This window comes from Camelina sativa, chromosome 16 (assembly GCF_030686135.1).
Source record: "Camelina sativa cultivar CO46 ecotype springtype chromosome 16, ASM3068613v1".
Classification (NCBI taxonomy): Eukaryota; Viridiplantae; Streptophyta; class Magnoliopsida; order Brassicales; family Brassicaceae; genus Camelina; species Camelina sativa.
Genome location: NC_141895.1, coordinates 27,108,185 through 27,322,859, shown reverse-complemented (window position 1 = coordinate 27,322,859; position 214,675 = coordinate 27,108,185). Strand labels below are relative to the sequence as shown.

General features: G+C 34.7%; 40 protein-coding genes, 6 long non-coding RNA genes, 1 other non-coding gene and 3 pseudogenes across 79 annotated transcripts; 29 read left to right on the top strand and 21 right to left on the bottom strand.

The window, feature by feature from the left end:
• Nucleotides 1-5,655: 5,655 nt before the first annotated feature.
• LOC104754010 (nucleobase-ascorbate transporter 3) lies at nt 5,656-9,628 on the bottom strand. The gene is made up of 15 exons (XM_087489805.1): nt 9,256-9,628; nt 8,591-8,688; nt 8,327-8,503; nt 8,137-8,237; nt 7,969-8,044; nt 7,813-7,872; nt 7,545-7,729; nt 7,365-7,461; nt 7,201-7,287; nt 7,061-7,119; nt 6,896-6,987; nt 6,717-6,794; nt 6,464-6,624; nt 5,907-6,162; nt 5,656-5,733 (listed from the first exon to the last, which is right to left on the bottom strand). The coding sequence occupies exons 1-14, from the start codon at nt 9,407-9,409 to the stop codon at nt 5,944-5,946; spliced, it is 1,644 nt and encodes a 547-aa protein (XP_087345931.1). The 5' UTR covers nt 9,410-9,628; the 3' UTR covers nt 5,656-5,733; nt 5,907-5,943.
• A 4,486-nt stretch (nt 9,629-14,114) lies between these two features.
• On the bottom strand, nt 14,115-14,755 carry LOC104752277 (uncharacterized). Its single transcript, XM_010474376.2, has 2 exons — nt 14,712-14,755; nt 14,115-14,638 (listed from the first exon to the last, which is right to left on the bottom strand). Exon 2 carries the CDS (start codon nt 14,626-14,628, stop codon nt 14,239-14,241), a length of 390 nt encoding a protein of 129 aa, XP_010472678.1. The 5' UTR covers nt 14,629-14,638; nt 14,712-14,755; the 3' UTR covers nt 14,115-14,238.
• Nucleotides 14,756-16,449: 1,694 nt separating this feature from the next.
• On the bottom strand, nt 16,450-18,303 carry LOC104752276 (protein JINGUBANG pseudogene; annotated as a pseudogene). The gene has a single exon (XR_015583468.1). The product of XR_015583468.1 is annotated as a protein JINGUBANG pseudogene (transcript).
• Nucleotides 18,304-18,878: 575 nt separating this feature from the next.
• LOC104752274 (UDP-glycosyltransferase 76D1-like) lies at nt 18,879-21,110 on the bottom strand. The gene is made up of 2 exons (XM_010474374.2): nt 20,631-21,110; nt 18,879-19,870 (listed from the first exon to the last, which is right to left on the bottom strand). The coding sequence occupies exons 1-2, from the start codon at nt 21,040-21,042 to the stop codon at nt 19,416-19,418; spliced, it is 867 nt and encodes a 288-aa protein (XP_010472676.1). The 5' UTR covers nt 21,043-21,110; the 3' UTR covers nt 18,879-19,415.
• Nucleotides 21,111-23,515: 2,405 nt separating this feature from the next.
• Nucleotides 23,516-24,321, top strand: LOC147926015 (uncharacterized). Its single transcript, XR_015583687.1, has 2 exons — nt 23,516-23,910; nt 24,022-24,321. It is a non-coding gene; the product is annotated as an uncharacterized LOC147926015 (long non-coding RNA).
• Nucleotides 24,322-24,946: 625 nt separating this feature from the next.
• On the top strand, nt 24,947-27,149 carry LOC104754009 (uncharacterized). Of its 5 annotated transcripts, none has more exons than XM_087489802.1 (5): nt 24,947-25,080; nt 25,336-25,401; nt 25,772-25,877; nt 25,958-26,023; nt 26,184-27,149. In XM_087489802.1, exons 3-5 carry the CDS (start codon nt 25,773-25,775, stop codon nt 26,904-26,906), a joined length of 894 nt encoding a protein of 297 aa, XP_087345928.1. In that variant the 5' UTR covers nt 24,947-25,080; nt 25,336-25,401; nt 25,772; the 3' UTR covers nt 26,907-27,149. The 5 variants fall into 5 exon arrangements, with proteins under 5 accessions (XP_087345928.1, XP_010474474.2, XP_087345930.1 ...); XM_010476172.3 differs by having other exon boundaries at nt 25,768-25,877; XM_087489804.1 differs by having other exon boundaries at nt 25,033-25,170.
• LOC147926014 (uncharacterized) lies at nt 25,523-26,915 on the bottom strand. The gene is made up of 2 exons (XR_015583423.1): nt 26,673-26,915; nt 25,523-26,589 (listed from the first exon to the last, which is right to left on the bottom strand). It is a non-coding gene; the product is annotated as an uncharacterized LOC147926014 (long non-coding RNA).
• On the top strand, nt 27,149-31,363 carry LOC104752273 (suppressor of mec-8 and unc-52 protein homolog 2). Its single transcript, XM_010474373.3, has 11 exons — nt 27,149-27,440; nt 27,532-27,672; nt 27,754-27,803; nt 27,899-28,010; nt 28,100-28,148; nt 28,249-28,338; nt 28,890-28,958; nt 29,331-29,454; nt 29,942-30,300; nt 30,451-30,834; nt 30,936-31,363. The coding sequence occupies exons 1-11, from the start codon at nt 27,394-27,396 to the stop codon at nt 31,215-31,217; spliced, it is 1,707 nt and encodes a 568-aa protein (XP_010472675.2). The 5' UTR covers nt 27,149-27,393; the 3' UTR covers nt 31,218-31,363.
• A 1,529-nt stretch (nt 31,364-32,892) lies between these two features.
• Nucleotides 32,893-34,335, top strand: LOC104754008 (E3 ubiquitin-protein ligase RSL1-like; annotated as a pseudogene).
• Nucleotides 34,324-36,906, bottom strand: LOC104752272 (putative pectinesterase/pectinesterase inhibitor 13). The gene is made up of 3 exons (XM_010474372.2): nt 35,683-36,906; nt 35,403-35,563; nt 34,324-35,249 (listed from the first exon to the last, which is right to left on the bottom strand). The coding sequence occupies exons 1-3, from the start codon at nt 36,648-36,650 to the stop codon at nt 34,552-34,554; spliced, it is 1,827 nt and encodes a 608-aa protein (XP_010472674.1). The 5' UTR covers nt 36,651-36,906; the 3' UTR covers nt 34,324-34,551.
• Nucleotides 36,907-38,526: 1,620 nt separating this feature from the next.
• Nucleotides 38,527-40,896, bottom strand: LOC104752271 (putative pectinesterase/pectinesterase inhibitor 12). Its single transcript, XM_010474371.3, has 2 exons — nt 39,821-40,896; nt 38,527-39,296 (listed from the first exon to the last, which is right to left on the bottom strand). The coding sequence occupies exons 1-2, from the start codon at nt 40,758-40,760 to the stop codon at nt 38,608-38,610; spliced, it is 1,629 nt and encodes a 542-aa protein (XP_010472673.1). The 5' UTR covers nt 40,761-40,896; the 3' UTR covers nt 38,527-38,607.
• Nucleotides 40,897-42,046: 1,150 nt separating this feature from the next.
• On the top strand, nt 42,047-44,992 carry LOC109124635 (cyclin-L1-1). Its single transcript, XM_010474370.3, has 7 exons — nt 42,047-42,211; nt 42,692-42,867; nt 42,962-43,043; nt 43,193-43,333; nt 43,471-43,640; nt 43,892-44,165; nt 44,284-44,992. Exons 2-7 carry the CDS (start codon nt 42,716-42,718, stop codon nt 44,752-44,754), a joined length of 1,290 nt encoding a protein of 429 aa, XP_010472672.1. The 5' UTR covers nt 42,047-42,211; nt 42,692-42,715; the 3' UTR covers nt 44,755-44,992.
• A 341-nt stretch (nt 44,993-45,333) lies between these two features.
• LOC147926013 (phosphatidylinositol 4-phosphate 5-kinase 3-like) lies at nt 45,334-49,179 on the top strand. The gene is made up of 7 exons (XM_087492139.1): nt 45,334-45,551; nt 45,875-47,177; nt 47,252-47,417; nt 47,491-47,601; nt 47,700-48,009; nt 48,099-48,174; nt 48,482-49,179. Exons 2-7 carry the CDS (start codon nt 45,994-45,996, stop codon nt 48,792-48,794), a joined length of 2,160 nt encoding a protein of 719 aa, XP_087348265.1. The 5' UTR covers nt 45,334-45,551; nt 45,875-45,993; the 3' UTR covers nt 48,795-49,179.
• Nucleotides 49,180-50,819: 1,640 nt separating this feature from the next.
• On the top strand, nt 50,820-53,338 carry LOC104752268 (protein IQ-DOMAIN 4-like). Its single transcript, XM_010474369.2, has 6 exons — nt 50,820-51,008; nt 51,121-51,195; nt 51,307-51,720; nt 51,792-52,022; nt 52,100-52,222; nt 52,298-53,338. Exons 2-6 carry the CDS (start codon nt 51,127-51,129, stop codon nt 53,054-53,056), a joined length of 1,596 nt encoding a protein of 531 aa, XP_010472671.2. The 5' UTR covers nt 50,820-51,008; nt 51,121-51,126; the 3' UTR covers nt 53,057-53,338.
• Nucleotides 53,339-54,037: 699 nt separating this feature from the next.
• Nucleotides 54,038-55,812, top strand: LOC104752267 (serpin-Z3-like). The gene is made up of 2 exons (XM_010474368.3): nt 54,038-54,514; nt 54,806-55,812. The coding sequence occupies exons 1-2, from the start codon at nt 54,137-54,139 to the stop codon at nt 55,592-55,594; spliced, it is 1,167 nt and encodes a 388-aa protein (XP_010472670.1). The 5' UTR covers nt 54,038-54,136; the 3' UTR covers nt 55,595-55,812.
• Nucleotides 54,944-57,489, bottom strand: LOC147926012 (uncharacterized). Its single transcript, XR_015583531.1, has 2 exons — nt 56,870-57,489; nt 54,944-55,519 (listed from the first exon to the last, which is right to left on the bottom strand). It is a non-coding gene; the product is annotated as an uncharacterized LOC147926012 (long non-coding RNA).
• A 1,923-nt stretch (nt 57,490-59,412) lies between these two features.
• LOC104752265 (beta-glucosidase 30) lies at nt 59,413-65,427 on the top strand. 3 transcript variants are annotated; one of them, XR_015583418.1, is made up of 12 exons: nt 59,413-59,674; nt 61,412-61,481; nt 61,652-61,707; nt 61,835-61,910; nt 63,049-63,126; nt 63,226-63,313; nt 63,406-63,780; nt 63,869-63,972; nt 64,061-64,086; nt 64,185-64,218; nt 64,302-64,404; nt 64,675-64,801. XR_015583418.1 is itself a non-coding variant. In XM_010474364.3 (12 exons), the coding sequence occupies exons 1-11, from the start codon at nt 59,588-59,590 to the stop codon at nt 64,780-64,782; spliced, it is 1,293 nt and encodes a 430-aa protein (XP_010472666.2). In that variant the 5' UTR covers nt 59,413-59,587; the 3' UTR covers nt 64,783; nt 64,912-65,427. The 3 variants fall into 3 exon arrangements, 2 of the variants coding, with proteins under 2 accessions (XP_010472666.2, XP_087345924.1); XM_010474364.3 differs by adding an exon at nt 64,912-65,427 and having other exon boundaries at nt 63,869-64,086; nt 64,675-64,783; XM_087489798.1 differs by lacking the exons at nt 63,869-63,972; nt 64,061-64,086; nt 64,185-64,218; nt 64,302-64,404; nt 64,675-64,801 and having other exon boundaries at nt 63,636-63,771.
• An 844-nt stretch (nt 65,428-66,271) lies between these two features.
• LOC147926011 (uncharacterized) lies at nt 66,272-67,032 on the bottom strand. Of its 3 annotated transcripts, none has more exons than XR_015583419.1 (2): nt 66,868-67,032; nt 66,272-66,579 (listed from the first exon to the last, which is right to left on the bottom strand). It is a non-coding gene; the product is annotated as an uncharacterized LOC147926011 (long non-coding RNA). The 3 variants fall into 3 exon arrangements; XR_015583421.1 differs by having other exon boundaries at nt 66,806-67,005; XR_015583420.1 differs by having other exon boundaries at nt 66,272-66,621; nt 66,868-67,001.
• An 840-nt stretch (nt 67,033-67,872) lies between these two features.
• LOC147926010 (uncharacterized) lies at nt 67,873-68,479 on the bottom strand. Its single transcript, XR_015583422.1, has 2 exons — nt 68,073-68,479; nt 67,873-67,939 (listed from the first exon to the last, which is right to left on the bottom strand). It is a non-coding gene; the product is annotated as an uncharacterized LOC147926010 (long non-coding RNA).
• A 642-nt stretch (nt 68,480-69,121) lies between these two features.
• On the top strand, nt 69,122-74,417 carry LOC147926009 (beta-glucosidase 30-like). Of its 2 annotated transcripts, none has more exons than XM_087489796.1 (12): nt 69,122-69,511; nt 70,966-71,035; nt 71,170-71,225; nt 71,421-71,496; nt 72,036-72,113; nt 72,254-72,341; nt 72,433-72,807; nt 72,914-73,131; nt 73,242-73,276; nt 73,368-73,470; nt 73,750-73,858; nt 73,989-74,417. In XM_087489796.1, the coding sequence occupies exons 1-12, from the start codon at nt 69,425-69,427 to the stop codon at nt 74,167-74,169; spliced, it is 1,476 nt and encodes a 491-aa protein (XP_087345922.1). In that variant the 5' UTR covers nt 69,122-69,424; the 3' UTR covers nt 74,170-74,417. The 2 variants fall into 2 exon arrangements, with proteins under 2 accessions (XP_087345922.1, XP_087345923.1); XM_087489797.1 differs by having other exon boundaries at nt 73,750-73,907.
• Nucleotides 74,418-74,560: 143 nt separating this feature from the next.
• Nucleotides 74,561-76,419, top strand: LOC104752264 (uncharacterized). The gene is given in 7 exon segments (XM_010474363.3): nt 74,561-74,972; nt 75,055-75,187; nt 75,269-75,387; nt 75,470-75,548; nt 75,636-75,869; nt 75,947-76,231; nt 76,234-76,419. Coding segments are annotated over 7 exon segments (1,203 nt in total). The 5' UTR covers nt 74,561-74,658; the 3' UTR covers nt 76,273-76,419.
• Nucleotides 76,420-79,586: 3,167 nt separating this feature from the next.
• Nucleotides 79,587-82,871, top strand: LOC104752263 (peroxisome biogenesis factor 10). 3 transcript variants are annotated; one of them, XM_010474362.3, is made up of 11 exons: nt 79,587-79,978; nt 80,058-80,089; nt 80,175-80,264; nt 80,401-80,495; nt 80,594-80,801; nt 80,901-80,970; nt 81,057-81,135; nt 81,216-81,349; nt 81,599-81,696; nt 82,097-82,173; nt 82,341-82,871. In XM_010474362.3, exons 1-11 carry the CDS (start codon nt 79,807-79,809, stop codon nt 82,441-82,443), a joined length of 1,158 nt encoding a protein of 385 aa, XP_010472664.1. In that variant the 5' UTR covers nt 79,587-79,806; the 3' UTR covers nt 82,444-82,871. The 3 variants fall into 3 exon arrangements, 1 of the variants encoding a protein (XP_010472664.1); XR_015583415.1 differs by having other exon boundaries at nt 79,620-79,978; nt 81,203-81,349; XR_015583416.1 differs by having other exon boundaries at nt 79,620-79,978; nt 80,594-80,806; nt 81,203-81,349.
• Nucleotides 82,872-83,252: 381 nt separating this feature from the next.
• On the bottom strand, nt 83,253-84,913 carry LOC104752262 (uncharacterized). The gene is made up of 7 exons (XM_010474359.3): nt 84,426-84,913; nt 84,284-84,323; nt 84,125-84,195; nt 83,950-84,044; nt 83,796-83,863; nt 83,585-83,695; nt 83,253-83,509 (listed from the first exon to the last, which is right to left on the bottom strand). Exons 1-7 carry the CDS (start codon nt 84,619-84,621, stop codon nt 83,377-83,379), a joined length of 714 nt encoding a protein of 237 aa, XP_010472661.1. The 5' UTR covers nt 84,622-84,913; the 3' UTR covers nt 83,253-83,376.
• A 1,684-nt stretch (nt 84,914-86,597) lies between these two features.
• LOC104754006 (LRR receptor-like serine/threonine-protein kinase ERECTA) lies at nt 86,598-93,524 on the top strand. Of its 3 annotated transcripts, XM_087491227.1 has the most exons (28): nt 86,598-87,364; nt 87,738-87,876; nt 87,984-88,055; nt 88,171-88,242; nt 88,336-88,407; nt 88,496-88,567; nt 88,663-88,734; nt 88,813-88,884; nt 88,980-89,051; nt 89,174-89,242; nt 89,342-89,413; nt 89,500-89,571; nt 89,724-89,795; nt 89,889-89,960; nt 90,030-90,101; nt 90,190-90,261; nt 90,381-90,452; nt 90,534-90,605; nt 90,696-90,767; nt 90,850-90,921; nt 91,112-91,180; nt 91,332-91,400; nt 91,494-91,565; nt 91,663-91,736; nt 91,822-91,950; nt 92,040-92,387; nt 92,465-92,835; nt 92,983-93,524. In XM_087491227.1, exons 1-28 carry the CDS (start codon nt 87,283-87,285, stop codon nt 93,337-93,339), a joined length of 3,003 nt encoding a protein of 1,000 aa, XP_087347353.1. In that variant the 5' UTR covers nt 86,598-87,282; the 3' UTR covers nt 93,340-93,524. The 3 variants fall into 3 exon arrangements, with proteins under 3 accessions (XP_087347353.1, XP_087347354.1, XP_087347355.1); XM_087491228.1 differs by lacking the exon at nt 91,332-91,400 and having other exon boundaries at nt 86,603-87,364; XM_087491229.1 differs by lacking the exons at nt 86,598-87,364; nt 87,738-87,876; nt 87,984-88,055; ... (11 more) ...; nt 90,030-90,101; nt 90,190-90,261 and having other exon boundaries at nt 90,388-90,452; nt 90,553-90,605.
• A 1,317-nt stretch (nt 93,525-94,841) lies between these two features.
• LOC147926008 (uncharacterized) lies at nt 94,842-95,872 on the top strand. The gene is made up of 3 exons (XR_015584304.1): nt 94,842-95,068; nt 95,387-95,421; nt 95,567-95,872. It is a non-coding gene; the product is annotated as an uncharacterized LOC147926008 (long non-coding RNA).
• Nucleotides 95,873-98,351: 2,479 nt separating this feature from the next.
• LOC104752261 (agamous-like MADS-box protein AGL65) lies at nt 98,352-100,428 on the top strand. Its single transcript, XM_010474358.3, has 8 exons — nt 98,352-98,574; nt 99,062-99,121; nt 99,249-99,267; nt 99,555-99,628; nt 99,726-99,741; nt 99,826-99,893; nt 99,993-100,092; nt 100,175-100,428. The coding sequence occupies exons 1-8, from the start codon at nt 98,390-98,392 to the stop codon at nt 100,208-100,210; spliced, it is 558 nt and encodes a 185-aa protein (XP_010472660.1). The 5' UTR covers nt 98,352-98,389; the 3' UTR covers nt 100,211-100,428.
• A 680-nt stretch (nt 100,429-101,108) lies between these two features.
• On the top strand, nt 101,109-105,486 carry LOC104752260 (guanine nucleotide-binding protein alpha-1 subunit). 4 transcript variants are annotated; one of them, XM_087491232.1, is made up of 15 exons: nt 101,191-101,422; nt 101,710-101,767; nt 101,923-102,113; nt 102,219-102,291; nt 102,530-102,567; nt 102,660-102,749; nt 102,929-103,006; nt 103,111-103,218; nt 103,353-103,454; nt 103,861-103,916; nt 104,413-104,547; nt 104,640-104,733; nt 104,828-104,887; nt 104,975-105,054; nt 105,162-105,486. In XM_087491232.1, the coding sequence occupies exons 3-15, from the start codon at nt 102,054-102,056 to the stop codon at nt 105,337-105,339; spliced, it is 1,152 nt and encodes a 383-aa protein (XP_087347358.1). In that variant the 5' UTR covers nt 101,191-101,422; nt 101,710-101,767; nt 101,923-102,053; the 3' UTR covers nt 105,340-105,486. The 4 variants fall into 4 exon arrangements, with proteins under 4 accessions (XP_087347357.1, XP_087347359.1, XP_087347358.1 ...); XM_087491231.1 differs by lacking the exon at nt 101,710-101,767 and having other exon boundaries at nt 101,109-101,422; XM_087491234.1 differs by lacking the exon at nt 102,530-102,567 and having other exon boundaries at nt 101,254-101,422; nt 102,219-102,295; nt 102,633-102,749.
• Nucleotides 105,487-105,882: 396 nt separating this feature from the next.
• Nucleotides 105,883-108,709, top strand: LOC104752259 (fatty-acid-binding protein 2-like). The gene is made up of 11 exons (XM_010474356.3): nt 105,883-106,066; nt 106,328-106,732; nt 106,813-107,023; nt 107,170-107,245; nt 107,339-107,441; nt 107,564-107,632; nt 107,751-107,787; nt 107,882-107,956; nt 108,035-108,086; nt 108,203-108,247; nt 108,334-108,709. Exons 2-11 carry the CDS (start codon nt 106,365-106,367, stop codon nt 108,429-108,431), a joined length of 1,134 nt encoding a protein of 377 aa, XP_010472658.2. The 5' UTR covers nt 105,883-106,066; nt 106,328-106,364; the 3' UTR covers nt 108,432-108,709.
• Nucleotides 108,710-112,128: 3,419 nt separating this feature from the next.
• Nucleotides 112,129-114,638, top strand: LOC104752258 (putative serine/threonine-protein kinase PBL12). The gene is made up of 5 exons (XM_087491230.1): nt 112,129-112,655; nt 113,022-113,157; nt 113,557-113,693; nt 113,776-113,899; nt 114,026-114,638. Exons 1-5 carry the CDS (start codon nt 112,245-112,247, stop codon nt 114,490-114,492), a joined length of 1,275 nt encoding a protein of 424 aa, XP_087347356.1. The 5' UTR covers nt 112,129-112,244; the 3' UTR covers nt 114,493-114,638.
• Nucleotides 114,639-116,204: 1,566 nt separating this feature from the next.
• On the top strand, nt 116,205-120,307 carry LOC147926007 (polyadenylate-binding protein-interacting protein 7). 5 transcript variants are annotated; one of them, XM_087491223.1, is made up of 6 exons: nt 116,205-116,458; nt 116,983-117,904; nt 118,341-118,791; nt 118,909-118,979; nt 119,368-119,492; nt 119,605-120,307. In XM_087491223.1, exons 2-6 carry the CDS (start codon nt 117,122-117,124, stop codon nt 119,897-119,899), a joined length of 1,725 nt encoding a protein of 574 aa, XP_087347349.1. In that variant the 5' UTR covers nt 116,205-116,458; nt 116,983-117,121; the 3' UTR covers nt 119,900-120,307. The 5 variants fall into 5 exon arrangements, 3 of the variants coding, with proteins under 3 accessions (XP_087347349.1, XP_087347348.1, XP_087347350.1); XR_015584302.1 differs by having other exon boundaries at nt 116,262-116,458; nt 119,325-119,492; XM_087491222.1 differs by having other exon boundaries at nt 116,272-116,648.
• Nucleotides 120,308-120,320: 13 nt separating this feature from the next.
• Nucleotides 120,321-123,915, bottom strand: LOC147926006 (uncharacterized). Its single transcript, XM_087491226.1, has 10 exons — nt 123,504-123,915; nt 123,225-123,316; nt 122,975-123,077; nt 122,275-122,531; nt 122,055-122,186; nt 121,683-121,802; nt 121,449-121,574; nt 121,118-121,338; nt 120,802-120,955; nt 120,321-120,597 (listed from the first exon to the last, which is right to left on the bottom strand). Exons 1-10 carry the CDS (start codon nt 123,658-123,660, stop codon nt 120,379-120,381), a joined length of 1,581 nt encoding a protein of 526 aa, XP_087347352.1. The 5' UTR covers nt 123,661-123,915; the 3' UTR covers nt 120,321-120,378.
• Nucleotides 123,916-125,285: 1,370 nt separating this feature from the next.
• On the bottom strand, nt 125,286-130,486 carry LOC104752257 (3beta-hydroxysteroid-dehydrogenase/decarboxylase). 5 transcript variants are annotated; one of them, XR_015584303.1, is made up of 14 exons: nt 130,380-130,470; nt 130,053-130,298; nt 129,879-129,968; nt 129,644-129,777; nt 129,296-129,466; nt 128,389-128,514; nt 127,812-127,891; nt 127,138-127,336; nt 126,896-127,001; nt 126,434-126,608; nt 125,997-126,153; nt 125,787-125,853; nt 125,443-125,669; nt 125,286-125,352 (listed from the first exon to the last, which is right to left on the bottom strand). XR_015584303.1 is itself a non-coding variant. In XM_010474354.3 (13 exons), the coding sequence occupies exons 3-13, from the start codon at nt 129,937-129,939 to the stop codon at nt 125,524-125,526; spliced, it is 1,422 nt and encodes a 473-aa protein (XP_010472656.1). In that variant the 5' UTR covers nt 129,940-129,960; nt 130,053-130,298; nt 130,380-130,486; the 3' UTR covers nt 125,414-125,523. The 5 variants fall into 5 exon arrangements, 4 of the variants coding, with proteins under 4 accessions (XP_010472656.1, XP_010472654.1, XP_087347351.1 ...); XM_010474354.3 differs by lacking the exon at nt 125,286-125,352 and having other exon boundaries at nt 125,414-125,669; nt 129,879-129,960; nt 130,380-130,486; XM_010474352.3 differs by lacking the exon at nt 125,286-125,352 and having other exon boundaries at nt 125,414-125,669.
• Nucleotides 130,487-137,565: 7,079 nt separating this feature from the next.
• On the top strand, nt 137,566-140,042 carry LOC109124851 (3-ketoacyl-CoA synthase 10). The gene is made up of 3 exons (XM_019238328.2): nt 137,566-138,174; nt 138,531-139,156; nt 139,241-140,042. The coding sequence occupies exons 1-3, from the start codon at nt 137,767-137,769 to the stop codon at nt 139,857-139,859; spliced, it is 1,653 nt and encodes a 550-aa protein (XP_019093873.1). The 5' UTR covers nt 137,566-137,766; the 3' UTR covers nt 139,860-140,042.
• A 400-nt stretch (nt 140,043-140,442) lies between these two features.
• LOC104752255 (protein FATTY ACID EXPORT 7) lies at nt 140,443-142,422 on the top strand. The gene is made up of 3 exons (XM_010474350.3): nt 140,443-140,597; nt 141,802-141,936; nt 142,074-142,422. The coding sequence occupies exons 1-3, from the start codon at nt 140,543-140,545 to the stop codon at nt 142,208-142,210; spliced, it is 327 nt and encodes a 108-aa protein (XP_010472652.1). The 5' UTR covers nt 140,443-140,542; the 3' UTR covers nt 142,211-142,422.
• Nucleotides 142,423-144,067: 1,645 nt separating this feature from the next.
• LOC104752254 (uncharacterized) lies at nt 144,068-146,234 on the bottom strand. 3 transcript variants are annotated; one of them, XM_010474349.3, is made up of 8 exons: nt 146,089-146,234; nt 145,463-145,566; nt 145,289-145,377; nt 144,963-145,020; nt 144,820-144,879; nt 144,696-144,746; nt 144,530-144,608; nt 144,068-144,361 (listed from the first exon to the last, which is right to left on the bottom strand). In XM_010474349.3, the coding sequence occupies exons 2-8, from the start codon at nt 145,562-145,564 to the stop codon at nt 144,291-144,293; spliced, it is 510 nt and encodes a 169-aa protein (XP_010472651.1). In that variant the 5' UTR covers nt 145,565-145,566; nt 146,089-146,234; the 3' UTR covers nt 144,068-144,290. The 3 variants fall into 3 exon arrangements, with proteins under 3 accessions (XP_010472651.1, XP_010472649.1, XP_010472650.1); XM_010474347.3 differs by having other exon boundaries at nt 145,463-145,671; nt 146,089-146,232; XM_010474348.3 differs by having other exon boundaries at nt 145,463-145,596; nt 146,089-146,232.
• Nucleotides 146,235-146,617: 383 nt separating this feature from the next.
• Nucleotides 146,618-150,788, bottom strand: LOC104752253 (tRNA N(3)-methylcytidine methyltransferase trm141). Of its 3 annotated transcripts, none has more exons than XR_015584300.1 (12): nt 150,389-150,740; nt 150,153-150,268; nt 150,012-150,073; nt 149,595-149,645; nt 149,481-149,507; nt 149,274-149,378; nt 148,799-148,906; nt 148,552-148,623; nt 148,400-148,450; nt 148,037-148,113; nt 147,619-147,945; nt 146,618-147,531 (listed from the first exon to the last, which is right to left on the bottom strand). XR_015584300.1 is itself a non-coding variant. In XM_010474345.3 (12 exons), exons 1-12 carry the CDS (start codon nt 150,529-150,531, stop codon nt 146,815-146,817), a joined length of 1,842 nt encoding a protein of 613 aa, XP_010472647.2. In that variant the 5' UTR covers nt 150,532-150,788; the 3' UTR covers nt 146,618-146,814. The 3 variants fall into 3 exon arrangements, 2 of the variants coding, with proteins under 2 accessions (XP_010472647.2, XP_010472648.2); XM_010474345.3 differs by having other exon boundaries at nt 148,037-148,099; nt 150,389-150,788; XM_010474346.3 differs by having other exon boundaries at nt 146,618-147,400; nt 148,037-148,099.
• A 4,353-nt stretch (nt 150,789-155,141) lies between these two features.
• Nucleotides 155,142-158,523, top strand: LOC104752252 (IQ domain-containing protein IQM4). Its single transcript, XM_010474343.3, has 9 exons — nt 155,142-155,668; nt 155,930-156,502; nt 156,603-156,717; nt 156,826-156,891; nt 156,968-157,056; nt 157,137-157,224; nt 157,310-157,540; nt 157,623-157,724; nt 157,808-158,523. The coding sequence occupies exons 2-9, from the start codon at nt 156,000-156,002 to the stop codon at nt 158,213-158,215; spliced, it is 1,602 nt and encodes a 533-aa protein (XP_010472645.1). The 5' UTR covers nt 155,142-155,668; nt 155,930-155,999; the 3' UTR covers nt 158,216-158,523.
• A 2,886-nt stretch (nt 158,524-161,409) lies between these two features.
• On the top strand, nt 161,410-163,521 carry LOC104752250 (protein IQ-DOMAIN 6). Its single transcript, XM_010474341.3, has 5 exons — nt 161,410-161,825; nt 161,920-162,147; nt 162,241-162,468; nt 162,557-162,670; nt 162,744-163,521. The coding sequence occupies exons 1-5, from the start codon at nt 161,760-161,762 to the stop codon at nt 163,353-163,355; spliced, it is 1,248 nt and encodes a 415-aa protein (XP_010472643.1). The 5' UTR covers nt 161,410-161,759; the 3' UTR covers nt 163,356-163,521.
• On the bottom strand, nt 163,486-166,009 carry LOC104752251 (cytochrome P450 711A1). Its single transcript, XM_087491220.1, has 5 exons — nt 165,704-166,009; nt 165,016-165,168; nt 164,186-164,933; nt 163,996-164,091; nt 163,486-163,896 (listed from the first exon to the last, which is right to left on the bottom strand). Exons 1-5 carry the CDS (start codon nt 165,943-165,945, stop codon nt 163,567-163,569), a joined length of 1,569 nt encoding a protein of 522 aa, XP_087347346.1. The 5' UTR covers nt 165,946-166,009; the 3' UTR covers nt 163,486-163,566.
• Nucleotides 166,010-169,983: 3,974 nt separating this feature from the next.
• LOC104752248 (heat stress transcription factor A-2) lies at nt 169,984-171,838 on the bottom strand. Of its 2 annotated transcripts, XM_010474340.3 has the most exons (3): nt 171,246-171,838; nt 171,130-171,160; nt 169,984-170,893 (listed from the first exon to the last, which is right to left on the bottom strand). In XM_010474340.3, the coding sequence occupies exons 1-3, from the start codon at nt 171,356-171,358 to the stop codon at nt 170,153-170,155; spliced, it is 885 nt and encodes a 294-aa protein (XP_010472642.1). In that variant the 5' UTR covers nt 171,359-171,838; the 3' UTR covers nt 169,984-170,152. The 2 variants fall into 2 exon arrangements, with proteins under 2 accessions (XP_010472642.1, XP_010472641.1); XM_010474339.3 differs by lacking the exon at nt 171,130-171,160 and having other exon boundaries at nt 171,246-171,801.
• A 145-nt stretch (nt 171,839-171,983) lies between these two features.
• Nucleotides 171,984-176,049, top strand: LOC104752247 (ATP-dependent zinc metalloprotease FTSH 4, mitochondrial). 2 transcript variants are annotated; one of them, XM_010474338.3, is made up of 7 exons: nt 171,984-172,364; nt 172,772-172,859; nt 172,954-173,226; nt 173,383-173,619; nt 173,704-173,828; nt 174,047-174,523; nt 174,793-176,049. In XM_010474338.3, exons 1-7 carry the CDS (start codon nt 172,338-172,340, stop codon nt 175,720-175,722), a joined length of 2,157 nt encoding a protein of 718 aa, XP_010472640.1. In that variant the 5' UTR covers nt 171,984-172,337; the 3' UTR covers nt 175,723-176,049. The 2 variants fall into 2 exon arrangements, with proteins under 2 accessions (XP_010472640.1, XP_087346729.1); XM_087490603.1 differs by having other exon boundaries at nt 172,359-172,647.
• A 585-nt stretch (nt 176,050-176,634) lies between these two features.
• On the bottom strand, nt 176,635-178,050 carry LOC104754003 (E3 ubiquitin-protein ligase RSL1-like; annotated as a pseudogene). The gene is made up of 3 exons (XR_015583995.1): nt 177,661-178,050; nt 176,969-177,575; nt 176,635-176,878 (listed from the first exon to the last, which is right to left on the bottom strand). The product of XR_015583995.1 is annotated as an E3 ubiquitin-protein ligase RSL1-like (transcript).
• Nucleotides 178,051-181,304: 3,254 nt separating this feature from the next.
• LOC104754002 (E3 ubiquitin-protein ligase RSL1-like) lies at nt 181,305-182,751 on the bottom strand. Its single transcript, XM_010476165.2, has 2 exons — nt 182,130-182,751; nt 181,305-182,051 (listed from the first exon to the last, which is right to left on the bottom strand). The coding sequence occupies exons 1-2, from the start codon at nt 182,382-182,384 to the stop codon at nt 181,305-181,307; spliced, it is 1,002 nt and encodes a 333-aa protein (XP_010474467.2). The 5' UTR covers nt 182,385-182,751.
• A 3,210-nt stretch (nt 182,752-185,961) lies between these two features.
• Nucleotides 185,962-187,646, bottom strand: LOC104752246 (pathogen-associated molecular patterns-induced protein A70). The gene has a single exon (XM_010474337.3). It carries the CDS (start codon nt 187,048-187,050, stop codon nt 186,229-186,231), a length of 822 nt encoding a protein of 273 aa, XP_010472639.2. The 5' UTR covers nt 187,051-187,646; the 3' UTR covers nt 185,962-186,228.
• A 147-nt stretch (nt 187,647-187,793) lies between these two features.
• LOC147926005 (agamous-like MADS-box protein AGL65) lies at nt 187,794-191,648 on the top strand. The gene is made up of 8 exons (XM_087491219.1): nt 187,794-189,667; nt 190,010-190,075; nt 190,192-190,210; nt 190,927-190,997; nt 191,079-191,094; nt 191,180-191,247; nt 191,341-191,443; nt 191,531-191,648. The coding sequence occupies exons 1-8, from the start codon at nt 189,489-189,491 to the stop codon at nt 191,564-191,566; spliced, it is 558 nt and encodes a 185-aa protein (XP_087347345.1). The 5' UTR covers nt 187,794-189,488; the 3' UTR covers nt 191,567-191,648.
• A 3,512-nt stretch (nt 191,649-195,160) lies between these two features.
• Nucleotides 195,161-198,989, top strand: LOC147926004 (uncharacterized). Its single transcript, XM_087489742.1, has 6 exons — nt 195,161-195,256; nt 195,823-196,682; nt 196,819-197,304; nt 197,438-197,919; nt 198,009-198,090; nt 198,182-198,989. Exons 3-5 carry the CDS (start codon nt 197,080-197,082, stop codon nt 198,028-198,030), a joined length of 729 nt encoding a protein of 242 aa, XP_087345868.1. The 5' UTR covers nt 195,161-195,256; nt 195,823-196,682; nt 196,819-197,079; the 3' UTR covers nt 198,031-198,090; nt 198,182-198,989.
• Nucleotides 198,990-199,306: 317 nt separating this feature from the next.
• Nucleotides 199,307-202,881, bottom strand: LOC147926003 (uncharacterized). Its single transcript, XM_087492838.1, has 3 exons — nt 202,819-202,881; nt 199,803-201,518; nt 199,307-199,726 (listed from the first exon to the last, which is right to left on the bottom strand). The coding sequence occupies exons 1-3, from the start codon at nt 202,879-202,881 to the stop codon at nt 199,307-199,309; spliced, it is 2,199 nt and encodes a 732-aa protein (XP_087348964.1).
• Nucleotides 202,882-203,410: 529 nt separating this feature from the next.
• LOC104752245 (putative beta-1,3-galactosyltransferase 12) lies at nt 203,411-206,068 on the top strand. Its single transcript, XM_010474336.3, has 7 exons — nt 203,411-204,083; nt 204,626-204,778; nt 204,883-204,965; nt 205,050-205,149; nt 205,236-205,349; nt 205,429-205,571; nt 205,647-206,068. Exons 1-7 carry the CDS (start codon nt 203,641-203,643, stop codon nt 205,739-205,741), a joined length of 1,131 nt encoding a protein of 376 aa, XP_010472638.2. The 5' UTR covers nt 203,411-203,640; the 3' UTR covers nt 205,742-206,068.
• A 149-nt stretch (nt 206,069-206,217) lies between these two features.
• Nucleotides 206,218-206,298, top strand: TRNAL-AAG (transfer RNA leucine (anticodon AAG)). The gene has a single exon. It is a non-coding gene; the product is annotated as a tRNA-Leu (tRNA).
• A 2,092-nt stretch (nt 206,299-208,390) lies between these two features.
• On the top strand, nt 208,391-213,353 carry LOC104752244 (glycine dehydrogenase (decarboxylating) 2, mitochondrial). Its single transcript, XM_010474335.3, has 15 exons — nt 208,391-210,022; nt 210,110-210,355; nt 210,446-210,523; nt 210,622-210,722; nt 210,817-211,012; nt 211,087-211,212; nt 211,296-211,481; nt 211,577-211,690; nt 211,776-211,928; nt 212,026-212,214; nt 212,301-212,378; nt 212,462-212,587; nt 212,682-212,780; nt 212,867-212,984; nt 213,093-213,353. Exons 1-15 carry the CDS (start codon nt 208,784-208,786, stop codon nt 213,182-213,184), a joined length of 3,141 nt encoding a protein of 1,046 aa, XP_010472637.2. The 5' UTR covers nt 208,391-208,783; the 3' UTR covers nt 213,185-213,353.
• Nucleotides 213,354-214,675: the final 1,322 nt, after the last annotated feature.

Sequence of the window (214,675 nt, the reverse complement as noted above, 5' to 3'; positions counted from 1 at the left end):
TAACACGAGTCAAGATTGAGCTCGTCAATTCACAGGAGAACTAACAAACTAATAATGACGAGCTCGGAAGCTGAAAGGGATTATACAAAAGACAATAACGGTTTTACACGCAAAGTATTGCTCTCTGGGTATTCTCTGGGGTCTGGATCCTTTTTCCAATAGATGTCTCGAGCTATTTATAAGCGAATGTAGAGATAGGGCACTCTAGGGGTGTGAAATCCCGAGATTGTCCTCCGAGGTTGGCCCATTTCCTTCTATCTCTGGTGAGTCTTTGTTGGGCCGAGTTGGCATATGGGGCAAAGCCCATATCCAACAATAGTCCCCCCTTAGTCCGGCGAGCGAGGTATTTCTGCGATCGGCGGGCGTACTTTGAGTCTTAACATATGCCTGCTCGGCATTAGGCGTTCCAGACTGCTTCAAGAAGATCTAACTTTGTGCGGTGATGGTTAAAGCGATAGTTTTTGTTGAGCTCGGAGCTCGTTCTGATGTTGTATGCATTGAGTGTGTTGTTCTGGAGCGCGAAGCTTGTATGAATGTTATGTGTCTTGAGCACGTCTTTGCGGAGCATGGCGCCTGGCGCGTGGAGCGTTGACCGTGGATCTCATCTAGATGTTATGCGCCTTGAGCACGTTTTTACAGAGTGTAGTGCTTGATAATGGATCTGCAATGGTTGAGGACGGAGTTGCCGCACATAGTTGGTAACCAAGGATCAAAGAAATTGAGCTAGACCGGCATGCGGAGATTGAGGTCGGCGAGCTTGAGATTGAGGTCGGCGAATGAGTTTGAGGTCTCCGAGATTGAGGTCGGCGAGCGAGAGAGTGAGATTGAGGTCGCCACCGAGAGTGAGATTAAGTTCGGCGCTGAGAGTGAGATTGAGGTCGGCGAGAGTGAGATCGTCATCGTCGAGGTTGAGGTTGAGATTGGCGAGTGAGATTGAGGTCGCCACCGAGAGTGAGATTGAGCTCGACGCCGAGAGTGAGATTGAGATCGGCGCCGAGAGTGAGATTGAGCTTGGCTTAAAGGGAGATCATTGTCGTCGAGGTTGAGATCGTCGTCATCAAGATTGAGATCGCCACCGAGAGTGAGATTGAGGTTTCCACCGAGAGTAAGACTGAGGTCGGCGAGAGTGAGATCGTCGTCGTCGAACGGGGTCGAGAGGTGAAGAGAGGTCGGCGGACAAGGATTGATGAGTGCTGAGGTTGGTTCTTGCGAGATCGGCGGATTGAGGTCGGCGGGACGCTGCGCGATGCCGCGGAGTTCGGCAAATCCTCATTCCAGGTCGGCGCTTGTCCTACCATTGGGGCGAGCTCCGACGTCAACTCCTAAGATGGGTGTTCATGATGTGCGCTCGCATTCCACGTCCTCTCATGGGAGCAAAAAGGATAGTGCGGGAGAAGGTTTTGAGGTCAGTACCCAGCTGGAGGTAGGCATAAAACTGGAGCTCGGCACCAAACTTGAGGTAGGCGCCAAGCTGGAGGTCGGCACCGAAATTAAGGTAGGCACCTAGGTAGAGGTTGGCATCAACCTTGAGGTAGGCACCAAGCTGTAGGTTGGCGCCAAGCTGGAGGTCGGCACCAAGCTGTAGGTAGGTGCCAAGAGACTCGAGTGTGAGAGCGTCGAGCGTGAGAGTGTCGAGCGTGAGAGCATCGAGCGTGAGAGTGTCGAGCATGAGAGCATCAAACGTGAGAGCGTCGAGCGTGAGAGCGTCGATTATGAGGAGGGCGAGCATGAGAATGACAAGCGCGAGAGAGTTAGCGTGAGAGCGTCGATTGTGAGGGCGGTGAGCATGAGAATGGCAAGCGTGAGAGAGTTAGCGTGAGAGCGTCGATTGTGAGGGCGGCGAGCATGAGAATGGCAAGCGCGAGAGAGTTAGCGTGAGAGCGTCGATTGTGAGGGCAGCGAGCATGAGAATGGCAAGTGCGAGAGAGTTAGCGTGAGAGCGTTTGACTGTGAGGGCGTCGAGCATGAGGGCGACAAGCGCGAGAGAGTCGACTGTGAGGGCTGCGAGCATGATAGTGGCAAGCGTGAGAGAGTTAGCGTGAGAGCGTTGAGCATGAGGGCGACATGCATGTGAGCGTATATTTGATATGCAGCAAGGATTTGTGCTTTACTGGAGTAAAGTGGTAGGCGAGACGGACTCGCCATACCTTTAGGTGTGGCTTTTGTGTCCGGCTTATCCTGTTGGTGTTTGGAGTTGGCAAGAACTTGCAAGCCTGAGCTTGGCTTATTAGTTCAGGCGCCCTCAAGCTAGTGCGAGACTTGCTCGTCTTTTTTCTTGGTTTCGAGATGTATTTTACGGGGCGAGACGTCTCTCGGCTTACCCTGTTACGTGTCTCGAATACCAAGTTTTTGGTTGGTAGTTGAGATGTGCTCGTCGTACCTTTTAGGTGTGGCCCTGGTGTCCGGCTTACCCTGTGCGTGCCCCGAGGTCGGCAAGAGTGTGCAAGTAAGAACTTGGCTTATTCAAACTTGACCGCCTGCTAGCTGAATGCGAGACTGGGCTCGGCTTTTTTCTGCGGATTATTTCACCGCTGCATCCATGTGGAACGTGTTTTAAATCGTACACCTGGCTAGGGCGACAATGTAGAAGCTGGACACTCGTTAAGACGGAATCGTTCGAGAGAGCTTGTTTGTGATTAAATGTACTCTTGCGAGTGTAATTTTTATTTTTATGTTTTGTTATAGATGTGTCTTGTAAAAGACGTACCCTTGAAAAGGGATCAAGCCATTTGTAGTTCATTTTGCGAAGAAAGAGCTCGGTATGACGAGCGTTCTTTTTTTTTTTTTTTTTTTTAGTAACTCGTCACGCTTCTTTGTGTTGAGGGTGAATAGAAGGATCGGGAAAGATTCGAGTGAGATTGTTTGTTGCGAGCATGTTTGAATAGTCCTGATGAATGGTGGTCGGCCAGAGGCTGTTGGGGATTTTGGTTACGCTCGGTGACCTTTATCTGTCGAAAATGTTGAGCTGGTCGGCTCTCGGCGTGAAGGTTCTTACGTGTGTTTTACGATGAGAAACCAATATGTTTATTGGGATCAGATGGGAAAGTAGAGAGCTCGAAGGTATAAGAACTGTGCATGAGAGCGGCACTCGGTAAATGCAAAATGTTGATGAACTAGTCGGCGCTAGATTTGTTGATGCGGAGATCGAGTGTTGATGAGCTAGTCGGCATGCGCGGGATCGGCGCGAGATATTGTTTTGAGATCGGCCCACTTCTTAGCCCTCTAGAGCTCACACCTTGCGTGTTTGGAGCTCAGCCAGTAGTGATGGAGTCTCCCGAGATTGATACTCATGTGGTTAGTGCTAGAATGGAGCTGCTTAAGGTTGGCGGCTATGACGTCGATGAGATTTGTTTTTGCAAGGCTGGTGTAGCTTTCTCTCGACATAACGGTTGTGGAGTCGTCGTCGATAGTGAGAGCGGAGGTCGCGCGGTTTAGTACTCTTGCGAACAACATTTCATTGCAGTGGCAAGAGTCTTACCAACACTAAACGTGATTTTAGCAAAGAATCTTGATCTTGCATCACAATGCTCGACAAGTCTGTATGTTGGCTAATCAGCAACGGAGACGAGCTCGACAAATCAGCAGCGGAAAAGATTCTAGCAGGTCACCAAGAGAAACGAGCTTGCGAGATCGGTTGCTCACCAGGTTGCCACCAGAAACGAGCTTGCGAAGTCCTCATGTTGCACCCCTCCTTCTAGCGCCAGGTCGACATGTCGCCACGAGGTATTCGAGAATTTCAAAAGACTAGCTTTCGCGACATCAGCGAGTTTGTCGTGAATTTTTTAGGGTTGGTTCTAGGAGGGCTAGGGAGGTATCTTCGAGCCAAACTATTGGAGAGTTCAACCAGGTTATGAGCATGGCGTCGTTCGGCTATTTGTTTGTCCTGGTTTTCGAGATCAAAGCCAGTTTTCTTGGGTCGACCTCAATCGAGGTAGATGTTGAGCTCGGCGGCGAGCGTAGGTCAGCGCAAACCACTAGCAGGTTTGACAAGAGCGGTGTCGGAACACGGCACGATGGAGATTTCGATAAACGGAGGTCGGCGCTGCTCTCTGGTTCTACTAATCGCGAGGTCGACAATTATGGATTGGAGATGGTTAGTCGCTACAATACAGATCGAGGGAGCGATCTGGATTTGCTCGGCAAATCTGGTAGTTTTCGTTGTATTGAGAGAGATCAGAGAGATGCGAATGAGGTCGGCATTTCCTCCATGGTCGGCACTTCCCTCGAGGTAGGCGACGCTGGAGCCGGAGGTCGGCACAATCGGGGACTTGCGTGTTCAACAAATTCTGGCGAGGTCGCCATTTCTCGCGAGGCCGCTTCTTCTCGCGAGATGAGCAACGCGCGAGCCGAAGGTCGACACGATCATGGATTTGTAGGTCCGGACATTCCTCGTGAGGTCGCCACTTCTCGCGAGGTTGGTAACGCTGGAGGTCGGCGCGATCAGGGACTTATGGAAATTTCTTGTCTTCGTCCCCATCGTTGCTCCGTTGGCTGTTCGGAAGTGTTGTTGAGATCTTCGCTGGAATTCGTCATGAGTCTTGAATCTTGGTGGTAATGTGGACCGTCGGCTGATTCGTCAAAAAGAAGCGCTCTACTCTTGCCCCACGGTGGGCGCCAATTGTTTGTACTGGGGATTGCACAACACTAAGTAAATAAAGATTTTCGGGGAAAGAGTGAAGCTGGTTCTTTAATTAACGATAAAAACGTGAGGTCGTCACTAACACGAGTCAAGATTGAGCTCGTTAATTCACAGGAGAACTAACAAGCTAATAATGACGAGCTCGGAAGCTGAAAGGGATTATACAAAAGACAATAACGATTTTACACGCAAAGTATTGCTCTCTGGGTATTCTCTGGGGTCTAGATCCTTTTTCCAATAGATGTCTCGAGCTATTTATAAGCGAATGTAGAGTTAAGGCACTTTAGGGTTTTCTGTGTGAAATCCCGAAATTGTCCTCCGAGGTTGGCCAATTTCTTTCTATCTCTAGTGAGTCTTTGTTGGGCCGAGTTAGCATATAGGGCAAAGTCCATATCCAACAATTATTAATTCACAACTTCTTTCTGCTTCCCTTCTAACTCATTGTTAATTTCGGAAATAACTAAATTAATATAAATATATTATTAAAATAGTTTCTGTAACGTAGCATTTCCATTCCAACTCTTCTAGAGTTGATACCACTATTAATTTGGAACTTCTTTCAGCTTTCCTTCTAACTCATTGTTGATTTCGAGAAGAAAAAAAAATCGATAATAACAAAGATTATTGTTTATAGTCTCCACCATACGCTCTTCAATGTAAAACGTACTATTAATATCCATAAGAAGTGAAGGAAAGAAGTGTTTACGATGAGTAGAAACTGAAAATATCAGTTACATGAACTTGCATTTTGCTAGTCCCCAAAACAAACATTCACAACAAAGACTAATGGGAGGTGGGAGCTCAAAACCAAAAGAGCTAATAATGTCCTCATAAATGATTTGATATTGCACAAACATTAATCACATCATACGTCCTAGGATCTGTTTTTTTTTTTTTTTTGAACAAACTTTGGATCAAACTTACTATTGTAGACATTAAAATTGGCTTAATATATTAAACGAAAAATGCTCAAAAATGTATACTTTTAATGTTCAGTTAGGAAGTGCATCCCATAATTGTATCCTTTCAACTTCCCCTTCTTATATCCGCAAGTTAATATATGAAGGATGAACACCAAACCAAAGGGTAAGTTACTGTGTCGACAAAAAAAAAAAAAAAGGGTAAGTACTGACAAGAAAGGTAGCATATAATTGGGTAACATGACAGTTAACAAAATAGCTTTCTCCATCGAAAGCCTTATGTTTCATTTGCATTCCTTGGATTAAATTTTGACCTTGTGAAGCTACATGATCTGCACATATCTTACATTTCCACATACAGAAGAAACCTTCACGGAGCAGCCTTTAGAGGAACCGTGTCGGCATGTACTCGTTGATTCTAAGGGGCATACTGTAGAACTCCTCGTTCCTGCTGTCGCCTTTCCTGTGCTGGAAAGGCTTCCACCATGGGATACCTCTTTCATTAATAGCATGGTCAGCTTCCAATGTGTTATCTAGTATGGTCGCCAGAATGATCGCCACCAATGGAGCCGAAGCAAAGAATGTGTTAAGTATATCGTTGAACTGCACCACAAGTTACCACAAAACTGTATTAGGAAATATAAACATCATATAGTATAAGTATTGTAAACTTTACATGATACAGTTAATGGAACTTTATACGATCAATAATTGTTTGTTAGTCACTGTGCTTTTGTGCTTAGTGTGATCTTTGCATTTACACGTTGCAAAAGTACTTCAAAAAACATTACCACCTTTTAACAATCCAAACTACTTTTTAAGAAAAAATCACACAGAATTGCAAAAACATAAACTGGTGTTTTAAACAGTTGTCATTAGACCAATAGATCACTGAGAGGCTTACCCATCCACCGGCTGTTCGAACCGGTCCATATCCTGCTCTTGTCGTGTTGGAATAAAAGTACTGGGCGATCGAAAGACTTAAGAAGAGAGAGACACCGACGACATACATGTTTCTCATCGAATTGGTGTCAGTGAACTGTATAAAAGATATTCCAACAGCAACTGGGCCAATCACATAACAATAGTATTAGTAGTAGTAGCCCTTACTTTAGCTAGAAATTGGCAAGTGTAGATTCATATACAACATGACTCACCAACAATTCCAAGTAGTACACAGTATATGCCTCCAAAGATTGGAGGCGGTATAGAAGCAAAGAAGGCGCCAAATTTTCCTGACGATCATTGAAAACACACAAATCTTTAAGTCCAAAATGGCTACTTTCTATAAACAGAACCCTAGTCAAGATGACCGATTGGGGAGTGAAAGACAAACCAAATATGGAGAAAAATATCATGAAACCCGTTGAAACCTGCACCACTCTTCGACTACCTATCCGTGTGAGGCCAAGGAGACCAACATTTTCCCTGTATATATGATCAAGATGAATCATACTTCCTTTATACAACATATAGCGAGGAGATGTATTTTAGAACTTACACAGACGCAGTATTGCCAGTAATGGAACCAAATATTCCTTGAAGGAGCACACCGATACCCTATAAGGAAAATACTCAGAACAAAAAGAGAGGATAGAAAATGAAAAGATTTAAGACTTTCTTAGCGTGTGAGAATAAAACCTGCAGCCCGACACTACGAGAGACGACATGTGCTGGAGGCGCTGTTGCTCCTGCTAGTCTAGATGCAGCGAAAAATACTCCGGTAGACTAGAAAGAAATTGGGATATACATAACTTAAAGCCTGTAACAAGATGAAATATATGTAACAATCTTTAAGAAACTACCTCCGCAGAAGCGACAATCGCAGAACCAAACATTCCAAAAACATGACTCGCTCTGAAGATGGGAGTCCCCCACTGGAACGGATATGGGACTCTGATCCTGCAAAATGAGTTTCAGACAGATATTTAGACCTTAGACGAGAAGAGAAGAAGAATCTAAGGATAAATAGTAAATCAACCTACCAGGGAGCTGAGGAGATAAGAAAGGCACGGTCCGTGCGGCAACTTTGTTTTGTCGCAACCGGAACATTGTTATAAGCTCCAGAAACAGTAAGGATAGCAGCAAAAGCCCATACGATAGCCAAGCAAACAAGTAAAGCATATCTTTCAAGTATCATAGAAATCCTCGGGATGAAGTGTTTAACATACTGCAAGATGGACAACAAGATTCTCAATATCATATATCTTAACAATCACAATCATATATATATATAGCGCAAAGGAGCCCGACTTGCTGCGAGATGATCAACAGAATCAGCATTGGTAGACCGATCTCCACACAGTTCGCAAGCTGTTAAAAAGTCCAAAAATATCACATTAATGATCTACTAGAAAAAGAAAAGAAAAAAAGATCTTTAAGTTGTTAAAGCTGAGCTGAAACTGTTACCAATGGGAAGCCTCTAAGAAACAGGCCAAGGCTCACAACAGAAACAACTGGCACAACAATGATGGGAGTAAAGATTCTGCATTGAATAAAACCAAGATCATTAGATTTTTTTAAAAAAATTTCCATCATCTTGTGGACCAGCAATCTTGTATTGAATTTATATATAACCTTATCAAGTTCCCCCATGCCTGACAATATCCAATTATGATGTTTACGAATGAAGAAATGATTAAGGACCCTTGTACGGTTCTCATCGTATGCCGGAATCTCTGTTAGCAGAAACAGCATATATATCAAAGTAAATAAACAAGAAAACGAAAAGCAAAAGTAGCGTGGAAGTATACACCGAGCTTTTTACCAGTTTCTCAGAATCGAATTGACCATTGTTGTAATCTCTGATGATAGACAATACAGGAAGAACGTATGCGAACGAAACTCCCATAACCGTTGGAAGCCTAGTCCCTATAAGCGTTTGTAGCAACGTGTTTATTCCAGACATAAACAATATAGTCTGAATAACCCGCGCTTTATCACCCTGACAAAACACCAAACAGTCTGCTATAAATACCTTAGAACATTCCGATAAAGCGGATCAAAAACCAAAACCAAAACCACAACATACAGGATCTCCACCCATTGGTGGCACAAGTGTGTTGGCAAGTAAGACAGTAGTCCCGAGCATAACGATGTATTGCTGGAAAGCCAGTACAACCGTCTCATCTGTAACAAAACCCTAATTGTTAATGGAAATGAAACAAAAAATAGTTCTTAAAAGGAAACAATAATAGAATCTCCATGTTATAAAATCCCTTAATATGGCATTTCTTGTAATGATTAAACACTAGTACCATTTCATTTTACATAACACCCCACACTAATAACTTCTAGGGATTCAGCTCCTTGTAGCATTTTGGATTCACCATTAACTTCATAAAAAAAAAAGGTAATAATAACCATACCGTTTCTTTAATCTTAATCAATTAGTATGTCTCATGAACAATTATACAAGATTTTATTAATAGTTTAAAAGCTAATTAGCCCCAACACACAAGCTAAAATATAAGTCAAAACAGAGGAAATAAAAGCTTCGAATCAGATTCTGAGATCTAAAATATTCTTTTAGGAAACAAATTAAGACACAACAGAAAGCAGTTAAGGAGAGAGACAGAAGTGAACTCTTATGTAACTTTTGACTTTGAAACAAATACTAATAAATTTTTAATTTTTTTTTTTTAACATCTGAATCCAAAAATAAAGTAACCAACAAAAAAGTAGTGAGAGACTAACGCCAAGCAGGATTAGAGTGGATGCAATATTGAAGATGATGAAGTTGCTCAGCCGGAGCCCAAGTTGGTCCTCTGTTAACCGCCATGGATGGAACCGGCGGATAACCGGCTGCAGCCGGTGCCGGTGGATGTTGATGGTGTCCAGTTTCAACCATTCTTTTATTGGTTTTTTCTTTTTGAAAGGATCTTTGAGATGAAACTTTAGGAATCTCTCTTTTTTTATTTTTAGTTGCAGAAAGTTTTCCAAATCAAACCGACAAAGAGAAGATGATAAAAAGAAGTTAGCAGGAGAAAAGCGAATCTCGAGACTAGAGAGAACTAATAAGATAAATACTATAACTAATAAGATTTATATATAAAAAAGTCACTTGTTTAATTTGTGCGAGAAGGAACAGAGTTTTTATTTTTATTTTTCTTTGAGTAAATAAAGGGTATATTTATATTTGTTCAAACTTCGAAAGAATAAAATATTAACTCTCCATTAGGTGTAAGTTTTAATTGTTTATTTTTGAAATGTACTTGTAATTATTTATTAATAGGAATATTGAAGTTTCTTTTTGTCATCCTTTTGTTGTCTTTATTAGCATTTCTTGTTTTTTGGTCTACTTCTTATCACTATTTTTAATGTCTTGTGATGTTATTATGACCTCATTTGAATTATTATCATTTTCCTTTCATTAAAATTAATTAGGTTTACGAATAATTGCTTTACTTTCAAACCAATCCATATTATAGTACTATAAAAAGCATCAACTATAAGAAGCATCAATTATAAGAATTCTAGTAGAACACTTATATTGCATCAACTATAAGAATTTTTAATAAAATGTAGATATAAATCATATTAAATTTTGGAGTAAAGATAGTCAATGAAAAAACATATCTTATGATAGATATTCGTTGTTGAACAAAGAACCAACATAAAATATTCGTTAACTAAAGCAATGTAGAATAGACCTTCAAAATCTTAAATAACCACCATTAAATTCATGTATTTTTTTTTCTAGATATAAGAGAATATGGTGTTAGTTTAATACAATATCAGAAGTATGATGCAATGGATTGAGAATATGGAATAAACGTATGAGAAAACTAGGTCATCAAGAAAAAGAAAAAATATGTGCAAACTGCGAAGTAAATCACCAGACCCGGGAAGGGAAGCTCAGCCAAAAAGAGCTCAAGTTTAGATAATTTGATTTCATATCTGGATGGGAATTGAAGCAATCAGAATCCACAATCTACCTATTGTAACATGCTTCACAACTATGGTAATGGTATGTTAGGATTCCATTAAGGCAATTCATTCTCCAAAATCTTGGAAGATAACATGATTCTATTCTTACCAATCACATGGGATAAAATCTTTTCTTTTGAATATGAAGATAAAAAGTTAAATGTGTCTCGACTTCTCTGACGACGATATGTGAAAAATGATGTTTCTGTGTTAATATATAGGAGATATTTGTAGTTAAAAATTTTAAATATATTAACCCATACATAAATTCATTTTTTCAATTAAGTCATTAATTGACTTGAAAAGTTCAGTTATATACTTATATATTACATATATTACAAATTCTTTTTTACTAATTTGGGTGTGGTACAAAGACACTTATTTTTGTAACCGTATAAAATCTTAGGTTTTTATAGTTTCAAATTATGACCACCAACTTATTATTATATATGTAAAAGAAATAAGCAATAAACATCACCATAATTGAATCTATATTCGATGATATTATTATACTCGAAATCAGTATGATCAACTACGTTCGATTTCGAATAATATAATATTCACGTAGTTTATGTTGTATTTTGTGTGCTTTCCCATGATTCCATCAGTAGTTTATCCTCATTTCACGTTTGTTTAGTGCTTTGATGACAATATCTGACTACTTCAATGGCGAACTTGATTTTGAATCACCACCTACGAAGTGACTCAGCATCCTTTATATATCTATTTAAGTTTAGGACTCACCTATGTATATATAAGTTTAGGACTCACCTATGTATATATAAGTCTAGGACTCGTGCGTTGATTTTTAGTTTCTACACAATATTTTGGGAGAAAAAAAAGAAAGAAATGCATTGACTTGGGTCTGCCGTTGGTGGGGTTTTTTTTTGTCTTAGTCGTGACTCGTGAGCAAAGATAATTTAATTTGATAAATCTAAGCAAAGTTGTATGTATGCGCAGTTTATATTTTTCATAAAACATCTAGCTCCATCAAATATATAACTAATGATATGCATATTCTTTTAAGGTGGTTCTTAGATGTTATTGATGTAAATTTATGATTGTCTCTAGCCGATATGGCTGCACAATCTACCTAAGATCGTTTTTCGATTATGTTTCTGGGGAATAACTACGGTGTGTGAAATGACAAACAATTATATACGAGAAGATATCTCGTGCTAAGCATGGGTCAACGTTTTGAAAAAAAAATTCTAATATAATAATAAAAATTATTGTTATTTTTTTAAAAATTATTTTATTTGAGATAATATTTATTTTAATTGTTCTGTAAATCTATTAGTCTTTTTGAATAATAATTATGTGAGAATATTATAGTATTTTATTTTTTGACGTATGTTACATTTTTATATTGTTTGTTTGTTGTATTTGCATTATTATTTGTGAAATATGAAATAGTATTTTTAATATTATAATTGCGAACAAATAAAATTATTAATTTATCATCTATATAAATTTAGTTTTACCAACCCGCCAATGTGGAAATTAAAACACACATTTTTTTTAGATTGAGTAATATATCTTCGTTTTAAAAAATTTAAATCACAACATATGCAGAAAAATATGCATTTTACTAATCATAAGTATTATATGAAAATTCCAAACAATTTGTAAATAAAAGAAAATAAAGATGATAGGAGAATCATAATTTGAAACCTTAACAAAAGCTTTGAAATTTAGTTATTAAAAATAATTATATTGTGTACTTAGATATAAAATCTTAGTTTTTGACATTCTGATTGGTTTATATTTTTAAAAAATTCTATTTAGTAATTTTCGTCCATAATTTATTAGAGAGAGAAAATATATTTTTTTTTCTAGATTTTTTTATATTTGATCTGTCAGCGTTTTTATTTTTTTATTAATTAAGTACGCTTAGTTAAATTTTTCTAATGGCAATAGAATGTAATTTTTTTACACATTTTAAAGTTAGTTTTATATTTGTACTTCCCAATTAATATAGTAGTATAGGACTAAAATCTCATATCCCCTTTTCCATCAAAACAATTTCTCAAAAACCCCTCAATGTTAAAAAGATAATATTATCTTTATTAAAGGTTGTTAAAGATTAAATATAATTAAACCAGTTAGTTTAAATCCCACTATACAAGGTGCAACTAGTACAACTAGGAATATCTAGTACAATTATGATGTTCAATTTTCTTTAAAAAATTGATGGTATTGGGGCAAAAGAGAATTAAATGCTTGTAGTATATATATGACTAGCTAGGATATTGGTGTGGTGTTTATTCTGATGTTCAATTAAATAGGCTAACATGAGAGTAGGCCCGGCTTAATAGTTATATGGACCAGAGTAAAAAAAAAAAAATTTGGACCCATTTCCCATGTAAAAGAAGAAAATTAAAAAGATTTGGACTAACTAAAAAAACCCCCAAAAATTTAATGGACCATGTGCATATGCATGCCGGGCCTGCTTGAGAGTATGATAAAAAGATTAGAGTTTAAAAAAATTTAGAATAAGTTTACAATATTTAAGATGTTTAAGTTAACCAAACTGTTGGAGGATTGCTTAATCAAATGTGGAGCCAAAGTGATCAAGACAACATGTATGGAACCACTTTTGTTTTGATTCAAGCTAAGAGATTTCGATAAATGTGAAAAGTGTCATGGTTATACTCTTTTTACCTTGTTAGTTTTGTCCCTAAAGGTTTTCTTGACAAGGTTTTTAATGAGTTAATTGTTTCACTTCGCCGATGCCCATTTGTTGAACCAAAAGCCTAATAAGACCCTTTTTCCAACAAGAAGAGAAGGAGCACGATCAAGTTATCTTTTAATTTCAAATTTTTATCTTTAATGCGTTGTATTTTCAAGGGCAGCCTTCTAAGTTGTTTCAAGGCTTGTTCTTTTCTTTTTCCGTTCTTTACAAGTTCTTGTACACTCTTTAGAGAACTCATCTATTTATATTTTTTATTCTAAAACTCTTTTTAGTCAGATCATCATCTCTTGCAGGTGTGTAATATCCACAAGAAATCTTGTTCTTCCTTAAGTACATACATCATATCCAAAAGTAGGTTCAGCTGGAATATAAGAGGCCTTTCCGCAACTTCTGTGTGACCTATAAATTTACATCCTTTGATCCTAGAATCCTTTTTGTTTCTTGGTTGCAAAGACTATCCCCAACACTATTTAGAGTGTTGATCTTAGGATGAATGCATCAGTTACCACAGAGGGATTTTGTGGAGGGCTTGCGCTGAGGACTTAACATGGCAAGACCAATGGTGGTCCCAAAGGGATGCCTTCATATTTTGGTTGCACGATGAGAAAGGGCTGGCTATGTTTGAATAAGTATGGATCCAACGTTTGTTCCATATACTTCATCAATTGAGGGACACATGATGTTTCAATAGCCCGAGCTCGATGGTTGATCCTCAATGCTCCATCATATTGTTCAACTTTATCTAATTGAGTTAAGATGAATTTGCTAGCTTACGATTTGTATCCTAACCGTTATAATAACTCTCTTATGTAAACAATTAAAGTGCTGAAATGGCTACCTCACAAAGCAAGATTATATGAAGCAATTGAGACGATGGATAAAAAACAGTAGATGCAGAGTTATTAAATTAGTGAGGCTTCCCAATAACATCTACCAAGAAAAGAGCTTCATTAACAAATGTAACATGTTGTATCCCGTCAAGTTATACCGAAGCTTGACAACATCAATAACAAAAATTATATATAAAATTTATAAGAAGAGCAAATTTACTCTATTTACTCGGCTTCAGCTTCTTCAACAGAGGTCTCGATTCGAAGAAGAACGAATCCAACAGCAACACCGACAAGAGTAAGAGCATTCATGATAGCTGCAATCTTGAAAATCTCTCCCACGGCGTTACATGTGGTGGATAAGGCTCCTCCACTGCCTCTTCTTCCCTTGAGAGACATCACAACATTAGCAAAGCACTGTTCTGTGCAGAGTGGTGATCCCATTGAGACAACCTTGTTGTTGTTGTTCTGTGCCTTGAGACCACCATATGAATTCAGTCCAGTTATGTAAGAAACTTTCATCTCAGTTTTCTTCTTCTGGGTTTGTCCGGATTTGGACACAATGCCCGATCTTGTCCATGAGATCACTGCTGGTGCTGCTGCTGCTGTCGCCATTCCTTTTATGCTGAATAAAAAGAAGAAAAGGGAAGATTCAAGAAATGGGTAATGATCGGAATTGAGAGAATATTATTGAATACCTGTGGATGAGTTTGAAGGGATGCAAAGACAAGTGAAGCGACTCAAAAGAAAAAGAGAAGCAAAAGAAGGTGAAGCTTAGTTTTAAGGAAGGAGGAGATTTTGGATAAGGAGGGTGTGATTGCCACACAGCCAATTACGGCCCGAGATGGATTTACTTCTTCTTTATCAATTATCTCTGTGAACACACGTTTCTCATCGCTTTACCTATTTGTTTTTTTCCTGGACCCTTTTTTTTCTTCTTCTAATAAGTATATAAAAAGAAAAATTAAACAATTTTAATTTAATTTTGAAAATATATTAAGATAATTCTTATTAGTATTTTCTCAGTAAAACTAGAAATTGTAAAATATAAACTTATTCTAATTTTTAAGTTTATAATTTAAAAATAAAAGGATTTAGATAGAAAAAGATTAAGAAAATTATACAATCAATTATATAATACCATAACTAAAGAAATTATACAGTCAATTATTAATTAATCCTACAATAAAAAGGATTGTAAATATCCACCTCTATACAAACTAATAATAATTGACGACAAAAAAAAAACAATACAAACAAATAATTATCTGATAACAATATAATTTCTTCAAAACACCACCATTGGTTCAACTTATTTTATTGTTAAAGTTTTTTTTTTTTGTAAAAAAATAATTTCTTATGAGATTTTTTCATATTTTATGAAGATGTTTCATATTATAAAATAAAGTTACACGAAGATTTTATAAGCTATCACATATTTACTCTCTTCTTTTTTCAAAATTTAGTTATGAGACTAAGCTTTTCTTAAAATATTTCATATATTTACATAATTTAAAATGTATGTTTACATATTATGTATATATATTTTTAGTTTCTTGGGATTATTAAATTTATCTTTAATTTCAGTTTTTTTTCCGGGAAAATCACGTTTTAAACCTTGAAAGTATCACTGGATAACACTTTAAACCTCGAGAGAAATTCACTAACACTATAAACCTTTAAAATAATGTTACTAACACTTTAAACCTTTAAGTAATTTTACTAACATTTTAAACCTTAAAACTAACTTTAATTTTTGTACCGCCAACGGAATAATAATATCCGTTAACGCAAAATAGTTATACTATATTAGTTTAATTTAAATTTGAATTAGTTTTCGTTTCTATAGATAAATAAATAGATAAAAAGAAAAAATTTGTGTTCATCTTCAATGTAGACAAAAATGTTACGGCGTTATTCTTTACATTATTAATCCTTTTAATAAATGCATCTCCACTGGATTTTGATTCAAATTGATTGACTTCGCATTATAAATCAATGAATTTTCTAAATATGTTGTTGTCTTCAATTTTACATTTGTCAAATGTTTTAACCTTACCTCTGATTCTTCATTTTTTTTTGCTTTGATGTATTTTTAATTTTTTTATCAATCATAATAAATAATTCAATTTAATTTAATTAAAGAAACAAGTATTTAAATCAAACAAGCATAGTTTAACTATTTCACGTTGACGGATATTACTGTTCTGTCATCTTTCATGGTGATGCAAATAGAAAAGTTAGTTTTAAGGTTTAAAGTGTTAGTGAAATCATTTTTAAGGTTTATAGTGTTAGTGAAAAAAAACTCAAGGGTTAAAGTGCTACTCAACGATACTTTGAATGTTTAAAATGTGATTTTCCCGTTTTTTTCCGTTGTAATTTTGAGGACTGCATAGTATTAGTGACTGTTGTTATGGAATTAGCAACAATAAAATATGGAAGAAAGCACTTAATTATTACGAGATGCATGCACTACTATCTAAGTTTACAACAGTCATAATTATTTTCAAGTTTGAAAAAGTTACAGGTTTCATCACAAATATAAGAAAATTACAACAAACCTTTATAATAAACAAAAAAAATAAATTAGTAGTTCGAACTCAACTCCATATTGTACAATACTGCATCATAAAACTAGATTTTTCTTTTTAGTTCCTTTTCATTCAAATTAACAGTAAAACAAATGAATAATTCAGACAGAGTTGGTATATTGAAGGCCAAATCACAAACCATGATTAGGGTCGTCGATGACTGCTAGCTCCACCAGCTGATGAAGAGAAACTGCCATCAGACATGAAAGCCTCAGAATGCGATATAACATGTTGTTGTTGCATCATAACCATTTGGTTCATGTCAATGAAAGATTCTGAAACTCCCCATACTTTTACTGACTTATCCAAGCTTCCACTATATACAATCCATTTTTTGTCTGAACGTTCTGAAGCTTCGCGATCTGCTTCTACAGCCAAACATTTTACTGGACCTGTGTGACCTGTTAGTACAGAAAGGCATGTATGAATATTTCCATCTCTCTTCCACACACATATTGTCTTATCAGCTGATCCGCTAAAGACAAGACTTCCTGCCACTTCTAGGCAAAGGACAGCAAGCTTATGGCCCTTGAGAACACCACCGTAGTTCAATTGCTTCTCCCTCTCCCAAAAATTGACCAAACCATCACTCGAACCAAAGTACACAGCCGCACCATTCTTGCTTACAGCTAAAGCTGTGACTGCACTCTCTTGTTTTGTTAGTGTTTGCATTAATGTATGTTTTGTGTGTTTTCCTTGTTGGTCTCTCTTCCATGCCTTGACTGTCCCATCAGCTGATCCAGAGAAAACAATCGCCTCCGTTGTTGACACCACCGAGTTTACAGCATCATCGTGAGCTGGGATCGATTCTAGACATTTTGAATCAGAAATCCTCCACACCTTAATGGTCCGGTCCCAAGAAGCAGAATACAACAACCCTTGTTCAACGTTTAAGCTCAAACATGAAACAGCATCGGCGTGTTTGATCCAAAGAGTACTGCGGTGTTTCTTCACCTCAACATAGTTTCTTGGTTTGAGAGATGCCTTGAATATATCTTTCAAAGTTGGTAACGTTCCAGAGCGTTTGTGCAAGCTCTGGTTCTTAGGGGAGACTTTCCAAACCCGAATCTTTCCGTCTTGGTGACCTGTGAAAATCTTCTCGCCTGAAATAACAATGGCCTTTACCAATCCACTGTTACATTTGAATGCACTAAACTCCTTAAGATTCTTCCACACACGTATGTTCTTGCTATCAGAACCAGTATAAAGAAGATCTTTGGTGGCAGCTAAAGAATAAATATGACCTTCTTCACGAACAAGGGAACCAATAAGGCCATTTTGGGGTAGATTTTCTTCAACACTAGACCATTGTGTTTGAGTAAATGGAGTTGCTTGGTTCCAAGGAGACATCATCATTGGTGATCCTTCACAACTCATTCTATCATACATGCCCGTGCCAACAGCAGATGCACTGCTGTTGCGTATGCCGTACCCTTCCTCTGTTTGTTGGGTCATGGTGGAGGAAAGATTCGGATCAGAATGCATCATGTTGCCATATTTTGCCCTAGGAATGCTATCCGCCTCCGCGAACATTATGGAATATAGTACTACCACCTTCTCGTTCTCCTCAAAAAGATTACAATTTTAAATTGAGTAATTTGTGAGGAGAGGAAAAAAAAGGGGAAGGTTAAAAATTAGATTGAGATTGAAAGGGTTTGTTTTTTTTAGCTTAGAACGATGGTGTCATGCAAATATAGCTGTGGCAGGAAGCGATAGAAGAATGATTGGTTAAACCTTTTTTAATTATTGATGTTACAATTCATTGGTTCACCACCGTGTCCGTCAACTTAATCTATTTCAGGAAAACTCTTGTTACTTCATTTTACACGTTGCAAATTGATGTTCTAACTCCTAGGTTTTTTTTTCCCTATTTGTTTCTTCCCTTAAAATAGATTTGTAGTTCTGAAAGGAGCAGAAGAAATTTCCTGTCAAAATAAGTTTCAACAAGAATAGAATGAAATCAATAGAAAGTAGGCATAAATCGTATCCCATGTCGTCAAACGACTAATAGGGTTCATAAACCATATTTCTAGGACTCATCATTAGCTATTATTATTGAGTTTATCATTTTATGAATCTGATCATTTTAAAGTCGAGCTATCACTTTTTGGTTCCAGGGTTTACGGATCAGTAGTATACACATCTGATTGAGTTAATATATCTTTAATTTTTTTTTTTTTTTAATATGAAAATTACTCGATTTTGTATTGAACATATTATAGGTAGATATGTGATTCTGCTTGTTGGGAACCCGAGTGATACCACCTAGATTGGTTTCATTCTAACGACAAGCACAATCAACTACTTCGTTAATGATACAAATAATTGTGAGTCTTTTTCTCATTTTATGTTCTGGCTTGGAGGCGATCGTAATGATGTTAATGACATGATACTGTCGACCATACTGTTTAAAGAACTGTGAGAAGAGCCTCCTATTCTGACAGAAGCTTCAATCTCCTCCTTTAGTCCAATGGCTCTCATTCTCATTTCTACGCCTTCATGATCCAAAATGAGCCTCCTCACAGCTATCTTTACAATTCCTCTTTCCAATTTACCTTCGATCTCAAACGCGGTTTGCCAAACATGTGACATAAGTCGAGTGTTAACTTTCTGATCACCAGAATACGGCAGGCAAATCATTTGTACGCCACTAATTATGCTCTCCAGGCATGAGTTCCATCCACAATGGTTCCAAAACCCTCCCACTGCTCTATGCCTTAACACCTCTTTCTGTGGAGCCCATTGCACTACAAAACCTCTCCCGTCGGTTACCGTTTGCCTAAATTGTTCCGGTAAGAAGTCTAAGGACTCTTATCCGATTATCGAGCCTGGTCGGATCACCCACAAGAAAGGTTGATTACTCTCAACAAATCCCATGGCCATCTCCAAAGCCTCTATCTCTTGTGTCATCGCCAAGCTGCCCATGCTTATGTATATCACGGAGTTTGTTTCTTGCTTCTCAAGCCATTCGAGACAGTTTCTTTCTTCATCAAATAAACTCGGACATGACGTAGCGGGATTGGTCGTCATATGGAGTGGACCAACCGGGTACACGGGAACTCTCCAGTTCTCTTGTGCAGTTGATATGAATGAGCTCTCTAAGCAATTTGAAGAATTGTGTATTATGCCAGAAGATAGAGATCTATTGCTTACATTCTCGTAAAGTATCATTAATCTCTCCATAGATCCATAAGCTGTTACAGGCAGATCTTTAAACCTAAAGGGATGAAATTCTGGCACCATTTCTTCAAGCTGAGATAATGCTTCTGTCGTAGAAATTGACTCAAATCATCATCATACGGTAAAACGTTTCAAAATGAATTCTTCACATTTTTATAAATACTACATACATTATAACTTTATATAAGACAGCTATATATAAGATCCCGCGTAATGTATATGGTTCGTTGTGATCACATATATGAAAGATAAAAATGTCCATTTTGAGGACCGACCAGGACTGGTACTATCAGTTATAGAATTGTTCATATTATCTTGACAAAAAAATATTTTATGTAAACTAAATTAGTATGGAAACAGTAAAATGATAAAGAGATAAATATTTAAATTATTTTAAAAAAAAATTATGAGAAAAATGGAAAATCCATTCATATCAGCTTTTTTTTTTTTTTTTTTTTTTAATCTCATTACTTTTGTGTGTTTTACTTACGAAAAACCAAAGTATCATGATAAATATACTTTTTATACAATTAAATGATTTTTTTTAAATAACTTATACAGTTATTTTAAACTTCAATGTATAATTGTTAATATTCATACTAAATGAACTCAATTTCTCGATATATTAGCATATCTGATTAACCAATAACTAAAATTAGCATATGTAAATTTTGTTTTTGATATAGTTTTATTTTTATTTTTTATTTTAAAATAAAATCGGATAAAGACATGCAAATTACTATGTACAAATGTATACAAACTATTATTTTTTAAACACATGTCAACATCGGACCGTGTCGCAGTAATATATACAAAGTAGCAACACAAAAAAAGAGGGGGGGGTACCTTGTGGAGGAAGTAACCCTTTTGCTTGGTTATCCATAAGCACGCACCGGCTGATCGAAGTAGCGGCCGAAGAAGGACTAAAGACCATATTGGGAAGATGAAGATCTTCTGCAACACCTCGAGGGAAGTAGACAAATTCATCATATATGATAAACTCAACATCATCATGGATAGTTAGAAACTCTTTCAAAATGGGTTCACATATAGCGGATTCTGACATGCCTTCTTTTATGGTGAAGAAGTTGAGATCAGGGAAGCTAGCAGAGAGATCTTTGAAGTTGAATTGGGTTTGAACAACTGTGACTGAAATGCCTTGGGAAAAAAGGTAGGAGGCTAAGTTCATCATCGAAGGTAAATGGCCTTCGAACGGTGCTGGGACCATCAACAGTCTTCTCTGGCGAATCTCTTCCATGATATTCTAATTTTCTTCAACTGGTTCTTGAGTTTGATTGTTTGCTTATAAAGACAAATTTGATTGTTTCTTTATTAAGACAAAATCCTGGAGTTTGATTCTTTCTTTATAAAAGACAAATTTGATGATCTGCTTGTTGATTTAGTAGATGGAGTAACTTCGTGGAAACAAGACTTGTTTTTTCTTTAATAAATAAATGTGACATTACAACTTACAAACGTTTTTTCTATTTGTTAACTACCTTTAAACGGATTAAAAATTGATTTAGCAACGTGGTTAGACCTGGTTAGTACAAACCACTAGCAATAACATGAAAACGATGCTAGTTATGTGATATATTTAAAGGGATTGAAATCTCATTTTTCACTTTTTAAAAATATCATTTTATTGTGTTCATTTTCAAAAGTACCCCTTTTTAATATATAAAATAATTAAATTCTAAAACCTAAACTTCAAATATTAAATGTTAACCCCTAAAAACTATATACTAAATGTAAAATAGAGAATCCAAACCTAAAAAAAATTCTAAAAATTAACTTAACATATTGTAATTGTGCAAAAGATGACAAAAATAAAAATATTCCAAAAAGGGTATTTTGGAAAAAGGGAATCTCAAAAAAATCATTTCTAACAAATTCTCTACGTTTAAACATACACTAGATTTTAACTCACGGTACACTGCGGGATTATGTATTTTTGTATATTTTATATAACTTACTAAAAAAACATTATGTTAGATCAAATATATGTTTTAAACTCTTTTACAATAATATTGAGATATTTGTAATTTTATTTTCTTTATCTATTTAAAAATTATTATTTTCACTTGAAATTTAATTAATCAAAATTCTTTTATTTTGGAATTTAATCAATCAAAATTAGTTGTTGTGAAAGTAAACATCTGTTAATATATATAATACTTTGTAGTTAGTATAAAATTATTTAAATTTTCTTATTCACCAATTTGAAATTAGTTAGTTTTGTCTATGAGTATGATTAAGCGGGTTAGTGTTGGTTTTTAACTTCTTTCATATAAAATTAAATTTTAAAATATTTTGTTTGTGTTTTTAGACCAACCCGCAAAAATATATAAGTGTACTAATATTAACCTAATTCTCATCACATACTTATTATTAGTCTAGGTTTGGACCCGTGTATAATAAAAAAAATAGTTATTAAAAGAAATAGTTAGTTTTGTATCTGAGTATGATGGAGCGGGTTAGTGTTGATTTTTAACTCTTTTCATGTAAAATTAAGTTTTAAAATATTTTGTTTGTGTTTTTAAACCAACCCGCAAAAATATATAAGTGTACTAATATTAACCTAATTCTCATCACATACTTATTATTAGTCTAGGTTTGGACCCATGTATAGTAAAAAAAATAGTTATTAAAAGAAATAGTTAGTTTTGTATCTGAGTATGATGGAGCGGGTTAGTGTTGATTTTTAACTCCTTTCATGTAAAATTAAGTTTTAAAATATTTTGTTTGTGTTTTTAAACCAACCCACAAAAATATATAAGTGTACTAATATTAACCTAAATCTCATCACATTCTTATGATTATTTTTAGTTTAGGTTTGGACCTGTGGATAAATAAAATTTTCCATAAATTATTGTTGCTTTTTTTAGTATTGTTATTGATATTTACACAGATAATATTATTGATATTACTCATATGACTAAATTTGATGTATTCACTATTTAAATTGTGCAACAGGATATATATATATATATATATTTGTATTTGACATCATAACTCTATAAATGACACATGTTTTTTAGTCAAAAAACATATATCATTTTGTGGAGGTTAAAACATTATATATATATATATATATAGTATAATAAAATCATACATTATTAGTTTATTTTTATATTTTTTTCTACCCATTTTTGACATCAATTGCTCTATTCACTTTAACATAGAAAACATTAAACAATTTATGTATAATGGAAAACATGTATAATGTCAAACCAATTATGGAAAATCAAAATTGAATAAGGTAAGATATTATAGTTTCTTTTTTCATTAAAACATTTTATAACTTATAATTAAAAAGGAAAATAGAAATTGATGTTGTTCAGATATTTAGGGAAATATATATTTCCATACTCGATTTTTTTAATTTAATTAAAAAAAAAAAATTGTATTAAATGTTTTAATTACAATGGCATATGATGTAAATATTGCCCAACTTCAAGCCTTCTTCTGAAAAATGCTGTGAAAATAATAATATAGATAGATAGATTGTGATTTTAATCAAAGTTTCAAATAAAATAGTGTTGAAAAAGAAAATTTTATCAGAACTATGTAATCATCTATTTAGATACTAAGATATAAATCTTGTACATTTACTGTAGATGCTATCAAGTTCAGCAACCAAAAAATACTCTCACTTTCCTTCAATCACTTAGAGCATTTCCACTGGGAGTTACTATCATAATTGCTCTTCAATTTGGGGCCCAAAAACCAAATAAAAAACTCATTTTTCGGTTTATTAAGTAGAGAATCGTTTCTCAAGGAAAGAATTGAGCAACCCAGAGAGCAACGCTACGTGACACATTCGGATTCGTGGACGCAAAAATATAAAAGGGATTTTTTTTCCCTCTCTTCTCTCTGGATCCTCTCTTTTCTCTCTCGATCCAGACGGCGAATGGAAGGCGAATCAATCCATAGTTCTAGACCCAATTCTCTCTTCTCTCTCGATCCTCTCTTTTCTATTATCTTTCGGTTTTTCTATTGAATCGATTTCGTATTTTGTTTTTTACAGATTCAAAGCTCTTCGCATGATCAAACCCTAGAATCGAGGATATCACCGATCTTGATGAAGAGACCTGAACGTCCATTGACGTACCTTAGGTACAACGTAAGTGTCTCATCTTCTCAAATTCAGTTAGTATAGAGTGGATGGAATGGATTCAGTTTAAGGTTTAGTCTTTTAAAGATTAATGTTTAGTGATTTGTTGTGATTTCTTAGGAGACTCGTCAAGATTGATCACTAGTAGTGCTGATCAGACTGCTAAGCTCTGGGATGTGCAATCTGGTGAACAATTGTTCACATTCAAGTTTGGTTCTCCAGCCAGGTCTCTGTTGGAGATCATTGTTGTGCTTCTCATTAATAATGTCATTGTTGATTTCCATTTTAAGATTATTTAGCTTACACCTTATACTATCAAATTCATTAGATCAATACTGATAATCTTATTCTAAATTTTGTAAAATATGTTTAATATTCTGAATTTTGTAAAATATGTTTAAAATTCCGAATTTTGTAAAATATGTTTAATATTCCAAATTTTGTAAAATTTTATTGTTTTCTATTTTATGTAATAGAAATAATTTAAGTAATTGTTTTCTCATTTTAGATTATTAAAATTTGATAATTAATAAATAAAAATTAAAAAAATATTATTGAAATGATTGAACAACCTTGTTTGGAGTTCTCTAGTGGATGGATGATTTTGTTTAAGTTCTAAGTGAGTTGATTTAATTAGTTTAGTATTAATTATATGATTAATTAATATTTGAGCAATTTAGGTGGGTTGATAATCTTTCCACTCATTTCATGGTTAATAATCTCAAGGCTAGTGATTTGTTAGTGAGTTCTGTTTCTGTGAACATTCTTCGAAAGCAATCGTTCTGTTAAATGGAATTCTACTTAGAAAGCTCTTTTATATGTAGGATCAGATTGTTTGTATCCATGTTATCTACTGTTATTTTGTAAACTGCATTACTATCAATTATCAATGTATAGTGTTGGGCCAGTGGGTTTGGGATCAACATCTCATACAATCTTTCAACTAGGTTCTGATGTTTGTATACTTAGATCAGATGTGAGTTTTTTTTTCTTTTCTTTATAATACATGTTTGTATTTATAGCATAAAAGTCTTTAAAAGAACTTACAGTCAGATTCATTTTGAAGGTTCTATGAGTGGAAAAAGGAAGGGTCAAAAAAGCAACCCTACTACATCCATTTCGAGGATGGGAGGCCTCTCGTATTTGCTGCTCTTTATGATTCTTGGCAGAACTCAGGAGGTGAACCGTTGATCATATTTTATTACAAACTCTGCTGAAAATTCTTTTTGAAGCTGATCTTAAAACATTTCTTAGACTTCCAATTTTGAGGTATGTGTATTGGAAAAGTGTAGCAGAACTTGAAAGACCTGCTCGACAATTTTTTTAAAATTGATGAATTTGATCGTCTTTGGTTTAGGTCCTTCTTGGTAGCTAGAATATCTCGCCTGTTTTAATTTTTAGTAACATTTACTTCTTCTTTTTTTTTTCTTGCAGGTGAGACACTTTACACCTTCACGATCTTAACAACCAGTTCCTCTTCAGCCCTCCATTGGCTCCATGGTTAGTAATGAATACACTAACCATCTTGGGTGGCTTTCTTCTTCAATGAGATGTATTCCATATTCATAGATTAACAGAGATATGAACTTCCAAGTATCATACTAGTATTGAATTGTTTCTGTTTTCTTGTAACGTCTAATTTGATAAGCTTCTTTGAAAAAAATACATTTGTAATTACGACTCTGCTGCATGAGAATCTTGAACTGCTGCTAAAGGGACTGGTATAACAAAAAACAAAACAAGGAAGGCTGTTTATGCAATGTATTGTTTCTGTTTTCTTATTCAAAGCTGACATTATAAGATGCTGTTGGTTACGGCAGTCCTGAATTTTGCGCTAACAATGAGGTTTGTTTATTTTCCACATAGACAGAATGCCAGTAATTCTTGGTGACAAGGATTCTGTGGACACATGGTTAGATGATCCATCGACGACGAAGCTGCAGCCATTACTTTCACCATATGAAAAATCGGATTTGGTAAGCTAATTTTGTTTCTGGCTTCTACTGTATGTTGTAATGATCTTTCCTTTTTCACATACTTTAGATTGAACTTTCAGGTATGGTATCCAGTAACCGCTGCAATTGGTAAACCAACGTTTGATGGACCAGAGTGTATTCAACAGGTACGGTCAACCAGATTCCCTTCGTTAGTGTACATCTAAAGGTTGCAAGTTGCATGTCAAGTCGCATTAAACATATTAGCAGGATCATGTCTTTGAATACACTCTGGTCCATCAAGCTATGTATTTGTTCAATTAAAAATAAGGATTGTGCCACCTGCAGATGCCGCTTAAGGCTTCACAAAATAGCTTGATCTCGAAGTTTTTCTCAACAAAGCAGCCCAAAACAGACAAAGAAACCAAGTCGACAGATATCACAGCTGATTTGAAAGAGGAACCTACGGTTGACAGCATTAAGAAAATGGAAGAAGTATACGAGGATATATCGAATGAAGCCAGTAATCTTGGTTTTCAAAAGATTGTGAAAGTAGAACCATTTGTTGAAGATAAATCAGCGGTTGTAAAGGATGAAGTTGAGGAGGTTACGAATGGAGAAGGGAAATCCATGAACACTGGTCTTACTAAAGAAACAGGTGAGAGCAATGCCAGCTTACCGGCTGGATCCTGCAACCTTGATTTCCCAATAATCTCTAAAGAGGAACCCGAGACCCAAGACCATCATCGGTATACTACACTTGAGGAATTGATTCAGCCGCATGAGGCTGTTGAAGATAAACCAGGAAACGAAAACCAGAAGACAGATTTAACTTACCAGACCTCGAAGGAAGGTGGCTTAGAGTTTAGCGAGAAGTCTTCAGGAAAGACTGGGACAAAGCGAGACTACGAGGTGTTCTCAGCTCAAGAAAAGCCACTGAAACATTGTGAGAGGTTGGAAGATGTTAAAAGCAGTGGGAGATCTGGAAGGAAGCAAGGAAAGGGAAAGTCTAACATCAAGAAATCTAAAGAGACGCAGTCTACACTACACTTCTTTTTCAATGAGAAATAGTTGGTCTCTAGGACACATCCATCTATGAGGATTAATGTGGGGCTAGTTTGGTTGTAGATAACGTTAGATATGTATCGTCGTTTTGGGGAATGTTGCTTGTATATACTGTATGTTGTATTTGATCTTTGATCTAAGCTAACAGTAATAGGTTCTTGATAACAAAATGGTAACTCACTAGTGTAAGGAAATTATTATTATCATTATAATTTTTTGTTGATTAAATTAATATTTTTGTTTACAGTTTTTACAAAATATATTGAAAACCTTTTTTAATGTCTTTGTGTGGGTTAAAAAGTTGCTTAAAATTATCGTTAACCTTATTGGTAGTTTTTACTTTTTAATCGTCCCTGACCTCGACCAACAACGGCCTGATATCGAAGAACACTCTTAAATCCCTAAAAGAAAAAAAAAAAAAGAAAAAAAAAACAGAGATTGAGTACAAAATCGAATTCCTCTGTTTCAGGATATCAAGTGATATAGCAATCTAATGACTTCCTCAAAATCTCATTACAAGGAGAAGATTGCTCGTCGGAGGTCAGTAATCTCGGCTGTTTTTTTATTTTTTTTCAATCTAGGGTTTTGAACATGAGAGAAGATGTTAAATTTGTGACCTTTTTGTTCCAAGGGAGGAGAAATCAGAGGAAATCGATAACCCAAAGTACAGAGACCGTGCTAAAGAACGAAGAGAGAATCAAAATCCTGATTATGATCCTTCGGAGCTTGGTTCTTTCCATGCCGTTGCTCCTCCCGGAGCCGTCGATCTCCGGTAACTCTCAGTTTTTTCTTTTCTTCTGATTACTCTATTATAATCGTAATTGGGTTTCTCTAATTTTCTGTTTTTGTGTAGTGCTGCTGATGCACTAAAGCTATCTATTGAGAACAGCAAGTATCTTGGAGGTTAGTGATGGGTTTACAAGTCTGTTTCAGAGATCGTTTTGTGATTTTGATTTGTTTCCTTGAGGTGCTTATGTTTGTGTGTTTAATATGGGTAGGTGATGTTGAGCATACCCATTTGGTTAAGGGATTGGATTATGCTCTGTTGAACAAAGTACGAAGCGAAATCGTCAAGAAACCTGATGGTGAAGATGATGATGGCAAGACTAGGTGGGTTTTTTTTGGTTATACTTTGTTTATTGACTCATTTTGGCTTGTTTGATTCAAGTGCACATTTTTTTTGTTTTTGTCTTTGACAGTGCGCCTAAAGAAGTTCAACATGTTACTTTTCGTACCACAGCTGCAAAGGTATGCAATTTTGTTTCGAATTTATGCTGATGTGGGGAAACTTTGTGGATGTTGATAACGCTTGATGTTTGTTTCTCATGTCTTTTGTGTCTTTTTTCAGTCCGTTTACCAGTGGATTGTTAAGCCTCAAACTATCATCAAGTCTAATGAGATGTTCCTTCCTGGTAGAATGACATTTGTCTATGATATGGTACTGCTTTTTTACTTATTTATTTACAGGCAGATTCGATATTATTACATTGTTTGTTTGTCGTACATGTGTATTCTGCATGACAATTCTTCTTCGAATATTAGCTGGTTAAAATCTTCTCTATTGGTTTAAATACATAGGCCTCAGGAAAAAATTGAACAAGGTAGCTTAAGCTGCTTTGCATTACTCTGTTAATGATATAATCATGATATGGTCTATTTGTTAGGAATCTTATATTCTTATAAGCAGAAGTGGTTGATATAAATATTTTAATTTGACTACTATCGTCTTTGGTTTTCTTGAAAAAGCATATTCTTTTTTTGCAAATAGAGACACCATACTAGAAAAACGTCAGTTGAATTATCGTAATTTGGTAGTTTTATGAATGAAGTTTCCTTTGAGATATTTAGTCCCAGTTATGCTAGCTAATCTTACAATATGATTTTAGTCTGCCCTCTGAAGGCCTCCCTGGTGATGTCGAACAGCCACTATCTGATGTCAAATATCAATGTTATTCCCTTTTAATTCTTTCTATATATGTTGCTTTTCAGGAGGGTGGCTATACTCATGACATACCAACCACGTTATATAGGAGTAAAGCTGACTGCCCCGTTCCCGAGGTATGTCAGATCCTTGGTGTAATAGTCATCTTGATCCTGGAAATTTCTTAGGACAGTAGGTAGTGATAGATATGAAATGATCTTTGTAATTCAAATGACATAAGCCCATTATACTGGTCTCCGCAACCTCTTCTTTGACAGGGTTGATGTAATTAATACAGTTAATATTTTGATTATATGTCGTAGGTTTTGGTAGAAGCATGCATATATTTTCCTAAGTATGCTTTTTTTTCCTTCTAACCCAAAATTGGCATTGGTAAACATGTTTGTGTACTGAACATATTTTAAAGTTTTACTTGAAATCACTGCTGCAATAAATGCGAGAATTGTTTCATTAACAAGCATTATTGCTCTCTCTTATCTCTCCGACAGGAACTGGTCACAGTCAATGTTGATGGTTCTGTACTAGATCGAATTGCTAAAATCATGTCATACCTTCGCCTTGGATCATCAGGGAAAGTTCTCAAGAAGAAGAAGAAAGAAAAAGACAGTAAAGGTATTTTGCATAATGTAAGAGCATACTTTTGGTGTATTTTTTAGCTTTACTTGCATTGTGACAATGATTTTAAGTTAGCAGTTCCTATTCACGTACACTGGTTAAATAATTTTCATGAAATTTTTGTTTTTCTGCCTATCCCCAAATTTGTCAAGTGTCTGCGTTTTACGATTTGGAGCCAAGAATGTAAAGAGTATCTCTAGTCTTCAACAACCGTACTAGTAGTATACTAGTATCTAATGATGTCTTTTTATGTTCACTTAGTGGTTTTAATTTGCCGCAGTCTCTGGGTATATGTAGCCATGGTTTTGTATCCTCTTTTTTTTTTTTATTATGCCTATGTGGTGCCAGTACATGTTGTAGGTCTTGTTTCACATCAGCACACATTTGGATTTAAGCTAAGCAATTGGCTGTTCTCTGATTCTTTAGCAATATCATTTGTTATTTCTGTTCCATCTTACGTTCATTGCAATTTTTTCAAATGCAGGAAAGACTTCAACTATTGCTAATTATGATGAAGACAATACTCAATCTAAGATTGAGAGTGGATCTTCTGTGAACAGAAGTGAAAGGGAAGATCTACCTCCTCCTCCGCCATTACCGCCTGTGATCAACCATCTGGATTTGAGTAAGAAAGAAGAAGAACCCCCTGTTGCCAGGACAGACGATGATGACATATTTGTTGGTGAAGGCATCGACTACACGGTTCCTGGTAAAGATGTGATGCAGAGTCCTATTTCTGAGGACATGGAAGAATCTCCCAGGGATAAGGAGAGAGTACCTTATTTCACTGAGCCTGCTTATGGTCCGGTGCAGCCATCTGCTGGTCAAGAATGGCAAGACATGGTCAGTTTACCGTAACAAACCCTTGGTTGGATTTATTGATGAATCTTGATTCCCGACTGCATATTTTTGCAGTTATTATCTGTCCATTATTCTCATATTCAGGTTTCTTTCTTTTCCTGTCTTCCTTTGTTTTGTTTTTTTTGGTTCCAGAGCGTCTATGGTCCAACGCAAACTCAAGGACTGGCTGCCGGGTATCCTGAAGAGTGGCAGGATTACCAATATGCAGAGCAAATTGGGTATCAAGAGCAGTACCTTCAGCCTGGAATGGAGGGTTACGATATCCAACCAGAAACAGATATTTTACAAGATCCCCAACTCATGTCTCAGGAAGAGAAAGATAGGGGTTTGGGATCAGTGTTCAAGCGTGATGACCAAAGGCTTCAACAGTTGAGGGAGAGTGACGCACGGGAGAAAGATCCAACTTTTGTATCCGAGAATTATTCAGAGTGTTACCCGGGTTACCAAGAGTACAACCATGAGGTTGTCGGGAGCGATGAAGAAGCTGATTTGTCTAAAATGGACATGGGTGGAAAGGTATGCCCCTAGCTCAGTTACATTTTTTTTCTTCCTCTTTTTTACAACGTGGAAAGACCAAAATTACATTACAATTTCTGGTGTTGATGAACACAAAACAGGCAAAGGGGGGTTTACATCGATGGGACTTTGAGACAGAAGAGGAATGGGAAAAATATAATGAGCAGAAGGAAGCGATGCCAAAAGCAGCGTTCCAATTTGGGGTAAAGATGCAAGATGGTCGTAAGACGAGGAAGCAGAACCGTGACCGTGACCAGAAGCTCAATAACGAACTTCACAAGATTAATAAGATACTTACGAGAAAGAAGATGGAGAAAGAGGGTGGGGATGTTGCTTCTTTGGATGCCGTCGATGTACAGACTCCCAAGAGATCCAAGCATTGATTCTACCTTGTCGCTTTCTTCTATTCTAGTCTTTCTCTCGGAATCTATTTTGTATCTCCAAGTCTATTTAGTTTAAAAGAATTTTACATCCAACTGTTAACTTCCCAACTCGTTTTACTAGATCAAATAAACTCTAGTTTCTAAAAGGAAATATGCACAATAATCTTCAAAATGACAACTAAAGTCATCTTTATGTTATGATGTTGCTTCTTTGGATTCCTATTATATGGTCAATCACTATATTGAGGTTCTAGATGATTTGATCTCCAACCCATCTCATGGCCGAAACTCATATCTCGTATTTTTCAGATAAGTATGCTTTATAATTTACTCATGCACTAAATTCTATGGTATTCCTCAATAAATAATAAGTAAATAGAATTCATTATCATATGAAAATAATAAACTATACCCACTACTAATATTATTTTTAAATTTACAACTTATTTAACAAAAATTATACTATAAAATTTAAAATATAATAGTTAGGACAATATAAACCAGAATAAAATGTATAAAAAATTTGTCTCGTAGTAATCTGGGGGTTCAATCCTAGTAGTTTTTACATTACATATACAATTCATGTATATAGTTTAAAAAAATAATCACACAGAGAATTTTTTTTTTTACAAAAACTTTTCATAGTGTAACATGAATTAATTTAATCAGTTTCTACAAAGATATTAAAATTAAAATCTATATGCAAAACTTACCCATTTATTCAGAGCCATGCCTCGGTAGAAACAAAAGAAACTTTGGCCTACGGCCTCTTTTTAAAAAAAAAATCAATGAGCTTAAATTTTACTTAACCTTTAAGGCAGGTCCACCAATAGTTACTCTTAAAAGTACTCTTAATTAAAAATTAAAAAATAATAATAATGCAAACCAAAAAATAAGAAACATTTCTCTATTGAACATCCTGAGAATCGTTCTCGTAAAGTATGTCAGTTTATGATTGGTCAATTTTTGTTTTACTGATTTATTATTAAATATATAATAATATTTTAAAAAAATAATTAAAATACATTATTTTGAGCAACCGATGGCGATGGTCTTAATGTTTACTACAACCTCATAGTTTCTAATTGTTAGGCTCACATAATATAGCCACGTTCGATTTAAAGAATAAGTCAATAGATTAATAAACTGAATAAATATTATAAAATTGGGGTAAACATTCTTTTTCTGCATGTCGTTTTCTAAATTGATCACACGAAACAAAAGAATCCTCATCTCTCTCGCTCTCTCGCTCTCTCATTGAGTTGAGTGTTGTTACTATTTTTATACTTGAAGTCTACAGAAGCACCTGGTTAATGATTGATTTTGAAAGTTTGGTTAATTATTTTCTAGGGAAGAAAAAATTCAGTTTAGACTTTTTTTTGTTTTTGTTTTTAAAGTTTGTTGTTTCTTTTGTTATGACTGGTATTTACCGTTCTTGACAATAAATTTTTTAATGAATCGGAACAAATTTTTTTACAGCCTCCGGCCACAGTTTATGTCCGCACTGCTATGCATTTATTCCTTTTAATATTTTTGTTCAAAAGTTATGTAAAAGTAGAAGAAGTTACACAAGAAGAAAGGAAAAAAATTAGAAGAAAAAAAAACAAAAAGAGAAGAGAGAATAGGGGAGTGGTAGTTTTCGGAAAAAAATCAAAAGAAAATATATAAGATTTTAGCCTTTAGAAATTAAAAAGGTTTATTAGAAAAATGAGACGCTTCAGAAACCAACCCAACAACGCAAGCAAGGGAAACATAAAACCCTAATCTTATCTTCCAATGACAAGCCAGTCCATCAATGGCGACGGAGACAACAACTCCATCTTCTCTACACCTCTCTCCGCTCGTGGTTCAACCAAACGTAACGCCATCTCCATCGAGGATTATGACCGTGATCGCCACCTTTATCACCGGCTTCACTCTTCTTCTCAACAAACCCCAATCGAATCAGAGTTCTCAAACTACATAGATTTGACCCATACAACGACGAAGATGAAGATCTCAAGATCCTCTGTTTCACACCAATCTCTTTAGAAAACGGACAGTCTTCGTCTTCCTCGTCCACTCGACGCACCTTCGACTGCGAGATATGTGTTGAACGCAAACCAAATATTGAGTCATTTCGAATCAATGGATGCTCTCACTCTTACTGTAACGATTGTGTCTCAAAATATATAGCTGCTAAGTTACAATTCAACATCCTCTCAATCAAATGCCCTGTTTCTGGTTGCTCCGGGCAGCTCGAGCCCGATCAATGCTGTCAAATCCTGCCAAGAGATGTCTTTGATCGGTGGGGCGACGCTCTCTGCGAAGCGGTGATAATGCCTTCCAAGAGATTATACTGTCCCTATAAGGATTGTGCTGCTTTGGTCTTCTTAGATGAGAATGAGAGTGGAGAGAAGATAAATGAATCGGAGTGCCCTCACTGCCATAGAATGGTGTGTGCTGAGTGCGGGACTAAGTGGCATCCGGAGATAACATGTGAGGAGTTTCAGAAGTTAGCCGAGAACGAAATAATTAGAAATGATAAATTGTTGAAGAAGATGGCTGAGGATCAGAATTGGAGAAGATGTCCTTCTTGCAAATTCTACATTGAATTGATTGAAGGTTGCTCTACCATGATGTGCAGGTACCTTCTTTGTTCTTGTTTTTTTTTTTTTTTTTTTTGGTAAGGACCTTCTTTGTCCTTGTTTGCTATACAAAATCTTAAAACAAAACAAAACACTTATCTTTCAACACTTTTTTGCAGATGTGGGTTGGATTTTTGCTACGACTGTGGAACTCCAGCCGGTGACCACTCTCATTATTGTGAAAATTTCCATTATTAGCATTATGTGTCTAAAGTTAAGCTTTAAAGGATATGTGAATTTCTACATGGTCTTGGGATTAATTCTATCATTTGAACCAAGTTTTGTTCTTATGAATACATCTTTAATGATGTATGACACAACAAAACCTCTCATGGTGAATGATGTAACCCAATTCTCCCCTTGGAAACGCATATATCCTTTAAGATTTCATGCATTTATCAACATGTCTAGGTTCTTTAGGTTGGTTGTATTTGGGTTCTTTCATCGCATTTGAGATCAATAGAGCAAGAGGAAAAGCATTTGGATCCTAAGTATTACTTATAATTAATATGCTTCCTTCCAAAAATATTTTGAGCACAAATCGATATAAGTTTGATACAACACATTCTCTTAGCACACTATGTTCTAGTACCATATTTTCCAAGTAAATAAATTTCCAGGGATAAAGTTTTAATTCCTCTCAGCGTTTCTTGTAATATAAAACAAGTCACCAGTACATGACCTTCTCTGGAAGCAACAAGTTGTCATCAAGCGTCATAAAGACCCAACTTAACGGGAGAACCTGAGGCATTGATCCAATCTCCTTGTAAGAAGGGTCCAACAGTATAGTTCAAAGCTTCCTCCTTATTTATGACCTTAAATCCAGGCCACTTAACCCTTGAAGTTGTATCTCCACTTGGTCCTTTGTTCTTGTACTCCGCGTAGTAGAGCGTGTCTATTGCGAAATCCGTCTCTTGCCATCTCAACCATCCAACCGGGTCAATCACATCCTCGATTGTAGATTCCATTACGATCGTTCGAGAGTAGTTCTTCCACGGTCGCCCGAGATAACTCTTGTACTCTGCCTTTACGGGCTTAAGGTCTTCGTTTGCAGCAATTTTGCAGTTGTGGACCACGAAACCAGTTGTCTGAAATTTGTCAACACGTCCTTGAGCGGTCACGGTGTTCTTTTGTCCTGGTAAGCCTTTTCTGATGAAGATGTTACAGTTCTGGAAGATGGCCGCCGCATCCCCGAATATGAAGTCAACTGTTCCGACAATCACACAGCTTCTGTAGTACTGACGGTGCGTGTAAGCGTACAATGTGTCTTGGTAGCCTTCAAATCGGCAGTTGAGGAAAATTGATCTATCGGATTGGACACGTATTGCGACTGCTTGATGTCCCTCTGGCCCAGCCGTGTTCCGGAACCCCATTGATTGTGCCATGAACCCTTCTCCCTGTGCAACTATTAAGGAAACCAAACATTTTGAAAATAAGTTTTGGTTTTTTTTTTTAACACTGACACTTCAAAAATTTAACGTTATGTTTGGTGATTAGTAGTCAAGATTTGTAGTAGTGTAACATAAGTTATATATTGTAAGAGAATTAGGGGTTTTACCGAACGTCGCAGTGAGAAAAGTGCGGATTTTTTTTGCGTGGCTTTTGTTTCCGGTCACAATTGTCTTCTGTGATCCATCTCCGACCATAGTAAGGTTCGCCTTCTTCTTATCAACAATCACAGATTCGTCATAAACGCCTTGTTTGATATAGATGATGTACCTATACGATTAAAAATTCAACGAAAACTTAACTTAGTTTCAAAACCTTAACCTAAACCTAAATTAAAGGTAATTAATTTGACGTAATGATCACGTTATGAAATGCTTTGGTATACGTACCTTCCCTCATATTTCTCAGGCATTGCGCTCAGAGCATCATTAATGGTCGTGAAATTTCCACTGCCATCTTTAGCTACAGTGGCGTTAGGCTTCAAAGCCTTCACATCAACAGCCCTTAACATTCTTCTATCTTCGTTGCTTACCCAAGACGGGATTTCATCAAGAAGATGCCGTGTTGCGAGCTTCATAACCGGAGAGAGACTTGCGTCAAAGGACTTGATCATCGCTAGGGAATTACTGGCCAGAATCTGAGAAGAGTTGACGCTCTTCTTCACTTCAGATTTTAGGCTACCTTCTTCAAACCCGTCAAGGCATGTCTCCTGATAAGAAATGACCGCGCTTAGCCAACTGTCCAAGTCAGGAACTACCTTTGCGAAGCTGTTGACTTCTGTGATGTTGATTTTTTCCAGTGATGCGGCAGTTTCCTCCTTTGCTTCTTCCACAAGTAACTTACATTGTGCAATCGCATCTTTATCGTCCTGGTTCTCAGTCTTGAGGCTCAGGACCTTCTCTAAAACTAGGTCAAGATCTTCATTGACAGCTTCAATGGCAGACTTCAAGAAGGTTGTCGGATTGGCTAAAGCAAAACCCTTCTCTGTTCTGTTTTTGAGCGTTTTCTCGCAGGTTTGCTTGTAAAGCGTAGAACTGCAAAGAGTTTCGATGATATTATCACCCTGGCCGGGTTTCACAGATTGCTCTGCGGAAACAGGAGCTTTTTGGGTTGGACTTGGTGGGCTCTGGCTCTTCTTTTCGCCATCCTTGACGTTGTTGCCGCTACCGCTTTTGTTGTGGTTCTTTGCTTGTTGTTCATTTCTTTTCTCGTAAGCAACAAAAGCAAAAGTTCCTCCAACAATTGCAGCAACAGCCACAATCAAAGAGACCGTTCCAACAATGATCCTCTTCCTGATTTTACGTTTCCTATTGGCGTTTACGCGTTCTTGGATCTTGTCGAAATCCTGAAACGCCATATCGGAATGACTATTATTTTTTTATTTTTTGAGATTTTTGTATGGGGAGAGAAAGAAATGAATCTCCTCCTCTGCCTTAGAAGGCGGCCAAGGCAGGGAGGTTAAAAGGAAAGATCAATCCTTTTTTACGTTTTATTTTTGGCTCTTTCTCGCCTTCTCTCCCCTCTCTTCAATCCTTGGTTTCAGTTTTATTTGTTACTGTCTTGTTTGCAATTTCTACAAATGAACAAATTTGCTCTGGACAGGAGAGTTTCGTGGGCTGATGTCAATTTTTTTTCTTTATAAAAATTGACGGATCTTTCACGCTTTCTAAATTTGGCATTCATTTTTTCGATTCATATATATTGCAGGACTAGAGTTGTTGGTCAAAAATACATAACGAAGTCAATTGATTTATAAGCTTAACTTGAAATGTTTGTTTCGGTTCTTTCTGAACCTTATAAGGGCAAAAAGTCAATTAATTTAATTGGGAAAAGAGGTTACAACAATGATGTTAGGTAGATGTATGCAAACAAAGTTATAAAGATACAAATTTTTAGAGAGAACAGATGCCAATTTGTAATCACGAGATCACTATAGTACAGACGCACTCATGACTATACTCAAACATTTTTTTATTGGATATCATTTCATATATCCCATTTGTAAATGGTTGTCACGGGAATGAGAGATGAGAATTACCTGATTGGCTAATTTGGTAGTATTATTCTTGGACAAGAGTTAATAACTAAACGGTATTTGTTTCCTGAAGGAGTTACTTGTAATTTTAGGTCATAGATCTTGAAAGAATTTTTTTTATCCCACAATTTAGGTCATAAAAGTATGGATCTAGAAGAAAAAAAATTAGGTCAAAAATCTCAACCAGCACACTTCTGTCAAATCATAACCTAAGTAAGTTTAAGCATCTCATACAACTAAACATGCAAAGTTTAGAAAAAAATTATGTTTGCACGATTCAGTAGCAATTTAAGGTAATTTAAGCGTTAAGCACCTCAAAGTGGTAATCCCATGGTCAGACCGTCTCCATGCGAGGTGATAGTCGTCGTCTTTCACCATACACCACGCTAAACAGATGTTCTAAGTTCTAACCTTCTATTTGGTTTCACAACTTTCTTTCATTCATCCCTTAACAAAACAAACGGACCGAGTGGGGCTTATGTTTGTTTCTATAGCGGTCAAATCGCCTACTTTACACTCACCATCAACCAATGCAATAATAGCAATGTTCTTTCTGGACGAACAAATTAAAACTATCCAATACATTCTAAAATTCCGCAACAAACATACATATATATATATATATATGTTTTTAAGTTTTCAAATATTTCTACCCAAAATAAAAAAGATATTTGGATCCATCTATGTATATAATCCCACCTTTTTATAACTCAAGTTTCGTTATGCCAAGAAGGTGCGACTGGCTCTTTACTCTTACGGTCTTGCCGTGTATACAAATTTGTTATTCAACCTTTCATAGAATAAAAGAAAATATTAAAACGAAATTGTAATCATTATATATAATAACTAATATTATTTTGAGGTCTCTGGGACGTAAATTTGTTATTCAAATTACTTGCATGCAAGTAAGGAGAAAGAAATCGCAAAATTCTTTATTTTAAGCACTTGGATTTAACAGTACGTAAACTTTTCATACAAATAAAATATGCCACTGACGGAACACAACTTGTCAAGTATGTTTTAATATTAAGTGTTGGAACTTTCAAAAAGACATGATCGCATGGGTTTCTCCTCCTTACCACTCAGATAAAGCCAAGAAAGACACATCCTCAGACTTTTCAAGAAAGATACATCTTTTGCCAGCTTATACAATTAATTCAAGACAGCTTTGATCAGAAAGAACTCAAACCACAGAGAGTTATTTAGAACTTATTTTCTTTTTATTGTAATTAGAATTTTATATAAAGACCTATACACTTGTAGCGCAGAAAAAGAAGTGTTAAATTCCATTATCATAAGGGAACGAAGTACTGCCTAACCAACCATCACCGGTGATAAACTCCGTTGCGGTGAAGTTAAAGGCATCTTCGTAAACCATAATGTGAAAACCCGGCCAGTTGACCCGTTTACCCGTTTCAGAACCCGGACCGTTATTATTATATTCACCATAATAAAGTGTATCAACTTCGTCCCCACCGTTCCATTTGCTCCAACCCGAACCGTCAATAAACTCATCAATGTAAGATTCCATTAGAACCGTTCGTGAATATTCTCTCCATGGACGTCCCAAATAACTCTTAACTTTGTTTGAGCTGTTAAATAAATCGTCTGTTGCAAGGATGGAACAGTTCTGCATCGAGATCCCGGTGTCTTCGTCGGGACTATCACGTGACTGAGCCGTAACTACAGTGAATTGTCCTGGCATAGGCAACTTTGAAACGATGTTGCATCCTTGGAAGACCACGGCCGCATTCCCAAAGATATAATCAATGGTTCCATAAATATCGCATTCGCGATAAAATTGTCGGAATGAGTGGGTGTAAAGTGTGTCCTGGTAACCATCAATGACACATCGGTATAAGGCCACAAAATCCGCATTCACTCGTAATGCAACCGCTTGGTGCTTCTCGGGTCCTGCTGTGTTTGTTATCATCATATCCCTCGCCAAGAATCCTTCGCCCGAAACCGCTGTGACCAAACAAGTTTGAGAAACAATTACAATCTTGATTTAGTACCAACACAACTCAACTTGTCGATTTTCAACAGGCTTTTAATTTTTAAATTCCAATGAAATGGCTCCAAGAATCATATACGTTACTGATGTTATATAAAAAAAAACTATACAAAATTACTTATCTCTTAACTAATTAATCACATCTGAAACACTTTAGGGAAAAGAAAAATAAACACTGGAATAAAATTCCGAAACACTTAAAAAGTTTACAACTTCTTCTTTTTGTTTTGTTATATCAAGTTGTTCACCTTTTTTTAAAACCATGATTGTAAGATTTAAAATTTATTTTTTATTTTCATAGGAAAAATACATAATTATTGAAAAGTAAATTATATGGTCCTAGTTGACAAAAAAAAAGGCAAAAAACAAAACGTCCTAAGTCTACACTATATGCTCCAAACAATAAGTCTTAATTATATACCAATTAAGTCTTGTTTGATAGAAACAAGATTTTTTAAAAGAGTCAAAGATGATATACCTAGAGTAGCAGATCGGAAAGTGGTCCATCCATCTCCGACACTTCGGTTGCCAGTAATAAAAGTAACATCAGATCCATCTCCAATCAGAACAATATTAGTCTTGTAGTTTGGGATCTCAATGTTCTCTTCATACACGCCTTCCCTTACATATATCAGCACTCTGTCGTTACTCATATTCGGAGCAAAGCTTATGGCCTCGTTAATGGTCGAAAAGTTCCCTGTTCCATCGGTAGCAACCACGAGGATCTCACTCGGGTCGTACTCATCGTACCCGTCACTAGAATCTTCTAAAAACCGACGATCTGTCTTAGAGACCCAGTCAGGAAATAACCCAAGTAAACGGCGGTTCTTAGTCTTGACGCCAGTTTTTGGATCCTTGGCTCTTCTCTGTTTTGGAAGAGCAGAGAGGGAGTTGCTTACGTGTTTGTAAGTGGTCGTGAAAGAGGTCACGAGCTTTGGCTTTAGCGGACCTGAGGCTGATTCAAGACCTTCCAAGCAAGTGTCCTTGTTGGTGAGAGCGGCGCTTAGGTATGCTCTAGCGTCAGCTAGCTTCCGTGAATCGTTAGCACCGTCTTGGATCTTGGAGATTGATCGTTTCAAGAAGGTTGAAGTGATATGGTGAAGATCTTTACAATCTTGAAGAGAGCCACGTTGACCCTCGACTAGGTTGTTGGAAATTCCGGGGACAGAAAGGAGATCGGTGAGTTTTCCCGCCTCAGAAAGAGCTGTTTTGAGGGTTTCAAGAAGGAAAGAGAGAATGTTGGGGCTTATGTTGATGGAGATGGAGAGTTTTAAGGAGTCCAAACATGCATTTGGATATGGTGTGTTCTTGCAAAAACTTGCTACAGAGGTTTGATCAGGGTTTAGAGAACTCGAAAAAACGGAGGAAGTTAAGAGGAGGAAGAATGAAAAAGTGAAGTTGAGAGAGGAGAGAGCCATTGGAGAAGAAAAAGTTTGAAGCAAATGGTGAAGCGAGTCCTGTGGTTTTTTAAAATGTAGAGAGGAATGGGTTTACTTCATGTTTTGTTCCATAAAACGACAAATCAAATATCTTTGCACCAAAAAAAAAAAAAACGACAAATCAAATATCTATAATTTGGAATAATTTTGAACCGACTGAAAGATTCCATCGAAAGTCTTCTAACAATTGATTGAAGTATCTAGAGAAAACGATGTGCATGTTTTGCCGTTTAATTTGGGTTTAGATATTGTTAGTTCTCATATCGTGTTACTATTTTAATAAGATTTATAGTCGTGACAGATATAATCTGATCTCTATTATGGTATCGGTTACTATTTTACTTTAAGATAACTACGATAAACCATAAACCATAAGCGATCTTTAACATTTTGTAGGTCGCTCAGTTGATATGTGAGTCATTTTTGTCACTTTTGCAGTATCGGAGTTTTAATAATGATATTCACAAGTTGGGATATGTAGGCATGTAGCTCGGATCATCCGCCAGGTTCATTAGATTAACTAGAAATTAACCTTCTGAATCACATAAATCGCCCCAAAAGTAGATTCATTGAACTCGTAGAAACATAAGAAAACATTCGTGTCGGTGTACGTCATTTCGTTTGTTCGACTCGGATTTGGAATCGAATAATCCGTAGTATATAACTAAAGTGGTACACTAGAAGTTGCGATTTTGTGTCTACTATTGTCAGAATTTGTTCACGGGATGAAGACGATTTCTACCGGATCAAGACAATCATAACATTATTTTATTCAGTATATGCATGAAAAAGTTCTTTAACAAAACCATTTCGTTACTTAGCGAACAAAAAATATATTTCAAGTTTGTCCCAACACTTTCTTGTTACTGGATATATATATATATATATATACATAGTTTCCCCAAATATCAGTGATATCAATATATCACTGTTCTGCATAACATAATAATCAAATGGGGTTTTATAGTGTTTAGTTTACTCTTGTTTTTCTACATAACAAATACATCCATTTACGAAAACCATATAAATATACTTTACCATGTTAAATTTTCATTTTCTAAAAGTTTAAATTTACATGTTAAAATTAATAAATTGAACAAAGATATGTATGAGGATGAAGAAACATCCCAAGTGAAACCAAAGAAAAAAAATAATAAGTGAAACCAAGGAAAAAACAGAGCCCTTCATTTCGAGAGCAGCTAAAAAATGGTTCCAGCGTGGAATTGGGCCCAAGTTAAAGGAGGCCCAATTAGTTTTTAATTTAATTTATTTTTCCCTTTCTTTCTTTTTTTTTTTTTTTTTCTGAAGGGCAAAGATTATTTTTAGTTTTCTTTAGTTGCCCTCCTCCTCCTTCCTTCGCTTCTTCTACTTGGATTCCCGATTTGCCTCGCCGTGGTTCCGTCGCACCGCAGTGCCTCTCCGTTTTCCTGGTAATTCCGTTTTAACCCAACCTGTGTTGGTTTCTAATCGCTATTTCTTCCTTGGCTTAATCTCAGTTAGGTTTGGTTACCTCGAATTGCTTGATCTCAGATTAACCTAGTTGGAAACTAGGGCCATAATCTCAGAACTAATGTAGCAAACAGATACAATCTAGTCTAGCCTCTCTCGGTTATAGTAATCAGTCTGTGATTCTGAATTAATGTCTCTCTGACCTCTGCATCAGAATAATTGCATCATGTATTGCTTACAATTGATATAGAACCTGTAACTGTTCTTGCCCGCTATGTGTTTTTTTTTTCTTTTTCCATCTTAGTATCATCTAAGGGATGTTTCATTAAGGGGTTTATATGTTTGTTACTTAAAGATTTGTTTGTTTGTTTCAATAAGCTTATCTTTTGTCTTGTGATTTTCTGCAGTAAAGCTTTTTAGTATGTGTCTTAATCTAATTTTTCTTCTTTTGATGGAAACAGTGACCCCCGGCATTTAGTGAACTGATGATTTACACTGCAATAGACAATTTCTACGTAACCGATGAGCAGCTTAAGGCGTCACCTTCCAGGAAAGATGGGATAGATGAAACAACTGAAATCTCTCTTAGAATCTATGGATGTGATCTCATCCAGGAGGGTGGAATATTGCTCAAACTGTATCCTTTCCTTGGTCTTATTATTTTGCTTATTTTGCAAAACTTAAAATGTCATGTAGCTGTGACTTTCTTAACCTGTATGGGTTGTCTTTAGCCCCCAGGCGGTTATGGCTACTGGCCAGGTTCTTTTCCACCGGTTCTACTGCAAGAAATCTTTGGCCAAATTTGACGTTAAGGTACTTATTCTGTCTCTTTCTTGTAGTAGTTATGTGTTTTGAGGCCTTAGAATTAGAAATGTTGGTTGATGTAGTTTCAGTATGGCAATTCTCTAGTAGTGTATACTGCCTGTCTACAACCGTAATGATCTGTAGTTTACCTTGTACAGATAGTTGCTGCGAGCTGTGTCTGGCTTGCATCAAAACTGGAAGAAAACCCTGAGAAAGCAAGACAGGTAATCATTGTATTCCACAGGATGGAGTGCCGCAGGGAGAACTTTCCACTAGATCATCTGGACATTTATTCCAAGGTTAGTGTCCTTGCTGCACCATTACTTGATTTTGTCATATTGAGTGTTTTTCATGTCCATGTGTGTAGAAGTTGAGGTGCTCCCACCATTTATATCTTTTCTAATATTTTTCTTTCATCTTATTGACTTTTTTGCAGAAGTTCTCTGAGTTGAAAGTTGAATTAAGCAGAACTGAGAGGCACATACTGAAAGAGATGGGTTTTGTTTGTCATGTTGAACATCCTCACAAGTTCATATCAAACTACCTTGCCACACTTGAAACACCTCCAGAATTGAGGCAAGAAGCTTGGAATTTGGCAAATGATAGGTAAAACCCTTGTTTTCAAAATTTACTGTGGATATTATTTTATGTAATTACTTGATAGTTAGATGTACATCATACTGTCTGTTTTTAGGTTTATAGCTGACATTTAAGCTGAAGCTGGGTATATTAGTTGAGTCCTGACATATTCAGTGTGCTGTTTTGATTTAAATATGTTTGTCATGCTTTCTCAATATCTGACCATTCTTTTATGATTTTATCTGATTGAATCTCTCATTATATGTCTATAATTGCAGTCTGCGTACAACCCTCTGTGTGAGGTTCAGAAGTGAGGTTGTGGCATGTGGGGTTGTGTATGCTGCTGCCCGTAGGTTTCAAGTACCTCTCCCAGAGAATCCACCCTGGTGGAAAGCATTTGATGCAGATAAATCGAGTATTGACGAAGTGTGTAGAGTTCTTGCTCATCTATACAGCCTTCCAAAGGCTCAGTATCTTTCTGTTTGCAAGGACGGGAAGCCATTTACATTTTCCAGTAGATCTGGGAATCCTCAAGCTCAGTCAGCTACAAAGGTGAGTTGGATTGCTATCTAGATTTTGTGATATTTTGTCCCTATTCTGAAATTAATCTGATTGCGTTTTATTTCTGTAATCAGAGCTAGGATTAAAGTACTTGTCCACTATGTTACAGGATGTGTTGCCGGTGCCGGCAGTAGGCGAGGTTGTTGATACAAAGTGTACTCCAGGATCAGCTAATAACGACACAAAGGATGGAATGGTTACTACGCCTCACGAAAAGGCTACAGATTCCAAAAAGAGCGATACTGAGTCGCACAGTCAGCCAATTGTAGGAGACTCAAAGGAGGAAAAAAGTAAAGTTGGAGAAAGAGAAAGAGAAAGAGAAAGAGAAAGAGAGAGAGAGAGTGATAGAGAGAAGGAACGAGGTAGAGAGAGGGACAGGGGTAGGTCTCACAGAGGCAGAGATTCTGAAAAGGAGAGTGATAGGGATAGAGACAAAGTCAAAGATAGAAGTCATCATCGGTCAAGAGATAGATTGAAGTATTCAGGTGGGCATTCGGATAAATCAAGACATCACTCTCCTCGGGACCGTGACTATCGCGATTCGTCACACTCGTCGAAAGACCGTCGGAGGCACCATTAAGCCAATCTTCTTGTAACCCAAATTGGAGGTACTACACTAAGCCAATACTCTGGTCACCAAATCCCCTTGTCTTACTAGATGTTAAGACATGATAGTGTTTGTATTGTTTTAAGAGTCGAACCCATATGTTTCACTCTTGAGTGTACTCATCAATTAAATATCCAGTGAGGAGGAATCACATGTTAAGATCATGTTAATTCAGATCGAGATAGTTAATAGTAATTTGGAAATTATGAAAGGGGCATTAAACTTTGGAATAGTAAAATGTAAATTTGACTTGTATGAGTTGTGTGACCCAGAGGAGAGGAGAGTCAGTATCGATTTCTGACTTGTGGGCACATGATTGTATCATTGAAGCACGTTCCCAAACATTGTTTATATCTTTCGATACTTGTCTATTAGCTCCACCTAAGAGCACCGCATATTCTTATATGATATCGAACCATATACTAGATCTTCTGAAAGCCTAATAATTCTAATCAGAAACATACTTAATGATTTATAAAAAAGATGATGATAGAGGCTAGCACGTAGTCTTGTTGCCGGCTGCATAAATAATCGAAAAAAACGAAAACGGCTACATTTTCATCGTTGAACCGATGATTTGATATCCTTTTGGAAGAGAGAGTTTCATAACCATTCCTGACTTTCTGATAAATCTTTCCTTCAATCTTTTTTTTTCTCTGGTTTCAAGTATACGGATTCGGATCATCAAAAAATCCATCACACTATCTTATTTCCTGGACTACTTTGTCATGTCGGTTGACGATTCATCAATTTCTCTTCTAACTAATCAGGTACATTTGTTTATTTTCTGAGAATTTTGATGTGTTGTATATTACCACTTGATATAGGTTCTTGAATAGTCTGTTTGATCATTCCTTTTGTCAGTCAACGAATCCAATCTAAAAATGATGTATATAAGAGTAAGTTTTTTTTCATTTCAGATACCAATTTGAAGAATAATAATCAAATTACAGTAATGACATTAAACTCTTAAGAGCTTTTTTTTTTTCTTCTTTTGGTATATAAGATCTTGATTGTAATATAAATCCATTAAGATTTTATCATTTCCATGGTCGTTGATCAAAGTTGCTTTTGTATAAAAAAACAATTACAGAACAGAAGAAATGTTTGAAGACTAAATGTTGTTATTGGAGGAGACAAACAAGCCAATAAAAAAGTCAACGAGATATATCTGACTTTGGTGGGCATGGAGTAGAGTAAGCAGACAGCAAAATGCAAGAGACTGTGTTCCTCTTCACTGAAGAGAATCTGAACAAAGGGCAATCCTCAGGGGGCAAATATAAACAAAGCTCTCGACGTGTTGTGCCCATGACAAGTTGTGAGGTGAGTGATTCGGCTGCGGAGATTAGAATAGTAGAAAAGGTGCTAAAGAACGGCGACCTTTACAATGGAGGCTTATCTGCCGGTGTTCCACATGGGACAGGGAAGTATCTGTGGTCGGACGGTTGTATGTACGAAGGGGAGTGGACACGTGGCAAAGCGAGCGGTAAAGGACGTTTTTCGTGGCCATCGGGAGCGACCTATGAGGGTCAGTTCAAGGACGGTCGAATGGATGGAGAAGGAACGTTCATTGGAATCGACGGTGACACTTATAGAGGGCATTGGCTGTGGGGAAGAAAGCATGGCTACGGAGAGAAGCGATATGCAAACGGCGACGTTTACCAAGGAAACTGGAAGGCCAATCTACAAGATGGCAACGGACGTTACGTGTGGAGCGATGGGAATGAGTATGTAGGAGAGTGGAAGAATGGTGTTATCTCTGGGAAAGGAGCCATGACCTGGGCTAATGGAAACCGTTATGATGGGCTATGGGAAAATGGAGCCCCGGTTGGGAAAGGGGTGTTGAGTTGGGGTGAGGAGAAGACTAGTAATAGCGTGTGGGGGAGAAAGAGCAAGAGGAAAGATGATGAGATTGTGCAACATCATAAGCTCTCTTCAGTTGAAGCTTTGTCAATGAATACTAATTTCCCGAGGATTTGTATATCGGAGTTGGAGGATACTAGCTTGTCTGATCATGTAGAGGCGAGTCCGTATACGAGCGAGTCAGATACAAGCGGATGCGGAGAGCATGAATGGGCAAGAAGTCCTTTGCTTTTAGAGAGTGGTGGTGTCATGAGTTTGCAACAAAGTCCAAGATGGTTGGATGAAGGAGATTGTAAGAAACCAGGGCATACGGTTACAGCCGGACATAAAAACTATGATTTAATGTTAAATCTACAACTTGGGATTAGGTACTCTGTCGGGAAACATGCTTCCCTTTTGAGGGAACTTAGGCATTGTGATTTTGATCCCAAGGATAAGCAATGGACCAGGTTTCCCCCGGAAGGCTCTAAATCTACGCCTCCCCATCTATCCGTTGAGTTCAAATGGAAGGATTATTGCCCTATTGTGTTTAGGTAAGTAAATGTACTAAGATTTTGGAGTTTGGAGACAATTGTTCCTGATTGCACATTTTTGTGTGGTGAAACAGGCATTTGAGAGACTTATTTGCGATAGATCAAGCAGACTACATGCTCGCTATTTGCGGAAATGAATCTCTTCGAGAATTTTCTTCGCCTGGAAAGAGTGGTAGCTCCTTTTACTTGACTCAAGATGAACGCTTCATGATCAAAACAATGAAAAAATCCGAAATTAAGGTAACTTATATAATCTTTTTTTTTTACATTGCTTTAGATACATATTTTGAGATTTTTTTTAAACCATTCTTAGGTATTGCTTAAGATGCTTCCAAATTATTACGAGCATGTTTCCAAGTACAAGAACTCTTTGGTCACTAAGTTCTTTGGTGTGCATTGCGTCAAACCAGTAGGAGGACAAAAGGTATGAGAAACGGTCCTTCGTTACAAGTTTATGTACATAAAATCAAATAAAAGCTTATTTATTGTTATCTTTTGTGACAAAAAAAAAAAAAAAAAAAGACTCGGTTCATAGTGATGGGGAATCTGTTTTGTTCGGAGTATCGTATACACAAACGATTTGACTTGAAAGGTTCGTCACACGGCCGTACTATTGACAAGGATGAAGGTGAAATCGACGAGACCACAACACTCAAAGACTTAGATCTCAAGTATGTGTTTCGACTCGAGACGTCATGGTTTCAAGCCTTCATCAACCAAATCGATATCGACTGTGAGTTCCTTGAAGCTGAAAGAATTATGGACTATAGCCTCTTGATTGGTCTCCATTTCCGTGAATCTGGCTTGCGTGATGACATTTCCTTGGGCATCGGTATCAATCATTCTTATATTTCTGTCAACTTTTAGTTTTTGGTATTTTTCTTCTTTTCTCTGAAAAAATCAGTTGCTTGCTTAATTCAGGTCGAAGAGATCAGGAGGACAAATTGATGAGAGGGTATAATTCACTTCCAAATATGGACTCTGTCATCCAAACTTGGTACCTTATAACTTACTATTTCTCGAGTTTTAAATACATAACCATATATTATACTCAAAAAAAGAGAAACAACATAATTATCCTAACTAGGTCTTGGATTCTTTCATTCATTTGAGTGGTCAATTTAGATCAACAGAACTGGTGTAAATTAACCATATTGTATAGAATCGTTAGTGTTTACTTGATTGAACAATTCTCACTAACTTCAAATGAACCTTTTACAATGGCACAAGCTTAACATATCAAATTCAAATTACTTTTCCTCTTTTATATTGACAATATTTTCTGTATGTTTTTGATAATGTAGTAACGGACCCTTAATGAGACTAGGAGAAAGTACACCGGCAAAAGCAGAGCAGGTGAGAAAATTTGGGGAGGAGTCATGGGAAGAAGACGACATTGACAACACAAATCTTAGGAGTACGAAGAAAGAGGTCATTGAGGTGATCCTTTATTTCGGTGTTATTGACATTCTTCAAGACTATGATATCACCAAAAAACTAGAGCACGCCTACAAGTCACTCCACGCAGATCCCACTTCCATTTCAGCTGTTGATCCTAAGCTTTATTCCCGAAGGTTTAGAGACTTCATAAACAAAATATTCATTGAAGACAAATGAAAATGGAACTAACATGCAAAACCTACACAAGTTCAAAGAAGAAGAACTTTACTGTACAACAGAATCTAAGGCATGGGGTTTGGCATTTATTTTTTTGGGGTTTTGAATGTCAAATTAAAACTTAGAGGCCCCTAAATACGATTAGATCGCACGGCACCCCGCAATGTTGCTCGAAACCAAGATGTTGAAGAGGTTGCCCGCTGTTTTGAGATGAATTTTTGGGGTTTACTCATTTTGTAAAGAGGAAGAGAGTTCGGTGCTTCCCTCTCTTCCTCGAAAGCTAGTGTAGATATTAGGACAATGCTTCTTGATTTTATTGTTAATTATATGGTGAGCCGAGCTGACAAAATCTACATGGACAAAGAGTAATTAAACGTTTTTTGCATTTTGTTTTTGCCTCTGACTCATTACTGTTAATCTTTATCTTTATCTTTCTCTATATCTATAGGTTTTTTTGTAAAATAGTTTTCTTTCATGAATAGTTGTATTCTTTTTGTAAAACCATGTTTTCTTGTAGTGTTTCAGTAATTGCTTCAAGCCATACCAAACATGAAATCAACAAGTGGAACTAAGTCCTCACACGAAAATGTTGAGGTTAAGTTTGTCCATTGGCGGCTTGCACAAAAATTATAATTATCTGGTGACAATCTAAACATCTGTCTCGAACATATAAATTTTTTAGCAAAAGGCATATTCCACCAATAGTAAAATTTTCTAGAGTGAAGCTTACCGTGTACTTCATCTACAACTGAAGAATAGCGGATGATTTTGACAGGGGATAAATTAGACACTTGAGGAACAAGAGTACATACATAGGGTTATACAACAAGTAAAATTGGAAAAACCATGATTGTTAGAGAATCAAGCATATTCACCACCTAAACAATAAGAATGTGCCAGTTGTGGAGAAGTAAGCAATTGAAACCACAAATGTAATTTAGCGTACGACAAAAACAGAATAAATGTCTAGAATACGATAAAGAAAAAACATGATTCTTTACTAATTCTTTGATACTCAATGTGAATAATATCTATGTCTCAGTAATTATATTCACTATATATCATGACATTATCTTGATCAAGAACGTTAACGCTCTGACAAAGATTTATGTGCCGGAATCCGGGTAGACCAATCCCGAGGGTAAACTATTTCGGCACCTAAAGAACCTACAAGGGGAAAAGATGACCTTTTTGTAATCATGTGCATTAGTGAGATGAGATCATTATTAATCTTGGCTCAATCACAAACATTATTATAACATACAATATTTTTAAAAAGAATTTAAAAAACACCATTAGGATACAAAACCTAGACATTAATTCATTAGAGAAGGGGAGTCAAAGCATTTTAATTAGCTATAAACAATCTGTCTCCAATTAAACTTTGGCCTTATGAGTTATGACGTGGTACGAGTGAGTTCATGGCCATAGAAAGACCTCTTACTTAGTGTGAAGAGGAGAGAGACAGCAAGTATTAAGAGGTTTGCACGTACTCTCCCTGCCGACTTCCAAACAATTAAAATAGAATTAATAGGAATCTACACAATGTTGTTATACGTTATAATCTTCTCTCTTATTGTTTGTTAATAAAGATGATGGATAATTGTTACACTTTCTAATCTTGGATACATTATGGAACTGAAAAGTTAGATGATCATCCTCTTTACTATTTTGATTTTGATTTTTTTTTTCTGAATAAACCCTTTATCGTAATTATATTTATAGTTTGACAATCAATTACACAATTCGACCTCTTCCTCTTAAATTTTGTTTTGGCTTTGCTCTTCTTTTACGATTTCGTTACTCATTTCTTGTTGGTGAAGAAAACTTTCGACCAAACAAAAGAATTGAAGGTGAAAGTGAGAACTAAATCCAGAGTGGAATGGACAAAGAGCATTATAGCAACATCAAAAAAAATAAAACTCAGCTTTTCTAAATTTGTCAATCACTTTTAGATAATTTTTAAAACAATAAGAAAAGCTGGTAATTCTAAAATCTACAACACCAGAAATAAACAAATAAATTGTAGATAAAAATAACATATAGAGAAACAAAAGCTAAGCAGAGAATTGAAAAAAACAAAAAAAAAAAACAAAAAAGAAGTTATAACTTATAACGTATCTGTCGTTAAATCTGTTAAATTGTTCTTACAAAACACAATCGTAACAAAAGTCAATTGGGTTCCCACGAAACTGTGGGGCCCATCGCGACCAGGTCTCTACACATAATCTCATCTCTTTCACAAAAATTTCATTTTGTAAGAACTTTTTTTTTCTTTCAGTTTGTAAGAAAATGTTTCAATGAAAGATTTGTCTGAAAATTTCAGGAGAAGATGGGTAAGAGCTGGTTAACATGTGTCTCCGCGGCTTGTTTATCTCCAGGAAAAGACAAAAAGCATCAAGTTGGTTTTTCGAATCTAATCTTGAATTATTTGTTATGAACATGTAACCTAGCTAATGATGCAATCAAGATTTGCTAATTCTTATTATTTGGTTTTGCCTTGTTTTCCAAGAAACCTGAGAAACCCAAGAGGAAATGGTCGTTTGGGAAACAAAAGAGTAGAGAATCATTTGAATTCCCTGTAGAGGAGACTCCAACGGTTGACCCTTCATCTTCTTCTGTTTATCAGCCGTCTTCTCCTCCTCCTCCGTTGCCGGATTTTGCTCCTCAGCCATCGTTGCCACCACCGTCTCCTCCACCTCCCCCTCCGGCATCTGACAGCAATAGAGGTTATGGTGAGTCTAAAGAAGCAAAGACTAAGCAAGCTCTGGCTCTTGCATCGGCTGTCGCAGCCGAAGCAGCTGTGGTGGCTGCTCATGCTGCCGCGGAGGTTGTGCGTCTCACGACCCCGTCAACACATCAAATTGTGGAATCAAAGGAGGAAACTGCCGCAATCAAGATCCAAAATGCATACAGATGTTACAAGGTATATATATACAAATCAATTGATCCCTCTTATTATGAGGGACTCACTCTAATTTTTTCGGGTTTCAACAGGCGAGACGCACTCTTCGTGCGCTACGAGGAAGGGCCAGACTCAAAGCTTTGCTACAAGGAAGATACGTTAAAAGACAAATGAACGCGATGCTTAGCTCAATGCAAACTCTTACACGTTTACAAACACAGATCCAAGAGAGAAGGAATCGCTTATCTGCGGAGAACAAAACTCGTCACAGGCTGATTCAGCAAAAGGGTCACCAGAAAGAAAACCATCAGAATCAGAATTTGGTAATTAGTCTCCCATATCTTTTACTTCACTGTATCTGTATGAACCAAGTTCTCAGATGGACTGAACTGTGTTACAGGTTATGGCGGGAGATTTTGATTCGAGCAATAAATCAAAGGAACAGCTCGCGGCAAAGTCCGTGAATCGAAAAGAAGCTTCTGTAAGAAGAGAGAGGGCTTTGGCGTATGCTTATAGTCATCAGGTATATATAGGTTAATAACAACTTCACTATGAAATTCTTCGTATTCACAAATACTAATGTTGGAAAGTAAAACAGCAAACGTGGAGAAACTCTTCAAAACTTCCACACCAAACAATGATGGACACAAACACAACAGACTGGGGTTGGAGTTGGCTTGAGCGATGGATGGCTTCTCGTCCATGGGATCCTGAATCTAATGATGATCAAGTCTCCCTCAAAAGCTCTCTCAAACGCGAAAACAGCATCAAGACTTCTCCTGCCAGATCTAAAACACAAAAGTCAGCCAGCCAAAGTTCTATTCAGTGGCCTGTAAACAATGATTCCAAGAGCAAAAAGAGCGAGTTTACTAATCGTAGACACAGCATCGGTGGTGCATCATCTGCAAATGCTAAAGATGACGAGAGCGTTGGTAGCTCGTCATCCCGCAGAAATTCCTTAGATAATACACAAACTGTTAAATCCAAGGTTACTATGGAAACAACAAGCAACGTGAGTAATGCGCAACCTGTGAAATCTAAGGCTAGTTTGGGAACAAAAAAAAACTTGGATAACAAGCAAGCTTTGAAATTAAAGGCTAGGGTGGGAACAACAGGAAGCTTGACTAACACGCAAACTGTGAAACCCAAGGTTAATGTCGAAACAACAGACAACTTGGGTTTGCAGAAGAAGAAGGTTGTGTCTGATAAGCAGAAACCTCCGCAGGCAGTACTGCCAAAGAAGAGGCTTTCATCTTCTACTTCTCTCGGGAAAACTAAGATATTGTCGGATTCGGACAAAACAACAACAGGTGCTCCAAATGGAGAGAAGAAGAAAAGAAATGGTGGTAGCAGTTAAGCTAAAGTAATAGCCTTATGATGTTGCTTTGGTGGCGATTTGATAGAGTTAGCAACTCTAATTCGAGATTTGTTTTCTATCAACGCAAATAGAAAAGAGAAAAAGAAAAAAAAAAAGACTAAACGTGTGGAGACCTTATTTTGATTGTTTTCGTTGAGTGAGTGAGTATATGTCTGTTTCAGTTTGGTTTTTCATTTTTTTTTTTAACGGCTTAAACCATTTACTTTGCATTAATGTTTGAAAAATATCTAGTAGTTGAAATAAAAAATGAAGGTTCATTTATTCGTTCTCGTAATGCTCAGACCGTCACCATCCGTTAAGAACCACTCCCTATTGGTCGGTATTCTATTTTTAAATTGCTCCAGCTCAAACGTTTTCGACAAGTGAACATAAATATAAATGACATATGTAGTCAAATTAATTTTGTTATTGCCTCTCACCATGTATCATCGTAGTTACGAAATCAAGGTGTTTCAAATTTTCTGTTGAAAGATCGCAACGTTCTTGTTGCATATAAAGATCGTCACCCTAACGATGGAGTGTGGAATCATTTGATATAAAGTTTTAATATGTATATTTTTATTCTTAATCATGAATAACACATATAAATACATATATATATGTACATGTTTAAGACCCATAAAATAAAAGCTAAACACTTCACTAACCCGGTCGGACTATATATTTAACCGCAATCCATATGCTTCTCCGGTTTGGCTTCCGGTCCGATTTTGTAGTATTGGTCCACGATACAATTATGATAATTGAATAATCCATGTTAGAGTAATAGAGTTTTATAGTATTGGTCCGCGGTAAGATTTTTTCGCAGATACCTAGCTAAACTAGCTGTACTTTCTTATTTTTTAATCATTGTCGATTTAATAATCTCTATTATATATGTAGACATTAACAGAAAACAATTGAAAACAAATTTTTATGTGCAAGTGTTTGTTGGGGTAATAAGTCAAATGTATATGAAACAATCAACCATCACAACATATTCACATCTGCATATCTAAAATTTAGAAGTTAGACTTAGAAGTTAGAACCATTCTTCCCGACCTCTCCTGGAAAAAAAAGATGGAGTCAGGAAAATCAATTGAGAAACAAAACGACGTCGTGGTAAGACTAGCTAAGCAAGTTATCGATACCGTTGCCAATGGCTTCAATCTTGTCTTTTCACCGACGTCAATTAACGTTCTGCTCAGTCTCATCGCCGCCGGTTCTAACTCTGTCACCAAAGAACAAATCCTCTCATTCCTCATGTCACCGTCAACGGGTCACCTCAACTCAGCCTTAGCCAAGCTCACCGATGGGGGCACTGAGAGAAGTGATTTGCGCTTATCTGCGGCTAACGGTGTATGGATCGACAATTCTGTTTCTTTGAAGCCTTCCTTTAAAGAGCTTTTGGAGAACTCTTACAAGGCTACTTGTAGTCAAGTTGACTTTGCAACCAAGGTAACTTTTTCCGTTATGGGTAAACTTTGCTTTAACTTTTTTTTTTGAACCGGGGTACGGTATATTATGGGGCCAAAACTTAGACTTATCTCTAAAAATCATAAAAGCAGAGCATTCTTGTTATTTAAGATGTTCACAATGGTTTAAATTAGGGAGTTTTATCGATTTTCATAGATGGTGGAACTCGATTCATGGCTTTGACCCATATGGCGATTTCTTTAATTCCTTGAGTTTATGTTACATCCAATTTGCGGAATGATTAATCAAAAGTGTTATTGCTTTATCATGAAGCCTGGTGAAGTGATTGATGAGGTGAATACATGGGCTGAAGTCCACACCAATGGACTAATCAAAGACATTCTTTCACGCGATTGTATGGAGACTATGGAGACCATCCGTAGTAGCACACTTATTCTAGCAAATGCAGTCTACTTCAAAGCATCATGGGGTAGAAAATTCGATGCAAGTTTGACAAAAGATAATGATTTTCATCTCCTTGATGGTAACACGGTGAAAGTCCCATTCATGACCAGTTACAAGGACCAATATCTAAGAGGCTACGATGGTTTCCAAGTTTTACGCCTCCCTTATGTAGAGGATCAACGTCAATTCTCCATGTACATTTATCTTCCTAATGATAAAGACGGATTGGCTGCTTTGCTTGAGAACATAAGCTCGGAACCGGGATTTCTTGATAACCATATTCCACTCCATCGTATATCAGTAGATGCTTTCAGAATTCCGAAGTTTAACTTCTCTTTTGAGTTTACAGCTTCAAAGGTTTTGAAAGATATGGGACTGAATTCGCCTTTTAGTTCTGAAGGTAATTTAACTGAGATGGTTGATTCGTCTTGGACTGGTGACAGCCTGTACGTTTCAAGCATACTTCATAAAGCTTGCATTGAGGTGGATGAGGAGGGAACCGAAGCTGCAGCCGTCTCCGTTGCCATCATGGTGCCCCAATGTTTGATGCGGAACCCGGATTTCATAGCTGACCATCCATTTCTATTCACGGTGAGAGAAGATAAGAGTGGAGTTATTTTGTTCATGGGTCAAGTTCTTGATCCTTCTAAACATTGATTGTATTTTGTGGTGTGATGACGACCAGACTAAGTCTATTTCTCATTTTACGTTTAATAACAACAGAGCCTTGTTCGGATTCCAATGATGTAGGAACCACTGCTCTTTGTGTGCTTTTTTCCATTGTGTGTCCTACCAGTGAAAGAACATACTTAGTAGTATGTTTGTTGTATTTTGTGTCAATTTCTGGTATAATGGAACTAAGTTTGGTGGTCCTACTTATTGCTTTGTGTGTAAACAAGTAGAAGAGATTCTAGTCAAGAGATATGCAATTTTCATTATGATTTTATCTTATTCAGAAGCCAATGTGTATTGATCTTTTAAAATTTAACTCTGACATATGAAAAACAAATGATACACAACAAGCTATTTAGTGTATTTATCACTATAGAACCTTTCTTCCCCACCTCTTTTGGAAACGAGAAAGGTCAATTGAGAAGCCAACGGTGTCGTGGTAGACTCAAACTCGACACCAACATGTCGCAAAAAAAGTAAACAAGATTTTACGATTTTAGATCGCGATTAGTTTATATTGGTTAATTGGGATTTTTTATAATAAATTGGGTGGTATTATAAAAATTTTGTAACTAGTATATGGTAAATTAGGTAGATGTAGAAAGTATAAATTTATTCTAGTTGAACACCTAGGGATTATTACAAACAGCTCTAAAGCAAAAGTTCTTTTTTTTTGACATCTACGCAACAAACTTGGATTGAAGGCTATACATCAATTGTTTTTGAAAGAGATTGTGAAGTTCCTATTCACACCATCAACGTGTCAGCAAAAGATGGGCTTCGATCATCAATGTACTTCAAGACATGAAGTTTTGGTCTTTGAAATTTACTAATATTTATATTTCTAGTATCAACTTTTTTTTTTTGTGGTGCAAAGTCTAGTATCAACTAGATTAAAAAAAACAGACAACGTAATTTAAAATTATTCTCGTGTATGACGGTCTGTTCAGTATTATGTATGCTAGTATAAGAAAATATGTAAGATAAAAACTCTTTTAATAAAAATATTTAACTTTAGTTTCTTACAAATGGTAGAATTTTTAATATATATGTACATATTTATTCTTAATCATGAATAACACATATATCTTCTTCTTTTTTTTTGTGTGCAAACCATACTTATATTCATTCAATCAACCCAAAAAGAGGAAGCAAATGGTACATAAGAGTACATAAACTTGGAGCACAAGCTCACAACAAAAATGACATAGATAAGATCAATGCGCAACAAATTTAGAGGATAGGTCCATAGAAACTTACAGATAGAGGCTGGCTAGCAACATGCCACATGCGAGATTACGGTGCATCGAAGACACTTCCGGAAACAGTTCGAGAATTTTAAAGATAGTCACTATTGATAAATTTCGTGACGTTGGTAAATGGTACTTTCACATGTGTCGCCGGCACGAACCACAAATGAGCAGTTTCTCTCGAAAGAGGAAGACCGAGCCGATGTTCTCTACATGACAGGAAAGCTTGGACGCTAAGGACCCTCACGGTCAGATAAGAGTGAAACTCAAAGTTGAAGCAAAAACAGGAAAATCGCGGCTGGATTAAGTTGGTTTCAAGCGGCTTCAAGGGATATATAGTTGATGAAGATAATAACCAGTATGAATGAATACACCGGGATAAATGGATCTGATTCACGGGTAGAGGAAGCAGATGTGTTTGTGAAAGAGCCTTCAAAAACAAATATTCATCGATGGTTTTCCAGCTTAAGGTTCCATAGACTATAGCCAAAGGGCAGATTAAACAACAGGTTTTGTATGGAATGCTTGCTTGAGAATAAGTACTAAAAGCTAAACGCTTCGTTAACCCGATAGGACTATATTTAACTGTATCGGAATTTTATAGTATTGGTCCACGATACCATTATCCATGAGTGCAAAAATGACAGTATCCATAGATTTTTATAGTATTAGTCTGTGGTAAGATTTCTTCGCAAAAATGACAATATCCATGCTGAACTAGCTGTACTTTCTTATTTTTCTAGTCATTTTCGGTTTAATAATCTCTATTACGTAGACATTTACAGAAAATAATTTAAAACAAGACTTAAATACGTAAGTGTTTGTTGGGGTTATATAAGTCAAATATATTTGAAACAATCAATTCACATCGGGGTGATTAGTCAAATATATTTGAAACAATCAACCATTCACATATGCATATCGATAGGTTAAGAGTTATCTCGAAAATTCCAAACAAAACCCAAACTATTTAATATTTGTCGAAAAATTAGAAATTGTTTTTGTTATCAAAAATATACCCAAACTATTATACAGCTGCCAAAGAAACATACAAACTATTATTTTTCAAATTTCTCATTCAAATATATTTGAAACAATCAACCGTTCACATATGCATATCGATAAGTTAAGAGTAATCTCGAAAATTCCAAACAAAACCCAAACTATTTAATATTTGTCGAAAAATTAGAAATTGTTTTTGTTATCAAAAATATACTCAAACTATTATACAGCTGCCAAAGAAACATACAAACTATTATTTTTCAAATTTCTCCTAGTCTCAGTTATGGACATTAACGATATTAACTTTGCTGTTATTATTTTTGGGAAAATTCCTAAAAAATCTCAAGTTATTTGATGTTAAATTTTCTATTTTGTATCAATCATTAAAAAACAATTCAAATTTAAATCATTTATTTATTTGACACAATAAATTGATGCAACATGACTTCTTTTTTTTTCATACCAAAAAAAAACATGACTTTTTTTTTTGTAGGGTTTAATAGTGAATGTAGCCATCATGATGTTAACCACACTCCACACCAACAAGTTGCACACGTATCTATAGGCTCGCCTATATATATATATATATATATATATATATATATATATATATATATTTGCATTCAGAATGAGTAGGAGGTGGAAAAAAAAAAGAGCATGTGAGAAAAGAACAGAAAAAAAAACAAGTGAATCTGAGTAGTAATCTTGGAAATATACAGAGAAGAGGATGTCCAATACATAGCTGGGTCGTATCTAGACAGTGAGATAACTAATTGAATACTCCTTCTCTTTCAAAATAGTTGTTATTCACATTAATTTTTTTGGTTTCAATTTAATTTTTGTTTTTAATATATAATGTGAATTTTAATAGAAAATTATCTCATTTCTTTTATTATTATTATATAAATAAAATTTTAATTTTTTGAAATGCTAATAGTTAAATAAGAATAAATCATAACATTTTTTATTTTCTTAATTTGCATAAAACAATTTTAAAAGATAACTAATATGAAACAGATATAGTATGATTTAAAATTGTATTAGCAATAACCTTAGAGAAATTGTTAGAAATGCCTTTTTTGTATATATTTCTTTTTAAAAATATTTTTTGTTATTTTCATTTTTGCCATTTTTTACACAATAACAATATGTAAAATTACGTTTTAGAATTTTTTATAGGTTTGGTTTCTCTATTTTACATTTAAGTATATTTTTGAAGGGGTAAAATTTAGTATTTAGAGTTTAAGGTTTAAAATTCAGTTATTTTTTATATAGACGAGTATTATTGAAAATGAACAAAAAAAATAGTTTTACAAAATGTTATATAAAATAATATTTTTGCAAATGCCCCAAAATCCTAAACATCACATAAATGGAATTTCAAGTTCAAAATGGTCTGTGTGGAAAAGTATTTTTGGTTTGTGAGAAAAAGAAAGAAACTCTTGCCTTTCTTCTACCAAAAAAAAAGAAGATAAAAATATGGTAATTTAAAAAAAATATATTAATTAATTTTCTCACTATCTACATATGTATGTGTGACTATGTCACCACACTAAAAATAAAAATAAAAGACTTCACCAAAAAATAAAATAAAATTTAGGTCCAGATATTTCCAGGTAGATGGGGAACAGTCTCAAGGATAATCCTCTATATATGGTGGTAGTAAATCTCTTGTGTGGATCACTTTGAAATCTCACAAAGACCAAAAAAAAAAAAAGAGCAAAAAATGGCAAATACGATTGATTCTCTAAAACTAGACAGACATAGTTTTCCAGATGGTTTCATTTTTGGAACGGCTGGTTCATCCTTTCAGGTAAAAAAAGTTTGTATGGTTTTTGATAAGCAGGCAAACAATAATTTTGTGATTCTACCACTTGATCAATGACAAACGCACAAAATCGGGATTTATATTTAAATATGATGCTCTCTTTATTATAAAACAAGTTTTGAAACTCTATAATATTAAATTTAACTTAATTAGCTTTTTGATTTAAGTTTTTCTTTACTTATCGTTTCCAATTTTAAAATACACCATTTTAACTAGAAAAATAGTTTAAACGTTGTTTGTTAGATTTCGCAACTGAAAATACCAATAAAATTATAAAACTCGATTATGGACAGGTATAATATAATTAGTCATTTATGTCAGCATAACTTTTGTATTATTATTGGGATTTAAATTCGTATATTTTCTATTATATTGAGAAAAGAAATTACAAAACATGCTCAAAGAAAGCTAGGTGTACGGTGTACCATGTTGAAACTCAAAATCTTTTCTTTTTCTTTGTCTTTTATTCTATGTTGCTACAATATTCATGCTGACTGTCTTGCTAAAAAGGCACGATCGTGAGGGTTTATCTTTTTCCATGTAAGCTCTTCTACATTGGATTGTTTTTTTCTAAAGAAAACCGCCTGTTTTAATTAGCTTGAATATATGGATGCTGTAAAAAGAAAAGAAAGGAAGATGGCCCGTAAAACTTATTCGGGACAGCTAGATTTGCTAATGAATGAAACGGTCGCTCGAGTTTTCAATTTAACTGCATGGAAAAGTCAAATATTTAATATGCTCACGATAAAGAAGTTTCAGTTTTTGTTCTTTTTTATTTTATTTTCTCAAATGTTCTCTTCTTTTCTTTCTTATACAAAACAAAGTAGTCTGCATCATCCTAGGCTTAGATGGCTAGATATAAAAAATGACGAAAGTCTCACCATCGGTAACATCATAATCGCTTCATTAATTATTTTTAAAAATTGCTATTTTGATATTATTTATTCCTACTATAAATCATAATTCTATAATAAGGGTCTTTTCACAAATCATTGATTTATTGGCATAGTTTCCTTACTAAATAGTCTATTCCTGTGAGCGATTCACAAAAACATGGAAATAGTAATTGTTCAATATTTCGAAAAAACTGCCATAAAACATCGTCATTTAAATGTCTTCGTGAGTTTTTATGTCAACATAATATTGTTTTATCATTTATTATATATATTAAAATTGTTAAATGATTAAGATATATTTATATTAATTAACATGTAAAAATAAATCGAGCTAATAAAACTTATATAAAAATATGATACTATATATATAAATAAATTATGCATGTATATAGAAGATTAAGGGAAATCTTCTCTAAAAATGTGAGATAAAAAATAGTACATAAATAAAACCTGCACATATGTGCTGGTATTTATCTAGTAAAATTACTATACTGTTTGGTTAGGGGACAAAAGCCTATATAGCTTTACTAATTACATAGTTTTACAGAAATCGTAATTCATTTTCGATTTTTTTATCATCTTAAAAGAGAAAAATAACTAAACCATTTTCATTATGTAATTCAGTTTTTTTTTTTAAATTCGAAATTAAATATGTTCTAATACATACAACCCACCATTCATATGGTAGAACTGTTCATGTTTTGTCATTCTAAATTAATCTATTTCTGCTGTACCACTATCTAAAAGTAAAAACTGTATGACCCAAAAGCTCATAGCTTGTTCTAGTCACTTTGTTTTCATTTATAATATAAATATATGTATGCAGTACGAAGGTGCAACAAATGAAGATGGTAAGTCTCCAAGTATATGGGACCACTTCAGCCACACTTATCCAGGTCTGTCCAATTACAAAAAATCTATGGATCGATTTCATTGGCTTGGAATGCCAAATCTATGTACCGACGTCCCTATAACCAATAATACCAAATTTGACATTTCTATTGAATAATTACTTGCGAGTAGGGACGAAAAACTTATGATTATTTTTTTAATTCATTGACTGCAGAAAGGACCAAAATGCATAATGGAGATGTAGCAATTGATTTTTATCATCGTTACAAGGTATACATATTATTTTACAAAAAAAAAAGGTATACATATTATTATCAATCATATTTTAAATGAAAGGTAAATATAATTATCATATTAAACGCAATTTTTTATTTTTATTTTGACAAATACAAAACAGGATGACATTAAATTGATGAAGGAGATAAACATGGACTCTTTCCGATTCTCAATCTCTTGGTCCAGAATAATTCCTAGTAAGTTTTAAACCTCTTTATTATTATCTTTTTTTTTTTTTTTTGGTCGGCAAACCGCAAACCTATCTCATTTGCTGATAATATATATATATATATATATATATATATATATATATATAACTTATTAACTACTAGGTAGGAAATTGATGCTAAAACTATATATGTTTGCATATACTAACAACCAGGTTAAGACCATGATTTTTAGATAGTTGTTTACTATTTAATTTTATTAAAACAATTAATTTTGAAATTATTAATTTTATTAAAACAATTAATTTAGATAGTTGTAATAGCGCTATTACAGAATTTTAGAAATCGATGCTGAAACTATATATATATATATATGTATATATGACTATCTTTTTCTTTTTTTTTTGGGGCAAAATATATATATGACTATCTATGTTTAAAAACTGATGTTCAACATATATATATATATATATATTTGACAATCTTACTCTTAACGGGATAAATAACACATTTCATGTTCAGTTCCACTCTAAGTAATTCAAGATATATATATTTTTTTTTGTAGACATTTTTTGTCAAGTGACTAACACAATTTATTTTTAGTGAGTTTCCTAAATTCAACTGACTAAGTTAATTACTTTTAATAACTTTAATAAAGTAAGGGGTTCTTACAATTTGTCATCATTAAAAAAAATGAATATGTTGGTATAAAAATTTAAATTCACGTCATAAGAAAAAAGTTTGTTTTTAAAATTGATGTTAAGACTTCTTTTTAAAAATTGATTAACCAAAGATGGGATATACACACACATATATATATATATATATTAGAATATTATTTTTATTAGCATAAAAACAAAAAAAAATCTAAATGATATAACCAATAAGATTACTTAAGATAAAATAATGTGTATTGAAATGAGAGTTAAGTAGAATAACCATATCTAGTAAAATGGTATTCCAGCTATTTTAAGAAGATATTTTTAATTAATTATTTTAAATTAAATTAATGATTTTGCCCTTAATGAGATAATTAAATTTCCTCATTTTTCAATGGCATTCTAAGTGATTGTAAAAAATTAAAGTTAGTTTCTAAAATATAGTTTCCAATTAATTGGAAAAATTATTTATACAAATTAATTTGTGGTGGATTTTAACTTGTCTATAGGTGGAAAGCTGAAGGATGGAGTAAACAAAGAAGGTGTCCAATTCTACAAGGATCTCATAGACGAACTTCTTGCTAATGGTAAGATCATTACAACAATAATTAAGTTAAAAGTTCTATAATTAGAATATAGATGTAATTGTCACATATCAATTACTATATGGTATAATAAATCTGCAGGCATACAGCCTTCAATGACACTATATCACTGGGACCATCCACAATCTTTGGACGACGAATATGGTGGATTTCTAAGCCCTAAAATCGTGTAAGCCTAATTAACATATATTCTAAAACATCGAAAATTTTATTTTACAAACAACCGATGTTGTTACTTTTAATGATTAAAATTTTAAACAGAAAAGATTTTCGAGATTTTGCAAAAATTTGTTTCGAAGAATTTGGAGAAAAAGTTAAGTTATGGACAACTATCAATGAACCATACATCATGGCTATTGCAAGTTACGATAATGGTAACAAGGCGCCTGGTCGATGCTCTAGTTGGGTAAATGAAATAAGTCCGGCCGGTGATTCAAGCACTGAGCCTTACATTGTTTCACATTATGCTCTTCTTGCTCATGCTGTTGCAGTAGATGAATTCCGAAAATGCAAAAAAAATTCTGATGATAGTAAAATTGGTATAGTATTGGCACCAATATGGCATGAGCCTTATAATTCAGACTCTGCCGATGATAAAGATGCAGTAGAACGAGCTCTTGCCTTTGAAATTGGATGGTAAGTTATTTAAGCGTAATTATTTATTTATTTATAGTTAGCATTTTATCTATTTGTAATATTAAGTTTTGTTCTCTTATGTGTACAGGCATCTTGATCCACTTATTCACGGAGATTATCCGGATATCGTAAAAAAATATGCAGGAGATAAATTACCTGTATTTACTACAGAAGAATCAAAATTGCTAAAAGGTTCACTGGATTTTGTTGGAATAAATTACTATACAGCACGTTTCGCAACTCTCCTTCCTCACATTGACCCTGAAAAGCCTCGGTGCAGGACTGACAATCAAGTCGAAAGGAAACGTACGTACTGCTAACTAATTATTAAATATTGTTCCAAACTAATTTTTATGAAGCATAGATGGTAAACTAAACAAGGTTTATAATCTGTTTTGAAACAGTGACTAACCACAGTGGTCACAGCATCGGAATGGGGTAAGAATTTACTTTTCCTCATTACTATTAATTGCTAAATGCGACATATAATCATCTTAATTTTGTTTCTTTTCAAAACTCAGATTGGAAACGGTTTATTATTGTCATACGCGGAAGGCTTACGAAAAGTTCTTAACTACGTCAAAGAGAAATACAACAACATGCCAGTCTACATCAAAGAAAATGGTTAGATTTTTTTTTTTTTTTTTTTTATACTAAAAATTTAGAAAGCGTTATGTTTAGTGAACACAACAATTTTTTTTTTCTAAGTACTACATAATGCATACCTCTACAACACAGAAATAGTTTCTCAGCAATGATTACGTGCATTAGTTAGATAGAAATATATGCCAATTAGTAACCAAACTTTTTTTTTCTGGAAAGATATATTTACCAAACTGATGTTTTCAATATTTAACTTTTTTATGATTTACGTTTTGATAACTGATTTGTTAGGGATCCATGACAGCGACGATGGTACAAAATCAAGAGAAGAGATACTTACTGACACTGTTAGGATTGAATATCATAAGGCACACTTCGAAGAACTTCACAAAGCTATAGTGTTCGTTCTTATCATTTTCTTATTTTTATTGGTTTAATCTTGATTTTTTCTGACAATATTTTTTTTTTTGAAATATCAATTTAATTAATAGCTAGTTTCTGTTGATGAAACTAATAATATATTTATAGGAAGGATGGGTGTGATGTAAGAGGATACTATGCATGGTCTATGATGGACAACTTCGAATGGGAACATGGATACACTGCAAGGTTTGGTCTTTACTATGTCGACTATATCGACGGGCTCAAACGTTATCCTAAAGATTCGGCGATATGGTTCAAGCGGTTCCTTAAAAGATCGGTGGGGGAGACCAAGTAAAGAGGAGGTGGAGGAGTTATCACATGAGAAGCAACATGCGTGGGGCCACTGGATCTTTCATGGAGAGAGGAGGATACAAATCGTTGATCTTTCCAATTTCCTTATCATCATTTCAGTCATCATTTCAGTGCAAGATTTCTTTTTGTTATCGTTTCAGTATTTTTCCTTTCAGTTAACAACCTTGAATTTTCTACGACTTCTTTGGAAATATATAATTTTCATAAAGAAATTTGATACTTTTTTTTTGAAAAAATGTAAAATTTATTCACAAAAAAAATACTTAACCACGAAGTGGGTGGGCTAGTGGTTCTAGCCTTGGTGGAAGAGTCGTCATGTTGGTCTAAGCCAGAGATCGATTCTCCCCAAGCGCAGAATTGATCAGCTTTATCACTTTGACCATATGGGTATGAGTCCATTGTTTACAGCCCATTGGCAAACTTGGGGGACCATATCCGTTAGATATTCTTCCACTAAAGATTAGTCTCATACCTCTGCATAGGTTTGAGAATTTACGCTAAGTTGACAAAATAAATAAAAAAACCTTAAGGCGGATTTAAAAGGTTGTGAGTACCAAACCAAACTCTAATAGCATTCCTGGAACTTGATTGTAGTTAGACCATCTCTAATGTACAGTTCTATTTTTTTCTAAAATAGGATAACTATAAAATAAAGCATTATTTTTCTTCAATATATTACTCTATTTTCAACTCTTAATAGAATTAGTGTCATAAAATAAAATTGCTCTAAATATAGAGTAATCCTATCATTTTTTCTATTTTAGAATAAAACTAAAGAAATAATATTTCTCTATAATAGAATTTTGACTCTAAAATATAGTAGACCTAGAGATGCACTTCAAACCAATTCCTAGCTATAAAGATCAATGAAAGAAGTCATCTGAGTAGGAGCTATTCCTTGCTCCCTATGTTGACGCTTGTTTCATATATATATATATATAATTTATTAGATAGCATATCAGTCATCGGTTAAAAATAGATATACGGGCCAAGAAAATATGTAGTTACCACTATAGCGGCAGTTTGGACGGAACAATCTGAAGAAAAGAGAAGTAAATTTAAAAGGTTGATGAGACGTACTAAGAGATCTTTTGTCGAATACAGAAATCTATTTTCTTGCAATAGTTAGTGTAACAATTAAGAGAGGAAAAAATTGTTAAAAAAATCAGAAGTTATTTGTATATGGACGTTTAATACCCAATTGTTTTGGATTGGAATCAAAATACACCAAATAATAAAGATGTGTCATATAAAACCCAAAACAATAAGTGTTGTTATTTTTATATCCGCGAATTTTCAACAAAATCAAAATTCAAATTTTGTCCCAGTAATCTAATTAATTATTAATTTTTAATATAAAAATTTTCAGTTTTCTGTTAACCATGTCATACCAAAAATTAATTCTGGTTATCTCCCTTCTTCCTCCTCCTCTCTCTAATTGTCGTTGCTCCAATAATACAGCTTTTAAAAAGAAAAAGAGTTAAACTTGGACAACCCCACCAGCTGAAATCAAAGGAAGCAGGTGCAGAATAAAGTATTTTACTCTACAACTAAACAACGAAATTAACCCATTAATCAATTCAATACTCGATAGTTCGATTCAAAGACTAACCAAAACAATCCGATGGGATCGGAAGAAACAAAAAATTAAATCCATCATAGTTCATACGGTGAGCAGAAAACTAACCAATAGAGGGTCTCAAAACAGAGAAGACAGAGAGAAAGAAGGAAGGGTGCCTTTTTGTTTACCTTTTTAATGAGCAACGACAATTAGAGAGAGGAGGAGGAGGAGGAGCAACGACAATTTTGTTGTTTTCTAGAGAATTGAGTAGCCACGTTTTTGTTGTTGTCGTCTCCCAATTTCAAAGTAAATATGTACCCCCACACACCTTTCGTGCCATTGACACCATACGTATCTCTCTCAATCTTGTGAGAACTTATCAATATATGGGACCGACCATTTGAGGAAATAATAGTTTCACAATGGTCCAGCTGACTCATTCATATTTTGTAATAATTTTGGTTTAAAAATAATATTATTATATGTTCTAGTTTTAATTGTTTAAGTTATATTTTTTTCTGTTTCACATAAAAGTGTCGTTCTATCTTTATAATCTATTATACTAAATTTCCTAATACACCTGAACCAATTTTTCATTGAAATGAAGTTATTATTTACTTATTTAATATATAGGAATCTACACGTACAGTTCAAAGTTTACTTAATTTACTTTAAAATATATCACAATGACCCCATTATAAACTGGAGGGAGTGTATTTGTTATTAAGCTGGGACATGTGTGATACACTGATTAATCATTCCATACTTTTTACAAATTTAATAAATTTACTGTAATTACATGAAAAACTATATTGTATTATAAAATCAAACCAACCATGAATATAAGCGTTAAAAATGGATTTAGAAACTCAAAATATGCATCTCAACAGTTTATGTAAATTTTTTTTTTATAATTCAAAAGTGATTCCAAAAACTTTCGAGGCCCAAAGACTAATCTTCTGAAGCGGGAGAAATTAAATCATGTTAAATTTTGAATCTCTTGGCTAATGCTACTCGAACACAGATGGCGAGATTTACGTATCAAAACGACTTGGTTTAAGTATTTTGTTAACATATATGCACTTTAGAGTCGATAATCCCACAAACTACATTACTAATCAATAATACAAAACTCTAAACACAAACAATAGTGAATATTATATGTTTTGTCACACAAAAAAAAAAAAAGAAAATAAGAAAACCAACAACTTCATTGCCCAAAATTAGATACTATAAAGAGACTTGTTTTCATGAAAGATCCTGTAAAATTACAATCATACCGAACAAATGATATAAGCACGATTTTTGTAATAAAAGGAGACGCATAGTATACTTATTATCGAAACAAAAAAAAAATATTCTATTTATTTTTTATTATCCAAAAAAAACTTACGTTACACATGTGAGAAGTGAGCTTGTTAATGGTACGTAGCTCTTCCGGTTATAAACTACTTCACACCAGACCTGTGTGCATCTCCGGCACAGTTTTAGACGCTCCGCTCACCATCCGCATCCCGCCGTGTTCCACGGTCCTCCATCCAAGTGAACTCCTGGCTTAGTTATTCTCATGCATGCATGGTACTCCTCTTCGTGGGCATTTTTCTTATTATCAGTCCATTGATCTCTGGGCCTGGGAGAGTTCAAGAAGAATCGGTTGATCGTAGCGTTGATGTTGATAATCCGAAGATTTACTGCATCCTAGAATGTTTAGACTTACTTTGTTATTGTGTTCTGGTTGTTTTTAGGCATTTATATTGGTTATTAAGCTAATCAGGAGAGTGCTACAAGTGAGGAACTCACTGTTGTTTATCGAGAATCATGTGTTTGTAGTTTGCAGCAAGGTCGTCCGTAGATTAATTCATAGCACAGATTTTGACAGTGACTTCTCAGTAGCGTAAAGATCTTTGCAAAGATTCGAGTTGCATAAGTGTGGAGACCAATTTCAAAAGTTGGATTTATCATGTATATTTGTAAATTAGTGATACAGAGCTTTTGTAAATTGACACTATGTACTCTTTTGCCCCTAATGAATATTTCAAAAACATAAAATTCAAAAAAAATGGTTTAGATGGTTCACTATACATCGTTAAGTTACAGATGTGCTTATTATTGTTCCACGAAGTAGTTTTACTTTTCGTACGATATGCTAATAGTGAATGTAGCGATCATGATGTTAACCACACATTCCACGCCAACATTAATTTGCACACACATATGTATAGGCCTATACATATATTAATATACATGATAAATATTTTGACCTCGGTAAAAAAGATGTAACACATATATGTGAAAAAAATAAAAATAATACATATATGTGAATCTGATCCGTAATCATGGAAATATTCAGAGAAGACGATGTACAACAAAAAAAAAACTCTTCAGCCTTATAACTGGTTATATATACTAATATTTAATGTACAACCCTAAGAGCCGAGAAATGGAAGAATATCCAAACGAAATTAGTCTTTACGTGGAAAGATATATTTTGGTTGGTGTACAGAAAGAGAAAGAAATATTAGAATTTATTTCAAAAATACTAATGAGTTCTCTCCCTATCTAGATATGTATGTATGTCATCACACCAAAAAAGGAAAAAAATGTTATATACATGTCCAATATTTCCACGTAGATAACGTATAGTGATGAGGGTAATCTTCTATATATGGTGGAGCAAATCTCTTCTGTCGATATCACTTCAAAACTCACAAAAACCAAAAAAAATAAAAACGGAGAGAGCAAAAAATGGCAAAAACGATTGATTCCCCAACACTTGATAGACAAAGTTTTCCAGATGGTTTCATTTTTGGAACGGCTGGTTCATCGTTTCAGGTAAAAAGAAATTGATAGTTTTGATAAGCAATCTATATATTAGCAAAGGGCTATGTGTTTATACGACTTTGATCCATAACGTAGAAGAAACTTTGTAATTTCGCAGTTAACTTAACATTTTTGCTAATTCATATCTTTGACATAAAACAAGTAGTTTAAACGTTATTTCATTTGTTGTTTGAGATTTCTGTTAAGCCAACTGAAAATAAATATTTTAGTTCTAGAAAATGCTCTATTATATGGAGTACCTGTAATTACTTAGTAACTTATGTGTTTTTTTTAAGTGAATACTACTTATAATTAGTCATTTATCTTAATTAGTATAACTTTTGTGTTATTACTCGGATTTAAATTCGTATGTTCTATAGTATTGACACAAGAAATTACAAAACACGCTCGTTTTAGTATGAAAGGAAGGTGAACCATAAAAACTTAATCGGAACAGCTAGATTTTAATGTGAACGGCCCTTCGAGTTTCAATCTAACTGCATGGAAAATAAAATATTTTATCTATACTCAGTTGCTCACGACTGACGTCTATAGATCTCGACGTAAGTAGTTTCAGTTTTTGTTTTTTTTCTTTCTACGAATAACTAATAAAGGGAGTATCATCATCATTTCATTAATTATTTAAATATTATTTTGTTATTTTAATATTAGTTTTGTTTACTATTTGTTTTTTCCTTTTAATGAAAATTATAGAATGACAAACTAATTGAATTCTCCAAATGATTGATTGATCTCCTTGATTATATCTATTAAAAGGGTTAATATGAGAATTTGCTTTTGTTATTTTGTAAACATGTTCACTCTAGTTTTATTAACACATAGTGTTCACAAAAATTTGATAAACAATGGAATTTGTGTTGATTTTAAGGAAAAAAATATTATGCATGGAGAAAAATTAAAGAGACGACGGTTAATAGTTAATTTGGAATTTGGTCTGAGTAATTTTAGATTAAAAAATAAGTATGAAAGTAATCATAAGGCACAAATGACTATTTAATTATTTATTTAATTAAGATTTTTTGTATTTCCAAATTAGATATTTAATTACAAATAATCTCCTTTCATTGTCAAACTGTTCATGGTTTGTTATTTAAACCAACTTTGGGTGGTCATCAGATTCATTACCTCTCTCCTTAGTCTCCATAGTAGTATACGTATTCTATTTCTACTCTACTGTTCTCTAAAAAATGTATGATCAAAAAGCATGTTAGTGTAATAGTTAGAGAAATCATCAGATGATATATAAACAGTTAGTGTTTTTCCACTCATTACCAATTGGTTTTGAATAGAAAACTCATAACAAACCCTAATTTAACAAGCTCATAACTTTTTTTCTTAATCTATTATCTTATTTAATTTGTTTTCAGTTATTAAAATTAAGATAGAAAAAAAAAACAAATCCTAGCTATATAAGAGGAAATATGTCTATATAAATTTGTATGCAGTACGAAGGTGCAACGAATGAAGGGGGCAAGTCTCCGAGTATATGGGACCATTTCAGCCACACTTATCCAGGTCTGTCGATCGAATTACAAAAAATCTATGTAGCCCCTATACCAACCAATACCACATTTGACATTTCTACTGAATTATTACTTGCGAATAGGGACGAAAAACTTATGATTATTTTATAAATTCATTGACTGCAGAAATGACCAAAATGCATAATGGAGATGTAGCAATTGATTTTTATCATCGTTACAAGGTACACTTAGAATCATATATGCATGCATCCTATCAAACTATATATTTTCTTGAAAGTATTGGTAGACTCATACTCTACTTACGTTTGCACTCGTATATCTGTACTAGTTATCATTTTTTTTTTTTTTTTTTTTTTTTTTTTTTTTTGTGTTGGTTAGTCGATATTTTTTTTACTAATACGACAAATACAAAACAGGATGACATAAAATTGATGAAGGAGATAAACATGGACTCTTTCCGATTCTCAATCTCGTGGTCCAGATTAATTCCTAGTAAGTTTTACACCTCTTTATTTTTTCTTTTCTTTTTTTATTTTTCTTTTTTTTTTATGTCGGCAAACCTGTCTCAGTTGTTGATAAAATTATCTCTTTAATTTTAATAGAACAATTAATTATGAACTTATTTGATGGAATATTTATTTATGAATATGAGTATGTGTTACTCCAAAGTCAATATTATAATAGTTAGACAGATTAAATGATTTTATTATCTTATTAATGCAATTTGACGTATATCTGTATATGTCAAAATAGACTATCCGGTCCACTGTTTAGCAAGCATCAGTCAAAATTTGGTGGACCAACTCGTAGAATTATATACAGATAATTAGGTTTACGCGTAAAACAACTCGTTAAACTATCCGGTCTTTAAAACTATATATGACTGTTTTACCGTTAATGAGATAATTAGGTTTACTTATTTTCCAATGGCATTCTAATTAAGTGATACTCTATTAAACAAAATTAAAGTTTGTTAGTACCTTCCAGTGAATAGGTTAATTATTTTGTGGTGAATTGTCATTTGTCTATAGGTGGAAAGCTAAAAGATGGAGTAAACAAAGAAGGTGTACAATTCTACAAGGATCTCATAGACGAACTTCTTGCTAATGGTAAGATCATTACACCAGTAATTAAGTTAAAATTCTATAATTAAATAAAAGGTATGGTTTATAACTCAAGTAATGCAATTAAATCATAATATAAAAGTAGTTGTCGCTTACCAAATTATAAAAATCTGATAAACATCAAGGCATACAACCTTCAATGACGCTATATCATTGGGACCATCCACAATCTTTGGACGACGAATATGATGGTTTTTTAAGCCCTAAAATTGTGTAAGCCTAATTAACATATATTCTTAGACACCATATATATAATGTTATTCAACAAAAACAACTGATGTTATATTTTATTGAGAAAATATAGAGAAGATTTTCGAGATTTCGCAAGAATTTGTTTCGAAGAATTTGGTGAGAAAGTGAAGTTGTGGGCAACTATCAATGAACCATACATCATGGCTATTGCAAGTTACGATAATGGTAACAAGGCGCCTGGACGATGCTCGAGTTGGGTAAATGAAAAAAGTCACGCTGGCGACTCGAGCACTGAGCCTTACATTGTTTCACATCACATTCTTCTTGCTCATGCTGTTGCAGTAGATGAATTCCGAAAATGCAAAATTTTTTCTCATGACAGTAAAATTGGTATAGTATTGGCACCAATATGGCATGAGCCTTATAATTCAGACTCTAGCGAGGATAAAGAAGCAGTTGAACGAGCTCTTGCCTTTGAAATTGGATGGTAATTTATCTAAGCTTAATTTTGTTTTTTTTTTTTTTTTTTTTTTAATGATTTTCATCATTTCTATCTACTTGTGATATTAATTTTTGTTCTCTTATGAATGTAGGCATCTTGATCCACTCATTCACGGAGATTATCCGGAGATTGTTAAAAAATATGCAAGAGATAAATTACCTTCGTTTACTGCAGAACAGTCAAAACTGTTAAAAAATTCAACGGATTATGTCGGAATAAATTACTATACAGCACGCTTCGCAACTCTTCTTCCTCACATCGACCCTGAAAAGCCTCGGTGCAGAACTGACAATCACGTCGAAAGAAAACGTACGTAATGCTAAGTAAATTACTAAAGACTGACGACCGTTCCATACTAACTTTAATTAAGGTTGGATATGGTAAACTAAAACAAGGTTTATAATATGTTATTGAAACAGTGACTGACCACAGTGGTCACATCATTGGAAATGGGGTACGAATTTACTTATTTTTCATAGCTGTTAATTGCTAAGTGCCACATATAATCATCTTAAGATATTTAATTTATTGAAAATTCTCCTCAGATTGGAAGTGGTTTAATATTGTCATATCCGGAAGGTTTGCGAAAAGTTCTTAACTACGTCAAGGAGAAATACAATAACATCCCTGTCTACATCAAAGAAAATGGTTAGAAAGCTTTTTTGTTTGGTACTCAAAACTTTTAACTAGGGATTCTTATTCTAAGTACTACATCATATATACCTCTACAAAACATATATAATTTCGTAGCACTTATTTGGAACATGAGTTCGACAGAAATATATAATTAATAATTTTAGCCAATTATTAACCAAAGTTATTTTATTACAAATTATCTTACTGAAGTGATTTTAGAAAATTTAATAATTTTTTTGTTTCAATTTGATGCAACTATTTATTGTTCTCGTTTTGATAACTGGATTGTAGGAATCCATGAAAATGATGATGGTACAAAACCAAGAGAAGAGATACTTAATGACACAGTTAGGATTGAATACCATAAGGCACACTTCGAAGAACTTCACAAAGCCATAGTGTTCGTTCTTGATCTTTTTTCTTTGGGTTTAATCTTTAATCATTCTGACGTACGATAACTATTTAATTATCAATTTAAGTTGATCATTTTTGTTAATGAAAGTTATGAAACCTAATAATATGTTGTATAGGATGGATGGTTGTGATGTAAGAGGATACTACGCATGGTCATTCATGGACAACTTTGAATGGGAAAGTGGATACACTGCTAGGTTTGGTCTTTACTATGTTGACTTTCTCGATGGGCTCAAACGTCATCCTAAAGATTCGGCCAAATGGTTCAAACAGTTCCTTAAGAGGTCGGTCGGATAGACCAAAATAGAGAGGAAAATAGTTGATGCGTATCTTTGGATCTTTCACAGTGGAGAGAGAAGGGTGATAATCGTTGGCATATTTTTCATGCTTTCAAATCATCTATCTTTACAGCTTTTTCTAGGACAAAGAGTCTTCTTAACAGGTTTTAGAGAGAAGACTTATCCATACCCCCCATTGTTGCAGCCAAACTTTAACGTGCATTTTCATTAAAGCACCTTAAATCTAAATATAATCGTTTTAGATGAGGTTTCGAGAGAGAATGAGATAAGATAAAGAGAATCATACTCGGAAGCTTCGAAGCTGTAAAGGTTATACAGCTTAAATTACAATTTATGCTAGATTACTTTAGTCATTTCGTCGAACACCTCACAGGCAACCTTGTTTTATACTAACTAATAGGATAAAAACCCACACTTTGGATGGGATCAAACGTTGACCAAATCTCACATTATTTCTCTTTAATCACACTTCTTTTTTCCTCTTCTAATGACGAATGAAGAACAGATTAGGTTTCAAGGTTTATCCACAGATCCACTGAAATCAAGAATGGTGGATAAATCTCTGAGAAGAAAACATGTATCACCTGAATCTCTACTTGTCTCTATCCTCAATGATTTGTTTCTTAACTCTCAAAAGCTTGACCCTTGTTTGCGCAATACAACGAATGGACCAGATGTGTGTAGCTTCTTCACAGGCAGCTTAAATTTTGCCAAAGTTGGAAGCTTTACGTCAAGATCCAATATTGATATATCTCCTTTGATCAATGAAGCTGTGGCTAAAGACAATCACTTTGATACTGGGTGAGGATAGTAACCTTTGTATTTTTTTAGTTTGGAACATTTTGAGAGTTAAAAGTACATATGGTTTTTGGGATATGTGTAGGAGGAGTAAATCTGAAGTTGTTGTTAGGACAAGAGTGGGATTAGATGTTGGTCATCTTCTTAAATCTGCATTAGCTGGAGGAATTTCATGTGCTTTCTCTGCTTTTCTTATGCATCCAGTGGACACTGTCAAGGTATTATTATCATCTCTTAGACTCACTTCAGGTTCTTGTTTAGTGTTTTTTTATCTCTTATATTTAGTTTTGGATCATTAGACACAAGTTCAAGCATCAACAACATTGTCGTTTGTGGAGATACTGTCTAAGATTCCAGAGATTGGTGCTCGTGGTTTATACAAAGGCTCGGTTCCTGCTGTTGTTGGTCAATTTGCAAGGTTTCATCTCCTATGCTCTCTGACTGACTAGTTATGCCTTTTTTGGTGATCATAAATCTAATCTCTTGTTTCAACATTTCAGCCATGGTTTACGAACAAGTATATACGAAGCAAGTAAATTGGCATTACCGCTCGTTGCTCCTTCTCTGCTCGACATTCAAGTTAGTTATTAATATAGCTCATTGCTAACTTCATGCTACATCATGTTTCATTCTTTGACTTTTTTTTTTACTTCTTGATTCTTGTAGGTTCAGTCAATGGCGTCTTTTCTTGGGACCGTTTTGGGGACTACACTGCGAATACCGTGTGAGGTATTGAAACAACGGTTACAAGCTAACCAGTTTGATAACATAGTGGAAGCTACAGTTTCGACCTGGCATCAAGATGGGCTCAAAGGACTCTTTCGTGGGACTGGTGTTACCCTACTACGCGAGGTTCCGTTCTACGTTGCTGGCATGGGACTTTACAACCAATCAAAGAAGGTAATCATGATAGAACAGAACAATCACATGTCTTTGTGTAATTAAATCTGATGTGGTTGGGGGATTGAGTTTCACAGGTGGTGGAGAGACGATTAGGAAGAGAGTTGGAGCCGTGGGAGGCCATCGCGGTTGGAGCCTTGTCCGGTGGTTTCACTGCTGTCTTAACAACGCCATTCGATGTGATTAAAACTAGAATGATGACTGCTCCACAAGGCGTAGAATTGTCGATGTGGATGGCTGCTTATTCCATTCTCACACATGAGGGTCCTCTGGCTTTCTACAAAGGCGCTGTTCCAAGGTTCTTCTGGACTGCTCCTCTTGGAGCTTTGAACTTAGCTGGCTATGAACTTCTTCAAAAGGCTCTATGATCACACCTCTAAATCAGTCTGTGCATATTGACTGAGTTTTATTTTACTTAACATAGCTACTACATGAGTATCATCATTCTTTCTCATGTGTTGATTGTAACTCTAGCTATTCTTTTTGCCTGTAAAACTCAAACCCCGTAATTAGTCAAAAATCAATAAAAAGACCACCAATTTAACTTCAAGAACGAAATCATCCTTGCTACTTGCTAGGATTGTTTCTCTAAATAGTGTTTTTAGTATCTTATTTTATTTTTCAAATTTAAAGAGTTTATTTATAAAAAAAAAAAAATTGTGTTACAATTTATTTAAAATAAATTCAATATTATATCTTAAAATTTTATCATATTATTTTAATATTTTATTCTATATAGCATTTGAAAAGGGTATGGATTCAAGTATTCAGGTATAAAATGGTAATGAACTTTGTAGTGGTAGGAGTGGAAAGGTTAAGAAAAGTATAAAGGTGATGGTAATGTAAGTTACTAAGATTTTAAAATAATTTCAAATGGAGATATCTTAGTTGTTTTAACATCAAAAAATTTCAAAAATATTAAATAACAAAAGAATAAAATTAATTGTTGGGAGTGAGTACATGAACTAGGAATGGACATAGGCCTACTTGAGAAGTAGTTGTGGGGCGTTACATTTGTTTATGAATTTATTTAGTTATAAGAATAAGATATTTATTTTGTGATCATGTGATGGTGTATATTTTATATAGCTGAAGATTATTTTTTTCAGTATTATAAAATAAAAACGTTAATTGTAAATATTCAATTAAAAATACTACAAATGACGTTTAGTTAACTCATATTGTGGTTGTTGGATTTTTTCTTGTTTTCATTCAAATTTATATTTCTTGCGAAGTCAATTTTTTTTCGGTTCAATTCGGAATCCTCTTACTTTAACCGAAAAACCCAAAATTCCGAACCGGACCGATTGGACCAGGATTTTTTTTTTTTTCACCAAACATTAATCTAGAAAATAACTCCAAGATTGGTTGCCCAAACCGGAGGATAAGAGTTTACAAAAGAAATCTCAGAAGATAAAGAACGCAAAGAACGAGCCAGACAATCCGCCCGTATATTTGACGTCCGTGGGATCCTTGACAGCTGGAAGGATGGAAAGGATAGTCGGAGAACGTTGAAATCGTCCAAGAGGTTGGAGAAAGCGGGCCATTCATCACGAGACTGCACCATCGCCACTAGTTCTGCACAATCCGTCTCGAAGCTCTGACAGTCAACCCCCGCCGACAGTAAAGAATCCATCGCCCAAATCAATGCCTGAAGCTCCGAATGCAGAGGGGAAGGACTGCGATGTTGACTCCGTGCTCCCAGTAGTTGCGTGGTATCCTCCCCATTACAAAACCACCAACCCAAACCTACAAAAGGATATGACGCCTTCCAAGAACCATCAACCTGACAACGGGGGACGGATCCCAAATCTCCGCAGGCAGGGGATCTAGGGCAGCCGAATAGAATGACTTAGCCTCTTCCCATAACAATTTATCATTGTCCGCCTGATTAATAACCTCGCCTGGTTCTGCCTCACAGCCCTGAAAAACTTTTTTATTCCTATCTTTCCAAATTGACCAGACAATCCATGGTAGGCGAAGACGTATACTCGGAGCGTCCGCCTGGGATGACACCCGCCAAAATATAAAGTCTAGATTCGTGTATATGGAACTAGAAGGAAAATCCCCAGGAGTAAAGTCAACGGAAGATAAATCCCAGATCCGACGAGAATGAGAACACTCAAATAGGGCGTGATTGATAGTCTCTACCTCCGAATCACATCGTTTACATAGGGTATCGCACCGAACCCCCCGATGAGCAAGTCGTTCCAACACTGGAAGAGAACCCGAGGCAATCTGCCAGAAAAAATGTTGAACCTTCGAGGGAACCTCGAGTTTCCAAGCCTGTGCCCTAAGGGTCGTACAAGACGGCCCATATTCAACCTCTGTAATTAATTCACGTGCTAACCGACCCGACTTTACCGAATATTTTCCTGATTTAGTATAGTGCCAAATCAACTTATCTGATTTGTAGACTTTACTGATCCCCATAGCTAGAATAATCTGAATGTCCGCCGGGTCCATGAACTCCTCAAGAATTGGCATATGCCACTCCTTAGTAATAGGATTAATCAAATGATTAACCATTAAATTGGGGTGTAACAATCGGCCTCTGCCATTAGCCGGTCTTGGCTGATTATCCGGTATCCATGGATCCCGCCATACCGAAACATGACAGCCTGAACCTATCGCCCACCTTGCACCAGATTTCACCAAACCTTGAGTAGAGTAAATACTCCTCCAAGCAAACGAGGGGGAATAAGGCTTGTTAGCTTGTAAAGGGTGTTTATTCCGAAAGTATCTACCTCGCATGACCCGAGCCATTAGGGATTCCGGGTAATGAATTAACCGCCAATATTGTTTAGCGAGCATTGCATCAGTAAATTGTTCTAATGTACGAAAGCCCAACCCGCCGTCGCACTTGTCCTTACACACCTTATCCCAAGCTACCCAATGCAATCCCCGTGATTTATCGTTAGATTTCCACCAAAAACGTGAAATAGCACTTGTAAGCTTAGACGTTAACTCCTGCGGCAGTTTATAACAAGACATAACATGGGTTGGAAGAGCCAACGCGACCGACTTAATCATAACTTCCTTTCCACCTTTCGATAAATACTTTGCCGACCAGCCATTCACTCGATCGTCCAAATGATCGTTGACATAACTAAAAACTTTAGTTCTCGAACCCTGAAGATTCTTAGGAATACCCAAATACGAGCCCATACCCCTTCCTTGGAAATACCCATAACAGATTTTAGTTGAATCCTACTTTCAGGTGAAACTTTTTTCCCAAACATAATGGAAGATTTCTCCAGATTCACCTCTTGACCCGAGGCTACCCCATAGTTCCTTACAATTTCCATAACCGTAGTACATTCTGCCACCTCTGCTTTACAGAAAAACAAACTATCATCAGCAAACAATAAATGTGAGACAGTGGGACAGTCCCGGGCTAACTTGATGCCCGTAATTCTACTCTCTCTTTCAGCCTTTTGAATATTGGCAATTAAAACCTCCGTATATAATATGAACAGATAAGGAGATAAAGGATCCCCTGGCGTAAACCCCTCTGAGGCTTAATTAAGCCTCGAGGCTGTCCATTAAGAAGGACTTGATAGGAGACCGAAGATACACACCACATGATCCAAGAAATCCATTTCCTATCAAATCCCATCTTGACCATAACCGCTTCTAAAAAATCCCATTCGACGCGATTATAAGCCTTGCTCATATCCGTTAAATGCCAGATAATCAGATTTACACCAAGAATTTGTATTTAAACCATGAAACATCTCCTGAGCAATAAGGATATTATCTGTAATTAACCGACCAGAAACGAACGCTGATTGGGTTTCCGAAACAAGTGAAGGGAGAAACCGCTTAAGCCACAAGGATTTTTTTTTTTTCCTCGGTTGAGTTGGAAATATCAAAAGCCGATAAACATCATTCATTCGGCAATTAAGTCCATCGAAGCACGAAAAAAGAAGAAACGATGAGGCTTAGTGGGGAATCGGGTCCGGGTCAGGATGAACCCGGTTCGAGCGGCGGAATCAGGCAATTCCCGTTAGCAGCTCAGCCGGAGGTTATGAGAGCTGCTGAGAAAGACGATCAATACGCTTCTTTCATCCACGAAGCTTGCCGCGATGCCTTCCGTCACCTTTTCGGTACTAAAACTGTTTCATCATCCTCTTCCAATTGCATTGATTTTATCCCAAGTTTTGCACTAATTTCGATCACCGTTAGGTACAAGAATCGCTCTCGCTTACCAGAAAGAGGTAAAGAGCTTCCTATTACCAAGTTTTATGGAGTTCCTATGAGAATTGTGATGAGAGAGCTTCTGTTGTTGTTGTTGTTTTTCAGATGAAGCTTCTTGGGCAGATGCTTTACTATGTTCTAACCACAGGTTCAGGCCAGCAAACTTTAGGAGAAGAATACTGTGACATTATACAGGTTTTTTTTTTTTATGCTTTTACTCTTATCTCATTCATTTTAAGGGAACCCATTTTGCTTTCTCAGGCTTTGTTCTCCTAGTTGGAAGATTTTTTTTTTTTTTTTTTTTTTGCTGATGTTGAACAATCTTATTTAGGTTTCAGGACCTTATGGACTCTCACCTACACCAGCTAGGCGTGCTTTGTTCATTTTGTACCAGACCGCAGTTCCATATATTGCAGACAGAATTAGGTTTCATAGCCTTTTTTTTTTGTTGTTATTCTTGTTTACAATGGAAGAATTGACTCTTGTGAGTGAAGTATCGCTGAAATGAATGCAATTGTTTGCAGCACTCGAGCTGCCACTCAAGCAGTCACCTTTGACGAGTCTGATGAGTTTTTTGGTGATAGTCCCCGGGAGAGTGGTAGTCATATCCAGTCACTAACAATGATAGATCTTCCATCTTCTTCTCAACTTGAAACTTCGGCTTCTGTAGTATCTAGGTTAAAAGATAGACTTAAAAGATTGTGGTACCGATCTATTCAGAGATGGCCTGTGGTAATGTAAACCTCTTAGGTGTTAATCATCATGGTTCAGTTTTTTCTTTTCGTGCTAGCAACTAGTAGCAAGGATTTTTATCCAAGGTTGTGCTTTCAGGTTCTCCCTGTTGCTCGTGAAGTCTTACAACTCGTTTTGCGTGCCAATTTAATGCTCTTCTACTTTGAAGGTGAACTTTGCTAGAAACTTTTAACACTTGTAGTGTGCACAGTGTTTTTGCAATGTTCTGAACTTGTAATCTTTGTTTCTTTTCAGGTTTGTATTACCATATATCGAAACGTGCATCAGGGGTTCGTTATGTTTTCATAGGAAAGCAACTGAATCAGAGACCTAGGTAATGATCTTTCTGTCTTCTTCCACCTACAGCTACCGCTATCACAGAGTAACTGAACTCCCTTAAGTCTTGCTGAGCAGATACCAAATTCTTGGGGTTTTCCTTCTAGTCCAGTTGTGTATCCTTGCTGCTGAGGGATTGCGTCGGAGTAATTTATCATCTATCACAAGCTCAGTTCAGCAGGCATCCATAGGATCTTATCAAACTTCAGGAGGTCTGGCTTTTATGTCTTTTCATTATCAATTTTAGTGATGTAGAAATTCCCAATATTAAGGATATTTGTGGAGGATGTATATCTGAGATTGTTAATATTAAAGTTTCAATAAATTATTATCTGAATTGGCACCACAGCTCTCCAGAAAGGAATATGAGACAGGATGGTAACATAGGCTGAAATATTTTGCGTTTTATGCATCACCTTTTTTCACATTCCAACTATATAGTTTCGGTATTGCTCTTGCAGGAAGAGGGTTACCTGTTTTAAACGAAGAGGGAAATTTGATAACCTCAGAAGCTGAAAAGGGAAACTGGTCCACCTCCGATTCAGCTTCCACTATGGAGGTAAATTAATTATAAACAAGTTAGAAACCTCTGTTACGTTGAAATGGCTAATATCCTGAATAGGGATCATTGTTGGAAAAGAACAAAAGGTATATACTTGAAAGAGAGGCACATACCTCTTAGTAAAATCCATACCCTTAATCGAAGGTTATTTTGTATAGGTGTGATTAAGAAAAACAAATGGTAGTGTAGTCTCATGATATCTGATAAGAGTAGATGGCCACCCGACTGATCTCGCTCTACATTTAGTTTCTAGTGAGATGAGGTTATATGTTAGTCCTACTTTGGGACTTATCTGTATTAAAAATCCAGATGGGGTTATTTTTCTCTCGTTTTGGTAAAATTAATATTTTACACTTGTGATGTTAGATGTTTACCTTGTTATGTACTGTGGATGCAGGCAGTAGGGAAATGCACACTCTGCTTAAGCAACCGTCAGCATCCAACTGCCACACCTTGTGGTCATGTATTTTGTTGGTAATATACCTTTCGGAAGAATTTTAGTGTCTTGATGTTCGTTCAGACTGCTTTGATAAGTTGAACCTTGTATCGACAACACATATTCACTCAAATTACAGAATCAACAATCCAAATTGGACAATGAAACATTGTACTCATGTTCAAAAGTCATATATCATGTGCAGGAGCTGCATTATGGAGTGGTGCAATGAGAAGCAAGAATGTCCACTTTGTCGAACGCCCAATACCCATTCAAGTTTGGTTTGTTTGTATCATTCTGATTTTTAAGCACAATGGATCAACAACGACAGCACACTGCAGAAAGGCAAGGCAGCAAAGACGATGACAATCAAAGAACAAAACAAGCTCAAGGAGTTTCCATTTCTCCTTAGCCCACACAAGCTTCTTAAGGGTAATGCATCTGGTAAAGGAATGGACTCTGTTTTGGCTTTGGACTTAGAACCTCAGATCATCAAGTTATGTGAAGACATAGAATATATGTATTTGAAACTTCATTTTCAATCCGATGCCTATTCCTTTATATATAATATTTAGTGCAGAAATCACAGAGGTTTGTTAGGTGATTTTTAACATTCTATATTACTTTTTTACCTATAATTATCTCAATTAGAGATCTATTACAACAAGACAAGAAAATCTCATTGTAGACAATACAATTTTAATGTTAACGACACAAACTCCTGTTTTTGGAGAAATAGAATAACTCTAAGATCTAGAGTTTGAGAGTCCCAGCAACAATATAGTTAGAAGTCTAAGATGGCAATAACTGAAACCTGAAGAAAGTTGCATATGGATCGATCCTCAACAGACACACGATAACACGAAGGATTTTGTGCTCCAGAATTGGTTCTATTTTACATCTTAGTTGTCTTAGCTTGTTGGTAGAGAGAATGATGTTGGATGTTTCTATAAAATGGTTATAAGTTGATAGAGAAATATGAATGTGTCATCATCACATAACTGAATAGCTGTATGTTTAGTATATGCCGATATGTTTTTATAGATGCTGAATTGGTAAAACCTGTCGTACTGCTACTGAACTGGTAAGTGCCTGTAGATCATGTCATGTCGCTGACTTTACCAACAGGTTTTTAATATATGCAAATGTTGAACATGGATACAGAATATACATAAAATCAGAAAATGTTGTAAGATGGACAACTACTTTGGGGTAGTAAAAAGTCTGTGTTGAAACGTCAATCACAGTATGGACTGGAGCTGCTGTATCTCAGGGGAGTCTGAAACATCGGCATCTTGTTCAGATGCTGATCTGTAGACTTTCACCATAGCTTTCCCTTTATCAAGCACTTGAGAAGGAACCGTTTGTAGAAGGCTGCAAGTTCAGCTCGGTTAGAAAACATTCTCCTGTGGGTACGCTGTGTGTTATATGCTTGATTGTACTTATTACCTGTCCAGAGCGGTTAACGCTGTTCCAAGCTGAGACTTCATCAGTTCAACAGTTGCTTTTGAATCTTTCCTCGACGCTCGTAGAAACAACGAATCCAGTTCTTCCAGTGCTCTTTACACCCCAAAAAAAACAAAAACAAAACCCGACATAGGTCATAGGTCATCATCATTCGCTGTGTAAACTTAAAGCAAACAAAAGAAACATGAGTTACCTTAAACATCGATCAACATCATCAGTCGCAGTTTTGGAAAAACCATCATCTGAAGCATACTGAGCAACCTGATAGAGTTTTTTCAATTACACATTTTAAATCATCAAACAGAAATAGAAAAACAAGAATTGTGAGTGAGCTTTGAAAAACTTACAGCTCGAATGTTAACACGAAGAGAACTAGCAGGACCAGACCGCAATTGGCGCCTACACGCCTCGAATTCAGGTTTCTCCACATTCAAAAATCCCTCTCCAACATCATAAAATATATTTAGTTGTTTGTAATATATAACAAAGAAGTTAAAGAACAGAACACATGAAAAAAATTACCAAGATCCTGAATCTGTAGCTGAGCTAGAATCACTGGTGGTACATATGCTTCAAGTGGATCAAGTTTTTTCCTATTATTACGTTATAGATAAAAAAATTTTACACACAAAGCATTTCCAAACTCTAAGTTGAGAGATATCAAAAGACTAAAAAAGTTACCTCTTGACATATTTATCAATTAAGGTACCAGCCATGGCATCTGATCATCAACCACATACAAAAAAAAAAAAAAAACTGAGAAGAGTAAGACTCGAATCAATAATGATTTATTCAATCGAAATTGGTGGAAATTGAAGAGAACCGTTGTTAGTGGGGAGGAGGAGGAGACGAGAGAGGAAGAAGGAGACGGAGATAACTCGCCGGCTCTGTTTCCATGTCGGAGGTGGTGATAACGTAGATGCGCAGGTTAGCTTCGTGCGGTTCGAATAGTGGCGAAGCGTGAGGCTCGTCGGTGTAGCGTGAAGTGATGTCATTGGGGATAACAACACTAAAGGCATCTATCTTATCACCACCATTAAACACTATTTTGAAGAAGAAGAAGAAGAAGAAGCCACTTCAGAAAAAAATGTGAGTGACGTGGCCGATGACGTGGAGTAGAAGTGAAGGAAAGACTTGGAGAGAGTCAGAAGGTTTGGCCAAACGATGTGCTTTAAAGGTTGGAGATAATATGAATAGAATAATGATCGTTGAACAAAGACGCAAATCTCTCTTGCTAGAATAGAAGCTATGGTAAGAATCAATTCCACAATAAGAAACAAGGAACAACCTTTTTTTTTTTTTTTTTTGGACAAAAGAAACAAGGAACAACTAATAAGAGTAATTAAAGAAGAAGATTGATACAAAATGACATTTTCACAGATAATGATGTTAATGAGCTCTTATTATTTGAACTTTTTATTCGTAGAGCGTAAAAAAACTCCATCTCCCAGTCATTTTCTCCACATGTAATGTACTGCAACTCACTACTCACACGTGCCCATTTTTTTACTTTACTTCTTCATTTCTCCATACTTCAATTCCTATATCATTTTGATTTATTTTCTTTTAAACTCTCCTTTGACAATATACCAATGTTGTTTTACTATTTTTTTTATTGTTTAATTGGTGTTTTAGATTTACCAAGCATTTGAGACTCGATCCAAAATCATGGTTGTTCCCTATGTTTCTGAGAAGGAACCTACAAACGGAAAAAAAAAAAAAAAAAAAAAAGAAGAAGAAGAGAATTAGAAATTCTTATATTAGACGAACAAGAAAAATGAACAATAACAAGATTAATTTTGATAAGATATTCTTAGTAGTCATGTGCTTGATATAGGGGATTCGAAATGATTGGGTATTTAAAAGTGCTTGATATATGAGACTTTTGTTTCAAAATTTGGCCGTACTAATTGCTTTCCTCAAATTTCATGAGATGCTAATTTTTTTTAGTGAGTTGATGTGTATGTTTTTTAAGTTTTGTTTAGGTTACCAATGATATCGCTAATTTGCTAAAGATCTATATGATTGATATGAACATGCAATTAGTACAATCTTTAAGTGATTGTGATTATATGAACATGCAATCTTTCATCTTACTGTATCATTAAATTTTGTCTGTTAATCTATTTGCCTTCAAAATTAATTAACCAAGTAACAACGATATCATTGCATCTTGAGTCAAGATTCTTGACCAAGCTCCATAGTCTCAAATGATTCACGTGTGGTGAAGATCGTACTAGTATTTAAACCAAGTATATTCTCCATATTCAAAGTCATCCAAACAGAACATCTCCACGAATGATAATATGAAGTTGTTGTAAGTCGATCTGAAACAAGAACAAGACCAATGTAGTCATTGTTATGCAAATATAATAGTTAGGATTCTCAAATTGACCAGCTTGATATCATGACTGAAGAATTGTTCTGTGGTGGAGCACGATTATTGAAGGATAAACGATTGAACAACTCATCCTCAAGGACAATAAAAGAAGCTAGCCAAAGATATAGTACAATATTAAGTTTCAATACATTGGAGAAACCAAATCGGAAAGGAAGAGAACAAATGTAACGAAATAAGAACTTGTTATTTTGCCAAAAATGTTTCTTACAAATAAACTAATTAAGGTATACTTAAGCTAAAAAGGAAGAAGAAGAAGAAGAAGGTCTACTTAAGCTTATACATCCAAAGGAATCAAATTACATCACTAAACCAACATATAGTTAACTTGGTCAAACGATGTATCATAATAGTAATGAACTTTAGAAAAAATACAAAGAAAAGGAACTTGAACAAACTTCTTCTGTGAACTATGTTTATAAACTGTAGTAATCGAATTACATACTATGTAATGTAAGAAGAACATGGTAGTAATAAATATTACCTAAAATGTAAGCACCTAAATGTGACACTAGGGGGATTATACAAAAACACGAAATGACGAAAGTAGCCATCATAATGATTTTTATTGATATGGGGGTCATCTGTGAAACAGGCACAGAGAGACAAAGACTCGCAAGTATTGGCAGCGAAAGCGACCTCCTCCTTTATTCACCACTGCCATCAACATGTTCGTCCTTCATCAACATTTATGACCTTTTTACCCCTCCAAGAGAGAGAAATTGCAAAAAAAAAAAAAAACGAAAGGACACCTCTCTCACTACTCTCTCTCTCTCTACTGCAAAGCTTCAGAACTCTGGCAGAGAGATAAAAGAAAGATGATGGGGTTTTTAACTTTATCCTCGCAAATAATTCTTCTTCCCTTCGTCTCTTCTCACACACACAGTCCCTACACTTGTGTACAATCTCCTCTCTTTAAACCCACATTTAAAGACTCTCTCTTTCTCTCTCTCCATCTCTATCTCAGTCTGTGTTTCTGTCGTCTGAGCACTCAATGAAACCACACTGTAAATTTTCGTCAGTAAGGATGTGATGGAACGATAAAAATCAACACTTTATATTTTTTTCTCACGGTGAAAGTTGTAAAAAAAAAAGATCTAAAAACATAAATATTTGAGTTGCTCAAATTATAAAAAAAAAAATCTAATGTCGGTACATAATACGGTTCTCTTCTTCTTCTCTGTCCTCTGTTTTTTCTCCTTCTTCATGGAGGCTTGAAAAGCTTATAGACAGTGTAGCATAAAACGCAGTCGTTTTAAGGCTGTGTATAGTGGTGAGAAAAATGGCTCTGTTTGGAGATATTGTTCTTCTGGGTTTTCTCATCTGTTTGAGCTTTGGGAGTACTGCTGTGAATTCAGATGAAGGTATGTTTTTAATACTGATGCATGTTTCTTTAAAAGGCTCAAGATTTCTTCTTTAGTTTATTTTGAAGTGGAAGAAACTAAAGATGAGATTTTTATTTGATTTTGAAACTTCTGTGGTGAAAATGAGATCTGGGTACTTGTTATTTATTCTGTTTTTTTTTTTTTTTCTTTTGTAATGGGGTTTTTTTTTGACTTTGTGGGTCTAATTTAAAGAAATCTAAAGAAGCTTTGAATAAATTAGGGTTTGAGTTTTTTCTTTTGTTTTCTTGGAAGTTGGATTTTTAAGGACTTTTTAATTTTTTTTCTACTCAAGAACTGACAGATATTTGTTTTTGTTGTTTACGTGCGTGTGTTAATAAAATATAAATTAAAGGAGCAACGTTGCTGGAGATTAAGAAGTCGTTCAAAGATGTGAACAATGTTCTTTATGACTGGACAGCTTCACCTTCTTCGGATTATTGTGTCTGGAGAGGTGTCTCTTGTGAAAATGTCACCTTCAATGTTGTTGCTCTGTAAGTTTCCCCATCCCCCCCCTTTTTTTTTTTTATAAAGAGATTTTTTTTTTCGTGTTCTTGTGGGAAAAAGTTGTAATTTGTTTTGTGTGTTGTATGTTTTGTAGTAATTTGTCAGATTTGAATCTTGATGGAGAAATCTCACCTGCTATTGGAGATTTTAAGAGCCTCTTATCCATGTAACAGTTTCAAAAAATTACTGTAGCATAACATTAAATTATCTCCTTTTTTGGCTTAATGGTGTGTAACGCTGTGCTAATTAATTACTTTGTCTTATGTTTTTTACTAAAACAGTGATCTTAAAGGTAATCGCTTGTCTGGGCAAATTCCTGATGAGATTGGAGACTGTTCTTCTTTGCAAAACTTGTAAGAACAGTGATATAGGTGTTACTACCATTAATTTGTTCTTGGAACTTGGAAGTACAGAGGATGAAGTGTGTTCATGTTGTTTTTATTTAGAGACTTGTCTTTCAATGAATTAAGTGGAGACATACCGTTTTCGATTTCGAAGTTGAAGCAACTTGAAAAACTGTAAGTAGCTAGTTATTCTGTTACTAGTCTTCATATGTCATTGCTAAATATACTCACCATGTGGAATATAAATTCTACTTTTTGCCAGGATTCTGAAGAATAACCAATTGATAGGACCGATCCCTTCAACGCTTTCTCAGATTCCAAACCTGAAGATTCTGTATGTTGTCTCTGATGCTTACATGTGTAGTAGTACTTTTAGCTATATTAGATGATCAAAATGTGAAATTTCGATTGTTTGTGAAAAAATTCCAGGGACCTGGCACAGAATAAACTCAGTGGTGAGATACCAAGACTTATATACTGGAATGAAGTTCTTCAGTATCTGTAAGTGTCAATGTTTTTGAAGTCTGTTAATGTCTCTCTTTCATTGCCTTGTATTGATTTTTGTAATATGATGAGCAGTGGGTTGCGAGGAAACAACTTGGTTGGTAACATTTCTCCAGATTTGTGTCAGCTTACTGGTCTTTGGTATTTGTGAGTCTATGTACATCTTCTTGCGCATCTGAATAGTATGATGAGTTCTTTTTTCAGTATGATATCTCTGACTTTGTTTTTCTGTATTGAATCAGTGACGTGAGAAACAACAGTTTGACCGGTAGTATACCTGGGACAATAGGAAATTGCACTGCCTTCCAGGTTTTGTATGTGCCTCTCTCTTTCTCTCTCTCTCTCTCTCTCTCTCTCTCTCTGCTACTATACATCCTTACTGCAGTATGGTTAGTTGGGAAAAGCTATTGAATTGATTTGCTTATTATGAACCTAGGGACTTGTCCTACAACCAGCTTACTGGTGAGATCCCTTTCGACATCGGCTTTCTGCAAGTTGCAACATTGTTAGTTCTCGCCTCTCTACCGATCTGCACAAATATTTTGCTTTCAAATTTTGGCTAGCCTTTTGTTTTGTTTTAATAAACATCACTTGATCATCTTAGATCATTGCAAGGCAATCAGCTTTCTGGGAAGATTCCATCAGTGATTGGTCTCATGCAAGCTCTGGCAGTGTTGTAAGTACTTTTCTTCTAATCAACCAAGCTACTTATAACATTTTCATGAACTTAAAAGGTTCCATTTTGTTTTTTTTCTTTTACAGAGATTTAAGTGGCAACTTGTTGAGTGGACCTATTCCTCCGATTCTGGGAAATCTGACTTTCACTGAGAAATTGTAATTTTTACCGGCATACTCTCTTCATTAGTAGTAGAAGTTCAATTTTAGAAAATGAAAGTCTATGACTCATTAGAGTTTAGTTTTCAATTTGAAGTCTGTGATTCATACCCTGTAAATGATAGTGATTATCATTTTGGCTTTATCTCTAGGTATTTGCACAGTAACAAGCTGACTGGTTCGATTCCACCTGAGCTTGGAAACATGTCAAAACTCCATTACCTGTACGACCAACCTTTTCCTTAAGTTATCTTTCCCACACATTATATTATGAACTTTTGTATAGTCATCAACAATTTGTACAATATTTTGTGCAGGGAGCTCAACGATAATCATCTTACAGGTCATATACCACCGGAGCTTGGAAAGCTTACTGACTTGTTTGATCTGTAAGTAGTTCTCCTTATGCTTGCCATGTTTTTGATGTTCTAATATTGATGTGAACTATACACATATAGGAATGTGGCCAACAATGATCTAGAAGGACCTATACCTGATCATCTGAGCTCCTGCACAAACCTAAACAGCTTGTATGTATCTCTTTCTCTTAGAACTTTACACTGGAATGTTCAAGATTGTTGCTTTATATGATTTTGTGTCTCATTAATGTAACTGTAGAAATGTTCATGGGAACAAGTTTGGCGGCACCATACCACGAGCGTTTCAAAAGCTAGAAAGCATGACTTACCTGTAAGTATTGGCACTGAAAATCTTTCTGATATCTTATATCTGACATGGTTCCGCAGCATTTGTTTTTTGATTTTTATGCCATTGACTACCAAGTTTTTGGTTATCTTTGGTTCAACCAGGAATCTGTCCAACAACAATATCAAAGGTCCAATCCCAGTTGAGCTATCTCGTATCGGTAATTTAGATACATTGTAAGTGTTTCTTGTTTTATGTGAAGCATACATCTTCATATGTGCCGTGTGCCACTGTTATTTATTTTCTGACATTTAAAGGGATCTTTCCAACAACAAGATAAATGGCATCATTCCTTCTTCCCTTGGTGATCTGGAGCACCTTCTCAAGATGTGAGCATCCATGAGACCTCCAACTCCAATCTATTGTTTCCTCTAGTAAAAGATGAAAATGGGTTGTGAAATCGTGTATTCTTGATATAGGAACTTGAGCAGAAATCATATAACCGGTGTAGTTCCAGGCGACTTTGGAAATCTAAGAAGCATCATGGAAATGTAAGAAGTATCTTCTATTTGCTTAATTGGAGTTTTTCCATATATCACATTACTGTTCTGAATTTGTGTTTTGTGGTTGCAGAGATCTTTCTTATAATGATATCTCGGGCCCAATTCCAGAAGAGCTTAACCAATTGCAGAACATAATTTTGCTGTGAGTAATCTTCCTCTTACCCTTTCCATGCTGTTGATGAGCTGTATCAGTGTTGGAATACACACTTCTGTTAAATGAGTTAAATCAAGATAAAATTTTGAACATAGTCGATGTGGTTACTATGTGCAATCCAGAAACAGATAATGGGTTGATGATTATCTAAAGTTGTGTTTCTTAAAACTGCTTGCAGGAGACTGGAAAATAATAACTTGACTGGTAATGTTGGTTCATTAGCCAACTGCGTCAGTTTGAATGTATTGTAAGTAGTCACATTGGAATACACACTTCTGTTAAATGAGTTAAATCAAGATAAAATTTTGAACATAGTCGATGTGGTTACTATGTGCAATCCAGAAACAGATAATGGGTTGATGATTATCTAAAGTTGTGTTTCTTAAAACTGCTTGCAGGAGACTGGAAAATAATAACTTGACTGGTAATGTTGGTTCATTAGCCAACTGCGTCAGTTTGAATGTATTGTAAGTAGTCACATTGGTGCTGAAAACTTTTTGTCTCTCTGTAAGCATCTTGTGCTAAGAATGTAACCATGCAATCATGACTAACTCTTACAGGAATGTATCTCACAACAACCTGGAAGGCGATATCCCTAAGAACAGTAACTTCTCAAGATTTTCACCAGACAGGTATGGGAATTTAGCAGGTTTTGCTATTCTGCATTTTTTTTTTGTTGGCTAATGTTTGACCATAGTTCATCTCTGTTGTTTTTGGTTTTGGATAAAGCTTCATTGGCAATCCTGGTCTTTGTGGTAGTTGGCTAAACTCACCCTGTCGTGATTCTCATCCAACTGTACGAGGTGATTACGTTCTTCTAAAAGCTTCCATTCACAAAACCTAAAGATAATAAAAGCTTATGTTTCCATCTTTTTTTATTGTCTGCAGTGTCAATCTCTAGAGCAGCTATTCTTGGAATAGCTATTGGGGGACTTGTGATCCTTCTTATGGTCTTAATAGCAGCATGCCGGCCGCATAATCCTCCTCCTTTTCTTGATGGATCACTTGACAAACCAGGTATACTCTCCAAACCGCTTTACTAAACTTTCTTCACCTACCACTATTGTAATTCATTAGCTAATCCTTAAACTTCTTGGTGACATCAGTAACCTATTCAACCCCGAAGCTCGTCATCCTTCATATGAACATGGCACTCCACGTTTATGAGGATATCATGAGAATGACAGAGAATCTGAGTGAGAAATATATCATTGGGCATGGAGCATCAAGCACTGTATACAAATGCGTTTTGAAGAACTGCAAACCGGTTGCGATTAAGCGGCTCTACTCTCACAACCCACAGTCAATGAAACAGTTTGAGACCGAACTCGAGATGCTAAGTAGCATCAAGCACAGAAATCTTGTGAGCCTACAAGCCTATTCCCTCTCACACTTGGGGAGTCTTCTGTTCTATGACTACATGGAAAATGGCAGCCTCTGGGATCTTCTTCATGGTAAGTCTCATCGCCCAAAACGAAAACCTTCATTTGCTTCTTCTGTTCCCTAACATCTTTGCTTATGTTTTGTGAAGGCCCTACGAAGAAGAAAACTCTTGATTGGGACACAAGGCTTAAGATAGCATATGGTGCAGCACAAGGACTAGCGTATCTACATCATGACTGTAGTCCAAGGATCATACACAGAGACGTGAAATCGTCCAATATTCTCTTGGACAAAGATTTAGAGGCTCGTTTGACAGATTTTGGAATTGCTAAAAGCCTGTGTGTGTCAAAGACACATACTTCAACTTACGTTATGGGCACGATTGGTTACATAGACCCCGAGTATGCTCGCACTTCACGTCTCACTGAGAAATCCGATGTCTACAGTTATGGAATAGTGCTGCTTGAGTTGTTAACCCGAAGGAAAGCCGTCGATGATGAATCTAATCTCCACCATCTGGTTTGTTCTTTCTTGCCTCTCTGTCTCTCAGCTGTTACGTTTTTTTTTCAGCTGTTATGTTCTGTTTTCAGCTGTTCTGTTCTGTTTTCACATTGGCTATATATGGTTCTAATTAATTTTGTTTTCATTGATTCACTTGCACATCAGATAATGTCAAAGACGGGGAACAATGAAGTAATGGAAATGGCAGATCCAGACATCACATCGACGTGTAAGGATCTCGGTGTGGTGAAGAAAGTTTTCCAACTGGCACTCCTATGCACCAAAAGACAGCCAAGCGATCGACCTACGATGCACCAGGTGACTCGTGTACTCGGCAGCTTCATGTTGTCAGAACAGCCACCTGCCGTGACAGACACGTCAGCAGCGCTGGCTGGTTCTTGCTACGTCGATGAGTATGCGAATCTCAAGACTCCTCACTCTGTCAATTGCTCTTCCATGAGTGCTTCTGATGCTCAGCTCTTTCTTCGGTTTGGACAAGTTATTTCTCAGAACAGTGAGTAGTGTGAATTACTGTTTTTTCTTAGGAGAAAAATCTACAAAACGGTTTTGTTGCATTAAGCTGTTAGAAAATTATTGTTCTCATGTAAAAATTTATGCACTGCCTTATTATTATTAGACAAGTGTGTGAATATCCTCAGACTGGCACTCAAAGTTCCTATTTCTATCCAAACTTATGTTTCGGCAAAGGTAGTTCATTAAACTTATGATGGTCCACTAGGAACTTAGAATATGTAAGGAATGAGATAATGGAGAAAAACAATCAACACCTCAGCAGAGGTAAGGCGAACGGGAGGGCGATTAGGGTTTGGTATTTGTTTGCTGCACGCAAGGATCTTAGGCCGCCGTTGAATCGGACCATGGCCACAAGGATCGGAAATGATCTAGTGTCGTCATCAAGTCCTGCAAAAGAAGACTCTAGTCCAAAATAGTATGCAAATGTTTTCGGAAGTAAGCCTAGTCTAACAAAGTTCAATGTTGATGTCAATGTCGTCGATGGTAAAGCCACGGTTGCACCCCCAGAGGAGATTTTTGAGGATTTGCTCTAGCTATAGGAAGATTTTCTGGTGGGGCGATTCCCTTATGTGGCTCCACATGTTGCTTAAAGTCCATGTTATTGTTAACAAAATTTGGAACCTTGGAGACAAATACATTCCCATTAATGTTTTCAGCGTGAACGAGACAACGGTATAGTTTCGTATTCGTAACGCTTCAGCCAGGCACATGATCTCCCAATACTTGCTTCCATGCCGATGTGGGTTATCCATCAAAAATGTTCCCCACTCTATGTTTACTTGGAAGGGACTTAGCTATATTGCTTGCCGGTAGGATTTTTAAAAAGTCTAATAAAATTCACTATTATTACACTAATAATTTAAATATATATTTTAAAATGGACAATTGACAAAAATAGCACTAATTTAAGTTTTTAGTCCAAAACTAGTACATATATTCAAAAGTTCCAAAATTAGCACAAACTTATATATTATTAAAATAAATAAAATTAGAAAAATACTCTAGATTAGCACTATTTTATGTTTTTCTTCCAAAAGTAGCACAAACGCTTAATTTTTCCAAATGTAACATTAAGTGATATTTGATATTTAATTATACTCACGATTTTGGGTTTATCTGGTGAAGCTTGCCATGAATCACCACATCTGAGATCTAGCTCATCTTCAACCACTTTCGGGAGAAACGTCGCCGTCGTCGCATCTCGTTCTGGGCTCCGGCGTTGACCGGTCAGCTATTCAGTGTAGGCACATGACCAAGAAAATGCGTAAACGATTCCAATTTGAGAAACGGAGTATGGAATCTATCTCGATCTGGCCTTTCGATAATCACTAGCACAAAAATAGCTGACCGGGCAATTGACAAAAATAACACTAATTTAAGTTTTTAGTCCAAAACTAGCACACATATTCAAAAGTTCCAAAATTAGCACAAACTTATATATCATTAAAATAAATAAAATATTAATAAAATTCTAACAATATCAAAATCGTGAGATTGCAATAATCATGTTCTCTCTCACTTCTCTCTCTTCGCCGATTCCAAATTCAATCTCAGACAATGTTTCACCGGCGAACCCAATCGGATATGTGAGTCATCCGAAGTCAGTCAAACCTGTAATTGCGTTCTCGACATTGAAACGGAGCCCAAGCATGAATCTAAAGACCGTAGAGATCTTCGAGCTCTGGTTCAGAAAAACGAGATAGCCCAAGCTTCGCAGGTCCCAAACTCTATCTCTAATTTTAATTTGAATGATTTAGTTGGTGTTAGATATGGAGAGTTTTCTGATTTGTGACCTTCAACCACGATAAATCCCATGACGGGGGTGACGAAGGTTTGGTTTTTTTTTTTGCTCCATTATGATGGCTCTCATACAAGAAATTAAAAACATTGTTTCGATTTGGATCCAGATCTAATAGTTGTGATGGGGATTCGATTCAAATCTCTCTCTCGGGTTTTGATCTCTTTATTGTGTGATCATGAATTTTCGAGTATCTTCTGAAAATTTAGTTGTTTTGGAAATGAAATTGTGTTGCAGGTGAGCTTGATGGCATTTGCTTTCTTATTCTCCAGGTTCGTTCAGTACAATCAAATCCAAGTTGACAATATAGCTGAACTTGAGAGAACATGAGCTGATTGGTTTAGTTAGAATGATAACATTTTCTTAGTCTGAATCATTCACATCCCATCTCCCAACAATGTGTTTTCTTATTGATAGTGATGGCTCTCAGACTAGAAATCATCATTCACATCCCATCTCCCATCAGAGTCACATTTGAAAATTGAGGAAGTATTGTTGAGAATTCATGAAGACTTTCCTGAAACTTATTTCCTGATGCAGATGTAGATGACACAAGATGCAAGTATGTTTTGGATATTTGCAAATGAGACTGTGTTCTTTTATCCATTTTTACTATATATGTTGTTTAGACATATATGATGCTTGAGAAACCTTTTTATTTTTTTTGGTACTTGTATGATGTATAACATTCTCACATGTTTATGTTAGCACTTTGTTTTAACTGTGACTGAGCTTCATGAAAGATTGTAAGAAATTCGGGAAGGATTGTATGAAATTTGGGAAGGATTCTAAGAACTTTATGAAGAATTTCCTTGAACTTCATGATGGCTTTCATAAAAAAGTTTAGATTCCCAAACATCAGAATGTGCACAAAAATGAAATCATTACCTATCACTAATGGAATAATCTACTAATATTTGACACATTGATCCAAAATACACAAAAATATATATACTTAGAAACACATATATTTAAATTTATGAAGGGTTCAATAATATTTAGGAATGACTTTTTGAAATTCGGGATCGTCTTCATAAAGATAGTAGTTAAAAAAGATTGCATGTTTAAAGTGTTCTTGCTTAAATTTAGGATGGTTTAAACATGTTGTTTGGTCTGTCATGGAACATCTTGTTCATCATCAACTCTTCTTTGGAACAACATACTCAATTTCCTTACACCGTTTATTTCTTCTTTGCTGAAATCAAAATGTAAAAAAACCCACATTACATTTAAACACATCAAAGATATTACACACTTCTCCAACACAAGACACAAGATAATTCTATCTTGTAAAGAAACATTTCAAAGACATCACAGACATAACACTAAAATACTTCATAAAATCAGTTTAGGAAGGTCTTCCTAATATTTATGAAGGCATTATTGAAATTTAGGAAGACCTTCCCATACTGACGAACTCAAACTTCCACTCAAGTGCCCATTTTCTAATTGTCATCATCAACTCTCTCCTTTGTTCTTGAAATATCTGTTATCATGTATATCATCAATCACTTGAGTTAGAGCTGAAAACCTTATTCAACAAAATGATAAGTCCATGAATTCAATTTTTGTTTTAACATTACTTCAAGAGATATCTTATATATCACCCCACATTTAAACTAATTCTGCAACACTACCAGATTAATTAACCTTAAAACTATAAGAAACACTACCAATTTGATCTGTGTCATTAGCAAAACAATTCAAAAACTCATAACAAGCTAGATACTTTACCAAATTCAACCACTCCTAAACAGTTTACACTTCTTCTCAAAAGAATCATAATTCATAGGAATACTTAAAACTCTCCCACATAATCTCACCATTATTTCTATCATATTGTAGCATAAGATTTCCAGAATCCATTAGCTGAACCCAAGTAGCTAAATCTCGCTCCTTTCCTCCACCTCTCACCACCATATCCATCGTTGTTCCTCTACCTCTTCGACGATCTCTCTTTTTGTCCCGATGACAAGAGTCTTCCACCAAATCCAGCAAATCTATAAACCATATTCCAAATATGTAATTTCTTGATTTGCTTGTTCTCTCATCATCTTTTTTTCGTATTTATCATTTTTTCATCATCTTTGTTGACTTGGAAGTGATTATTCAAATTTAGAGGTAGTCAAGTGAGAGGGCGAGTTGAGATTGGAGCAGGGTTCAAATCCAACTCTTCATTTTGATTATCAAAAGGCCAGATCGAGATAAATCCCATACTCTGTTTCTCAAATCAGAATTGTTTACGCATTTTCTTGGTCATATGCCTACACTGAATAGCTGACCGATCAAGGCCGGAGCCCAGAACGAGATGCGACGACGGCGACGTTTCTCCCGAAAGTGGTTGAAGATGAGCTAGATCTCAGATGTGGTGATTCATGCAAGCTTCACCAGATAAATCCAAAATCGTGAGTATAATTAAATATCAAATATCACTTAATGCTACATTTAGAAAAATTAAGCGTTTGTGCTACTTTTGGAAGAAAAACATAAAATAGTGCTATTCTTGGATATTTCTCTTTTAAAATCTACTATTATGAAAAATATTTTGAAGAAATATTTTGAGGATTTGATTTTTAATGACTCTGCAAGATATGAGAGAGTTTGAGAGAGATTTCATTAGTTAAATATACAGAAATCCAAATCTCATAGTTTTAATTAGTTGGGATTTAAATGAATTTTACAATGAATTATATCAACTTCTCTAAAAAAAATATATTATAATCAATACACACCTGTTAGTTTTAGAAAACCTTAGCTTTCTAAATTAGGGATATCATCTAACTTCTTTTAGATTACATGCTATTTTTACTGTTTTTACAATCAACAATTAAAAATGAAAAGCAATCTGATTATTTTTTAGGAAAATCTATTTAATTATGATCATATAATTTTGTGTTACGTGCTAATATAATATTATGAATATTTAATTTTGTAATGTATTTGGATCCAACTAAATTTAAATAAATAATTAAAATGGAACATAATAAAAAAATTCACTTGTGTGTCAAAGAAAAAACATAGTTTATGTTTGTGTCATACTAAGGACATCAACTAAAATTTTTGAAACTAAATCTAAAAGTATTAAAGATAATAATTAGTATTAAACAATACATTAATCTAATGAAGATTCTATTTCAATTACATCTTTTATGATTCCAAGATCAACTTCCTCCAAACCCTTTTTTATATAAATTTGAGGAGAGCACTAAAAACAAATGAGAGAATAGCTGAAGAAAAAAAATGGGGAGGAAGAAATTAAAACTAGAGAGAATAGAGTGCCCAAAAGAGAGAAGCAGCAAATACTCAAAACGTAAAAAAGGAATTTTAAAGAAGGCAGAGGAATTAGCGTTGTTGTGCAATATTAGTATTCTTATGATTCTCATTTCTCCCACTGAGAAACCTACTCTTTTCCATACTCCTTCTAGGTACAATATTTGTTTAATAAATTTATTTTGTTTTCAAAAGTGTAAAATATTTAAACAGAAGTTTTTAAAATATATATTTTGAACATAACATATGTATTATCATGTTTTAACTTAGACGAAACAATCTTTTGAAAAATAAAACTACACTAGTATTGTTTTCTTTTGGGGATTATAAAATATTTTTCACCTTTTATTCTTTCTTTGTGTTTTCTTTTCATAAAGTTGGTTTTGAACCGCTTACGATTTATGAACATACACAAAAGGAGTTGATTCAATTTTTTTAAACTAGCTAGCTAGCAGTGACAATGTGAATTTATAAGAAATAGAAAAATGCACCATTAAACGCATGTCGTATAGGAAGTGTTATCATATGATCTTTTTTTTTTTTTTCACAAAACAGCTTAAAATTTACATTTATTTCCATTTCTTTAAAGATATGCATAAAAAATACATATATTTCGTAAAAATATGCTTATAAATATTGCAGATCTTTGTGTCAAATTTTGAAGGAGTTTCTCGGTACTTCAATACAAGAACGAGAAGAGAGGTTTGGACTTCATGATTTTTCTATTATTCTTATATTAAGTACATTTGCATGATTTTGTTGTTTTTTTTTTATTTATGTATAAAACAACCGATGTTTGCTATCTTTGGTGTTGTATGCACTCATTTAGACGAGCCTACACAACAAAGGTATGATTAACTCATCACATTATATTAAATTATCAAATAAAGTCTGACTTGCCAATTTCTTATATATTTTTTGAAATTAAAGCTAAGGAAATTTACTACGATGTTCAATTATTTTTGCTTTTTTTGTTGGTTGATTTAAAAGTTTATCCATGTGATATCAGTTTAGTTAGTAAAAATAAAATCTGAATACAAAAAGATTAAGAGAAATTATGCTAGCAACAAACAACTAAGTCATTTTCCTCTCTTTTTTTATATGAAACTTTTTTTTTTGTCTACATATAATAAAGATGTTGAAAAAAGTACTGGTGGAAAAAAAGGATGAAGAAGTTCCCATAGTAATTGATTATCTTTCGCCTGACAGGTATGCCACAGAGTCACAGATCATATAAATTATACTCACACATATGCAAATATATTATCCAGCAGACTAGATCTAATTTAGCTAGTATTTCTTGCAGAGGTGAAGTGATCCAGGTACAAAAATATTTCTTGCGGAAAATTAATATTTGAAAGAAATGTTTTAATGTTGTTTTAACACAATAACTATTTATAATTTAGGATGATAAAAAGGTCACTGAACTAAGAGAAACCAGGAGATTGCTTAATGAGAAGACGTCAATTTTAGAGTAATGAAGAAAAAAAATCACTAACGAAATATCAATACTTTCTAAAATTAATTTCAACCATTAGTTAATTGTTAAAACAACTATCTATTAATATATAAGGGGCTGGAAGAATGTAGCTGAAGTTAACGATTTGGGTCGACTCAATATCATGGAAAACTATTTAGCTTCTTCTATCAGCCATATCAGAAATATCCTAAAGGTTACTGCTTGTTAACATATTAATAAAGAATATTTATTCTAAATATGATTGAAATTTAACACAAATCTATATCCTCTTTCAGGTTAAAATCCAAGAAGAGCAGCAAACAGTGATATGATTTCAAAATGATAAACATATTTGTATCTAACCATTTCAAGAAGATAAAAATATTATACAATATCATATATATATATATATATTTTATATTTTCATCAGCGACTCATATGTGATATGTTAATTTATTTGTAGTTTATATTATACAATAATATTTGTGATTAACCTAAGTGAAAATAAAGGAGAAGTGAAAATAACATTCATGTCTAATTTGAAGACGTATTGTCTTGTTGGAACCTCTAGATCTTTTACTTCTATAATTTATTTTATAAATTTTTTTTTTCCATTTGGACAACCAATATTAAAATTATTTTTTAATTAATATTTGGTTAACAAAAAACTGCATTTAAACTGTGTTCACCAAAATAATGATTAAAAAATGAGAAAACTAGTCAAGAAATGGTTAATACTTAATATAGATAGTATAAAATATAATAATTTTTTTAATTAATGTTTGGCTAACAAAAATAAACTACATTAATGAGTGTTCACCAAAATAATGATTAAAAAATGAGAAAATTAGTTAAGAAATGGTTAATATACATAGTATAAAAATGATTAAAGACTGAAAAGCATATTCAGAAGACATATTGGTGAAGTGATTTTAGTGCAGTGGTGGTAGGAGGTAAGTCTATTTGTAGAAAACACCATCACATTTGGGATCGAGTTCTTCTAAGAATATAGTAATTTGGCTAATAAACCTGCTAATTGTTCGAATAATTGACAAAAAAAAATGATTAGAAGCTTGACATAGGTTCCAACGTTCCGTAATTAATCTTCTTATCTAGAAGGAACACACATCTTTGTTTTTTTCAACATTTGACTGACCACTCAGGACCTTTCGGCGTAATTTCGCCTTCTCCCACTTTGCTAAACTTTGTTATTTTTCTTACTTTTTGACCAAATAAATCAAATATTGAATTTTGAAAAGAATAAAATAAAGAGAATTACATATATGTAATGTGTATACAAACAAATTGAAATACATCCAAAAGAGTGAGTGAAGCAAAAACATTAAAGCGGAAAGAAAGGGGTAAAACAATAATAGAAACAGGAGAGAAGCAGAAGTAGAAGTAGAAGTAAGTAGTAGAAGAAAGAAACCAAAGTACTTCTTCTTCTGCTCTCTTCTCAGAACTTGTTTTGTACTTTCTTCCTTCTTCTCTCTTGTTGTGAGCTCCCTACCCCAATCTCCACTTTCTTTTCACTCCTTCTTCAGGTGACTTCTTCTTTCTTCTCCCCCCCCCCCCCCCCCCCCCCCCAAATTTGCTCTTTTGGGTTTGTAAAAGTTTTGTTTTTTTCTTTTATTACTCAGATCTTATCCTCGTCCTCCTGGTTCTGTTTTTTTTTTTTTTTATAATTATTTTGTATTTCGTTTCGAATTGTTTTTTTTTTTGGTTTCTTCCAAGATTAGGGTTTTGTTTGTAGATCAGTTCGTCGTTGTTGAGAAATTTTTTTGGATCTGATTATAGTAGTGGAAGTGTGACTTGATTTGCTTTCTCACAGTTAGCTAGTTCCGAATTTTGTTATTGGTGTATGCTACTGAACTTGTTTCATTTCAAAGGTACTAATCCAATAAATTGTAAAGTTTTGTGCTTTTTTTCTTTTCGAGACTTGCATTCTTTGAACATTTTGGTTTGTGAAACTTTATGTATGATCATGAATTCATGAATGTTGAAGGATTTATAAGTGTATTTTCCTGGATGGTTTCATTACTAGGTGTGAGCATTGTTCTGCTTATGAGAGGCAACTGTAGCTGGAAAGCTCAAGATTTTTGTTGTTAGCTGTGGGCCTTTATATTTGTTTTTCGACTTTCATGCGGCTATACCTGTGGGGATATAGAAACAATCATGGGCTTACTCTGCAGCAGAAGTCGACATCATACTGAAGATACTGAAGAGGATACACAGGTTCACATCAGTAGCTCTAGGCTCTTGTAAACACTATTTGATTCTATGTATGTGAGCATTAGTTCTGATAATTCAAGTGTTCACATGGTTTGTTTTAATCTACAGGCTGCTGAGATCGAAAGACGGATACAGCAAGAAGCAAAGGCTGAAAAGCATATTCGGAAGCTTCTGCTACTTGGTATGTGATCTCTTGCTAATATACAATCAAGGACAATCTATTAGCGGATAGAAACAATGTAGATATAGTAAAATTTTGTTAACTACTTGAAGAGTGATCTGCTGTTGCATTAGACTAATAGACTTTCTTGCTGTGTGTAAACCTTTTTCTTTATATCTACTTTTCTGAAGTTTTGCGCCTTCTGTATTTTGTTAACTTGGGAGTTTACACTAATTTCTTGACTGATCTTGCTGTAAAGGTGCTGGAGAATCTGGAAAATCTACAATTTTTAAGCAGGCAAGTCACAAGGAAAATTGGTTGTAGTCTATTACTTGAAATTTATTTATGAATTGTGTTAATAGAATGGGACAAACTTACTAAATTTGCAGATAAAACTCCTCTTTCAAACGGGATTTGATGAAGGGGAACTAAAAAGCTATGTTCCAGTGATCCATGCCAATGTCTACCAGACTATAAAAGTATGCAATATTTGAAATGGCTTTGTTGGGTTTATGCTTTTAATTGGTGGTGTTTTCGAGTTCTTTCGATTAAATTTTTTTAGAGAAGCAGTTCTATTTTATTAATTCATTTTTTGGTCATGTGTTGATCTTAGTATGTTGTACATGTAGCTTATCAGCTACTCTATATTGTTGAACAGTTATTGCATGATGGAACAAAGGAGTTTGGTCAAAATGAAACAGATTCTGCAAAATATATGTTATCCTCTGAAAGTATGGTAAGTGGTTATATTTCTAGGTCACTTGAGCTGTCTTTTGTTAGAGTTTTGCGAATTGTAAAGTACATTATCTTATGGTTTTCGACTTATTATCCTAATATCAGGAAATTGGGGAGAAGCTATCTGAGATTGGTGGTAGGTTAGACTATCCACGTCTTACCAAGGACCTCGCTGAGGGAATAGAAACACTATGGAAGGATCCTGCAATCCAGGTGTGTTTGTCTGTGACTGCACATTTTCTTTACTGTTGCACAGTGCAACTTGCACTCCAAGTTGAATACATGATTTCAATTCTTCTATCCTGGTATGCACTTTTATGTGAATGTCTAGATTTTTCATTTTGTAGGAAACATGTTCTCGTGGTAATGAAATTCAAGTTCCTGATTGTACGAAATATCTGATGGAGAACTTGAAGAGACTATCAGATATAAATTATATTCCAACAAAGGTACAGCCCAAGTTTCACTATTTGTTGAAAACATTGGAAGTAGTGACATAAGCTGGCTGAGTTGAATTCATTGGATCAGCCTCGCGGGATCAATTCATCAACAAACAGTAGCTTTTTGCTTTTCATAGCCTAGTTAATCCTATTCTATATATATATATATATATAGAATAGTTTTAAGAGCTTCCAAACAACACATCTTCTAGGGTCAATCTGCATTTTCTGTGACCATGTGTCTTCCGTAATGTGTCCTCATTGGTGCAGTTTTAAGAGCTTCCAAACAACACATATCTTCTTCTTGGGTGCCGGCAAATTTTAGAGACTAGGGTCATCTGCATTTTCTGTGACATGCATGCGTCTTCCGTAATGTGTCCTCATTGTTGCATATTTTTCTATGTTGGTGTTTCAGGAGGACATTCTCTATGCAAGAGTTCGTACAACTGGTGTCGTGGAAATACAGTTCAGGTGCCAACTACTTTGTATTTTACCTTTCTGCCTGTTTAATAGGGCATTTTTTATGCAAGTCAGGTCACAGGCTTTGTTAATAGGATGAGAAATTGTTTGATATGTCCTAAGGTTTTAGTCTGGTGCACAAGCTTTATAATTAGTCTAGGCGGTTTGTTGTCAACTGTAGCTGTGTGACAGCTTAGGAACAAAGTCATCCCGCAATTAGTTAGCGAGCTAACAGTGTAAAAGCATGGTAGGATTCTAGATTTGCTCGCATTGTAAATTGGAGTGTAGATTCTCTCGTTAATAAAGAGTCTTTGTGATGTGTAAATTGAATAAAACTGTTCTGGTTTGGATCCTATGATTGTCATTTCTTTTATGTACTAAAAGAATCCTACGACTTCCAGACCAGTATCAAATTTGTTGTCGACGTGAATGTACTTACAAGACTCCTTTACCTAAGACGGATTCACCTATGATGGTATATGAGTAGTAAAAGCTTGATTTTTTGCAGCCCTGTGGGAGAGAATAAGAAAAGTGGTGAAGTCTACCGGTTATTTGACGTGGGTGGACAGAGAAATGAGAGGAGGAAATGGATTCATCTGTTTGAAGGTGTAACTGCTGTGATATTTTGTGCTGCCATCAGCGAGTAAGCTCGCTCATTTTATTATAAATTATAAGGTATCCTTGTGCTGCTGTTCACATATAATCATATATCACAACCGAGAGTATTGATCATAGGTACGACCAAACGCTCTTTGAGGACGAGCAGAAAAACAGGATGATGGAGACCAAGGAATTATTCGACTGGGTTCTGAAACAGCCCTGTTTCGAGGTTTTTGTTGTTTTCTTTATATCCTTTCGGTTTAAACGTTAAAGAGAGACTCTTGAGATTGGTGGTTTACAAAAAATTTGGTTCTCTTACGCAGAAAACATCCTTCATGCTGTTCTTGAACAAGTTTGACATATTTGAGAAGAAGGTTCTTGACGTAAGAACTGAAGCATAGTTTATTTGTTTAGATATAGGCAAGCAAGTCTTGTGGTTTAATAAAACTTTCTTTATTCCATGTGCATAGGTTCCGTTGAACGTTTGCGAGTGGTTCAGAGATTACCAACCAGTTTCAAGTGGGAAACAAGAGATCGAGCATGCATACGAGTAAGCTCGTCCCCCAAACTACTGATATATACTAAATTGTTACTGGTAATTTTGACCTTGTGAATTTTTACATTTGTTTTTTGGGACTTGGATGAAATAAAAAAAAGGTTTGTGAAGAAGAAGTTTGAGGAATTATATTACCAGAACACGGCGCCGGATAGAGTGGACAGGGTATTCAAAATCTACAGGACGACGGCTTTGGACCAGAAGCTTGTAAAGAAAACGTTCAAGCTTGTAGATGAGACGCTAAGAAGGAGAAATCTATTGGAGGCTGGCCTTTTATGACCTTATTATTATTACCATATAACTCTCAAGTAAATTACCTCTCCTTTTTTTATATAAGAAAAAATTCAAAACCTGAAATGACGACATGTGTAATTCATCTGTCGGGACAAAAAAAAAAAAAAAAAAAAAAAACTTGCCGATTCGAAATTGGATGTTTCTCGATGGCTCCAACTATTTCTTCTAGTATCCTCAATGTTTTTGGTTAACATTCTTGTTTCTCAATATGGGTGCACAGCACAACCCATCTCCAAGAGAGTCATGCTTTATTTGAATTTTGAACATTTGACGATAGGCAGTGTGGCCACAATACAAAGAGCGTTTCGCGGTTGAGTCGGTCATCAACCATTAGTGTCGGAACTTCCCAACAAGAAAAAAATGGCACATTAAAAAACTGATACTCATAATAAAAAGTATAGGGGGGTGAAACTGAACATATATATTATAAACGATGTCAAAACTGAAATATAGTTAAAACATATGGGCTCCACCGTGATTTCAGAACAGCGAACGTTTTTAGTTTTTAATTTTAAATTTAAAATAATTGCACCGAAGAACCCTGAAATTGAAGCATCATTTCATTCATACTTCGCCGTCGTTTGTGTTCTTAAGCCAAAGAATATTCCATTCCTTCCGTCAATAGAGATCCCAAAACATAACACACAGACAAAAAAAATTAAAAAAAACTTTATTGATTGATTCTCCGTTTCCGTGTTCCGGTGCAATCTTGGTATGTTGTATGTAAATCACTCGCCTTTTACAACATTCTTGGAACGATGATGATTCTTGATATATTCATCCGCGTCTTGTGTTGATTTGATTGATATACCAATATCTAAACACCATCACGAGATTGGCTACGTTACAGAAGAACCCTTTTAGTTATAATTCATGATTGTTTGTTGTTGATTAGGCTTTAATTTTTTTTAGTTTTGATTTTGATCTTTTCTTGTTTAAGCAAAAACCTTTGATTTTTATGGTTTTCTTGCAGAGAAATCTTTGGAAAACGTTTTGGTTTAGTGATATATATGGATCCAAATGCGGTTTTACCAAAGCGGCACGAGTTGTTTTCGCAATTACATATACCAGGAAGCTTTGCCTTTGAAGCTTTTAGTTGCATCTCCAAGTTTACAGGAGCTTTGCTTTGTTTGTTTTCCCATGGCAACTTGCAAAAGGAAGTACTATGTAACAACAACTATCATCAGTGTTGTAACGACAGCTTTGATTCTTCCAAGATTCTTAAGAGCTATGGATCAAAAGATGTTATAAAGACTGTCTTGTTTCGAAACATTTCTAAATTCACTATTGTTCACCACTTCGTTAATGAAGCTGAGAGGCTTCACTCTTGTTCTGTGCTCTCCTTGGCTGCTGCGTTGATACCTTCTTTCAATGTCATGTAAGTTTTATCGAAACTGCTCACTACTTAAGACTATCTTTTCGGGGCATTTTCTGATTGTGCTTTTTTTTTTGTATTAGGTCTGCATATGGACTTGCTCTGCCACTAGGGAGTGATGATGGTGTTCAACCTCCGGAGAATACCAAAAATAGGACTTGTCAGGTTGGACATGAGGAATATAGTGGTTTGAGTTTTCAAAAGTTGGACTGGACTAGAGAAACGATAGAGCCTCGTACAGGGATCGAATTCCCTATGCTGCTCAAGAAAAATTCTTCACGTTCTAATTCTGAGGTGCTCATTAGCTTTTCTTCCTCAGTTACTTGTTATTCTTTGTTGTTACAACCTTTATGCTAGAGTAATCAGGTCACCGTTGTTACCAAAGAAGAGATTTTGAGTTTTGAAAATTTGATACATTTTGGAATTCATCACAATTTAAGGTGCTTGTTGCAACTGGATCTCGGACAATGAAAGTTATCAGAATTAAATCTCTAAAAGTATATGCATTTGGTTTTTGTAAGTTCATTCTAGCTTTGTATCTTCTTTCTAATAATATTTATTGAACCATCTTTCATCTTTTGCTTCTAACTACAACTTCTCTGAAATTAGATGTTCATCCTTCCTCGGTCTGCCAGAAGCTTGGGTCAAAGTACGCCTCGGTTCCAGCGAGCAAACTGGATAAATGCGACGAATTATACAAAGACCTTCTTAGGTATTATAGCTTTGATTCATAGTAATCACTTCTTGACAGAACTTTTTTATTGGTCTGAACTCTAATATGAGGTGTCTCTATTTCGACATTTTGTCTGAAAGTCTTTTACTTGAGTTTTTCAGGGAGGATATTGTTATGAGTGTGAGGCTTGTGGTTAACTACAATGGTTTGAAGATCAATACTGTGAGAGAGTAAGTGAGGATTTAAATTTGTTTTATTTTAGTCTAGTGGATGATTTGAGGCGCATAACACTGACTGATAATATCTTGTCTGCAAAATAATATCTTCCCTGTTTGTCTATTTTTCCAGTGTTTTTGAGAAATCTCTGCGTGCTCGTTTGGTGAAGGTAAATTATACACCGAAGCAAAAGTATTCTATACTCTGATAAGCATTGTGACTTACATTTTGCCATATCGTAAGCTTCTCCATTTTTATTTCAGGCAAATCCAAAAACTGATTTCAATTGCTTGAATGATTTTGGTTCATTTTTCACACAAGACACTCCTATACCCGCGGTACCAATTGGCTTACACTTTACATTATACATACACGTAGAGGAATATGGCTCATTTTAGTGGCTTGCTCATTTGCAGGGAACAATAATAGACTTTCGACGAACAGCAGATGGACAACTAATCACAGAGAGTGAGTAATTATTACACTAGGGAAACTCTGATTGCGAGTTCTGTATACAGTATGAAGCTTCCTTCTCTATGTACTTTATATTGTATACGTCACCTGAGTATGGTAAACATTTGCAGTTGGCGGTAACCTGATTGGAGCTGTCCGAAGCAAGGACCTTTGCAGTTAGTTCTTTTTTCTAAATTTTATTTTATTTTCATGCTCTTGTTTGCATTCCAAGTCCAAGGGCTGAGATTTGCAAACATTGCAGGGGCATTTTTTGGTATGTACATTGGAGATGTTCCGGTGTCTGAGCAGACAAAGGAGGAGATTGGTAGGAAAGTGGTGGGAATCATAAAGAGATGTTGAAATCAGTTACCTGTTAGACATCCAACGGCCTCTGAGTTTTAGAAGAAGGCAATTGGGTATATTTACTACGCCGGTCATGTTTAACTGTTGTGAATCAAAATACTTTGTAAGCAGCTTGGAGGGAGGAGTAAAACACTAATGGCATAAGTTGTATTAGATTATCTGAAAGTATGTTCTTGTTGTCCTGTCGTTAGAATGATGGAAAAGAAGAAAGTTCGTATTTGGTAAAGGTCAATAGCGAATATCATTTTAATAAAGAATCGAGGAATTAAATCGGAGATGTGTAACAAGAGAGTTTGGTCTCTTCTAAAGCTATCCATATAAGCCAAATTAAATCTTAGTTTATAAGAACAAAGAAAATTGTATGCTTAGCACATACAATGTTCGATGTGATGGTATGATATAGCAGCCTGCAAATCTCGTATCTAATATATGGTCTGGATTTCATATATCTAGTAACTAGTTTAATACTGCGTGCTAATGTTGGAGATAAAAATTCATAATTGTTTTATTTAATATTTTATTATACTTCTTGTCTCTAAAAAATTGATATTTAGAAGATTTTACATATTTTAAGAAAACAATGATTACTGAGTTTAAATATTTTTTTTATTTGACTAAAGAGATATTATTTAATTTTAAACCAACAACAATTCAAAATTTTAAATATTTTCAATGATTACTTTTTGAAGTTTACAAAACATCAATCTTTGTGGGACAAAAAAGTATCCCAAAACATCAATCTTTATCAGACAGAGAGAAAAAGTATATAACTTGACTTTGAAAGTTAGTAACTTAACACATATCACTTTTAGCTTAGATAAGCATTTATGTGTATTTTTGATGTGCTAAACAATGGGAATTAAGGTTCAATACAGTAATTGAATGCAATATAATATACTACATTTCGCAACTCCACTTAAAATTTCAACTACGCTCCTAAGTTTTGACGTGATTGTCTTTCAAAGTCTAAAGCAAAACATTACGTAGGTGGGTAAGACACAAACGACATATGTAATCATTACTTCCGTAGTGTTCCGACTGCCACTTTTTGGTAGGTTCTACGTCTACTTTCGGTCCATAAACCTACCTTTTTTAATGGTTTCATGTTCTCATTATGTCCGTAAAGCCATCCATATTTGACAGTCGGTTTTGCTCCATCCAGAAAGCTTTATAATTGCATTTTTGTGACATAGGTAGTCAAATCAATTCTTTCAAACCTCTCCGCAAAATCGGGTGTCACAATTCACCACACTAACAGACTGCAACGTCTTCGTTGTGCACCAAAACTGTTACCTCTGACAGTATAAGCATACTCGACTCTACACTCGTCTGGGTTCGGCTCTGATACCACTTTTAACGTTCTGACGGTCAACTTTTAGTGGACTCCACGTCCACTCTCGGCCTACGGGCCCACCTCTTTTAATGAACCTCACGTTTTCTCACTAGGACGGTGAGCCAATCCATATCCGACTGTCGGTTTGCTACGTCTAGAAGGTTTTAAAGACTTGTTTAACGTCCCTACAAATCACAACATAATCTTTGATATTTTTTGTTTTTTTTTTTTTTTTTTTTTTTTTATCTTTTTTCAAGCTACTACTAAACAACAATACAAAAGCGCAACTTACCAACTAAATAATTTTGAAATCAAAACAAAATCTTATATGGACGATCTTGTCTACCATATTTCAACGGCTACATTCACAGAATAAATCTTACTAGCCTTAAACTATCACGTAGGCTAAATAGTCTAATCCGGAAAATGAATTCATGTGGCGGCTAGTGATTAGTCACAATTCCCCCGACAGTTCCACGATAATGAAACTATCCAATTATTTTACGTAGATTCATGCATACGACGAACTACACTTAGTTGTTAATTTCACTTTATTTTTATACTGAAGTACCTTGGTATGATTTTAGACGGATGCAATGCACTTATATCCTCAGGTTATCCATGTCGCCAAATTAATAGATACATAAATATATATATATATATAGTTGCATGTAAAATGTTTATGTTTTATAGTTATCGATAGCTTAATCGTGCGGTAGATTACATAAAATCTTAAACAAAACTCAAGAACAGGTAACTGAAAATGCATAAATGAAGATGGCACAAAATTATCGTTTAGTTTGTTCTCTTTTTGATAATCACATAATTTAACAAATGAGGTTTTATGATTTTCTACTTCTTTTATGGGGTTTTAATTTGATTTTTAGAAACATTATAACAAAATGGCGAACATCATAACAATATGCATAAATGAAGAATCTTTTTTGATACCAAAAAAAAAATGCATAAATGAAAATGGCACAAAATTATTGTTTAATTTGTTCCCTTTTTGATAGATTTGTGGACGATCATGACACAACGAAGTTATTATTATATTCATTTGGATTTTAAGACTTAACGGCCCAATCTCGAACTCGGCCCAATCTCGAACTCGGCCCATATTCTTGAAACGCAGCGGTTAACTGAACTCGGCCCATTTAATTTGTTTTACGGTATTAGCTTGTCTCAAATTTCAATAAAACAATTTGCTTCCGAAGCTCCTGCAATGAGTTATGGTTATGGATCACTTTTCTTACGTGGAAAAAATAGTTTAACTAGAGGAAAGGTTTACGAGTTTGCTTGCACTAAATCACATGTTGTATTGTTAGTACAAATCCACACACGCATGTAATTTACCTACGAGTGTGTTTTGCACCTGTAAACAATATGCATCAATGCATGCACATAAAACTGATAGTCTGAATGTCTGCAGATACTGAATTCTAACGACAGGAACTATTATGTATTTATTTTACGTACCTGAAGACCAACCGACCTTTATTTAGTTAAGAGTAATAAAATCAATGTATGGTACAAATTTGTTTGTTTGGCCTCTTTACTTCTTAAATTATAATCATGGAAGAAATAAAGTCAACGGACATCCAATCATGTCCCAATCATCTCATTCTCCTTTCAACAAGGCGAATCATATATTCTTTGTGTATAATTTATATTTGCCAGCCGAAAATATATAACAGGTATTTTTAAATTACTTAAACTATCATAACAAAAACTACTATAGAGAGAACTAAAAGCATTCTGAAACGAGAAATCGAATTAGTGGAATGTAGAGAGACACCTTTTTAATTCACCTAACCATTTTTTAAATTAACTAAATTATTAGAACAAAAAACTAGTATTATACAAATAAACCAAGTCTTGTGAAACGAGAGATCGTATTAGTGGATTGTAGAGATACACTTTTTAATTCAATCAAAATAAATGCAAAATTATTTAGTCCGTAGACTTTTGTAAGATGAAGTCTAGCTTATAAGTACAATTAAATGAATTTAAAACCAATATTATTGTGAAAACACGTTCACTCACTTGAAGATATTAATATTCTTAAAAAATGTTATGATAAAAATATGCAATTTGCATTATTTCCCAAAAAAAGTGATGGGAGGTTATGAGAACAATGAATCGTGTTTTTCCTGAGAAATATACCAGCTTTGAGCTTAGAACAAAATAAATAGAGTATATATTCCCCAAAATAAAGTATATATATATATATATATTACAACAAATATAAAAAGCAACTACTTATATCATACATAAATAAATGGGAAAATTCGAAGGGCGGTCAGTACGAATAAGACACACCAACTACTATAAATACAGGACTTTAAAGACAAGTAGGTTAACTAAAACATCCTTAATTTCTAAACCTACGCACTCTACAAAAGGTACATCAAAAGGAGTAAAAGACCATCTTTCTCCATTTTTGCCCCAAAAAAAAAGCAAAAAGAAAGAAGAAAATGGCAGTGATCAAGAAGAAGAAGACATCATTGACATCTCTGTTCTTGGGGTGTTACAAGGCAAAGAACACAAGCAAATACGAAGGAGAGGAGAAGCCTGTAATGAAAATAAGAACTTGTCCAGCGTTCAAGAGGCTGTCTTTAACAGACATAAGCGATCCAAGCTCGCCCATGTCGGTCATGGATGATCTATCTCACTCCTTTACATCTCAGAAGCTTCGTTTGTTCACGTTGTCTGAGCTGAGAATGATTACGCATAATTTCTCCAGAAGTAACATGTTAGGCGAAGGAGGGTTTGGGCCGGTTTACAAAGGGTTTATTGATGATAAGGTTAAACCTGGTTTAGAAGCCCAACCGGTTGCTGTTAAGGCTCTTGATCTTCATGGCCATCAAGGCCATAGAGAATGGCTGGTAACATTCTCTCTCTCTCTCTCTTTTAATATGTGTTTAGGTTGAAGACTTTTTTGTCTATTTTAAAAAACAATTAATTTACTTTGTTGTTTAACTAATGCAATACAATTACAATAGAGGGAATTTAAGTTTACTCCTTTTTTTCTTTTTTTTCTAGCTTTATGAATAGGACAATTTTACAAGATTCCAAATTGATTTCTGTGGAAATTTCTTTCATAAAATTTTGTTTTAGTGTGTATATATATATATATATATAATAATAATAATAATAATAATAATAATAATTGTGTATAAAGATATATATATAATAATAATAATAATAATAATAATAATTAACGTTAAACGATCATTTTTTTATATTTGCAGGCGGAGATACTATTTTTGGGACAACTAAGTAATAAACATCTTGTGAAGCTAATTGGATTTTGTTATGAAGAGGAGCAAAGAGTGCTTGTTTATGAGTACATGCCTCGGGGTAGCTTGGAGAACCAGCTCTTTAGAAGTACGTCATCTACTTAACTTATATATATATATATATATATATATCATCATACATCCAAAAAAAAAAAACATCTGTTCTAACCCGGCCCCGAGTTACAAGTTTTTGTGTTGGTTTATTTCTTTTTAGTACCTTCTATAGTTCTGTTAATAGCATCTTGAAACGTAATAGAACAGCTCCATGAAGACTTTATCAAAAAAAGAAGAAAAAAAATTCCATGAAGATTTTCACGTTTTAATTATCAAATAACAATAAATTTTTTGAAGAGACCTCATGCTTCACGTTAACTGCTGCATAATTTTCAATTTTTTTGGAAAAAAAAAAAAAATTATCGCGATCGCTTCTTTAATAATATTAATATGAGTAAAATAATTGACTTAAAAAATGTTTGAATATGGATAGGAAATAGCGTAGCTATGGCATGGGGAATAAGAATGAAGATAGCCCTCGGAGCCGCCAAAGGTTTAGCTTTTCTCCATGAAGCAGAGAAACCTGTTATCTACAGAGACTTCAAAACCTCAAATATATTGTTAGACTCTGTAAGTGCTTCTTTTTCATCTTTAAGTTTTGTATCCACAAGTACAACAAATTGCTAATTTCGAGTAATTTATGACTTTACAGAACTATAACGCCAAATTATCAGACTTTGGTCTAGCCAAAGATGGACCTGAAGGCGAACATACACATGTAACAACTCGAGTGATGGGAACACAAGGTTATGCCGCGCCCGAATATATCATGACTGGTAATCTATCACCCGACTATATGGAATTGATCATCTCTTTTACCATATAACGGTATAACCGCCTTTGAGATATGTTTTGATGGGTTTTTTTTTTTGTGTGTGTGTGTGTGTGTGTGTGTGTGGTAGGTCATTTAACGATGATGAATGATGTATATAGTTTTGGAGTAGTTTTGTTAGAACTGATAACGGGGAAAAGGTCGATGGACAATACCCGGGCACGGAGGGAACAAAGCCTCGTGGAATGGATGCGGCCCATGTTAAGGGACCAACGAAAGCTAGGACAGATAATCGACCCGAGGCTCGAGAGCCAGTACAAAACAGAAGCGGCACAGGTAGCTGCTTCCCTAGCATACAAATGTCTAAGCCAACAACCTAAGTATAGACCTACAATGTGTGAGGTGGTTAAGGTCTTAGAGTCTATTCAAGAAGTTGAGATTAGGGAGCGTGATGTTAACAACAAAGAACCAAAGAAGCTTGTTGATATAAAAAAGTGTAGGCATCATCACCGTAGAGGCCAAAGACGTGTGAATATCGCTTATTCAGATTCTCTCCTCTACAAGGAATCCAGGGCAAAGCAAAACAATGACGTTTGAAACACATCATTTTCTCGTTTACAACATTTGATACACTATAAATGCACTTCCTATTATAAGTTTTAATTATAAGCCTTCTCCGTAAATTTAAAAGAATAGAAAGGTGATGTTAAATATCCCAATTATATGGAATTTAATTTAGATGAGTTTCCTTTACGTATTTTAAAATAATTTATATACAAGATTCATGTACAAGAAATCTAAAATAAATGTTTTTAAACTATATACCAATATTCTAGAAATATGAAAATCTTTTTTTGCGCTATGTTGTACGGAAGTTTCGTTGGAGGTACATTTTCTGCTTCGGTGGAGGTCCACATTTTGCTTCAGAATCGGAAGTTCTCATAAGTTTTCAGTTCATTTTTTTAACACTTCCAAAAAATCTAGTTTGGAAGTGAAGATGCATATATCTACTAACATAGCTAGGTGATGTACTCAGACTGAAGTAGTTCAGGAGATGGTGCAACAGAACTGAATATAAACAAAAACAAGTAAGTATAGAAGAAAATCTCTTTACACGGTTCAGGGAAGCATAAAGAGAAGAGTCTGGAAGCATAAAAACTTTCTTTTTATGGGAAATAAGAAACATCACAAAGATTGTGATTTTCCTATCCCATAAGAAAAAAGGAAATTGACAATTTACTTAGAATAGGGAATTAGCATGTTGTATGGCTAAGACCTATTAGTATAAATAGGGGATTGGGGCTTAGGAGAAGCTCAACACTACAAAGGTTGAGAATTTCTAACAATTGAATCTTAAGTTTAAAGAAATAAAAACTAGAAGATTCAAAGAGGGCTAAGGGGTTGGGAGAGAATCTTAGATTGGGTTGTGATCTAAGATTAAGAGTACTTTTAGAGATTAGAAAATAGTGTTAAGAAGAAACCTTGTAAACACATTTTCTAATAAATCAAAAGAGTGTTTTGAATCCCTCTGTGTCACTTTGTGTTATCGCCACAACCACATAGCTCTTGCATTTTCAATTAGTATAAGAGCAGTCACTGGTGAGGAACTATGGGGTTTGGAAGTCCAGGATGAAATCCATAATTGGAGGTATCGATAGTCTTGCTAGCTAGGAACAATTTACTTGAAAAGTTGGAGGAACCGACTATCAAAAATGAAGCAGGTACAAGCAGTTTTATATTTTGGAGGCAAGGAGTTGGCGTTGTAAGTGAAGGAGATAGTGTTGGTGGATCACGATGGTGAGAAGCCACAGTTGTCGTAATGAGGCGAGGGTTTTCATTAGTAGAGGAGAAGGAAGAAGAAGATATAGAGGATAAGGCCAAAATTGTCTTTCTGCTTTATCAAAAAATGTTAAATCTATACCATAAAAAAAATGTCCAATTACAAAATTTTTAGGGAACAAAGACCCAATAAACAATAACCTCAAATTTTAATTCTAACATTTTGTTAAATTTGTTTTAATTTAAAGTTTTCTTAAAAAAAAAACTCACAAATCTACCCTAAACTAGTTATTAACACAATTTACGTTTGTTTATTTTTTATTTTCTTCCTCATTACTCAAACCTTTAGTGATAAACTGATAAGGATCTATGTTAACAAACTCACACATTTCTAGCTAAATTTTGTGTCCCTTTCATCTTTATTGATTAGTGAAAAATAAATACCCCTAAAAATAGTTTAATAAAAGCAACTAATCAAAAAAGCTTATAAAATACTACAATTAGGCTCTCCTTAATGATAAGGATTAAATGATTAATTAAGTGTTTATTAATTTAGCTAATAGATTGAGCATTAAACCAAAAAAAAAAGGTCAAATCGAGAGAGAGAGAGAGAGAGAGGCGCAAGGTTTGGTGTCTTGTTTAATTAAAAATCTTGTGGTGCTCTCGTGTTACTACTGCTTTAGCCCTCTCCCCCAAACAAACAATACAACACCATAGAGAGAGAGAGAGAGAGAGAGAAGTAGAAGAAGACGACGCTTACCACCAAACTCGAATCCCTAGGGAGGTAACCAAACACTTAGCTCTCCGATTACCCCAAACTGCAAATTTCTCATCTCTCTCTCTCTCTCTCTCTCTCTATCTCTTCTTCTTTATCTTGTTTTCAGCAGCCTTTTTTACCTTTTCTTTAACTCTGTCTCTCTCTGATCTTGTGTTATCTTCTTCTATGGATCCATTTCTATTTCTTCCCCCAAAAGGTTCGCTCTTCCTTAAAAGGGTATTCTTACCTCTGCAGATTTATGCCAATTTCTTTTTGTGTGGTTGTATGAATCTCAAATCTTGGATTTACTTAAAAATCTTGTTTTTTTCAAAAAAAAGATTTGCTTTTTATGGATGTATCAGTTATTTATCATTCAATTACTTTTTCAAGAATTTAGGAATTTTGTAGTTGGGTTTCAAATTTGGCTGCTAAGAATTGTGAGTAGGTTTTGTACTTATCATAAATAAAAGCTGCAATGCTTTTGACTTGTGAAGTTTGTAGCCACTGAAAATGTTATCTTTTTGTTTTTTTTTTTGTTTTTCTTGTTTTAGGTTGGTAATATGAATTGAGAGTCCACACTGCGCACACGTGTGTATCTATTGCCGTCAGGTGCTGCTTACTTGTTCCCACAAGTCATTTGCTTTCTTTGTCTTGGCTGGATAGCATTTTTATTACCATTTTATTGAAAGAATGAGCTTAACCAAGAAATCAAGTGATCCAAAGCTAAGTGGTCCTAGTATCAAACCAACAACTTTGAACCCTCATGCTGCTGAGTTTGTTCCCTTTACACTACGGTCTCCTTCATCTGGAGGTACAAGCTCTTTGGATGCTGCCACGTCTAGACTTTTAGCTTCCTCTAGTTCTGTAGGGAAAGCTGTTCTTGACCGAACTGAGTCATCTGCGTCGCATCACTCTGATGAAGAAGCACGTCAGTTCTGGAGTAACCAGCTTCCTGATGATTTAACTCCAGATTTCGGGTTAATGACTCAAGATGAAAATGCTTATGGTTCTGGGAGTTTGTCACTAGCTAGCTTGTCGTTGTATGACGCTAATGAAGCTGAAAAGTTTCCTTCTGCTGCTGGAGGATACGGGTTTTCAGACCAAACTGGATTAGCTTCGCATACCGCTAATGGTAATAGCTTGGCTGAGAAGAGTAGATTTCCCATTTCTTCATTCGGGGAAGACCCTCAGCGACCGAATTTCATGCAACTCAGTCCAAAGCCTTGGGATAAGCAAATCATGAATGCCGAGCAGCTTCTTGGGAATGACAGGGAAAGAAACCCTTTCAGTGGGAACTCTCGACATGGGTTCGTTAACGACATGATTACTGAGTCTCCAGGGGAAATGGAAGTGAACCCTGTGGATTTTCTTGCTTCTCAGTTCCCCGGTTTTGCCGCTGAAAGTCTAGCAGAAGTTTATTTTGCTAACGGATGTGATTTGCAGTTGACAGTTGAGATGCTTACTCAGCTTGAGGTATCCATTCTCCTAATCAAGATATGGCGTAGCTTTCATTGATTTTTGAACTTCTTACAATGTTTTAGGGAATATGCTACCCTCTGCCTTTCCAAAAAATTATCTTGTGAAACGTTAATCGTTTGCCAAATATCTGTTTCCCTGGCTATGAAACCCATTATTCCTTGTGAACAAATGGTTCAGTAAGATTTAGATATATTGCAAACCTTATGCCTTCATTTGGCAGAGAGAAGGTATCTGCCGATAATGTCTTGAAGGAGTAGGATCTGTGCCAAAACTATTTAAGAGTGGCTATGGGGGTACCAGATATATTTAATTTACTGGATGGTGTGATCCTTTTTATTAGCTGTTATGTGTAATCATGTTTTTTTGCTATTTAATGTGTGTTTCTTTCATTCAAGTGATCTTATTGTTAACTTCCATCTCTTAACTGTAGCTACAAGTGGATGGTGGCTTGAATCAGAACATAAGCCCCAAGCCTTATGCTGCTCCTAGTCTAACTCCTATGGATTTTCCTGCTCTAAGCATCTCAAATAGCCATGGTATTCCTGCCCAGTTTGGTGGGGATGATTTGCAACAAACTAGAAATCACTACCAATCTCCTGAAAAGGATAACATGTTCTTCTTCAAGTCGGGACCATCAGTTTCTCAGCCTGGTTCAATCGATTATGTTTCCGCTGTCAGGAAGTTAGCATCTCAGGATTCTGGTATATGGAAATATGAACGAAACGATTCAGCAGACTCATCTATTGGCTCTAGCAGAAATTCTCAGGCTTCAGCTGGTGCTTACAAAAGTGGCCGTGGGAGGAGTATATATTCTGATAAACTGCAAAGTCGAGCCCAAACTCGACCTGCTCCTGTCTGGCTGGAAACCGGGGATGCAGTTGGTAAATGTCTACTTTTGATACATATAACTATATCAGTCTTGTAATACATCTGCTTCGAACAGGTATCTTATTGGAAAATGTTGTAATTGTGGCTCTCTTTTTCATGTGAATGAACAGGGAATATGTATACTGACTTACGCGAGGAAGCACGTGACTATGCACGTCTGCGCAATGTATACTTCGAACAGGTATAATATACTTGGAAATGACTTTTTTCCCATTTACGTGGCCTCTATTTTTTCCTCCGGACTATCTAGCTATGTTGTTTTGTGCAACTGGGAAGTTCCATCTGGTTCAATAGATGTTAAGGCCGTGTAATGGCGCCTAACCTTGAGGGTGATCTCTCTATTTCCCAGATTCTTTTTGAAAAATACTTTGGGTGTATCACGCAGTGAATTATAACTAGTTCCAGTCTTATATGCAATTTAAAATGATAGTTTATAAATCCTTTTCCAATTCCATCAATGATGGGGGTTTCATCTGTTTTATTATTTCCGACGTCATATTATTAACGTGTTACCTTTCTGTGTTAGTCATGTCCGCTCAATATTCTATGTTGCTTCTGGTTGAGCGTAGGCACGGCAAGCATACCTTGTTGGCAATAAGGCATTAGCTAAAGAGCTAAGTGTCAAGGGACAGTTGCATAACATGCAAATGAAGGCTGCTCATGGAAAAGCACAAGAAGCCATTTACCGCCAGAGGTTTGACTTCTTTACCTTGCTGCATTGCATTCTGACATAATCTTTTATCCCAAACACAGCACTCTTGTTAGTATCTCTGTTCTAACCTGCCTATGAGCAATAAATGAAACAGGAACCCGGTGGGTCAAGGAAACAGTAGAGGGAATGAAAGAATGATAGACTTGCATGGGTTACATGTGAGTGAAGCTCTTCAGGTGTTAAAGCACGAACTGAGTGTATTGAGGAGCACAGCTCGAGCAACGCTAGAGAGGCTTCAGGTTTACATATGTGTAGGTACCGGCCACCACACAAGGGGTTCCCGCACTCCGGCTAGACTCCCAGTTGCTGTACAGCGGTACCTACTCGAAGAAGAAGGGCTTGACTATTCTGAGCCTCAGGCCGGTCTCCTTAGAGTCATCATATACTGACAGAAAAAAGCCAGGTACTTATATAGGATACACGACGGGAAAGAAAAAAGAAAAAAAAAAAAGGAAAAGGTGACCACGCTATTCATTTGTTGTATCTGTTCTGTACATGGAGAGAGAGAAACTAGCTGAAAATGAAGAAGGAAAAAAAAAGTGTTAGGAAAGAGATCTGCAAGAAGGAAGGAATGAAGGGCGTATGCATAAAAATGTTTAGGTTTGTTCAGTTAATACTTTTTGTAGCATCAGAGGATCGATCGGACCTCTTTCTATCTTTTTTTGTCGGGATTTATACATGTTTTGTTGATTCTCTGTGCTTTATAACAGTTTTACTCTATATGCTATACTCCTTTCTTCTGGAATTTCTCATATTTGTAATTCTCTTAGTTTCAATGTGCATCACTAAGTTTTGAATTCATGAGTCAAAAGGTAAAAATTTTGTACTTTAATAGCTTGCTCCCATTTTGTATTGTCAAAGCAAAAAATCAAGCTCTAATCATGAGCTCATAAACATTACTGTTGTTCTCTCCATTCACACGCTTAAGCATTTCGAAACTTTTCCTGCTTCCCAGTAACTCTATTCTTGCGAAAACCAATGCACCTTCATCTGATGTCTCTTTGCTGCAATACACTGTTCTGAGACGGTCAGCGTGCCTTGAGTCTGTGTGAATCGCAACCTCTATTTCATGATCCGGCAAGTTCTCCTGTGGAATCAATACATACAAGGAAGAAGCATTTGATTATTCTGAAACTAAACGAAACTTTAAATAGTAATCCACTCATATATTCCTAACTAAGATGGAGAGACTGATTCTAGAGACTCCCCTTTTCAGCCATTTAGCAACTAAAAGGAACTGAAACGAAGGAATTGACCATTTGAATTGCTGAAACATGAAAGATAGTTATACCTGATAAAATCTGTGGATATAGTTTAAGATTTGCAAGCACGTAAAACCATTATCACTGAAATAGGTCCGTGAAGAAGGTCCCATCTCCGAGAACCGATCAGTTGGAAATAGAATTGTAAGGAAGCTGTCTTTAAATATCACTTCCGTCTTTTCACTGCAAAAGAACACCCAGAACAACAACAAAATATAGTTGACCACGGTGAGATATCTCCTCAGATGCAACAGTTGTAGCAATAGACAGCAGTAGGTTATCACCGGAATCATGAAACATGCAAAAACAAAAAAAATGAAGAAAAAGAGAAGAGCAAAACCGTACATCTCGTTGAGTGCTCTGGTTGAGTTTGAAAAAGAAGCCACTGGATCTAACCCATTGTCTTTCTCTTCATGTAGAACAGAAGGCTGAGGTTCACTGATGTAACCACTGCTGCTGCAAGAATCAGTGAAAATAGTGGCAGTTGAAGCTGCTTCAGATATTGTCCAGCAAATATTCTCCAGCAGGCTGTTCTGTGTTATGCGTCTTATTGGGTTTTGACAAGTCTGAGGCATTCAACAAGAGAAAAGGCATTAAAAATTTACATTATCAGCTGAAAGAAAATCGTCAAGGACAATTTTAGACTTCAGGAAGAAAAAATAAGATCATCAGTTACCTGCATGTGGCGAGTACGGCGTCTCCTAACCCCGGTTTTAGCAATATTTACAGTCTCTTTCCTTTGTTGTTTTGATTTACTTTTGAATTTCGTAGCATCTTGAGGATTACCTTCCTCACAAGTTTTCTGTGACATTTTATACAGAAAGCTGGCAATTACTCTCACTTAAGATAGATAATGGAGGATTACTTGGAAAGACAGTAATAAATTACACCACATAAAAAAATAAAGTACCTCCTTTGTAGCGCCATCTTCAAAGTTTTCAAGCATTAATCCTAACTGTCTGGCTAAATCAGGTGACATATGAACAAGTCTTTGTCGATTTTTTTCCACTGTTTTCAGAACCCATAGCGGCTGGTGCAAATAAACAAACGATAGCAAGCATGTTCAAGTCATCATGAAACAAAACTGTTAATCCATTCGAATTGATCTTTCTCATCTAGCTCTTTATGCTCAATTGTATGACAAAGTAACAGAGCAATCAAGAAGCATTTACATGGGATTGAGTATAAAATTCGCCATATTTTCATAGAGAATCAAAAAAACGGAAGTACACCTTCTGGTGAATGCTTTATTCCTAGAACAATGACATAAAGAAGAACTCACTGAGACAATAGTTTTGGCATGGCCAAGATATCTCTGGATAGAAGCACCTTCACACACAACAAGACTTGCATTGCAACCAATAAACCATGAATCAATGGCCTTTGCTCCTTGCTCTCCAGCAACCTTTAACACCTAAACAGACCACATTCTATTTAAAGAGGCTTACAGAAAAGACTGCAATCTGGCCAACAAGTTGAAAGCACACAATGAGATGAATTACCTTAAGCCGGAGTTCATCTGAAATGTCTGAATCAACATACATGCAGTGGTCAGCAAGAGTCATGTCTACACTAGTGCCAGACTCTGTTCCAGTAGAAGATACTTGGTAGTTCTTCGTTGATGTGCCAAAAGGTACAGCTTGCTGAATTTGCCTAGGACGACAAATAGGTTCGAGATCAAATACCCGGCTCAGATCATCCACCTTTTCGCAATTTTGTCCAAGTTGTTTAACATTGTAAAGTGATTCGCTCATCCTGACTACAACATTACAAAATAACAAGGTCAGCTTCAACTTCAGACACACATGACCTTTTAACTTATTTAGAATATCCAAGAGCTCTCTTTTCCAAAGTAAATTTGTTCCAGTTGAGTTTAATACACTAATAACCAAACTGAGGCTATTCAGATTTCATACTATTTTAATATCATGTTGATGAAAGATCACAGAATATCTCTAGTAAACTAGGAGAAGGCGAATGTAGGACTGATGACTACTAGAAGGTTATTATTCCTCTAACATGAAAGTTGAAAGAGTCAATAGTCAAGGGTCCACGAATATGCTAGCAAAGCTTTCACAAATTTGTACTGCTTTTAAACTGAGGCAGTTACCAGCAAAACTGAATGGTCAAATATATGATACTAACTCACTGGCTAACCTATAAATCATTGAGGAAATAATTTAAAGATGGATAAAAACTTACGGTTTCTCTTGACGCTATCTACAAACCAGCCAATTGTAACAACAAAGAGACCTTTTCTTGCCCCATGTTTCAAGGTGTGCTCAAACTTACGTCCACAAGAGCTGTAGGTTTTCGTTAAGCATCACCATAAAGCACCATAAAAATGTAACCAAATGATAAGAAACTATTATCTAAAGAAACACTTTCGAAGTACAGAAATGAAAAGCAAAACACTACAAATTAGATAAACAGGAATGAGAAAAAAGGATATCTGGACTACTAAATGAGTGCAACGCAGGTGCAGGTGAGGACTGTACTCGCCTCCTAGTCTCTCTGCCGCTTCCTTCACTTGTTTTCTCGCATCTGCAAGAAAAAAAAAAAAAGCAAAGCAAATATGACATATCATCACATCAAAGCCCAATTTTTTAAACATAAAACCAAAGTTATGAATCACAACAGCACCTAACAGTAGCCAAGTTATGTAATTTGAAGATTGGTGAACATAAAAATTCAAACTTTCTGCCTGATCGAGATTGACAAAGTCCTCTACCTTTGGATAAACCAGTGACACAAATGACAAGAGAAGAGAAAGGTCCATTGGACTGAGACATTGGAGGAGGGTAAGGAGGAGATTGTGAAACAGGGAACAACTTAGAACAACCCTTTGAATCAATCAGACCAACATTTCTTAATCTGAGAGCACCCATTGCGACAGTTTATGGATAAATCAAACTCTCCAATCTCTGCTTTCTTATAAACCCTTAATTCAAAATACGGAATCATTGCAGAAAGACTAAAAAGAAGAATCTAAATCAAAAGGAAGTCACTTTTCTCAGAGGGGAAAAAAGAAATCGAGGAATGTAAGAGGAAGCATGAAAAGGATTTCAAAGACGGGTTTTTTTTTTTAGGGCATAGTGATTGTGGACAAAATGGTGCTTTTATGCTTTAGAATCCTCGGAGTGGGGGAAAAAAGAAGAAGATGAGTTACTTTGGTGTTGTCGGAGCTTTTCCGTGGGGTATTTTATTTTGGCTTTATCGGCGTGATTCCAAATTTGAAGGATGAGACCACTTTACTCTACTCTTATTCAAACAATCAAACTCCCACAATGACCACTTCTTGCAAATGACAACTCTTGTGATTCAAAAATATAATAATTGGGACTAGACGATCGACCCCTAAAGGCTATAGTATAATGCTTTCTCGTTATTTTTTTGAAGTTATTTGTATTTTCACTCGCATAGTCGCATTGTTATTATTTCATCACACCAAAACTCTTATATGTATGGCTTTTTCTAATTAATTAGAGTGGTGGAAAAATTCTAAAAACATAATGATTAGAATATTTTTGAAAATAAAATTATGAAAATGGGTACTTTTTGAAGATACAATTTGTTGTAAAACTTACATTATATATATATTTAGATAAATGGGTAATTTTTAAAGATATAATTTTTGGTAAAATATATATATATATATATATATATATTGTAGAATGGATATTTTGATGGGTATGTTATACGTTATACATGTTAAATGTCATACTTCATCCAGTTTAAAAAGTTTTTTTGGCGGATTCTGGTTTGATAGTTCACGAGACAAGACGAGTTTTCTGTTCCGAAATAGACACATTTTTCTTACTATTTTGTTTTTGTGTTTTACTGATAACAAAAAAATGATAATTCTTATTGTTTAAACCAAGTAAAAACAAACTGAATACTTCACTGGTACAAGTTTGGATTATGAATGTTAATTCTACACGTATTTAATATATTCCAAATTTAATAGCAAACTTAATTTTTGAAATTAACCACGTACATAAGTGGGAATCCGAATCTCGTACATGTTCAAAAAGACACTTGATTCATCACTCATGACTTCTCCCATATCACATTGACAAGTCAATCCGTTCTTGTATCAGATTGTTTTAGCCTCCCGTAAACTCAAAAACTATGTCGCTTGAATCAACGATAGAGTTATGTTCAATGCTGATATTTTTTACAAACTTCCTAACTAATTTTTTCACCAGCTACAATATACTAAAAAGTTCCTTCCAAAGGCATGTATATTAACTAATTTATAGTATAGGAAAATTCGAAAAACAGAGACTACAATAAGTAGAGATAGATAAAGTTGGGTCATATATTCTCAATATTCTTAATCTTCATAAAGTTTGTTTTTTCTACCCATCTGCCATTTGGTTTTATGTTAAAGCTGTTTTTCACCTTAATATTATGTCATTTGATTCTATATTTAAAGGCACTGATCGAAAACATCAGCTTTTAGTAGATAAGCAAGTACCCCTCGACCTCGAGCCACTAGACTTTATACGCCTTGCCACTATCTTTTTTTCTCTCTTTATTTTCACAGATTCATTCGACTTTCAACAGCGAAAATTATACTTTCACGTTGAAGGACAAAGAGCGGGGCTTAATACGCATGTAAATAAAGACCACAAGATATGAGTGAAAGAAAGATTTGGCAATAATACCTGAAAAAATGCTCATACCAGAGTAACAGGCCGCTGGAAACAAAAGAATATTACAAATGCTGCGCAGAGAGAACAGGATTCTTAGTCATGTTTCTTGCTTCCAAACAGTTTCTCATACACATCGGATTTCTGCTTGCATACGAACGATTTGAAACTCAACAATATTGAGTCGATTTCTTGTTCCTTCTTTTCGTACACGACAAAAGCAATGAAGGCAATGGGAAGTCCTGAGCAGAACCACAACAACAACAAAAAACTAGTTATTGTTGATGAATTATAATTCATACGTCAAGGGAAAACAATAGTTTTGGCATGTCGTAAAACTAGACAGAGAGAAAGAGTACCTATAACAAATATGCTTTGAAGAGAAATGGCTCCAGCGAAACTCAATGCTAACAAAACGAAGACCACCTATGACATTAGAAACACCAAACCAGTGTTACAATATGACTTACAAGGATGAGTTTTGCGACTGATTACTGTCTTCATTTCTGCTTCAGGTTGGTATCGAGAATTCGTTAGACTGGGAGATAACGAGTTCTAAGGGTAAATACCTTGAAAAATAAGCTCCAATCATTCCCCTGGCAAAGAGATCTTAAACCTTTTACAGTGGTGTTCCATGACGCGATCACTGACAACGAGAGGTCACGTGATGAGTCTTTCGAGAGGTGAAACTGTGATGCAGGAATCTTTTCAACTGTATAACCAAATCTGCAAAATAAGCATCTATATTCAGTTGTTCATAAACTATATAGACAGCAAATGCTTATTTTGTTTGTTCCTGATTGAAATGCACAAGACACAGTGTTTCAAGAATGCTTGGCATGCATCTTTCCCTTCTACTGGGATTCACATGAACATGATGATAAAATTAAGTGTTATGGAAACTAAAGATATTATAGTGAACATTATACCTTCTAGTTAGGTTAAGGTAGTTCATACTGCACGTACAATGAAACTTTATCAAAAGTTGGCATTTCAGAAATCTTACATTTTCTCTGGAAGAATGCCATGGAGGAACAAAAATACTGATGCTACCAGTAGAGCCTTTGAAAGAGCAGTCACGACGGTAGACCCAGTTGCAACAAAGTTATAATATATACTAATTAGAATGAATATGGCAGTGAGAGTTTGCTTTAAGTCCTTCCAGAGAAGTGTATCAGCAACTGCAAATCATGTTGTAACAAATGAATCAACACCACGGTAGATTTTTCAAAATTTGAAAATATATATCTTAGTTATACCAACACCCTAAGCATCTTCACAATAATATGGTAGCTAGCAACTTAAACACCATCATTTTCAGGAGAGCCGTGCAGATGTTGAAGTTGTCCCAAGATTTTAAAATAGAAGGAAAATTTCCAGTAATTCATTTTAAAATGAAACACTGTCGGTCTTATCAAGTGAGAGACAATCAGCTGAGAGGACAAGCATGCTAAATGAATGGCCATACCCTTTCCACGTCCAAGGATCCTAGAAGCCTTGGATGGACCTTCTCTTTTAGATTGACTTGCAGCTGTCAGGTGAGAGAATGAGTCTATTGTCCTCCGTATACCTTCCTGCAGGACCATCAAGGCATGCATTAAACAAAAATGATAAGGCTTCATATATAGCCATGCATCCAGACCCAGTAGCCAGTAGGTATGAAATAGAGATGCAAAATACATTTCTGTTTCAAATCAAATAATGTATAACCTGAAGTGGCACCACAGGAGCATAGCCTAGCCGGTCCTTTGCTTTCGTAGAATCAAACGTTCTGCTGCACGAGAGCAGCCGAACTCTTGAAGGTGTTAGTTGTGGTACTTTCATTCCATATGGTCCCAACAATTTATATGTCAGTTCAACCAGATGCGCAATCGGCATCATGACAAACGCAGGGATCTTTATGCTTGGCCTGCAAAATATAATAATTTAGGAAGAACAGTAGACGGTATAGCTTTTGTACAGTGCATTTTTTCCTATATAAGTAAGCCGTCAAAAGCGTTTAAAAGATCAGAAACCTATTATCCCAAAGAAAATGGTTTACATGAAATCAGAAAAACTTGTCAGGCACAAAAGTGTAAGCAGAAAACATTGGATATACCCAATTATTTTGAACTGTTTCATTTGAAGGTCAGAAAAATATCAAGATTAGCTGTTTTATTTCGCTCGAACTGAAATAGCATTTCTGTAAAATATTGCTTTCTGATAATCTTTATATACGTCAATTTTCTTCATCAAATGTTACTCTCTCATAAAGCAGAGTTAATTAGGTACTACTTCCACCAGAAGGTCAAGTGGGATATTACTGTCCTTCATTGTGTATGGAAAGATCTTCCAATTATAAAGCAAAATAATGTGTCAGCTCAAGAAAGGGAAAAAATTATGACCTCTCGTAGCCAAGTCCTTCAAGAAGCTGTGACATAAATTCCCAAAATTTAATTGGCTCCATGTTGGTGATGAAATATGCCTGTAAATTCACTATATGTCAGGTCAGCCTACAACTCCGTAAACATTATAAATAGATTACCATCTGACTATACGCCTTAACTAATTTCTAGTCAAAGGATTTAATTTCAATTTAATACAACAAGAGAAAATGTAGATCATCTTCTTTGAAGAAGTTGGCAAACAGCTCAAACGGATCTCTCAGCTAAACACAACAGAACAGAAAAATAATCTCAAACAGAAAACCAGCAAGGCTCTCTGAAAGTTCACATGATATTAGAGTGAACACAGTTTCTGCCTCAGTTTTTATGGTATGTCTAAAACATTTCTGATTCTTTAAGCATGCCTAAACAGCATACATGAAAATGTCTTCCTTAGTTTATTCCGGTTCACCAAATGACGACATTCGTTTTAAACATTTAGAGCTAAGAAACTATAGCTACCAAAAATGAAATGAGATACAACTGAGACCAAACTCCACCTTAGAAAACTACAGCATGTAATCAACTGAAAAAGTACCTGTCCTGCAGCTTTTGTAGAAACATCTCCTCCTGAAGCTAGAGCACGCTCAGCACAAACATGGGCATGAGCAACATTCTCAACGTAAGTGAAATCATAGAGATTATTCCCATCACCAATAATAAACTGAACATTAAAGAACCAGAAAACATTCGTATCAAATATAAAATTTATGGAAGATTTTATGTCAAAGAAGAAATTAAAGCAAAAAATGCATCTTAACCTATAAAATTCATTTAGAGAGATCCCTAACCATAAAAAAGCCCCTCTTATCTAGCCCCTCAGAGACCAAATAAATTCCTTCTTTGCAAAGTTATATCTCTTAAATAGGAAAGAACATCGCACTGCGCAACCAGGAAACCTCCCTTAAATCATATATTAAGTACTCATACGAATGTTGCTTTCCCAATCATCCTTTGTATCTCGTGTAAGGCTACTTTTAGGACCATTGCATCTATGCCACCTAGTGTAAGTTTCCAAAGAAAATCCCACATCTTAATACTGTCTCGACTCCCGACATATAGAAAGTTCAGTCCTCTAGATTTGTAGCTTAAAGCTTCATAACAAACTTTGCCAAGTCAAAACCCAAAATTCTGCGTACAACAAACATAAATTATTCTCTCTCTGCTCTACTATAACCGAAAGATTTTACAGTTATTGCTTTTCTGGTATCTTTTTTTTTCTTCATTCCCTACGAATCAATCTATGTTTTCCAGAGAGTCAATTATCCAACTTCTGAAAAAACTTCATAGTACATAGCTATCTACAATATGTCTAGCAAAGAATAACCTGTCAACAGAGGGCAGCTGCCTTCTTGCGAATAATTAAAGCATTGAGTGAAGAGAGGAGAGGAAAGGTAAAAAAGAAGATAGAGGGAAAAATCAAAAGAAAAAGAAAACCATCCAACCTTAGATTTCCCAGCCCTAGCAGCAGCAACAAGTGAGGGAACCAATAATCTATCACCAGGACCAAAAATACTGCTTGGACGTATGCAACAAGTGAGTAGTCCATTTCTGCCATTCGCCTTCATGATCAATTCTTCTCCTTCAGCTTTAGTTGCCGAATATGAGTCATTGTGCTGAGAAAATGAAGATATATTAATAAGCAAACTCCAAAAGAAGCATAGAATCATTTAGAATATCACAATAGAAAGACATCCAGTGCAAGTTACCACAATAGAAAGAGAAAACATCAAGGTCAAGGGCACCAGTAGAAGACAACTTAAAAAGACATGCAATTAAGTCTAATTAAATACCTTGGATGGGTAAGCCATTGATTCACTACCATTCAAAATACCATGAACACCATCAAACACAACACTAGGAGAGCTAGTGTAAATAAGCCTCTTTACTCCAACATCAACACAAGCATCAATTACATTTTGTGTCCCTGTAGATTAAAAACCCCAAAACAATGCAACATAATAAACACAAGAGCATTTGACAGAGAAACAAAAACAAAAAAGTGCAAGATTGAAGTTTCTATGAAACCTTGAACATTCACGGAATACTGAAGCTGGTGATTGTTGATAGAAGAATCTGGAGCTGCCATGTGAAACACCACCTCAGCTCCCTGAAAAGCTAATGGGAACAGGTAATTACAAAAACAATGCATAGATCTCAAACTCGAATACTAAAAACAATCCATGATTTGAGATGAAGAACCTTTGACGACTTGAGATTTATCTCGAAGATCAGCGGAGAGATATTGAACACGACCAGATCTCAAACCTTCGTCGAGAACTCCGTGCTCTTCCTGAGGATCAAGCGTTATCGCCGGAGACAAATCAGCGATACGGACGCTGAACATCTCGTAGCGTACGAGCATTTCAACGAGATGCCTCGCCGCGAATCCTCTACCACCGGTGACAACGCACCATCGCTCCGCGTCAGCAGCTGCCGGCGCCATGTCTTCTTCACACGGAAATAGCAATGAGTGGGTTACTCAGCTTTGAATTGATTAGCAAAAATGGCGAATCAGAGAAGCATTACCTTTATGAGAAAGAAAGAGAGAGCTTGAAAGAGACTCTCTCAGGAGAACACTGCTTTGGTGTGTGATGATGCGTCCCACACCTTCTCCCTCAAATCTAATTTTCATTATTTTATTATTATTAATTAATTTATTATTATTATTGGAAAAAAAAAATATTATTAATTTATTATTATTATTGGGCTTTCGAATTTTTACAAGTTTCTGTTTGTTTAATTTTAAATCCATACTCCCTCTATTTTTCATTAATAATAATTCAACTTTTTTTAAATATAGTTTTTTTCAGTTTCTATACATTTTTATTAGTTTTATTAATGGTAAATTATAATTTTTGTTAAAAAAAAGAATACTATTGGTTTAGAATTACAGATAATGATAAATCACAAAAAAAAGTGCAGTTATAATTAATTTTTAATATGCTTTTGTAATATGTATGGAAAGCCTAAGATTTAATTAGATTAATAAGAAAAGAGGGGGTGTGATTTTGTGATTTAATTTAGGTTAGTGTTTTGAGTTTAGTTAATCGAAAACCATTTAAATCTGACGGCTGAAAGATTAAAATTAATTTTTCAAAATGGTTGGATTAGTAATCTCGTTTAAGACATTTGAAATAAGTTAAAACAAACGATTAATCTTAATACTATTAAAAGAGAAGTACAAAATTAAGAATGTCTAAAATTATGGTTTCATTTACAGCAATTGCCACTGAATTATTCACAAAGGAGATGTTTAATTGAAATTGAAAAGATTAAAACTGTAATTAGAAAACTTAATTAAAATTAGCATGTGAGTAGAAGAGGATCCGCGTGTTTTCAAAGAATCTGACCCGTGAAGAAAAGTATTTGAGACTTCACATTGGGCCTTCGATCCTACTAACACATGTAATTTTCTTATTTATATTTTTTTTTGAGTAAATGAGTATTTCCATACAGTATTTCGTATACATTTGATACACTATTTCATATACATTTGATAATATCCACTGCAAATAAAAAACGTATTCATGAATCATGCAATTGCGTTATAAAAATAAAATCAAACTTGTATCTACAGTATATTTATTTTTTAATATTTGAAAAACTTTAACTAAAGACTAGATTGATACATTAAATTAATTCAAAAGAGAAAAGATGTAAAAAAATTATGGGTTATAAACTTATAATAGAGCGGGTTGGATTATTATACATGTGGTAGTTTCAAGAAATTATAATATTTATAAGATAATGATACATAAAAAGGTTATATTCTCTTTGAAATTATAATATTTATTTTCAATAAATTTTTAAACAATAATTAATTTAAAAATATTTAAACTAAATCTAGTGGCTTACATTGGTGGACTCATTTTTGTTTCATATATGCTACTCTCGGATCGAATGGATCCCCTATTAGAGGAAGTCAAAATATTCTCAATCCATCACAAGACGCTTAAAATTGTGGACGGATAACACCGCTTTGATAGTTCTATTATAAACGCAACAACCAACTAACATATTTACAATTTACAACTAATTTAATAAACAAGAAATTTACAAATTGGAAATGTATTATTAAATTATAAAAATATATAAGAAATCAGAATTTATCATATGAAAAAACATAATCTCGCGGTGTACGGCGGGTTCAAACCTAGTTATTGTTATAATTGGAAAAAAACGGTTAAATATTACAAACCTTCGAATCTAAAGGACCAAACAAAATATACACCAAAGATAAATAGAAAAATAAACAAAAACTACAAACCACAAAAACAAACAGATCATAAAGCGATTAACCCCAAGTAAACTGAACTTGGAATAACAACTCGAGAAGCAAAGAGTATCATTATCGAACAGTAAAAGACCTGACAAAGAATTTGACGTATAAAAATATTGATGCACTTACTTACAACTTTCAGTCCAACATACCAAGAGGATACTACTGAACTTGCTACGAAGATGACAATCCAAAATTCTAGCAAAATTCGAAGATAATCCAAATTAGTGGTTGAAATGATGCTACATCTTTTTTTAGAAGATGAGATAATCGGTCAAAAATCAATCCAAAACCATAAAAGAAAGAAAAACGAAACTAATCATTATGAATTCCACGTTCTAGACGGTTATTGCTCCCAATTCACATTACTCACACTCTCACGACCACCGTCCCCTCTAGATAGTGGTATCTTGGGGAAATTCTCATCCCCTCACACATATATATCACTATGTACGTACAAAATTATAAATATATATATAATTAATCTATCTACTTTTAAAATCAACAAACTTAACCCGTCCCCTTTATATATAAATAACCTGCACAAGGACTAAGGCTAGACAAAACAATACATCGGGAAGGACGAGACCGGATATGGGGAAAAGTTGAAGAAGAGACAAAGATAAGGAAGGAAGAGTGATGTTCGAGAACAAAATCAGAAAGAAATTTTTTCTGAATAATAGTAAAGTGATATGATAAAAGAAGTATTGGGAGTTGTATAACTTACATAAACAACGTACGAAAAAGAATTTGGAGTTACTACTACCACATTCCTATTACAATTAATCAATCAATCAAGAATGCAAACCCATGCAACTCTTATTTCTCCACAACCTCACATGCATCACAATAAAATAATTTCCTACACCATACTCATTTTACCGTATCATCAACGAATTATATACTTGCTTAGCAAAAATATATATATATATATATACTTAATATATAGTATTTCAAATATTATTGGTTCATTGGCCATGCAAGCTCTACCGAAAACTCATTAACATGCATGCATGTGCACCCATAACCACACACTTCACCAAATAACACACGCATGCATTAATAACTCATACGGTCATACTTTACTAAATATTAACTTTATAATCACCCTTATTTTTCTTGGTAGTCCATTAGTATAGGTTTATAGCTTTTATAAAATAAATAATGTGCACAATGTAGTTTGCGAAAATAGATCCAAATGTGTACAAACTTGGTAACATTTGTAACTTATGTAATATAAATAAAACACACCTTTTGAAAAAAATTGGTTTGTAAATCAAATGATATTGTATCTCGATTGTCAGAACACGAGGTTACAAATAAAGGTTGGCAAGCTGGAGCTTGTTTCCAAGTGGGATGGTTCACGGTAACGAATGGCTAAGGTCACAAAATGTGTTTTTGAACCTCAGCCATATTTGTTTAAATAATTTTGACATTCCTTCCTGGCCTAGGATGGTTTGTTGATATTACACTCCCCCCCCCCCCCCCCCCCCTACATACACAATTTATTTTAAAACACTTACAAATTTGTTAGATTCCATTTATGAAGATCAAACATTCGGATATCAATTATTGTGTTTTGAATAATAATAAATCCTTTTTATTTTGGCAAAAATAGACAATCAATGATAAATGCTTTTTTATTAGACTTCCAAATCAATTTAAGTCGCTAACCAATAAACCTTACTTAATTTGGTGGCTCACTAAAGATTCTTATTTGTAACTTTTTCTTTGTATATATATAGTATAAAGAATGGCAGCAGTTTACAACATCTTTATTTTATGGGTTGACTCTGGTCATAAATGTGTTGTAATAAAGTCAACGGAAGTTAGAACCTTGACTGGCTGATTAAGGTTGGATATGTACTTTTTCATCTTAAAGGGCTAATTTCATTAGAATACGGTTGAGGACAAAGGTATAATGTATTTTTGGTACACAAAGCCGGGGTAGAACAAAATAACCCCGTTTTTATACAAAAAGTTAGATAATCTTATCTTCAATTGTAAGTAAGAAAAAACTTTTTTTTTTTTTGAGAGAAAAAACGTAAGAAAAAACTTTTGAGTTTGGTGTACTTGTATATCTTAAAGATTGGTTCGATAACCTTCTCTGATATTTGCAACAAACTAACCGGAGATTTAGTATATTCGTACCTCACCTGATTATCTTCTCTTGCACTATATATATAGAGTATATATATAGACCCAGCTTCTTCTTGGAACGAACTCAAGCATGCACGTACGTGTTTCCACCTTATTTTGGTAAAGTTTATTCACTGTGTCATTGTATTTGGGCTTATGACCCACGAAATTCATCGTCCAAAAAGACCCACCTAACTGATCTAAAATTATAATCTTATTACAACAAAAAAAAATGTGTCTAGAAATGAGAAATAATGTGCAATAATGATAAGGAGTTGTTGCTTCAACTACTTCCCGTAAAATGCCTCACAGCCTCAGCTATTTGACTCATTAAAGAGGACAGCCATAAGTTAGATATCATCATTTACATCTCAACATCATCCTCAACTCTCTCGTCAACGTTATAAATTCCCATACGTCTTAGCAACTTCTTATATATGACAGCTACCCTTTTTTCCCTTTCAAGTTTAAACTAACAAATTTTTGATCACATATCAAATTTACATATTTAGAAAATATTTATGTTGTCGAACGTATCTCGTTTGTGGGGTTATATTATATAATAATTTTTGACAACCGATGTTTACCCGATAAGATCTACTATAAGAAATGTTTCGTGTTTTTAAGATGATACTATATAATAATAATAACATTTTCATCTTATTTCTTTTGCAGTATATATTGGACGTCACGATTCAATTTAATTTTTCCCTTTTTTTTTGTTTGTAACGCAACCATATAGAACACACGCACTTAAAGAACCCCATTTGGGCATGTGTTTGTCTTTGCTAAGTCACATGCATAATTCTGCTTTTTATATATATAATGTTTTTGACGTCGTCTCATATACGACCAATTCAAACATATATATTTACAGAACAATCTAGTCAGTATAACGTTTTTATGCCACTCGTATGTAGTCTTTTTCTTTTAAAGAGGTTAGTAGGTTACAAGTTGTTATCAACATATACGTGAGCTAACCCATCTCTCTATGAATACTGTAACATAATGTGGGAGGCTGCCATCTCATAGACATATTGACGCAGGAGAGTCACTTTAGTGTAAGTAATTTTATTCCTTATTTGGAATTGGTATTTATAGTGGAGTTGGAAAGTGGAAACAAGAATTTGAATAGGTTCGAGAACTATTTACCCTTGAGACTTGGAAACGTCATCTCACCTTGAGTTCTCCCACGGTGTTAGGGTTTGACTCTCATGGTGGGGGTTCCCATTTATTCTTTAATGCAATTGAACGGGCTTTACTCTTTGATCTAAATACCATCCTGAGACAATGAACCTTCAGATATAAACCAAATCGACCATCCCATGACAAGAGTAGAGATTTATATATGTTACTAAGTACTAATCCTGCTGCAACAAACACCGCACCAAAGCTAGTTTGATGGAATGAAGTAAGAAAAATGTGGAAAACTGCATTTTACATAGTCTATAGATATGGAAATCTTTGGTTACACAATTACTAGTCTAGCAAACTTCTGGATATTGCTCTTTCTGTAATGGATAATTCTTGGGTTCACCCCTAGGGGTGAACCTCTCTTATTCACACCCTTTAAATTAAGGAAACAAATCTTAACTAAGTAAACAAATTCTGTAGACCATCTAATTTTAAAATTGTTAATTTTAATATTATATTACAGTTTTTAATTATCACATCTAAACCCAAACCATTTTTTATAAACCCAAACCGACATATAATTTTGTTTAATTGTAAAATCTAAACCTTAACCACTCTTTTATAACCCAAACCGATATATAATTTTGTTTAATTGTAAAATCTAAACCCTAAACACTCTTTTATAAATCCAAACCAACATATAATTTTGTTTAATTATAATATCTAAACTCTAACCACGATTTTGTAAACCCAAACCGACATATAATTTTGTTTAATTGTAAAATCTAAAGTCTAACTACTCTTTTGTAAACCCAAACCGACATATAATTTTGTTTCATTGTAAAATCTAAATCCTAACCGCTCTTTTATAAACCCAAACCGACATATAATTTCGTTTAATTGTAAAATCTAAACCCTAACCACTCTTTTGTAAACTCAAACCGACATATAATTTTATTTAATTATAAAATCTAAATCCTAACCATTCTTTTATAAACCCAAACCTATATACAATTTAAAAATTTAATGTTTAACCTTTAATTCTTTTTTATAAACCCAAACCAACATAGTTTCCTTAATAAAAGATCTACATAATTTGTTTCCTTGTTTTGTCTTTTTATTTTAATTTTAATTTATTTTTTAAAATATGACATGACATATTGTTGTATCCAAGAATTTTTGTTGTGTAATATGTTTCTTTGAGTGTTATACTATGATGAGCTTGTTTAGATTATTTTGTGTTATAAAGTGTAGTAAATCCATAGAAGAACATGCATGTCAAATGCGTTAGTATGTCTTATCACATTTAAAGAGAAAAAAAATCGTGAATCTTATCACTATATATGAATAGTATTATTTTATGTGGGGATTTGGATTTCGGTCACTATTTATTTCTCTTCTATTTTGCTACATGCATCAGGTTAAAAGTGTCTTCGATAATAAAAGCTCGTTTTTGCCTAATGTAGCCGCCCGCGATTATATGTATACAGATATCATATATCCACGGATCCACCAATCGATTCATTGTAAGTGACAAAAGTTATTGACTAATGACTATAATTAATGAAATGAGTCGGTGAGAATTTGTTTAAATTTATAACTCTTCTGGCAAAATTTAAGTGCTATTTGGACCAGTGATCATATAGTTTTTTTTTTTTTTAGTTCTTCTTTTCCAAAACATATATGAGCTCATTGAAACTTTTTGTTTCCACTTTTATTGACATATAGAAATTATATGTTCATTGAAACTTTTTGTTTCCACTTTTATTGAGCTTAGACACAAACTCTAATTTGTAAGGTTTTCTTGTTGCATAATAAATTTTACGTTACAACAAAAATAAAAAGTCAACAAAGGAGATCAAAATAGGTTGTATATAAATTATATATATAAACATCAAGCAAACAGTTTAAGAGTTGAGAACAATCTTAACTTCCGAATTTATTTCATTGTCTTGCTATCATCATGTTCTAAACAAAAACAAAACCAAAGTTTTCCACAAACCTGTCGGTTTTTAACCAAATCTACTTGCTTAATTCAATAAAATAACTCCTTTGACATATGTTAGTATAAAAAATTGTACTAATGAAAACATAAGATCCAAAACTACACCTTATAGAACGGAGGAATTAAGAGTGACATAACTCACTCCAACTACGACCAGTACAAGTAGTTGGCGACATTAACTACCCTCTCACCAACCACCAAACCCAATCCCCACAATTTTACCATTACTCTCATATAACTACACAAATTCATATTTACTATTTTTGCCAACACAACTCCTTATAAGATATACACTTCATCAACCTATAGATCTCACTCACATAAACCAACCTAGAACAAAAAAAGAAGAAGAGGAAATGGGTAGATCCAACGAGCAAGATCTACTCTCGACCGAGATCGTCAACCGTGGGATCGAACCATCCGGTCCTAACGCTGGCTCACCAACGTTCTCTGTAAGGGTCCGGAGACGTCTACCGGATTTTCTTCAGTCCGTGAACTTGAAGTACGTGAAACTTGGTTACCACTACCTCATAAACCATGCGTTTTATTTGGCGACCATACCAGTTCTTGTGCTGATTTTTAGCGCTGAGGTTGGGAGTTTAAGCAGAGAAGAGATTTGGAAGAAACTTTGGGACTATGATCTTGCAACTGTCACCGGATTCATTGGTGTATTTGTCTTAACCGCGTGTGTCTACTTCATGTCTCGTCCTCGCTCTGTTTACCTCATTGATTTCGCTTGTTACAAGCCCTCCGATGAACTCAAGGTACGTCCCAATCTTTTTCAATAGAGGAAATTAGTCTAAACTATGTTCACTTAGAAATTATAACTTGACGGATTAGTTTATAGATAGATAGGGATGCCTAACCAAGCCTCATTAGTAAACCAAATTTGTGCCTTTGCATGTGTTGGGTCAGTAATTATTTTTCCGTTTATGAATGTTGCCAAATTCTGTAACAAAAAAGGTATAAATTTGGTTTATCAAATCTTATTTACAATAATAATCAAAGGATATTGATAGGAACCGGACTGATAATTAAATGAAGCTGAACCAAACCAAACAAAAGTCCACTCAATTCCGGTTATTTCCGGTTTACTTATTTTTGCTTTGGATTGGTTTAGGTGACAAAAGAAGAGTTCATAGAGCTGGCTAGAAAGTCTGGGAAATTCGACGAAGAGACACTCGGTTTCAAGAAGAGGATCTTGCAAGCCTCAGGCATAGGCGACGAAACGTACGTCCCAAGATCCATCTCTTCATCGGAGAACATAACAACGATGAAAGAGGGTCGTGAAGAAGCGTCTACAGTGATCTTCGGAGCACTAGACGAGCTCTTCGAGAAGACACGTGTCAAACCTAAAGACGTCGGAGTCCTTGTGGTTAACTGTAGCATTTTCAACCCGACACCGTCACTGTCTGCAATGGTGATCAACCATTACAAAATGAGAGGGAACATACTTAGTTACAACCTCGGAGGGATGGGATGTTCTGCTGGAATCATAGCTGTTGATCTTGCTCGTGACATGCTTCAGTCTAACCCTAACAGTTACGCTGTGGTGGTGAGCACTGAGATGGTTGGGTATAACTGGTACGTTGGAAGTGACAAGTCAATGGTTATACCTAATTGCTTCTTTAGGATGGGTTGCTCCGCTGTTATGCTCTCTAACCGTCGTCGTGACTTCCGCCATGCTAAGTACCGTCTCGAGCACATTGTCCGGACTCACAAGGCTGCCGACGACCGTAGCTTCAGGTTTCATTCTTGTCGATTTTTATTCGTTTTTTAATCTTATGACCTAGCTAGTAACTAATTATATTGTTTGTGGATGGTTTTTAGGAGTGTATACCAAGAAGAAGATGAACAAGGATTCAAGGGTTTGAAGATAAGTAGAGACCTAATGGAAGTAGGAGGTGAAGCTCTCAAGACCAACATCACCACCTTAGGCCCTCTCGTCCTTCCTTTCTCCGAGCAGCTTCTCTTCTTCGCCGCTTTGCTCCGCAGAACTTTTTCACCTGCGGCCAAAACCTCCACAACCACCTCCTTCTCATCTTCCGTCACCGCAAAAACCAATGGAACCAAGTCGTCCTCTTCGGATGTCTCCAAGCCATACATCCCCGACTACAAGCTCGCCTTCGAGCACTTCTGCTTCCACGCGGCAAGCAAAGTAGTGCTTGAGGAGCTTCAAAAGAATCTAGGCTTGAGTGAAGAGAACATGGAGGCTTCTAGGATGACACTTCACAGGTTTGGAAACACTTCCAGCAGCGGAATCTGGTACGAGCTGGCTTACTTGGAAGCCAAGGAAAGTGTTCGTAGAGGAGATAGGGTTTGGCAGATTGCATTCGGATCAGGTTTTAAGTGTAACAGTGTGGTGTGGAAGGCAATGAGAAAAGTGAAGAAACCGACAAGGAACAATCCTTGGGTGGATTGCGTCAACCGTTACCCTGTGCCTCTCTGAATTGTTATTCTTCTATATAAACTATAAATCATGTAAGATCTCTAAATTACTCCAACCAAAAGAGACGATTTGGTTGGATGATAGGAGTTATTTACCGATCATTCGTATCTAAGTCATGCTGTAAGAATGGATGTGGTTAGAGACCTGTTCAGCTTCAACTTATTTTACTATTTGTTTGTTCTATTCGACCTTCATAAACTTTGAGAGTAAAAAACAAAAACAAAAAAAAACCCTTCTTTTCGGTTGGTTGATAGAACAGATGGTTATTGTAACTTATTTAATGTTTCAAAGTAAAACAATCACTTTTTTCTAACGCAATATTTACTTTACGTGTATAGAAGGTACTTGCACGAAAACAATAACGAAACATAACTTTCGGCTGAGTAACTCTCATTGTAGAGTAGACTAGTGATCTTTACAAGGTAAAAAAATCGTTTCCATTTCCTAATTTCAGAAAACGGAGCTTGCTATATAATACCTGAAATTGGGAATTTATGGGCCTACTGATTTCAAGTAGACCAGATTCAGAAACCTGTAAACAAGTCAGGCCCAGGCCCACTAAGGGTCATTTTCAAGTCAATGACGCCGTTCTTGACCTTGCTTCATTTGACTACTGACTGACTTGCTTCGTCTCCAATTTTTTTCCGTAGAGAAAGCGAAGATCATTGTCGCTGAAGAAGAAGATGGAGTCATCTATGTCTCAGAAGTTCACTCTTGTTTATGCTTCTTTTCTCGGAGGTATCAATCTGATCGCTGCCTTCAAATTATCTCCTTGACTTGATCTACTTAATTATTTTTCCGAATCCAGCAGTACAAAATTAGGTTTTGAGTTACGAAAAATGAAAAATTAGGTTTTGAGTTTTGGTTACACTTGCTTCTTGGTGCTATTACTTCTCGGAACTGTTTTTGTTAAATTCTCCACTGACTAGGTCCATCAACTTCAACTTATACAAATCTAGTTTTGATCCTTAGTTTGTTGGATTGCTAAATATTTGTTTGTCTTTGCCATGATATCGATCCGTTTCTTGTTTTGGTTTATCTATACTGTGAATTGTTTGTTGCAAATAGGATAGCGAGACAAGGTTTTGCAGTCAGGTCCCTCAGTGCGTCAGGCCCGCCCTGTCTCAAGATCAGCTCCTCTGTGATCTGCTCTAGAGTCTTTTTTTCACAGCCACTAGTATCTTCTACATGTGATCCCCAACTTTAGCATCTATGAGATTGGAAAACAATGTATAGGAACTAGAGCTCGCTTTAGTAACAAAGTAGAAACTACAGTAGGAACAATGATCAGGGAGATCAATAGATATATCCAATAATGACCCTAGACTTTTTTTGTTCAGCAGTGATACCATCAAAATAAATTCAGATTCTGAAATGCCCATCTTGTTAACTAATTTAAGGGCAACTACAAAAATTAAAAATATACTTACTTCCCCATTACTTCAGATAACAGAAGGTTAGATAGTGTACGAAAGGAACCATTAGATAATTTTGTTCCCATGACTTCATGTTCACGAGATATTCACGTCTCTATCGTTGTCAGTTGTCACTGTCATCGAAACTATTTATCCTGGCTTTTGTAATGCGTGGTTACCAGTCTGATTGTAGTTTAGCATGTCTTGTGGTGTGACTGGATAAGTGTGTTAGCTGTTAACTTCATGATAGAAACTGGTTATATTGTCTTGTTCTAATCTGAAATACGAGTGTTAGATCTGGAGTGTGGTAAATAGTGCTATTATTTGGGTGTAGTGAGGTTTGCCACATCATTGGAGTTTATGCTGTGACTGCTAGGTCACAATGTTTGTATAATGTTGTGTATCTATACGATTCTTCCATCCTTCAATGAGTGTGGTAGATCTTTCCTCAATGCAATTTGTCTTCCAGTCTGTCATCTTCATCTAACGTATAATGCTTTTGACTCATGGCAATTTTTGTGGTTCAGCTGGTGGGTTGGTGGGTTACCTGAAAGGCAGAAGCAAAATATCACTAGTCGCAGGAGGAGGATCAGCTGCATTGTTCTATTATGTATCTGCGGAGCTCCCACGAAATCCTGTCTTAGCATCCTCCATTGGCATTGGTAAGAGACTCTTACTAATTTCTGTTCATTCTTGACAAATCTTAAAGCAGCTTATGATGAATCCAAAGTTCAAGTATGTTGCAGTAACTTGGTTCTCCTGTCTGGTCTATCTAACTCTTTGGATGTTAATTATGCAGTGGGGTCGGTGGCACTGACAGGGATGATGGGATCACGTTACTTAAGGACGAGGAAAGTGGTCCCGGCTGGAGTTGTGTCGTTGGTGTCACTCGTCATGACTGGAGCTTACTTGCACGGCCTCATTCGCTCAAGTTGAAAGCCTCTCTGCCTTCTTCCTTGGGGACCTATTTCCCAATGTTGTTAAAAGTTTTAAGTGGGCATTTCAAAGTTTCTGAGTATTGTATTGTTGTACTAATGATTTGTGCCTTTGTGGGTGGTGTTGTTTCTTTTATCAAAAGTTTTTTTTGTCCCGTGTAGTTTTAAGAAAATATGCTGCTGAGTAAATGAAACAATGATATTGAAGAGTAAGAATTTCACTAAAGTGAGAACTTAAACATCTTCTTATTCTGTAACACGACGAAGACTTTTAAAGCTCAGATAAAGAGAGCCACAGAATCCGAGACTTGAAAGTAAACGTGATGCGATGGAATAGAAGATAAGGTCAACAACGACTCAAAAGTTTATAGGATAATCTTCACTTTTATTAGCAAATTTCGACTTACAAATGCATTTTTATTTTACATTTTCACATTAAGAAAAGTTTTTACACACTGAAACATTAGATATTTTTATCTATTTTAGTTGGAAAACATCAAGAGATTTTGTCTTCTCTAATCATAAAACCTATGCGTTTACGTTTTGTGATTTTTGGCTAATAGCTATTTTATGTACCACTATGGTTACTCCTACAACAACTTTTACTGCACAAATACACATTATTAAAAGAGAGTCACATATAAAGTTAAAAATCAAAGTTTAACCGGAGGTGGAATTGTCAACCTTTTTAGTGGTGAAATGAAAAAGAACATTTAAATGCATTTGTATTTTACATTATCCATTTTCACATAATTAAAAAAAAAAAAAAAAAAAAAAAACAAGAATCCAACTTCTCAAGGCTTTTAAAACAATTGCTCTCATTAATTAATACTTACTCTCACAACAACTCTAACTGCACAAATAACAGTGTTAAAAGTCATATAACGTGTGAAATCAAAAGTACTTACAGTTTCATCCCTAAACCATCCATTTAGTTTCTCTGGCTAAGATATTTAATAGCAATGCAATCATCATTAACTACTAACAACAGTAGTATAATCAAATAAACAAGGAAGAAATTCAAAGAGTTCTTCTTGAATTGGATAAAACTGACATCATCACACTGAGATTCGATTTTATTCTTTACAGATCAAAATATGCATCAACTTGCTCACGCACCTTCTCGAGAAGCGTAGCTTTTTCAGATCCATGATTTCTTAAGATAAACTAGTTACGCTTCTTCGAGCTGGTGCTTGAACGAGTTGATGGAATCAGTGAATTATGCCAAAAAGTAACTAAAGAAAGAACAAGCAGAGAAACAAACATGGTTAGAGAACAAAACTTATAGTCTTGAACATAGCTTAGAAGTTAGAACTACAAGTGTACAAGCAAATGAAAAGTTGAATATTTTCTATGGGTGAGGATGCTAATACACTAGCCAATAAGGAATGGATTTTATAGAAGGGAAGCTAGAAAATAAGAGTAGGAGATAGGGTTTGACACTGATTTTCTCTAGTCTACACCATTCACGTGTCACATGTCCCTAGACATGGGCTTTCAGAGGATTTCGAGGCCCAGTTGAGCCACCGACACATATCTTCCTTTCTCATCAACTCGTTCAAGCACCAGCTCGAAGAAGCGTAACTAGTTTATCTTAAGAAATCATGGATCTGAAAAAGCTACGCTTCTCGAGAAGGTGTGTAAACATATAACGAAGACTGTTTCATTACATGTCTTGTCTACGGACTATAGTAGACCATCTTGAAGACAAAGTTTGTTTTATTGTTCAGAGTTCAGACACTGAGTCAAGGATTGTTGCCGAGTATCATGATTTTAACAATGGTGCTATTAGTTTCTGCATTTGGGACATTACATGCTGTTTATATGACCAAAACAATATATTAGTTCAGACGCTGCATTTGGATGCAAAAGCAAGTGGATATATTTAGCTGCAATAAAAGGTGAGTTTGTATGTCATAGTGGAAGAAGAAGATGGTTCAAAGATCACATAACATGAAAAAAATGCACACAGAATGCAACTAAAGTTACAAGTGAGCCCCTGATTTTTCCATTACAAATCTTCCCCTCATAGGTTAAAAGCTTTGAGGAATGATATATGTACCTCTGCATGAGGCATGCTGTTAAGTGGACTTCATCTTTTCCCGCATCTTGTATTGCAGCGTTGCGGGAGCACAATCTAGCGGTGTTTCTCCTGATGGACGCATAACAATATTTATACTTTAGGCGAAACCAGAGAAATCCCCACGATAAATAAAGAAATCACAAGCAGCACAAAACAAATGAATCACTAGTCAAACTTGTTCTCTCTAAAATGATTGGACACATTATCAAGGCAAGATTTGCGTATCATGAGAATTACCTTGTGCATTTTTGTACTCGAGGCTTGCTCCATGATCCATCAGAAGCAACGCAATATTAGTTTGGTTGAATAGGACAGCCTGTGGAACCAAAAGATGATCTAATTAGTATATATGGACTTACCGAACCAAACCAATCACACATATGGCAGAGATAGAGAAGATTACCAGATGAAGCACTGACATTCCCTGCTTGTCACGGTAATTTGCATCTACGCCCTGCAACTCTTACAGATTTAGCATTTCTGAACACTAAATTAAGCCCAGCTTCTTAAATGGAGATTAAGTATACCTCTTTTAGAATCTTTTTCACACCTGCAGTGTCACCATTCTTAATTGCTTCCCTTAATCCCTTTTTACAGACAAACACATTCCATAAAATCTATGAATAAGCTACGGTCTATCCATGTAATGAAATGTCAAAGAGTTAACTACCTCCCCACTGGCTTCATAGTCTCTTTGGGGGATGTCTTGTCCAGGATTCAGAGCTGACCTGAGATTTTTCCATAGCTAAGTTACATATCAAGATACACCAGAAAGACATAGAAACTTCACTCAGACAGCAAGTTCCACAAAGGTTTTCTACAGAGATGAACAAAAAAGCAGATGAACCAATTACACATGAAACTAGATTTGATCTGTATAGTTGAAGGTAAATAATCAAGTAGACAGACAAGTTTCTCTCATGTCTAAATCTCATGGGAGTAAACTCTAGACGCAAGCTTTTGACTTGATACTAGGACTAAATTACTAACATATACCTAGAATTGCTGCTGGAAGTGGAACCTTTACTTTTTGCTGAAGGCTCTGACTTTGACTGAGGAAGAAGAGCCACAGGAGCAATGGTAGCCTGTTCCAAAAGCATTGTCAGAAGATATCAACATAATATGTAGGATAAGGAACACAAAGACATAAAAAGAAAAAGAGATATATACCGGTGGGTTTGGTTGAATGGTTGGTTTGGAAGGAGCAACACAGATGCAAAGAGGCATACCACAGTTGCATTCCATGGTTTCACTGCCTCCTCCAAGGCCCATATCTTCGTCAATATCAAATCTCGAAACTTGTTCTGTTAGAGAATTAAGTTTATTGGAAAACAACAGCATATACGAGTTTTGACTTATTTTCCTGTAATGATTGTTTGCTGCCACAAATAGAAATAAGAAGAACATTGACAGGATAATTTCCATCAAATATGTTCCTCCAAGTAACCCTAACTAACCAATGATTTGTTCTTCTTCTTATAGCATATATATATTTTTCTCATAGTCTTTTTATATCAGCATAGGTTCTTACCAAAATTGTGTGAAATAGTAATAATCATTAATTTCCCAAATTGGATTCCAAGTAAATCAGTCTGATTTCAGATTCCAAAATTGGATTTTTTTTTTCTTTCTCGGAAACTAAACAAAACCCAAATCAATCTAAGCATTTCCTTAGAAAAGAGTAAAAACCAAAACCAAGATCTAAACACACATGACACAACCAAAACTAATGTATGTGGAAGAGCTATAATAAATCAAAAGAAGAAGAAGAAGAAGAAGAAGAAGAAGCAAGTCACCTGTCAAAGATGCCGTCGAAACAAAATCGCCCGAAAGCTTTTGAAGGAAGGAGAAGAAAACAGATATATCCTTCTTTTGTTGGAGTTTTTAGGAATAATAATAAAAAGAAAGATGATCCAAGTAATTTGATTGAACCCTTCATTACTTGATCGTTTTATTATTTTTGTTTTTTAATAATAGAGAATTTTGGCAAAACGAACCTAAAAAAAATTCTTTAATTGAGTTCATTAACCATACTAACCATATTTTCTGTATTTAATCCTAAAAATAACCCTCATTCATATCAAACCAAGGTTAATTTTATTCATGTTTTAAATTTATAATTGTGTTATTTATATTACTCATTTACGTTTCCTTAAGGTATCCTTAAAAATCAACTTTCACAGTAATTTTTTTTTTTTAATTTTGAATTGTGATTTTGGTTGTTAGAATGATGAATGTGATTTTTTTTTAAAACTTAGAAACTTGTAAAATGTGATTGGAAACAATAGGCTTTACAAAAAGCCCCCTCATCCCTTATTAATGCACTTTTCTTTTTTGTTTTTGTAATCGTTTTATACCCAAACAAAAATTCACTGCTAATATCGGTCAGATTCTTACAGGATACTCAAGAACAAGATCACACCCAAACGCAGTCCACTGATTAAGAGTACATACATGTATAACATTCATTGATTGAGAAAAGAAAAATCCATGTAATCAACATATGCTTCTCCACCCATAGCCTACTCCATTTGAAAGTAGAGAATATGCAACGCAGAAGTCGGGATTTCCTCGACCAAATCCTTTTCGGAAAACCAACTCTCAATGAAGTTGCCAATACGAGGAGATTCCTTTGAATTTGCAGCAGCCCATCTGTCTGCAAGCTTAAACCCAAACTTGGATGCTGCTGACAGGAGAGAAGGTTCATCAACCCTTCTGAAAACATGGCATAGAATCAATCCTGGCTTTTCTTTCCCCTCCGTTTCCCGTAACATCAGTTCTTTTGCGGTTTCAAACAAAGGAATAATGGCTTCAGCTACATAGGTAACATCTGTCCCGATTATAACTTCAAAGCCTCCACCACAAGCCAAACCCTTGATGCCTTGTATATGCTCTTTGTTTCCCCATTCAAGTAGACCTGTTTTCAGTTTCCCAAGTAAACAAGACTGGAGGTTCATTGTGATGTTCTCCGTCAATAGCGTAAGTGCCTTTGTATCTGCATCGGTAGCTACCACAAGGCTAGCTGATCTGGCGGCTACCATCGAGCATATTCCTGTGCAGCCACAACCCAATTCCAACACCCGTTTTCCAGAAACAATGTTTTGGTTCCTGTCAAGAACAGAAGCCATAAGCCGAGCTGACTCCCACAGCATCAACCCCGTAGATTTGCATGTATGTTGATATTCTTTGGACAAATGTTTGATTTTAAATGCAGAATCCCGAAGCTTAAATACGCTCATCTATGAAAACAAACCGGAGATGAATTTATAAGCATAAAAGAAAGAATTAAAGAAAAGCAGTGAGATTGAGTACTCAAGTCTCTTTACCTCATGACTTGATGGAGAGGCTCCAAACATTTCCATAGCCAGACCATCGGATATGTCAATGTCGGTATTATCAACTGTCTCTTTTCTTTCCTGCTCCTCAGATTTAAGCTGATTGTTGTTGCTTTGTTGTTGTTCAGACTGGTCTAATTTGGTAGGGTTTTTCTTGTCGTTTGATAGACGAAATGTAGCTTGGACCCAGCGCCGATTCATGACCAGTTCACGTGAACGATTCTCGACTTGTTTGCAGCAAACATCAAGCTCCTCAACTTCAAATCCTTGTTCGGAAAACAAACTTTCTAGAAACTCATTAGAAAAGTAGAATGCACGCTGCATAAATAATGTAAAATCATCACACTACTGCCAACATGTGTACTGCAAAGAGATAGCCTTGAAAAATCGGAGGAAAGAAAGAACTTACAGTGCCATCACCTCTGACATAAAAGTTCTCGCTGATCTTCTGATCCTTCCCAGAAAACCTCTCCTGTTGATCAAATACTGAACCACATAATGAGTAACAATGCCTTTTTATTCTGAAGCATGTAGATCAGACATAACTCATTTACAGCATACAAAAACATGAGCAAAAAGGCACTTGAAAATAATGTCTTTTGAACATGAAATTCTAGTAGAGGAGGTGTTTCCTTTTCAACAAAAAAAGTTCAAGTGTATCAACTTTTGATGTATTGATAGGTATTTTTAGTGAGATTTTAATTCTACTCACATGGTAAACAGAAAAGCGATAATAACTCAACTTTGGAAGTAATAAAAAGGTGGATCAAACCTGAGCAAGATCACCAACAGCATAGTCACGGAAGAGAATACACCCATTTGGCTGAAAACAGAAGAATAAGAAAGTAACTCAACATTAGAAATTTAGACTTGCAGAGGAAGATGGATGCCCAAAGAGTTCATTAGAAAAAATGTGGTTGATACCTTAAGTACTTTCCTAATATTCTGCAATACTAAGGGCATCTTCTCTGGTGATACAGCGGATAATACAAATATCTGTTCAACAAGTATTTGACATGAGAAATATTTTAGGATGATAAAAGGAAAAGGCTCAAACATATATATTGATCAACACAAAAAACCAGGGAGCAATTAGAGGAAAACGTTAATTTTTTGCTAAACTAACTAGGTCGAAGATAACACAATAATATACATTTGTTAGGAAAAATACCATGGTCACAATATCAACTGAAGATGGAGAAATATGATTGTCAAGACCATCCCCCGTCAAGTCACAAGCAAATGCACACACGCGCGTCACTGTGTATTCGTCATGAGCCTGAATGTCAAAACAAGTCAAATACACCCTGAACAAGTTCAACAGAAGCCAGTAACCTGAAAACTATGAAGCACATGACAATTCGTACACTATTCCATGTGGTGGACGCAACAAGTAACCATTCACAGGCATAAAATAAGGTAGATACACCTATTAAAATGTGCTAAGAGACACAAAGACAATTACTATAAATTTCCAGTTAATGAATTGACACTCCATCAACAGGTACTCATGCACAATGCAGTAATACGTTTATTAGTTATCCCCAAAAAAAAAAATTGCGTCATAGAGCTGAATAAATTGACCTCAGTAGCAAAGAAAAATCAACCAGAGAAAAGCAAACAATAGAGAAGAATAAGGAACTGACCTTGACCAACTCGACAGCTCGTGGTGAAAAATCACATGCATAGACGAAAATGTCTGGATATGTGGCAATTAAAGGAAATATGGTGTTTCCAGCTCCACAGCCAACCTGCAAATGAAGACCAATAGCTCAGCATACAAAAGCTACTCATCTAGCAAAGAACGAAATAGTTCGATTTAGATAAGTAACAGCTAGAGCATTTGTGATTACCTCAAGAATGACTCTTTTTCCACTGACCTGAAAAAAGAGAATAAGAGAAACTCAGGTTGAATATACAATAAGTAATGCAGCAGATACCATATGAATTAGTTTTATATAACTCACAGAAAAATAGCTGTTCCATTCCTTGTCCAGGTAGTGGCGGTCTTTGAAAAACTGATGAAGAACAAGTAAAATCAAATCATGTCATGTAAATTAAGTACAGTAATATCATTTGCACAAAGCACGAATGGCAACATTGTAATATGAATAGAGCTAAATTAGATCTGGTGAAAACTGAAATCAAGGGTTGAGGCAGTTGAAAACAGATCCCTTTACCATAAACTCTGTACACAAGATCCGCTCAAGGACTCAGACCATAACTCGTTTCCTACTAAAGAACCGCCATACAAACACACCTGAGTTACTAAAAGTCTAATGAAGATAGCTTAGTATGATATATTAGTATCACTAACTATCTTGAGTCCCCAAACCTACCAATCACCCTAAACAGTTGTGAGAGAGAGAGAGAAAAAGGGTTACTCTGTCTCCATGATGCTTGTAAAATATATCCCAATACTTTTTAGCATCCCTTTCATACTTCTCTGAGAGATATAAAACGGTACGATTAAAGGAGCAAGCTTGCAAAAAATAATAAGCTAAAGATGTGAACTTTGGACAAACCTCGCCAAAAAGGAGAAACACCAGAGTTAGCTGTCGGATAAATCTGCAGCTTCTCAATCGATTTCTGCTGCTGCTCTTCAATGCCAGAAGACATTATTACCAGAAGCCGTGTGTCTCTTCATAAGAAAAAAAAGAAAAAAAAAAAAATTCATGATAATGAGTAAATAAAAAGATACCCCAAGTAAACAAAACAAGCCGTGTCTCGATTTTGTATATCAAGAAACAAGAATACTAACCCGTGGTTCTCTGACGGCAAAACACTTGGGGTTCTTCTTTCTCTGAGAAATCTGAAGAAGAAGAAGAAGAAGAAGGAGAGAGGTTTTTTTTTTTTTTTTTCAAGTGGAGCGATTAGGAGGAAGAATGACCCAATCTGAGGCATTATTAAGCTGATTGGGTATTATTATTACTAGGCCCAATCGTGGTTTGGTCAATTCTAGTCTTTCTAGACATACATTTAAATAGTCTTTAGAGCGATTAAACTCTACTTTTCTAATCTTGGTAAGCTAAGCTCTTTTTTTTTATTCCCTTAGTAGAAGAAGAGTAAGGAAACTGAGGATGTCTTGCTAACTTTGATAATTTGATGGCTGTGACCAGACTTCACTGGAGAAAACACATTTAAAAAAAAAACAGATGGTTGCGAGGTTTTGATTGTAGACCGCTGAGGATAACCGGTTGACATGTAAAACCCTAATTTCTCATTCGAGTAGGATTTCGGTTAAGAACGAAAAAACCAGGTTAACCTTACTTCTTCTTTTTTTTCTAACCGGGTTAACCATTGGCCAAGATTCAAAATAATCTCTGAAATCTGTTAAAATATCGACTATATCTGTTAAAATATCGACTATGTTATGAAAGTTAAAAATAGGAGGAGCTCCCAAAATCACAAATAAAAAAGATGCATGCATGTGATAAATGCTATGTAACTTTTGTGGAACTCATCATCACTATAGAACCCATCATATAACTTATCTTTTTACCTCTATAAATAGAACGATGGACATCCTCTTATCAAGGTCTTTTGTTCTTAATAAAAAGACCTTAATTACCATTTCAACAAATGGACATCATCCTCTCTTGAAAGATGGGAACTAAACTTTTAAGAAGATTAAGATCAGAGGACTCTCCCTCCTGTGCTGGGTGGAAGAAAAGCAGCTGAAGCTTCTAGTGGCCGGAGAACGCCGACTGATAAGAAATTTGGTAGGAGTTATAAAAATTATTTTGTGATTCCGTTTATCTCTTTGTTTTTTCCTTTGTTCTTCCACTTTTGGAAATCTCGGCTGATTGAAAACGTTTTACACAATAAAATGTTGTTTTGAACACATACAAATATTCTCAACGTTTAATTCCAACGCGTATGTTTAAAGCAAAAGGGAATTAGTTTAAAAATTTTGTACTAATTATCTTGGTATTGTTTTTTTTTTTTCTTTTAACAACAATTAATATTCTTCTTCATCTTCACTAGCAATGCTGATTTTTTGTTTCTCATACTGTCATACACAACCTTAGATCATAGTAAGTAAACACATGAATAACCGGTTTCTTATATTAATACTCTCTTCTTAACGTTAAATTTTTGCTTTCTTTAGTGAACAATCTTTCGAATATTAAGATTAATGTTGAACATGTTCCTCTAGCTAAATTTAGATTTACTGAGTCACATTAATAACAAATATATATTATATATAAGTTCAATATAGAAATTAACGTATATATATATATTATATATAAGTTCAATATATATTATTATATATTACTATTTTTTCTTAATAGGAAAGTTCTATGATTTTGCGTATGTTTGTTATTTTTACCTTTTGTTCGTTTTTAGTATAATGATTTAGCTTGGATAATCGTTTTAAAAAATGGTAGATGAAAAATATAGAATAAGATGAGCACTGCACATATATAATAGTAGCAAGTAGTATTCGACACCAGTCGATACCCAAACCACATCAATTATACTGCCACACGTCTAATTAATGACAGAGATATCAGACCAAACTGTACTTAATTATATCCAAACTTTAATTAATATAAAATTATGCTTTTCAGCAAGAACCAGATCTGTACGGTTGAAGACACAGAAGAACAAACAAGAGGAACAAAAACTATTTCAAACATATCCCAGCTAATCTTCGTTTGCTCATATGCAATTATGCACGTGTCTACTACAACTATGAATAATTTGTTTATATATTTAATTTTTGTTATCTACTCCTAAGTCCTAACACATGTGATATTGCTCTCTTAAGGGGTGAATGAAATCGAAGAATGTGTTTCTACCAAAAAAAAGAAAGAAATCGAAGAATGTGTCTACATATAGCTTAAATATGAGTGCTCTACTAATGCTAACTACTTTCGTTTTTGAGATTTATTAATATTATTATTGTTACAACTGCAAACTAAACAACTGTCAATAAGTTATGTGTTTATTTGTGAGTATATTCCTGTAACAAATAGATAACACTTTTTTGTTGTCTTTTGAACTTTTTCTTAATATAATCCTACGAAGATACACTCTATTCATATCGTATATGAAAGTTCTCTGAATTTTCTCTTTAATGAAATAGACCGACCTTTTTCAGTTGAATTCTAAATCTATTTTTCTAAAGTGTTTTTTTCTACTATTTTAATTTATTTCCCATGCCAATTGTGCATCCAAAATCAAGTCGAATGCTTTCTTAATATTATAATATTTTTCAAAGTTATAATATAATAGTGCTTACGTTTTTTAGTTTTAATATTTCATAGATTTATATACGTATTTTTTAACAAAATAAAAACAAAAATTAAAAAACAAAAATTTTAAAAAACAAAGAAAAGGAGGAACAGAGCCATGGGTTTTTTCAAGGATTGAAGATGAAAGACGGGTTTGAAACCAATCACATTTCTTTATCTCTGTTTGGTTCTGGTTTTGAGCCTTTGGTAGGGCATCATTAAAGGGGAACAGTTTTAGGTGTTCTTAGAGTAAAAATATTATGAAAATAATATAAGATCATTAGTTTAGATCTTTTGTTAAGAAGTTAATTATTGGGAGAACATGTTTAAGATCATAAGATTTAATAATATAATATTCTTAAACATATTATAATTATAAAAACTTATAAATTAATATTTAAATTGCATATTTATATAAAAGCAATGTATACTTATAAATTAATATAATATTCTTAAACATATTACAATTATAAAAACTTATAAATTAATATTTAAATTGCATACTTATATAAAAGCAATTGTATACTTATAAATTAATATAATATTCTTAAACATATTACAATTATAAAAACTTATAAATTAACATTTAAACTGCATACTTATATAAAAGCAATTGTATACTTATAAATTAATATAATATTCTTAAACATATTACAATTATAAAAATTTATAATATAATATTCTTAAACACTCTTTTAATTTGTGAAAAATTGTTTGCAAAAAATTGTATCCATTCACAGCTTGCCACGTCAGCTTAGAACTGAGCCAAGATCAGTTCTACATCAAGAACTAAAAAAAATGTTCTAAGCCACTATTCATTATTTTTCTAATTTTTTGGGCGGAGAACACTATAATGATGGCCTTATGATTGTATTTCTTTAGTTCTGTTGGTTACTCGTACTCTATGTTTTAACATTTAAATTTATTTTAATGGAGAGAAAAAAAGGCCCAAGTAACAACTAACAAAGATGACTATTATGACAAAGAAGATTTTTTTGATATTTTAGATCATAAGTTATCATCTGGATGGAATGAAATAGCAGATATTAAGATAGTTGTTTCATTCATCTAGAAGACAAACACAATTAATTTAATTGACCTTTAAGAGAGTGTTCCCTGTGACTGTCTCCTATGCATTTAGAGCTCTATAATTTCATTTGGACAATGCAATGTCTTATTCCCACAACTAGACTTATTGTGCCATATATTATTAAGGATTTAAGGTTTTCTTAGACTATGTACATTGGTTAGTCTTTCGTCAAATTTCTCATTAACAAAAAAATATCTATATATAAAATAATAATTTTTTATTATAAAAGTTTCTCAAATATAATTGAGAATCGTTCTCACCTTTTATGAGAAATTCTCATAATAAAAAAATATTATATTATATTTTACTATTTCTTTTTTAAGTGAGAAACTTTTTGTGAAAAACCTCTAATGCACATGCCTTTATGTTGTTGGTCTTTCAATCATACACTAATATTTTCATCCATTTTAATTTTTATTATAAGTATCGTTTAAAACTATCTTCCCACATTATTAAAAAAAACAATAAAAAAATTATTGTAAATAATACTCTACATATTGGTTTCATTATCATAACATTTACATTAAAAACATAAACAATACTTATTTTAAAAAGTTTTTGCACAACACTTAATATAAAATTTGGGGAGTAGTAGATATTTGTTGCTCATACTATATATATGTATATATATTAAATATTATACTTCTTAGCATTTATGTGCTAGCTACTTCTGTAGGTGATTTATTCGACATTTAATACTCCTTTTGTTTCATATTAAGTGTTGTTTAAAGATTTATCACACATATTAAGAAAATCATTAAATTTTCTATTTTATCCCTTATTACTTTATTATACAATTTTTATATTGGTCAATACATTAAATTAGTAGGGATAAAATTGGAAAATTTACCAAACATCTATATTGAAAATACAAAATGATACTTATTTTGTAACAAAATTTTCAGTATAAAACAACACTTAATATGAAACAGAGGGAGTAGAAAACTGTATTTGCTACAAAAATAAAAAGTAAGAAAATCAACAACTTTGTAGATTGTTTTATTTACTTAAATGTGATGATGACTGATTAATTATTTAAAAGACATTGAACGTGAATTAAAACTTTTTATATAAAGAGTCAATTTTATAAATATTATGCTTCCTCAACACTTAAAGGTAATATAAATATATCATTGTCTCCACAATTTCTGCATTAATATATTTTTCATGATTTCATTGTAGTTGTAGATAAGAATTGCTTGGAAAACGTACGTACTTAGTGACCCTACTGAAATAAAAAGCAAATTGTCCTTTACTGAATTAATAAGTTTCGGTGAAGCTACCTTCTTATTACCGGGCGTCTCCTCCTCTCCTGTGGGTTCCCTCCCTTTCCACACTGTTGTGTTTTATATTGCACACTAGTAGTGTATGTTATTTACTTGTCTTGTATATATCATTTTAAAACTAATATATTTTCCTTCTTCAGACACACCATCTTTGAATCTTCACTAGTATTACATTATGTTTATTGTTTTGTCATATTCAACGATTTTGTTAAAAGAAGACTTTATTTTTACCCCCATTCAATACTCGTCAACTACACAGACACACACCACTATACATTTATTCAGCTGTGTATATATATTGTGCTATCTCCCTCTTTGTTATTGTATTTCAGTTTCTGATTCCTCTTTCTAGACAAGAATAGATATAATAAAGACTTGACCTTTTTTAAGTCTTTCTTGGTGTTGCTACTCTGCAAAATCTTGAGGTATGTCTCTGATTCTTACATGGGTCGATCATAGAAGCTGGATAAAATCATAAAGTTTTCACCTTTATTTGATCCTATCAATGTGTTTGTTGAAATGTCTGAATGAGAACGGTTTTATTTAGCGTCGGCTACAGTAGTTGGGTTTGGTGATGATAGCAATGACTCAGTTAAAAAAAATGAATATATTAATGATAGTTGTTTAGAAAAAAGATTCGTTTGTCAACGTTTTTGATATTGATCTGAATTTGATGTGTGTTGCAGGGGATTTGTATATTGGTATATTTTGGGAGCAAACAACTTGAAGAGATTATATATTCTTGTTTGTTTTATCATGGGGCTTTCTCTTTCCTTGCTCTTGTCTGCTTGGAAAGAAGTCGTGACGACCCAGTTCTTCAGTTTCAAGAACCCTGTCGAGAGTTTTCTTGAAACCAGATCTTTTAGCTTCAAATTGAAACAAGGAGTCTTGACATCAAGAACCAACAGTTTCAAGAGTGAGAAGCCGCCGAAAAAGTCTCCTAAGACCGGTATGGAGCGGTCTTTGAGCTTTAACAGCTGGAAGATTCCAACAGATGTCACGGCTGAACCGTTGAACAACAAGGCTGATGAGCAGATTGCCGAAACGAAGAAGCCTGCTCGTAACAGTTTGAGCGGAAGAAATTGCGAGAGAATCCAAATAACAGTACCCACGATTACTCCACCTAAGCCTTTTGTGTTCTTCTCCCCTAGACCTGTCACAGAGCTTGACGCAGCTGCAACTACCCTACAGAAGGTGTACAAGAGTTACCGGACAAGAAGGAACCTAGCAGATTGCGCTGTTGTGGTTGAGGAGCTCTGGTGAGTCACTTGATAATCATCTATCTGTCTATCTGCTTTGCTAGTAATGGTGTTCAATCTGTTGACACTAATCTGTTTTGTTTCTTCAAATGTTTCCTAGGTGGAAGACTCTGGATGCTGCAGCTCTGAACTTGAGCTCGGTTTCCTTCTTTGGAGAAGAGAAACATGAAACCGCTGTTTCGAAGTGGGCACGAGCTAGAACACGAGCTGCTAAGGTTTGACACCATTTCCACAAGTTATATTATCTATGTTTCGAGTCCATAAACTTTTATCTCTCTTTGCAATGAAAACTGATGTGAATCCTACTTTTGTATGTCATTTAGGTTGGAAAAGGATTGTCAAAAGATGAAAAAGCTCAGAAGTTAGCTCTTCAGCATTGGCTTGAAGCTGTAAGTCCTCATATTTGCTTTGTGCATTGAAAAAATCTTCCTGTTTTGTGGATTTAATCTAACTTGAGTATAACAGATTGACCCACGACATCGTTATGGCCACAACTTACACTTCTATTACGATGTCTGGTCAGCAAGCATGAGCGCACAACCATTCTTCTACTGGTCAGTCTAATGACCTTCTTTATTTCTTTTTGACAAATGAATATGTTCTGAACTCTGTTTCCACATAATTGAAAATGAAGGTTGGACATTGGCGATGGAAAAGATGTGAATCTTGAACACCACCCAAGAAGTGTTCTGCAAAAACAGTGCATTAAATATCTTGGACCGGTGATTCTTTTTTGGTTTCACCTGCAAAAAGTCCATGTCTAGAATATACTTATCTTACTCAACGTTTGTGTTCTAAAACCTGCAGCTGGAGAGAGAAGCATACGAAGTGATAGTAGAAGATGGGAAACTAATGAATAAACAAAGCATGACTCTGATCAATTCAACAGAGGAATCGAAGTCGATTTTTGTACTTAGCACCACTAGAACTTTATACGTTGGGCAGAAGAAGAAAGGTCGTTTCCAACACTCCAGTTTCTTGTCTGGAGGTGCCACAACTGCTGCAGGAAGATTAGTCGCCCGCGATGGGATCCTCGAGGTGTGTTCCTATTCAGTTTGCTTCCTATCTTGAATCGCTTAGCCTTTATGTTGAGGAGCTAACAAAACACATTTTTGCTCAGGCTATATGGCCATACAGTGGACACTATCTCCCAACGGAAGACAACTTCAAGGAATTCATAAGTTTCCTGGAAGAGAACAATGTTGATCTCACCAATGTTAAGGTAAGGAAAATAATTCTTTGTTGCATACATATGCTAAACATGAGAAAAATGGTGTGTACTCAATTATCTTAATCTGAATGCAGAGATGCTCTGTGAACGAGGAATACTCGTCATTCAATTCCAGTGGCTACGAAGAAGAAGAATCAAAAGAAAAGGAAGCAGAGAACAAACCAGCAGAAACCATCATTACAGAGGAACAAGAAGAAGAGAAAGAGAGAGAAAGACCGGTGCTTGAGCTTGCAAAGAGGCTGTCTTGCAAATGGAATAGTGGGGTTGGTCCAAGAATTGGGTGTGTCAGAGATTATCCAATGGAGCTTCAGTCACAAGCGTTCGAACAAGTCAGTTTGTCTCCTCGGATTTCGCCTGGTTCTGCACGTTTTCCATCACCCTACGGTCCAATTCCTTCTCCAAGGCCTAGTCCTAGAGTAAGAGTCTCTCCACGCTTAGCATACATGGGAATCCCAAGCCCTCGAGTTCAAGTAAACTGTTAGGCCTTTTGCTCTTAACTTAATTCACCAGGAAGTGAATGTTATGACCTGTAAGCTAGTAACGTGTGAGAAAATCATTCTCTCATCTTTGTTCTTTAGTTCATGTCACAGAAGTTTTTGTGTAAGTCCCTTTGGGTGTTTTGTCCCTTTTAGATGGGTGCATTGTAACTTCTGGTTTAGGTGAATCCCATAGGCTGTGTATTCATTAGGTAAATTATAAACAACTTTTTGTATTAGTAGTGTACAAGTGTTGGATTTGTAACCTCGAATAAATTTTGTTAAAAATATTGAATAATTTTCCATCTGAAAAATTGATCATTTATTTTAAGAAGTTAAGAGAAACAAAAAATGCGCGAGTTTTTGGACAAGAAAAACGTGTAAGGGTTTCAACAACAAAATCATCCTCTCATCTTTTAAGGGTTTTTTTATAAACAGAAAAAAAAAAAAAAAAAAAAACGTAATTGTTTTTTTTTTTCATTCAATAATGCATCCCCATCTAAGAGACTTGACTTGACTTTTTTTTTTTTTTTTTGTCGTCTGACTTGACTTTTCATGGGCTCGTGTGGTCTTTTAAACCACCTATTTGATTGTGAACAAAAACGTGGATAGGGATCCCTTTGAGATTTTATGATAAGCACAAATTGAGGAACAAGCTTGGCAGCAGCTCAAATATAAATACTTGCGGATGTGTAAGTGTAATTTACATGAACTCTAACATCTTTTAAGCAACATGATTAAGTAGAGATTCTTTGATGAACGACTTCCTGAAGTCCTGGTCTTTTAATTTGGTGATTAGATTTCTCTCCCTTTACCTATAAACTTCTTCTATGTGAGTTATCTTTCTGAAGTTTATTTGAGATGTCTTGATGATAGACTAAAAACATATATTTATAGGCGGATGGAGAATCTAATTCCTCTTAAGAGTTTTCTAAAGGTTTAATCTCAACCGTCCGTTAAAATAGAGATTGAGTAGAAAAAAAACTCATTTGTTACTTATTTAATTAACAAATAACTATAAGACCACCTAACGGAAACATAGATTTAAATAAGACCAATGTTAGAGGGTATAAATGCTACTACAATTACTAAGAAAAAAAAAGAAGACAACACAAAAGTAGTTGCCCACTTAATGACTGTTTTAGTTATATGTCTAGTAGTGTAACCATTCCTAGCTTTTTAGGTAGGCATGAACAAAATCAAACCGTAACCATATTTCAGACTGTAACCAGACCGTATCCGAACCGTAATCAGACGTAACCGTATAAAATGGTTAAAAACCGTAACTGTTAACCGTAAATATGTAGTTAAATTATATTAACCATAACCGTTAATTAACCGTAACCGTATCAAAACTGTTGGTTAACCGCATAGTTAAACCGTAATTTGTTAACCGTAATCGTTTTAAAAATGTAATAAAATATACTAATAATTATTTATTTAATATGAATAATATGATATATAGAAATATGAGTACACTAAAAAAACATATTAATTATAAATAAATAATATCATCAAATAATATTAACCGTATCATATTATCAAATAACCGTAACCATATATAACTGTAACCGCTTCAACCGAAACTATATTTAACCGTAACCGCTTCAACCAAAACCGTATTTAACCGTAACCGCTTCAACCGGAACCGTATTTAACTGTAACTGTTTTACCGTAACGGTTATGGTTAAGGTTAAACAAAAAATTTAACCGTAAATGATGGTTGATAAACCGTAACCGTGATAATCATAACCGTAGTCATGCCTATTTTTAGGCCTAATCATTCCACCAGGATGTGAAAGTACCTGTCGAAGTGATATACAGTACTTAGGAAGACTAACTATTTGGTGAACAATTCTAGATTTTATAAATTAACATTAAACCAAAAATGAACGTTTAGAAAAACAAAACAAATTACCTTTTTCCAGTGATATAGTTTAAGAAAAACACACACAAATGAACAATAAAACCAAACACAACTCTCGAGTTTCGAGAATCAGGATCTATGGAATTGTGGATGGAGTAGATTTCAAACTCGTACTATATTGCAGTACATGATTAATAATTTGGTTTGCAGTTATAAAATACTGTAGTAATCTTCCCTCGTATTTTGCACTTGCATTAAGTGAAAGCATGCGTGCCGTTGACTCAAAACCAACCCAGTCTAGGAAGCGAACTGTCGAAGTTTTCATTTCAAACTGCTTTTTAAATTAAAGTTCGAGAAGAAAAGATCTGACACATGGGCTATTTCTCTGAACTGAGTTTTTATAATCTGGGCCAATAACCATTGATCAAAACTGTCCGATCGCGACAATGTTTGGAAATTAATTATGGTATATAGATTGAAAAACTAAGAATAAAGTATTGTAGTTTGCACAAAAAAAAAAAAAAAAGTATTGTATGTAACTTACTAAAAACAGCAATATAAATTGTAAAATCAAGAGCAACACATATTTTGGATGGGCTTAGTTGGTCAAATGTCTAGCGACTTTGATCTTTAAGATAAGATGTTCTATTCTCCCAAATATTTTCGTTATGACTTCTTAATTCTTATGCACTCGGGCTTCTTCTTGTAGAGTTGCTAAACAAAAAATATTTAACAAAAGAATATCTGTATATTTCAAATGGTCACCAAAAAATTTTTTTTAAAAAAAAATTTGCGTAGAAAAATAAAAACATATTTAATCTGTAATAAAAAAAAATTAATCATAACATAATATGGATGGAGTGGATATTAGGCACATAATTTAAGTGTAGGAAAAATTCTTAAACTAGTTATAATTACGATTCTGTTTTTTCAAGAAAAGTTTAAATAATATGTTTAAAAATATTTTTTTCTATATAATACTACTAAGTTCTGTTAGAGAGGTTAATTAGACAAGTCATAGGTCTAATTAGTACAAATCACAAAATCCAAAAGGGCATATGTATATAGCTTTTGAAAGAGAGAATGAGTTTCGTAAATCTGATTGCAACATTTTGGGGAGTTCAAATTTCGAATCCAATGATATAAGAATAATAAAACAAAACAAGGCATTACATTACATTACATGAGTGAGTCCTGTGAAAAGATAAAAAGAACAAAAAGCCTAATCTCTATATAATAATAATATATGTAGATATATATATATACAGTTAATTTATTGTGCCTTTTCATGGTTTCTTTTACATGCCTGTAACTCTGAGAAGGACACAGACACAGTTGTTTGTGTAAGTAAAATAAGTGTGAAAACACAAACGAGAGACAAAAGCCTAAAGACTCGAGCAAACTTTATTATATTTTATTATTTGGTCCAAATATTTGGTTCTTTGCTTTGGTTTGTTCAAATTTCAAAAACGTCTCTTTAACCCACCACTCCCTCCATTACCACCACATCTTCACGTTCTCCTATACCACTCTCTCTCTCTCTCTCTCTCTCTCTCTCTCTCTCTCTCTCTCTCTCTCACTCTCAAGCTTTCTACATACCTGAAGAAAAGAAAAGAAAAACCTCAGATTTGTCTACGAATTCGAGCCGTAAAGATCGAAACTTTAGCTTTTTTTTTTTCATCAATGGGTGCTTCAGGGAAATGGGTTAAGTCTATTATTGGTCTCAAGAAGCCAGAGAAGGATGAAATCGTTAGTGACTTACTTCAATTTCTTAGTTTTTTGTTTTGTTTTGTTTTGTCTCATTCAAAGGTCAAAGCTTAACAGAGAGTACTCTGTTTTGCAGGAAAAGGGTAATGGGAAGAACAAGAAATGGAAGCTATGGAGGACTACTTCAGTGGATTCATGGAAAGGTTTTAGAGGAAGACATCGGTCTGAATCAGAAGGTCTTGATTCTTCAACTGTTTACTCTGCAGCTGTAGCAACTGTTCTCAGAGCTCCTCCTAAAGATTTCAAAGCTGTCAGACAAGAATGGGCTGCTATCAGAATCCAAACGGCTTTTCGTGGATTCTTGGTGAGTTTATTTATGAATTGAATTGAGCTGAGTGAACAAATCTGAGGGCTTTTATGCATAATTAATTGATTTTGAATTTGGTGGTTAAATTAGGCGAGAAGAGCGTTGAGGGCATTGAAAGGGATAGTTAGGTTGCAAGCTTTAGTGAGAGGGAGACAAGTGAGGAAACAAGCAGCTGTAACATTAAGGTGCATGCAAGCTTTGGTGAGAGTTCAGGCTCGTGTTAGAGCTCGTCGTGTGAGGATGACTGTTGAAGGACAAGCTGTTCAAAAGCTTTTAGATGAACACAGGACCAAATCTGATCTTTTGAAAGAAGTCGAGGTTCTTGTTTTTTTTTGTTTTTCTGTGCTCCACTGGTTTAATTCATGTCAAGATTGTTTCTTGTTTTGACATTTGTTAATACTCTCAGGAAGGGTGGTGTGATAGGAAAGGCACTGTAGATGATATTAAGACAAAGTTGCAACAGAGACAAGAAGGTGCCTTTAAGAGGGAACGTGCATTGGCTTATGCTCTTGCTCAAAAGGTAAAACTAACTCTGTCCACACTAAGCATCTTGTGTAAGTTCATCTCTGAATCGAAATTCCTGTTTTGAGCAGCAATGGAGGGCAACTCCTAGTTCAAATCTTAAGTCAAACAGTTCAATCTCATATCTGAAAAGCCAAGAGTTTGATAAAAATAGTTGGGGATGGAGTTGGTTGGAGCGTTGGATGGCTGCTAGGCCATGGGAGACTAGACTTATGGACACTGCAGATGCCTCTGCCACGCCTCTTCCTAAGCATTTGAAATCCCCTGAAACCGCGGATGTTGTTAAAGTCAGAAGAAACAATATGACCACTCGTGTGTCTGCAAAGCCTCCTCCTCATATGATGTCTTCAAGTCCTGGTTATGAGTTTAATGAGAGCTCTGGTTCATCATCGATCTGCACTTCAACCACACCTGTTTCTGGAACCACTGGCCTTGTTTCAGACAACTCTAGCAGTCAAGCAAATAACAAGAACAAGCCTAGTTACATGAGCTTGACTGAATCAACAAAGGCTAAGCGAAGAACCAACCGTGTTCTTAGGCAATCCATGGATGAGTTTCAGTTTATGAAGAACTCTGGATTGTTTACTGGTGAATTGAAGACTAGTCCTGCCTCAGATCCTTCCTACGTTAGTTTCTCCAAACCACTCGGTGTTCCTACTCGATTTGAGAAGCAGAGAGGGTGAAGTGACCTTCTTAGGTTCATGTCACTTGTTTGATGGAAGTTTCAACAGCTTGTTGTTGTCTTGTGTTGTGAGATATCTCTGTGTATGTTAATTGTTCTTTTTCCTAATGAAACTACATTGGAGTTTTGAATTTAAATATAAAAATTGCAGTTTCGCTTTACTTTCATTACGAAACTCTTAAGTTTATATCATCACTTAAAAGTTTCAAGAATCAGAATCTTTTGATGGCTCTGAGCTTAACACCATTCTTGAAGCTGAGGATTATACCATAATCAAGCTGCAGTGGTTTCTCCATTTCTGGTGAATGTCTGAAAATGTAATTACGGTAGAGATGAAGCAAGGTGAGTTTGATCTCCTGCATTGCAAATCTCTGTCCAACACAGGCTCGTGGACCGATGCCAAATGGGATGAAAGCGTATGGATGCCTAAGTTTCTCCTCTTCCCCATTCGGATCAAATCTTTCCGGCCTGAACTTCTCCGGCTCTGGAAAGTTTTTGGGGTCCTTTGCTAGAACTCCTAGTGCCAACCAAACCCATGTACCCTAGAAACAACAAGAAGGTAAGTAATAAAGTATATGTGCTGACTATATAAGTGGTTTGATGATGGAGAGTGCTGACTATATAAGTGGCTATGAGCTTACCTTAGGGAGTAAGTGACCTCCTATCTCCACTTCCTTTGCCGTTTCCCTTGCAACTAAAGGGGAAACCATATAGAACCTCATAGCCTCTTTGATGACCTATAGAGGAGGAAAAAAACTAAAACATCCATAAAGATTCTAATACCATTTCAGAAACTCAACTTCTTGGTTTTGTTTGTTACTAATGTAGCACCTGATCGAGGTATGGAAATTTGTATTGTAAGTCATGAGCAGTTGGGATCAGATCGCGGTCTCCGAACCCGTCAATCTCTTGGAGCAGACGTTTCTCAACTTCAAGATGACCAGAGACTAAGTAGAGAACAGAGGACAACGTGAAAGCAGTGGTTGCAGAGCCAGCAAGAAGATGCTCATAAGTCACAGCACTAATATAATCTGGCGTGAAGATGTTTTTGGCGAAAGGATCGGACTCTGTAGCTTTCAAAATCAATGACAAGAAGTCTTTTGAGTCAGTTTCTGTATCCTTGGCTCGCTTTGACACAATCTCATTAAGTTGTCCACTAAGTCTTGCATTAGTCTTCTCGACTCTCCAGTCCATTGTTCCTGGTATCCTCTTCAGTACCTGCCTGACTGGCTCTTGAAGAATCGGAATCAGTAAGCCTAAGATGATGGAGACTGATCCAGATAGATCCATCTTGAGCTGCGTTGTAGAGTAGACATGCTGGTTTATAAAATCAGTCACCTCTACATCTTTGCTTGGTTTTTTCCCTGAGAGGCCAAAGTTGACTCCAAAAGCAGCTTGTCCGATGATATCCGTGGTTAGCTTGAGGAAAAGGTTGGAGAAAACGATATCTCGCGGTTTAGAATCAAGATTATGAGTAGCAGAAGTGATGAAATTGTGCATTGGGGGGATAAGACTGGTCAAATGTGAAGGCTGGTATAGAGATAGGATGGTGTTTCTCATCTTAGACCATCTCTTGTCCCTGTCAAAGATCCATGAATCATCATAAGTGGTTATAGAAACAGAAGCACACATAGTTTTTATAAAAGCATGTATGTGCCTACCTAGTGAAGAAGAGGCCTTTCTTGTGAAGTGGAGAGGCTGAGATTGGAGAAGGAATGCTTCTGTTTGGAATATCTTTGAACTTCTTTATCCCAACTTCTCTGCAAAGCTCTGCTTCTGCTATTATTATCAGCGGTTGTCTCCCCATCTGAAATCTGCATTTTTTTGTTTTGTTAAGTTGAATTTAACTTTATGTACTTTTAGTTTTCCCACATTTGATGTTATCAGCCAATAGCAAGCATAAGAGATGACCATATTTTGACAAAAAAAAAGAAAAAAAGAGATGACCATATAAACCAAACTGAACCAAGTATTAACCAAAATGTTCACCTAAAATCAAACAGAAATGTGTTTATAATCTTTTTGGCTTCATTATTGGAAGAAGAAAAAATACTTGGTTAGTTCAAATATATTAATTTTAGTGTTTTTGAATCAATTCCAACTTGTAAATTAACCGAATATATTAATAATTATATATGTTTGAAAAACACAAGTTATTAATTTTTTTTTTTGAGATAGTTGTTTTCCTTATTTTAAATGAAACTGAATCTAAACCAAAAACTACATCAAACCGAACAAACTAAATTACAAATGACTTTTTTCGATTACATAAAAACCGAAAACCTAAAAGGCTAAACTCTAAGCTCTAAACTCAATTGTACTCAAAACAGAATCAAGTGAGAGAGGTACCTGAAAATAGGGCCATACTGCTTAGCAAGAACAGAGAAGACGTCAGGACCATACTTAGCCATCAAGGGCAAGTGACCAATAAGAGGCATAGCGTTTGGACCGGGAACATTACGTACGGACCAGGATGGTCGGTACAAGTAAACCACAACCACAACCGCTGCAAAAGTCAAGAATGCAACAAGAGCTTCGTGTTGTATCAATAATGGATCAAGAGCTTCCCACCATAGATGTTGCGTCTTCATTGCTCTAACCTCTCTTAAAGTTCTCTCTCTTTTCTTATTTAATGTTGTGTGGGTTTGTTGGGTGATTCATTAACTTATAGAGGGATTTATATAGTATTTGATGTGCTTTTGAAAAGTGGGTTCTACATTCTTTCCACTAGCCCACTTTTAGAATAGCTTGGGACTATTTTGCAAGAAGACAAAATGCGTTGAAATTTTTAGTCATTCTCATCTCTCTCTACTAGAGTAATAATAAGTATTAAGTACTATGGAACGGCAGGGACATGGTTTTGATTTATACGTTTTTCTCATGTCATTTACAGTAAAATCTCTATAAATTAATAATATTAGGACCATGAAAATTTATTAATTTATAGAGGTTTTAATTTCTCGATAAATTAATAATTATTAATTTATAGAGAAACTTTCCTAATTTGATTTAAAAATATTAAAAATAAGATTCAATCGTTACAATTAATATTTTTATAAATTCAATTACAAAGAAAATAACAATTATCATGTTTTAAAGATATAAAAATCTTTAAAATAAACTCTAGTAAAAATTAATGTGTATATATATACATATATTTAGATAATTTTATGTAATTATTAATTTATATTATTGATGGGACCATATATTTACAAAAGATTTTCAAAAAATTATTATCTTATTATATTATCGAATAGTTTGTAAAATTACACTAGTCCCAATTTGGGACCAGAGAAATTTATTAATTTATAGGTATTATTAATTTATCGAGTATTAATTTATAGAGGTTCTACTGTATTTGTATTTACATTTACAAAAGAGAAAAAAAACACAATTTAATTATGTTTAGTATTTCATTCGAAACTATATAATTATATTTAGTATTTTACTGAAAAGAGAAGAATACTCTTTTTTTTTTTCTTTTTTTGTTAAAGCAACCATCTTACTCTCACTGTAAAGAAAAATGGAATGTGGTTACTAGAAAGTAGAAAGAGAGACTGTTGTTGATAACTGGAAATGTATGGACCAAATTAGAATAATTCAACTTTTACTTGTGTGCCGATGGTTTCTGGAAATGTAATGACCTTACAAGTGGCATGGGTTGGATCATTCAACTTCAAAGACATATCATATGGGTGTACATGGTTGTCAATGGAGGATTTTTGTAACATCATATTCGAACTCTGGATCGGATAAGAATGTTAAATGCAGCCCCTTTTTAGTGAAGATATGATTATGACCTAGTAATTGAATCAAATAAATACGATATAAATAGAATGAGTGAAAGTGGAGTCTGAACATCGTTTAAACTATATCTTAAAAATAATATGAAAGACCAATGTTTGTAATAAAATGAAACCGAGCAAAAACTAAGTGTTAGAAAGATGCTAGCTGCGTGATGTTCCAATTACTGACTACTCTGCATCCCAATTTGTGTATCATAGCCACACAATTTCTTGATTATTTTTATTTGGTTTAGGATGTTATTTGAAGAACTATTTAAAGATATATTTAAAATTAAGTACAGAAATCAGTTTAACAATTTTTATGCATGATGTTTAAGAATCTTTATAATATTTTAATTATACAGAATCTAAATGTTAAAATTTTAAGAAAATCATTGAATAAAAATATAATTTGAGAATCCGGTCATTTTGACCAGTCTCCCACCCATCGATGTATATTGTTGTACTGCCTGGGCTACTGGCAAGTGCTTGTATGTGTCAAGAGGGGTTTACCGTCAATTGGGGTAAACCACGCTTCTACTTTTGGTCTCCTTTTTCAACTTTTTTCTCTCTCTTTTAAGGATCACCAATTTTTTCTTCCTTTTTTAGTTGAAAATATTATTGATGGTTCTTTGTACTTTAATGGGATAGGGGAAAAAATTAAATATATATGGAGGGAGATGGTTTCGGGTTTGGACTTTGGAATGTTAACCATACCTGATGACGGACAAATTTGATCATTACATTACATTACATTACATCACCATCTTTTTCGGTTTCTTCTTTTCCTATCATAATGATATTATATCGTTATCTTAGTTTTGATATTAGGGTTATTAATTTATCTCAATTTTGTGTATTTTTAAATTCACACACACACATATATTTTTATTTTAGTTTTTCGAATATCTACTTTCGTTGTTTCTAAATATTTTGTATTCTTTGTTAAATATATAGATGAGTGACTATATCACACTAAAATTTGATCCGCAGTACATTGTAGAAAATTTTAGTTTCTTGTTTTCTATGTAATGATTTACTATTTTTAGGTTTTAAACTTTTAATCTAAATCTTATTTTTCTACATTTTACTATAATCAACATAGTTGAAAGTTATATATATTTGTTGAGATGATTTTATTTTCTTTTGATTAAAATATATATTTTTTTTACTTTTAAGGTTATTAAATTATTTATCATGTAAAATATGTAGTTATTGTATGTTTTTTTTTATTTTTCATGTTTCAATGTCTAATATTTGGAGTCTATGAATCGTTAGTTTGATTTTAATCTGTTAGTTCACTTATATTGTAATCAAATGTGTATATGTGTATATTTAATTTATTGTACATATCTCTATATATTGAAGATAATTTCTTAAGTTATATTGCGTTTGATAGAAATACTAAACTAAAAAAACAATTCACGAAATAGTATTTAAAAAAATTAATAACTAATTTCATAGTACAGTACAACCTCTATAAATTAATATTCGATAAATTAATAACCTATATAAATTAATAAATTTCTCCGGTCCCAAGTTGGGACTAGTGTAATTTTGAACATTATTCGATAAAATAATAAATTAATAACTTTTTTAAAAATCTCATGTAAAAATATGGTCCCATCAATATCATAAATTAATAATCAAATAAATTAGTATATATATATCTAAAAAAATCTAGTGAAATATGAATCTATTGTTTTTTGTTCTTGAATTTGCATTCTTGTTGGAGATCATCTCTAATCTTTCTGACCACATCAAAAACTTCTGGTGTTGTCTTCTAAAATCACATCCAAAAATTGTAGAGAGTTCTTGACGTGATAATTGTTTCCTTTACGTGTAACTGATTCTAAAGGTACCGTCATATCTTCTTCAACTTCATCATCACCTTGAAAAATAGTAGCGGCAATTTCTTCTAAACTTTGAATTTCTGATAAAAAATTCTCTTCATAAATCAATATTTTATTAATTTATCGATAAATTAAAACCTCTATAAATTAATAAAATTTCATGATACCGACCTTATTAATTTATAGAGGTTCTACTATAATATGGTTAATTTATGTATCATTGTAACGTTGGTGAATCAGTTTCTGGTTGAAGGTGTCATCGATCGACACCATAAAACTGGTTAGAGTGAGTTGTGATTTCAAAATTGCTTGGTTTGATCAGTTTGGTTTGGAAAATTCTAGGACTCGATAAAAAAGGTGGAAATTGACGTTTTATATTTGATGCAATTTCTATCTTCAACTTTTTTCGTTGTGTTTTCTATGTTAAGTTGTTAACTACATCAACACTCTCAAACAATATTATACTCCCTTTGTTTATTTGTCATTCTAGGTATAATTTTTTGATTCATTTTATTTGTCATTCTTGTTTTTCAATGTACCTTTTTAGCAACAAATTATCTCATTTATCTCTTACTAAATAAAAAAAATATCAAATACTTACAAATTTTAAGAGTCAAATAAAGGTATAACGGACTATTTCTCTATTTTCTTAATATATGTGAAACAACTTGAAGTGTACAAAAAACAGAGGGAATAGTGTTTTATTCATCAGAGCATGAAAAATGTACAAGAACAATACTCTATGCCTTGCGTTGAGACAAAACTAAAAGTGTTACATTAAAAGACTCTTTACATATGTATATTATTAATAGAAACACTTTTAATATCTGAAACTCTCTTCCCAAACAAAGCTTAAAGAACGCTACTAAATTCAGATATTTTCCTAAATGTTGAACGCAATGAGTAATAAGGTTCGTACACACAAGCTTGATACTCAAATCGCAGCTCGTCTCTCAAGAGGGAATGACATAGGGAACATAACAATTAAAACTGTCAAAACCAAATCAGAGTGTTTTTATTCATTGAAAACAAATGTACAAAACAAACCACACTCAATGCCTTCATTGAGTAAAAACCAAGAAAACAAACAATCCAACCTGTAAATAAAAGTGGTAGCAATTTCCACAACTTAGACAAAGTAGACGTGTTAAGCCGTATAGTCAAGGTTCTGAACCAAGAAACCCCATTTGATCAACCATGTCATGTAGATCTTGACTGTCCCAATCCAAAGGTGAACCAACCAAATCTTCCACTTTAACATCCAAGTCTACCTCTAGATTACCATCTTCCATCATCACATTCATAGCCTCCAAACACTGTTCCTCCTTAGTAGGCATCAAATTACTCGACTCGTTGTCGATAGCTGCAGCGAGTAACGTCTCCATATCATCCTTCATTCTATCAAACCCCTGATCATGTAACAGATTCTCCTCCACAGTTCCCAAGCTTGGAGTAGAAGTAAGCCTCCGTTTCCTCCCGACATCCAAACCAAACATACTCTTCTTCTCTTTACTCATCAACGCAAACTGCTGAACAAAGTTTGGATTGTTCAATGCCTTGGCGAGGAACGTCATCATTTGCTGCTGTCTCTTCTCTGTAACTAGCAAACGTTGTTCCATCGCTGCAACTTGGGTCTTGGAGCTGTGTTGCTGCTGTCTCAACCTAACTACCTCAGCTACAAGAACACTATGATCCCTCTTCAGCCTCTCTACCTCCCCATCGAACCCGTATTGCCCAACCTCAACACAGGACATCCCTGATCCAGATCCTGATCCTTGCTGGTTCACATTCTGCGACCCCATGTTTCTCCTTCGTTTGATGTTCTTTAAGAGATGCTTCTGTCCTGCTAAAAACCCTTCATTCGCAAATTCCCACCTATCTGGATCAATCTTTCTGAATCCCTGCAATCAACACAAAAATGGAAAAGCTCCATCAGCTACTGAACTTGAAGCAATCTCTTTATTTCACATTTCAAGATTCTATTTTTCCTACCAAAACCAGAGGATCCAAGATCTCTAGCTACAGTTTCAACTTCAAAAGCAGAGGCTTGAACAGATTTTAATGATTCAACCACTAATTCATCAGTTCTACAGAGACCCATATGAATTTTAGTGGCTTAAAAGCTAAAAGAACTAACCTTTATAGCTGAAGACTCATAGTAAACCCATCTAAAGAAATCCAAAATCGAGATTAGAAACAACAAAAAAACAAGAAGAAGAAAGATGATAAAACATAGCAAAGAGGTATACTTACATAAGTATTGAGCTGACGGATAAAACTTGAGAAATTGCCATGCTTGAAGTAACGAGGAAGGAGAGTTGTTGAGAACTTATGAGAATCCCACACCACAAAGCTGTTACGACCATTGCTCCACGAAACCACCGTGTCCGTCGCCGGATCCTCCACCATTTCGTAAGTCTTGGTCAGAAACGGCGGTGGCCCTGTTTCGTTCAGCCCTTCCATTGGTCTCGGAGACGAAGATGATCCAACCGACGACGAAGCAGCTGCAGAACCGGCAAACGTCACCGTCTCTTCCTCCATTTCCACTTTCGGTTGCTCCATATTTTTCCTTACTTATCTCGAATCCATAGCACAGAGTTGCAAATTTGAAACCTTTAGAGACACACACACCAATGCAGATACTCAATAGTTCTATGGGTTTTGTTGCCAAAATTAGAAGCTGGGTTTTTGGGTTAAGTTTGTGCTGATCTGAGAGATGAAGCGTGGAGGAGAGAGAAATGAGTTAATAAGGGGAGAGAGGAGAAGGTTCTAGAGACAAAACAAATAGAGATCATCTACTTCTTTCACTGTATCAAAAAAAGCTTCTTTGACATTTGTCTAAGCACGTGGCGACAAGACAAGGTTCCAGAAACTTCTTTACCTATCTAGAATTTCATTTTATCATATGGGCCTCACACATAAGGGGCCTTTTTAAGAAGTATCATGCGATTTACGATATATATTTATTAGGTCTTTAAATTTATTTTAATCGTGGGCTTCCAGGAAAAGCCCAGTAAAATGAAATAACGAGTACGACCCAAGGGTGTTTATGTCATTTTAGCTTCAAAGGCGACCTACATATCTCGTGCGTGTCTTCACCTGCTGCACAATTTTCTCTCTGACCCGAGAACCAAACAGGTCTCTCACGAACGCGTGATTTTTTTAGTGTTTTTGTTTTTTTTTAAAAGACTTTAGGTAATAAGATTAGACGGTTCTTCTTCCCCAAACACGAAGAAGAGTCTTTTTTTTTTGTTTTTTAATTATTTCCGATATAGATCGAGCAAGTTCCAGTTTCGGACATTCACACCAATTTTAAGACGCAACGTAAAGGGAGAGATTTGATTGATGGCTTGGAGGCGCATCATCACCAAGGTTTTTCTTTTTCTCTTTTCCTCAATTCGTATGCAATTTTAATACGGAAAGGTTTCGAATTTATTGCTACCATTTTCTGATTGGGTTTTATCAAAAGATCTTTGTGATTCAGAAGCTAAAAATTGATCTTTTGCAAACCCTAGAGGCTCTAAATCTTATCTGGCCTCAAAATGTTTAGTCTTTTGTAATTTCTCCTCTCCTGGGATATTGCTGTTTTATTGATTTGATTGCCCAATTACCCTAATTTTGAAACGGAGACTATAAACTTTTGATTTTTGTGATTGTAAGTTTCAGAATGGGTAGCAAGATTTGACCTTTATTGAAGACTCTTTGGTCTAGTGTTATTTTTTTGAGTTTAGGATGAGTAATTTAACTTCATTACCATTGATTCTCTTCGTCAATGACAGGTTTCGAGTCATGAGCGTGAATTGAGCAGTTTAAGAAGCTTACTTGTCAGAGCTTACTCTTCACTGCCCAGAGTGGGAGTTACTAGAGGTACTTCTTTTAATTGTATCTATGAGTAGTTTTTGTTGTTGATGGATTCTGTTTAGAAGCCTTTATATGTAAATTGGTTGTTTTATCTATGTAGCTGTCGGTGATGGTGGAGCTTCTTTACCGCAAACGAGATTTCAATCAAGTTATGTTGGTAGCTTTGCTCGGAGAGTGCGTGACAGAGAGGAAGTTAATGAGGTTGCACATCTGAGAGAACTTTATCGAAGAAATGACCCTGAGGCTGTTATCAGAATGTTTGAAAGCCAACCATCCTTGCATGCGAACGCCTCTGCGCTGTCTGAATACATTAAGGCATTGGTCAAAGTTGATAGGTTGGATCAAAGTGAGCTGGTACGAACATTGCAAAGAGGTGGGTAAGGAGGGAGATGCGTCTCTTCTGATTATGAATGGATATTATCCTTAGTTTTTATATTTGTATTTGCAGCTTGTGAGCCATTTCTCTATACAATATTAGTAAATGTTTGTATGCCGCTTTTATAATGCAATTTATATTTATTACGTTTAGGTATTGTTGGTGCTTCAAGGGAGGAAGAAACTTTTGGAGGTCTGGGGGCTTTTAGAAACTTAGGGAAACCAACAAAAGATGGTGTCCTTGGGACTGCTGCTGCACCAATCCATACGATATCCACTGAAAGGACTCACTTTAAAGAACAGCTGTGGAGTACAATCCGAACTGTTGCAGTTGGGTTTTTACTCATTTCTGGTATTGGAGCACTTATCGAGGATAGAGGAATTGGCAAAGGTAATTTGGTTGTCTGATCTTCAGTGCTGCAATAACTCTGTTGGATGACTTTGTTCTGATTAATGTATGCTCAATATATGTTAGGACTTGGTTTACACGAAGAAGTGCAACCTAGTATGGATTCGAGCACCAAATTTACTGATGTAAAGGGTGTTGATGAAGCAAAAGCTGAGTTAGAGGAAATTGTGCATTATCTGCGTGACCCCAAGGTAAAATTCACAGTGCTACTGTGTTTGTCATACTCGAATATAAAGTTTTTCTAGTAATATAAATTCTAAAGCATGATTCATGTGAAGTTATGGTATGGACCTTCAAATCCATCTGTTTGATCTGTATTCCCATAAGTTTTTTCTTAGAGTTAGTACTGTTTTGTTCTTTGGCCTCACTCTGTCATCTTATTTTTTCTTTGTTTTGATTTTTATTACAGAGGTTCACTCGTCTGGGCGGAAAGCTTCCCAAGGGTGTGTTGCTTGTCGGTCCTCCTGGCACAGGGAAAACTATGCTTGCTAGAGCTATTGCCGGAGAAGCTGGAGTGCCTTTCTTCTCCTGCAGTGGTAGTGAATTTGAAGAGATGTTTGTTGGAGTTGGAGCCAGAAGAGTTAGGGATCTTTTTAGTGCTGCAAAGAAGTGCTCCCCTTGTATTATATTTATCGACGAAATAGATGCTATTGGTGGAAGTCGTAATCCCAAGGACCAGCAATACATGAAGATGACATTGAACCAGATGCTTGTTGAGTTGGATGGGTTTAAACAGAATGAAGGTATTATTGTGGTCGCGGCTACAAATTTCCCAGAGTCATTGGATAAAGCCCTGGTTAGACCTGGGAGGTTTGATCGCCATATTGTTGTACCTAACCCAGACGTTGAAGGCCGACGCCAGATTTTGGAGTCTCACATGTCGAAGGTAACTTCACATTATGCATTAGACGAGCTCTGGTTTTTGTGTAATGGTGTGAGCTTTGTGTATGGAAATTGTTCAGTAAATTAGGTAAACTTAGGTACACGGTAGACCCTAGAGGCTAGCTAGCATTACCAGAGCTTTAGTTATAACAGTTTGATACTTTGGATATATAAGTGAGTAAATCCCGTCAGTGTTTGATTTCTTATAGCATCAATGGCAAGAATTCTGAACTGTTTGTTGGCTTATGGCTTGTCTTCATTATGCGTTTTCAGGTACTTAAGGCTGATGATGTTGACTTAATGATCATCGCCAGAGGAACGCCTGGATTTTCTGGCGCTGATTTGGCGAATCTGGTCAACGTTGCTGCTCTTAAAGCTGCCATGGACGGTTCGAAAGACGTCACAATGTCTGATCTTGAGTTTGCCAAAGATAGAATCATGATGGGAAGTGAGCGTAAATCTGCAGTTATATCTGACGAGTCAAGAAAACTGACTGCTTTCCATGAAGGTGGTCATGCCCTTGTTGCCATCCACACAGATGGTGCTCTTCCAGTCCACAAAGCAACCATTGTGCCTCGTGGTATGGCTCTTGGCATGGTTTCTCAACTACCGGATAAAGATGAGACGAGCATTTCTAGGAAACAGATGCTTGCTCGGCTTGATGTTTGTATGGGAGGCCGGGTTGCTGAAGAGTTGATTTTTGGGGAAAGTGAGGTAACTTCAGGTGCTTCTTCTGATCTCGAGCAGGCAACTAAACTCGCGAGAGCCATGGTCACGAAATTCGGTATGAGCAAAGAGGTTGGTCTTGTGGCACATAACTACGACGACAATGGTAAAAGCATGAGCACTGAGACGAGGCTTCTCATTGAGAGGGAAGTGAAACTTCTTTTGGAAAAGGCTTACAACAATGCCAAAAACATCCTAACAGTTTACAACAAAGAGCTTCATGCCCTTGCAAATGCTTTGCTTCAGCATGAAACTCTGTCGGGTAAGCAGATTAAAGAAATGCTTACAGATCTCAACTCTCCACAGCTGCAAAAGCGTCAAGAAGTAGTTGCGAAGCAAAGCAACCCGGTTCCTCCATCAACCCCTAGCTCAGCATCATCAGCAGCTGCAGCAGCCGCCGCAACCGCAGCTGCCGCCGCAGCAGCTGCTGCAACCGCCGCAACCAAAGGTAAAGACATGGCTCCTGTAGGGTCTTGAAAATAAATTAAAAGCCTTTAGTAGAGAAAGCGTTTTTCTTGTATTTGTGTATGTTTGGGGTAATTGAATTGGGAATAACTCTATATTTTGAGAGTTTTTAGAACCAGTGAGAGAGTCAAGAGTATTAAGATCTCAAGTTTTTCAATGTCTCAAATCTCACAACACACGGAATCTCGCTGTGAAATGGTATGTGTTCTCTTTTTCTCTTAAATGTTACTTGGAATCTCGTGGGATGTTATTTTTTAAGTTTGGCTCGTGCAGTTTCAGGTTAACATTAATGCTAAAAAGCCTGCTTGTGAGACTTAATGCAATAAATTTTATAACCCATCCCTACTTTAGTAGTCTATTCTAATTACTTCCTTCTCAAAGCACTTGATACTGTTCTATTCTGTAACTATGGGGTTTGCAAAAAGAAATGAAAAATATGAGATAAACTGTTTTTTCCATAATACTAACACTGAATAGGAAGGATAATTAATTAGTTTATCAAAAAACCAAAAACAATGCTACAATACTGCCTTGTGAATTTTCTAGCGACATTTTACAATACTGGTTATTAATATCTACTTGTGGTTGTTTGTCTTTAAAAGTTAATTACTCATTTGTGGTAGGCGTTAGACGCTGGTCCAACTCATAATTGGCGTCTAGCGCAATTTACAACACTGTTTAGTACTCTCTCTCTCACTCTCTCGTGAAGATTGATGTTTTGGGATATTTTTTTATCCTACAAACATTGATGTTTTGTAATTGAAATAATCATTGAAAATATTTAAAATTTTGAATTGTTATTGGTTTAAAATTAAATAATATCTCTTTAGTCAAAAGAAAAAATATATTTAAACTAAATAATCATTGCTTTCTTAAAATGTGTAAAAGCGGGAGTAATCTCTACATTGTGGTTAGTCTTTCAAGTTTTACTACTCGATTGTATATATGTATATATCATCATATGAGAATTTGTAATTTTCTTCGGTTATTAGTTCTTGGAAACAAGCTACAAAACCGAATATACTAAAATAACAACAATAGCAATTATCACTAAAAGCAAACAAAACAGCAGCGCCAAAGTGTCAGCACTCGTTGAGGAAAGTAATTATGACCATGAGGGCAAACACCAGCATCGGCTCCACACCGGTAGCAAAACTCATGTCCACATCTGCCATTTATCAAGTAAATTGTGTTGATACATAAATAAATTTCGAAACCAACAAAACCCTAAAGTTGATGTGATTAGTGATGATGATACCTGCAGAGTACACTGACGCATCCATCAGAAAGTTCAATCATTTGTTGACACTTGTTGCGCTGCTGTTTACACAGCGCCTCCGAACTCCAATATGTGCATAGAGCTCGGTTTTGGACATTAAAGTCGAGCACCTAGGGTTTGGGCAGTAAACTCTATTCGTTACAGGAATCGAGTCATCTTTGATCCTTTGTTGCCACTTCTCTTTTAGTTTAGGTGTCAAGATGTTGACACAATTTCGATAAGTCAGTAGAGAATAGCAACGATGATACTGAGGACATCTTATCAGACTTCTCTCACGAAGTTCCACCTCTATATGTTGTTTAAAACATTCGGAACAAAACATATGACCACATTTAGCAACAAGAAACATCTGGTCAGCATTGATATCGTCGTTCAAACAGATAGTGCAAGTCTCTAATTTCTGAACAGGCCTATGTATGATGACATGAGAAGAACAGATTGCTTCTATTGCAAGTTTGTAGGCAATATTAGCTTGATCTCGAGTCAACAAAACAGGGATGCTAGACGTCAAATATTTTCTTATGCCTTGTATATCACTCAATAGCAAGGCAGTGCTTTCTAGCTCCGACGTCGATCTCCCCATGACCTAAAAAAAATCATTCAAGGCAAAAAAAACAACATTAACTATGATATTGAAAGCAAAGGTGCGTATGAGACAAGATAAAACTTACCAATTCGAAAATCTGATCATCATCACAGCAGATTGAGATATGTTTGATCTGCATAATCACAGCTTTTTCTAACCCGCCCTTCAATGCTATAAGCTCAGCCTCCAAAAGTGTAATGGAGCGATCATGAATTGGTCTCTCCATGTCAAACAACAGATCATCCTTGTCGCCACAAATTGCAACCCCAAATCCTGCCGAAAACATTGTTGTTCCCCTGTTTACCAGACCCTTAAAGTAAAGCCTGTACAAAGGTTTTCCGGCGGGTTTTAGGTCATCTGCTCGTACTAGGGTGCCTTCTTCCTCCATGTCTTCTTGAAGATTCTTTTCTAAAGAGACGGCATGATGACTCAACATAAAATATAGAGCTTGTATATATTATTTATTAAAAAAAGGAAGATAAATATAAGTAGTAATCCTAGTAAAATAAGGGAAAAAGAAAAAAAATCATCTTTATAAGATTTTATTGTTGTTAGCAAAAAAAAAAAAAAAAACAGATTTTACTTGTGCGTGATTATACTTTTTTTTTTTTTGTAATCATCTCGGTTACCAAATCTATTTAAAAAAAATTATTATAAGTAAAATTATTATTCTAGAACCAATATTTGTTTTTGTCAAACATAATATGTAACTAATGTTTTTTATTTATTTGTTGAAAGCTGCGTTTTTTCGTATAAAAAATATGTTTCACCCGTGAAATCTTCAAATGTGTAAGAATACATTTCACCCATGAATTATGTGAACGTGGTAAAGAGAATATTAATAAAATGTTACAATTTATGGAAATATAATTTTTTGTGTGCTTTAAAAATCAAATTTTATATTTATGGTTAATAGAGTAACTATAACAATTTTTCATAATCTAATAATCACTCATTTTAAATATATTATGATTTTTTTGGATACTAAGTTTATTTATAATGATAAGGGTTATTGTCTTATTCCTTTTTAATAGCACATAGTTTAATGTAGAATTAGAACGTATATTCCTATTCGGTTATCAATATTTCAATTATTGAATGAATAATCACACTAAATGTCGAGATTAATTAATTTACATACTTAGATATATATAAATGATCACACATCATGATATCCTCTAATTTGTTGTCATTTTTATATTTATTTATGAATATATATAAATCTATATTCATTGGGAATTAAGATTCCTTTAATGAGTTAGAGATAATTCATGGGTAATATATTTTTCTTTTTATAATCAATTATAATAACTATTGAAAGTTTGTTATTTAAATTATTATGGTAATAATACTAACATAAAAATAACATTTTTTATATGATTTTGTTAATAAGTTATATGTTCTTTATTCTTATTAACTTTATATGTTTTTATAGCCTTTTTAAGTTATTTTTTTAAAAATAATATAAATTTGACTTCTATATTTGTAAGTAAATTTTAGTGAAATTTTAACTTAAAATAGTATGTAATTATTTAATTAGTTTTAATATGTGATATTTAAATTTGTGTGAAAATTGATGACATATCTAATTATTGTTCAGTTAATTATTATTTTTAAATATAATGACATATTGATGTAATTAAGTAAAAAATTTAAGAGTTTTTTTTTGCTAAATGTGTCTCGAACTCTCTGGCGACGACACATCAGCTTTTTCAAAAGAGTGCTTCTCTATTAATATATAGGGGATGTACTAAGGTTGTCTGGCTCCTACTAGAGTTCCTTCTTCCTCCATAAAAAAACATAAATTACAATTATTTTCTTATTAAAATTAGTAATTTATTATATTATTTTCTCTTTCGTTATCTAAAGAAATAATAACAGTAATCCTTTCATTTTTAAGATTTTATATTTTATTATATATTTTTAATAGAAATTAAAATTTTTACAAATTTTAAAATCTTATCTATAGACTTAACCGTTTGACAATTATATAAATTTTAAAAAGCAAGCTTTATATAATAAAATAAAAAGTGATATTTTATAATCTTTTATATTGAAAGACTTGAGATGGCTCCCAACAGATTCTTATATGCATAGATGTATATTATTACGAACACCAATATATATAAATATAAATAATATGTTGACAGCTATTTAATTATATGCATTTTATCAAAATAAATAGAATAAACCTACACATAGCATAGGTTCAAGACCTACGCGTAGCTTCAGAACCTATTTTATTTTATATTTTTTAGAGAAAACTAAGGATTCTACCACAATTTATACTAAAACTTAACACAACTACTACATTTACAAATTCATTTTCTCGGCTACCACAAAGATAATTGAAAAAGATACATATGACCTTTCCATTACATACAGATTTCAATTTTTAATATTTTTTTTAATAGTTTATCATCCATGTATGTGCTGTGTATGTGTGTCTATTCATTTTTCTTCTACTACCTAAACTTCGTTCAAAATCAATTCTCCGCCACACTGGAAAGACCGAACACCAAACATCCCAACTAAAAATCTGGATCAAAAAGAGATTTGTTACAACCAAAGAGAGATCGTGAGATGGAAGAACACCTAAGAAAGAAAGTCAACTAGAGAGGTTCTCTCTGTCGCCAAAAGACAAGCTGGACAAAATAAGCGGATCCACATCTAAGGTTAGCGGAAGAAAAATTAGCCAGAAAAAAAAAATTTAGGTTTACCTAGTAGACAAGTTCCAAACTCTCATAACTTGTCTATTTGAGATTATACTGTTCTTTTTGAGAAAATTTTACCTAGTAGACAAGTTCCAAACTCTCCTAACTTGTCTATTTGAAACACTGATTTAATTATTAATCTTATGGACAAGTTTATAACTATAACTGCATAATTTTTCTAAGAACAATACCCGTTAATGGACAAGTTTTATTTACAACTTGTCTACTAGTTAATATATTTGACAAATGGACTAGTTCAAGCTAATAGACAAGTTTATATTTCTCTAACTTTTCCAAACAATTTACCTTGTCCATCAGACCAATTTTGTCTACTGTCTTATGCTGCTCTCATATCTCTAAACCAAAAAACAGCTTACAAAGTTTACATGTTCCCAGTTTTTTTTATTTAAATTACAAACTTTATTTTATGCTGACCCACAACCATTAATGCATCAACTTTTATGTCATAAAAAAACAGTATAATCTCAAATTTCATGACTTTTATATGAATAATATATTAATCATTTTATTCCAACTTGAAAGCTCAAATGTGGTAGTTCTCGAAAAAAGAAAAAAAAAATGTGGCATTTGGGAAAAGATTTTAACTGGTAGAATCAATAAAAATCCCTTTTTTTACATGCATTGTCGATGTCGATGTCTAAAGACTGATATACATATATACCAAAAAAAGTACTAATAATATGTAAAAAAGATTAATATAAATGTGTAGCTATAATTGTAAGTTAGTAACTTTGAAAATGAAGATTTATATAATAAGACATGCGGATCAAACATTTCTCGGTGTTAAAATAACAAACAAGATCAATTATCACTTAACAGAAACCAAAACAGAAGCGCATCCGCGTTGGGTTCCTCAACCTGGGTCGAGGAAAGTTATGACCATGGTAGCAAAGTCCAGCATCGGCTCCACAATGATAGCAAAATTCATGTCCACATCTGCAATTTAGTAAGTAACTTGTGTTGATATATAAATGACATTCAAAAGGAGATGAGACTAGAGATGATGATACCTGCAAGTCATGCTGTGGCATCCAGAAGAACGTTCAATCATGTGTTGACACATTCTGCATTGACGCCAGCGCTCCTCATCTGCTAGATCCCTTAGCTTTCCATCGTTTTCTGTATGATTTGGATGTAACCTCTTGTACTGGCGGCAAGATAAGTTAATATGCCAAGGAACTTTGCAGTTGATGCAAAATGGTTCACCGCATTTCACACAGGATCTCCTAACTCCCATAAGTCCAGAGAAGTCGGCAACCGACATTAAAGCCGAGCACCTAGGGTTTGGGCAATACACTCTATTCGTTACAGGAATCAAGTCTTCTTTGATCATTTGTTCCCACTTCTCTTTTAGTTCAGGTGTCAAAATGTTGACACAACGTCCAAAAGTCAGCAGAGATTTGCACCGATAACCAGGACACCTCATTTTATATCTCGTAGCTAGTCGCGCCTCTATATGACTTCTCATACAGTCGGAACAAAACATATGACCACATTTAGCAACATGAAACATCTGATCAGCATTGATGCCATCTTCCATACAGATACTGCAATTCTCTTTCTGAGCAGGCACAGGCACAGGCATCTCTATGATTGCTTCTATTGCAAATTCGTAAGCAAAATTGGCGTGATTTCGAGTCAACATGACAGGGATGCTAGACCTTAAATATTTTCTGATGCCTTGTACATCACGCATTAGCAGGGCAATGCTTTCTTGCTCCGGCGTAGATCTCCCCATGACCTAAAAAAAGCATTCAAGGTGGAAAAAAACATCAACTATGATATTGAAGCAAAGGCGTGTGAGTCAAGGACAACTTACCAGTTCGAAAATCTGATCATCATCACAGCAAATTGAGATATCTTTGATCCGCATACTCACAGCTTCTCTTAATCCGCACTTCAATGCTATAAGCTCAGCCTCCAAAACTGTAATGGAGGGCTCATGAATTGGTCTCTTCATGTCAAAAACCAGATCATCCTTGTCACCGCAAATTCCAACCCCAAATCCTGCCGGTAATACCGTTGTTTCCTCGATAAACAAACCCTTGAAGTAAAGCCTGTATGAAGGTTCCATTGTTTTTTTTTTTTCTCATTTTTTTATTTTTTTTTTGGACACTTGAGTTAAACCCTCCGTTGGAGATGGTCTGCGTATCACGATGGCCTAAGATCAAAGAGGATTGGAACTTTTGGACTATTATTATTCACAATAAAACCAAAAGAATTAAAAAAAAAAATGTTTTGGATTATGATTAGTACTTCTTTTTAGAACTGGATAAGTGGACACAAAATCAAACGTTCATGGTGTTGTTGGGAAGCTAGAACTAGAAGAATCATCTTTCACTTTAAGTGAAATCAGATCGAACCGTAATGCCAAAAGAAGCCCTATCCAGCTAACCTTGACTGACCCAGCATAAAATATTAGTGGGGGCATTTCCAGGCCCGGCTCAATCAACTGCATGACCCGGTGCAATAACAAGAAAAAAATCCTATTTTTTACCAAACGATAGAACAAACAAAAAAAGGAACTCATTTTGCAACACCATTATTTGGGCCTATTTATTTGTTTCTTAATTTTGGGCCTTAAAATAAAATTTACAAATATACTTTTAGAGCCTTTTAGATATAGATTTCTATATAATTTCAGAATAATTAAATATTTTCATATGTAAATCTTATAAAAACTGGAACTTAAATTATGGGTCCCTCTGCAAATGCACTTGTCATACAAGAGAGTCAAACACCTAACACCATCTCCAATGGTTTTTCCTATTTTTTTCCTCTATTTATAATAGAGGTGAGTTTTACTCCAACCCACCTCTATTCTCACCTCTAAAATAGAGTTTTAGAGAACCCTTTGTAGGAAAAAATAGAGTTCCTTTATAAATAGAAGAAAAAATAGTAATCTCTATTTTAGAGGTGAGAATAGAGGTGGATTAGAGTAAAATTCACCCCTATTATAGAGGATCTCTATTATAGAGAAAAAAATAGAGGACTATCGGAGATGCTCTAAGTTATGGTATTTATGGGCGAAACTTATAAAGGTCACGCTAATGTGTAAGTAACTTTATTGAAAGAAAAAAAAAAGCTCATGCATGTTGAGCGATGACAAAAAAAAAAAATCTTCTAAGTGTATTCTTTGTAAGATTATCCATTTTTCTTAGCTTTATACAGTGACAAGTCTCTGTACAATAGATTCATTATGATAGGTGCTATAATTATTCTCCATATACTTTTTCTATATCATACAAATTGAACAATATTTTTATGATTAATCCAATCCAATTATGTATAAATCATATTTTTGCTAAAGTTAATAAAAAATAAAGAAAAATATGTATACATACAGCAAGACGCACGTATTGGATGTAAAGCAAGGAAAAGTGATGAGACAGGAAATAGTTGTGAAATGCAAATGAGACAGAAAGTAATAAAATAAAAAAGAAAGTTTTTGTTAGTAAAGACATGATTGTCATTTGTTATGTAAATCTAAAAAGCTTTACCACCAAAAGAAAATAAAATCAAAAGATATTAAAAAGCTAATCCAAATTCCAAATTTTCTTTAAAAAGTGTATTGAAACCATGATTTTGGAAAATTTGATGGAATTTATGAAATTTGGAATTTTGATAGATTTTAGGCAAGGTTATATGATTTTCTGTAAAATTCTTTAAAATCCCACTTAAAACCATGAGATTTTGATTTATGTATTTTTAACTAAACAAATCCTCCAGAATTCCTAAGAGAATGTATTGAAACCATGATTTTGGAGAATTTGATGGGATATAGAAAATTTGGAATTTTGATAGATTTTAGGGAAGTTGATATGATTTTCTCTAAAATTCTTTCAAATCCCACATAAAACCATGAGATTTGGATTTTTGTATTTTTAACTAAACAAATCCTCTCAAATCCTCCAGAATTCCTAAAAGTCATTAAAATTCAAATCCATAAACTGTTTTGAATAACAGTGGATTTTCATAAACTTTTTAAAATCCATGATTGAATAACATAAGATTTGTAAATTTTACACATATCACTTAAAATGTCAAATTGAATACACCTTTAATTGTAAAATAGTGTTTAGCCCCACATTTTTTAGAGCATCATCACATTTCAATTCTTTTTATTGGCACAATTTGTAATATAGTTATACATATATTAATTTATTAATCTAAAAAGTTTCATTTAGACAAGTAGATTATAATTTGAAATAAAAAATGACAAAACACATAACTAAACATAAAATGATGTATTATAATCATATTTATTGGTTTTTATAGAGACATTTGTTTATAAGATATTTTTTGCATACATAAAAGAGAAACAATATTATTAAACCACATCATTTTTATTCAGGAATTCATAAATGAATGTAGAAATTATACCCAAAAAAAAAATATGTTAATTTTTAAAAAATATTGGTATTGTGTAAAGCAAAGCAAAATAAATATGTATTGGTATTGTGTAAAGTGACATAAATCAACTAAACATCAATATGGCTATAATTAATGAGAGAATCTATGAGAGTAAAGCAAAGTAAAAACAATTTTCCATTTATTTACATATAAAATCAAAACTCTTTGTAGGAAATATAAAAAGATGAAGATTCTTGTTCTTACAAATTAAAGTATTGAGTTTTGTAAGATTCTTTTTAGCTAGTTATCAAAAAGAGCTTGAGTTTTGAAGTCTATAAATTAAAAGGACTGTGTCTCCCGGATATTCCATCACGAAACATTAGAACTATCAGTCTATCACCAAACTATACCTCTCCATTGTGCTCTGTTTGTGAAGTTGAATATGGAGAAAACCGTAGATACTCACAAAAACACATCATCAAATCAAACTCTCCACCCTAACCAGAATGACTGCCATTGGTACGAGGAAATCATCGATGATGATCTCAAGTGGTCTTTAGCCCTCAACAGGTTTTTTTTCTTGATTTTATTCGTCTCAACTTTGGGTTCCCTAAATTTTGATTTTTCTCCGATCTGTATCGTTTTTCTCTCTCTTTTTTTTTTTTTGTTATCGGCAGTGTTCTCCATCAAGGAACTAGTGAGTACCAAGACATTGCTCTCTTAGACACCAAACGGTTTGGAAAGGTTCATTTTCTTCAACAACTTTATCATATGAAATAAAAATTCTGAAGTTTCTTTTTCTTTTGTTGTCAAAAAGAAAAAGATATCATCGTTCAATAAGAAAATATAAGATTTCCTAAATATAAACTATAGACGTACTGTATATGTTTCTAATGACATAAATCAATTATAGGTAGACGATTTATATTTGCCCAAAAAAAGAAGGTAGACGATTTATATAAAATTAAAAATTCAATTAAAGCTCGTCTAATTAAAAAAAAAAAAAATACAGTCTACCAAACATATCATCTTTATTGACAATAAAAAGACATGACACTTGAACTCCACGTGCTTCACAGCCTAAGCATCCTGCAAATACGGATAAGCACAACGTACATACTAAATGCACCATCACATTAAATTTACGCCACTACCCTCTCTTTCACAATCTCTGCATCACTCTGTTAAAAAGCTTTTATAAAAAAAAACATCTACAAGTAATTTCGTAACTATTAAGCCACACAACAAATACCCAGAGCTCACCACAGATCTAAGAACATCACCACCACGTAACAACCTTTAATCATGGACCATGGTTTCGAATTTATGAAATAACCCTTCAGCCATTTACAAAGACAAAGATTCTCGAACTCTCTTTTCTTGTTTTTTTTTTTCTTGTCATAAAGAAAAAGAGAAACAGTTCCGGGCAACAAAAAGCCAGTGGGGGATAACAATAATCTACAGTGAAGATGAAATTAAAGAAAAGCTAAACAAAATTAAGAATTTTTAAAAAGGTCCACAAATTAATACATAATTAAGAAACAACCCCAAGAGTTTTCTTTTGTTCACTTGTCGTTTCTTTTCTTCACCATCTCCTTATACTTGGTAATGGAATCAATCCTCTGCAACTTCAACTGATGCTTGAATCTGTTGATAAAGTCATCAGCTTTCGCATCTACTTCTTCATCAGCTTCTTCCACCGTCGAAACTCTCGGCACTTTAACCGTCGCTGGCCGACGAGCCTCGACGGAGATTTCATCTTCTTGAAAGTGAGAGAATGGAGATTTCGTGCTTGCTGATTTCTTCATCTTCTTTGGAAGCTTCGGAGGTATGATTCCAGCAGCTGGTTCAGTGTCAGATTTTGTCCTAGCGACATGGTTTAGATTGAGTTTACTATAAACCTCTTCAAGACTCGGACTTGTCTCTTCTTCTTCTTCTTCTTCTTCGTGTTCTTGTTCTTGTTTTGACTCAACGGTCACCGAAGGTTGTGGTGCTTCGACTATATTGCAGGGTTCTTGAGAAATGTAGTTGTAAAGATTGAAAGATTTGATTCTGTGAAGAACAGAAGGAGATCTAGACAAGAAAGGTTGATACTGTTCGATTGAAGCTGGTTGGTGAGAGTTGTTGTTGTTGTCTTCAGGTGTTGAAGGAGGGAACTCGAGATGAGATTTATCTGGAGAAGTGAAGGAAGAGAAGTTTATGGATTTGAGACGGTGAATCATGGAAGGAGAGCGTTGGATCTGAGTTTGATTTGGGTCGTTGGATTTGGAAGAGAAAGATGAGCTAATGGCGATGGTGCCTATCATTAAGTTGAGGAAGACAAAGAGTACGGTCGGTGTGAACCAACTGTACATCGCCGTTAGTACAGATTCCGACATGTCTAACATGGATTTTGTTTGGTTCTTTGTTCGGAGCTAGAGAAAGGAGCAGAGAATGGGTGAGAGTTTGGTTTTTCTGGAAAGCAAATAGGAGTACTTGTGGGAACTATGGGTAGTTTTGGTAATTCACGTTTTCACTTATTTTTCCAACTTTGTTGTGTGTGTGTGTGTTTTTTTTCCCCTAATGAATAGTGAGATGGTGGAAGACAAAGGAGAGAAGTGGAACATGCTTCTAGAATGTCACATCCACTACAATTTTGTTTGGTCTAATATAGTTTTCATTTTTCTTGGATTTTTTAAGAAAGAATAGTTAGTGATTTTTATGGTAAAACTAAAAGATGTTTCGTTCGTGATTTTTACGATCACCAGTTTTTAAACTCGAAGCTTGTTATTTGGGAGTTACTATATAGAGTGTCTTCTCGGTTCCGGCAATGGTAGAGTTAGGACTCGAAACGTGTCATTTTATCTTTTATTATATGGGAGGACCAATTTGAGTGGATTGCGAGCTTTATTACGCACGATTGACGATTTCAATTTACAACTGCAACAACTTGTTTGTGAATAAATAATGCAAATTCGGAAGAAAAAAAAGTAAGAAAAAAAACAAAAATCTTAAGAGTAAAATAATTTTGGATTAACTTGTTAATATGATCATTGGAAAAAAAAGTTATGCGGTGTTATTGAGATTTTTAAAAATATTATTTGTTTGAAACATTATCATATTCTATGTCATTTTTTAAAAACAAATGGGATAAGTATACAATTTTTCTTCTGTCATTTAACAAATATATGATCAAGTTAATTAGTATCTTCTGTAGATTACAAGGTGAAAGTGACAACCATACAGTGAAAGTGTATAGACAAGCAAAGAATATTCACTATATGGACAAGGAAAAACTAGATGATCACGGGATTCAGCCCTCACCCCACAAAACACACAAGGCTGCGTGCAAGCCCATCTTCTCATTCAAACTCCCGTAAAGAGTTTATCTATGGTACAAGCCAATATATGAAGGAAAACTATGGTACCTGCTGTAGGAACCAAATGAGTTGCCTCCAAACCACCTTGCCACGCCTTACTCAAGCCTGCTCCCATGTTTTTGCTGTGGAAAATAAAATTCTAGTCACCCGTAGAATGCATCCACAAGATCAGGTCGAGATCTGCTGACGAGAGAGGGATAAGGGATTGACCGCTGTAGAATTTTTTTAATAAGGTTCTGAAATCGGTGTGTCTTGAAACTCCGAACATATCATCCTTGGCTACTTGTTGCATCCTTTACTTTGGCATGTCGTAAAACACCAAGGTATGAGGGACCAATGTCGAGTCAAAGTGATCAACTTATTCGTGTTGCACCAGTTACCATGCCAACATACATCCCATCCTTACTTCATATCTTAGAAAGTCAAATGCTATGTCACAGAACTTCCTCCAAATCCATGAACCTTTATTCTCATCCCTTACCTCTCAAAATGAGCCATGAGTCAGTAGGTAGTGCCTGGTCCATGTCACCCACAAAGAAGCCGATAAAGAGAACAAATGTCATATCAAACTCAAGTCAAATACACGGGATGTGTCTCAAAGTCATCGAATACCTAGACCTGACCTCCTTCTTTTTTAGGATAACAAACTTTGTCCCGCGAGACCTTAGCTTTGTGGGGATCATTAGGAGAGCCCGACCACAAAAATGCATTTACATATTTCTTCAGTATTAGCCACATGGTGCCAGTAATTCGAGGCCTTTGTTGCGGCTATAATGGAACTGGCATCAGGGGACAGTAGTGCAGCCTCTAGTATATATAGGCTAAAAAGTTTTTCATAGGATGATTTTTTTCTAATTAGGGAGATCACCATATTGCGTTATGTTGAGTTGACGTAATAACAGTTTGTAACAATTTGTAGCCGAGACTGATAACAACAGTTTGTATGTAAAAATAAAAAGATAATAATCACAGTGTCAAATGTATTTTTTAGAGTAATTAATTATCAATTAATAATAGAAGGTAATCCAATCATTATTTATGAAAATATAATTATAGAAAGTTAGTTAAAGTATAAAAAGATAGTCACAGTTTCAAATGTACCTTGCTTGTCTGTGCTACGTCATTTTACAATGACTGCTACATTTATATTAATCCAACTCAAATTAAATTAAAAGGAAAAATGAAATATAACTAAGATCATCCATTTGTATATAAAAATAATAATAAACATATTTTGTTATGTAGGGTACTAATGGCATCAGTTAAAATATGTAAAACTAAATCTAGAAGTGTTAAAGACAATAATAGCAATTAAATAACACATTAATCTAATGAAGATCCCCTAGCTATAATCAAATCTTTAGTTAGCCCAAGATCAACTTTCACCAAACAATATATTTATATAATGAGAAGAGAACACTCTTAAAAAGAAAAAAGAAAAAACAAGAATCAATAGTTGAGAACAAATGGGTAGGAAGAAAATAGAACTGAAAAGAATAGAATGTCCAAAAGAGAGAAGTAGCAAATACTCAAAACGTAAGAAAGGGATTTTAAAGAAGGCATATGAATTGGCAAAGTTGTGTGATATTGATATTGTCATGATTATCGTTTCTCCCACCAATAAGCCAACCCTTTTCCATACTAGGTATAATCTTTGTTTAAGTATTTTATTCTGTAACCAAAATAATTAAATATTAGAACTACCCATATATACAATCATTTTGCAACTTAGAACAAATAAATTAAACTAAACTATTGCTGTTAATTTTCTTTTTCGATTCTCTTTTTTTCTTTCTGTTAATTTTGAACCTATACAATATACCAAGTATTAATTAATCAATTTACAATAACACATGCTATTTAGGAATCACATGGTAAATCAACTGCTTTTATGATATATGAAAATGATGATTATATAAGAAATCCAGAATAGAGACTCTATTTGTTTGGTGTTTATGAATTAAAACTACATTATTGGCTTATTAAGCGGTAGATCCGTCAGTCAAATTTTGGATAAATTTCGCAAGATTTCATTACAAGAACGGGAAGAAAGGTATGATCTTTTAATATTTTTATTTTAGAAAACAAGTTACATGTATTTGTTTTATTCTTTTTGTTTTACTAAAAAAACTAATTATGCTATCTTTCGTGTTTTATGTACGCGTTTAGGAGAGCACACTCAGTAAAGGTTTGATTTACCCATCACTTTTCGTTTATCATTTAAAATATAATTTTCATTTGCACATATCTTTTTCACATTTAATTGGGCAAATGTTTTGTTATTAAATTAAGTTGACTGATAGGTTTAATTCATAGATAACTCAAAATGTTATCAGCCATGTGGATAATTCATAGATAATTCATAGATAATTCATAGATAACTCAAAATGATAACACATTTTTTTTTTTTGAAATTAAGCATATTAATAATTTTTAGTTATGCCCTTGTAAAATATTTAACTCAAAAGATATTTTCAACATCATGAAAAAGTTATGTGATAAAGTTGAGTTATAGTTTTTTAAATTTTTTCTTTTCATTTTAATTGTTTTTAACTATTATTCTTTTAGATTTGACTTTTACTTTTCTCTTGTTTCTATTTTTAATAATAATTCTAAGCATTCTAATGATTCAACAACTTGGTAAAAGTCTTTTTCATATTTTTTTTTTATTGAAACATACACAAATTTAAAGCGATATATGTGTGTGCCTAACACTCATTGCCAAATATAGGTACATTTTTTTATTGATTTGTCAAAAAGAAAAAATATCTTATTTAAGATAGTATCAAATTATTTAAATTAATTTTCTTTATTAAAATTTTTAAAAATGTTCTTATCATTATTATTATTATTTTCCTCTTTTTTTGTTTGCTTTGTGAAACCTTTATTTTTTTTAATTGATAGACGGTGAAGAACTTGGTAAACATGAACAATAATGACGTTTCCATTGAAAATGATCATATTTTGTGTGAAAGGTACAATATTATCTATACTCAAACATATACAAATATGGGTTTTCAACATAGTCAATCTAATTATTGCTATATTTATTGCAGAGATGAAGTAATTCAGGTATGAAAATTTCTATTACATATAATATTTGAAAGAATATAATATATATATATATTTTACTAAATATTATTATTATTAAACTAAGGATGATAATAAGGTCACTAAACTGAAAGAAATCAACGAGTTGATTGATGAGAAAGAATTAATTTTGAGGTAATAATTTGAGAACACTAATAGAGATACAATAAAAATATGTTGTTCCTTAATTTTAACCGCTATTTGTTTACTAACTTATTAATTTATAAGGGACTGGAAAAGTCCGGATCAAGTTAATGACTTGAACCGACTCAATATCATGGAAAACTATATAGTTTCGTCTCTCTGCCATATCAAAAATATCCTAAAAAAGGTTTGCATGTTACCATATGATAAATAAGCTTTATTTTTAAAATCAAACATGAATATTATTTTACACAAATTCTAAATCTTGTTTCAGATGAAAATCCAAGAAGATAACCAAAATCGTATATGATTTCATAACAGACATGAGACACCTTATTTGTATTTTAAGTGTTTGAAAATCATGTTATGTTTTATATTATATTTCTTCAGAGACTCGTATGTGTATATATATATATATATATTTACCATATATGGTACTGTGATTATTTTCATAATATGATTAGTCTATTATGTACTTCTATTGAATAATGGTGAAGCCTCCTTAAAACTAAAATGGGATGTCTTTACTAATGCATGTTTTTTTTTTAGACCTAGCTATTCCTTTTTCAAAAAAATGCTCGTGGTATTACCTTCTTTCTAACTCATTTCCATCTCAACTCAGCTGATTCCTTTTCATAAACCAAACTACCATATCTATTTACTATAATTATTCACCTAAACGACATTATGTTCGACAAATCCATTATCTTTGGATCTAGCATTACCAAACTATCACTTGAGTAATGGACTATATAGATTTTAGATAATTAATATTAGGAATTGCATATTTTTTATTCTTTCATGTTTCATACTTCGAGACTTAGAAGCAAACATACATTCACCTTAAATTTCCTATAGACACAAATTTTGTTGAAGATTTTACATAGACACAAACTTACAATATCAAGACATTATTAAGCATGATGAAGTAGATAATGCCGACGAAAATACATGCCAGCATTCGAAAAACTATTGCTAATATATTATGGAAAGTCAAAGTATTTGATATTATGTTTAGGTTCGTAAGTTTTCATCTTTCCATCATTTTAGCTATCAAAATACTTTAAAAGAAAAATTAGTCTGTTTTGTCTACTATTTGACATTCAACTGATATAACCGCTATGTTCCATCCAATTTGATCCACTTATCCGATTTCGTTGCTTCATCCGCTTTTCAACATTGTTTCCGTTTTGTGTGCTTCTCCATCTGTTGTTATCATTTGAACCTCTAAACTCGAACAATGAAGAACATATTAATATATATATATATATATAACTTGGAGATATATATCTAAAATACAAGATTTGTTTCCTACTAGTCAACTCTAACACTGGAGAGGAATATTTCAATGTTAGAGATATGTGTTGAGCATACCCAATATTATTTTTTTTCACCAATTTATCAGGTTTGTGAAATTTTGGCTTTGATCCAATTATAACATAAACTTATATCCAAAAATTAACATATCAACATGTTTATTTATGATATTTTAACTTAAGGGATACAGTAACTATTCATTTTTTAATTGTTTGAAGAACAAAATATTTATTATTAAGTTTAGATTAAAAAATATCTACGAATGTAAGAAAAAAAACTACAAAATATTTAGTATTAGTTTATATATACTTGAAAAAAACCTCTATGATTAGGTAAGTGTAGTTTTCTAGTCTTAAGCTTTGGTGTGTTTTTAGTCAAATGTTAGTTAATCCTCAAAGAGAGTTTATGTACATTATGTAAAAGGGAAAAAACCGAAAAGAAAAAAAAAAACACTTAGTGAAATATTCTAACTCAAAACCATCTTTGAATAAGTGGTTGGAGCAGAGGGAATCCTTACTATCTATGTGAGATCATCCGATTCCAAACCGAGTTTTTAGTTATTTTGTAAAGAAGGCTTGGCAGAAGAAGAAACTGTTGATGGTATCTTACATTACGCTTGCGCCAAGCAAGATGAAGTCAAACTTATCAACTGGTGAGTTGAAAGCTGGTGGAATGTGATGTCCCAGTTAGAATCAGCGTCAACGCTAAGAAGATCTCCCACTTTGTCCAACCTGATCGCGCGTATAGGTGTGTATAAGGACAAGGGAAGAAGAGTCTCTCCACTCGTCAGCTTCTCTACAATATAAGATATGGCTGTACATATATTACCATTTGCTTGATCTCATTCATGTGGAAAGATTATCTTTGATTACGAGCCAAGTTATAAATCAAACTGGAGAACTCCGTGCAAGAAAACAAATAACAAGGCGGCTCCCTTTGGATACAAAATTGTTCTCGGGTACTTTGCGGCTGAAAACCATCTATATTATCTCTTTGGAGAGTGCTTCCACAACACAATACTACGTCACCACTCACCACCTACATCCATCCAAGGAATAGAACTGCATGTATATGCTCCGATATAATCTTCAACTAGAAATTTCTAACTCACCAAAACAGTCACTCTCTTCTCATAGAAGTTATTACAACTGTGACATCTCTCATGATGCCTAACTCCAAGTACCAATTTCAATTAGCCTTTTCATATATATGCAGCTACTTGTCTATCCAAAACCGAGTGGAAAAGTCTATTATCGATTTTCATTTTAAATGACTTATAGTGGCGTTTATAATATTTCCTAAAAATAATTTTCTATCGAAAGACTTCATGTGAGTTTTGAATATCAAACTTTCCTTCACAAAAATAAAAAAAAGTGATTATATTTCCTTGTAAGACACTTTAGCATATAAGTTTAGGACTTGGGAGATTCGGCTCAAATATAATTATTATTTAAAACAAATTAATCTATTAACAAACTCATTAAGATAAAAAAAATTAATAAAATACACGAAACTAAATCACGAATCTACGACTTTAAAGGAATTTACTAGAACTTAACCTACGACTTTAACCAATTTTTGTAAAATTGATGCTCTTAGTTTTAATTTATTTAAATTAAAATAAATTATTAATAATAAATAGATAAACATCCCTGATGAGCATGGCCAAGGTCCAGACAAAGAAACAAAATAGAAAACGACAAAACTCGCCGAAAAAGGAAAAAACAGCTCGGATCATGCTGCTCGTCGGAAGCAGAACGGCCGAAGAATTAAATCTGGCGTTCAACAATATCCACAGCTTTGCGGTCACAACGAGACATCGAAAATCATTGACAAAAAAGACCAGTTTCTGTCAGCGATCTCAATCCTCTGTTATACCGAACCCGCCATAGATCTCCTAGAAAACTAGCCACTCCGACAAACCGGTTCTTTGAGAAACAACGAAACCCACCTAACCCCACAAACTTCCACCGTAGCCGAACACAAAAATACTAGAAAAAGCAATGGTGTTTTCAGTTTTGTTACATAAAAAAATGACTAATCACATTTAAAAAGTGTGTTTCATAAACGTTATTGCAACGGTATCTCTTCATCTTGCAAGTGAGACTTTTCTCTTTGCCTCACATCATTGGTTAGATATTTTTTGATTATTCAGATTTTAGGTGTTGGTTGATCTTATTTGCGTTACATACTCAAATTTAATTTTGTAGTACTTCTATAACATTTCGGGGCAATTGAATCTCATAAATTGTCATGTGGATGCATTCATTGCTTCTCTCTTTCTTTTGTTATGTAATAAACCAAAAAAAATAAAAAGTACTTGATATTATTATTAGAGAGAATTACCCATGATAACCCACTTTTATTAATGATTAGCCATGGTAACCTCATTTTATTTTTATTGTTAGACTAACTTACTTTTTGTGTAATAGTTTTCATAACACCAAAACTATCCTTTGTCTTTTTCTTTTTAAAATAGAAATGTCAAATGATTTTCTTTGTAAAATTATTAAATTAAAATCTCCCTTCTAAATATTTATGGAAATATATTAATTGTTTAAGACCTAATTTGGTATTAACATGAGTCAAAGAAACTTTCTTCATTCTCCATGTGCTCGCCGGTTCAAAACGTGAAACATCCTTCTCTTGTTCTCCATATACAGCAAATTCAATCACTACCAACGTAAGATCTCTTACTCCATCTCTTATGCCTTTTTTTTATTGACTAATTTTAGTTGTTAAGTTAATTGGATTTTTGGGCTGGGTTATTTTTAATTATAAAATCCTATTCTCTGATTTCGTTTCTAGAATTCTCTGATTTCGTTTCTAGAATTCTCTGTTCTAGTTTAGATTAAAACTTCTATTAAACAATTCAATGCTCTGTTATCTGTTCTTATTTTCTGTTTAAGGGAATTTTACTTCTAGAATGACAAACTCTATCATGCTTTTTTCCTTATTGACTAGTTTTAATTGTTCAAGTTAATTGGATTTCTGGGCTGGGTTATTGTTAATTATTAACCTCTATCCTCCGATTTCGTTTATAGAATCCCCTGTTCTTGTTTAGATTAAAACTTCTATTAAACAATTAAATTCTCTGTTTTCTGTTTTCTGTTCTTGGGGGTTTTACTTCTTTTACTTCTAGAATGACAAACTCGATCCAGCTAAATTCTTACACTTTTATCTATGGATATATTCTATTCTACTTTTCACTTTATCTGATTATTTATTAATTTTATGGATGTTTTACAGGATGGGGGCACAAACAAACATCAATTTAGGATTTCCTTTGCGTTTGTTTTCACTTGGTTATGAACCAAAACCCAAGAAAAGCATCAATTATCACAGTAAAACTGACTTTTTGGAAGATGTGGAAAGTGCAGTTGGAAAAGAAGTGTGGAACAACATCCGTGAATCTCCTATTGGAGTCATCGTACGGTTTGTTGATAATAAATTCACATGGTCTTCTAAGGTTGTTGAATATCTTCTTGCGAAACAACTTGTATGCAAGAAAAAATATGAGATTTGGTGTTTGTTTGGTGATAAACCAGCTCGATTCTCTTTGTCGGAGTTCGAAGAGATCACAGCTTTGGATTGTGCACCTTTTCCAGATGATTGCGAGGTTGACGTAGAAGCTAAACTGCATAAAGAATTGTGGAAAAAGTTGAAAATCAAAGGAAAGACGAATCCCTGCAAAAATGATTTGAGAAGAGTGTGTGAAGATGTTGCTACTTGGTCAGATGACGACGACAAAACTCGGTTTGCATACTTATCTATTGCATCTGTGATTTTAGGCTATGATGATAAGAAGCGGCTTAGTTCTCCAATTAGCTCAGATGGTTTTTGATTTGCCCAAGTTCAAAAAATATCCCTGGGGTACAATGGTTTTCAAACAGCTTATTGAGTCTGTGAAACGAATCGATTATAACGCGCAATCATACACGATACATGGATTTACACAAGCGCTTCAAATATGGGCTTACATAATTGTTCCTGGTCTCGGAACAAAGATTGGTCGCCCATCATATGTTGATGGCCCTCCCCTTCTAAAGTTCAAAGGTACAAAGGGGAAAAGTAACATTGATATCCATACCATTGTAGTTAATGATGAGGTATGTATATTGTTACTTGTGTTTTACAATTGTCTTGATTTAATCTATCATAGCTTGAGACAAATTTTATTATTGGTTCTGATTTAATTTGTCTCATCTTGAGAAACATTAATATGTGTTTTACTTTGAATTGCAGAATAATATCAAAAAAGTTATAGTCAAACATTTAACTTCTGCTGTTTGGGAGGATGCTGTTGTTGACAAGGAAATTGATGCTCTTCTTGAAGCCATATGCAAAGAAGGAAGTTTGCAAACTGTTACTTGGGTGAAAGATGGTTCGACTGATTTACAATTGGAAGAGAACATAAAGGAAGAATTATGTGGAAAGGCTGAAGAGGAAAACAGATAAGACGATGATACAAAGATATCATTGAAACGTAAAAGAGAGGTGGATACAATGTCTATGAAGAAGACATTGGATTCAAGAGCATCAATTATTTCTAGTGAATCTGTTGAAACATTACAATTGAGGATCGACCAACAAACAAAAAAGATTGAGGTGCTTGAGGCTCAATTAGAGGCTATGAAAAACCAGCAACAAATCATTGAATTGATGCGCTTAAGAGTTGATCTTCTCGAGAAAGAAATAACATTGTTAAGTGAGAAGTTAAAGACTAATGAGGTAAGTCATAGTAATAAGAATCTTGTTTTGATATATTTTTCTGTTCTTTAATATGAAAATTTTAACATCGCGTAGGTGTTATTTTTCATGGATTACTATTTAATATTTAATTTCATGGTTCTTGTATATGTAGGTTTTAAAAGAATACAAGCTAAGAGATTTTAGCGACGATGAAGAAACTCACGTGGGTGAAATGCATGCTAACTTAGATGTACTAAATGGTACAAGACAAAAAGTGGTCAATTCAGATGAAGAGAGTATAGTGGATGGACGAGACCCAAAAAAAAACTGCAACGAGCAGCCGCAACAATCTTCTCCGGTAATCATATTTCAACCCACTGCTTCTAATATAGAGACATTTAAACAGATGAAAATCGGTAAGACAATCAAAATCATGGAAACGAACCATGATACTAAAATTGTGCGAGAGAAGAGTAAAAGGGAGACGAAGTCGGGGCCGTCTCTACTAACACCATATAGAGGTACGCAACCTGCTGTAGGTATCACAAAAACAGAAAACCAGTCAATGGCAATTGTTGGACATGGATATGATCCATTTGCACCCGTGGATGATCAAAAATTTAAAGTTTTAGACGATTGGTTACGATTGGACAAGTATGTTGTTTATCTATGTGACTGTCATGTTACTAATGTAGTGATTCTTTTGCATTTTTTTTAATAAGTAAACGTTTGTTACCTTGTAGTGAATACCTTATTGGCTCCTAGCAAAGTGGCGTGGAGTTTTTTCATCTTCTGCGAACTCCTCAAAAGTGGCTAAATGAAGAGGTTATTATTGCATTCAATAATAACGTGTTTCAGTTTTTTCCAAGTATATTATGCTTTCTTATGATAATCTATTATGTCCTTTTTTTAACAGCATATTAACAGTGGCATGAACTTGTTGCGATTAAGATTAATGAAGAATCCAGAAGTGTTTAGAAGTGAGAGGATTGCTTTTACAGATGCTTATTTCACAGCAATTTGGTCCAAAAGTTACAAGGATTTTCTAGAGTCAAAAGCACTTCCTATTTTTCCTAACGGAGCATTTGAATACGTTAGTGGGGAATTACCTGCATTTGCTAAAACAGGAAAGAAATGGAGGACAGAGGTGGATGATATTTATGGTGTTCTCCATGTCAATAAAAACCATTGGGTAGGACTGTTCATTTCTATCCCGAATCGCTATGTTGATGTTTTTGATTGTGGGTATAAAGGTAGTACGAATGAAGATATTGTCACAACGGTGAAGCCAATAGCTCATATGTTACCACATTTACTTCGAGCAGCTGCATCATCAATAGAAAAGGCAAAAATGAGTGTCGAGCAATACAAAATCCGACGGCCGCGGACCAAGATTCCCCAAATGCATAAAGTGGGTGACTGTGGAATATATGCCATAAAGTTTGTCGAATGCCATGCATTAAACGCTGAGTTTACGCAGCCTCTATCTGATACAAGCATCAAAATGGTTAGAGAGAAGCTTGCAGCTGAGATTTTTGACGAGACAGAGCAAGATGGACGAACAGTCTCTAACCCAATCCCAATTGGAACAAATGACCATGAGTGATTATATCTCTATTGATTTTTCATTTATTTTGACTAGTTATGGCTGCTTCATTTCTATCACAATATTCATATATTTTGTGCGTTTCAGATTTTTACAGACTTTAAATTTACATTTCAAATGATGATTATACTTTTCAATGATGCTTTGAACAGTCTTCCATATCTAATAATCAAATTTAAGCAGGACATTCATGTGCCTCTATAAAGAACAACAAAAAGAAATTTAAGCAGGACATGCATGTGCAAGATACATAAACGACTCAATATATGTAAAATAAGAGAGTATTACTTGTAAGTTGTAACAACACGTGTGGTAGCCACCACATGCAACTTCATATTAATATGACACTTCACTAAATTAAATGAAGAAAATAATCTGAAAACCAAAGCATAATTCTCAAAAACAATATGTTAAAGCACCTGAAGAAAATAATAATTAAATGTTATTGCAAGTTGCACGATTATGCCCAGCCATTTTACATTGTGAACATGTATGATGTTTACGTAACTTCTGGGTTGATGATTTCTCACATAACTTCTTATTCTTCTTCTTTTTTTTGAATAGTTTTTTACCCATCACCTTTTCAAGTGCAGAAAGGTATCTTGACTTCTTTGGTCTACCAGCACCACGAATTTCCTCCGGTGGAAGACATCTTTTGTTTGCTATATCAAGCGGAGACTCCAATTCAACATCTTCTGGATTAATAGACTCAACATATGCATTGTACCAATAGATTTTTGTGTAGTAACGATGTATGAGTGTTTCTTCGGATAGATTGGGACGCTTCATAGCAGCAGCAAGAGCGTGTTCACATGGAATCTTATCAATATTATAAACGCGACAAGTGCAACGCATCTATTACAAGTGGAAAAAGGATTTTAGTAAATTAAGTCTTAACATATATGAATTACGAAAAGAAAAAAAAAGGTACCTGTTGTAGATCAACGACACAAGCAAGATCACCGCCAGTGACATGGCTACGATGAGCATCTATGTGTTGCACATAAAGAGTATTGGCAATAACAGTTCTTATTTTCAATGTTTTTTCAACTTTAGGAGTGAACAGAGTTGGTTGTGACATAGCGCGCTCCCGACTTCTCATAAACCACTTCGAAATCAACTTTCGCAACTCATCTAATAAACAAGCAATAGGATATTCACGTGCATTTAAAAGAACTTTATTCATAGACTCGGCGATGTTGCTTGTCATTATACCATACCTATTTCCTGGAAAATTTGCTCGAGACCACAAACGAACATCAACCTTCTCCAAATATGTCGCAAGCTCAGGCTTTTGAATTCGAATTTCATTGAATATCGTAGTGAACTCAGAAACTCTGTAAGCTCTCATGGCTCTTTTTACCAAGATCAATAAACTACTACCTTTGTAATTCTTGAGAAGATTTTGATGGAGATGATATGTACATATTCCCCGATGAGCTAATGGAAACACCTTGCTAATTGTTTTACCAATCGATTTGTGTCTATCAGAAATCAAAACCAGCTCTTGATGGTCGGGGCATATTGTACGTAACTGAGTTAGAAACCACTCCCATGCAACATCATTCTCAGAATCTACAATTCCAAAAGCTAGGGGGAATATCTTACCATTTCCATCTTGCCCAACAGCTACAAGCAAAACACCCAAGAACTTTCCTTTCAAATGAGTCCCATCCACCACAATCACATTTCTTATAAACTGAAAACCATTGATACATGCACCAAATGCAATGAATAAATACTTAAATCTATCTTCTTCATCGCATTCAAGTTCGGTAATTGTACCTGGATTTGCTGCCTTTATTCTATGCAGAAAAGAAGGCAAATCAGCATACCCACTCTCCCATGTACCTCTTACCATCTCACGTGCATGCACTAATGCTTTGTATGCTTTCCAGTAATCAATGTCAATACCATACATTGCCTTCATCACATCCATGATATGCATAGGTCTTATTCCTACACTAATTTTTCCAAATTTTGCCAAATACAACTCTCCAAAGCATTTTGATGTTGCTTGTCGATGACGAGAACACCTTTTAGTAACAGGACATGTATGAATATCTATGTACTTTCGTACCTTAAATTGAGAAGATCTTCTAATCGTTGATGCACGGATCCTCCAAGAACAACCAGGGACATAACAATTCAGCACTAGCAAAGTTTTTGTAGACTTGATGGTTGTATAATCAAAATTCTGAAAAATTGTGATCATACGTAACTTAAACTGCAACTCTTCCTTACTATCATATATTTGCCCTACCCATATACGCTCAAGAGTCTGTGCAGTGGTGTTTAGACCTTCTAAACCTCGAATCATTTGCTTTTCGATCTTACCACTAAAAGACATATCTGAAGAAGACGTTTCATTACCATCAATTGAATGACAATAATATTCGTCTTCGTCGAATTCAGCAAATGTAAGACTTTTTTTCTCATCACCACCACATCCAGCAATTATACCACTTTTGACCTCTTCGTCACAGACATTGTATTGTAAACAACTTTCGACTTCCTCTTCACCACATCCATCAAGAGTGCCACTTTTTTCCTCATCTATACAATATCCATCAAGAGTACCACTTTTTTCTTCATGTTCACCACCCTCATCAATGGTGCCACTTGTTTCATCATTGTTTTTAGTTTCCTGTAAAATAAAAGAATTTGATTAGTAAAGTGAATCAAGAATGATGGAGCATGAAAAGAAATACTACCAAACAAGTCTGCTAAAATTAATATTAGAAGTCTCCCAAAACACAGAATACCGTCCACAAACTAACTACAGGTCGGCAGACTAACTTGACAAAATCTATTTAAGAAGTCTACCAAAAATGCGAAGAATTCACCGAAGTCTACATGTATCTCCGCAGACTAACTATAAGTCTAACAAAATATTTTTTTGAAGTCTACCAAAAATGCGAAGACTTCACCGAAGTCTATGAATCTCCGCAGACTAACTATAAGTCTGACAAAATATATTTAAGAAGTCTACCAAAAATGCGAAGACTTCACCGAAGTCTATATATCTCCGCAGACTAACTATAAGTCTGGCAAAATATATTTTTGAAATCTACCAAAAAAGAGAAGACTTCACCGAAGTCTATGAATCTCCGCAGACTAACTATAAGTCTGACAACATATATTTTTGAAATCTACTAAAAAATAGAAGACTTCACCGAAGTCTATATATCTCCGCAGACTAACTATAAGTCTGGCAAAATATATTTTTGAAATCTACCAAAAAAGAGAAGACTTCACCGAAGTCTATGAATCTCCGCAGATTAACTATAAGTCTGACAACATATATTTTTGAAATCTACTAAAAAATAGAAGACTTCACCGAAGTCTATGAATCTCCGTAGACTAACTATAAGTCTGACAAAATATATTTTTGAAATCTACCAAAAAAGAGAAGACTTCACCGAAGTCTATGAATCTCCGCAGACTAACTATAAGTCTGGCAAAATATATTTTTGAAATCTACCAAAAAAGAGAAGACTTCACCGAAGTCTATGAATCTCCGCAGACTAACTATAAGTCTGACAACATATATTTTTGAAATCTACTAAAAAATAGAAGACTTCACTGAAGTCTATGAATCTCCGCAGACTAACTATAAGTCTGACAAAATATATTTTTGAAATCTACTAAAAAAGAGAAGACTTTACCGAAGTCTATGAATCTCCATAGACTAACTATAAGTCTGACAAAATATAATTTTGAAATCTACTAAAAAAGAGAAGACTTCACCGAAGTCTATAAATCTCCGTAGACTAGCTACTAAATCTGCTGATTATCTATAGACTTAATAGTAAATTTGATGATAAATCCAAATCTACCAAAAAACGCAGACTTTGGAAGAGCTCATCTTCACGAAGTCAGCCAAAACATGGCAGACTAATTAAACTTTTCATATTCCACATCAATAAAACTTCTAGAAGAGTTACCTCCATCTCGATGATCGTTGAATACTGGAGATTAAGGTTACAGTTGCGTTTGTTATTCACCATTGATTGTATTCAAAAATCCTACAAACCAAAATCGTATTAATTAAAATTCTCATACAATATGCAATATAACACTGAATCATAGTCAAACTAATTTTTTAATACAAACAGAAGGTTTAGTGACATGGTCGAAGATGAACAGAAGCTTACCGTTTCCACTTCAATGATTAACCAATGATTTTGATGTACTTAAAATTGTAGATGATGAACAGTAGATATCATGGTCGAAGGTTGAAGATGACTGACTATGTCAAACGTTTCATCTTTTTAAAAAATATTTCCTTTTTCATTTGATTCACTTATTAAATTGTTTTCTTTATTAATTTTATTTTCCTAATATTTCCTAATTTAAATTTTGTTTTCAAATAATATTCTGAACATTTAATGTAATATTTTATATGTGATTATTACAATATTTATGTAGTTAGGAAGGAAAATGAATAATATGTGGAGGGATAATATGGTAAAAATATACTTTACAAATCTTTTAAAATCTTAATAGGTTAGTTTAGTTGTTTCTAATAAATTCTAGGTTATTATAGCAAATCTCCCTTATTATTACATAACTAGTAATAGATTTCGTGTAATAGGAGAATCTAAAAAAAGAAGAAAATAATTAGATTCGCCACAGTTTCACACACCACCACCGTCACTAAAGCAAAATAGACAGATCTAAAAAAGAAACAAAACCTTCAGAATCCAGAGTGACCAAATCATCACAAAACCCAGACTTACCCTTCGACCAACCACAGAATTACGATAATGCCACTCTTCTCCCACCGCTTCTCCACCGCATCTTCCAACTCTCCGGCGTCTCCTTCGTACTATAGTAAACCTTCTTCGAAGACCAATAAGCCAAATTCTTCTTCTTCTTCTTATGCTTCGTCTCGTATTCATCTAGCTATCATACTCTTCTCCCTTGTCTCTTTTTTCATCGGAGTCGCCGGAACTATCTTCGCAATCTCCTCCGCCGGAGAAAGACTAGGAGGTTCGAGTTCTGTTTATCGATGCGGCGGATCTAAGGACACTTCCCGGGTTGTGTCTGCTTCAAGAAAGCTTGGAGGAGATGGTGGTACTGGTGGTGTGGTTGTTGAAAGACGAAAGCTCTTAGGGTTTGTTGGGATCCAGACTGGTTTTGATTCTGGTGATCGCAGAGCTTCTTTGAGAAGTACTTGGTTCCCTTCTGAGCCTGATGCTCTTCTAAGGTATCTAAACTCTCTTATCTTGTGTCTTAGAATGATACATTGCTTTCAAAATCTGAAAATGCGGGTTACTTCAATCAGTGAGATTCATTGGTTTCTATAGTTAAGTATCCGTAATTGTATGATCTTGTTCCTAGTAATATGTAGTAAAACATAGCATGATTAGATTTTGTCACCTACAAAGTCTTCACCTTTTCAATTTTGATGTCATAATGTTGTGTTTGTGACTCTAATGATGTCATTAACTTTAGATGTTATACTGGGTGAGTATAGCATGATGGGATTTTGTCACCTTTAAAGTATTAACCTTTTGATGTCATTCGGTTACTTTGGAGTGTTGGGATTATAGACTTGAGCGGTTTAGTCAATGTGGAAAATGCAGTCAGATAAGATAGTTTTGATGTTTTCTTAGTTACTTGGAAAAATGTATGTTCCCCCAGGATTTACTGGTTTTAGAGTTTCAGCAAGGCCATCTTATTACTAACTCTTTGCATAAGTCAATATTATTCGAATCCAATGTTGTGTTGTTGTTGACTGGAACTCAGGTTGGAACAAGCGACTGGATTAGCTTTTAGATTTATCATTGGACGGTCAAAGGATGCAAAGAAGATGGCTGAGCTTGAGAAGGAAATAAAAGAGTATAGAGATTTTGTGCTTCTTGATGTCGAGGAAGAATATGTACGACTTCCCTATAAAACGTAAAAATCCTGGTTTTAGGCACTCATCTTCAGCCCTTTTTTTGTTGTAATTCTTGGTTGTTTTGCATTTTTATCAATGACTGATTCATGTCTCCTCCTTCTAGGTTGGCTTACTTTAAAGCAGCTTTTAAACTCTTTGAAGCTGATTATTATGTCAAAGCGGACGATGACATTTATTTGAGACCAGGTAATTGAGTGTGAATACTCCGTTCTGTGTCATCTTCTGCATCATCAAAATAGTATTCAAACTCTTTTTTGGCTTTTTATTCAGATCGACTTGCGACGCTTCTTGCCAAGGAAAGACTTCATTCACAGACATACATTGGCTGCATGAAGAAAGGACCTGTTATAACTGACCCTAAACTAAAATGGTACTATTAGATAGCTTGCTCAACATCCGTGACTGTAATTCTTTGCAGAGTTTATCATTTTTGGTGACAGATGTATAATTGTTCAGGTACGAGAAACAGGGCCATTTGATTGGGAATGAATACTTCTTACATGCTTACGGACCGATATACATTCTTTCAGCCGAGATAGTGGCTTCACTTGCAGCAGCTCGTAATGGCAGGTTTGAAATGCTTTTGATTTGCCCTACTTGCAGATTCTGATATTCAAATCTCATTAAGTTATCGGTGTTTTCATATCAGCCTGAGGATGTTTAATAATGAAGATGTAACCATCGGATCTTGGATGCTTGCAATGGATGTACATCACGAGGACAATCGAGCTTTATGTGATCCTCATTGTTCCCCTAAATCCATAGCAGTTTGGGACATCCCCAAATGTTCAGGTAACATAAATATGGTTTCTACATAATAGCAGTCACAAGAATCAGTTAGTCAACCTTTCTTCTCAAATCCTTTAGGCCTTTGTAACCCGGAGAGTCGGTTAAAGGAGCTTCACAAGACAGATATGTGCTCCAAGAGTCCGACATTGCCTTCCGATGACGTCGATCAGTAGTTTGTTTCAAGAGTTGCCCTACTTGACACTTCTTGATACAGTTCTACAGAATATATGATCTCACAAGCACTAGAGTTCCGACATCATTGGAGCTGTATAGGGGAAAAGATGACTTCATAGTTCTTACGTGATCTGATTCTATAGTTGTTGCTAGATGTACCACATATATATACTGAAACTATATATTATAGACAGATACCTCAATATCCTTTTTTGTAAAATTAGACTTATGTGCCCAGTATAGGCACTGGGAGATGATACAAGTGAATCTGGTTTGATTTGTAAAAGAGATCTCATTCAACCTATTATTTAATTTGTTTCAGATCACATAGTACTGTCTGGTCCACTCCACCTGTTATTGCTTTATCACACGAGATAAATCACATAAAAGAGAAAATAATGACAGAAAATAATGGCATTATTTTGAAGATAACTATAGATTTATATTTCACTTCACATGACTGAGTATCAAAAATGTTGATATGGCCGAGTTGGTCTAAGGCGCCAGATTAAGGTTCTGGTCCGAAAGGGCGTGGGTTCAAATCCCACTGTCAACATCTGACCTTTTTTATGTTCTAGTATGTTTTTGTAGCTGATTTTTCTTGCAAAGGGCAGAGATATGTAATGAGATTTTATATTGGTTAACGTATATGTAGTTATTATCCCCTATGTATTATTTATTTTTCTAGTAAAAACAAAATTCGAAAACTCTTACAAAACCATAAATAAAATTTGAGGAAGAAGAAATATAATAATGATCAAACTGTGAAATGCTAACTTACAGTATGTGATACGCATTACTAGGTTGATGGGAAATCTCTTTCTAGGGTCCCCAACCAAACAGCACTAACAAAAATATGAAATTTAATAATTTCCAAAGTATTGAATCTTTTGATTTTCAGAAAAAGAAAGAGAAAAAAAGTTGCAATATGTTGGAGGAAAATGGTTCTGTTGTCAAATTATGAACAACGAAGGAACCCTACATTTATGAGATAACATCTCTGTGAGACACATCTTGCCACATATGTTTATGTAACTAGGTGAACCAAAACAATCATAAGATGTATTTTTTTTTTGGGCATCAAATCATAAGACGTTTGTAATAATATTTTAGTAGTTTACTAGTATTAATCCCATACTACGTACGGGCCAAATGTAGTTTCATAGTGTTTTTTTTTTTATAAAAAACGTTACTGTGATTACATGTTTATCAAAATTAATACAGTAATCAAAACTTGAAAAAAATAGTTTCTCAACATTAATCAAACTTATAACTTGATACTTACAAAATATCTAAAAAACTATGTTATACCAAACATTAATGTATGGTCCTTTCACAAAAATCAACATTAGCCTACATATTTGTAAATCACCTCAACACTTTCCAGAATGCCATATAGGCAATGATTGTTTAGCAGTTTTTAATTGGTTTCTAGTTTTTGGTTTTTGGTTTTGGCTTTTAGTTTTATTTTTTTTATAATAGTTTTTGATTTTTATAGATTTAAGTTTTGCAAAATTTTGAATGGTAACTTGTTTAGTTTTTGGTTTTTCTATATAATTATTTTTAAAAAATTATTATATTTTAATTTTTAGTTATTGTTTTGGGTTTAATTTCTATTTTTTTTTAAAGTGTCACGTGAATTTTTTATAGAAACCCACGAAACTTGATTTTTGGATTGTATGAACAAATAAACAAAATCATTTAAAATCTGGTTTTCCTACTTTTTAGGAAATCTATAGCCATTCAAGGCCATAGATATGTGTATATTCTTTTTTTGTTGTACATGGCAAAATGTGCGTCAGGATCTAAATGGTGTTTCATGAATTTGTGCTTAATAAAAACAAAAGTTAAAAAAATTGTCAAAAAAAAAACAAAAGTTAAACAACGATTATTACTTTGAGTTGGTCATGATCCAGACCTTTTTTTGCTAAACGATTTGCTGTGGAAGTGTTCTTCTTCCGAATATATTTTCCACGAAACTTTTAAATCGAAGCATGTGTCTTCTATATATATACCCAACGTCCCTCAGATTCTCACGTAAATTATCTTCACAAAATCAATAGCCAACAAAGAAAAGTGATACAAAAAAATTTATAATACAAAACTTACTATATAAAGTGTCAAAGCAATTAAGATTTTTGGTTTATTGGTTCACTGATTTTTTTTAAAAAACCTACCAAAATTATCCGAACAAATATTCGGGTTTGAATATTGGTAATTTCGGTTCTTTACATGTTTACAGTTTGTGGAAATAATCTATTCGATTAGGTTCTAATGTCAATTCAAAATAAATTTTAGCATAACTCTACGATATTTGATTGAAGTTTTTAAAAAAAATATTAGGTAACCATCGAACCAACCTGATAACCGAATCCATAATAAAACTTGCGGGTCAGTTCATCTACAATAAATCGACCCTTAACCAAAATGACCAAACAACATCGGATGAGTAAGTTATAAAAAACCATCGGTTGAGTGGGACTGATATTTCAGTTCGGACAAATAACGACAGCATGAAGTATGGAGAGCTGTACTAATGTACTATGACTACGATAGTCGCAATAAATGTACTGTACCGATCATTCTGACTGTTGTAAACGATTTAAAAACCTGACCTTAATTACTATACCAACATTTTACAAAATTTCAAGATTGTGATGTACTCAAAATTCCAAATAAATCATCAAAATGCCTGCAGCCGCAGTTTAGATTTTTTTGAAAAGTGATAATGAACATGTATGTTCAAAGATATTGCTTCGATGCAAAACATACGTGGAATCTATGCAAATAAATTTGTTCTTTTCTGTATAGTTGCTTATTTAGTGGTTGTCACCAACCCCTTGTAGATCTCAAAACCATATAAATTATCATGTTTTTTATTTTTCTAGAAATCTATTTAATAAATAGTAACATTTATAATCATTAAACAAATAATCACCAACCTCGAAACTATATAGTATATATAAATATATTATTATCACTGCCATTGCATCAGTGTGTCTCTCTACTCATTCAGATTTGCATCTTTTTTGTTTTTGGTTATGGAGCGTGCAAGGAGACTTGCTTATAGAGGGATCGTGAAACGTCTCGTCAACGAGACGAAACGTCACCGTAACAACAACGAATCCTCTATTCTCCCGCCGACGACGGTTACTCCCTCAAGGTATGTCTCCTCCTTTCTCCATCGCCGTCTTGATAACACCGTCTCCGTCGTTGGCGGCTCTGTACCCGGGACCGGGATGAATCAGCACCAAACACGACCGATCTCCGTCGATGCTTTAAAGCCAAGCGACACTTTCCCACGGCGTCACAACTCCGCGACACCGGAGGAACAAACACAGATGGCGAAGTACTGCGGATTCGATGATCTCAGCAAGTTGATCGACTCGACAGTTCCGAAATCGATTCGGTTAGGTTCGATGAAGTTTTCTGGTAAATTCGATGAAGGATTAACAGAGAGTCAGATGATTAAGCATATGAGTGAATTAGCTTCGAAGAACAGAGTATTCAAATCGTTCATTGGTATGGGATACTACAACACTCATGTTCCTACTGTGATCTTGCGTAATATAATGGAGAATCCTGGTTGGTACACTCAGTATACTCCTTACCAAGCTGAGATTTCTCAAGGAAGACTTGAATCTTTGCTTAATTTCCAGACGGTTATCACTGATCTCACTGGTCTACCTATGTCCAACGCTTCGTTGCTCGACGAAGGTACCGCAGCTGCGGAAGCGATGGCTATGTGTAACAATATTTTGAAAGGGAAGAAGAAGAAGTTTCTGATTGCTAGTAACTGTCATCCTCAGACGATTGATGTTTGCAAGACTCGTGCGGACGGGTTTGATTTGAAAGTTGTGACTTCGGATCTTAAGGATGTTGATTATACCTCAGGGGATGTGTGTGGTGTGCTGGTTCAGTACCCTGGGACTGAGGGTGAAGTGTTGGATTATGGTGAGTTTGTTAAGACTGCTCATGCTAATGGTGTTAAGGTTGTGATGGCTACGGATTTGTTGGCTTTGACGATATTGAAACCGCCTGGGGAGTTTGGTGTGGATATCGTGGTTGGATCGGCTCAGAGGTTTGGTGTACCGATGGGTTACGGTGGTCCTCACGCTGCTTTCTTGGCTACTTCACAAGAGTATAAGAGGATGATGCCTGGGAGGATTATTGGTGTTAGTGTTGATTCTTCGGGTAAGGAAGCTTTGCGTATGGCTATGCAGACTAGGGAACAACATATCCGTAGGGACAAAGCTACCAGTAACATCTGTACTGCTCAGGTATATATTGGCTATTACCAATATAGAAGCAGCGTCTTCTTGTCCGGTTACAAACTTTTTATAGATTTCACCTTTTTTACGTTGTAGGCGTTACTTGCAAACATGACTGCCATGTATGCTGTATACCATGGACCGGAAGGCTTAAAATCTATTGCACAACGGGTTCATGGTCTCGCTGGCGTATTTGCCTTAGGATTGAAGAAACTGGGAACTGCACAAGTCCAAGAACTTCCCTTCTTTGACACTGTCAAAGTAACGTGCTCAGATGCACCTGCAATTTTTGATGCAGCAGCCAAGAAAGAGATCAATTTGCGTCTTGTGGACTCCAACACTGTGAGTTTGTTCATATACAATTTGTTTCTCTTTGAATATCTAGAAATGATTATTTTAGTATTGATGGTTTTTCTTTTCTTATCGTTGAAGATTACTGCTGCTTTTGATGAAACAACTACCTTGGATGATGTCGACAAACTTTTTGAAGTGTTTGCTTCCGGCAAGCCCGTGAGTTTACTTTTGACTAATACCCATTCATTTCACTTGGTCACTCTTTTTTCCTGTTTGCTTGAAATACTGTTTTCTCCAACTCTTCATTGTACAAGGTTCAATTTACGGCTGAGTCTCTTGCACCGGAGTTTGACAATTCTATTCCTTCTAGCCTAACAAGAGACAGCCCATATCTTACCCACCCAATCTTCAACATGTATATTACCCTTCTCTGAATCTTGGATCCTTTGTTGCCTTGTGGGTTATTATTAAGTAGCTAACATTAATTTCTTTTTTTTCTTACTGATTAGGTACCACACGGAGCATGAGTTGCTTCGGTACATCCACAAGTTACAGTCTAAAGATCTATCATTGTGCCACAGCATGATTCCACTAGGATCTTGTACAATGAAATTGAACGCCACTACCGAAATGATGCCAGTCTCATGGCCAAGTTTCACCAACATGCACCCTTTTGCTCCTGTTGAACAGGCACAAGGTTATCAGGTGAGGCCACATATTTTTGACTTTTCTGTCTGTAAATTTGAAACATGAACTGATTTTTGTTTCACTGCTTGTAGGAAATGTTTACTAACTTGGGTGAGCTCTTGTGTAAAATCACTGGGTTCGACTCTTTCTCACTACAGCCTAATGCTGGTGCTGCTGGCGAGTATGCCGGGCTTATGGTTATCCGTGCATATCATATGGTAAAACCTGAATTCAGTTTCCCTATTTCTAATATAAACTTACAGTCCAACAAAATTGGTGAATGAGTGGATGAATGATGCAGTCAAGAGGAGATCATCACCGAAATGTATGCATCATACCTGCTTCTGCACACGGGACAAACCCTGCTAGTGCTGCCATGTGCGGAATGAAAATTGTTGCCGTTGGTACTGATGCTAAGGGAAACATTAACATTGAAGATTTGAGGAAAGCCGCCGAAGCCAACAAGGACAACTTAGCTGCCCTTATGGTATGTATTTTCTTCTGTCACGTTGTAGATATAAAAATTTATTATCTTTGGGTCATTCCACTTTCTGATTATGCAACATCTGTTTGAATATCAAGGTTACATACCCTTCAACTCATGGAGTTTATGAAGAGGGTATCGACGAGATCTGCAATATAATTCATGACAATGGAGGCCAAGTTTATATGGATGGTGCTAATCTGAATGCACAGGTATGGTTATTCTGCTGGTAGGTTTAAATGTTGACTGAAGATTCCAGAAGTTGTTAAATCTGAGAATGTTTTTTTGGGTTTCCAGGTGGGTTTAACTAGCCCTGGTTTTATTGGAGCGGATGTTTGCCATCTCAATCTCCACAAGACTTTCTGTATCCCTCACGGAGGTGGTGGTCCCGGTATGGGCCCTATCGGTGTGAAGCAACATTTGGCTCCATTCCTACCTTCTCACCCTGTGGTTAGTGTTTATTGTCGTCTGTTTTGACCGCTAATTTATCTTTCTCATTTATTCGGTTATCTGCTTTCTTGTTCTTACTCCATTTACTCTGCTACAGATACCTACTGGTGGTATCCCTGAACCTGAGCATACATCCCCGCTGGGAACCATTGCTGCAGCACCATGGGGGTCTGCGCTTATCTTGCCAATCTCGTATTCTTACATTGCCATGATGGGGTCTGGGGGACTCACTGACGCCTCTAAGATTGCAATTCTGAACGCTAACTACATGGCAAAGCGTCTGGAGGTACCTTTCTCCTGTTCTTGCAACTCTTTTAAAAAAGTGACTTCTCTCTCTTGTGCATTTCTCACTTATGTTTTCTTGTTTTTCAGAGCCACTACCCAGTTCTTTTCCGTGGTGTCAATGGAACAGTCGCTCACGAATTCATCATTGATTTGAGAGGATTCAAGGTATGTTTCTTTAACTCGTTTGAGTGGATGCTCTCTTTCTGGGGTTGTAGATGATGAATCAGTGTCTTGCTCAATGCCTTCAGAACACTGCTGGAATAGAAGCAGAGGATGTGGCTAAACGGCTGATGGATTATGGGTTCCATGCACCAACAATGTCTTTTCCTGTCCCCGGAACGCTTATGATCGAGCCAACCGAAAGCGAAAGCAAGGTAATAATGCCTTGCACGGCAAATCTCTCTAATCACTCAGCTCTAAGTCTCTCTAATATATGGCTTCATAATTTGTATGTACATAATGTTGCAGGCTGAGTTAGATAGGTTCTGTGATGCTCTCATGTCGATCAGGGAAGAAATTTCACAGATTGAGAAAGGAAACGCTGATCCGCACAACAACGTTCTCAAGGTAAAGAAAAATTGAGACTGCAATGTCAATTCAGACTTGCTCTCTTGTTTGATACTAATGAACTTTATAAAACAAAACACACACAGGGAGCTCCACATCCTCTTTCATCGCTGATGGCAGACACATGGAAAAAGCCGTATTCCCGTGAATACGCAGCCTTCCCCGCTCCATGGCTCCGCTCTTCCAAGTTCTGGCCCACTACAGGTAATTAAAAACTAAGAGTGGCGTTCGTTTAATGTCTATGTTCATTTCCATTGAATACACTTGGTTATTGGTAAGTCATTTCAAAATGTAAAATTGTCTGTGAAACAGGGCGTGTGGACAATGTGTATGGAGACCGTCATCTGGTGTGCACTCTCCAACCGGCAAACGAAGAACAGGTTGCAGCTGCAGTGTCTGCTTAAATGAAGCCACTATGAAACGATCCAGAAACAAATTTTTACTTACGGCTTTTACTTCTCTTCCCAGCCTCATCATCATTTTCACTTTCACTTCATGTACAATGTACTGTGTACATACGTTAGTCTTAAGTTATCCTTCATTTATCTAATAAAATATATTTCTTTTTGGTTCCACGTTCTTATAAATTAAATAACCTTTTGAGTCAGCCGGATCACCATCGCGGTTATATTTATGACATGATTTCTTTGGAAAATAAGTGTGAATTCTTAGGCTACTTTAAAAGTATGCTCATTAGTATGAATTCTTTCTATTGCCGTGTTTATATGCTTAATTGTAAATTGTACGTGAATCCTACTATATTAATTGGGAAGTACAAATATAAAGCTAACCTTAAAATGTGTAAAAAATTACGTTCACTTACCATTAGAAAAATTTAATTAATTATTAATAAACAAAAACGTAGACAGATCAAATTAAATAAAATCTACAAAAGTAAATAAAATATATTTGAATCTAAACGAATTTGTATTTGAAAAGAAATATTATTAAAAATTTAACAGCTAAGATTTTAAAATTTTAATTTAATAAAATCTACAACAACAAATTTTATCAACATTTTTGCCAGAACGGATTAACTTTTTATCAAAAATCTAATCAAAGAAAATCTATACCAGTTTTGTTTAACCACTTATATTTTAAAAACTAATACTTAATATAATAACAAAATAAATTATTATAATTTTTTAAACAAAAAAAATTCAACCGATATAATAACAAAATAAATTATTATAATTTTTTAAACAAAAAAAATTCAACCGCACGGTTAGTACTTAGTTACTTACAATTTAGTTGATATTGTTTGTCATATTCTTTACCAGCTTCAAATTCAATTTACAATTGATTTATCGTAAAAGTGTATTTTTAAAAACCAATATTCTAATAAAATTATATATGAAATAGTAAAATGAAAAAAAAGTAATGGATAACGAAAGTCAGGTATTGATTCATTTTAAAAAAAAATATTATTTATTACTTTTTTCTAACAACGACGAGAATTTGGTTTTCCAAGTCGGACACAGGCGAATAATAGGTACCAAATACTTATGTCTCATCCATGTCATTTGTTGTTGCAGTTTATAATTAGAAATTTGGGTTAAATAACCATAATTTTAGGTTTTATGTACAAATGTTGACCTGTAGTATATCATTGGTTGCATGTAGAGTAAAAAGTGGAAAGGTAAGTGACAAAAAAAACAAATAAAAGGAAAAGAATTTCTGGAGCAGTTACTTTTCTTTCAATTTTTTTTTTTGTAGAGTTAAGTTTAAACATACTTTTCTACTTTATTTATATTTTAACCTTTGATTTAGATAATGTGATCACCATGGTGGTTGTATTATTACTTATTTCTCCAACCTCTCTATTAGTGATAGACAAAAGAGAGCTCTTTATCACATTTTCTTTGTTTTCTCGTACTTTTCATGATCCAAGTTGC

Bases quoted from the DNA above. Each gene is read 5' to 3' on its own strand.
- LOC104752252 (XM_010474343.3), top strand. From the start codon at position 156,000: ATGGGGCTTTCTCTTTCCTTGCTCTTGTCTGCTTGGAAAGAAGTCGTG. The intron at 157,541-157,622 runs GTGTGTTCCTAT...ATTTTTGCTCAG, and splicing joins CCCGCGATGGGATCCTCGAG to GCTATATGGCCATACAGTGG. The intron at 157,725-157,807 runs GTAAGGAAAATA...ATCTGAATGCAG, and splicing joins TTGATCTCACCAATGTTAAG to AGATGCTCTGTGAACGAGGA.
- LOC104752259 (XM_010474356.3), top strand. From the start codon at position 106,365: ATGGATCCAAATGCGGTTTTACCAAAGCGGCACGAGTTGTTTTCGCAA. The intron at 107,788-107,881 runs GTAAATTATACA...TTTTTATTTCAG, and splicing joins TGCGTGCTCGTTTGGTGAAG to GCAAATCCAAAAACTGATTT. The intron at 108,248-108,333 runs GTTAGTTCTTTT...CAAACATTGCAG, and splicing joins CCGAAGCAAGGACCTTTGCA to GGGCATTTTTTGGTATGTAC.
- LOC104752277 (XM_010474376.2), bottom strand. From the start codon at position 14,628: ATGGCGACAGCAGCAGCAGCACCAGCAGTGATCTCATGGACAAGATCG.
- LOC147926013 (XM_087492139.1), top strand. From the start codon at position 45,994: ATGCAAGAGACTGTGTTCCTCTTCACTGAAGAGAATCTGAACAAAGGG. The intron at 47,178-47,251 runs GTAAGTAAATGT...GTGGTGAAACAG, and splicing joins TATTGCCCTATTGTGTTTAG to GCATTTGAGAGACTTATTTG. The intron at 48,175-48,481 runs GTACCTTATAAC...TTGATAATGTAG, and splicing joins GACTCTGTCATCCAAACTTG to TAACGGACCCTTAATGAGAC.
- LOC104752254 (XM_010474347.3), bottom strand. From the start codon at position 145,633: ATGCTGTTGTTTTCCAATAAACTTAATTCTCTAACAGAACAAGTTTCG. The intron at 145,021-145,288 runs GTATATGTTAGT...GAAAAATCTCAG, and splicing joins ACTTCCAGCAGCAATTCTAG to GTCAGCTCTGAATCCTGGAC. The intron at 144,362-144,529 runs GTAATTCTCATG...TGCGTCCATCAG, and splicing joins CGAGTACAAAAATGCACAAG to GAGAAACACCGCTAGATTGT.
- LOC104754009 (XM_087489800.1), top strand. The intron at 25,878-25,957 runs GTAAGCTAATTT...TTGAACTTTCAG, and splicing joins CATATGAAAAATCGGATTTG to GTATGGTATCCAGTAACCGC. The intron at 26,024-26,183 runs GTACGGTCAACC...TGCCACCTGCAG, and splicing joins GACCAGAGTGTATTCAACAG to ATGCCGCTTAAGGCTTCACA.
- LOC109124635 (XM_010474370.3), top strand. From the start codon at position 42,716: ATGATTTACACTGCAATAGACAATTTCTACGTAACCGATGAGCAGCTT. The intron at 43,334-43,470 runs GTTAGTGTCCTT...ACTTTTTTGCAG, and splicing joins ATCTGGACATTTATTCCAAG to AAGTTCTCTGAGTTGAAAGT. The intron at 43,641-43,891 runs GTAAAACCCTTG...CTATAATTGCAG, and splicing joins TGGAATTTGGCAAATGATAG to TCTGCGTACAACCCTCTGTG.
- LOC104752244 (XM_010474335.3), top strand. From the start codon at position 208,784: ATGGAGCGTGCAAGGAGACTTGCTTATAGAGGGATCGTGAAACGTCTC. The intron at 211,013-211,086 runs GTGAGGCCACAT...CACTGCTTGTAG, and splicing joins AACAGGCACAAGGTTATCAG to GAAATGTTTACTAACTTGGG. The intron at 212,985-213,092 runs GTAATTAAAAAC...TCTGTGAAACAG, and splicing joins CAAGTTCTGGCCCACTACAG to GGCGTGTGGACAATGTGTAT.
- LOC104752265 (XM_010474364.3), top strand. From the start codon at position 59,588: ATGGCAAATACGATTGATTCTCTAAAACTAGACAGACATAGTTTTCCA. The intron at 61,708-61,834 runs GTATACATATTA...AATACAAAACAG, and splicing joins ATTTTTATCATCGTTACAAG to GATGACATTAAATTGATGAA. The intron at 61,911-63,048 runs GTAAGTTTTAAA...ACTTGTCTATAG, and splicing joins TTGGTCCAGAATAATTCCTA to GTGGAAAGCTGAAGGATGGA.
- LOC104752263 (XM_010474362.3), top strand. From the start codon at position 79,807: ATGAGGCTTAGTGGGGAATCGGGTCCGGGTCAGGATGAACCCGGTTCG. The intron at 80,265-80,400 runs GTTTTTTTTTTT...AATCTTATTTAG, and splicing joins AATACTGTGACATTATACAG to GTTTCAGGACCTTATGGACT. The intron at 82,174-82,340 runs GTAATATACCTT...TATCATGTGCAG, and splicing joins TGTGGTCATGTATTTTGTTG to GAGCTGCATTATGGAGTGGT.
- LOC104752248 (XM_010474339.3), bottom strand. From the start codon at position 171,554: ATGGAGCAACCGAAAGTGGAAATGGAGGAAGAGACGGTGACGTTTGCC. The intron at 170,894-171,245 runs GTAAGTATACCT...TGTTGATTGCAG, and splicing joins TCCGTCAGCTCAATACTTAT to GGATTCAGAAAGATTGATCC.
- LOC109124851 (XM_019238328.2), top strand. From the start codon at position 137,767: ATGGGTAGATCCAACGAGCAAGATCTACTCTCGACCGAGATCGTCAAC. The intron at 138,175-138,530 runs GTACGTCCCAAT...GGATTGGTTTAG, and splicing joins AGCCCTCCGATGAACTCAAG to GTGACAAAAGAAGAGTTCAT. The intron at 139,157-139,240 runs GTTTCATTCTTG...GATGGTTTTTAG, and splicing joins GCCGACGACCGTAGCTTCAG to GAGTGTATACCAAGAAGAAG.
- LOC104754006 (XM_087491227.1), top strand. From the start codon at position 87,283: ATGGCTCTGTTTGGAGATATTGTTCTTCTGGGTTTTCTCATCTGTTTG. The intron at 88,408-88,495 runs GTAAGTAGCTAG...ACTTTTTGCCAG, and splicing joins TTGAAGCAACTTGAAAAACT to GATTCTGAAGAATAACCAAT. The intron at 92,836-92,982 runs GTTTGTTCTTTC...CTTGCACATCAG, and splicing joins AATCTAATCTCCACCATCTG to ATAATGTCAAAGACGGGGAA.
- LOC147926006 (XM_087491226.1), bottom strand. From the start codon at position 123,660: ATGGGTGCTCTCAGATTAAGAAATGTTGGTCTGATTGATTCAAAGGGT. The intron at 122,532-122,974 runs GTAAGTTTTTAT...GTAATGTTGTAG, and splicing joins AGATAGCGTCAAGAGAAACC to TCAGGATGAGCGAATCACTT. The intron at 121,575-121,682 runs GTACTTTATTTT...AAAATGTCACAG, and splicing joins AAGATGGCGCTACAAAGGAG to AAAACTTGTGAGGAAGGTAA.
- LOC104752258 (XM_087491230.1), top strand. From the start codon at position 112,245: ATGGCAGTGATCAAGAAGAAGAAGACATCATTGACATCTCTGTTCTTG. The intron at 112,656-113,021 runs GTAACATTCTCT...TTATATTTGCAG, and splicing joins AAGGCCATAGAGAATGGCTG to GCGGAGATACTATTTTTGGG. The intron at 113,158-113,556 runs GTACGTCATCTA...GAATATGGATAG, and splicing joins GGAGAACCAGCTCTTTAGAA to GAAATAGCGTAGCTATGGCA.
- LOC147926009 (XM_087489796.1), top strand. From the start codon at position 69,425: ATGGCAAAAACGATTGATTCCCCAACACTTGATAGACAAAGTTTTCCA. The intron at 72,808-72,913 runs GTAATTTATCTA...TTATGAATGTAG, and splicing joins CTTGCCTTTGAAATTGGATG to GCATCTTGATCCACTCATTC. The intron at 73,859-73,988 runs GTTCGTTCTTGA...TATGTTGTATAG, and splicing joins GAACTTCACAAAGCCATAGT to GATGGATGGTTGTGATGTAA.
- LOC104752257 (XM_010474352.3), bottom strand. From the start codon at position 130,296: ATGGCGCCGGCAGCTGCTGACGCGGAGCGATGGTGCGTTGTCACCGGT. The intron at 129,969-130,052 runs GTTCTTCATCTC...TGTTCCCATTAG, and splicing joins TAAATCTCAAGTCGTCAAAG to CTTTTCAGGGAGCTGAGGTG. The intron at 129,467-129,643 runs GTATTTAATTAG...TCATTTTCTCAG, and splicing joins CAATGGCTTACCCATCCAAG to CACAATGACTCATATTCGGC.
- LOC104752272 (XM_010474372.2), bottom strand. From the start codon at position 36,650: ATGGCGTTTCAGGATTTCGACAAGATCCAAGAACGCGTAAACGCCAAT. The intron at 35,564-35,682 runs GTACGTATACCA...TTAATCGTATAG, and splicing joins CCTGAGAAATATGAGGGAAG to GTACATCATCTATATCAAAC. The intron at 35,250-35,402 runs GTAAAACCCCTA...TTTCCTTAATAG, and splicing joins TTTTCTCACTGCGACGTTCG to TTGCACAGGGAGAAGGGTTC.
- LOC104752246 (XM_010474337.3), bottom strand. From the start codon at position 187,050: ATGTTAGACATGTCGGAATCTGTACTAACGGCGATGTACAGTTGGTTC.
- LOC104752245 (XM_010474336.3), top strand. From the start codon at position 203,641: ATGCCACTCTTCTCCCACCGCTTCTCCACCGCATCTTCCAACTCTCCG. The intron at 205,150-205,235 runs GTACTATTAGAT...ATAATTGTTCAG, and splicing joins ACTGACCCTAAACTAAAATG to GTACGAGAAACAGGGCCATT. The intron at 205,572-205,646 runs GTAACATAAATA...CAAATCCTTTAG, and splicing joins GGACATCCCCAAATGTTCAG to GCCTTTGTAACCCGGAGAGT.
- LOC147926005 (XM_087491219.1), top strand. From the start codon at position 189,489: ATGGGTAGGAAGAAAATAGAACTGAAAAGAATAGAATGTCCAAAAGAG. The intron at 189,668-190,009 runs GTATAATCTTTG...TGGCTTATTAAG, and splicing joins CCAACCCTTTTCCATACTAG to CGGTAGATCCGTCAGTCAAA. The intron at 191,248-191,340 runs GTAATAATTTGA...TTAATTTATAAG, and splicing joins GAGAAAGAATTAATTTTGAG to GGACTGGAAAAGTCCGGATC.
- LOC104752273 (XM_010474373.3), top strand. From the start codon at position 27,394: ATGACTTCCTCAAAATCTCATTACAAGGAGAAGATTGCTCGTCGGAG. The intron at 28,959-29,330 runs GTATGTCAGATC...TCTCTCCGACAG, and splicing joins CTGACTGCCCCGTTCCCGAG to GAACTGGTCACAGTCAATGT. The intron at 30,835-30,935 runs GTATGCCCCTAG...AACACAAAACAG, and splicing joins AAATGGACATGGGTGGAAAG to GCAAAGGGGGGTTTACATCG.
- LOC104752260 (XM_087491231.1), top strand. From the start codon at position 102,054: ATGGGCTTACTCTGCAGCAGAAGTCGACATCATACTGAAGATACTGAA. The intron at 103,007-103,110 runs GTAAGTGGTTAT...TCCTAATATCAG, and splicing joins TGTTATCCTCTGAAAGTATG to GAAATTGGGGAGAAGCTATC. The intron at 103,455-103,860 runs GTACAGCCCAAG...TTGGTGTTTCAG, and splicing joins TAAATTATATTCCAACAAAG to GAGGACATTCTCTATGCAAG.
- LOC104752267 (XM_010474368.3), top strand. From the start codon at position 54,137: ATGGAGTCAGGAAAATCAATTGAGAAACAAAACGACGTCGTGGTAAGA. The intron at 54,515-54,805 runs GTAACTTTTTCC...TTTATCATGAAG, and splicing joins AAGTTGACTTTGCAACCAAG to CCTGGTGAAGTGATTGATGA.
- LOC104754010 (XM_087489805.1), bottom strand. From the start codon at position 9,409: ATGGTTGAAACTGGACACCATCAACATCCACCGGCACCGGCTGCAGCC. The intron at 8,689-9,255 runs GTTAGTCTCTCA...GTTTTGTTACAG, and splicing joins CCACTCTAATCCTGCTTGGC to ATGAGACGGTTGTACTGGCT. The intron at 6,625-6,716 runs GTGAGTCATGTT...TGATTGGCCCAG, and splicing joins TGTACTACTTGGAATTGTTG to TTGCTGTTGGAATATCTTTT.
- LOC104752251 (XM_087491220.1), bottom strand. From the start codon at position 165,945: ATGAAGACGCAACATCTATGGTGGGAAGCTCTTGATCCATTATTGATA. The intron at 165,169-165,703 runs GTACCTCTCTCA...AAAAAAATGCAG, and splicing joins CAGTATGGCCCTATTTTCAG to ATTTCAGATGGGGAGACAAC. The intron at 164,092-164,185 runs GTGCTACATTAG...CCTCCTCTATAG, and splicing joins AATTTCCATACCTCGATCAG to GTCATCAAAGAGGCTATGAG.
- LOC104752274 (XM_010474374.2), bottom strand. From the start codon at position 21,042: ATGGAAGAGATTCGCCAGAGAAGACTGTTGATGGTCCCAGCACCGTTC. The intron at 19,871-20,630 runs GTACCCCCCCCT...TTTCTACGACAG, and splicing joins AGGGTTACTTCCTCCACAAG to AAGCATTATCTCAGCTTGAA.
- LOC147926004 (XM_087489742.1), top strand. From the start codon at position 197,080: ATGTCTATGAAGAAGACATTGGATTCAAGAGCATCAATTATTTCTAGT. The intron at 197,305-197,437 runs GTAAGTCATAGT...TTGTATATGTAG, and splicing joins AGAAGTTAAAGACTAATGAG to GTTTTAAAAGAATACAAGCT. The intron at 197,920-198,008 runs GTATGTTGTTTA...GTTACCTTGTAG, and splicing joins GATTGGTTACGATTGGACAA to TGAATACCTTATTGGCTCCT.
- LOC147926007 (XM_087491223.1), top strand. From the start codon at position 117,122: ATGAGCTTAACCAAGAAATCAAGTGATCCAAAGCTAAGTGGTCCTAGT. The intron at 118,792-118,908 runs GTAAATGTCTAC...GTGAATGAACAG, and splicing joins GGAAACCGGGGATGCAGTTG to GGAATATGTATACTGACTTA. The intron at 118,980-119,367 runs GTATAATATACT...GGTTGAGCGTAG, and splicing joins GCAATGTATACTTCGAACAG to GCACGGCAAGCATACCTTGT.
- LOC104752250 (XM_010474341.3), top strand. From the start codon at position 161,760: ATGGGTGCTTCAGGGAAATGGGTTAAGTCTATTATTGGTCTCAAGAAG. The intron at 162,148-162,240 runs GTGAGTTTATTT...TGGTTAAATTAG, and splicing joins CGGCTTTTCGTGGATTCTTG to GCGAGAAGAGCGTTGAGGGC. The intron at 162,671-162,743 runs GTAAAACTAACT...TGTTTTGAGCAG, and splicing joins CTTATGCTCTTGCTCAAAAG to CAATGGAGGGCAACTCCTAG.
- LOC104754002 (XM_010476165.2), bottom strand. From the start codon at position 182,384: ATGGAACCTTCATACAGGCTTTACTTCAAGGGTTTGTTTATCGAGGAA. The intron at 182,052-182,129 runs GTAAGTTGTCCT...TGCTTTTTTTAG, and splicing joins ATGATCAGATTTTCGAACTG to GTCATGGGGAGATCTACGCC.
- LOC104752271 (XM_010474371.3), bottom strand. From the start codon at position 40,760: ATGGCTCTCTCCTCTCTCAACTTCACTTTTTCATTCTTCCTCCTCTTA. The intron at 39,297-39,820 runs GTATATCATCTT...GTTTGGTCACAG, and splicing joins TTTCCGATCTGCTACTCTAG to CGGTTTCGGGCGAAGGATTC.
- LOC104752261 (XM_010474358.3), top strand. From the start codon at position 98,390: ATGGGGAGGAAGAAATTAAAACTAGAGAGAATAGAGTGCCCAAAAGAG. The intron at 99,894-99,992 runs GTAATGAAGAAA...TTAATATATAAG, and splicing joins GAGAAGACGTCAATTTTAGA to GGGCTGGAAGAATGTAGCTG. The intron at 100,093-100,174 runs GTTACTGCTTGT...ATCCTCTTTCAG, and splicing joins ATATCAGAAATATCCTAAAG to GTTAAAATCCAAGAAGAGCA.
- LOC104752268 (XM_010474369.2), top strand. From the start codon at position 51,127: ATGGGTAAGAGCTGGTTAACATGTGTCTCCGCGGCTTGTTTATCTCCA. The intron at 51,196-51,306 runs GTTGGTTTTTCG...TTGTTTTCCAAG, and splicing joins GAAAAGACAAAAAGCATCAA to AAACCTGAGAAACCCAAGAG. The intron at 51,721-51,791 runs GTATATATATAC...GGGTTTCAACAG, and splicing joins ATGCATACAGATGTTACAAG to GCGAGACGCACTCTTCGTGC.
- LOC104752253 (XM_010474345.3), bottom strand. From the start codon at position 150,531: ATGCCTCAGATTGGGTCATTCTTCCTCCTAATCGCTCCACTTGAAAAA. The intron at 150,074-150,152 runs GTTTGTCCAAAG...TATATCTCTCAG, and splicing joins TGTTTCTCCTTTTTGGCGAG to AGAAGTATGAAAGGGATGCT. The intron at 148,624-148,798 runs GTATTTTTCCTA...CTTGTTGAACAG, and splicing joins CAGTTGATATTGTGACCATG to ATATTTGTATTATCCGCTGT.
- LOC147926003 (XM_087492838.1), bottom strand. From the start codon at position 202,881: ATGGTGAATAACAAACGCAACTGTAACCTTAATCTCCAGTATTCAACG. The intron at 201,519-202,818 runs GTAACTCTTCTA...TTTATTTTACAG, and splicing joins CAACGATCATCGAGATGGAG to GAAACTAAAAACAATGATGA. The intron at 199,727-199,802 runs GTACCTTTTTTT...CACTTGTAATAG, and splicing joins GTGTCGTTGATCTACAACAG to ATGCGTTGCACTTGTCGCGT.
- LOC104752255 (XM_010474350.3), top strand. From the start codon at position 140,543: ATGGAGTCATCTATGTCTCAGAAGTTCACTCTTGTTTATGCTTCTTTT. The intron at 140,598-141,801 runs GTATCAATCTGA...TTTGTGGTTCAG, and splicing joins TTATGCTTCTTTTCTCGGAG to CTGGTGGGTTGGTGGGTTAC. The intron at 141,937-142,073 runs GTAAGAGACTCT...TTAATTATGCAG, and splicing joins AGCATCCTCCATTGGCATTG to TGGGGTCGGTGGCACTGACA.
- LOC104752247 (XM_010474338.3), top strand. From the start codon at position 172,338: ATGGCTTGGAGGCGCATCATCACCAAG. The intron at 172,365-172,771 runs GTTTTTCTTTTT...CGTCAATGACAG, and splicing joins GGAGGCGCATCATCACCAAG to GTTTCGAGTCATGAGCGTGA. The intron at 173,227-173,382 runs GTGGGTAAGGAG...TATTACGTTTAG, and splicing joins GGTACGAACATTGCAAAGAG to GTATTGTTGGTGCTTCAAGG.
- LOC104752262 (XM_010474359.3), bottom strand. From the start codon at position 84,621: ATGCCTTTAGTGTTGTTATCCCCAATGACATCACTTCACGCTACACCG. The intron at 84,324-84,425 runs GTTCTCTTCAAT...GTTGATGATCAG, and splicing joins CCTCCTCCCCACTAACAACG to ATGCCATGGCTGGTACCTTA. The intron at 84,045-84,124 runs GTAATTTTTTTC...ATGATGTTGGAG, and splicing joins GCTACAGATTCAGGATCTTG to AGGGATTTTTGAATGTGGAG.